Source organism: Pungitius pungitius, chromosome 12, assembly GCF_949316345.1.
Source record: "Pungitius pungitius chromosome 12, fPunPun2.1, whole genome shotgun sequence".
Lineage (NCBI taxonomy): Eukaryota > Metazoa > Chordata > Actinopteri > Perciformes > Gasterosteidae > Pungitius > Pungitius pungitius.
The window spans coordinates 2,528,184-2,789,796 of NC_084911.1; the positions used below are offsets into that span (position 1 = coordinate 2,528,184).

Consider the following 261,613-nt stretch of genomic DNA (forward strand, 5'->3'; position numbering starts at 1 on the left):
GAGAATCAAGCTGCACACACGTGAGTAGTGTTTCCGGTCAACAATTTCAAGTTAAACCTTTACGCGCCATTACAAACGCAATCGAGATACAATGCTAAAAACATACGCAGCGAGTACTTTTGATTATGGCGTCTGTAGGCAAATAAGACGTATTCCTTCTACCTACCCCTGCGTCTGTTTTCGGTTTACTTCTGACAACAACGTCAACTGACACCTCCTGGTGTTGAGGTGGCGGAAACCACTTTGGCCTTCTGTTAGCGACGGGAATTCATTCAGCGAAGAAGAACGAGAACGGGGAAAAGAAGACGAAGAAGCCGTTCGGCTCCGACTATGTGGTAGCTTCTGAGTTGGATAACGCATTTCGTTTGTAAGTGCATCGCCCAGGTCATAAACCCGTTGTATGAGGCCGAATAAAAGGATTTAAAAGTACGTGTCAGTTGGAGGTACTTAGCTCCCTCAGTGCTGCGCGTTACACCTACCAGCTAGCTAAAGTGGCTAACAGCTAACACATTCACCGTTTCCTTTATCTGCTGTCGTTATATATGTAACGTAATACACAACGTTACACAATGACGTTACCGACGCAATAATAAATGGACAGTCCTTTTGGTTTGTTACGGTGTATGTGTTTCGCTAGCTAACGTTAATACATTCAAGTTTAGGGTCCTCAGCGGCTAATTCACAGTAAAGTTATTGGTTAAACTACATCTCGTCGTTTTCTCATACACAGGCTGCTTGGAGTAATGTCCCCTGATCAACTCGCTGTCCATTTGGCTTTGACTTGTGCCCACTAGTCGAGATGAATCGTCCAAAGCCTGCAACTCTGAGACGCCCCAATGCTGCAAAACCATCAGGTACAACATCATCCTACTGTGGGTTTAATGGTGCTGACAAAGCAGCAATAAAATCCCAACCTCTCGGGACATCTGCTCCTCCGCAGGTCACCCTCCGCCGGGCGATTTCATTGCTCTTGGATCAAAGAGCCAGGGCGGGGAGCCCAAGGCCCCCGCGGTCCTGCTGAAGCCGGCATCCACGAACCTGCCAGCGGACCGCAAGCGAGAGACCTCCTCCGCGCTGCCCTCTTCGTCGGGCCTGTCGGGGCTCGCCAAGCGGCCCAAGCTGTCCACCACCCCTCCGGTCAGTGTTTTGGGGCGGCTCGTCGATGCTGCAGCTGTGGACAAGAGGGCGATATCGCCTTCGATAAAGGAGCCCTCGGTGATACCGATTGAAGGTGAATCGGTGGCTCTGTGTGGTTTCGTGAACTTCAACAATGCAAACGTGGCCAAAAAAGCTAAACCTCCGGTGTTTTATTGCAGTGTCGCCCGCGGTCCTCCTCGATGAGATTGAAGCGTCGGAGTCTGAAGGAAACGATGATCGTATTGAGGGACTGCTGTGTGGGGCGGTGAAACAGCTCAAGATGAATAGAGCGAAGCCCGACATTACACTGTACCTCAGTCTCATGTTCCTGGCCAAAATCAAACCCAACGTATTTGCCACAGAGGGAATTATCGAGGTAATATTTCGTATTGTCATTTTGTCTGCCCGGCAAAGAAATGTTCCCCCTCTTGGACTCGTCAGATGTTTGAATTGCTCTCCACCTGTCTGGCTGTGGTCAAAAGGCCTTGTGCAGCCTCCTGCGCCGCGATGCTTCCATCAACTTCAAAGCCAAAGGGAACAGCCTTGTGTCTGTCCTCGCTTGCAATTTGCTGATGGCCGCCTACGAGGATGATGAGAACTGGCCGGAGATCTTTGTAAAGGTTAGAATCTCCCAACTCTTTTATGAAATTCTCTTTCATTTTAAGCAGTGTGTTCATCTCAACGTGTATTTCCAGGTGTACATTGAGGACTCTCTGGGGGAAAGAATCTGGGTTGACAGTTTCCACTGTAAGAACTTTGTTGACAACATCCAGACAGCTTTTGGAACAAAGATACCCCCAAAGAGCATGCTGCTGCAGGCGGACGCTGGCCGCTCGGCCGGCGATCTCAGCGCAGGTACGGTTCCTTCAGGAGAACCTTGTGGTTTCTTTGGTTGTGAGGGAGAAAGTGCCGAGTGTGAATGCGTCTTTTTTTTTTTTGGTTTAGGTAGCAGCCCTCACCCCTCGACCCCCGAGGAGGACGACACCCAGACTGAACTGCTGATAGCTGAGGAGAAACTCAGCCCGGAGGATGAGGGGCAGATGATGCCGAGGTAAAGCCACACCACCCCACGCAGAATGGACTCAACGTTGTCTGATTTGGGTTTCGGCTTTCGTGATCGTGTTATGTTATCACACAAATGCTTTGCCGCAGGTATGAGGAGCTGGCAGAGAGCGTGGAGGACTACGTGCTCGACGTCCTCCGGGATCAGCTGAACCGCCGGCAGCCGATGGACAACGTGTCACGGAACCTGCTGCGCCTGCTCACGGCCACGTGTGGCTACCGAGAGGCTCGGCTCATGGCCGTGCAGAGGCTGGAGATGTGGCTCCAGAACCCAAAAGTGAGTCCGAAATGTCGTGGAACTATTACCTAGCTTACCTGGCACGGTGTCTGTCCGCAACCAGTAGTTAAATACAGGCTTTAGTGACTAAATGACGTGTATGCATATAGTATGTTTATCTAACAAAGATTATCAACTCTGCTTTTGTGTGCACAGCTGACTCGACCGGCTCAAGACCTCCTCATGTCTTTATGCATGAACTGCAACACCCAGGGAGCAGACGACATGGAGGTGATCTCCAATCTGATCAAGATCCGACTGAAACCTAAAGTCCTCCTGAACCACTACATGCTGTGTGTCAGGTCGGTGGAGCCTCCTTTTTATTTGTCTCACTCTACCAACCCGATGTACCGGAGGGCGGCCTCCTCTCACACTGTGGCTGTGATTCTGCAGGGAGCTGCTCAATGCTAACAGAGACAACCTGGCCACGATGGTGAAGCTGGTGATCTTCAATGAGCTGTCCAACGCCAGGAATCCCAACAACATGCAAGTCCTCCACACGGTGCTGCAGCACAGCCCTGATCAGGGGCCAAAGGTCAAGCCATAATCCTTTTTGAATTGTCTTAAAAGAGTTTTCCTATTGGAATCAGTGACTAGTGTTTCAATTCTGGTGGTTTCCTAAAAATCCACATGGTTTCCCGCTCTGCCGTTGTGTCTGTAGTTCTTGGCGATGGTGTTCCAGGACCTGCTGACCAACAAGGACGACTACCTGCGTGCCTCCCGGGCTCTGCTGAGAGAGATCATCAAACAGACCAAGCACGAGATCAACTTCCAGTCCTTCTGCTTCGGTTTAATGCAGGAGAGAAAGGAGACCACCTACGTGGAATTGGAGTTTAAAGTGTGTGTTTGTGAAAATCGTTATGAAATCGATTCTTCTTTAATCTCCACGTCTTTACTCTGGACCCTTTTGTCTTTGACTCCCCCCCCTCAGGAGCGCTTCGTTATCCAGGTGACAGATTTACTGACCGTCTCCATGATGTTGGGCATCACCGCTCAGGTCAAAGAGTCGGGCATTGCGTGGGACAAAGGAGAGAAGAAGAGTCAGTGCTGCGCATTTGTTCCAACCCGTGTCTAAGCCGCCCATTATGCGAGGCTTGTCTTAAACGCCTGTCTGCTTCCGTGAACAGATCTGGAGAGCCTGAGGTCCTTTCAGAACCAGATCGCTGCCATCCAGAGAGATGCCGTGTGGTGGCTCCACACCGTGGTCCCCACCATCAGCAAAGTCGGCGCAAAGGATTACGTTCACTGGTTGGTCATCTGCGCGCATCTCGATTCACTTTTAAAGCCACACGAGCTACTTTGTACGTCAATCGTGTCTTTTTCGCCGCGTCGGCAGCCTTCACAAGGTGCTGTTCACGGAGCAGCCGGAGACGTATTACAAGTGGGACAACTGGCCTCCAGAGAGCGACCGGAAGTGAGTGTTCCTCCGTTTAAGGCAACAGGAGCCGCGTTTTTCTTCTCCTCACTGAGCCGCTCGGCGTGAATCCCTCCGCAGTTTCTTCCTGCGCCTCTGCTCCGAGGTGCCTCTGCTGGAGGACACGCTGATGCGCATCCTGGTGATCGGGCTGTCACGTGACCTTCCCCTGGGCCCGGCCGACGCCATGGAGCTGGCAGACCACCTGGTGAAGAGGGCCGCTGGGGTCCAGTCTGATGGTGTGTGTGTGTGTGTGTGTGAGAGGATCCGCTCATGCTGTAGCGCTTCACGGTTCTTGGAACCCCAGAAAGCCGACTGATTGCTTGTTTGTTTTTTCTTTCTAAATAGATCTGGACGTCCTGAGAGTGGAGAGGATCCAGCTCATCGATGCAGTGCTGAATCTGTGCACATACCACCACCCAGAGAACATTCAGCTGCCTGCAGGGTACTTCAACCACCTTTAAAAAAAAACAAAAAAAAACAAAACCTTCAGGTCTTCAGTTAACAGTCGGCAATAACAAATAACACTCAATGTCTTAGGTACCAGCACCCAAATTTGGCCATATCTGCACTGTATTGGAAGGCTTGGCTGCTGCTGCTGGTGGTGGCTGCGTTTAATCCTCAGAAGATAGGTACAGAACGTTGTCTTCTATGTTGCATCAGAAGAGCAGCTACTCTTAACTTCTACTAAGCTGGCACGTAACCGGAGTAACAAATTGTCTGATTGTTTATCCGTTAGGTCTGGCTGCCTGGGATGGCTATCCGACCCTGAAAATGCTCATGGAGATGGTTATGACCAAGTAAGTGATGGTTACCCTCTGAATACAACAGTTCCTGGACAATAATACTGAAGACACTCCTCTCCCTGCCTCCGTAGTAACTACACCTACCCGCCGTGCACCATAGCGGACGAGGACACCAAGACGGAGATCATCAACAGGGAGCTGCAGCTCTCCCAGCGGGAGAAACAAGAGATCCTGGCCTTCGAGAGCCACTTGGCCGCCGCCTCCACCAAACAGACCATCACAGAGAGCAACAGCTTGCTGTTGTCTCAGCTCACCAGCCTGGATCCACAGTAAGAATCCGGGAGGATTAACACAAAGCCCCCTTGTAACTAAGGAAATGCCTCAGTCGAGGAGTCACATGGGATCTTGACACTTCTCCGACAACCTCAGCTTTGTTTAGATTGAAGGGGGGGTGTGGGGGGGGGGGAGGAGAGACGCAGTGAAATTCATACTCTTTGTTTTGTGTACAGGGGCCCCCCTCGTCGACCTCCTCCCCAGATCCAGGAGCAGGTGAAGACCCTCAACCAGTCTCTGCGTCTCGGTCACCTCCTTTGCCGCAGCCGCAACCCAGACTTCCTCCTCAACATCATCCAGAGACAGGTGATGGACGTGAAACACTCCACCGCCCTAAAAAACACCTTTCTACTGCTAGCAGTGAATCTGTCTCAAAAGGCTTTGTCTGACTCCCTATGATGGGAGCTATGTCAACTTCAAAGGCTAGCGTACCGTAACAAGCACGTGATTTTTGTGTGAGAACCTGTTGAAACGTACTTATTTATAGGCATAAAAACTGAAGAACATCATAATCCTGCACAGGGCTCCTCTCAGTCCATGCCGTGGTTGGCGGATTTGGTCCAGTCCAGTGAGGGGTCCCTGGACGTGCTGCCTGTGCAGTGCCTGTGTGAATTTCTTCTGCACGATGCTGCTGATGACAATCTGCCAATAGAGGACAGCGACGAAGGAGAGAGCAAGGAGCAGAAAGCCAAGAAGAGACAAGTATGTTCATTATAACAATTACTGAAATGATCCTGTTTCTTGTTTTTATGAACAACTCGTCTTAATTCATCGTTTTAAATGCTACATTTATACCTGTGTCTGTTTAGCTTATTACCGACTCTTGAATCATTCTTTATTTTCATCTGTTCTCCTGTTAGAGACAGCAAAAGCAGAGGCAGCTACTGGGCCGGCTCCAGGATCTTTTGTTGGGTCCTAAGGCAGACGAACAGACCACGTGTGAAGTGCTGGACTACTTTCTGCGTCGTCTCAGCTCTTCTCAGGTGGCATCCAGAGTCCTGGCCATGAAGGTACCGCGTCAGAGGCAGAAGAAAGATATTCTCAGGTTGCATCGTGTTACTATTTAAACCCTTTTTGCACTTTATGTGTAGGGCTTGTCGTTGGTGCTGAGTGAAGGAGGCTTGAAAGATGGAGATGAGCGGGATCAGCCAATGGAGGAAGACTCCACGGATGCTGAGCTCCTGCCAGGGTACCAGTGGCTGCTACAAGACCTGCCAAAGCTCCCCTTGTTTGACAGCGTCAGAGGCATGACGTCCACGGCTCTGCAGCAGGTCCGTGTCCACTGCGCAGTGAACTGTCCGCAAGCAGAAATAAATGTAAACCTCTTCGAGGATGATTCATGTCTGTTTGCTGTCTCGCAGGCCATTCACATGGAGACAGACCCACAGACCATCAGTGCCTATCTCATCTACCTATCCCAGCATGCACCGGTTGAGGAGCAGGCTTCTCATAATGACCTGGCCCTGGTAATCACGGCGAGTTACTTACATTAATCACATTACATGCGTTTCATTTGAGTTTTATTTTGTTGAGCAGCCCACCCCCCACCCCACCCCCCCTGAAGTGAATGCGATCTCCGATTGCTCTCCGCAGGACGTTGCCCGGCTAATCGTGGAGCGCTCCACCATCATGAACAGCCTGTTCTCCAGGCACTCCGGCAGGCCCGAGTCCGACGCCGTGCTCAGCGCTTTCCTCACCATCTTCTCCGCGTACATCAAGAGGATGAGGAAGACCAAAGAGGGCGAGGACCTTTACAGCTGGGTGAGCATCGCCAAGGAGTTGTGCTTCTGAACTGAACTGCGTGGTCAGTTACGTTATGACTAGTTTTAAAGGCTGAGGAAGAACAAATTGCAAGGTTTTTGGACCTAGTGACCTGACAATCTTCCTGTAAAAAAAAACAAACTGGATGGTGGGTGCAAGAATAGATAAATGAAAGCAATACAATTTCATCTCTATTGGAAACTTTTTCCTCCAGTCAGAGTCTCAGGACCAGGTGTTTCTGCGTTGGACCACAGGAGAGACCGCCACAATGCACATTCTGGTCGTTCATGCAATGGTCATCCTGCTGACTCTGGGCCCCCCCAAAGGTCGACTTTCTAACTCTGCAGTTCGAACGTTTCACAATGTCGAAGAAGCCGCGTTTTCACCGCCGTGCGTTTTTTTTTTGCAGGAGAGAGCGACTTCTACGCTCTTTTAGACATTTGGTTTCCCGACAAGAAACCTCTACCGACCGCCTTCCTGGTCGACACCTCGGAAGAGGCCCTTCTGCTCCCTGATTGGTTGAAACTGAGAATGATCCGATCAGAGGTTTCTCGACTAGTTGATGCAGGTATAAACTGCCCCAGTGCACATAATAACGTGCCGGTCACCATGTAAATCCGTGTTAACCTGCGAACTAATGCGTGTTCTCCCTCAGCTTTACAGGACCTGGAGTCGCAGCAGCTGCTGCTGTTCGTGCAGTCCTTTGGGATTCCCGTGTCCAGCATGAGTAAACTGCTGCAGTACTTGGATCAGGCGGTCTCTCATGACACGGAGACCCTGGAGCAGAACATCATGGACAAGCGTAAGAGCGCAGCAGGTCTCCTACTAGAGAACGTTTCGAGGGCAGGACATTTGATCTAGTTTTGTATTTTTCCCCCCATTAGACTACATGGCCCACCTGGTGGAAGTGCAGCATGAGCGAGGGGCCACTGGGGGGCACACTTTCCACTCATTACTGAGCTCTTCTCTTCCTCCAAATAGAGGTAGGTGTGTTTGATGCTAATAGCTCGTATCATTTGACATTCCATTTTTATTAATAGTGTCATTATCTTGGAGTGACAAAATGAAAGCAAATAATCGAAATCCGTCCGTGTCCTGACAACATCTGACAGATTCTGCCGAAACAAGTAAGGCCAAAGTTACCGTGGAAACGCCCCACAGCTCTGTGAAGCTGAGAGCAGCGAGTCCGCTTCCTGAAGTCGGGCCTGATGACGATCTCACGAGCATGTTGCTTCAGGTGGGATTTTCTAACTTTTAACTATTTTTAGATGACTTGGAGAAAAAAAAAACATCACCTCTTGAGTAAAAGTTTATTTTTCATCAAACTGACCTGTTTGATGTCACAGATATTCCCGTTAAAAGTGGACCCTCGCCGGCACGGCCCCCCCCCCAGCCAGCTCTCTCTGGCCTTGCAGCAGGCCCTTGCCAAGGAGTTGATGCGGGCCAAGCAGGGTCAGATCCAGCCGGGGGGGCTGGCGTTAATGCTCCTGCACGCCTTCGCAGCCCTGCTGACGTCTCCTCACGCGGGGGCTATCGTCGTATCAATGCACCAAAGCCATGCCCTGTCCTGTCCTCTCATGCGCCAACTTCACCTCTACCAAGTAAGGCTTATGACCAATGAGTGAGTCCTAAAACATTCTACCCGACACTTACTTTGACCCGGTCTCTCCCAGCGCCTCGTGTCCCAGGACGTGGCTTTCTCCTCGCTCTTCCTGAAGGTCGTTCTCGAGATGCTAATCTGGCTGGAGAACCCCACTGTGGAGGCGGGGCCGCTGAAGACTCTGCTCAAGTCCTTCGCTGGTCACAACTCTCACAAACACAGGCACAGCGACGGTGAGCCCCCCCCCCCCCCCCATTCCTCCCACCTCCATCCTTCTTCCATCTTCTCCAGCGTTGATTCATTCGTCGTGGTCGCCTCTGCCCCTGCAGCGCGCTCCGGGTTCCTCCACCTGGCCGAGGCTCTGGCCTATCGCAGAGAGATCGAACCGCATTTGATGGCCGTCATCGCGATGCTGAAGTCCGGAGACAGATGTAACGCCGAGCCAGAGCTCATTGGGAAAGGTGATGACCTTCTGATGAGAATGCGCATTGTATTTTTGAAATGAGTGTTTTTCAAACATTAGTCAAACGATGTTGTTTTTTTTGTTTTTTTGTTTTTTTTCCTCATCATCCAGTGTTACAAGGGCTGATGGACGTGAGTTCGCCGTATTTGGAGGAGCTTCTGTCTCTGTTGATGACGGTTGGCACCCAGAACGGGACGGCCGGCCCCGTTGCCACGGTGATTTCCTTGCTGCTTCAGGAAAGCGAGGAGCGATCTGTGAAAAAGGAAGTGGATTCCAACGGGTGAGAACCGCCTTTTCTATTTCCCTTTCCAGTCATGCAAGAAACATTTATGTTTGACCGGACTAAATGACAAACACGGCCGTGACAAAGCAAACGGCCAAGCTGTGTTTGCTGCCTGTGGCCTCGTACTCAAAAACTGCTTTTGGATTTGGTTTGGAAAGGTTTAATTGGTTTTGCAGCTTTACATTGGCTTTAAAGAATTGCTGCCAGTAGGGCAGATATTTACTGAACACACATACGCAGTGGTTTTATATGTGTGGAATACGGTTCTTTATTTAACTTGTTACTGCTGTGCTTCTCCCAGATATTCATTCTGCACACATTATCACAGCGAGAACTTCCAGTGATCGTCATGTTTGTTAATTAGCAGTCGACCTGTGGGAAGCAGTGAACGTTGATATAAAATACTTGATTTTTCTGTTGCACTGAACCAGCTTGTGGGGAACACGAGCTCTCTGGCACGGTCACATTCTGAGGTCTGAGGTCAGACTCTCCACAGAAAGGTAACCTTTCAGCTTCACCTCTTCCAGCAGCACCGAGGTGACAAAGTCAGGACTGAGCTCCGGACTGCTGGTCGATTGGCTCGAGCATCTGGACCCCGAGGTCACTTCGGTGTGTCCGGAACTTCAGCAGAAGCTGCTGTTCGCCCTGAACAGGGTAGGAATAAGATGCGCATTGTGACCTCCACAAATACTCAACACTTGTGCAGAGTGTGAGGTCATTCCTGCTGTTTCTCCATCTCAGTCCAGGGGATCTCCTGCCTATCGACCGTATCTTCTGGCCTTGCTTACACATCAGTCAAACTGGTCCACCCTGCTGCAGTGCATCAGTGCTCTTCTCAGCAAGCGCAGAGACTACAAGTACACCTATTTGTTTTTTTTGTTTTTTAGCAACGTAATGTTGCCAAGCAGTGTTTTGTGTCATATATTTTTGATTTCTCGATGCATTAATCGAGCGTGTCTGCATGACATTTTCCAGACTTGACCCATCATCGGCGCTTGATTTCCTGTGGGCCTGTAGCCACATCCCCCGAATCTGGCAGGGGCGCGACCAGAAGATCCCTCAAGTAAGACCAAAAGTCCAGGCACGAGGTCCCAAGTTGAAGCCAGCCAGTTCATTCTGCTGAATTCTTTTTTTTTTTCTCGATCTTTGCAGAAGAAAACGGAGAAGTTTGTGTTGAGGCTCAGCTCCGAGGAGCTCATCAGCCTGGTGGACCTGATCTTGTCGGAGTCGGAGCTCAACAGTCGCGACTCGCCACGCGATGACAAAAGGAGCTTGGATCAGGCCTCCTGCTCCCTCATCCAGTCCCGGCTCCCCCTCCTTCACTCCTACTGCAGCGGAGAGCTGGAAAACATCAAGAAGGTCTCCGAATACCTCATCAACTGCACCAAGAAGTGGGAGGACAGGTAAGCTTGTGGTTTGTGACGCTAATCTTCTTTCAGAAGTCTGCGTTTAAAGTCGAGTCAAGTGCTCATGAACACATTGCCTTGTTCTTTCTGATCATCATAAACACGATACTGTGGTGTGCTGGTAAACTTGTGGTAAATTGCACTAGATTTTCCTCCTCGTTGCAGATGAACTTTCCAGAGTTCCTCTGTCAGCCTCGATGCTGTGGACCAGGGAAGAAACTCCCATAATTAGGTCTATTGGTGTGAAATCAAAACCAGCAGAAGTCGTCTGTACTGTGATCTCTTTAAAAGCTCAGTGCGTTATAATGAAGCCGAGAGGATTAAGGCTGAAGCTCTAAAACTTGCCTGTGTTGTGAGTTCCTGCTCGGCTGTCAGAGATCAGGGTTCCCGACTCTTTGTGGAGGCGAACCCTCCTTTCATGAATATGTCTCTGCTTATTAAACCACTTTTAATGAGGAAACCTTGGCCAAGGTCAAGCAAAATTAGCTTCCGAATTACAGTATTTTTAAGTACAGCTAAGCTTGTCTGCTGAAATTGTTGCTGGTGAACATACGGCCCGGATAACAACATGTTGAAAGTAAAGGGCTTTGGCCTTGTGTTGAACAAACACTGCGTTCTTCTTGGGAAACCTCGCTGTGGAATAAGCTGTTGTTTATTGCGATTTACACACCAACTATTGAACAAACAAGCAGACTCTTCACTCTCGGTCAAGGACGCTCTGATTTTCTTAATTCACAGCCGTAATAAATCTCTTCAGTTCGCGGAGAGTGCATCACTTTGAGCCGTAAAGGATTTTGTGAAGCCGCAGTTACTTCAAGGCAAGAATTACATCACACTGCTGGTGTGCCCAGTTCGTATTGGTTTACATGAATTATCACAGCTGGTAGACAAACGTAAGAAAAGTGCTTTATTATTCTCTAATCCGTGAGGTCCGAGATCGACAAATCCGTTTATTCTTCAGTCAAACTGGGGACAGTGCTTTTTTTCTCCCCCCCCCCCCACTATGAAGTGATGATAACTCCACTTTAAAAGCCGTGACAAACATTCTGTGGCTCCTCAGAAGCGTTTAAACAGTCACTGTCAACAACATTTAGGGATTTCGGTCTCTATCATTTTGTTTACCGAGCTTTAACTGCTGAACCGTCTCCATTTCCCCTGAAAAGGGAACGTGTGGCATACGTCCCGTTGTGTTTATTCTCTCTCTCTCTCTCTCTCTCTCTATCAGTGCGATGAGCAAGCGGTGCCAGAACCTGCTGCTGCAGATCTATTTGCACTTCCCTGAGGTCATCCAGCACGTCACCCTGCCTGAAGGCACCTTCAGCAGCGGGGGGGCTGCAGACGGCAGCAGCTGCAAGGTAAAGATCACATCTCTCTCTCTCTCTGTCTGTCTGTCTCTCTCTCTCTCTGTCTGTCTGTCCGCCCAATGGAGTCACGGTACGGGACACGACTTATTTATCCCCCAGCTCGACGTCCTGGTGCATCGTCTGGTCAACCTGCTCGCTGACATTGGGGACTCCAAGTCGGTGGAGGGCCGCGTGTCCGATGCCAACCTCGCTTGCAGGAAGCTGGCCGTGTCGCACCCCGTCCTTTTGCTCAGGTGAAAGAAAAAAAAAATCAGTTGGTTCTCTACGCAGCAGTGTTTTAAGATTTGGTCGATAGAGACACTGACCTTAACACCGTCCCCCCCCCCCCCCCCCCCCCCCACAGACACCTGCCCATGGTTGCGGGTCTCTTGCACGGCCGCATTCACCTGAACATGCAGGAGTTCAGGCAGCAAAACCACATGACGTTCTTTAGCAACGTGCTCGCCATCCTGGAGCTGCTGCAGCCGCTCGTTTTCCACAGCGACCACCAGAGGGCGCTTCAAGACTGCCTGCTGTCGTTCATGAAGGTCCTCCGGGTAAGAGGAGGCTCGCACGCTGGCAGATCCTCACCTGGGATTCGATCTCACGATCTCTGACTGTATTCACGTGCATCGTTCCTCCCGTAGAACTTCCAGAGGACTCGCTCTCCGTTGGTCTTCATCAACAAGTTCCTGCAGTTTACACAGAAGTACATCACCCACGTCGCATCAGCCGCCATTCCCTACTTGCAGAAGCACTCGGCCATCCTGCAGTGAGCACACCCTTTTGTTTTGTTGTTGTTGTTAGCTATACATTGCAAACTACAAATCGCCCTCCATCATTTACTGCTTTTTTTCTTGCCAAGGGGTCTGTGCGCCGAAAACCCCGACCTGGTTCAGCTGAAGTCTCTGCTGGCTGGACTCACGCTGCCAGTGAAGAGGTCGTCTGCAGAGGTGGCGCCAGAGGAGAGAGATGGTGAGAGCAGGAGGATCTCGAGTTCATGCAAAACATTAGCTTATTATTATTATCATTATTAGCTTTTCATTCAGTGTATACTGTTGCCCTCTTTGGTAAACCATCTGCTTTTGCTCTGTGGCAGATGACCTGTCCACCGGTTCACTGCCTCTGGTCAACATCTCCGCCGCCGTTTCCTTGAGTGCGGCCGACATGACGATGTACCTGAAGAAGATGTCGAGAGGCGAAGCAGTCGAGGGTAACAAACAAACAAACAAACCGCTGCACACATGTTCGCATCTTATCAGTTGTCGTAATGAGTAACGGACGCCGTTTCTTCCCCCCCCCCCCCGTCTGCTTCAGATGTGTTGGAAGTGTTGACGGAGGTGGATGAGAAGTCCAGAAGGAGCCCGGAGATCATCCAGTACTTCACTGTGAGTCATGAGCAACACAAACAGAACAGAGGTGACATTCCCTCCCCCCCCCCCCCCTCCCCCGTCGGCGAGTAACGCCTCGTTCCCCCCCCCCCCCCCCCCCTCTCCCTTAGAACGACCTGCAGAGGCTCATGACGTCCTCCGAGGAGCTGTGTCGGAACATGGCCTTCGGTCTGGCACTGCGCTGCATCCAGAACAATCCGTGGTGAGTTGACCTGCGCCGTGACCCCCGTCTCTCTCTGCGCGCTTTGTTTTATCGTTGTTGTTATTTTTATTTTTTTCTCCGCTGCAGCCTAGCAACCGACTTCCTGCCAACGTTCATGTACTGCATGGGCAGCGGCAACTTCGACGTGGTGCAGACGGCTCTCAGGAACCTTCCGGAGTTTGTGCTCCTCTGTCAAGGTGAGAAAGGCGTCCTTTGACGGGCGGCGATTCAACGCCCAGAGACGCAGTCCGTCACGCATCCCTGTTCTTTTTTTGTTTTTCCCCTTTCACAGAACACGCAGACATCCTGCTCCACAAGGCCTTTTTAGTGGGCATCTACGGACAAATTGACACCAGCTCAATGATCTCGGAGTCTATGAAGGTCCTTCACATGGAAGCAACAACATAGCGGCTCCACTTCCAACAGCCTTCATCAGTTTCTGCATTCCAGAGCTACATATTTTTTTTTTTTTTAGATTGCCTTTGCTTCAAACATTGCTGTAATTTGATCATCACTTATTAATAAACTGTGTGGCTCTCTAATAATGGCACAATTAGTACATGTATTGCTTTTAAAAGGGGTTCAAGTCATTTTTAGCTGATATAATGATAGATTAACCAATTATTAAAAAGATAAGAAGAATTGGGATATAATTAGGTGATATTATATTATCAGTCGAAGGCAACACAGAATATCAAAATGATAATGAATATTGTAATATAAGTATTGAAGTAATTACCTTTTAATTAAAACATTTGGTTTTATTGTATTTTCAGACATTTGAGTGGGAGCTTTTGCACTTCTGCAGTTATTAAATTACTAATATACTTTATTACAAAGTGCAAAGCTTGATGCGTAGTCTGGAAACGGCAGACTAGTGTTGGCTTGCCAGCTGGAATATGAGATATCAAAGGTATTGACTTACGTGACCTTACACATCCACACACAACTACACACACAAAATACTGCTTCTCACAGTCCCGGTCCAATTTGTGTCAGCAATCATTTCCCTCAGTCCGTCAAACTATTGAGAAGAAGATGCCAATCTGACAAACCGTGTTATTTGTGAATGACTTAAAGCACTCAAAAAGAACGGGTCATTTCTTACTAGTAGTTAAAGGATTGTCCAATCGCCGGAACTTAAAGGTGCTTTGAAGGTGTAGTGTGGGCCGTATTTATATTTAATGAACGTGTATTCCCGCATCCATTCCCATAAAAAAATAATAAATAAATTCCTCATATGAAAAGCCAAACATGTCGCACCCATCGGGCCTCTGTGTGATGCTCTAATTGCACCTGTATGGTGTCCTATAACTTCCCCAAACGCTCTGTTTACGGTTATCTATCAACTTACAACACAAGTCTTAGCAGCCCGGGCTCTTGGTCAGGCGCCAGCCTCTCATTGGCTGGGCAGCAGTGAGGCGGAACAGGGATGAATGACAGCTAACGAGGGAGTAGTTGGGGGGGGGGGGGGGGGGTGGGGGGGTTTGAATAGTGTGACGGACCACTGACAAGTTAACAACCCTTGCCTTCATTCATCGTACCAGGCTGGATGCCCCGAAATGCAGCTGCACGCTCGCAGTCATTTTGTTTCACTGCCATAAAATACTAAGCATTCTGGGAAAGTGCGTCTCTCTCTTTTTTTTTGGCTAATTCATAACTTTTTATGTTTGTATGTCGGAATGAACACCAAAGACAAACAAAGCCCCCTCGCCAAACCTTTTTAAAACAAAACTTCTTTACGGCAGTAAAAAGGGTCAAATAGTCTTTCCACATCTATTAATCCTCCTTTGACCCTATTCGATCAGCTGATCGTCTTTGGATGGCCGAGCCCCTCGGTTGGGAACCAACTTTCCCAAACTACCAAACTTTATTAAGAAGGTGTTTCATTTAAATCTAAACAAAGTATCAGAAGTAAGTCCACGTGAGTCGGGGATCACGTGGATCACTTCTCCTGCTCCTGAGAAAGTGGCCAGCGGAGGTGCAGCGGGCAGGAATGTGACCAGCGGGGGCCTTTTTTTTTAAAGTGTCGGCCCCCCCCCACCCCTGATGTGCCGCTACCTGCCCGTGCACATCTGTCTGCTCGCCGTCCTCCTCTCAATGGCCCCCCTCGCCTTAGATCATCTCCTCTTCCTCCACGCTTGAGTTGCACTTGGCTCGCGTGGAAGAAAAAAAAGAAGAAGAAGAAGAAGAAGAAGAAGTGGACCGTCTCTCGCCTCTCGTCTCTGTGCCGCCTTTGATGTCTCAAGTGTGATTGCTGTTGGATTGTGGCCGCTTTCCCTTGAAGGTTTTGACATGAAAAGCAGGTCGGGCTCTCAGGGTTTATCCCACGGCCGGCGATCCGGGACTAAAACAATCAGCCTGCTCACTCCGGGATACTATTACCAGAGAGAGTGAGGCGCCTCCTCAACCATAAAATACACCTCTGTTCCCAGGTAAAAAAAAAAAAAACACATTTCAGGTGTGATGATTGAATTATACCAATCCACGCTGCCATTGGTAGTTGGGGAGTTTGTGCAGGCAGGCGGGGGAACGTATGCAGGCGGTCGGAGGGGTGGACGACTGGAAGGATTCAACATTTCGTAATGAATTCGAACAGGAAGGAAGCCGGTAATTGCGCCCGATCTGATAAGTGCGATAATGTGACACGTCATTAACGGCAGAGAGGCGTGAGCGACAACCCTTAAGCTTCACTTACACTTTCATCAAATATTGATCTTTATCTTCGCCTGGGTTTGCTGCTCAAGCCTGCAAATCACACCAGATAGATAAATATATTCCCGTGACGTGTGTGGTCGGCCATAATCACCCATCTCGGGCCCCCCGGCGTTTGGCAGAACTCGTGCGTTCATGAAGTGAAGTGTCATCGTAGTGCACGAGAAGGAGCGGTGACAGCGTTCACATCCTCCATTGTTGTTAGACTGTGTGATACATGGTGGCAGAGTTAATCCACTTCAGCCCCTCGTCTTGCAAAAGGAGGGAAAACAGGAGGGTAAATAGCCCTCGTCATTTAATGCACGTTGCACTTTGAAAGAGCTTTTTCCCGGGCAACTGATTCCAGCAGATGCACGTCGTTCGGCGTGAGGCTTAGCGGCTCGCGAGTTGGAGATTGGACTGGGACTTTCGAACCGGTGGTGGTGTCACACGTCCTTAAGTTCTGATTCAAACGCAGAAGAAGAAACCTGCCCCCTTTTCAGCAGGAAACACGTTAGAACGCATTCAAGTGATGCAACAGATAAAACAAAAACACACCCGTCATCGGACCGGGACTCTAGAGGATTTAACCTGAACGAACACGAGCTCAAACACCCAGACGACCCGCGTTCTGTCCGCTGTGGATCTCCAGTCGTGCCTTTGTCACCCAGGGAGGTGGGGGGGGGGGGGGGGGGGAGAGATACCTGAGAGACCGATGAGGCAGTAGCCATTACTGTTGTTGTCTTAATGCCTCCTTCAATTATCCCACAAGCCGCTCTTTTGAGTAACGGCTGTCAGAACCCGTCCCTCCCTCCCTCCCTCCCCCCCAATTTTCTCACTGATTATGTGGATCAATGGGCATTAGAGGACCGAGGCACACCACAAACACAGTGGTTTGGGGGGGTCTAAATCCCTGTAACTACCTGTGTGCCAGGGACAGAAGCAGAGAGCGAGAGTCGCCGTGTTTGTTCCAACAGGCAGAAGTGGACCTGTGGATGTCTGTCCCCTGCATCTCACACAGACCCCATTCAACGACGATGCTTATCGGCCACATGTGTTGCTAAGGGCGATGTCCCCCACCTGTAAAGAAAGGTCTGGATTGTTAATTTGTGTTATTATAATTCAATACACCTTCTCAGTAGCGAGCATTCGATCACCGGAGCCTGCAGGCGTCCCACAATATTTATTTATTAAATCTTAGGAATCAAATTCTGGGGGGGAAATTGTTAACATTTTCTATTCTTTGGACCTTAAAACGTGTACATTTAACCACATATCCAAATATGAGAGAGAGTGGGTCAAACCCCCCAACATGGAGCTCTTTGCTCCTTCAGCTAAGGCATCACCGTAGTGTTTGAACAGGTGCAGATGAAAGGGGGGGGGGGGGGGGAGGAATGGCCGTCCCCGTGACTCACCTCGGCTCTGACCAGCTGCAGAGGTCTCGGGGCTGATCAAAGCCGGTGAGCAAGTCGGCGAGGACGCGCCGCCAGGTGATGCGTGCCTTCCGATTAATTGACACACCTGTGTTTAATGCACGCAGGGGGGGGGGGGGCGATGGTCTCATCAGAGATCCGTCAGCACTAAGCTACACCTGCCTGCTCGGGGAGGAGACGCGTTAATGCGCTTCCTGTCTCGGCTGATAACGTGTTGACGTGTTAACGCTTTAAAGCCGAGGTGGAGAGACCGCGCGAGTGCTCGGCAGCACTTGGGCTACGGTGGTGTGAACGATGGCGAGGACGTCCCCCCACCTTAAAGATTAAATACATAACCATCATTTTTATATATGCCATTTAAAAAAAAAGCATATTTGTATTGTAGTGAAGCACAATCATTTAAATGGTTGATGTTCTTATTTAGGCGTGACATACTCATTACACTTGGCTTATTATTTATTAAGAAGGGATTTACGTTGCTAAGCTGACACTTTTACACAGCGCGTCATGGTGATGTGGAAAATAAACGTTAAATAAATGAAATCGGGGTGAACACAGAGTCACCAGGAGCAGAACACGATTTGTCCTGCGACCTGCTGCTCGCGGCCTGCAGACTTTGTGCTTGTTTTCACCCCACAGGACTGAACAACCTGCGTTGTTGATTCCACATCTTTCGCAATAATTTGTTGTCATTATGCTTAACAGCTGTTGACAGACAAGAGTTGTGCAAAAAAAAAAATGTCTCAATGATCATTAGTCACCTCCCGGAGCGAGTTTCCACACTCTTAGCTCCTTTTCGTCCCACTCATTTGAAACTTCAGGAGCCAAAAGATGTTGCAACTCGTCCCAGGTGGAGACGCGCAGGGGGGGCAACATACCCTCGAATGTGAGAAAAAGATTGAAGTAAAGACGAATACGGCAAACGCTGATACTGGTAATACTGGTAGTCCACCGAGGGGTTGAATCCCAGGTTGGGTTTTCACCTCAAGTCCTTTAAACCAAGCCCCCCGCTGTCTGTGTGGAGGCCATGTGACTGGAAGAGGCGGGGGGGGGAGGACTTGGAGGAATAGCACAGACAGGCTAAGGTGAGACCACCTCCACTACTCAAGCGTTACCTTTCCTCTTAAGGCAACACCTGATCCCCGCGCTGAGCCGCATGCAGCAGCGACCCATGCAGCAGCGACCCATGCAGCAGCGACCCATGCAGCAGCGACCCATGCAGCGGACCGTTCCGGCTCTGGAGACTAGGATGCATTTTACCGTTCCCACTGCATCCCTGTAGGAGCCAGAACCCGGGCACCTTTTTTTTTTTTTTTTCAAGTGGACGGGTGCTTAACGTTGGGTCTGCCATGTTTGGCCCGGGACAACTGGTCTCCACTCTGCTGCCGGCGGTTTTCCACCCCCCTGCAGCTCACTTCTTCCCCGCATTCCCGACCCGACCTCAGATTCTGATCCCGGGACCCTTTATTAGCTACGAGTCCCTGAGGGATTATCTGCAGCCGGAGCCGCGCAAGGAGGCCTTCCTCCTGGCCGCCAGGGCGGGCGGCGTGGGGACCACCCCCCCCTCCGAGGGCGCAGGTGAGTCCACGCTGCTTGGGGGGGCGATGACACCGAGGACTTGTGCGTAGAGCCAAACTGGCACAGTTTGATCTCGCAGTCTGTTTTAAAGACAGCCAGTGATGCCATCTGATCTCAGTGTAAATGTTTACAAAGGATTGTCCAACAGCTCGCAACTAACAATCAATTAGTGTTAATGTGGGCCTAATGATCGCTGCGCTAATTATCCAATCTACAGCCATTAGTTCCTTGTCACCCGTTGGCAATCGTGTAATTGGTGCTTGCGCTGTGCTTTCCAGATGAACAGAGGCCAGTGAAGCAGCGTCGCGCGCGGGCCAACTACAGCAGCTGGCAGCTGGAGGAGCTGGAGAAGGCCTTCGAGACCACCCACTACCCAGACATCTTCATGAGGGAAGCCCTGGCCCTCAGACTGGACCTCATCGAGGCCAGAGTTCAAGTAATTGATGCGCTGGGTTGTTTATTTTTAAGTATAATTTATGAATGATGTGGCTTTCAAGGCGCAGGTTAGAGTGCGTTTGAGACTTTCCTCCCTACACGGGCTGCACTGTTAGAATTAGGACTTTACTTTTTACTTATTTATGCAAGTGTCTTAAAAATTGTCAGTTTAATGAAGTCAATATCTTCCAAAGTTAGTCTGTTAAATGCGTTGTTTTTACGCTGCCGGGATGGATGAAATAAATGATTACAGCATAATTCTTTCAATGCATGTATAGTCCTGTCAGTTGACCTAAAATGTGAACATATAATAAATCAAGAGATTGACAGTGTGCAAAGGTTATTGAACTTTGACCCGAAGGCCAAATATCTTCTTTTTTAACTGCAACAAACTTTTACAAGTTGTTGCACTTTATTTATCTATTCATTATGTGAATATTTCTATTTCTATTAAGTTTCCCCTCATTTCACTCCAGGTTTGGTTTCAGAACCGGCGTGCCAAGATGAGGCGGCAGCTGAAAGTCCGGGGCCAGCTGGGGGGGCCTTTTGTGAAGAGAGGCGGCGAAGAAACGTCGGAGAAAGGCAGCGCGGCGTCGAACCGGCAGACGGGCTGTTCCGCCGAGCACCGGGCGGGACCGCAGGAGGGAGGGGGCCACCCGTGGACAAAAGCTGCGAGCGTGCACCCTGCGACCGGGAGGTCGGGGGAGTGGGAGGGGCCGCGGGGGCCGAGCCCCGAAGAGCTCCGCTCCTGCAGCATCGCCAAGCTGAGGGCCAAAGCCAGAGAGCACGAGGCCGAGATCCACGGCGCCGTTAACGTGTCGGGGGGCCTGGAGGGGGGGGGGGACGCGGCCACAGACGCAGGAAGATGATGCCATGCACAACGATTGAAAGTTTTCAGAAAGAGACTGCGTATTTACAGCCTTAACACGCATTCAGCTTATTATACAGCGTTAAAGTCATCTTTTACATGTAATACTATCAAATGATATACACACACACACACATATATATATATATATTTACTTTTTGATATATATGTGTCCTTCTTGCTTCTTCTCTTTCGTGTTACAATCAGACTTTGAATACAACTTTTTAGTTTTAGTTAAGGATTGTAAACACAATTTTTGTCTTTTGGATGCAAATGTAAAACTGTCGATAGTGTTTTCATTCCTCTAAGAAGTGATTGATTACCTTGTTTATGCCTCCATAGCTCAGTTTTCCGCAGAATGTGACTGAGGTCGTTGCCGCTGAATGACTCAGGACGAAGGTCCGCCTTGAACAGATAACGATGACAAATGCTCTTTGGGGGGAGGGGGGGGGGGGGGGGCACGGCTGAAATCGGATGCAGGGCGATAATTTGGCTAAATGATTTCACTAATGGAAGGCTCATCCCTGACCTCTCGGGTTACCTTGGCAGACATGCGGGTCGTCCCTGCATGTGCCTGCATGTCCTCGCGGGGGGGGAAATGGGAATAGCTGCATTGCATCAGAAGCGTGGAAGACGCCGTGTTTACGTTTTCCGTTGGTGGTGGCACGGATTCCGTGAAGAGATGTGCGCCTTTCGGGGTTCGATTTGGGGGCTCGTTTGAAGGGCCGCGATGAACATTCATAATAATTCACAACAGCTTGTGTTTTTCGTTGTCTAAATTCAAGCCAACGTCTAAAACTGTAGACGTCGTTGTTATGACATACATTTGAGTGACATTTTTTTCATAATTCCCATCATTCCGTTTATGAACAACTTCAAACTGTGTCCTCCATCAAACCTTCACGGAGTATAAACCAAACACCGCATGACTTGTGTTCTGTCCAGCATAAAGTGTGCTGCAGGTAAAGGGTGCCATGCGCTGCTCACGTGACTCTCAGGGTGCGGCGCAACGCTGCCCCCTGCTGGGAAGGGAAGGCGTCCTCAGGCAGGATGGATGGGTTTGATTCATTTCTCTTTACTGTGGTCACAAATATTCTATACATATAATATTCTGTAAACAGTGGATGTCTCGTGAATGTGGGCTGGGGGTTGTTCACACATAGGTCAGATACTCGTGTTAAAGGTATTTGGGTCAGATTTGAAAACTACCCTTCAATGTAGGTCAGAGAAGAATGTTGAAATAAAAGTGATGTAGTTTCCTCTTCAAGCAGAATTGATTTATTCTTTCTTTACAAACTTTAAGAAGAAGTCTTGTAAAGTTTCAGAAGAATCAAATTACAACATTTCCCCTAAAATTCGATGGGACACAGTCGTATGAGCTAATTGGGCCAGAACCCTTGCATGACAATGGTTGGCCTCAATTAGTCCCCAATTAACCCCCACACAGAGATGACCGGGGTAAAATGTATGTCATACTGCTGTCCTCATTCTGCACACTCACGGCGATGGCGTGCACGTGATGGGAGAATGTGAGGGGAATTGTAAAAACTGATCAATTGTAGAATAGTGTGCCTTTTAATGCTGATGGTGCACCAGTGACCTTCGCTCGACCTAAAGGTTCCACTTGGAAACAAAAAAAAACCCACCCTTCCATTTCCACCTTTACCCACGAATGTACCTTCCACATGAGGACTGATGCAGAATCAGACAAAGTAGAATTAGTTTATCAACTTGCCCGACGGCTAAATAACGGTAATAAGACGTGTTTTATATTAAAGTTTAAAGTTGGCTCACTGATATCGTCACTACGACTACGTATGTGTTCAGTTTGCATGTTTACTATTTAGAGAGACCAGATAAACGATCTGCCTTTTCTGTCGAGCTGTGTTCGAGTGTCGTTAATGACGGTGACGGCAGTCGCTGTCAATTAGTTTAATGAGCGGTGAAACGCGCGCGCGCATGAACGCGCATGGACGCGCCGCGCGCCCATCTGCTCCCGGTGCCACTCTGCTGAAAAGGAGGAACCAGGACGCAGCTCGCACAGACACACTTTGCGTTTACCTCCCACCTCCTGCACCTCCAGCTTCTGCACCTCCTCCGCACCCGACTCCTCCTCGCCACCGGCTCGTTGCGCGCCTCGTTGCGGTTACCGGGGTCGGGGGGCCAGCCGCCAGCCGCCAGCATGGCCGCCATCAAGGCGTTGGAGCAGTGGTGTAAAATGCAGTGCGATGGCTACTCGGATGTGGCCATCACCAACATGACGACCTCCTTCAAGAACGGCTTGGCTTTCTGCGCGCTGATACACAAGTACAGACCGGACCTGATGTGAGTTGTGTGGTTTTATACACGGTGAGTTCAGGGGTGTCGGGACATTTGGAGAAAGCGTTTTTTTTTTTACTTCTCCTGCGCGATGTCATGTGGCTTTTAGTCCTGAGCAATGTATTGGCACTTCATAACTTTACCGTTTTCAAGGCGGAAGTAAAATGCTTTTTCCCAAATGACCTGATGTCCCCCTGAATTCACCCGGTGGCATTAAAGGTATCTTCGTACACATTATTACAAAAACCATGGACAAAAACTATTTTGTAATCTTGAGACACATTTAGTCCTTGAATGTTATTCACGAGGAAACTTGAGTTTCCAGAAGTTTAGTAGGTGATTCCTTGATATTGTCCCTTTTTTTTGATGATGTTCTCACCACTCTGATCAACTCGTTGCGTTTCTGTTTTTCCCAGAGACTACGACTCACTCAGGGAGGAGGATGTGTTTGAGAACAACAGGCTGGTAAGATGCAGGGCTGTTCATCAGTGTCCACCTCGGCGCTTTTAAACATCTGGACATCACACACCGTGACACATCCAGAGGTGCACCACTGTATGCTTTGCAATTAATACAAATGACCGCAGGTTCAGCAGACGCCGCTTCGTAGAAAGTACATTTCCTTTCCAACACAATGTTTATTTTGTTAACCCCACCCGCCCACACACACTGAGCGGGGGGGGGGGCGCATTTCCATTATTTAGTCTTCTTCCATTTGAGCGGCTTCCTCCTCCTCCTCCTCCTTGTTGTCTTGGATGATTCTGGGAGTGTCCATAACAAACCTTAGCTGGAGGGAAGAGGCTCTCCGGCCTATTGACCCCCCCCCGCCCCCCCTCCCTCGCCAATCCATCCTCACAGTGACAGTCCCCTCAAAGCCATTGTTGTTGTTGTTGTTTTAAGTCCTAAATGTTACAAAGTAGGACTTTAAACGGAACATTTTGCTCTTATCGGGTTTTGGTTTTGAAGATGCTCCCTGTGCCCGAAACACGAGACGGTGAACGTGACCGTAATTCACACCCTTCCATTTTTCATGACGAGTGTCCCGTTTCTCGCAGGTGGTTATTTTACGAGACGCTTGAGAGTTCGTTTGCTCGTAAAGGAAAAAAAAAAACCGGTAAAGCGACTCGTTGCGTTCTTAAATCATTTGTGCTGTTTCTCTTCTACAAGCAGACTTTTTTTTGTATTCAGGAAGGATCGAGTGAGCATGTCCACACTGATCCTAAACAAAACCACCGGTATCCTGCCCCCCCCCCCCCCCCCCCCTCACACGTCCCCTTTCTTGTCCCTACAGGAAGTGTGCCATTCATCACACGCGTCCACAGAACACTTCTAGTCTATTAAAAGCAGATTGCATTGCATTTTTTTTTTTTTTTAATCTTTTCAGGCTTTTCGGGTCGCAGAGGAGAAGCTGGGGATTCCGGCTCTGTTGGATGCAGAAGACATGGTGGCTTTAAGGATCCCAGACAGGCTGAGCATTCTCACCTACGTCTCCCAGTACTACAACTACTTCAAAGGACGTCCTCCCAGTGAGAATATGGCTGGTTCCAAATGTCATACAGGACTTTTTTTTTGTTGTTGTTTTGTTTGGGTTGCCAGTTCTCTGCAACAGTGTAAATGTGGTGATTTGCGTGTACTTTTCCTCCAGTGGGAGGTGTGAAAAGGCCAGCAGAGGGCTCCAAGGAGGAGCCATCCGCGGTCGCCAAAAGCTTTGTGTCCAAGGGCGCCACGGAGACGGGTTCACCTTCGACCCCCGCCGCCCGGCCCCCAGCTGACGTGTGCAGAGCTCAGGTCCGTTGACATGTTGTGTCTACGATTAATCTTACTGTCTTACACTTCTAATTGTAGGTACATTTCTAAAAACGTGACCTGTATTTTGACTTTTTTTCCCCATATTTTTCAACCAACATGTTTTTACTTTTTAAAACATTTTTAGACCTAATATTTTTTTTACTTTTTTTTTTTTTTTTTAATTCAGCCTTGCATTTACTTTTTTTTTTTTTTTTCCTATGACATTGTTCGACAAACTTTTTTCAATCCAACTTTTTCATTGATATTTTCCAACAAAAAAAAGTTCAACTCTATTTTCTAGAAGTCTGGACAGAGAAGTTGTCTCAACTTTTGCCTTGAAATGTATGAAGAGACTTATTTTCTCTTGGATGAAATATCTTTTAGCTTAATATTTTAATTTTCATTCACAGAAGGCACTTTGTACAGAGACCACCAACAGACATGGACCTCTCCACAGCAAATGTGTTTCCTGCAAGAGCCCCGTTCATCTGGTTCAGAGGCACTTTGTGGAAGGGAAGCTGTACCACAGAAGCTGTTTCAAGTAAGCACTGAATCAATAGTCGTCGATACTGCGCCGTTTATTGCATCGTTTACGTCACACTGATGAACTTCCACCAGATGCAGCGACTGCGCCGGCGTCCTTCCCTCCTCGGCGGCGGCGGCGCTCCGAAGCGGAGCCGCTCGACCAAACGGTGCCACCCGGGCCCCGCCGGCGTCGCGCCCCTCCTCCTCCGCCGCCGGCCCCGCTCCACCCCCCCAGGCGGCCTGGACGGCCTCGGCCCATCGGACGCAGGCGGCCCGGCGGCGGTTCTTCCAGGGGGCCGCGGAGGCCTCGCCGGGTCACGGGAGGCCCGCGACCGCCGGGAAGGGGCCGGCAGACAACGACAACAACAACAACAACAAACGCCCGTTCACCGTCCGATCAGCAGAGACGGGTCCAGCAGGAGACCGGGCAGGACCTCCCTCCAACGAGGAGCCGCCACGTCTGAAGGCCCTGAACACAAAGGCCCAAGGCGAGCGCTGCAGTTGTCCCTGATCCATTATTTGACATTCAGCCAGTATCCTCCTCCCCCCCCCCCCCCCCCTCATTCTTCCTGTGTCTCTCGCAACACATTCATTGAAAACAAAGCCCCTTTGTCATCTTCGCCCTGTTTTCACGGCCCGCGACGTAGAACACCGACGCGTTCTTTCCGTCTCGCGCTTTTAATGAACTTTCGCAGCCGTCACAGTTGAGCCGCCCGCTCCCCGGATGGATGGATGTGCGTCCGTCCTGACAGGAACACAATTACTGACGGTTTTCTAACAGAAACGGTCTTCAGATTCTCACTTTCCTCTTTCATGTAATTATGATGTCGCCATCAAACGCGCCGCATTGGTGAATCGGTGGACTCGTATTGCTTAACTTTAACAGGTGAGAATCGGTTACGCTTCAAGTCATTTTATTTATTTACTGTGTTCAGGGAGCTTAACTTTGGGCGCACACTTAATTGCCAGATAAAAGTCAACGTGAGCATGTCCGACTGCTTTTGAAACAAAGAATGATCTCTGATCTTGGGTAATAGATGAAGTAGTGATGGGTATTTTTTTTTTTTTTTTTTTTTTAATTCCCTCAACTTCTTCTGTCCAAATCCTTTGTCTGCAGATCCAGTCTGGGGGCAACTGAAGCTCAAACCTGTGGCGCTCGGTTTGAAGTAAGTCGCTTGGAACCATTTCACCATTGACTAAAAACCCACTGAGTGGATATGTGGTGGTTGGGGGGGGGGGGGGAGGAGGAGAAATGGTGGACACAATTGACCTTTCGAATGGCGCTTACCATGCGGCTTATTCACTCTCCAGAACGCAGAGTGGCCGAGCCTCTTCCGTCTGTCTTAATGTTGAGTGGCTGAGCGCGCGTCAGCTGACCCCCGCCCTCACGAGCCCGAGGGAGCGCCGCGCCGCGCCTTTCCTCCTCTAAACGCTAGATTCCGCTCATTTCTAATCCCCTGCTGACGATTCCTCCCCATCACTTCCTTTTTAGCCTTTACAAAAATAAGAGGTGAGGTTTCTAATTATGTCTTTATGCTCAAAATGCACAATCGGTGTATGAAAAGCCCCCCTTTTTTTTTTTTTTTTTAAATATGGCGACACACATTTTAAGGCTCTTTCTTCACTTTTTCGCAGGGATGCCGACGCTTTTACTGAGGGACGTAAATCGTCCACGGCTTCCTCTTGTGTCCTCGATGGGACCACGAGGCCCCCCCCCCACCACCCCCCCGCCGCTGCTGCACTGCCTCCAGTTAGTTTCGCCCGGTTCGACGCTGTACACTTTCAGCCTGGTTCTCAAACTCCTGGTGAGGAGCTTTTATCGTTTTCATACTTGTAAGGTCAAAATAAGATGCTAATATTTTTATTTTTTTTCATTTGTTAAATGTCGTCATCCAAACCACACTCAACACGCACGTGGCCCAAACCATCTTTTTGATTTCATACAGTCAATTTTTTTTTTTTTGCCCAAAATAAATCTGGTGAAGTCTGATGTGACAATACTTTTTTTTTTTTTTTTTTTTGAAAAGCCGCCATGAAAGGACCATCTAATCCTATTTTATCTACCTCTTAGGTGCTAAAAAGGGAAAGTATTTGTCACCCACCAACGCCTCCAGGACTGAAATGAGGTCACCCTCTGTAAGTTCCCTCCATTAAGTCTCTTCAGAGATTAATTAACAGTTCTACAAATATGCTCATTATATTCCCAGTGAAAAATGGACCTCCCTCCTTCACGTTGTAAGTAAAGTAACCTTTACTTACTCTCTGGGCTCTTGGCTCCCTTTTGTCTCGTATCAGGTGACGTCTTGTCATATTCCAGTGGAGCAGATTGAGAGGGACCTGAAGGACGTTGAGACGGGCTTTGCTCGTTTGGAGCAGGAGGGCGTGGCGCTGGAGACGCAACTCCGACGCCGCGGGGAAGGTACTTTGTTCCTGTCGCTCCTCTTTGCTTTGTGGGGGGGGGGGGGGGGGGGGGGGTTGCGTTGGACTCCACTCATTCTGAGGGAGATGTGGTCCATTTTTTTTTCCTTTCACATGCTCAAAAAACTTGACACAAACGTTGATGGTGTGTTTTCCGCTTCTCTGTTGCGGAGATGAGTACACACACACACACACACACACGTGTGTGTTAGTGAGAGATTTACCTGCCATTTCTATTACTGTCTGCAGCCAAATGAGGTGGGAGTCACTTGCAGCCCACAGGGACGTAGCGTCTCTTGTGAGGTGGTGGGACCTGATTGCTTTGCCCAAGGTCAACACGACTCGAGAGTGTGTGTGTGTGGTCCATTGCGTACTTTTCTCCTGCTCGGCGGTCTGAGGGTGCGATCGCTTGGCCTTGACATCAGTGGCTCGCTACCTACGGGGTCACGTACCTCTCAACCCAGGCGCTCTATTGGTTTGAATACAATCCCGTTTGTTCCAGTGATTGTAGACGGTCTGCGTCCCCGATCCAGCCTCACTGTAAATGTGACTTGTGTGTCTTTTTTAATGGATTGGGTTTGTCAACTATTAATTAGACTCTATTGGTCCACCTTCTTGGGTAATTCAGTGTAAATGTGCAGACTGTGTTGTAGGGCATGTCGTAACAAAATGGTGGACTGAAGGAACCATGAACACTGCTTTTTAAGGAAATATTCAAACATCTTGTAGCGTTTAGATGAATTAATCATGATCTCAAAGCTTCACGTTTTGGGTTTTTAATAAATAATTAAAAGCTAATCCCTACTGCTAAATTGTTATTAAATAAGTGATGAAGACAAATCTGTGCTTCGTCATGTGTTGCCCCCACATCCCCCCCCACCATGTTATAGATTGGAATACAGGGGCTTGTGTATTTACTGTAAGGGCTGCAACGAATGATTGAAATACAGATTTAACAATTCACGTTTAAAAAAAAAATGGTGGCATTTAAAATGTGCAACCTGCAGCACTTTAGGTTCTCCTTTGTGACGCTGTAACCAGGGATGTTGCAAGTTACATCGATTATGGAAATAGTGGATTTCATTGTCTTTTGTATCCCAAACATGGTTAAGTCCATGCAGCAGCAGAATGTTAATGTTCGTCTTTATTTTATTACTCACTATTGTAACGCAGCACACGACTTAGGGTCCCCTTCACCTTTCATTGCTGTGGGTTATTGACTTTACGCAGTTCTATAAGTGGCCGTATTGACGTGGGAGGGGAGTCGCGCTCTCTGGACCCCAGATAATCCCCCAAAACTAATTTATCACTGCGCTCACTTTTGTTGTGTCATACGAAAACTAGAACATTCTTCCATTTTCTCTGTAACCCCAGTCCCTGCATTGATGAGATCAGGTGCAAAGTTATTTTTTTAAAGATTTCCATCCAAACAATCCTGAAACCTGCTTAATCTTTAGGTGTCGTGATTGTAAATAAACTCTTAACATGTTTTCCAGAGGGGGAGGGGGACGTATTAATGGACCCACTGATGGTCGACTGGTTCAACTTGATCCGAGAGAAGCAGTTGTGCGCTCGGAGGGAGTCGGAGCTCGTTTACCTGTGAGTAGTTACCTTGTATCCTCCTGTAAGTTTAGCTTTTATCGGTCCTATGTGTAATCACTGATTGCATCCGTCAGAGCCAGAACCCGGGCGCTGGAGCAGCAGCAGTCGTCCGTGGAGGCAGAACTTCGGGGGCTTCTGGAGAAGCCGGGTGGAGATCACGCTCACTTTTTGAACGTCGCCCGTTGTATTTGTTGTTTTTTTTTTTTTTTTTTCTCCCAGCACTAAAGTCTGTAAGCGGTGACGTTGCAGGTGATTTAAAGTCCAGAGACGAGCAGCAGCGGGAGAAGAAGTTGATGCGGCGCCTGATGGAGCTGGTGGACGGCAGGAATGAAATGGTGGAAGGTTTGGATGAAGACCGGCTGAGGTAACGCGGAACAACACTTGTAACATAACGCCACTTGTATGGGACAAATGCTAAACTATTTTTTATTTTTTTTTACTCTAATTCAGGGAAGTGGAGGAGGATCAGCAGTTGAATGAAATGATGCAAAATCTTGGTAAGTATTGCATGATCGTTTTTTTTTCTTTTTCTTTTTTTTTTTAGAAAAGATTTTCCATATAAAAGTACAGCATTCTAATATTTATTCATTTTTTTTGGGCAATAGGAGTAAAGAGAGACAAAAATAAGAGGAAATCTTCCATCTCCAAACTATTCAGGAGAAGTAAAAGGCGGGTGGAATAAAGGACTTTTCACACTAGACATAATTATTATTATTATTACCCCACTTTTTTTTAAATGTCTTGAGGTTGCTGCAGTGCAGTTTGCTACTGAAAGTAGAAAATGCAAGCGATTTTAAAATAAGGAAACTTATTGGGTCGAATCACCAAGTTGTGTTTCTAGTTGCTTCAGAATGTATCACAAAACTTTATTTTTGTTCACCATTCACCTGTGTGGTGTTTCTAAATGATTAAATATTTACTTTCACAATGGGTGTCATGTTTAGTTTTCTTAAAGCTGTTCATGTGAAAAGCATCTGAGAGTTTTTTTTCCCTCATGTTAATTTGACTTTGGCAGGCGAGTGTCATAAATATTGTCTCTTCAGCCACGGATATGTTTGTTATTTAAATACTCTGTCTGTGTATTGAATGATCGGAATTTTTTTTTGTTGCAAATCTTCTTCTTGTCAGGAGTTTAAAAACGTAAGCTATCGGTTTTCAAATTACAGAGGGAACACCGTCTGTTCCACACGCTAATACGAGTGAGAATAAATGTGTAATCCTTCAGCAGTCTTCATCCAAAATGAAATTATATCAGTATTTATTTAAAGATGGATTTTAACAAAATTTAGCGGTGGGGGGGAAGCCGCTAGAGTTTAGTGTGTGTGTGTGTGGAGGCACACGTGTTGAACGGCTCTCTGGCTGTACTGTAGGTGGCAGCCTGGTTTTGCTGCAGCACAAGGCGAGAACTTGGGGGGGGAGAAAAATCCAATTTGCCACAGTGCGGACAGTTAATTTCTTTTGCTAATTTTATAAATGCTGCGAGAATGTTGGGCTGTGCAGATGCAATAATGTTATGGGAAAGAGGATTAGGTAGAGCGGTAGCTTATGGCTGGGGAGGGCTTACGAACTATAGGTTGTATTGAGCCCTTTATCTTAAAACCAGGTTTAATTAAACATTACTCTTTACTAATATCTGCACCAGAAATGCTCCGTACCTGAGCTATTAAAATGTTCAAAGGTTGTGTGGAGTCAGCCATGTGTGAAAATGGCATTTGCGGTGTTTGTGTGCAAAATGTACTTCAATGTTGCATTTGTAAGTGTTTCTGAATATACTTGTACTCCATTTATAGTATTTTTAAACTTAATCTGTAGTGCAATAAATGCTTTGAAGATTAGTGTGTGTGTGTGAGGTTGATTTTATTTACTGAACAGCACATATCTTTTACTATTGAAACGCATCCTTGACGTATTCATCCCACCACTTTCCCATATTTTCAAGCTTCACCGTGTGATTCCACAACTGCAGAGATCAGACGTTGCTTTCAGTGAGAAAAAAACCCCCCCAACAACGCTGAGACTCCTTTTTTCACCCAAAGCTGCCCTGTAATCACAGACGTGCATCAACGAGGGCTTTTAATACGTTCAAAAGGGTGTGTTTTTTTTTTTTACATGACAACCTCCAATACATTACCGCCACTTACAAACTGCATCCCTCATTTAGAAATGCGTGAAATTGTGATCATGAACTAAGAAACACACTCTTTCTAGCTGAGCAGAGTCGGGGGGGGGGGGGGGATTGATATTGGTACAAAAAAAAAAAAAAAACTCCCCAAAAAATGCCATGCGTGATGTGGGTGACAGTCGAGACTGAATGTGTGATATTAGAGTTAATTAAAGCTTTGCGCCCCATCTACTGCAAATGCTTGCACTGCTGCAATTAAGAATCAAAGGCGAGGGCTTAGTGTCAGAGAGGGGGGTGGGGGGTGAGGGGGGGCGGGTGTCTAATACATGGTTTTAACAGGAATGGGACCTGATTTGCCGAGCTCCTAGCGACAAGCGTTAACAACAGCCTCAAATTAGAGGGACATTAATATTCATAAGTTAAAAACAATTCATCCTGTGATGAAATGGAATCCTCCGAGGTGAGCGCTCGTGTCCACGCTGCCATCCTTCATTAAAATATGCCATTACCCACCAAGTGCTTAGTTTTCTAATGAAATGCTGGTGAAAGCGGTTTGAACTGACACAAAGGTGGATATTGTGGTATTTTGCAGCACCTTACACATCCTGTACATAAAAAAAAATAAAACTGGGTTCCATATGTGTCACTAGCTGAATTGTTTATGCTCCCTAAATGAAAAAATCCACAACGTATAATCTGTGCTCATTAATATCAGCCTTTCTATTCTATTAATAAGACTTGAGTGCTTTGTGATGCTTTAGGTTAGCTGTTGTATGCTGCCACTTCCAACACTGTGTGTGTGTGTGTGTGTGTGTGTGTCTTATCCCTGGCAGACTCTCTGCCACTAGCCTGTAATTATGATCCTCGAGGTAATTTTATCAGGCTCATTAGCTCTGATGAGTAAACGAGAAGCGCGCCTCTAATTTATTGGCCATCCAGGCTGCAGACTTAATTCTCATCAGAGATGTAATATTTGCACAGAGAGAGACAGATATATACAGTGTATATACTGTATGTGTGTGTACTCTGTTGCAAGGACCAACACTGAGGCCAAGCCGTTTAAGACTTGAAAGCGGTAATTACAATCAAAACATGAAGTCCTTGTGGAGGATTGGTTGTGTGCCAAAGATGGATTTCATTCCGGACCGAGCAGGCCCCCCCCCCAGAAACAGAAACCGTCTCCTTTTGGACTCCAAACGTTATAAGCCTCGGTTTGTATTCCACGGAGCCGGCGTGACTCTGTCTCCCCTCCCCTGTCCCAAAATTAGATTCTCACACCTCGGCAAACCAAATTGCATTGTTTTGGTCCCTGTTCGATGGCGATGATCCATTTTCTGTGTCACAGAATGTGTTAAAGGCAGCGGAGTAAATACGCTCACAGTTTCTCAGTGTGTAGAAATTTGCATTGAGGGGAAATTATGCACGCTGGCTATAGTGGAAATGAAATGTATAAAGTGCGTGACTGGTGGACTTGACAAGTGCAGCTTTCATCCATCTCGAATGAATAATTTTCACTTCCCTTAAACGTCCTTAATCCAACCATGTTATCAGCAGGCATGCAGGATTCTGCCAGACTTTTCCCCTTTAACGCCACAGCAACTTTCAACTTGCTCGAGATCCTGCGCTGCGGTTGCTCACCGCGTGGTCTTATAGGGAATCACGCTCATCCTTCTCCAACCCCCCCCCCCCCCCCCCTTCCCCCCCATGCTGGTTTTTGTGGATCAGTGAAATTCCTTCAAAAACACAATGTGTACATAACGCGAGTCTTTTAACAGATAGAGTCACTCCACCCTCCTCTGTGCCGCCTCGGAGGTCGACTTAGCATCGCTGTGTTTTACCTCTGGTTCACGTTGGCAGAGAGCTCGCAGGATGGTGTTTTAAAAAATAAAATAAAAAATATAAAAACCCCTATTTGCTCAGTGGCCCCCTTTTGTCCTCCGTGTAACTCGCACGGCCGTCGAAGGGACGGAGAAGGATGCTCGTGGTGAATTACTCGGTCACAGGCGAGCATTCAGCAGGTTGACTTGCTATTTCGGGAACACACCCCCCCCCCCCAACCCCCCCTCCTCTGCATCCCAATCCTGTGGCAGCCTTTCTAAATACAACTGACAATAAACAATTAAACGTGTAATTGGTGTTTATGCCGCTAATCCTCGTGATAGCCTCTAATATGAAGGGTTACCTGGCTATTTTCAATATCCACTCTCATAGAAAGCCTCCGTTTGCGATAAGAATATTAACCTCATCATTTTCAGGTAACTTTCAACGCTTTAACATCTTGTCTTTAAGACCTGCGTGTTAGCAGAAGTCTCAGCCTTGGCATTTAGTGACATTTTAAGCCTTTTAACAGAATCCAGACAGGGATTTAGAGTTTCCACCAAAGGGAAAAATAATTTATATCCTCCTTTCTGAGAAACTGTGGGTAGAGGGATTAAATGCACCAGAGAGATTTGTATGTGGTGCTGGTAAAACAATATTGTGACTCAGCTAATACATTTCCTACCGTCTACTTTCATGCTTCGAGGAAGTCGGGAAGCTGTTACTCAAGTTGGTTTTGATGCTTCTTCTCGTGTTTTTTTTATTTTATTTTTCAAGGTCACGAGCAGTGATGACACACGCCGTGTACTTTGGCGTTCCACTTCAAATCAAACGCCTCCCTTAAAACCTTTTCCTACGAGCACAAATGTTTTCAACCCTACTTAGAATTACATTTAAAAACATAACGACTGCTGAAAAAAAACAGCAGTTGTGAATGACAGTCTGGAACACAAAAGGCCCTTTCTGCACGTCGCATGGTTTGTGGACTGTGTTTATGCCAGTGTGTGTGTGTGTGTGTGTGTGTGTGGGGAGCCATGCAGGGCTCTGTTCTCTCTGTGGGCAGACGGCTTTGATGCACATGCCTCTCTTATCTCACGCCTGGCAAGGTTAATGAAGTGGTGGCACTTTTTAGAGGAAGCAGAAACGGGGATGAGTGGCGAAGACCAGAGGAAGCCGTGGAGATGAAACGTCCCGCTCTTAGCGGCTGTAAGTGGCAATTTTGGTGAATTACATAGACAATAAGAAAGGGGGGTTGTCATCCTCTTAAACCCAACAGTGGTCTGAATCAGGAACGGGTTGATTGCATCTCTTTCAGCTTGGTTCGTATGAAATTACATTAGCATTTAGGCATCAGTCGTAGCTCGATCCGTCAGACGTCTCCTCCTCAACGTTTCTAGACAACATTTAAAGTCGGGCATTGCGCTATGAAATGTTATGAATTGCATTCGGATGCACAAAAGGACGTCATTGCTACTTGAAAACCTGGAAATCAAAACTGTGAAATGCCAAACAGCCCGTTTCCCCCTTTCGTAGGGGGGGGGGGGGTCACATCGGGGAGAGCTCGTGTGGTTTTCAGTGGGCAACAAGTCTCAGTTAAGTGAAAGAGTCGGCTTATTTTATTTGCAATAAGTGTCTGGGAAGTTGTTGTTTCAGCTTAAATAAAGGGCAGCATTGGCACCCTGATATAAATATAATAACAAGTGATGTACCGCTAATGCTCTGTATTCCTCAGCTTTTTGGTTTTAATATGCCAATTCCCTCTGCATCTATAAGAGCTAATAGGTAAACAGTCCTGAATGGAAGGAATGAAGCAGGTCTACATGCCAATGAATTAGCATATAGATGAGTTCATCTCATACAAATAGTGCTCTTTTGCCCAGAACTCCCAGTGCTGAGAAAAGATCATGTATGTAAAGTATGCATGCGGAAAATGTAAATGAACCCATTTCAATCATCATTTAATCTAATAAGATTTTTTTTTTTTCCTCTCATTTGTCCCCTGTTGCTCAAATGTCCAGAAATATTGAGAGGGCAGTCAAACTATTCTCCAAAGCAGCTTAATTGTTTAACAGAGGAAAAAAGGAGAACATAAACACAAGAGCGAATCGGACGGAAACTCCTGTCAACGACAACAAAAAAGCAGCAGGATCTTGTGCATTAGACAAAGGCTGAAACAAAAAGCGTCTGAAATCAAATTAAATAGAATCTCTAAAGCAGAGATTCCGTAAAAGGAGTGCCGTGGACCGCGTGTTTTCTATTTGATCCTCATTATTGTAATTCCGTAAACAAACACCACCTCTGTGGAAACATGACTGTTTGTTACACGGCTCCTGTTAATGCGCTAAAAGGAGCTTAAAGAATTGGGTCAACTAATTAAGCAATTAGCTTATTTCGGCTGTGTGGTCAGGCCGCCGCTAATCTACGCCATTGTGGGCCCTGGATCTGCCAAAAAAAAAAAAGAGCGAGGGGCTCGCTCGCGTCCCGCCTGACAAAAGGCCGCGTTGGAAGCTTTTCGCTCGGCAGAGAGGACGGAAGACGTTCACTAATGCTCGCGTTGCTCATGCAAATCCTTGGAATTGGATAGCTTGTTTATTGTCTAGTTCACACGCCGGGACGTTTGTGTAGTGCCGTCGAAGTGCGTGATCTCTGCATTTGCGACCGTGTTAACACACATGAAATCCCAGACAGATTAGAGCTCGATGGCTCTAAAGCGACGGCGGGTGCTAGGGGCGGATGCCACAGGGCGGGTGCCACGGGGCGGGTGCCATGGCGGGTGCCACGGGGCGGATGCCATGGCGGGTGCCACGAGCGGATGCCACGGGGCGGATGCCACGGCGGATGCCACGGGGCAGATGCCACGGCGGATGCCACAGTGGATGCCACGGGGCAGATGCCACGGCGGATGCCACGGCGGGTGCCACGGCGGGTGCCATGGGGCAGATGCCATGGCGGATGCCACAGTGGATGCCACGGGGCAGATGCCACGGCGGATGCCACGGCGGGTGCCACGGCGGGTGCCATGGGGCAGATGCCACGGCGGATGCCGGTGGCTTGTAGCCGAACCCACCGCGTGGCTCCAGGCGGGTGTCCAGGCAGCCTGAACTCAATGAGAAGAATCTGTGGTTACTTCCCAGTACTTTACGCTGTCTGTACAACTTAAACTTCTGCTCAAAGATGAGCGCATACGAATATGAATATGAATTTTAAATGAATTTGCTCAGGGTTTTTATAGCAGCTTCTTTTAATAATTCTTATGACATTTATAGCAACATCAAATCCCACAGTTGGTTTTTGAAACTTTGTTGCCGCTGCTAAAGTGGATTGGATGTTTTCCTTTGGCAGTGGGAACAATTTTACAATGTTTGTCTTTCCCGCGATGCAAGTAAAGACGTCGGTCTGTTGTAAATACCAAACTCTCCTATAATAATGATTCAGGTAAAACCAACAATGACAAAACATGCTTATTTAGAATTGCTCTAATTAAACACGACTAGAATGTTATCCCTGCATAGAACGTTATCCCTGCAGCAGCTAAATAATTCATGTTACTTGGTAAATTCTCGAGATTTTGCCTGCAGATCAACAACAGCGAGGAGAAACACCGACATTTTCCATGAGTTGCGGCACCATCTTTGCTTTAATCAATTGTTATCGATGTAACACTGTGTGACTTTTTGGTTATTTTAGCTCTGATTTGTATCTCCACCAACACCTGAAATATCAGAAACATCAGTTTCAACCGCATCAGAGTTGCTTTGCCTGAAAACAACACGCCGAGGAGGAAATACTCTGCAAACAAATGATCATCTTTTACTTCCCAACGGTTGAAAGGTTGGGATGCTACACGTCTGGTATCTTTATCTTTATGCTATACTATGCTAATGCGTTTTGATGAGCAAAATCCGATGTGAGAAGTGTACCTAATTGAAGCAAAAGGCTTGAAATGCATTGTTAACGGGTCGGAGAGACACCACTTATGGGCATTGATGATGATATGCAAGGTGTGGAAATGCATTTCTAATCTGCCTGGCTTGAGCCCATCAGTTTCCATTCAGAAGTGTGTGCACTCGTTCATTAAGCTTACGCATATCATCAACTGGTGCACTCATTCTATCAGATATGGCAGGGATGAAACGATGTGAAGGATGGAAATTCAAACAACCATTCTCATTTGCAAAGGTCATTAAAGCCTGGCATACATTAGAAAATCTGCTAATTATGAAATGGCTTAACTCCACATTCAGTGGGATTATGTCTTCCCATTTAGAATGTGTTGATCCCTTCCCTTGCTCGTCACAAGACAGTTGATGCTCTGGGCCTTGTGGCACAGAACTAATGTTCCCAGTGCTTGTCGGTCATCTTAACTGACTGTAAGAAGTCCATGAAAGTGGCCGTCTTGTTCTGAGTGAATATCTGCACAAACGCCGCGGGACAGACACAAGTTTTTGGAGCTGCTGGGAAAATCTCTTGCGCAGCGGATGAAATTTGGCTCAGCCACTAAATTATTTTATATTTTCCTAATGAAGTAAATAGACGGCGTATTAACGGATTATATTCACAGTGTAACTGGTGATTGAAATCTGAATCTGGGATCAAGTTTTCTGCCTGAAACAGAACGTGTGGAGCCAACATGCTTTTCTTTACGTAACATGATGCCAAATCGAACCATACAACATATACGTAGGCTTAGCTTTACAACGCATCAATCATCCGTGGAACTTATTGTAGGAGGAGGATTTGTTAAATGTGCCTTGTTCAAATCTGAAAGTTTTATTTCTAAAGAAGAAATCTTCTCTTCCTTATAAGGGAATGAGTACAATTGTTTATTAATGTCCCGCATGAAGCTAAACACGTGCATCTCGATGAGATCTGAGAGGATCTCAATAAATAATGAATTGTGACTATTTGTTAGACTTATTTCCAGCATCAAGAATGTTATTCAAGCTAAATATTAGGAAGTGATGGGAGCATCACTTGTTCAGTTCCCTGATGTATATTGATCCATTATCACAACATAAGTATCAACCATTCAGAACAAAACGAAGGCAGCATTTTCATATTATCAAGCTGATGCGATTAAGTCAACAATTGGCCTTCATTTGGGAAGCTTTGAACCACAAACTAAAGTGATGAACCAATTCTTGTCGCACTGCACATCCAGTTATAAGTGGTCGACACAATTTCACGACATGGATTTTTGCCCTGACCTCTATTTCCTAGGAACTGATAGCAGCTTTACTATTGACAGTGTAATTCACAGTTTATCTGACTTACCTCGAAAAACGCTGCATTCTCGCCGCGCCTTTAATTGAGAATTCTCCCAGAGAATCTGCTTCAGGAGATTGAACCTCCTACATGGATCGGGAGCACACTTTGTCACAGAATGGACCTTTCAAAATAGCCTCCACCTTGTAAAACCTGTTGGATCAAATCCCTCTCAATTCAGTCAATTTAATAATACAATTGCCAATTAATACGGGCGCCGGTGCTTGGATCCATAAAAGGTTAATAGGCCTCGGCTGCAGATTTTTTTTTCTCTTGGATAAATGTCACTTAGATGTGGGCCACCATGGGTCAAGATCTCCCTCCAGATCCAAATTTAATCACATAGCATCGCCTGGCCCCGTCTTCACCCTCATTAGTCCTTGGCTCGTGCAGGAGTACAATCTGCCTTGTTTTTTTTTCCTCCCCCCCCCCCCTCCTCCTCCCCCCCTCCCTGACTCTGACCCTCAGCCAGCAGCATCCACACACCTAAAGCTGAAGTCAAGTCCAACGCCGCTTTAAACTGCAGTAGATCCGTGTGAAGTGGGGGGGGGGGGGGGACGCCACGAGAGCCCGAGCTGCCGGGCCGCGAGCTGCCGGCCACGAGCTGTCACCTGACGCGGGGGCCTGTGCCACCTGTCGGCCCTACCAACCGGATAACGGGCGGGATGACCGGAGCGAGTCAAGCAGCCGTCTCGTCTTAATTGTCTCCTCGGAGTTTAATTAACTCGCTCGCATAAGGCCAAAAAAAAAAAAAAAAAAAAAACGACTCACGTCAAATCACAGCCAATGAGACAGAATGGATGATCGTAAAATTATTGTTTTTGTTTAAAGCTGTTCAAAACGCACGGGGCGCCTCATGATGAATAAACCCTGAGAGGCTGTGTATGATTAGAATGAATACATTTCCATATTGTTTGTGGGAGTACCGGAGGGAAAGCGCTGTCATGCGCTAGTCTTATGAATGTGTCACTGTTTTTTTTTTAATAGTGTCTGCTGAAAAGATGTCGTGCTGTAAGGAGTCCATATGGAACAGAATGCAAAAATTATTTAACTCTGAATGTTAATACGAATTACGTACAAAATGGGTAATAATTCGTCTGCCCCACAGAAATGATTAACATAATTCTGATAAATAGGCAGATGGCAGAATGTGTGAATTGAGTTAGATTTATCTTAATTAATATCTTGAACCTACTTGGAGAAAGGTAAATGGCTCCACCGGGGCCAGAGATGTTCCTCTGTCTTGTGTGTGTATCTTTCTCAGGGCCTGACATGTAGTAGTGGCCTGAGGATATTAAGTCGCTCTCCAGGTATGCATCAAACCCATGCAGCCAGCTGATAATGAACATACACCCAGGCAAGCACGCACGCACGCACACACACACACACACACATGTAATCGCTCCCCCCCACTTTTACTCCCAGAAAAACACTTCTTTTTCCGTCTCTCGGCTGCAACGTTCATCATCATTTCCCCGCGAACAAAATTCCTATGAGTTCAAATTTCGTGCTTTATTGCTGGTGTCGAATTAAGAGTGAGTTTCTTTTACTCCTCACAAATTAAGGCAATTAAAATGTTAATTATTACAAGTAGAAAAGGGACAAAGGAATTCAAATAAATTGATGTATTGACGTTTTTTTTTTTTTTTAATTAATTCATTCGGGTTCCTACTGTGTTGGGTAATTATGCTTAAGTGTTTAATTACATATTTTGATGGGATCCTCAATTACTCTGGCTTAATAAAATATCATTAGCCCGTCTCCCAGGTTCTAAGCTGCGGAGACACACGCCGCATTAGTCGACGTATTTAAATAAAATAGGAGATCAGCGGCTGGCTGGGATGCGTGGCAGGTCTCCAGCCCTCAATCTCCCCCCAAATCTCCGTTAACCTCCCGGAAGCCGCTCCTCGCATCGAAAGTTTGACACAGCGGCAAACAAACAATGTTCAAATTTACATATTAATTAGCGGCGTAGGCTCCGAGCTCCGGGTGATGAATTCAAATCTTTGACCCCCCTTTTGGCTGCGGCTCTGCAGTGATTTCCCACTCCCCCCCCCCCCCCCCCAACGGCCACAGTGCCGCCTCGCGGCCCGGAAGAACAATGAGAGAAATCGCCTGCATGGATCCAAAGGCCAACCGCCCCCCCCCCCCCCCCCCCACCACCACCACCTCTCAATCACAGACACAGAACAGGTCGTACGACGTGTGACGTGTAAATATTCAATATCCCCTCCCTGCTCGGGTGTCTTTCACGACATCAACTTTGCGGGAATACGCAAAGCGGCCTGATGAGTAGCAGTTGTCACCCGTCCGCGCGGCCTCCTCTCGCTCGGCTGCCATCTGCTCCGCCGCGTGAACACGATCTCGTTCTAAATCCTCAAAAAGGTTACTGCGGTTACGCGGGGTGATCCGTCGTCTCCTCCCGGCTGCGTTTCAGAGAACATGTTTCCACTCCTGAATTCGGTGGGCTTTACTACTTCATCGTGTGTGTGTGTGTGTTTTTTTTGGTTCATGTGTTTTACATCTTCTTGCTGGGAACAAGGATCCTTGGCAACGGCTCGGGGGGGGGGGGGGGGAGGGGGAGCGAGATCCTATAATTAGAACACAGTTCAGTTGGTTAGCAGGTAATTTACCTTGAGGGGGGAGAAGTCTAATTATTGTCTTTGAAAAGCTAATTTGGCGTCAAACACTTCAGGTGTCTTTTCTCCTCTCCTCAGCGAAAGGGAAAGGTGTCCCGCAGCACTGTGGGATCTCAGCCATCTCGCACGTTTGTGCTGCTTTAATGTCTACCTTTACGTGGCTGATTCCTTAAAAAAGAAAAAAGAGGGAAATTACCACCACCTTCTCCCTTTGTTTTCCTCGGCAGGTGTGTGGGGGCTTTTATTGTTGTTGTTGTCGTCGTCGTCGTCGAGAGGGAGGCGCCACTCCTTGACCTGCCGATAAACGCTCCAAACGGGCGGATCTGTTTCCAGAGAGGTGGTGGGGGGGGGAGGGAGAAGGGGGGAGGGGGGTGCAGATGGTGTTTGTGAGCGACACCGGTCTCCCAGCAGAAGCAGGCCCAGCAGAGCCGAGTCTCCGTAGGGGCAAACCGGCCTGGTTACCTGACGGCATATGCTCTGTTGTGGCCTACACCTGCTGAAGGGTGGCGTTTTCACACCGCAGTCCCCGGACTCCACCCCTCCCCCGGGGGGGGCTGGTAATCACAGCTCACCACCCATTCGGGGGCACCTTTTTGAAAAACAACTGAGTGGCAGGGTGGCTCCTCGCTCGGGCTTAAGATGGTGATTTTTTCCGGTTGGAGCGGTTGTTTCGCGACCTTCGGGAGGTTCTGAAAGCCGTTCCTCTCCGGCGGAACATAAAGATCCAACAATGTAGGCAAACCGCTGTTTTACCAAGTCGGTTCTGAAGCGACAAAGTTACACAAAAAGAGTCCGTGAGCGTTGTGGAAATCGCCGTTTGGTCCTTTTGATGTGCGCTATTGTCCCACAATGCAATGCACAAAGGAGACGGGAGTGGTCAGTCAGTAAATAACGCGTCAGCTTCTACTCATCTTACTTCTCCGGTTGCATTGAAGTCAATGTGAAAATGTCCCAACTTCTTACCTGATTTAGTAGCTCAGTGGACACGATGGTCTCAATCACTGGTTTCAAGGCTTCTCCAGTGGCCTACAGCAGGATTCCTTTGTGCTCGACAGGTTGCTATCGGACATGTTTCCGGTTTATAAAGTCAATTGTGTTTGGTTGGCAACTAATGTATCGGGTCGCTTCACACTTTGCTTCAACATCTGGTTTAGAAGAAGAAAAAAAAGAAACGTACACACGCTTTAATGCGATAGAAAGCTTTCCATGCTAGATTTTAAACAGAGCTACAGACACTCTCCCCTTTTGGCTCTGAGGCTTGTTTGTCCCACAGAGACCACACCAGCAGGGGACCGGAGGACAACAGTGTCCACGGCCGCCAGGATCAGTAAACAGGAAATATGTGCAACAGTGTCAATAGTCTGGAGCCGCTCCGTCCAACTGGAAGCCGCCCCGAGCTGCGAAACCAAAAAAAAAACAAAAAAAACAGAGCCGGCGATTAGGACGCGGTCGGGCCCAGTCGGTGCCAACTGTGATCCGCCTCGCCGTCATTGATTCACGAGGCTTCCAGCTGGAGCAAAGATCCTCATTGGAGCGCAAGATGGAAACCTCTCCATCTTGGCACGCCTTGGCCCGGCTCAATCCCCCGTAGGCCATTAGGGATAGAATATGTTGTTTTCTATTTTTTTGTTGTTTTTTTTTCTCCTTCCACCAGAAGAAAAATACAGTCTGTCTTCATGCTATAACAGCCATTACTTAATTGTGCCGGATTTTGCGAGCAGAGTGTTGCTTTAATTAAGCAGCTAATTGCAATGTAGCTCTTGATTAGCTTTGGGGGATGGGAATGTTCAGACAGCCTGATATGTTGCGCACACTTCAGAATCATTTACAGAAATTGAAGCTAATTTCGCTCTCTGTCTAGTGCTGTATTAATTTAATTTGGGTTGCTTTTAGCTCATTAACACTTCTAATTAATGCGTTGACATCACTATTAAGATGTCTCTTTGAAATTGGTGTCTCCTGATAATCAGGATGGAGGAGGCAGACGGATGGAGGGAAGGCGCAGAGACTCCTTCAGATTGAAGAGGGGGCGGGGGGGGGGGGGGGGGCGCCGCCGTCCTCATTTATAAACCTCTGATATTGTAGCACTGCGGACACTAATAGGAGCCTTTGGCAGGTGACTAAATTGGAAATGAAAGCAATGCTGATTGTTTTAAAATTTGATTGGGGCAACACTCTCTCTCTCTCTCTCTCTCTCTCTCTCTTTCTGTGTGTGTGTGTGCATTTGTGTGTTTGTGTGTGAGGCTCCAGGGGATTGGGGGGGGGGGGGGGGGGGTGGGCGGAGGTGCGTCAGGGCCAGATGCCATACACAGCTGAAGATCACGCCTGAGTAACTTTGTGTTTGGGTTTGTCATTTTAATGAGTAGAATTTAGTGACTATGGGCTGGTAACGCTGCGTGAGAAGCCCCATTACATTAGCATCACTTTAACCAACCTCCACTGACTACTACACATTATGTGGTGTCACTATTTTAATCTTGAATTTTAGATATTAAAAAAAAGCTTTTTTGTTTGATTTCCTATTTATGTTTTTGTGATTTGAGAGTAAATTCTGACTTATATCCATATATCCAAATACTGTATATATAAAAATAAAAGTCTCAGGTCTTCAAGCTGAATTAGTAAGACCAGCATCAAACTCCTTCACGTGCCCTAAGAAACAAAACACCTCTCGCGTTGTCTTCCATTAGGCTCCATAAGTTGGGAAACAAGCATTGATTTCACGAGGATTCAGTTATTTGGCTTGACGATCAATAGGGGACCTTGTTTTTTTTGTTTTTTTGAAGCGCTTTCTTTGGCGAGTGTTCCTAAGGACGGGCCTTCGCTGTAGGAAAAGCCTTCTGTTTAGCACTTCATTAAAACTGCCTCTAATAGGAGCCACCGGGAGACGCTCCCTGCATCGTGTGTAAAAGCGATCAACATCTGCATCAATTAACCCCTTCGCCCCCATGGGGCCCATTAGAAAAGGAACACCCTTTCAAGCTGCGTATGCTTTTGGCTCACAATGGAGGGTGAACAAATATAATTGCTTGTTTGCTTTAACAATTCTTTTTGTTGTTTTTGTGGGAGGGGGGAGGGGGGGGGGGTTGTCGTTCTAATGTTTCTCTAAATTAGACAAAGGCCACGTAGATTTGAAAGCAGAAGGAAGAGCGGCTCAGTTTCCCCAGTGATGGACTAAATAAAAAAAAAAAATTAAAAAGCAATAGAAACCAGTTCAGTAAATACAAAACTTAAAACAACAGCTCATTAAACAGATATCTTTAACTTTGCGTTAAAGTAATGATTCTTTATTATAATAAGTCAATGACACACACTTCCTCCATCAGCGGACAGGTCCAATTAGAGAGAGCAACAACAGTGTGGACCCCTGAAATCACTATTGGCAAGATGTAAGTGGAGCTTTTATTGGTATCCGTTACAGACAAAAACAGTAGTGGAGTTGCTGTTAATCTTAAATAACAGTAAAGAAACCGCTCTACTTGCTTGGTGGATTCTCTTTTAATTAAACTTATGCAAGATTATTGCATTTTTGTTGATGCATAATCATAATGTTTAAATATCTGAAGAATAAAATCGTCATTTTTTTACAACATTTATGGATTCTATTGCCCAAATTCACTCACAATTTGAGCTGCGATTATCTATGCAACAGATATTTGAAACGCATTTCCCCCACACGGGATAGAAAAAGGACGTTATAACAGCGCATCATATGGCGCTGGATCATTGGAGCCAAAACATTTGCTTAATTAGGCACAACTTGTTTAATTTTGAGCGCGGTGCAACATTCCGTTTGAATTGGGAGTGATGCTTCGCAGTTTGATCATCTGGCGGATTAAACCGAATGAAAACACAAAAATGCAACACAAACGAGTGCTGCAGAGAGCTATTCTGCATCGTCATCTTTGTATCAATCTAATAGACGTTTCACATTTCTCTAAACAACTAATCCGTGCAAACCAGAGCCAGCGAGCGTCTGTCGTTTACTGTCCACGAGAGTTCACCCTCCCCCCCCCCCCCCCCAGTACACATCGACAGCTTGAGCCCTGATACGTTTAACAAACCCCAAACCAAATCAAGAGCAATAAAATCAGTCATTTTGGTTTAATGAGCATATTAACAGCAGAGGTAGTGTTTAAGCACAAACAAGAACAACAACATTAATAATTGCAGCTCTCTAGTGCCTGGCTGATGTAAGCTTTAATAATTAACAAGTCTTTGTCTTTATCCCCTGGAGGCGCCACTCCTATTATCCAACTAAGTTACAAACGAGTAATTACGCTGTCACCGAATGGTCACAACTGTTTACCTCGGAACATCAGAACATCCCCCCCCCCCCCCCCCCCCCCCCCGGTCCGCGCTTAATACCCACTTTCCATCCACGCAGACCCACCGTTACCTGACAGACGCCTTCGCTTTAAAGGCATTTCCACTTATTTATTCACTTTTTTTTTTTTTCCTCCTCTCATTAGAGGATTTACTCCTCTTACCTCCTGTGTTTACATATTAGCGCTAATCCAATTGAGTCAACAAGGGCACTTAGTGCAGGCCATGAACTGAGTCTGAGGGACTTAAAAGCGGGGAGGGGAGGGGATATTAATTTACTTCTTTAAAATTTAGGCGTCCGGGGGAAAATAGTTTTTGAACATCTGCGGTGACGAAACGGAGCTGGGCGTCGTCAGCGAGAGGCTGAGACCAGGCCCCGCTGTGCTGGAGGCCTGCAGAGGAGCCCCCCCCCCCGGTTGCCATGCGGACCACGTGGCACAAACTGCATGATGCACGCCGCAAAAGTCTGTATTTTTTTTTGTGCATTTAATTTTTGTACGAGGCCTCGGGGGGGGGGGGGGGGGGGGGTAACGTGCAGTAAGTGCATGAAATCTTTCTATCTTCTGCTAAACACACACACACACACACCTATTGCCACAGTGTCGAAATGATTTTATGCGAGGGGATTAGAATGTGAAATGCGCTCGGTTAGACTGGCATTTGACGTGAGGACGACTCCTTTTTTTTCCGGGTTAATGAGGAATTCGGATCCCGGGCGCGCGCTCTCTCTCGCGTCGCGTCTCTGACTCTCTCAGCCCGCCATCATCTCCATAACATCAGTCGTGATCTTTGACCCCGAGGGCCGTACCCCGTGTCAGCGGAAACTAATTAGCCCTTGATCGCTGGTGACTACGCACAACAAGAGGCCCACCAGAGAGGTTTTTTTTTTCTTCTTCTTCTTTACCGTGGGATCTGGTTGCTACACTGGTGTAATGGTTGTGGAGATAAGACATATTTGAACTGTAAGGTAAATACATGAATGATTTCATGTTCCAGTTCCATGTATCAGTGCTTGTTGAACACTGTGGCCTGATGTAGGAAAAAGTGTCACTTATTATGAAGAAGTCAATTAACATATCTGCTCATTATGGGGGCTGTATTTGTGTAGTTGGACCATTTATCTTCCCCTAATTAGTTATAGATCAATAAAGCAATTGATTTTGCAGTGTGCTGAGAGATCCAGTAGAGGAATTAAAGCATGAAAAATGCAATAGCTGACCGCTGCACACAGAGAGAACATGACTCAGATTTCCCTGCAGACTCGGCACAGTGAGCCATTATGTTTGTCAAAAATACCTTATCAATTACTGATTACAGGAGGGGGGGTGGGGGGGGGAGGGCAATTAAAAATGCAAACAGTGTCTAGCGTTCCATCTGTGTTTGGAAAAGCAGAAACAAATCGGATATTAATCAGGTTGGTGAGCATTAATAATCTGTGTTGGCTTCAAGGGGCACAGCAGTGGTTTCACGCCTGTAGAGGACACAGGAAGACGTGTTGTGTTTTGTCAAAGTTTTTTTTTTTTAAATTTTGTTATCATTAGTCATCAGGCAGTGGCTCTTTCTCCGGGGCTCGGAGACAATGGCAGCTAATTAAGAACAGCGACTGGTGTCAAGCACATGCTAAAAACCGCATTTCTCCTCTTCCCCACCTAACTTTAACAAAAAAAAAATCCTATTTCTTTGAAACGTAGCAATCTAACATTTCCTCCTTCCAAATTATCCCGCCGCAAAATAAAAGAGCGTTAAATTATACAGCATGAAACGGGTTGAAACGCGCAGGCATGCAAAGCGCTCTGGCTTTGTTCGCAGTAAGCCGGTGGAAGACACACAACTTGGCAGCACGAGTTGAGGCATTTCAAGTGTGGAGGGAAAAGAGTCACAACGTGGTGTCACAACAAAATGAACAGGCTTTTTTCTTTTAGTAGTCGAGCTGCTAATGTTTGTATTTTATTTTGGCCTCGTAGTGAAATCGCTCCAAAGTGTAATTGCTATTTTTATTTTTTCAAAATGAGCGGGGTGGGGTAGGGAGGGGGGGGGGGGGCGGCATTGAGTGAGAGGGCTTTATGTGTGGTAGAAGCGTGCCAGTGAAGTAACACCCATTAAAACCTAATTTGCACCTTTAGGCAGTTCATTAATATAGTGAATGGTAGAATCACACCAATATATTCTGTCCTCACCTTAGGGCACCATCTCTATTCATCAAAACACACACACACACACACACACACTTCTCATTCTCACTAACATTAGTCACCATTGCTGAGCTATAAGGAGCAGCCCTCGCGAGACAATGGACACATGTGTGTAATGTCCCCGGGTCCCCGTCAGCCCCCCCCCCCCCCCCCCGCCCTGAAGGCCTGTCCGATGTCATTACTCATAATTTGGATGCTAAACAAGGCTTGATGTGATCACGCGTTAAACAGCGCTACCTTCAACACTCTTCGCGACACACACCGCTTCCTGCCACGAGGTGACATAAAGAAAATAGAAACATTCCAGATGCGGCGTCGCCATTATGCTCCTTTTTATCAACGCGCTTCAGGCGGGTTGTCGTTTTTTTTTTTTTTGTTGAATGGTTGACATTATCATTTGACTTAAATATCTATTTCACGGCGGTTATCACTTGAGTAATTGCCAGAGGCTGCAGTGATCACATCAATCAGCGTGACTGAACTTCACACACTTCAGTGTTCTCAACCCCCCCCCCCCCCCGAAAAAGCAGGCTTACTCCTCCGCGACGAAGGCCTCGCAAAGAGGGAGGAAACAAAGAGGGCTCACACACACACACACACACACACACACGCACCCCGAGGCCTGAGACTACAATGGCTGCAGTTCCGCTCCCGACCAGCGGGGCGACCGGTCCTCTTCCGTGTGTGTGTGTGTCCGCCCCCCCCCCCCCCCCCCCCCCTCGATGGACCCTTTCTGTCTGGGTCCTCCATGAGTTTTCTTTTCATGGCCGTGTGATGTCCAGCTGCTCCTGTCAACACCTTCTTACGCCCCAGCAATTCATTGCGACATTCTGGCAGCTGATACCCCTGCGACGAACTTCAATCTGCCCGTTTGCGGATGGGGGGCTTCACCCAGGCGTCGGTGCTAATCAAGGGAAACACACCCCACCCCACCCTCTTCTTCCGAGAGGGAGGGATGTCTACAGACAGATTGAGCCCAAGTTACCCCGTAATTACCCTGCCGCCGCTGCCCCCTCTGCTGCAAGCTGCTGCATCTGAACCCAGTCGGCAGAGGGGCGGCCTCTTTGGTGATTACTTTCCAATCTGTTTAACAGTGAACAACAACCAGTGAGCCGCCGCCATTACGCTCATAAACCACAACTTTTTCTTTTTTTTTTTTCTCCCTGAACATTTTTTAAAGGGGTTCACAAGCAGCGGGCACTTTGCTATGCTTCCCACGGTAACACGGCGCAAATGTCTCTTGCCGCGGGTTTTCGATTATTTCCAACTCGGCGGAGTCCCCCGGGGTGGGGGGGGCGTGGGGGGGGGGGGGGGGGGGGAGTTCTCGGGGCTTTCTGAATTTTATTAAAGCCTCCACAGCTGATTACTTGGGAGTGAGGGGGGGGGGGGGCACAGGTTGGTGCATTTTAGGAGTGGAGTGGAAGGCCTGACAGGGTCATGTTTAACATGTCCACAGGCAATCAATTCACCTTAACCCCTCCCGGTACTCCAGCCCCTCTCCACCTAAGCTGTCCTTAATAACCAGGCAATGGCGAATTACTGATAAGGCACCGGGGTCTCTGACCTATATATCCCTCCCTGTATGTATTGGAAAAATCCACCCTGGAAAAAAAAAGAAAAAAGTACATTTATAATGCATAGAAATGGTGAATTTAGACGATCCCATATTTAAAAGCTGTGAAATTCCCTTTATTCTCCCGTGCTTGCTGTACATGGAGGATTTGTTTGGTGTTAACCGGGCGAGGCATCGGGCAAATACGTCGGGCGCAGGAAGCAGGTGGGGCAGCCGATTGAAAACCTCCCCCCGACACAGAAAGAAAACGTCACATAAAAAAAGCACCCGGGCGGAGATGATGTTACATATATTGTCGGGTTTACGTTTTGGCGTTAAAGGCCTCGGACGTTAAGAGGATCGCTATCAGCGCGGAAGCCAGTTGCGTCTTCACAGCACATTTAACAACTTTTCTTGTGCTCAATAAGACCAGATTGTGTTTAAAAATAACAGATTTACTGTAATGGTGGAGTTTTGTCTGGCTCATTTTACCACGCGAAGCCCTCCATGGCTCAGTGGTTACGCTGCATTTCTCCCACATGTCAGTGACCCCTGTGTAAGTTTTTACTTAACAAGCATGCAAAGGGGTCTACATTTGCCCTCATATGACAGTGACTAATTGCCCCGAGGATGCGAGCTGCTTGTTAGGCAAAGGGAAGAGTCTCTTGCTCCTCACCCGGCTAAATTAATTATTTCTCCTTTTCAATTCACTCTTACCTCCTCTCGTAAAGGTTAGAAAGCCAGATAGGAAGATTTTCTTTCTCTTTAATTGTGCGCTGCTAATTTTCCGTGTGGGTTTTGTTGTGTCGTTCTGCACGGACGCCTCACCCGCCGTGGCTGCTGGAGACCAAATGAACGCACAGCTGCAGTTTGATAAACCATTTGCTTGCGCGTAGTTTGACGGTAAGAATGATTTAGAAGTTAAATACATGCTACATTTCCCTTTTTTTTTGTTTTTTTTCTCCCTCTAAATCTGCACAGAAATCAAATGAAGAGTATTTGTATTTGCACATAACAGCACATGTCTAAAGTTTCATTTGAAGTGTCTAACGGCTCCGCTGGATGTTCTGTTCGGCAGCTGTCTCGCCCCGTCCCTCCGGTCTGAGGTGTGTCTTTCCCTCCTTTCAGGGGGGGGGGGGGGGGGGCGCACCTGTACAGCTGTCAGGGTCGCCGCTGTTTAGGGCGACATTAAGAATGTTCGACGGAGGGTGCTGGTGAATCTGGCTGCACATTGTTCCCTCACATTACCATCCTGCTGTTTTTTTGGTATTTACGCCCCCCCTGTTTACACAGGGCACATGGAGGGGAGGAGAGGGAGGGGGGGGGGGGGGGGGGGGGGGGATGGGCCGCTCAAATCAATGCCATTTATCTTTGCTAATGCTGCCGGTGCAGGTCTAGCAGGCTCCTGTCCCTTAATGGTCAAAATGAAGCCGTGCTGCGTCACGGGATCGTTGCACAGGTGCATCCGATGGCATCGACCCCCCCCCCCCCCCCCTTCCCTTCGCTTCGAGCCGAGTTACATAAGAGGTCGGTCTTCTTCTGTGCTTCTTCGGGGATCGCTGCCACTGTCTCAACCACCTTCCCTTGTGTTCAGCACCAGTTTTTCACGCCACCTCTTCCCCCAACCTCTACCCCCCCCGCCCCCCCTCCGTGCCTGTCCCAGCATATAAATTTGAAAATGATTTGTCCTCGCCCTCTTAATAATAGATGAGAGAGCCAGAGAGTCAGGTTCCCTTCAATAAACTCTCTCCTCGCTTTAATTAGTGAAGAAGAAGAAGAAAAAAAATAAAAAAATAAAACCCCACCCGGCCTGCTGAGGACTCCGGCTTTGGCTCCGTGTTAGTAATTAAAACTGAAACCACCAAAAGGAGCGGAGAGAGGAGGAGAAGGCTCTATTTTTAACTGGGCAGGCTGTTTGGTGCCGAGTGCCCCGTATAAGGTTCCCCCGCAATAAAGAGTGATAATGAAGGTGTGAGACCTCCGGGGGCCGACTGGGCGCTCGCTACAATGGCTGCTCTCACACCAGACTGAAATACAGGGAGCAATTAGAGGAGGCAGTGCACAGACTGGCCACCAGAGATTAGTTAACACCTCAGGAGCTCCGCTTCGGGACAGGCACATGCTTGTTTTCTCTCTCTCTCTCTCTTTGGCTTGAAAGGACGACGCACACCGAAGGGCCTTAATGACGAGATTTATTTGATTCAATTGCGGACGCAGTCAGGTAACGTTTTTTTTTTTTTTTTTTTTTTACGTGGCAGGCGAGGGGGGGGGGGGGTCGCCGATCTTTTCGCCAGCCGTAGTTTTTTTTTCCTCTTTGAATTATTCACACGCACATAAAACCTCTTAACGGTCACATGCTTTCTCTTCCACATGCGGGTTTAAACACTACGACGGGCTCTGCCTTGAGTTGGAGGAGACCTTAAGCCCAAGAACCAATCAAGGGGACATTGTTAATGGAGGCCACATATAAGCCGTTAAGCCAGTATATGCATAATGTTATTTAATTGGAGTCATAAAAAGCCAATTAACCCCCCCCCCCCCCCTCTTTCTTTCCACTCTCTCATTCTAGCTCTTTCTCTCTGTCAAATCACTGCGAATGTTCACGCATGTGAAAAAAAGAATGTGACGCTATGGTTGCAAAATGGCTTTGTTACGTAAAAACACTGGCAAATACTCTTCTATCTTTTATAGCATTTTGAGGTTTGAAATCATTCCTGCAACATTCAGATGTGTATCGGTCCCTATGAATAGGCAAATAACGAACAGGGTTTGGTCCTATTGAAGTATTTGTAAAAAGGGGAAAGCACAATAGTGAGGGGCTTCCGTGTGATCATTCCTTTTTTTTTTTGCTTTCTCCTTCTCCGAATGTACGGATTTTGTATTTGCTCCCAGGAAAATAGCAACAGTGGGCCGCAATATTGGATCTGTCAGGCTCAGGCCATTTAAATTTCAATGGCAGTAAAGTGGGTGAAGCAGACACTGTTAAATATGATGCTTGAATGAAAATCTAAACCCTCCAATACCTCTAAGCAATGTAACTCAATGAGATGAATTAACTGTAAATGCCTCATTCTCTGTGTGAGTGTCTTCCAATTTAAAATCTCATTATTCATATAAGATCCTGAACAAGGTGACTCTTAGGATAGATCGAATAAGTGAAGATAATCTTACCGGACAGTTTTATGCAAATAGGGAATGTATTGAATCAACTATGAGGAGAATGGGGAATGAAATAAGCTAATAAAGTGGAGTTAGGAAGAAAAACACCATGAATGGTGTTTCCTTCCTATCTCAGCTGAGTACTTACGGCGCTGCCTGTGAAGTTACAAAGTGTATTAATTCAAAGGATGCTGTCATTTAATGTGCATTCTCTTTAGTGTTTTATAAAAAGCCTTAACGGTTCACTTCAGTGAGCCTTTTCGACGCCGCTTCATCTTTAAATCGCCGCGATATTTTAACATTTATTTTTCGGGGGGGAAATGACTCGCGATGGAAGTTCTGTGAATCAAAAGACAGATTTAAACCTGCACTGCGGGTAATTGTAGCTCATACTGTTGCTCTGTACCAGTTAGCATGGCTGTGGTGGAGAGGAACCGCTAATAACTGTTTTTTTTTGGAGAGGTCCATCAGACAAGGATTGATTACAAGGCTTCCAATTCAGGGCTGCTCAGGTCTGCACAAGTTCATCCATAATTCATAGTATAAATAATGTAACATTCATTACACGGGAAATATGAACTTTTGTTATGGTTTGTGTTGCATTCTGCTTATAAAGCTAACACACTGAGTGCTTTAATTTGTTCTTCACCCCAAGGGTGAACGCAAATGAAAAATGCAATGATATAATTATATAACAGCCTCACAGACAGAGCTTGTAGATAAAGGAACTCTGACAAGGCCATGCATGCTATTAAGAAGGGAATGCATTGTATTTATTAACCTGCAGGATTAACCTTGTCCAGTAACTATACGTTACAAGTCCCATTTGTTTATTTATTTACATTTCCGATGGCACACCTAATCCGGAAGAGTTGCTCCGTATTATTGGAACTGCGGCTGTGGCTCCTCGGACTGCTTTTTTTTCATCCTTGGATTTAAATGATTTGCTCAATATTGGTGTACACAGGAAGATTCTCGCCGCACTCGCTTTCAGAGCAGAAGCAATTTACCACTCTTCCTTTGAGTGGGATTTGCAAGATTTACAGCAAAGACAGCTGTGTGTCAACGGCTGTGAGGCTGCAGCGGGCCCAGCCATCACTCCACATTAGGACTCCTTTGAACATAAGTATGTTTCACTCGGAGTTGGTGACACGCCGTGTGAATCTGGGGATGTGAAATTACACACAACAGTGGTTGGAGTAAGATAAGGGCGGGAGAGGAAGCTGGGAATTATAAAGAGGATAAAAAAAAAAAAGAAATATGTGAAATGTACTTAATGGACTTTAACTAATTTCCTAGACAAAAAGTGCGCGTGATTTTCCTCTGCTTTTACAGCTAATACGAGCGCGTCCAAGTGCGTTGGTGAACATGGTGCGTTGTTCCGTAGCCTGCAACACTTCCTCTGCACCCACTCGGAAAGAAACGGAAAAGCGTCGTTCATCCAACTGCAAAAAGTAAAAAGAGACAAAGTCGGGACATAAGGACGTGAGAGAGAGAGGGGGGGGGGGGGGGGGGGACGGATCCAACCGGTGGCTGTAAATATGTCAAAATGAAGAGAAACCTGTGGTGAGGACAAGAACCCTCTGATCTGTCTCCTCTGGTCCATCTGCTTCGAAGCTGGTTTGACTGAAGCACGCCTTCTGTGCACGGGGGGCCCTCGGCTCGCTGACCAAGCCCGTTTGATTCTGATGGGTTATTAAACACTTCTGTCAATAGAAAGCGTGGTGAATGCTGATTTCAGAAGCCGGGCCCATAGATAGATGACCGTGAAAACCAGCGCAAATTAACCTCCAAATGTCACGGGGGGGAGGGGGGGGGAGCGACAGCCATTAGTGAGCGTGCTTCAGGTGGAGGGGGGAAAAAGCTCGGGGTCTTCACTGGAACCAACAGTACAGTGCGACAGCAGCTCTGACAAAAGACCAGAAGACACAATGCTGAGCGGATGTGGAGCTCCGCCCAAGTCCAGAGTCTACAAGAACACACCAGAAGCCGCATTGTTCTGTTGGTTGACATGTTCCTAAATAGCGATGGTTAGTTGGTTTATTTTTGACTCCCACGTGCAGCCGAAATATTTTCACAAGCAAGAAGGATCCGGAGCAGCGAATTGTGACGAATGAAAAGTGTTATTAACTATTTACTCTTCTGTGAGTGAATTGTAAATGCATGATAATATGATAACAGTGGGGGGGGGGGGGGCATGTTTTATGATGGGAGTCATGAACAATATTGACCGTTGACCAACACCAGTGTGTTTGATGTACGTTACCAATAAAATGCTTCTCTTTGTTTTGTGAATGTTTATCTGCAAGTTACTTCCTTTCCTTTATTATATTGACATGACTTACACGACAAGAGATTTGAAATTAATAATAATATTACTATATTAAATGGGCCATGACATTACCCAAGAGTGTGCAAATAAATGTAAAAAGTTGTGTATTGTTCTTGGTGTGCAAGGCAAAATCATTAATTTATAGTCTCTGAAGTTGTACTTTTAATATAGCTTTGAATTCATAAAAAATAGATTTACTTTAACACACAAGTATGAATGTTTTGAGAGAACATTCCGTAGAATAAAATCCATTAAGCGGTTTAAAAAAATGTGCAAAACTCTGCTTTTAATGCAACAAATAATTTGCCATTAACCTCACCTGTTATTTTATGGTAAGCAGGGTCTTTGTTATTCAAATAAGAACTTTTAACAGAAACCAATCAGTTTGGGATAACACACGGCAACGTGACCCCCCCGCGACCCCCCATCCATTACACACACCCCTCTCTCACATGCTGCGGCGCGACGGGGCTTTTACGGGGCTTTTTTTTGCATTTCTGCTGCAGCGGGGAGTTCGGGCCTGAGAGTAAACCGGGCCCCCTGCACCGTTGACCCCCCAGGGCCGTCGTCGCGTCGGGGGGGGGGGGGAGGAGGGGGGGGGGGGGGGGTCAGTTCCACCGCAGGGGCCCCACGAAGAGGGAAGTGCGTCTGTCCGGCGTCTCGTGTCGGGATAAAACAACAGGAAGTGCGGCTCAGTTCATAACCGTCACCTTTAATCCGAACCATCGAGCGGGGGGGGTGGGGTGGGGGGTGATATTCGGCGATAGGCAGGTAGGCCGTCGTCCCACAACGCGATTATCAGTCGTAATTCATTCCAAGCAACAAACAGGGCTTGGAGATGATCAAAGGCTGACGCACGCCGAGAAGCTCGAGATGCACAACGCCGAAAAACAGGATTCAGTTGTTTATTTCGCTTTGACATTTGAAAAAAAACAACCAAGTGTATCTTTTTTTTTTCTTCAAAAAAGTAATTCAGGAATACGGATCATGTATGATTTGCTCTTCGGAGTCATAACCGAGTTCAGAAGAAGCCCTTTATTAGCAGGCAATATTGCATTTATAATAAAGGAAGGTCCAAAGTCAGTTCCCCACCTTTCTTATGGACTCTGAACAGATGAAGAGATATTTCAGCGGGGGGGGGGGGGAAGTTATCAGTTTCATCCATGTTGATTGTTGTCCCATTTTTGGCAAATCCCAAGAGTTCGTGGAGACTCTGGAGTCTGGAGGCCGCGGTGGCTCCCAACGCGCTTATCGCCGGACTGTCGCCGCATCTCGGACGCATCCACAAAGCACCACAGCCCCACGAGCGAGATGCATGATGTTGCGCAACAGTTTCACTGCTCCTGAAGAAAGGCTCCGTGACGCAGATTTGACATTTAGTGGGTTGTTTGTTTTGTGATGGAAAGAGATCTTGCTACCTGTAGTATTCAATGCACGGCAGAGTTGAAAGAAGATATGCACGTTACTTTTTTTGGACTGTTTGAACAGTGAGAAGTGCAGTCACATGCATTAAATATTTGTTATAAAAACTGCTGGCACATTAGTTTGCTATGTGCTGTATCGTACTATTTAGAGCATCCAACCAGAAGTGAAACAGAAAGTATCCAAATAAAATAACTGGCTTATGGCCTGACCTGGTGCTATTTGGTAATAAATTAGGCAAAACAGTAGACAGATGAAATGAACATTAAATAATGCGGAGATAAATAAACAGAAACTGTCTAGAGGTAAACTGGTGCAAATATTCATCATTTAAAAAAACACAGTACTTCTGTGCCAAAAGCCTAGCAGACTCAGTCAATAGGAATAGGTTTATTATAGATTATTGTCATGAGAGAATCCTCTGCACACACACACACACACACACACACACACACACACACACACACACTGCCATAGACAGGCCCAAACTGCACGAAAAATCAGCTCCCTAAAACACCCGTGTTTAACATTTTAAACCCACAGAATTATGAAAGGTGATGCCGAGGAATTTTTGGACCTGCGTTCGCCCCCTAAATCACACACTTCTTAAATTTGCAATCCCCGAAACCCTGAAACGTAAATAAGGCTTCACGGCACAACTGCGGCAAATCCAACCCCCCCCCCCCCCATAAAAAAAAACCTTGAAAAGATTTTTGAATTTTTAAAAGCGAGATCAAATGAAAATCACACAAAGGCCCCAGCAAGTGGAATTGAAAGTGTGATACAGATGAGGAGGGTGTTGGAGAGGGGTGTAAGGGGGGGGGGGGGGGGGGGGTACGGATGAAAACAGGATTAGACTCCACAGGCCTGGTTCCCACAGATTGCCTGAAATGGGGAACAGATTTAAAGCAGGTACTGTGTGTTGACAGGTTTTTTTTTTTTTTTTTTTCCCGCACAGGCATTTCCCTTTTTCCTTTTTTCTTCTTCTTCTCCAGCATGTCTTACATATTTAACCAGACCCATGTCAAAACCTGTTTACATGTCCTGAAAAGAAGCGGAACATGTTCAAATCGGGTAAAGAGCCATTGAGGAAGTTTAAAAAAAAAAAAACTGGGATGATTTGACAGTTCGAGGCTCTTTAACGTGGCTCCGGCCCGCCGCCGCTCCAGCTGTCGAGCGACGTCGTAATTGGCGTCGATTTTAAAATAATGCCGTTTTCTGCGTTTCGAGGCAGGTGTGGACCCCCCCCCCCCCCCCGACCATGTTGTTCCTGGGGCTTTCCTTTGGACCAATCGAATCCAGGCTTTGAGCGTTTCCTCGTAACGTCAGCGAGTTTTTTGCGGAGATTAAACTGTTTCGTGTTTAATGGGATGATGGGGGGGGGTGGGGGGCGTCGGGGGGGGGGAACATGGGGTTCTATCCAATCCCCGGCCCAATTGAGTGTCTTTTTAATGCAATTTGTCAACTTCCTGCGCTAGTGGGATTTGTTCCGTACTGTTAGATGTGGAGTCAAATTACACAGTATCTCTGACGGGCGTTTTTTTCCGCTCATCTGGCGACGTTAAAGCTACTTAGCGTATATACGTCTGGGCTGGAGTGAAGGGAACGCGGTAAACAGGTTTTTTTATTTATTTGTTTAATTCCACGTGCAAAACTCAATTCGCCGGATGCAATTTGGAAAAAACGTCTGATTCGAAGTCGCGTTGTGTCTTTTTTTAACGGAAGGGAATTCACATGACTGGAATTATATGGATTCTTGTTTTCCAAAAAACAGGGAAGCAAATAAAACATTCACTTAACTGCGTTGGGACCCTGAAACGTCCGACGTGATTAATGAGCAACTCCGCGCATTACAAATGACTTACTGGTTAATGTTAACCAATATTCCCCCTTAAGGGCCTCTATTAATAATTTCATATTCTCTACAAATATTATTCTACCCACCTGCCGCGTTGCGATCCTTTTTCCCCCCTCCATTTTTCCCCGTTTTTGTGATCATACATAATTTAGTCCCCGGCCACATCTAATAAATGATGTTGACACATGCTCCTGCAGAGAGCAATGCCTGCAAGTGTTGGCTGATAAGCTTCTTTGCATTCTCACTGGATCCAATTTTGCCCTATCAGTACACGAGTGTGGGGCGGGGCGGGGGGGGGGGGGGGCTCTGCTCACATGGTCCACTAGGCCCGGAGATGTCCCGAGGCTTCCGATTAGTGGAGAACTGTTGGAGGAGGGGAAGAGATTGTGTAAAATTCTACTTTGTCACCAATATTTTCTTTTTTTTTTCTGGTGGCGTGTTTTGATTCTTCCCTCGTCCCTTGTGCAAAGGGGGCGTTTAGAAGAATCCTTTTCGCCTTTCACTGACTAACCTTTCTGCTCCACTTTTTTTTCTATTTTTTATTATCCTTTTCAAATTAGATCATAAAGACACATTTCGTAGCATTTACGCTAAAACATGTGCTGTGCAATATGGGGAATGACACAAAAGCTAGTGTTTTTTTTCGTTTGTTTGGAGAGTCGGGGCGCAGCGGGGAGGTGGGGGGGGGGGGGAGGCAGGGGGGGCATGAACCACACTCACACCCACAAGACTGAGAGAGCATATGGCGTACAGACCGTGAGGCACCAGGATGAGGAGATGGATTAAAAATTGAAATTGCTTTAAGCGCTTATAACCAAATATTTGTCCGCTCTCAGTCTAAAATGAATTCCACCAGTTCCATCTCAGCGCCCGGCCCTCCTCCTCCTCCTCCTCCTCCTCTTCATCTTCATCCTCCTTCCACCGCCAGCATTACGGGAGAGAATCAATTCAATCAATTCCCCTCCACCAATTGTTTGTTGTGTTGTTGTTTTTTTTCTTCTTCTTCTTCTTTCTGCTGACCACACCTCACGGATTAATATTTGATTAGCCTTCGGGAGAGGTGGAAAGTACTTATTAACCTTATTTGTCAATCTGTCAGTGCCACTGTGCGGATTGTGCCTCGCGGCGTGGAGCGCGGGGCCATAAGGGGCGTGGGGGGGGGGGGGAGATGGGGGGGGGGGTCACTTCAGGGAATATCATGTCTTCCAATGACGGCGCTCGTCCTCTGTTTCGTCCTAATTATCCGTTTTAGGCCGCTGCCACAAGCGTGACGCTCACTTCTGCATTTTGAGTACGTTTGTTAATTGATAATATGGTTCCTTGTGATAAAGTAAAGTAATGGTATTGATGTTTACCTGCTGTTTTCATTGCAAAATATGGCCAATTATGTTAAATTCCTCTCCGAAGGAATAACAACATGGGATGGTTGTCACTAATTTTATTCATAAGGATTGTTCGTAAACAAAAACAAAAAAAAAGAGTGTGTTGCCATTTAGGTCATTTTCATTATGGGCCATGAAGACAAAGCCTCCACTCATTTTGGAATTGATGGGTAAACTTCAACACTGTACACGGTCCCTTTTTCATTAGTAATTTTAATTAAGTCTTCTGCACTGAAATTAACTTTATGTATAATTGTTCATTATACGTCTTGTTTTCTACAACAGGGAAATTAAGGGGCCTCAAATGGATGAATCTGAGACATGATTAGTCTTGTTCATCCCCAATGTGTAATTTTTTTAACGTGAGCTTTGCTGCAAACTGAAATTGATGCTCTGTATATGAAAAAACATTTAATGAATTGCCAATTCTGTTGTCAAAATCATGCTAACAGGTTTTCTTTGGGGAAATTTAAGGGAAGAATATTCCAGCTTTGCAGCATCCATGTTTAATTTTTTTCCATTTTATTCATAGGCAATAAAAGCATTGTTTTAAATGAACAAACATGAGCGTCTCTTGTTTGCTGAGAGCAGCTCTTGCATCACACGAAGGTCTGTCTCTGTCTCTTGAAGTGGTTCTTTTTGGGGGGGGGGGGGGTTGACTCCGGGTTGCGTCTCAATGATATCACCTCTCCGTGCCCGTCGGAGGCCTCCCAGATCCGTCTCCTCGGCGACCCCCGGTGTTATCTGGAGCCCCCCCCCCTCAAAGACCATCCCATTGGTTTGCGGGGTGTTAATTACAGATCCTTTGATGTGATAGAACACCAGCCCTGTAGAGATTGATTACTCTTTGAGCTAAGTTGCCTTTCCAATTACTCAGACAATTAGCCAACTAATTAAAACACTAACCCTGTGCATTGAAGAAGGGAGAGGAGCAGCGCTGTGAGGATCTCCCCTGACATACGAGCTGCCAGGGATTCTCAGAGTGTGTCAGCTGACGAGGAGGAAGGGGCGCTGACTGCAGCTCAGGAAGGGAGAGCAAAATAAATAAATGAATAAAAAATGTTTTTTTAAAGGCCCAAAACGAGTCACCGTCAACAGACGGTGACACTAATGTGGATCAGGAGTTTGGAGACGGTTTGGGGCCCCCGATCGTCCTGTTTGATTGAGGACACGGGGACGTTGGATCATTGGACAGATTCACGTTTGACAAACTCATCGTTTTTAATTTCCCGCGGCCCGGCAGATAAGCGACTCGTGAAAGACGAGCTTAAGTAATAAAACTTTTCCTCAAATTGATGTTTTTCCTTTTTTTTTTTTTTTTGAGTTAACTTTTTTTTATTTATTTTTTTATCTCGGTGAATGTAAAGAGGAAACGGTCAGCGCGGAAGTTTTCTCTCGCCCGACAAATAATTAGAGCGTTGGCTCGAAGTTGCCGGAGCGTGACAGAAAATCAAAATCATTTGTAGTTAGAGAATAGTCTGGTGCTCTTTATTTCAAGGGTCCACAGAGGGAATATGTTCCTCTGATAAAAGAAAAAGAAAAATCATTTCTCGGGGTCTCGAGAGGCTTAAAAATAATTCTATTTAATAGCAAACTGTTACCTCCTTCGCTGTTATCAACATGTTGAGGATATTCTTCGTTTCATTTGAAGGAAGCGGCCATGTTTCCTTCTTTCAAAATGACTGCTGTCCGACTGAAACGTGTCTCGGACAAACAGACCTTTTCCAGGTAGATTGACGTCGTTTTTTTAGCACGATGAATAACAAACAAAGTGCTCAGCGTGATCACGGAGGAGTTATTCTGACGTCAAGATTAGATTCCTGGAGAATCTAATAAAACAAGACGTTGTAATCACATTGCAGACTGACTTCTTCAGTTAGTTCTCGCGGTAAAATGCATCAAAGATAAACTTTGACTGCCAAGTAGTGGAGTGGATGAATTATTCCATTCTTTGTGATCACCCTCTTTAAAAAGAAAAACTAAAACATTTTCAAATCATAGTTTGGGGAGACTCATATGCATCAGGGTTAAAGCAAAAGTTTCCATCTGGATTTGCTTCTTCAAAACAGGCTGATTGCAAAGCAATATGTGAAATAACCAGTCCAAGCAATGCACAGTCCATTAGGATCTATGTTCTACATATCCTCATGTTTGGATAAAACTCTAAATGAACAGCAGGTTGGGTTGGACTCAAACATCGGGGTCCCAAGAAAAGAAAAAGTAAGCATTTAACTTCCTTTTACATCACATAGTTACCTAAAGCAAGTAGTTATATGAACCCGAAAACATGATTATTTCTTTCCTTGACCTCACCCGTTGATCCAAATGGATAAGACATCTGCATTATGTCAAAAACCTGAAATGGGCATATAAACAAACTGATCTAAGACAAGAGCCTATTCATGTTAGCATTACCCCAAAGGCTGGTTATTATGTGGAGGAATCTCTTACCAAACAAAGTCCAGTCCAATAAAGCAAAACGGCCCAATAAAACCACTGAAAACAACACATTATTTTAGTCTGAATGAGATGAAAAGTTGTTGTTTTTGTTGTGTGTGTCCGGCATCTGACGCAGGCTTGTCACACTTATTGTCATGTCCCTTTAACCCCAGCTGGGGCAACTCCATTATGCCCCCCCCCCCCTCTATTGTAATGGTAATGCAGTGTTATCTGTGCAAGGGACAAATATCCATGGGACAAAAGGGGTGTATACGTGCATTCAGTTCATGCATCCACAATGGCTTTTGATGATGTAGATCATTATGTTGCAGTTTTTTTCACTGCGCAAGTGACAGAAAAACATATTCACTTATAAACCGCTCGCTTATAGCTATTCACTTATAAATATGATTCAGCTAATATTCTTTATTCCGATTGTTTACTTGACCCGTCAACGAGAGCGATTTTTTGTTAGAAAATATCTTTTTGCAATCCCATGACCAAGAGGTTTGAGTCCTCAAAACCTCACATCAATACGCAAATGCCTGATGGCGGTTAATTGCATTTCTTCCTGGAAACCTGTGAGAACTAAAGCTGAAAACCTGTAGTGAAAATAACAAAATGCAGTCTGAATATCTGGTATATAATTGTAAACCTCCTTCCCCCAGTGTCTCCTTCCTCCCTTACAAAGAGTCTGATTGAAGTTGTTGGGGCAGGTTGGATCGAAAAAGACCCCCCCCTCTGTGATTAGAGGGTCAGCAAGTGTGCAAGATCAGACTCTTCTTCCTCATCGTCTAATCATAGACTATATAAAACAATCTTAGCACCACTTAACCTACACTGGGGGCCTGATACAGCTTGGCGTGCTCTGTCTCTGTTAATCAATCAGCTCCAGGCATCGTGAGGTGTGTGGATGCAAATGTGTTAACGCCGAGGTTTCCCATTTCTCGTTTTCTGTTTTTTTTTGTCTTAAATCATTCCAGGCTTCAGTTTCCTGTGAGCTTGCAATAAAGGATTAATACTGTCAATTGAAGAAGAAAATCTCCTGATTATCGACTTGTGGACACATGCGACTGTGTGTTCTAGGATTTATAATCAAATAAGCGCTGCTCTGTTCCGCTGAGACTACGACATCTCCCACAATAAAAAAAAAAAAAAATCACTCCGCTGTCTCTTCCTGTCGAATCCGTCCTCCCCCCCCACTAGTTTATTGTCACTGAAGAGGTGCGGTATGATGATACTGACAACACAATTTAGGGAGCAGAACAAACTGTGCTCTTTTGTTTTCTGGTGACAGCTGAGCGCGCTCACTAAACACAGACTGAGAGATGGGGAAGGAAATGATAAATAGCGCAGTGTTGAAATTCAATATGATTCACTTCTGTTGTCAGACCAGAAAAAAAACAAAAAAAAAACTATCTTTGATAGTGTCTCATAATCTGTGACAGTATGATGTTTCTGGCAACGTGACGGTTGAAAGAAACAATTAAATGTCAATGAGCCTCCAGTAGGCGGAATGTGGTGCATTTGAAGGAGCGGTGTGAATGTATGCTGAGGTCCACGGCCCCCTTTTCAACTAGCAGTAAATTAGCTTAGCATAGCACCAAGACTGCATCGCGCCTTTGTGTGAAAGGCAACATCGTGCTAAGATTCTCTTACTAAATCAGAGCATTATAGGACGGTGGAAAAACAGGTTGTGACAAAAAAAAAGGACATCTCATAGAAAAGTAGCTCATTTTTCACATGGAGCAGCTACGAATAGTCTTTAAATGCAGGATTGATGTAAGTATTTTTATAGTGTGGAGTACTGCATCCATGGATCAGACGTTAAAAAACAACCAGGCTCTTGTGATGACCTGAAACGGAGATTGCCGGCCTCCTGACCTCTGCCCGGTTTCGATGTTTTTTTTTTAAACGCGTTTTCCCGCCATTAAACCCAGCAGCTCTTCCCGTAGCCCCCAGAATGTGCACGTAATGACGCTACCGAGGGCCGGTCCCATTGCGCGAGGAAAACGAGGTCGCCGTTCGCCACTCTGCACTTTGAATCCGTGGTGAGGCCGCTTCACCGAGGAGGAGACCATGTAATGATCCCCCCCCTCCCACCCGCTGCTGTATACAGTCAGGGAGCTGCATCGAATGGCTGCTCCATGGCCTGAGACCGGCTGGTCTGCTCATGAGAGAGAACATAAACTGCCGCGCGGTGCGCCTTATTGTCTCTGGCCACTTAGCTCCTCTCGTTGTCAGAGGTTATTTTGCCCGCGCGACGGGGGGGGGGGGGGGGGGGGGCAGAAGGTGCTCAGTGGCGGGTGATTAATGTCTCGCCGTGGCGCCCTCCCTCCCTCCCGCTGAAAGGTGCGTTCCAACGCACCAGTTAAAGGAGCCTCGCGTGCCGCACGAGAACACTTGTCCCCACTGAAATGATTCAACGCATTTGTCAATCCGGCAGTAAAAAAAAAAAAATAGAAGAAGAAGAAGAAAAAAAAAAACTCTAATTGATTTTTAAGTGGAAAGTCACGTTGACATTATTCCATTCCCTCATGGTTAATCAAGTCTAATTAGCAGGACGAGTGGAGACGCAACGTGTTTGGAATCAGAAGGTAAACTGTAAATTGATTTTTTTTTTTTTTTTTGCCACGTACTTCTTGAGGCTGAGTGACAGCGAAGACGTCAAACAGTGGCGTCGCTGAGGAGCGGGGCTTCATCTTCATCTTCATCACCAAAAAAGGTGTTTGTAGCATGCATAGAGACGATGAGACGGCCTCAGACAACCCCTCAAATCTCTCTGGATTCTCAGCAAAGGCCGGCACGTGAGCTACATTGCAAAAAATAATGAACACATCCGGTGTTTTGGGGGCGTTTCAGAGGCCACCTTTTTATTTCCTGACCTTTACCATCAAACACTATTCTTGTTTCCAACTCCCTCAGAGTGCAAAGAAACAACTTGCTGGGGCCCGTGTGACTGAAATGACATCATTTGTCCAATTTGCTATTGTTTCATCCATGTCAGGATAATTTGCTTTGGGTTCCTGTGTAATGTCTTGGGTTTTGTTGTCCCCCCCCCCCCCCCCCCCTGGAGAGGCCTGCGATGCAGTGTGTGCCCTAGATAGACTGTTTATGAAGTACCCCGCGTTCCGTCAAGTCGACTTTCCAACCTCACGGCGCTTCGTCTCACCGGTAAACTCCGAAAAGGAGGAAATGGGCCCCCGTTTACCTGGCCGCACGCTAATTGGGGTCAGAGTTGAGAGGGCGGGCGGCCATCGCTCAAATACCTACTGCATGACGACGGCCTCATCTCTCCCCCAGTAGCCACCCCGCTGCTAATTGATCTCATCAGCTGACGCAGTAGCAGGGTAGCTGAACAGCGCTGTGGTTTCTCCCGCCGAAGCCATCGGAGGTTCCTCCGCTCCTCTGTCCCGATTGGCGTCTTCCGGGACCAGTCGGCATGAACTCAATTCGCCCCCCCCCCCCCCTGAGAGGAGAACGTGCACACGAGGACGCGGAGAAATCACTATAGTCGTCGCCGTTAGTGAACACTCGAGTGTGTGGAAACGTCAGCTTCCCGCTTCCCCCGTCTCCGGCAGGCGGGGGGGGGGGGGGGGGAGTCGCGCTCGTCGAATTAATTGCGCGCTTGCCAAATGTATCTTTGCACATTATCTTGTTCTATCTTTTGATTGCATGTGCTTAATCCTTATCGTAATTGGAGTCGCACACTGCCACTGGGAACAGCCGTGTCTCGCACCAAATTAGGCTTAAAATTGTTTACAGAAGTTTTGGATGCCGCTCACTTTTAGCCTGTGATTTTGATATTGCAGAAACCAATTACGCCGTTGCATTAAAGATTAAGAATGGGGAAGAATCTAGATACAGTGACATGCCGTTTGGCGATATTCTTCTTTTTTCTTCTTCTTTTTTCCCATTCTGACAGGAGGTGATGTGCTTCCATTTAAATGCTCTCTGTGTGTTTTACTCGTTTTTTTTCCTACAGGGCAAAAACAAATCAGTCCACTCAACCATCGGAGCAACGGCAATTCAGTGAAGCTCTCCGTGTCGCTCCGAGTGTGAGGCGGAGCACAAAGAGCGATGACAACGATAATCACGAGCGGGTAGCAGAGCATCGCCGCCCCCCCCCCCCCCCCCTCCCTCCCACGTGTAGCTGCTCGCCGCGTGGAGAGACGTCGCCTTCACAGAACCGACGAGTCTGATGTTGAAAGAGGCAGCGAAATAATCCCAGACACCTCCGACAGTCATTAGCAAAGCTCAAAGGTGACACGTCAATCGCATCAAACAAAAAAATAAAATAAATTTGAACGTGTCCATTCGATTAGCGGAAGAGTAAGACAATGTCTATTTAAAAATCTAATTAATATCCTCTTTGTTAAACGGCTTAATCCTTATTTTTTTCACTAAATATAGATATGGACTAAATTCACATTTTTAATGCCAAAAAAAAAAAACCTCTCCGTGGTTTATGCAGTACTGTAATAAGCTAGCACGTCGCTAACATTAGCTTGCTAACATTAACTCGCTAACAGCTAATTGTCCCATCGCATCGTCATTTCGGCTACAAGACACAAAGGTTGAGGTGTGTTGGAATATTGGGCATTTCGGTCAGCATGCGGTTTCTCGGCATGACTGTTGTCAGCAAAAGAACCATTTACTTTTAGTTTCTAAAATGTGTGTGCAGTACTTTGAGTCCTACTCAGCGTCGGTTGGCCACTGGTGCGAAGTGTGAACGGAGCCGTCGTTACGGCGCGTGTGTTAAAGCAGGTTTTTCACCCAACCAAATGAACCGTATTTGTATTTAAAACAATACACACTCAGCTCCTCTGAGACTTTTCAATTTATTTTGGCAAAAACAAAAGAGCGGCAAAGAAGAACAGCGATGAAGTCAAGTGAGCAGTTTTACATATTGAGACCCAAAAAAAAAAAAAAAAAAAGGCTGTTGAAGAGTTTTTAAATCTGACGCACAGAAGGAAACGGCCGCTCTCGTCGTCCAAACTTCCGTCGCGCAGTTTTAGTGCCTTTAGTGATGTTTTTTGTGCATTTATTGATCTTCATTAATGGTGCTTGAAAGCCACCGAATTAAAAGCCTCGCAGAGAGAGAGAGGTTCGTGAGGCCCAGCGTCCAAACCGTCGGTCCGGTTTCAAAGCGGCGATGCAGGCTCTTCTGAAAGGTATTTCTTATCCTCTGCAGTCTCCACGGAGGCATATTGGCAGACGCTGTTTGCTCTGTTAATTAAATTTTTCCCCTTTGCAGCAAATGAGGTTATATTCCACCAGTGGTGTAATGTCTCTCCCATGTACAACAAAGGGAATGCAGAGAGTACAGGAATCTTTACTGAAACAATCAACCGCATCACTGTTTGTCTGCGGATCTATATTTCTGAGGGGCGCTGCGAAGATATGGAACGCCGGCCCGCTCGTGGTTTTTATTGCTTCAATTTTTTACAGACAGTCGGGATTAATATCAGTCTCTCTCTCTGTGTAGCTTCCCACCCGACGAAATGGGCAATAACGCGGGACGACTCCGCCGCTACTCCGAGGGGCCGCGCAGGACCAAGTCATTTGTTTTTTTCGGGCGTGCCAATTAAAAAGCCGTTCATCATGATTCATGTCATGGTGACTTACTTAGACATGATCTCCAGGGTGGCTGTTGGTGCCAGAATCATTTTCTTCTGAGCTATAAATAAGTGCACGTTTTTTTTTTTATGTTTATTGAACATTTCTTTTTTTTTTTTTTTTTAGATAAGCCTTGATTCCGAGTGACATGTGTGTCCTATGAACCGCGTTCAAAAAGCACGTTTGACGGGTCGTTGGCGGGGTCAAGAGAGCACTGTGGCTTAATGTGGCGCACGCCATCGTGACTGAAACACTACAACAAAAGAAATGCCTTCGGACCAAGGAGGCTACTTACAACCGAGTTATTTTCTCTAATTGGAAAAGCTTACTTTCCAGTCAATGCTGCGATGATAAGGTAAAAGTGGCCATCCAATTAAAGAGATATACACTGTCTGTCTCTTTTGTTAAGAAATCAAGGGTTTTATTTACCTGTTCTTAGCTCTTCACACACATTCAGTCCATTTTGTTAAAAACCCATTCTGCGTGTCTCTGACTCTTTTAATTACTTCCCAATTCAGCATGACCAAAACCATTTGAGAGTGCATGAAAGCTGAGAGGTTCATTCGGTACCAATAACATGTCTGGATAGTTGAAACAAACAATTTAGTGAACTTGAAATCTAATAAAATGAGGTAATTAAAATAAACATTTTCATTCTGGCAAATGAAATGGTTTCCAGTAAAGTTTTTCAGTCTCAGCCAAAAGGGACTGTGGTGACGTCTCTGAGCCTTCGGGGGGGGGGGGGGGTCCAAGACTGATGTCTTGTCCACTCACTAACTTTATAAAAGTAAACTACATCTACTCAGTGTGTATGTTTTTACTTTTCACTACCAATAAGGCAGCACTTTTATTAAAGAAAGGAACATGCAAAGATGAATCTCCCGACACGCAGGGTGCTTGTTCACAGGGAGGTTCATTAATATGCATTTAGCTAACAATGCTCCCACTGGGGACCACTGATGTGATAGTGGCATTGTGGCGCCGCATTATGAGACAACAAAGGGCCTGACGGGGGCAGAGCCGACAAACAAAGAGTGGGACAATGTCTATTTACTGTGTGTGAGCGGGACGTGCTTTCACTAAGCAGTGCACTTGTTCTCCTCTCTCCTCAACAGCAACGGCTAAGTGAGAGAACGCGAGGACTAATTGATAAATGAAATACAACGACTTACTGCAGGAAGCAAACAAAACAGGTGAAACCGAAGCAGGGCCTTGCATTATTGCGCAATAAGAGAAATGTGTGTATTTACCCCTCCATCTTTATAAAGGGCGCGTCTTTTAAAGGCCAGCGTGAACCCGGGAGAAACGATTACACCAAGCTGAAGCGTCTGTCATGCGCCGAGGGGTCTAAAGCGCTGCGAACTCGTCCTTCAAACCGAGATGAGTTCCAAATCAAGAAGGTAAAACTGAAGGTTTGCCTCCACACGGCAACATGCAACAGCTGCGAATGGAGCCAGCAGCCCCCCGAAAAAGCTGACCGTGTTTACCTGGGTGGGATAGTGGCTGATGGGTTGAGCGTTACATGCTCTTTTCACGATGACGGGGGTCATCGGGGGTGTCGGGGCTACCAAGACACGCAGACGTGACAGGACAACGTTACTCCACCGCACGTATGCACGTAGCCAATAGTTCACGCACATCATTCGGATTCGAGCACATTTAAGCTCTGAAATGACATCACTAAAATAAAGCCGTTAGCGTTTAGCTGCCTTCAGGCTGAATGGGGTTTTTGTTTTGGGTTTTGGGTCTTCCATCCAAACATCACAAAAGAATCGAGCACAATGTTTTGCACGAACTTGACCGTATGAGCATTTTTTTTTAGGCATCATGAATTCTGGCGATTCCTTTGCATTGCTTTCTATTGATTGTTTTTTCTGAAAATGCACGCATCAAAAGCGGCTCAATATCTCCCTAATTGAAAGAAAAGAAAGGCAAATAATGTAGTAGGGTAAAAGGTGGGGATAATATCGGGGGCCCACAGCGGGGGGGGGGGGGGGGGGGGACCATAAAAATCTTAGCAGGGTGTACAAATTAATTAAGCAGGGCCCAGAGCAACGTCCCTTCAAGCATCCCCGAATCAGTAGCTACGGCCCTGTATGATAGGACGCACTTTAATGAATAGAGGGAATAGACATTTCTGTTTTAACCCAACTAGGCCATGCACAGTAGAGTTTACACAGTAGAGTCTAGATGCATTTTACTGGAGCGGGCCGACGCCCCCCCGAGAACACACACACACACACACACACACACACACACGGAAGATTAAAGTGGAAGTCTCTATTAAATCTGCATTAACACGTTGTGTAAATCTGCCGATGATTGCCTCGCGGAGACCCCGCGGTTCCAGCGTGCCATCCCCCCGGCTCCTGTGCACCGGCCAGATGGCCACTTCAGAATGAGATTGACACAGTGTTTTAAACTGATTTCATGCTGACTCTCCGGAGAGGTAGACAGGCCATCCGCTCCGTTGGGAACCCGGGAGATTACAAAATAGCCAATTAAAAAGGAAAGTGGTGAAATCTTGGCCTGATAAGGTGGAGATTAAATCGGTTATAGTTTATTAGGCAAAATTACTTATTAGAAACTATTCCTCTCCAAACAGATTTCCATTACCAGCCCAACTCCTTTTTATCTGCTCTCCTTTATCTGATGGCTGCACTCTGTAATTTAAATCCTCCAAATAGCAATTATGACACCAATTGGACAGCATTTCCTCAAACATTTCATTTATTCTACATCATGGCTTTGAAATGCCAAACGTCTTGAAAATTCTCCCCGGGAACAGAACAACCGAGGCCTGACCTCACGTCTCCGTAGCCAGACATCGTTTAAATCACGATGAAAATAAATGAAAGAAGAGGAAAAAAATAAATAAATAAATAAATATATTTGAGATTCCTGTCCCTGTTTTCCCCCAGCATCCATCAAGTGCCCACCCGGTGCCATGTGTAATTACTCCCTGAAAATGGCTGAGCAGATGCGAGGGGCTGTGGGTGAGACCGAGTGTGGGGGGGGGTCCGGCGGGCCCCCCGGTTGACTGGTGCTCGCTCCGCTTCGGGAGGCGTCTGTGCAGCACCTGTGGACAGAGCAGCGCCCCACCTGCTACCGAAAAAAAAAAACATCAGCTGTCTGTTTTCTCCGGGCCGGAGCCCCCAGGCCTCCCCTGCAGCCTCTCTTGCCCCCCCCCCCCCCCCCCCCCCCCCCAGGGTCAAACAGGTTCATGAGAAAGCCCCATCTAACCTTTTCTCACCTTCCACCAGGTCCTCAACATTAACGTTGAATCTGCTACCTGGGACGCCCTCTGACCCCTTGAACACTTGAGCTTGGCAGCCATTGGTGCTTCATCACACCTTCCCCCCCTTTTCTTTTCCCGGGCCTGGAACCCTTCATTCTCTCCTGAGGGTGAATCCGAATGGATAGATTTGAATTCTTACCCTGCCTATTGTGAGCAACCGTTTGTATTCGTGAAATCAAAGTATTCACCCGCCAGATGAGCATCTGCTATGTATCAGTGCATATAGCGAAAAAAAAGCTGAAGTGTTGATAAGGTGAGGCAATAACACCCGATCTCACCTTTCATCTGAGGATCTCAAAGCCCTTACTCTGTGTGGAGATAACCAATCCTCTCCCAATACAATGCAGCCGGCAGATGGGTATTCATCTAAATTAAAGCAATGTGATATACTGACAGGGGATTTAATACCTGTAAATGCACATATTCTTTTTTTTTTCATCTTCGTGGCTTGCATTTTCGCTGCATATAATCATTTCCTTTCAGGAAACACTGGAGAGATTTTGTCATTATTGGGAATAAACACGAATTCCCATTGGCTTTGGTGAAGGACGTTTTATCTGTTTGTACTTTCAGTTCTTTTTCCGAATATTGACTTGACATTGTGTGATCAAGGTCTCACTCAACAGGGTCCTGCTGCCCCTCATTTTAAATGACATGTTTAGATCGACTTATTTGACAGAACTTGCCAATTCAGAAGCAAAAAAAAAAAATCACCAGTAATTGTAATTTTGCGTTGAATCTTGAAATGATCCGTGCTTTTGGGGGCGCTGACTAGTGTTTGTTGGAAGGTCTTACAGGCCTGCGGTCCATCAGGCTGTTGGTCACGCTGTTGTTGTAATCTTTTGTTGCCATATCCAAAAAAAAAAAAAAAAAGCACTTCAGCTGTTCTATCAGTTCAACAAACAGGCTTAATGAAAATCTGGCATTGCTTCATTGTGCCACCTATGGCCTGGTAGCATATGTGATGCTGTTTGCCTTTGGTAATTTTCATATGCATGTTCATATGTTACTCTATACAGAGAAAATAAAGAGGGGGGTGGGGTGGGGGGGGGGGGGGGGCTTCAGCTGTTGGAGGTCTCGGTGCAGATATTGCACAAAGCGTTGTGATGAGGGACACTCGGATTGATTTCATTTGAGGGAAAAATTAGATGAAAGTCTTGATCTCAGAGGACACTTAGCCGCGCCTCTGGCAAAATTTGACAGACATGCCGCCGTTTGATTTGCAACCCGAACCGAACAGCTGAGGGTTCGGGTGTGAACAAATGATCTCGCATTCATTGATAAAAGAAATGAAGAAGCGGACCGTCACGTGACGGCAAGCCCACAATGGCATCGTTTTCAATGTGCCATCGAAACATGCATTTTACTTTTAATTTTTTTTTTAGGCTTTTTGGCATCGCACATTATTGCAAAGCCAAAAACAGCTACAAATAATAGTGATTCTAGTGTTTCTAGAGGAATGGCACCAATTCAATAAGCGTTTTTTAGTTGCTTTCGCACTTAAACCAGTGTCAGATGGCACTGATGTCGTACGTTTTTTAAACTAACGGCCCATCCTGTGCACAGCAGCTTTTTTTTTCGACGAAGACAATTGAAGACAATTGTGCCCTTTTGCACAATTAAAGATCACATTTGCCGGCTCCCGCCAGCTCCGGCGCGCACACATTTGTTTTCACACGGTGTTCTGGTCTGAGTGGCTGTCGGGGTCTTCTTTATTCATCCGTGGCTGACAATCATACTTTATTTGAGAATGGAAAAGTGACGGCTAATTGATTTTACAGTGATACCGATGGAGAGACAATGAATGTGCCATCAATTCAATCCGCTATTTAATGGTTCCAATTTAGTCTGTAAATGCTCGCTAAACTAATTTCACTGGGTGCAGCAATCTGAAAAGCTATCATATCTCTAATCTCGTCCTATATATTCATAAGGAAAAGGGAATTTAGTCAATTCCAAGGTGTGGAGATGATCTGTTAGTGCAGTGTAAATGTTTAGAACGCGGCAATTGAGTTCATTTATAAGGATATGAAAAGTTTTATTGGCAGGGTCAGCCGAGTGGAACTGTTGGATAATAGGCAGTTACCGAGAAGTGTTTGAAGGCCATGAAGCATAGAGATGTAGGGAATAAAAATGCCGGGACATACCGTAATCGGAAGCTAAACTGAAATTCTGAAACGGCGCGGCTGTTAGATTCCCACTGATAAAAGGTTCAGTGGCAGAGGCCATTGCTATTCTGCCGTCTATTTATTTTCCTCTGTGCGAGCTCTTCAATTTTGGGCCAAAAGTGGGAACCAGTGAGCCGCATATGCCAATGCGGTGTGAGATGGTGATGGGAGGGGGGGGGGGGGGGGGGGGCGCAATGGGCTCTATTTTTTTTTTTTCCATCAGAGCGTTTCCCAAACCCAATCATCGTGGGATATGGCTCTGCTTCGCACGGAGAACAGGATGTTAATGTGACTCTTCTCTCAATAAAACAAAGGGGGGGTGGGGGGGGGGGGGGGACACACAGTAGTCTTAAAGATGAGTTCATTCAATTCACAGCACAATTCAGCGCCCATCACTGTGACCCCGATGCCTCCCTCCCGTCTTCCGTCTATTCCCTACCTTTCTAGTCCCGTCTCCCCCTTTTAGGACGAACGCATCTCCCGCTTCCTCCCATTTCAACCCTCGCCCCTCCCTTCTCTAGAAGGCTGCAGCTTTTGTTTTGCAGACTTCCCAGAGTATCAAAGAAGGGTTACATTTATGTTTCTGCTCCGTAGCGAGGGCCGTTCCCACCCGGCTGCTGTTTGTTAACAAGCTGCCCGTTTAGACCGGTGATTCTCAACTGGTGGGTCGCGACCCACTGGTGGGTCGGACGCGTTTTTAATGGGTCCCGAAAAAATTCATCCTGTGATTTTATTTTGAAGGGACTTTTTTAATGCAGCAGAGTGTCGTTATTTTTGCTGCCTCTCAGCAGCCAGGTTGGGTCAAACCATTCCGAAATGGGGGGAGACATTGGGTTTTTAGGATAATTAAACATCCTGAATATGAAATTCAGCTTATGAACTTGATTTTGAATAAATTTGAGAAGTTGAGATTCGGGTCGCGGCTTGTCATTAAGGCGTGATGGTCCCGGAGCCAGACCAGTTGAGAACCACTGGTCTAGACGTCCATCAAAAGGCGGTTTCATCAGTAACGTGGTCGTTGCTTCTCAACATGAGATGTTGACTGAATGGTGAATGCTTTTGTTTTCCAAAAAAAAAACGCAGCAGAGCGGTGAGGACGCGTGGAGCAAGTTTGTCTCGGTGGACAGCGGCCGCTAACGTGGCCAATTAGTCTGAAGGAGGGGAGTATTCCCGCTTTGAGGTTGCACAGACGTGAGAGATGCCGGTGTCAAAGCTTCACGGTTACTTTACTGTTATATTCCTTTTGCACAAGAAACAACGAGAGCTTTTTCCGAAGTAATTTGAGAAAGTTTAATTTGTAATCCTTAGTCCTAGTAGCACGCCTTCGGTAATTTCACTGAGGTGCAAAATCATTTCTTTATTCGTGAATTAAAATTGGAATTTAATAGGCTCTTCTTTCTTTTTGAGGGACTTGATTAAAATATCCGTTATGAGATCAGCTCTTTAGTTTTTGTGTTGTGGATTACTTTTATCTCGGCAGACATAAATTATAGAACTCTGCTCTCTGAGGTAATTGCCTAAAATATATTCATTGTCCTATTCTTTTCAGCCGTATCCCTGCAACGTTCCTCCCATAGCTGGGATCTCAACTCAGATTTTTCCATTTTCTCCCAATTTTACCTCACATCAAGACCGAATATCAACCATTAAACTTGTATATATATATTTTTTTAAATGTCCGTCATTTGCTTTTCTCTCTGGGGCAGTCGGCTACTCCGATATTTGCCCAATGCGTGATTTGCACAGGTTTCCGTGAGCCAGTGTCGCTTGGAAAGCGGGCCTGCGGTTTGTTGATGAGAGCCATGGCACCGTGACCCGTGATTAGAGGGCTTTGGCCCTTTGCCAAAATAAGGGGATGCTGCAACAGAGGCCCGGGAAAATACCTTTAATCCCCGACAAACAAGCATCTTTGGCTGTGAGTGGGTTTTTGGTGTTTGGCGGTGAAGCGGTGTGAGGGCCCGAGTTTAAAAAACTGAGTGCCCCCCCACCACGAGTAGCCAGGGGAGCCCAGCTGAACACAGATAAGGGCGATCATGCCGAAAATGACTCATAGGTAAGACCCCTATCTCTGGATACCCAGCCCGGGACAAGCTTTACTGAGCGTCGTCCCCGATCTGGATCTTAAAGACCAGGCTGCACGAACCCCCCCCCAGAAGAGAGGCTGCATTGTGCAGCGGTGGATGCTTTGCTGCTTTTGAGATGGAGGGCTTACCTTTTAACCAGGTGGACCCTAGAATTGCCACGAGAGGTCATCTTCAATTCACAGGTCCAACTCTAAAGCCTATTAGATATATTTTCCCAACATTCTGGAGAATTCTAGACAAGAGTGTTCAGGAGAATTTCTCTGGTTTGGCCGGGAATGATGAATTTATCTTTTTTCCCCAATCCGGCACATATGAAAAGGTTTTATGCAACATGCTAATGCCATGTTTGTTGTGTGCCAAAAAGAGTAAATCAAATGTTATTTTAGTGCCCTTCCCGCCGAGGTCTGGCTAAAGCCCCTTCTCTTTTATTTTTATTTCAATTAAAAAAGACAGCAGGTGCCGATTAAAGGCTTTTCGCATCCCATCATATCCTTCTTCTTTACTTGGAACACGTTTTACATCAAAGCCCCCCGGCTCAGGTCATCTGAGTGTGCGGTTGCTCAAGTGCACAGACCTCATTTTCAAATGTATTCCAATGGTGGAGAGGAGATAGCCGTGTTTTTTAGCGATTCAAGTGTACTCCCTTTCAAATCACATCATCCCAAGTCCCAACACACTTGACTCTGGATTAGAGGAACCAGATTTAAAAAAAAAAAAGAAAACCCTCAATTTAATTAGAGTGAACGGATAGATCTGGCACTTGAGAGAGCAATAAGTAAGGTCCCACTTACAGGAAGATATCTGCCGGCCCGCTGAGGTCCACACACCCCAGGTAAAATTGAAGATGTAATCTTTCTAGTGCGCGAATGAACTCCTCCGGCTGCCAGCCGGGGACACACAGAGCCCCGTGATGTGCTCCTGCTTTCCAGTGACAGGCCCAAGCCTTGTAGCCTTAATGTAGATCAATTATAGGGCAGAAGAGTCACTGTCACATACCATTCACAATATCAATTTCATGGTCTTGGAAAGTGTTTGGCAAGTGTTCCCCCATATTTTGCTAACCAATCGGAAGGCGACATGTCAACAGCGAAAGTCAATTTAACGGCGTGACAGTTAACCAGCGAGTGCAATGTAGAGGAGATTTTTTTTTTTCTTCCCCCAGCATTCTCTGTCTGTCGTGGCCTGATATTTATTTATTTATTTGCGGCGCAAGACCCGCACAAATAAAATGTCACATCTCGTTTACACATCACATCACCGTTTGTGATGCAAAGACTTCGCTTTAAATGCTAACTGTGGGATCCGCTCGAGCTGATTAAAGACCCCTTCAAGCGTGCTCGGATAATACGCTGCATGTTTAGAGGGACAGCGGAGATGTTGCGGGCGGTGAACATCCCCCGGATCTTCTCCGCTGAATGAATTTCAATAAATAAGTAACCAATCACTCACGGCTCACTGGCTGATGCCCGGCTTGACGGCTAGATAATGTTTAAAAGGAATAGTCCAACTTTGGGGTAAAATGTGCTTTTGAAGAGTATGAGGAAAACACCGTGGATCTCTGTTAATCCTAAAAAACAGATGGTTAGCTTAGCTTAGCTTAGCATAGAGACTGGCAAGAGGAGGAAACGGCGAGCTCGACTCCCTCCGGAGGTCGACGTCATCACAGTCAGCACAACCTAATACACCAGTTAGCGACATGTATCAGGGATATTCCTTTGTCCACTAAAAGTTACTGCCAGTGTTGCCAACTCCTCAGTAAGGAAAGAAGCTATTGGCTAACTTAAAAGTTGCTAGAAGTCGCTAGATGACGTCATCACCTAATTTGCATACCCTTTTACGCTGTACTGTATATGAGAGGAATTGTGGTAGCATGGAACAGTGTTCAGCGATTACCAATGCCAGTATAGCCTCAGACTTGTTTGCAGTTATAAGGCTTTGCCTTTTGAGTATGTTTTAAAGTTTTCATGGGTTTTTTAATATCACCAATTTTAGCATAAAAATCTGTCTTACAATACAGGCAGTATGCCCGTGTATCATTGCCAATAAACGGCTTTAATCAGCCTTTGAACTCGGCGTTCGATTCCCATTCTTTTCTGTATTTTTGTGTGTACAGTTTAGAATGCGACATTTCAAGCTAGCCAGCTAAATGTTTAGCTTAAACCGAAGCGCACACACCGGCGTCAACGAGGTAAGTGCGTGACAAAGGCGGTATAGTAACGTTGTTTTTACTTTTTGGTTAGTGATTAGACAAAGAACATTTTTCTATTTACATTCGCGCATGCGCGATTCATTTGCAGTCTCGAGGTGGAGCGGTAAACGTCTCCTGCACTGACTGCAGCTGGAAGGGATCGCTGCGCGAGAAGAAGCGTTGGAACGATACGTTCTTTTCACGTCACCAAAAGTCTCCAAAAGTCGCCAATAACGTCAGGAAAAGTCGCTAGATTTGTCGCTTTTTGAAAAAATTTGTCGCTGGAGGGGTCTGAAAAGTCGCTAAATATAGCGACAAAGTCGCTAAGTTGGCAACACTGGCTACTGCTCCCGGTTAAAATACATTTCAGGACAACCCCCCCCCCCCTAAGAAAACAGACAGAAATGCTGTCTGGTTCGCGCTTTGGATCAGAGGTCGGCAGATATCGTTTTTAAATTTTCAAAGGCCAGACGAACGGTTTCCTGTTAGTTTCCTCATGCTAATGGAAGCTAACAGGCTGTAGCTTCATAGCTCTAGCTCTTTCAGTGGCCGAAAGTATCGTACAGTTCTTGTGTTTTACTTCAACACGTCAATGAAAATGTTCCCAGCTGGGCCCAGAACAAGGATTCACACTAAAGTTTTGACTTTAAACTGCATGAAGCGGTGACCCTCCGCCCATCGCACACACACGTGATGCATGATATCTCGTGGAGGCCCACGGAGCAACAAGGACACGTAACGGTGTTCCGGGGGGGGGGGGAGAAAGGACGAGACACTCTCCTCTTCCCTCGGAGGCAGGTGCAGGTTTTTTTTTTTCTAGAAAAATAAACACGCCGCGGTGCCAAAGCCATTTCACATTCTGAAAAGGCGACAGTCCACTAATCTATGAATAGGGCGCCGAAGGAACCCCCGGTGACAAATGTTATCTCGGCGTGGCACAGAGGGTTCAAGCCCATTCAGCATCCCGACTCACACAGGCCACTGCTGAGATTATGTCACCATAATCCCCAAGCAGGCTTCTTTTTTTTTTTTTTGTTGCCTAGATGGGCAGGTGATTCCGTGTGTGAGCAAAACAGCACCTGCAAGGGCAGCAAGGAGGAATTATTATTTATTCTCGGCGTGACAAAAGAGGTTTGGACAGTCAGAGTGTTGTCATATTGTATGAACACGTCTGAGGGTTCGGGGAGATGTAATTCCAAAGGTATAAAAAAAAAAAATGTTGTAGAAGAAGGCTTTTTTTTTTTACTTTTACCTGTATCAGTTTGGGTTTTTCTGGGAGGAAAGGAGGAAGAAAAAACATTATTTGGGGTTTGATCGACAAAGTCTGTTTCTCCTTTTCGCTTAAAACGGAATAAATTGAGATGCGGGGGAGTGGGAAGAGGTCAACGTAAGCATTGCATACTGCTTTTAATGATCCCAATAGGGAACAAGTGCTTTCTACGCAGAGGCCATTTTTTAATTGATTGCTTTGTAGTAAGTAAGCTAAAAGCAGACGGGTTTCAGAACAGCCCGTGTTCTCACCCTCAGGAGAAGCACAGTAAAGGGAAAATTCCCTATTTGGGTCTATATCACCTGTGCGGAGTACAACAAACAAGCTTTTGATTTTCAGCAGCCTCACACGGCTCGAATGGGTCTGTGGTGCCGTTAGTTGTAAGATGACGGCGCGGCCTCGGATGAGGTCACTCACGTGGTTGGGATTCGGAGGAAAGTAATCGAAGTTTCCCTCATTTGTGGGAGGTTTTGGGAGGGAATTAATCGCCGGACGCTCAAGGACACAGAACCAAGATGTCCAAAAAAAAATAAGACAGGATTAATTGAAAATCTTAATTACTTTCTGAGGGCATAAACATCTCAATATCAATTAAAATGTGTTTCCAGTGCACTTGGAGGATATGAGGTGCAGCAGTTAATTAGACGTGGAGACTGACGGGTGAGCTCACCGGTTTTCAATATAAGCCCTTCAATTGAACTGCTATGATTTAAGGGCATAAATAATGCATGTGAGGCTTTACTTTCAGACTTTTTTTTTTTTTTTTGGAGCATTTTTTTTTTCCTTTTCTCTTATATTTTTTTTTACCTGAAAATGTTCAGTCACTAATTCAAAGTTGAACAAAGTTGAAGGTTAGATAGATAACGTAAAGCACGGCGTATTTCGTGGTTATAATTTGAGTTTTCTTAAATTATAGGGCGCATATTAAGCAGAGTTATATGACTGGGGCCAACAGGGAAATAATATCCTCCAGCCGCTTCGCTAGTGCTCCGCGGTTGACTGAGCAGATAAAAGCTCGGGTAGAAATGGCCCATCATTGGATGAGGAAATGTTTTTGGAGGTGTAACGGTGATTGTTATTCAGGGGCACACCCTCCTCCTCCCCCCCCCCCCCCCCCCCGCCGCCAGCAGTGTGGCCTTGAGGCCTGTCTGTCATCTCGCTGAATTTCACACTTCAACATTTATTTTATCTTTTTTTTATTTATTTTTTTGTTGGTCGTATTTATTCATTTATCCGTCGCTCTTTTCTTAATTCCGGGGCTTATCTTCTGGGAATTCTTTCGAAGTGACCCTTTTGTTTCACTGCACACGCTGTTGCCCCATCCGACCCGCCGCCCTCCCCCCCGCCCCGCCTCCCGCCTCCTCGCCGCCGCGCCGGCCGCTGCTTTTCTGCTTCAGCTGAGAAGAGGGACCAGTCACGAGCCATTTAACCATGGGGAAAGCAGGAAGGGCCCCTCTAAACTGGTATTTCCGAACCAATCTAGGCAGTGTATTCGAATTGCAGAGTAACAAATGGACAGTGGAAAGGGGTTTGTAATGGTGATTAGGGTCTGAAATTGGTTCAGATTTACAGTGTCAGTCAGAGATGGAGGGAGAGGAATAAGCAGTCTAAGCGGTCTAATGGATCCATCAGCTTGCTTCGGCTGCTCAGTGGGCCCGAGCGGGGTCACCAGCCATCCGCAGGCACCACAAAAGCACTTCAATTTTGTTAGGAAATGTATCAATTTAACTGACTCGAGCGGCACACTGAAAACCTAATGAATCTGGACTCAATTTTCCAGCACACTGCCTCGGTGAACTGGGGGGGGGGGGGGGGAAACAATGTCGGTGGCGAAAGGGGTGAAGTCGGGCCGCCGGGATTGACTTCCCGTGCCCCCCCCCCCCTCGGATGCGACCAGTCAGGGAAAAACGGGGAGTGGGGGGGAGGGGGGGGGGAGGCCTCCGTTTATCTAGCGGCGGCGGCAGCGCCGACCGCTGTCACTCATCTGACAATCACGCCATTAAAGGTAAATTGGCTTCTATTTCAGCGGGATGATAATGCTAATTGAGTGGCAAGACATAATACCAGGAGCTGTTGTGGCGCCGTTAAGGGGAGGAGGGGAGAGGGGGGGGGGGGGGGAGGGGTGTGTGTGGGGGGTGGGGGACACACAGATTAAATGGCCATACAATAGTGGGCGTCGGGCATGGCAGATGTTGCTTTGTGCCGGGGACTGCATTGACATATCTCTTGCTTGTCAGGGCCCGGGCTTTAGGAGAGACTTACAGGACAGGGGGACCAGATGGTCGCACACACACACACACACACACACACAGAGGCCTGAATGAAGCAGTTAAACAGCGGCACAGTTTAAAGGCAACTCAACTACAAGCGATGGGCCCGGTTGGGGTAAATAAAACAAAAGAGAGGCGCCGCTTTTATTGATCCAGGCCCGGCTGCTTGCTGATGAAGGGACTGTCTGCCAAGCGTTTTCCCTCTTGCTCCTGCAGCTCATAGCAGAGGTCAAGGAATATCGTTAAATGGCTTGTATTCTCTCCACGGGAGTTTGTTCCTTTGATAGATGGAATCTAAATGTTGCGTAAGCAGATTAACTAATTCAACTGACACCCATTTGGAGGATTACGTGGACACTTTTTCTTCTAATAACACCTCCGGCTGCGTGTCAAGTGCATCCGTAACTTTGCAACGCGTAGAACAGCACGCGTCTGGCGGCCTCCGTGCTCGATACTCGCCGAGCGTAATGTATATATGTAACGCTCGCCGTCGGGCTGCCCCCCCCCCCTCCACTTGACCTCGCCCATTATGGCGAGCACAGATCTCATTTGACAAGGCCGGCTGGAGCAGCCCCTCAGTGTCTGACAAGTCTTTTGGAGTAAATCCTCCTCCAGTGCAGCGTTAATGTTAAACGGAAGGAGAGTTAAGGTAACCGGCTGTAACCGGCCCGGCATCCGATGTCCACGGGGCCAGCGGGGAAGACGAGGGCCGTGGATGTATCGGGGGGGGGAGCGCCGCGTTTCTGACTTTAAAACCAACGGCTGAATACAACAAATAAAATGAAGATGAAAGCTTTGACAAATTGTGACTCTGGAAGCCTGGTGCAAGTCAAAGGATTCATCTCTGAATCCTCTATTATTCAGCCAATGTTCCCCTTTGATGTATTTGACTGACTGTTATTTATAAGACTGTTACTTCCCAAATCAAACTGAAATTGCCACCCCCCACTCCCCACCTAAAAAATAAAAAAAAAGTCCCGGCGTTGGACTCTGCAATCTGTTTTGATAAAACGGACAGATATATTACTCATGATCTCACCAAAGTGCAATATGGGATTTCTGTATTCTTCGTTGTCTTTTCTGTTTTCCCTCAATGAAAGCGGAGCCGCGGCTTTGTTTATTTCAGCGGGAACAAACACAAACACGCGGATAGATTTGTGTTGAAGCCCCCGCGGAGGAGAGAAGTTAAAGAGATGCTATTTTACTGGTTCGCGGGGACTGCTTTTTTGTTTTTTTTTTCCTCTCCCGTCCGTCCCCTAGGTGTTTGACTGTGAGACATTTAATGGAGGGACTAGCAAGTTTCATATCGGTAACAAAAATCAAATAATGCAGGATGATTTACTCCCCCTAGCAACGAGGGAGCACACTCTTAGCAACCAGCCAAGCCCCGGGCTCCGGGCGTAATCAGCTTGAAAATATTTCAATTATTGTGTTGATTTTAGTGGATTTGAGAGGCGGGCTGGCGCGCGCCTTGGTACACTCGGCGCCCCGTGACCTGCAGAGGAAGGCATCGATTTAAACAGGTGTCAGAAAGGGGAAAATGTGGAGGCAATTTAAATGGGAATGGGGATGTGGCAGAAGTCATTGAGCGTTGTTCGGCGCACGTGTGACATCCGCCCGACGCCGCCGAATCAATGCGGGCTCAGCTGAGCTAAAACATCCACCTTGGAGGAATCATCCGTCTGCCACGGGCCACTGGAGCAACGGGATTGCTTTTCTAGTCCCACGCAGTCCCGTCTCCTCTGTTTATGTGTGTGTGTGTGTGTGTGTGTGTGTGTGTGTGTGTGCGGGAAATAAAACGAGACTCTTTAGCACGTCGGACTGATCGGGGGGGGGGAGGGGGGGGTATAATTGATTCGCTCGCAACGAGGGTTTCCGGGAGGACGCGGCGTCGTCGTTGGGGTTCGACTTGTGAGGTCAAGGGTCACGGAGGAGCCACGTGTCGGCGGGTTTTGGGAACGCAACCAGATGTAGTTCCTTCCCTTTGGTTTCTGTCTGACATTTACTTGTAATTAAATATTATTATAGAGTTACTCCTTTTGCTTAAAGCATCTGAATACTGCTTCCACCACAGAAGTAATAAGTGATAAGGGGAATTAAAGCTAAAAAGTTTTTTTTTAAAAGAGAACAAAAGAATATCAAGTGGTCATTTTACTCCCATTGGGCCGGAGGAATCAAAGGCTAATGAATTGTTGTGATTTTTTCTCATATCGCTGAGCGAAGAGTAAATTGGACCTTTGTATATTTCAAGTATAAAAAGTCGAATACTATAAAGTACTATTATGTCAAGGTCAGTGCTTTTCACATCCTTGTTTCTCTCTGTAGCTGCCGTGGTACTATTATCTTTCTGGGGGCATAATTTAAATAACAAATTGTTCTGGTTTCTTATGCTCACACCGTAAGCAACGGAGCAATTAAATGTGTGGAACTTGTTTAGTGCTGCTGCCACGGAAACGCAGCGCTTGAATCGGGGCCTAATGTCGATAACAAAGCGCCCACTGTTACCATGTGGGCACAGCGTGGAGGTGTTATGTGTCATCTGCTCACTGCTGAGAAGTACCGCCGGGGCTCAAAGTTCATCCTTTGTGGAAAAAGGTTTTTTTTTTTTTTTTTTTTTAAAGTGTCTCCGGTACAAAGCACGGCGGTCAGATCGAAAACCGCCAGGTGGATTGTGTTAACGTGGGGGGACAAAAGCAGGTGTTGGGGGGGGTGTTAGCACGCTAACAACAACCGTCTCCAAATAATCTCCCGCTGTCCTCATCCTTGTGACTCGGGCCCTTCTTTCTTCAATGAGAGGCCAGTTAACCCACACTCATCAGAACGAACTGGTTTCATTTGCGTCGACAAAACAAGAGACAGAAGGTTTTTCACCCGAAATGACAACAGCCATTTGGCAAAAAAGAAGCGATGCGTTGTGCGCACTAATGATTTTCATTTGAGCCGCGGCTCATCTGTGGCTAACTGGCACAGTGAAGTGCAGCAATAAGATACTGGTTAGGCCATTAAAACGCACATGGCCACCACTCCCCTCCTTCACTTGATTGAGAGCTCCTTTACGCGCTCAGGGGGGGGGGGGCGTGGGGGAGGGTGTTGCTGTCGGCAGCCTCTCTCGCTGGTTTTAAAAGTATTTTAATTTGGGACACAGGTAGCGTCTCATGAAAAATAAAGCGTCTTTATAAGGACCCCGAGGTGGAGGGTGGAGGTCCTGTCAGAGGAGGCAGAGCTTCTGGCAGCTTCTGGGCTTCTTTGCCTTCCATTACCAGCCACAGCATGTTGGGGGGGGGGGGGACTACAACAAGGTGTTGTATTCTGTAGCCCTATACAGCAGGCCAAAATACTTCTGCTCTTGTTCCAACTGAAATAAATCAATGAAATCACCATGGCCTCTTTGATCCATCCATCCATTATATATAGACCAGCTTATCCTTTAGGGTCACAGGGGCAGCAACCAATGGCATCGGCCGACAGGCGGAAGGGGGGGGGACCGAGAACCTGCAACTCCACGAAAGGTTTGTGGAATATTAAAACCCTCAAAGGCAAGTTTTAACCGAGGGAAGCGGATGAGTTGAGGCGACAGTAAGACTAACATCTGCAAATCCTCATTGGCCATTTCACAAAAGTGAAGGAATTCGTATTAAAAAAAAAACGTAGACATCAAGTCGACACATTTCATGGCCGGACTGTGGTTAAATGAAAGTTATTAGTAGGAAAAATGCTTCATTTACTGCAGCGTTTTATTTTTTAAAAAGACACTTTTAATGGAGAGGTTTTTTTTCGCGGCTGCTTCGGTTTGAGGGCGTTTGGTTGCCTTGGTAACAGAAACCACACAGACACATAACACGGCAATGTTGGTGGTTTTTGTTTCCATAGACATTCATTTAAAAGTTTTTACAATGGCCGGAAAAGAAATATCCAGTTAGAAAGGTGCTAATGTGTGTGATCGCATTAATCATCTGACAGGATCTCACTTTCAGCGGTTAGTCCATTATGATTCACACTGATGTGAGGTCTAGATGTCAGGTGTCATAATTTAATTGTGTTTTTCTATTTCTCAGGGATACTTTAGGGACCAGAAGGAGTAATGTAGCACAGTCCACCTCCACTCTCTCCATTTCCCCGCTCTCTTTATTTCTCTCTCTTCTTAATTGGAGACACTGGGGGGGGGTTCACATCACTTTTCACTTTAATCTTGACCTTAGAAGATAAACCACTGATAAAGATGAGAATCATTATCTGCCCAGAGAATTCAAAGAATAATTTCTCCATCTCGTGTTCTCTTCATTAATGAGAAAGCACTTTTGGCAGTGGAGGATATCTCGGATTGGCAGACACGCTCTAAGATCTACACAACAGTCAATTATTTCTTTTTTTAAAGTGTGCTTTTAACGATAATTGGAAATGACATTGGCCAAATGATTCAACTTTTAAAGAGTTGTTTAGTATACTCAGCAGGTGCCTCCACTGAAAACCTATTCGGAAAAGCTTGAAACACAACCAGGCTGCTTTGAGACCTCGTTGGGAGTAGAAGCTCTTCTTTGCAGTTTAAATAGTGAAATGTCTGCAGGTAAAGTTGGAGCAGACAAAAACACAATATCCAATCACTCCTTTGCACTTTTGCACGAGAAATTTTGTATGCATTGATTGTCTGACATGTTGAAGTCCAAAACCCTGCACTTAACGCTATGATGGGACCGCCGCTCTTGGGGGGCGTGGTCTACAGTCCGTGCAGCCATGATGCTACAGAAACAGGGACCATATTCCAGAGAGCATTCGCCAAAAAAAAAGCACCTTCCAACTCCAAACTTCACTGCTTAGCCTCGTAATTGCCTGTTTAAGGGGGGAAAGTGGCGTTGTGCCGGAGACGCCTTCCCTCAAGGACAAAGTCACCTCGTCCCCCCCCCGAACAGAAAACAGTCCTCTGAGTGTATTATTTGCCTTCACCCAGTTGGTCCTAATATCCACAATACTTTCATTTGTAAATATTATATATATATATATATATAAGAAACAATGGTCAAGTCAGTGTTAAAAACCTGTTTGTGGATCGTGACACGTGTTCATTTCTCTCATCTCTGCACTTCAGGGAGGAACGAGTCCAGTCAGCTTCATCTGCAGTGTGCAGACCAACAATCTATACAGCGTAACCCCCTGCAGGATCGATGCCTTCTGAATGCATCGGTGGGAGAACATCCAGGGCTCGCTGCAGATACGGTTCCTCTGCTGAAGAATCACGGGGTCCCCTTAAAGAGCATTTCACCTTGAAGTGACAGAATGACAGCGTGGACGAGGGGTTAATTACTCGCCCTCAGCCCTGACTAGAGTTCATCTTCTGCCTCATCTCTCCAGATGCATTTTGTTATTTGTTTCTTCCATAAACCGGTCGAACACGGACGCTGAAGCCACAATAACTGTTGATGAAAACATTTGACCTTGGTTTTAGGGTTTTAATCTGTAAAAAAAATTAAGATCTAACGAACACGTCGCTGTTGCCGGCACACATATTAAATCAAGATGGGATCTAAACCTAGAACCTTGTCTGTGGTGCACGTCTTAGAGAGAGGGAGAAGGTGGATGTCTCTGCTCCTCTAAGCCTCCTGTACACACGGCTTCAAGCGCTGCGGGTTGTTAGTAATTTCAAAAGAGAGGCTCGTGTTCAAAATTTGGAAGCCTGGATGGGGACGTCTGGAAGAATTCAGCCAAACTACTTCTCTCGTTCTGGTAGATTTATTCATCTGATCACAGGTCAAGTATAAGCGCTGCATTTGCAAAGGCAGGAGCAGTTCAGGCAGCACGCAGGCTGTAGGAACAACTAACTAACATCAGCAAAAACATCATGTTTTATAACCCAAAAGACAAAGAAAAGATTTCTATTGGCCCTAAGCTGGCGTAGGGGATGAACCTTCTCCCCCCGCCTCTAAGGATCCGGTCACATCCAATGTGCAGACCACCTTGCCTAACGTAAACAATGAAAAAAGTATGAGTGTTGTATGAAGTGTGGTGTGGCCCTCCCGCCTTATCTTACACATCTGCTGCTAGTTGACCCGCTGACCTTGCTTCCTAAATCAGAACAGAAACCGATCCCCTTATCAATACACACAGAGAAACCTCTGTTTGTCCGTGCGGGTCCCGACTCTTAAATCAAGTCCAGACAGGAACCCCCATCCTGCCAGACTATCTCTGACTTGAATTCTTCAGCAGGACAGGGCAACATTTTCTAACTTAGCACAAAGAAGAAACTTTTGATTATCAATCCCCCTTTTTACATAATTCATTATGTAAACCAAAAAATCAAAAGAAACGACTAATCTAAACGCTAAAAATCTATATCAGTGGGTATTGGGTGAATGCAGCAGTCGTGGAAATTTCTAAACATTAAAAAACACTAGAACCTATATCAGTGTAGAGGGTGTATGCAGCAGTTGTGGAAATTTCTATGCATCACAAGAAATACTAAGAAATCTATATCACATCTAAACCGAGTATAATAGACACAGAAATACATCCTAGCCCCAAAAACTATCACACCACCTACGTGCATGCATCCACTATATATGATGTGTGCAACAGTTAGCAGATCATCTATTCAGGGACGTTGACCCTAACGGGGTGTCTTCTTCAGGTCCATTGAAGTCGGTTCTTGCAATATAAATCTCCTCCATTCTCCCACAGCCCTAACAATTGGATCCTTTCATGTAACAAAACCATCTTGTATGGCAGGGGCATTTTAGCATCTACTGCAGTGGTGATGCATCGAAGACATAATTGTCTGATACAGGGATCTAGTATCCACAAAGGGTGAAGGCTACTATGCTATATTATAGTACAAAACAGTGACATTATCAAACCCTTCCATTGTCCAAAATGTTGACTTAACCAATTATTAATGGGATTGTCTATGCCAGAGTGTTCAGCTTATTTAAAGGACATGGCTCTTAGTCTACTTAATGCTCTAGTAAAGGATCCATCTGGGGCAGAGTTATTTAAAAGGAGAGTGTCAACATATTTGACTATAAAAACACCTTTTATCCCATGTGATGTACGTACAACAGTCTCGTGTTCCATTATTAACTGGTCTATTTTAGTTTTAGTTAGTTTTTTTTTTTTTTTTTTTTTTTTTTTTTTTAGCTATGTTCCTTACACAAGTGGGGTGCCATATTTCCATATTATCTAATTTGCCACTATATTGCATCAAAATCTTAATTCTTTAATCTGTTCTACACACCCCCTTTTGAAACAGAACAGAAACCACAAATCTGTTCTTTTCATAAACACCCAGATAAAACAGTTACAATTTGTCTGTTAGGACACAGAAAAAACATCTGCCAGGTTAATGCAGGTGAAACATCTCTCATCAGAGCCTATTGCATTAAACATAGTGTTAAACATAGAATTTGGGGCGTTAATAGTGTGTTGACACCACAACTTAAAACTCAAATCTTGCACCGAATGATAGTCGGGCTTCTGGTTCTAGGGACCCGATTAATCAAGGTATTCCAGGGGAACCTCGTCTTTTCCAAAACGCCTGCATCCAGCAATCAATTTATTTCTATCCCTACTGCTTATTATCCCTTAAGGGGTACTAAGGACGGTAAATTTGGACCGTTCCATTTAACCATTTCAATTCAATTACCACCGTTGCAATTGGAATCAATCCCACATCAATCAAGCTCCCCCTTTCGTCCAAAATGTGTCAAGAAATCTACCATGAGTTGTGTTTCCATTGTCAGTATGTGGTTTCACATGTGTTTCTCTGGTATGAGTTTACTTCAAATGTGTGTGCAATAGTTTAATATTTGTAGTGGGCTCCCAGTCCGTGGCATCAACCCCTGTCTTTAACGATTGACCCCATGTTCTCAGCTTCTCTTCTGCTTTGGATGATCAAGGTGATGTGAGGAGCCAACGTCTCTCGTAGCGCATCTGCTACGTCTTGTTTCCCCACATAGATGTCACAGACGTTGGGTGTCCATTCAAACTCCAGTCGTAATCCACAGGATATCATAGTCCTCCTCAGGAGACAACAAACAGTTAATTGTGCAATGTTCAGTCCGGTGTAACACCTTGAATCAGGAGCCCCAACAGTGAACAGTCTCATGTAGATCAGGTTGGTCTTAGTCTCTCCCACCAGACGTCTGCCTCTGTCTGTGTCTGCTGGACTTCAGCTTGCAGCAGCTGGCTGTCAGAGTGGGGCGTGGATAGAAAGTAGCCACTCCTCTGATTGGCCCGAAAATCCGGCACAGCATTCCTTGATGGTGGCAGATGGCATGTTCACTGTGGAATAGCACCAGAATCCAGCATACATCTGTAATGTCTTCCATTGATCGTCAGAGTAACCTCGGGTTCTGGAACAGGTTACCATCAGCCATCGGATCTGGGCACCACTAGGGCATCTATTATAGTGTGTATGGTGCTTGTGGTGGATGGACATCATGAGGGTATCAAGCTGTGTTGGACTGAGGCCTCTGGCCTTTAGGTGATTAGGAGCATGCCCTGGAACAATTTCCAGACTGCCCACAACAGAAACAATTATTTTTCTTTGTCTAAACTGCCCCTCATTCATCTTACCTCGGCCTCGGTTGCCCCTCCCCACTGTCTTCTCGGTTGGCTGTAGCACCGTACAGTGGGGCCCCCGTCATGTCTTGTTGTCCTGCTTGTACGAGGCATAAAGTTAGGGACAGAGAGCCTGTGGAGGAGGGTATGCGTCTGGTTGCTGGTAGACGGCGCCTTAGGAGAAGGGAGGGTTATCTGGATAAAGGCTGAATTGGTGCTCACTCTCACCCAGTTCACCTTCTTGGGATATTAAAGTCTGATCCTTGGCCAGAGCTTCGCAACCCAATTATCTTACAATTAGCTCATTTTCTTAATTTTATTTAATTGTAGTTTATTCATTAGTCCTGCTTACTGTGGCTGATAAGAAACAATGTTGTACATTCATCACAAAGACAAATTTGTTCTTACTCTCCGATATCTAAAGCCTTGGTATAATTTCTCTCTTTACTTGTTTTTTTTTAAAACATCTACTGTTTTATTGAACACAATTCAATCAATCTAGAAGGGTTAGGGTTAAAGATCTTTAGTTTTAATATTCAAATTGTATCATAACGTATCGGTGCAATTTTATTAAATTCTGGTCATTTAAACTTGAGGATTGTGTTTTGCACAATTAATCCATGCCCAATATTTCTCTCTTTTGTAGTAAGTAGCACAGCAAAACTGTGTACACACATCTCCATCACTCCTGTTGAGGCCTGTATTAATTTAAAACATGGTTAAAAATATCCCCATATGAAGTTAAATCTAATATCCAAATAACCTCAAGACCTCTAAGGCAATATTTCAAATTTTGTGTTTATCCCCAAAACGAATCTCCCTTCTTGCTCTACTATGTTTGTTCAAAAATGTTCATTTTTATTTGTTCTTATCATTCTACGTTAAATCCTCGATTTAAGTGTTGCACTTAAAAAGAAAGTAGGTCAGGGCATTTGTTGTTTCCTGTTGAAACACGATCAGCACCTGTTGTGTGTTACCCGTCTAAAAGTTGGAATATATTTGATCAATCTGTTTATAAAATCCCATCTACAATCCAATTGTTTACGTAACTTTGTAACTTTTGACATCACAGTAGTGATGAGCCAATTCATCTAAACTAAAAAGGAAGAAATATCCTCTTTATGTCCTAATATTTAAGAAAACTACATAGACTTAATCACATCACTGAAGAATACTTACATTTAAGATTCATTTCATTCAACAGTATGTGTGTGTGTGTGTGTGTGTGTGTGTGTGTGTGTGTGTGTGTGTGTGTGTGGTTCAAGAATTTGCTTGAGTTGCTCCAAGTGAGCAGGTATCTCTTTGTCCAGCCTTAATGGCCCCACCGTCTCTCCCACGCATCTTCTGACTGCTGTGACCTTGTTACTCCCATAAAACCCTTCAACAAGATCTATTACGTGTCTTCTAGCATATCCTCCTTTCTTCCTTCCTGCATGTCTACAACTCTAATGATTTCACTTCCCGCATTAACTTCTCTAAACTTGTGAACTACTATCACTAGTGGATGGACATCTGCAGTTGTATCAATCACTAAAACCCACAGTTTTAAACAATGTATCAGAAGGTTAATCCCAAACCACCAGTGAAATAAACAATAGGACCAAGAGACGATAAATTCAGTTTGCAGCCGACCCATCTGGTCAGGACTTCCTATCCTACAGCAGCCTGAGTGTCTCCACTTTTACTGCTTTTCGGCCCAAAAGCAAAACGAAGGCATATCTGTTACTTGCAAACACAACTTAGCTCATGTCCAAGTTGGGATCCAATACATTCACTCATTCATGCATTCAACACTGATAGAGTACAGATCTCTCATGTTTAGCAGTCAAATGCAGCGTGTAATACTTGTTACTTGTTGAACCATTACAAGACGACAGTCTGTAACAAAGTTTCCATATTTCATGTCCTGCTAGTATCAATATTCCTTGATCAGACATTTGCTTCCATCATCAAGATACTGTATCAAGTGTATCGTGCACTATACACTCAATATCAGCACTCAACGATTTACAGCTCATCTCTGAGTGTAGGAGACTAAAACTACAAACATTAATACCAAACGACTGACACTATATACACCTACTCTCCTCATTTCTCATCACTTCTTAGGTTTCAAATCATTACTTTGATGCAGGTTCTGATCTGGCCGAGTTTCCTTGATAACATCACCCTGTCTCATGCTCGTTCTGTCCGAACCGGGTGATTGATTGCTGTTTTCCTCAAGCTACGAGTTGGGGCCTTTTCTGACCATCCCGTGACCTTGTGGTGTGTTTAGATTACTCTAATTGACAGGCTCCGGCTGGGGTCTGTCTTTCAAATACCCAACTTGTTTCTCCCAGAAATGTTCTACCACATTTCCACATTTAGTTACAGTTCTTAATAACCTATTGTTGACCTCATATAGTTAAATCAACATTGGGGTAATAGCTTGGAGTCCTAGAAACTCATTCACATAGTAGTCATTCATGCTTCATTATAACAACTTTATTCACTCTGAAAAAACAGGACAACCAAACAATTTTGATATCTCCAATTGTTGTTTTGTTTGTAAACCTGTTGTTGGATCTACAATCCCTAACTGCACCGACGCTTGTGCGTGTCTCACCCATAAGGGGTGTTAACATATTAATTTATTCTGATTCGTCAAACTAACTGATTTGTGTGAACCCCAAATGACACAAAATTATTAAACCATTAAAATCAATTTTTATTTTATATCTTTTGCTACGTCTATCTAATTCACTTCTTGCACTGAACTTTTCTAACTGCCTGTGTGAAACTCTGTCGGCATCAATAATCACACAACTTTATAAGAATTTATCTTCTTTCCACATTGTCTCCCTTTAGCTCCTAGCACTGCGTGTGCTTGTGTGTGTGCTGGCTCTGCAGCCGGCTGCAGCACCCTGCTGGCTGAGTCTCTGTCTCATCATGATAAGGGGCTCCGCAGCTGCAGCCTTCCTGCATCTCTACGTCCCACTCCACTTATTTCTGTTACATGTTTCCTTTTTTAATTTAAATTTTTTTCTTTTCATAAATCTCTCATAGATCTTAAATAGACCCAGAGTGCCTACTTTGCATCCATCCCATATCATTATGGTTTCCTCTGTTTTCCTCACAGTTTCACAGGTTATTTTATTTGTTCACACATGGCTTTAGAACACCAGAGAAAGGACACAATGCCCAATACTGTGAACCCAATCAAGAAGCTTCTACTGTATTAGAGGAATACAGCGCTCGATTGTTGAGGCTTATAACACCAGTTCACCTATATTGTTTTATTTCTCTCATGTTTGTATCACCACTATTGACTATGATTTTCCCTTTTACCCTTTAATACATATCCCCACAGATGTGTAATCCGGTCAAACACTTTTCACTGTCAGATTCTCAGTCCTTTTCAAGTCCTGATCCACAGCTTCTAGGTTCGGTAAAACACCAGGAGTTACACCAACCACCCACACATTTCCCAGTATGAAAAATAACAAATCTTTCCCTGTGTCCTTATTTCGTCATCTAATATTCTAACCTGCCAGTCCCCATATCACACTAATGGGGCTGCAGGACCAGAGGTACCTTTCAACTTGGGTTTTCTTCTGACTAATGATTAACATAAATTTAAACCCTGCTCTAATCTAAACTGCCAGTCCACGACATACATACGTGCAACTGCAATCACCAAAGGGACCGTTTCAACTCTGGATTTCTACCGACTAAGAGTCGACCTCAGGGAACTCAAGTGAGCCCCGTCATTCCTTTTTAAACTCTATATAATTACCTAAAGTTCCCTACCCGCTGAGTCCCTACTCTTTCTTCTGAACCGCCAATACTAGTCCATGCATACGTAGTACTGCGGTCACCAGAGGGACGCAACCTTCAACTCTGGATTTCTAATGACTAAGGGTCGACCTTCGATAGCTCAAGTGAGCACCGTCGTTCCTTTTTAAACCCTGTATTTAATTAACTAAATCCCTACCCGCTAGGTCCCTACTCTTACACTAAATCGCCAATACTAGTTCATGCATACGTAGTACTGCGATCACCAGAGGGACGCAAACTTCAACTCTGGATTTCTACTGAGTTGACTTCAGGCAAACTCCTTATATATATAAAACTAAATTCCCTACCCTATGGACACTCATTTACTTTCCCTAATGTTGAATTCAATGTGATTATGTGCTTATACTTTACATGTGATCATCAGAAAATTTCGGAATTTAGTTTAAATTTAGTGGTCTTATAGGACAGAGACGTATTCTGCAGTTGACAACAATTATTTTAGATTTGTCCAATTGCAGACTTTTCATTCCTTTAGAACAAAAAGGGGCTCGTCTGCTCACCCATTCTGTAGCGCGCTCCTTTGTTGTCAACGCTGAACCACGCCGCCGGCCTTCTGCCTGTTCCGGAAAACGGATGCCCCCTCGATCCAGGTCAGCCAATCACGTCGGGACGTCACCAAAATTGTTAGTAATTTCAAAAGAGAGGCTCGTGTTCAAAATTTGGAAGCCTGGATGGGGACGTCTGGAAGAATTCAGCCAAACTACTTCTCTCGTTCTGGTGGATTTATTCATCTGATCACAGGTCAAGTATAAGCGCTGCATTTGCAAAGGCAGGAGCAGTTCAGGCAGCACGCAGGCTGTAGGAACAACTAACTAACATCAGCAAAAACATCATGTTTTATAACCCAAAAGACAAAGAAAAGATTTCTATTGGCCCTAAGCTGGCGTAGGGGATGAACCTTCTCCCCCCGCCTCTAAGGATCCGGTCACATCCAATGTGCAGACCACCTTGCCTAACGTAAACAATGAAAAAAGTATGAGTGTTGTATGAAGTGTGGTGTGGCCCTCCCGCCTTATCTTACACATCTGCTGCTAGTTGACCCGCTGACCTTGCTTCCTAAATCAGAACAGAAACCGATCCCCTTATCAATACACACAGAGAAACCTCTGTTTGTCCGTGCGGGTCCCGACTCTTAAATCAAGTCCAGACAGGAACCCCCATCCTGCCAGACTATCTCTGACTTGAATTCTTCAGCAGGACAGGGCAACATTTTCTAACTTAGCACAAAGAAGAAACTTTTGATTATCAGGGTGGCGCTTTAATTATATCGGCCCCCAACGCCCTAATCACTTATTTTGAGAGCCCTGTCCGCGCATCGATGGCAGAGAAATGAATGTTATGTCCTAAAATGTCCTTTCCTCAGGTTCTCCTCAAACTGTCAATAACGAGTTGGTGGGGGGGGGGGGGGGGGGGTGGGCGGGGGATCCTCGGCGCTGCTGATGGATGCGCTCAGGTAAACAGCATTGATCCCGTCCCACTATCGCCTCTAATTTGCTTCCAGCCTCTGCACAATAAGCCCCTTTTATGACTATTCACACCCCTTTTAACGGGACTGATAGAAGGCTTCTCTTTTTGTGTGTGTGTGTGTGTGTGTGTGTGTGTGTGCGCGTGTGTGTGTGTGAAGCCCCGAAGCTCTCAGACACACGGTGTCAGTATTGAAATGTTTCTGCCGCTGTCACATCTCGCCACTTCCTGTGCCCTAATGTGATCGATTGGTGCCCGGCGTGCGGGGCCCGTAACACGCTCCTCGCAGAGCACTTTTATAGAAACATTTCAGGCCCGGTTGAGCCGGGGGGGGCCATTAAATGAAAAAAGTGGACCTGGAGCGGTCTGGTCCATCCCGGAGCTTACAGGCAGGTTAATGACAGAAATTGTACGTGTCAGTGCGACCGCAGAGCCCCAAGGATTAAATAACCCGCATGTAATAGTGAGATCCGGGGTCTTGGCCTTGATGTGCTAAGGACATTTGCAGTAACCACTTTAATGGCGAAAAGGGAAGAGCCGGGTGTGAGACCCTTAGCCCTGGAGGACATGTCAGGTCTTTCACCGGAACTATTTTAATTGCGAGCGAAATGTCTATTAGCGAAGTCTCCCAATAGGCACACATTGCATCCATTATAGAGGTCGTGCTGTAAGGATCAAATGCATCCTTTGAAAAGACATATACCAAAATGGGTTTTATTTATTCATCATCGTTGTTATAGTAAGAACTGTTAAGAACTGTTGAGTAGTGAGTCATTATAAGCAGTTGCATACGTTTGCAAACTTATGAAAGTGTAGGATTTCCCTGTAAATGTCATGATTGCGAGCTTTGTCATCATTCACACGGCGTCTTTATTCATCATGCTGCCGGCCACCAGATGGGTTAAACGTGATGTGGAATGCCTTCATCTGGCAGACCGACAGACATTCTGCATCGCAAACAGACCTAAAAGACAGCTGGTGTCGGTGTTTGTCGCCCTTGCGTGGAAAATGTCTCAATATATTTAAAATGATAAACATTGAGTAAAACAAATGTCAGTACATTCCATGGATTCAGGTCTTGTCATAACCCCTTTTTACGTGGACCGACTGGAACGGCGAACATGGCATCGGGCCCCAAAAAGCGGCAGCAGATGGCCTGTGGGGCACGTTGGCCAGATTTAAAACTCATAGAGAACTGACACTCACAAATGAATTCGGACAGCGTCGCCTTAACGTCTGAGAACGCTGTTTAACCTCATCCCGACTCAGGAAGTTTTCACACTTCACGCTTCATTAACCTCGCAGGGCACAGATTCCCCGCGCTGAGACCCCCCCTCCCCAAAACGACAGCATTTACTGTTCATGTGCAACTTCAACCCTCGATCCCAAACATCCACGTGCACATCGACAGAATGCAACACTGTTAATCAATAATCTTTAAAAAAAAAGCAACATTTATTGGGATGAAATGAAGTGCACTTGCGTCAGTATCTCAGGTTAAAGTGAAACCCATGAACAATTAAGAGTGGGGTATTTTAGTACACCAATTAATTCCTCAAATCACATCAGTTTTCATGAATAGATTTATTTCAAAAGAGATTTGATGTTTTGTTTGTTTGTCATCATTAGCTGCTGACGAATCTTAAAATACTTTTAAGGATGTCACACCTTTACTGATGATGATTAAATGTGATGTGTTACTTGGTTGCTTCAGCGTTTGTTGTTTAATTGACTAATTACCCGAGGTGATAATTATAAGGCATGATGATGCATCCCATTTATTAAGATATTTAACGATAATTAACTGAAGGACATGGGGTTACCGGCAGGGTCGTTTCTACCTGTGAAAATAAAATTATTGATTCCAGCGCACAATAACTGAGGAAAGTAAATACTGCACGCTCGTCAGTTTGAGGCAACAAGCAGTGTCACGCTGTTACATAGGGACATTAAAAGCATCTCTTTGCTTTGGATATAAACGTCTCTCAGGATCGTGGTGCAGATAGGACGACGGTGGAGGTGTGGGTGAAGATAGCGGAACAAGCTTCTTGGACTTCAGACGTTTTATGAAAAAAGTTTACGTTGTGAACTGCGGATGCATCCACTATGAACACATCCATTTAGGGATGAAGGTTTTTCACACTTGCCGCTCCAGACCCAGACTTCAGTTCGTATCGTTTTGTCTCCATTTGCTGCGATCGCCGCGGGTCTTGCTCTCGCTTCCCACGTCCCCGCATCGCTGTGCACGCTCACAGAAAACCACAACTCACACCTCAACTCTGATAGTGGGCTCAGCGGGAGAGCTTTTTCAAACGAGGAAACACACGCGCACGCACGCACACACACACACACACACAAAGATCCCATCAAACCGAACGCGTCTCTTTGGGTGACAACTCAACATTTGACCAACTGCACTTCAAGCGGCATCGTTTTTCCAAACTTTTTTTCTTCTTCACCCGACTGCAGTCGATACGTTGGTCTCAGAGAACCTGTGCCCCCCCCCCCCCGTCCTGTCATGGATGAGGCTCCGGTGAGGGAAGCGGGTACCGAACAAAACACTGTTTCACCCTCCCAAAGCTTTCAAGCAACAGCTGAGGATGTTCTCGATGGGGAAATGGGGGGGGGGGGGGGTCGTTCCCCGCTTTGTAGCCGCGGTACATATAACCCCCCGTGGCGATCCACATTGATCCAAGAGTCAGAGAAATTATAGGCTTATCGAACGATGAAACCTCAGGCCCCACCTGGCTGCACTAATGTGCCCAACAGGCTACTTCCTGCTTTGCAATGGCGGCCGCAGAAAAACTCTGGTCTCCTCTCATCAACAGCAACCAGGACGAATAAGGCTCCTTTTTGTCGCCATCCTCCATGGCCCCGTTGAAGGCCTTTGCTTTATTGCAACCCAGTGGGGGGGCACCGGTCATCACGCGCCAGAGCAAACCTTTCACTGTGCGTATCATTTGAGAGACTCGTGTGAAGAAGAAAAAAAGGAAACTGGTGTGCATCACTTGGCATTTTGAAGCAAGCGAGATTGAAGGAGGCGCCCAATGGCTCTGAATACTTCATTTGAAATGGGTACTAAATGCACACAGTTTTTATTCTAAATGGTTACAACCATTTTTCTTCAGAAATGGCGTTACAAGAGAAGGCAACTGGTCCATGTACAACTATTTTGCCATGTCGACTGTGCTTGTAAGTCAATTCAAAACCATATTCACGTGACAGAAAGCACCACGAAGGGGGTCATCATGCTAACTGTTGGCTAACTGCTAATGCCTATTGTGTTTGTTGGACATCTGCTGCGGCCTACTTAGAGAGTTACTGCTGAAACATCTGCGTTTACCTTGGTCCGCCTGGCGCTTCGTCTTTGTGTTGGAGGTTGTCGAGAAGGTCCTTTTATTTGGCGAGACTTGTTGCCTCTTAGCGCTTCACTGCAGAAAGTACCAAAGCTACCAGAACAGGAGCGGAGAAATGCCTTCTGTGTGTAGACGTAGACCCAGAATGTCAGTGTGCAAGCTCCTCAAGTGGCGTCCTGATTTCGGGAGCTGACGTGTGCCGTCACAGTGTTTCTCCAAATATTATGTGATGTACTTTTATACAGTTTTCTAAGGATGTTTTGATATCATGTCAAGTAGCTGTCAAGTTCATGTAACAACAAAGATGTTGTTGATTTGCTCTGACGTGCACAAAGAGAAGACTCTCTTACCCCTCAAACCACCGGGACACTTTTAACGCTCTGCTTTTTCTAAATATGAATGAAATGAAGAAGGCCGGGAAGATAAAACCATTCTGAAAAAGACGTCAGTCACCTCTCACGTCGTAGAAAGAAGCATAGACAGGGCTCTTATTGGTGAGAGGAGCCGAATATCTAATCCTTCCATTTCAAAACGATATGGAGCCGGCCTAGTGCAGATATGAGCGTTAAAGACTTTTAAAAAATGTTTTTTAAGGAATATGATTTTTTATTTCATTTCATAAAACTGACTGCACCTTCTCAGTCTTCTACAACGAGAAACCTCCAAGTAAAAATAAACACACATATTGTTGGATTGGTCACTGAGGGACGTATTCATTTGTATTACCTCCACGTCCAACTTTTAAAAAAATAATTTCTTTTTAAAGATGGGAGTCCACTAACGATGGGTGTCCGACTCTCAAGCGAGTGGGAAAGATAAACGTTTGCCCTTTTGCAAATATTTATCTCGGTGTGCACCATGAGCTCTCCAGCTGTTTGCTCATTACTTTCCATTTTGTCTTGTCGGTCTCATTTTTCATATCAGAAGTAATGTGTGAATATGATGTTCCATATGGTCCAACACAGCAGCCTTCGTGTTGTGAAAATGCCCTCATTAGCAAACAGAGCGATTTGTGTTACTAGGAAGAATATCATTTGAAATGCTTTGCCAGAATGATGATATTTATATTGTTGTTAAAGGAATTGCCAAGACTTTTACCCTTAGCTCAGACCAACATTCTGATACGAATAAAAAAATACCTGATTTTTTTTAGATAAGTGTGCAAAGATCATAAAAGCAAAACTGAGGAAAATGAAAACCATGGAGTTGGCATGTCTTCAAAGTTCTGACATCTGATCATTTTATTGGTTTTAAAATATTTTGCGAGTTGAATGTGGACGTCATCAACTTAAAAATAAGCTTTTCTTGAGAAACAATGAAGCAGATCTGACTTAATCAAACGAAGTTGACCCTATGCACACGTATTTAACAAAGACTGTTTATATTTTTCCATGTTTCTTTAAATTCACTTAAATTTGCGTTTTTTCCCTCAAAGAAATCAGTGCCGCGAGTGTTCAAGTGGTATTAACTCGATTTTGATTTAGAGGGATTTTTTTTTTTTTTTTGCAAAATACTTCAAGATAATTAAAATTATTTTAAGGATCGTCCAGAAATCAATGCAGATGGTAATGTCAGGCTTATCCCAGGTATGCACGAGGAAGATAAGAGTGATTAAATCCACCGGCGCATTAATGAGTATGTAGATGGGAAGTAATCCTAAAAGACGGGGTTGCTGCAGGAGAAGCCAAATGTCAAGTGGCATTTTGCTTCGTGGAGGAGCCTTTTAAAGATGGGACGCGGCGGTTCTTTCTTGTCCAAAGTGAGCCCCCTCATGAGCCAGAGAGATCTCTTACAGCGACGCGACACACACGCGTTGTCCATCTCACGTGATTCAAGCGTGAAACTAGTTGATGTAAAAAAAAAAAAAAATAAAACCACACTCAACGTGATCAACAAAAATATTATATCGGTAAAAAAGTTACTTTTTCTAGAATTTAAAAACGCCAAATTAGAAAATGTCTGGAATATCAGAATGTCGTTTTATTGATTTATAAAATGTGCTCACGTCGAGGTTCGTTACACGGACAGAACATGGAAAAACAAACCGACGTAATGTCTGCCATGGAAGCATCCGGTTAGTCATTTGGCCTGAGAATTGAGAGGCTTATTTCTGAAGACGCGGATTTCGGTGGCAGCTCGAATGCTGCAAATGAGACCCTTAATATCACGGCCTTAATTAATTGCGCAAATTTGTTTCTATTAAATAAAACTAACACATACTGAGAAAACTCTATTAGCCTTAATTAAGCTTGATATCCTAATTTAGGGAGAGTGCGGTTGAAAACAAGCCGTTTTGGTGGGATTTTTTCTCTCTCTGTCTTTCTCCGATAGTGGAAAGCCTACCAGCTCTCTGCCTTGGGGCTGCTTTTCCTCCTCTGAGAGTTGGAAATGAGAAATGGAAATGGAAATACCAGGAGGTGCTAAATTAGCTGCCTGATCTGCACTTATTGCCGCATACAGGCCCCTATTACTTTGCCAATCTGCGCCTTCTATTTTAGCATTCCAGGCATGGAGAAGCTGCGAGATAGCAGAGATTTATCAAATGGGAAAATGAATGCATGATGATCAGTTAAATTGAAAATCAGCGTCTGCATGACAGCCCGACCTGACACCTCCGTAATTAGAAAGAAAAATGATGGCGTCCGATGCATAATAGAGCAAAAACAATTTACACTCTCCCATAATGATCCGGCGTTCAAATTGAAAATTTCTCTGGGTATAAATTGAATTCATAAAGTATGATTCATGGACGACACATCTCCTGCAGGCTGCCTGGGCATATCGATTGATAGTTTGTCTTGAACCATGCGGCGTGCAGCTCTCAGGCAAGAAAAGCTTAACTACTTAAGCAAATCGCTAATTTCACCTCAAGGCCACCAATGTGCAGCCAGCGATACTCCTATTCAGTGCGCTAATGAATTATGGATGAACTGGGCATACGTCCCAAATAGCCTTAAGAGTAGCATTGGAAAAAAATACACAGCGGATAAATCTCAGGGGTTATTTCAAATTGGCTGTGGTTATCCCACAATTTAGTCAGTAAACCTTGTATTTCTAGGGTTTTGAGAGAATCGTGCATCCTCCGATTGTGTCACAATATTCCCACTCCAATGGTGGAAACATTTAGGGGAATGTAGACCCTAAAGTGCAATGTGTTATCAGTTTAATTTAAAATGTCTCTGTAAACTCACTGGTCAAATACTATCAAAAATCAAGGCGATGGAATGAAAGATAAAATAAATAAATAAACATTTTTGCACATATGAGCCAGACACAGAGGATACACCTCAAACCCCCCCAGCCCCATGCAGGCCTTAATCTGCTGCATGCCCCCCTCCAACCCCCCACCTAATAAGACATTGCTTCCTAGAGCAAACAGCTGCATGGGTCGAAATTTATGTAAATATTTTGAAAGGGACACTGGCTCAGAAATTCATTTGCACCGGCTGAGACGTACAGCTCACCCCAGTGATTATTTTCAATTTATTTGCAAATCAAGACCCAATGAGAACAATAAAGGGCTGTGAGCTGGACTGGATGCGTTTTTGTTGTTGTTGTTTTAAGATGATTGTTTTTTCTTTTTCTTTTTAAATACATTTCACATCCAAAGAGGCTCGACATTTCTCCCTTTGGTTCGACGTGACGCGGTGGTCAACGCGGCTAATATCGCCAAAGGGGAGCAGATGTCCCAGGTCCCCGCGTGGCTTCCCCGGGGACCACCGACCCTATTAGAACAAATGTGTTCTGCTGTTGTGAATAGGCACGTTCGCCTCGGCACCCCGTCCCATTACAGCCGACGCGTGATCAATAGGCTGATAACACAGAAACATCAATGTAAAGCGACAGAACAATGAGGGATATCATCGAACATCTATCTTAATATAGCCCCGCTACAAGGGGCCCCGACAAAGTGGAGAGAGAGACGGAGGAGGAAGCGGGGAGGGGGGGGGGGGGTAAAATAAAAAAGCTCATGAAAATGCCTCCCCACGACTTCCCATCTCCTATCCAATATGCACAAACACACACACACACACACACTCACTCCCAGCTGCCGGGGCTATTATTTTCCTATTTCAATTTGACACCCAGGCCTTTTCATGCTAATTCTATTATTCTTGGAAGTTTATGTGATTTCATATCACTAGAAATCGGTAATGTATTATAACCCCCTTTGAGCTAAAATAAACTGAATCCCCCTGCAGTAGCCACCGGGAAAATAATTACTTTCATATCAAAACTCTGCAGGAGTCGAGCGGGTCCTTTTTGCCTCCGGCTCGTAACCTCATTTCAGTGGGGGCTTATAGATGAATAAATTTGTTAAGGCAATATACAAAGTACAACATGAGATTTCTTAAGAAAGCCCTTCCTACTGTAGGCTACTGTAGTCCTGCACTGCGTGTACTGCTAGTTAAGGTCTCACACGGTTTGAGGTGCTTGTATACAATAGATTTATTTACGAAAAACCTTACATATATAAATAGTATAATACCTTTTTACAGCTCTTGAGGATTTTGTTGCACTCGTGTTGTTGTTGTATTTTTTTTCCGCGACAAGTTATCACACATTAAAGGATATCTAGAGATTCCTCACTCTTACACACACGCGCGCGCGCACACGCACACACACACACACTCGGAGAAAGAGAGAGAGAGAGAACATTGTCAAAATAACTGCAGTGGGGGAACCTAGATTAGTTGCAAAGATGCGGTTTCTGGTTAAGCTTTGGCCTAATGAAAGGTGTCGTTCAGAGGCTACATCAGCGTGATTCGGCCCCCACTGGATGATTTATTCCATGTCGACATCTTCTCTCGAGTCTGTCTTTGTCTCCGCCGGAGTGTCCCCGAGGACCCTCCCAGGGTTGTCCGGGTGCTCCTTGGTCTCTGCGTGCTCCCGTCTGTCCGCGTCCACGGGTGCAGCGAGCAGCGGACTGTGTTCGCTGCAAATCACCGAGGTCTGAGTGCTTTTGCCAGCGGGAAAGGCGGCCCTGGGCGGGCTGGTGTGCGGTGAACGCGTCTTGTCCTTGTCCTCTGACCCCACCGGTGCCGTCCGCGGCGCGTCCGCGCGGTCCGGCGAGCCGCTCCTACATCCCGCGGAGCCGCCGCCGCCGCAGCGCGCGCCGGACTGGCTCCTCTCCGCCGCGGCGTCGCCGTCCCAGTGGGCCGCTGCCGTGGTCTTCAGAGCCGTCTGGGGGACAATGAATCCGAGCGGCTGCGTGATGGGATAGAGCAGGAAGTGTCCTTTCCCTATCAAAGGCCGAGAGGGGGGTAAGGCCGCGGGGTTGCGTCTGGGCCTGGAGTCCGACAGGAGGCTCTCGACGCTGAAGGGGTTGAGTTTCTGCCCGCTGTTGGAGCACGGGCTTGGCCGGTGGCTGGCGTCGGGCGAGTCCGGCTCGGATGCGCCAGCGTCCCGGTCCAAGTGTCTTTGGTTGTGGCTGTGGGTCTGGAGAGGGTGAGGCGTTTGGTCGCAGCTCGACTGCGCGTGTTTGCCCACCACGGAGTCAAAAGGCGGGCCCGTGTGGTCACTGTCGGTGACGTGCGACACCCCGCTGTCGCTGTCCGATCCCGGGGTGTGAAATAAATCCCCGGCGGCGAGCCTGTTCTGGGACTTGAGTAGCCGGCGCTCCTGCTTGCGCTTCTTCTTCTCCATCCGGTCCAGCTCTCTCCGGGCGATCTCGTCGGGGTCCATGGGCTCCCCGCTGCAGGTGGTGGGGTGGGCGTTGTGAGCAGGTCGACCCGGGCCCTTCTTCGTGTTCTCCTTTTTCCTCCACTTGGCCCTGCGGTTCTGAAACCACACCTGCAGAGAGGGACGTGCAAGAGGAAACGTGCGCGTTGTTGATGAATAGGACCGAAAAGGGTCAGTGGTGAAGGTGCACCGTGGCCTTTGATCACAGAACAGCTACGATACATTGATACAAAGAAGCTTTGCATTAAGTTCAAATATAGTTCAGATTTACAGGTCGAACACGGTTTTAATGATTTCTTATGTTAACCAAATAAATTATTATTAAACTTTCTCTTTGCTATTTTTATCGACAATAATTTTCCTCGATATAAAGCGGTAGGTTGGTAAATTCATAATTGAGGTCATAATACACTGAACAGATTTGGATTTTTTTTGTTCATTTATTTGACAAATAAAACGTCAAGATCTGTGAAAAAATAACCTCGTTGTAAATGAAGGTGTAATTAAAATTGATTTATTCGGCGAACATAACCCATGAAAGGTCAAACAACACACATCCATCTAGTGGGTCTTTTTGGTTAGATTTTATTCTAACCAAAAAACATTCTATATTTTAACAAGGTGTACCTTATGACCCCTAAATGTATAATTGAAGGTTTTTTTTCAGCAATTGAAACGATCAGCCTTTGCCACGAACGAATAATAAACAAAGGAATAAAGAAACAACACACACACACACACACACACGCGCTTCACATGAAGTATGAGGTGACAAAACAAATATTTACCTGAACCCTTGATTCTATCAAGTCCAATCGCAGAGCCAGGGCCTCCCTCATGAACACGTCGGGATAGTGGCTCTCGTTAAAAGCCTTTTCTAATTCCTCCAGCTGCCAACCGGTGAAATTTGTGCGCGTTCTCCGTCTCTTGCAGCCGGGACTGTCTTTGTCCGGGTCCCCCGAGTCTTGGCGGCCGAATGAGAATGAACGCAAACAGAGACAACACAGCGTGCATTGTTATTTTTGTCATAGACACATTTCAACACGACGCGGCACGCGATCATTCTCACGCGCACGCGGGTGATTCTGCAAACTTTACAGCTGAAGAAGGATATATATTTTTTAATTTTTTAATTCAGACACATCTGTCTCTGCCTCTTCCGAAAACCTCCCGATGTCCACACGAGCCTCCCCTCGCGCCGCTATTTCCCCACTTGACAGAAACATTGCTGTTGTGTTGTTGTTGTTGTTTTTTTGCTGTTGCTTGTGTACATCTTCAGCGTGAGGCGAGGAATGCTCACGCGCCTCGGCGTGCCCTTTAAAAAAACACACACACACACACACACACGCACCACCGACAACTCGCATCGCAACCTCCTGCCTTTGTGTCTTTCCCGTCTCGGTGCAAACGGGCGCATCGCATCGATGGCGCGAGCGCGCGCGCGCGCGTAACGCGGCTCACCTGTCAGCTTGTACTGCTGGGTATCTCCGTTCATGCCGCAGCCCGAGGACAACAGCGGGTTGGAATTCCCCACCGAAGCCGCGCAGGAGCCATTGAGTAATCCGTCTATGGAGAAGGGGACCGCGGACGCGGACTGAAGTTGATGGCCGGCTAATTCGTAAACGTGATGGTGGCTCAGGTGGTACGGGAAGCCCACCATCCCGCCGAGTGAGCCTCCGAACTGGGCGTGAGGCGGATCCAGTATCCTGCTGTCCATCATCCCGCAGGCAAAAGGAAACGACGTCTGGAGGATGGGAATTTAAAAAGCATGCAGTGAGTGTGGCCAACGAGCAGGGGACATGATGTGAAGGGAGGGATGAGGTGTACTTTATCCACATGAACCTCCCAATAATTAGCCCGGGCTCTGGGAATATGAGACCCAATGAGAAGCGGTAATGGACGCTGACGTCAGAGGCGCGCTCTGCAAACGCTCCCCGTATCGATTGCTAATTAAAGCTGACATCCGCCTCAATAAACAATATCAGAGCTGTCACAACAAGACAGGAGGGCTTTGATAAGAACTACATCGCAACTACACGGGGGACCCACCGGGAGGAAGGGCTCACTGGAGCCGGGGAAGAAGCGGCTACAGGCGGATCGGTTAGGCCAGAGACACCCGGACTTTTTTATGCCGCAAATACATGACTAGTGCCACATCCGAAGCACAAAATATCACACTTGAAGCCGAGCTTTTAATGCCATTTTTTTAAAAAACATATAGGCTAATGTAGAGTCTATTATCTTTTTAATTTACTCACCTCGTTGGGAGGTTGCAGAAAAAAAGGGGAAACTTCTTTATTTTGAATAAAAACTAAAATAGTCACATGTTTAATATGTATTTCTCCCGGATTGCGGACAACCTTCTTTTGGCTGCGGGTCCTTGAGCCTCCCTTTTGGAAGCCACAGAGTTAAGATCAACCCCACCGTGTGGCATATGGATCATCATTTAAATGCATTAAACCGTCACAGCCTGACAGGTCCACGTGCAGTGCATAAAACAAATATTGCAATCGTGGGATTTATGGGTGTATTTAAATGGGAGCCGAGATATACTGCCAAAATCCACGAAGCGAAACTCTAATGTGCTGTTACAAGGCTGCAGTTACGCCCAACGCCGTGTCATGAACACAATATACGAGTCAAATAAAGGAACAATACAACAATGACAACATAGCAACTAAACAGTCACATGCATTACATGCCTTCCACAACCTCCCCCCCCCCCCTCAGGAAACCAAATTGGAAAGCTCCTCCACTTGCGCAACCCCCCTTGCACTCAATATGTGACTAGCCTAAAAATCCTATCTGCTCATTAGGTTTTCAAATAATTAATTCGACTTTTTATTTATCCCGAGTCTGGCGCTGTCATAATGTTAATCAGAGTTGAAATTTCGCGCCCCACTCATTCCCTGACCCTTGGCACCCGGATTGGCATGTTGTAATAACCTGAATCTCTCAACAGAAGCTGCGATAATTGTTACCCTATTAGCATGCAAATTGTTTAATTAATATTATTATGAGGAAGTATATAATCCGCTCGTCACTTGACCCCACGAGCCCAAATAACAACCCTCTGCATTTCAGCGCGTAGCCCCACATTTTAATGAACTCCTCAGAAATGATCTCGCCCATTTATCCATCTTTCCCTCTTTGAAGCCTTCCCCTCTCTGTATTTTAACTTTAATTTCAACGCACACGGACAAGATCTTATGAATAATTCCTCCCCACTCATTTCTTTTCTCTCTCTCTCTCTCAACATCTAAAATTCAATAATTGCCTTTCGTTCATTTCCAAGCATATATAGGCTGTCCCCCAAGTCGGGCGCACACAGCGGCTCAATGAAAGGCAGCCCCCTTGACACAGTCTCCAGAGACGGTGCATTTAAATCCGTTTTTCTACAAGCGGGTGACATTGTCAGATTCTAGCTTTAATTAACCCGATAATAAGGCGAACAAGGCCGCGCTGTGGCTCTGCCTCGTTACCTTTTCGCAACTGGCAGCCCTTCACAGGCAAAAAGAATAATAATCTATTGTTTTTTTTTCTAAGGCGTCTGTTGCAGCTGGACACACCGTCTTTATTGCATTCATGTAGTTTTGGTCGGAATCAATGACGCACAGGGGGGGGGGGGGGGCTGTGGACTAATTGATTAAACTTTCCATCCGAAGAGGTGAATTCCAGGAGGGCTGAGAGATCATGACGGGTGCAGCTGAGCTCAGATCAGCTGGGTGTAAATTATAGGTCATACAGGGCTCAACAAGGACGAGCTGTGATATATATAAGAGCCCAGAATGGGCATTTCTGGTGGGAAACGACTTTCTGAACCCCCCAAAACACGAATCGTGTGTTTTGATACTTCACTGCACGTGGCGGCTTTTCAGCAGTTGTAACCATTAAAGCATCTTTCACTGCTGACATTAGAGATGTAACATTGTGAATGTGAGGTAAAGGGACCCCCACTGAAGCTGAGAGAGAGAGAGAGGACACCTCTGACCCCCAGTTCACACCTGTTGTTGTTGTTGTAGTTGTCTTGGCTTCATGTCGACCGTTTTAATCATTTAGTGAGAGTTAAATGTTGTTCTAATCAATTAAGGCTGCTCTTAATTACTCACCACATTGGTGGTGATGGAGGACAAACACACACACACACACACACACACACACACACACCTTTTGTGGCCTTTAGAGTTTGGGTGCTGGACAGAAAGAAGTCAACCACTTCTCCAGATCAGATACCAGAAGGAGTGCCACCTTAACATAGGTGTTTCAATGCCCCCCCCCCTCCTCAAGGAAGACACAGATCTTATCATGACGCCCATCCAACACTGATGCTTACTTTAGCTGCACAGAATCAAATTCATTTTTAATTAGGCAGGCAAATTAATAGGCAGCAGTTTAGGAGTTTAATTACTCAATTAACTTCACGCACGTTAATTTTTAACTATCTAAATTAGGTTGCACATTATTCGATTTGATGATAATTATAGAATTAAATCTAAATTAATTGTTTTGGATGATTTGGATGAACTAGATGCAATTCCAATTAAACATTAGGGGCAGAAAAAAAAAGATGGATGCCATTTTAAGCTCGCAAATCCTTTGATTCGATTTTAAGCAAGAAACTCTGCCTCGAAATTTTCCACTGATCCTACAAATTCTCTCTGCCTCTAATCCCACAATTAAAAGTTTCCTCCCATCTAATTATCTGTAATTGTGCCGCTGTCAAAGTAGAATGGAGAAGTGAAAGCGATTGATTTGGACTTTTAATTCAGTTCATTTCTGATAGAAGAGAAAGTAATTCCCTTCAAATTACCTCATTCAATCCTGACACCCTAATGCCCTTCAAAATCTTTTTTTACTCCCCAGCATTTATATATTAAAAAATGAAGCCAGAGTGACTAGTGCCTCCTAATAATAATAACCAAACTTCCATTAGAATAATAATTTCATTTCAATTAAAACTGACTTATCACCTTTGCTAAAACGTGCTTAATATGCCGAAAATTATCAATGCTTGAAGGAGCCCAAACTGGGGAGTCTAATTGTAATCAGCAAATCAGAGGTGCTTGTCGCTGCCTTGCCTTTGCAGAGAGGCAGTCTCGGAAATAGAACTAATTTACTCAACTCCCCCGGGAAATCCGCTCAACAGATTAACATTTTCAAAATATAGTAATGATATAATTTGAGAAATGGTGACGCCAATTTGTAAGGAGCCTTTGTGCGGGATAATTTGCATTTTTTTTTCTTTTCACCCCCCTCCGCCACCGCCTGCATTTCGCCCCCCCCCCCCCCCCCCGTTAATTACAGCTCCGCAGATGAAGGGTGTGCTGTTTGACTCAGTGCTTATTATTCAACTTCAATATAATAATTCAACTCTACAGGAATACAAAAAAAAAAAGTGTAGCCTATCCGAATTTAAGCCGTCCTCCATGTAATCCCAAATGGTTCTGGATGGGTGAAAATATGAAGGTGCACATAGGCATAAAGTCTGCCTGTCACTGGGTGTTATTATGGCTCATGCAGCTGCTGTGCATGACTCCATGGAGGTTTAGAAGAAAGTCCAAGTTTAAAGCATCCAACAACAAAAAAATCAGTTGTGTAACAAATAAACTCTGCTTCCCTGCATGTCACCTTCTACACACACACAGGTGTGGATGCATGTGCACACCCAGACCCACATCCCTAAACTTTGAAAACTAACCCAAGAAAAGAGGATGAAGTTTGAGATTAGGCCTGCAGAACGAAGCGATTTGAGATCTTCCTCACATATGGACTAGATGTTCTGCTTGTGCAGTTTGTTCCTGCAGGAGAGCTTGCAGTATGGAGCGGCCATCTGCTGCTGCAGACAACACCCCCGAAAAAAAAGCTTTCCCTGCAGCTAGAACCCGGAAATGTCAACTTCTCCAGACTCGTGATCGACACACCCACTTTCCAGAAGACGACACGGTGCAAGAAAATGTATATGCGGTGATCGTCTGGTCACGTGGTTGACTTTTCCGTCACATTCTGCAGGAGCAACAGTCACTCTGTCCTCACGCGGGCCTCACAAACATGGCCGTGCTGGTGTGCCTGCATACCTTCAGGCCTTCGTGACCTCTTGCTTTCCGACCAAAGCCTCAAAGACCTCCCTCGGCGTGCATGAGCAGACCAGCTGTGCCCTCTAGTGGCCGTTTGCACCACACCGATTACAAAAAAAAAACACGTGGAGTGACGATCTGCAGGTCAGGACCACCCCTGCGCGCCAGGGCGTCGGAGGGGACCGACAACAACATTTTGGCGCACTAGTCAAGTTGTTGACCTTTAACCTCAGTCACTGAACTTGGTCAATGCACATGCACGTGAAGCGTATTCTTATTCATGCAACCAAATAAAAAAAAAGAAGTATATCATAACACTCAAAGAGATTTTGCTTAAGATGTCTTTTAAAATGAACCCTGAAAGAGCGTCTGTGCCGGGGAACAAAACACCCTCCAGACGTCACTGCACTGCTGAGCAATTATGTAATCATCTCAAACGACTGATGATCTGAAACACCGAAGAAGAGGCGCGAGGAGCGCCAGGTGTTTTCAGAGTGGTGCCATCTGGACTCATGGTGCTGCAGAGCAGGCGAGAGGCGTCTCCAAAGGAGGAATGCGGTCTATTAACTACATTCTATTGAGTTACTTAACAGTAATTTGGCTCTTGAGGACGCATCGGAGGGACGGCAACACTGAAAAGGTCATAACCAGTCTATTTAAACACTGTATAATTAAAGCAATAATATAACGTATACCACATTTAATTGATAAAGTATGCATTCGGTCTATTTGAATGAATCTGATATTAACTCAGTCTACCTCTGATGGTTATTATGTTATAACACATTAAATATAGACTATTCATCCTAATACCTTTCAAGTGCACGCATTGTGTTTTCTTCTGGTTAAATGTCATAATTAAAAAGAGAACATCCGTCTCAGAGGAGATGTTTACCATGTGACTGTAACACGAGGTGGGTCCTGTAGATGTCTGCTCCATCAGCCCGGGACAACCTGCAAAGACACGCACACTTCACACTTTAAGCCGCCGAATTAGCCGTCTGAAACAATGATGGGGTCGATTGTACTCCATTACACTCCCTCATCTCAGAGAACAGTCCAAACTCCAATTTAAGGACGTACTTTGAGACCCAATTCTCTGTAAATTGTCAAAAGATTGGATGATTGGACTTGAGTTTTAAAAAATTGATGTCAAATTGGGATATTGGAATTATAAGGCTCTCGCTCACTTTTTAATAACGGCGAGTTACACACATTTTCATGAATGTCGAATATTACTTTAGGCTTTTATTAAGACTCTTGGGCAGTTTAATATTTAAAAAGATGGAAAGCACATTACTGGGTTTTCTATCTGGCTCCCCAAATCTTCAATGAAGCGTTTGTCAGAGCTGCCGACAACCCTCTAAAGGCAACCTTATATTTCCAGGCTTAAAGGATTGAATTTATTAGGACTCTTACTAAATCTAAATCAACCCTTAACTGGTGTGCACATTTCAGTTCTTATATTATATTGACACCGAAGGTGAAAGTCACTTTGCTGCAGTTCAAGAAGGAGTCTGAAGACGGGAGATGCAGTCAAAGGTGTTTTAAAATAATAAATATAAAATATAAAACCTAAGGAAATCACCTTCCAAAGTACATTACAACCTGTACAAACATACATGTCAAAATATAAAAAGTCATGTATTGCAACTTAGGGCCTCGTTAGGGTCCAATTCATCAAGAATCATAGAATATAACTTTAGTCAAAGATGTTTTGACACAACAGGGATTTATTTTATTGCATACAAAGTATTATTTATACATTCACACATGTAGACTGATATAGAATACACAACAATATGAAATAGTATAACATTGCACAGTTTGACAAGCGAAAGAAACATACAGTGATTCAGATTCACAAACAACTTCCACTTTCCTCAATCAGGGGCCTTTAGTGGAGAGAAGCCTCCATCAAATAAGAAAACAGCAATAAATACCCCGGGGAGGCAAGTTCTAGTGCAGCTAAATGAAACTTTATATTCCCAAACTCCCTCAGTCCAAAATGTGAAGTGTCCCCCACAATGCAACACTCGCACACCGTCCAGCTAATGAGAAGAACTGTGCAGTGAGTAAATGTACTTCCTAAGACATACTGGAAATGAAGCAGCAGGAGCCCATGAGGACCTGCGGATGCCAACATATTACTACTGTCTTGTGGCCCACTTAAGGGAAACTCTCTCTCTGTCTCTCTCACACACACACACACACACACACACACACACACACACACACACACACACACACACACACACACACGCACACAGACCCTCACCTTTACCCCCATCATATGGCACCACATCAGGATTGACTGTTATGTGTTGATTTTATTTTAATATTTTAAAAATGTATGGGAAATCTCTTGAAATATGCACATGGCTTGTCCAGAACTTTTTAATAAACTTTTAAATTAAACTATTCATATCACAATCCTCGTTTGTGATTGCTCAAGATGTTAAACTTTATTTAGAAAGCAGCCTTCTTTTAATGAAGGCGTGACGGTTCTATCCTACATCTAAATGGCTTATCCTGATGTTATCGTACCAGCGGTTATCACCGTTTCGGGCTCTCACATGTGCTTTGATGATGATTTGACTAATTTAATGTGCTGCAGTTCTCCAAATCCTCCGCTCGAGGGCAGCAGACTGTCGTCATTCTAAATACAAATGTTTGTGATTCATTTTAATGACGCCGTCGTAAGACTTCCGCTATTATCCTTCAAAATAAAATAAAACGTGTGTTCATCAGCCGAGTCATGGTTAGATAATTTAGAAAATGGATATTGGGAGAAAATCAGGTAACTTTTGGGTTTTCATAATAAAATACAAATAACATGAATTTACAAAGATGAAAAACACTCTCAGATCTTTCCAGACTTTTCTCGACGCGGCTACTGGATCTTTCCAGAACTCCGTTTCACTGACACGTCTTTAACAACCGCACCCCGGGGGTCACGAGCGTTTATTCCGTGACGTCGGGTTTCGTCACTCTCCGGGGAGGAGCGTGAGTGACGCGTCACAGTTTGAGGAGGACAGACAGCTCGGCCTCGGCGGCTAAAAAAGGGCGGCGGTGCTCTCTGCGATCGAACAGCTGTGGAGGAGAGTAGGAAACGCGGGTGTCAGCCCGGATTATTGCAGCCGTTCCACGACAACACGACAGACCGACATTGGGTGAGTGGAATTCAAACCAGAGTTTAGATTTCGCGTTGTGAGCGACTGCTTACGCTAACGAACAGTTAGCTTAGCCGGCTAATTGTCATTTAACAGTCCTCTCAACGTTGAAAACAACAACTGGAGCGTGAATACGAGTGTTGAGTGTTTATTTCGGGGTGCTTCTTTGTCGAGGGGGGGGGGGGGGCGGGGGGTGAAGGAATGTGGGATTTATTTGTATTTATTTTCACCGTTTCACTGTAGCGAATTTGAACGAAGTGTTGGCTTACTGGTTCCCATACATGCTATCTGCTAGCGTGTATGTTGTTAATAACCAAGTAACGGTGGCTATCATGAACGAATGGTTACGTGATATTTAGAAAACATGGTATCATGCTGCTTTGGCCACAGTACAGTCGTGTCCCATCGCTGTTACGTCGGTTGTAGCGTTCTGTATAACTGAGCTCATCTTGGCTGTGGCTCCTTACGTAACCCGCCTAAGCGTATAACGTTAACTTAAGTTAGCATGCCCTGGCTAACTTAGATAGCTAACTTAGTCAGCAAATTCTTTTGTATGGAATCGCAACCGGATTTGTTGGTTTTCTGAATTAAAACCACAATTTTAAAAGCTAAAATCCGCATCTTCGCCACGCAGAAATGGATCGTTAACAACATATGAGCGATAAATCCCATCAGTAAGTTACAAAAACAAACCACAAACTCCTAGCATTGCTACGGGTCGCTAGCATGCGCACGGATCTCTCTCTTCAGGGTCCACTGCTTTTACAAATACTTTGCTCTTCCAGGTTGTTCATTTCGCGACTGTCACCGTGTTGTTATTTCTGCGCGATGGAGTTTCCGGATTTGGGAGAGCACTGCTCCGAGAACACCTGCAAACGTCTAGGTGAGTCCCGTCTGGGAAACTCCTTCGTCATTCTTTCTTTTTCTTTTTTTTTTTTTTTTATACTGACACGTTGGATCTGAAACTTCTCTCTGTCACAGATTTTCTACCAATGCGATGTGATGCCTGTCAAGAGATTTTCTGCAAGGACCACATTACCTATGCAAACCATAAGTGCATGTCATCCTACAAGAAGGTAATTACACCTCTAGTCTGCAACCACATTCATGTTCCTTTTGGGTCCTGTTGACAGGCAATGAAACCATGAGGCCATTTCCTTTTGGTTGTTTTTATGATAATGTATATTCATGTGTGTCATTTTATCAACTTTAGTGCTATACATCTTTATAATCCCCTTTTCAATTTACCACTATGGAAGGTTAAAGTTCACAGTACTGGTGATGTTTTTTTTATGTTTTTACCTTCATCTATTCAGAGGGTTATTTAATGTCGTTTGTGTTTTTTCATCAGGATGTCCAGGTCCCAGTATGTCCCCTGTGCAACATCCCCATTCCCATCAAAAGGGGAGAGATGCCCGACATTAAAGTTGGCGAACACATTGATCGGGATTGCAAGTCGGACCCCGCGCAGAGAAAGAGAAAGGTTGATGCAAACCTGAGGTATTTCATCTGAAGACACAAAGAGTTTGAATCAAAGCAATAACACATTTTTCCTTCCAGATTTTCACAAATAAATGTTCTAAAGGAGGCTGTAAGCAGAAGGAAATGATACGAGTTACCTGTGACCAGTGTCATTTAAATTACTGTCTTAAGCACCGGCATCCGCTGGACCACGATTGTAAGACTGATGGGAAACCTCTGTCCAAACCGGGGTGAGTCCGGTCGCCCTCCATCTTCAGATAATGCTGTCCTTTCACCTGAATGCTATAGTAAGACAGGCTGTCCTTTTTTTGGTTCTAGACATTCTGCTTTAATGAGGGCCCAAGGTACTTCCTCTACCTCCACCTGCGCCTCCGCTTCATCAGGTTCAAGACACTCTAGACCCGTTTCTAATGGTGTCAGTGCCAACAGCAGAGGACACGGCACTGGGTAAGAACTTTAACATATCAGCGTAATCACTTTTTAAATAGATGCCTGGAAAATAATGGTTTTTTTTTTTTTTATCTTCCTTTGTCTCAGCACTGCACAACGGATTCCTACTTCCGTTTCAGCACAGAATGTGATACCACCATCGGCGTCGTTTCAGGCCGGCATGGTGTGTGAACTGTTTAAAACCACGACACCCGGTGGCGTAACGCGGGGGGGGGGAATGGAAATGTAAAGGCGTCTGTTGCTCTGGTGCTGTCGTTGCAGACGGAGGAGCAGGCGTTGCAAAGAGCTCTGGAGATGTCGCTGGCTGATTCCAGACCGGCCGCTCAGCCGGACCTCACGTGAGTCCACGTCTATCGCAGCACGGCACCACGGAGAACATTTTGACGTGTCATTTGTGCTCAATGAATCGAACTTAATTGACAGCTGGCAATGCAATGTTTGTTCATTTTAAGTAGCTGTTCTTTAAGCATTTTTTTTCAACCCACAAACATGAAAATAACCATGCAGCCGATCTCTGTGGCGTTTGATCAGTAGAAGCGCAGCTCAGTTTCCACCGAGTGACTCTGGGCTCGTCTTTGCTCCTCCAGCCCTCAGGAGCAGGAGGACCAGGCGCTCGCTCAGGCTCTCGCTGCCAGCGAGGAAGAATTCCGGCGTCAGCAGCAGAGACAACAGGTACCCGGCAAGCTTAGGCATCGGTAGCGTGCTGCGAGGAACACGTGGAGGTACACTGTTGTCATGGCAATCCAACACCTTTTTTTTGAACTTTCTTTTGTTGTCTGAAGAAAGGCTAGTTTGCCCCCTTTCTTACGTTTTAAATCGGGAGATAAGTGTGTGCGTATTTTGTGTCTCACTCCATTTTCTCTTTGTTCAGGTGAGAGAGTCCAAATCGTCCAACTGCAGTCTTTCTTAATCTCCGACCTCGAGCCGTGTGACTCATCTACTAGAACCTGCACATCTGGGATACAGATATCTGGGAGCGATGATTGTTCAATAAAGAAATCCTCTTTTCTTTATTACCCAGTATATTACACACTTCTACACTATAAGCACATGCTTTCCCAGCAGGATCTGTGATTTTTACTGAAGCTTGGCTCTGTACATATTTTATATGCTAATCATGACACATTATATTACCATATATGAATACTGAATAAATTATTTCAAAGATGCACCTGGACTTTGAATCACTCTATTTATTCAGATTTGAGTACCTTTTTTCATGTGGAATAATCACTAAGTTGTGAGGTGGAATAATCAATGGGTTTGTTCAGCAGGAGGAACCGGTGGTTTTGCTCAGAGGTTTTAGGTCGTTTCTGATAACGAAATGTCGGAATCTATTGGTGACGGAGCGGTGAAGCTCATCATGATGGAACACTGTGAAAGGAGGCGGTACCGGATCCGATGCTTAAACTCATCTGGCTTCATAACAGTTGTGGACGCAATAGACTCGACCCATTTTAAAAATGGATTTCTGCCTTTTCAAATTGGGGCAAATGTAAAAAAAGTTGCATTAGCAGAAGAGGATTGAATTAGCTACATATATTCTGTATGTATATTTTATCAAGTTATCCGTCCTGCAGTCTTTTGCCTTTGAACAATCGATAGAAAAGTTATCAGAAATTAGATCTCATGGTGATCTGTAACAAAAGATTCTATTGTTTTATTCCAACAAAAAACATGAAGATAAAAGTATTGAAGAATCTGGTCCTTTCTCATTTTACATCATTGTAAACTGAATATTTTTTTGACCACGGGAAAAAGCACTTTGAACACTAGAGGGCAGCAGAGCTGTTCAAACCTTCTCAGCAGGCCTTCAGTTGGAGAAGACCTCTGTTATTGTCCTCTCTTGCTCCTCTTGCGCCTGCATGATGTTACGATGTCGCGCAGGTCGGTGGGCGGATGCTGCTTCTGCTTTCGGTGCTTTCGTCATTTAATGACTGAAGGGGCCACAGCTGCTGGATTGGATCTCTTTAACCCGCCGCGTCACGAAAATACCACCCAATGTCAGCGACAATCACAAGTAAACCGTTCATTTCAAGTATTTAGAAATGGGTCTTACCGTGGGAATAAATAATGCACTGTGATGTGATGATGTGATGGGTAGATTTGCATATTCATGAGCAACTGCTGGAAGCAAAACAGTGCCACACGAGATGTTGTGCTTCTTTTTATGCACAACTAGAACACAGGATTCAGCACTGATTATTGTTCATATGGGTTGAGACCAGGATCACATTTAAAATGCATTCTAAGCGTCTGCAGTGACTAAAGTGAAGAGCACCAATTCCCTTATAAGTTAAGAGAAGAATGGAATTATTGTGTTTCCCCCCCCCCGTTGCGTTTACTGATGCAGTTTTAGTGACCACTGGTTTCAAAATGATACAAAAAAGAAAAACATCTGCTACCTTGAGTAAGACAATGATAGAGACAGCCCTCCTCTTAAGCAATTTTTTCGCTGAAAGGCCGAAACAATCCAGCTTCCGGGCGGATGTGCACAATAGAGAACATAAAAATAGAAATTCTCGCTGCGATTGTTTAAAAGGTCATGTCTCTGGGCGCAGAAAGCGGTTTAAGAATACAAATGCTCCTCTTCCCTGCAGGTATCTTATTCCAGGTGGGGACGAAGCTGAAGTCTGAAGTCTGATCCTCTTGATCCCGGCGACACGTCTCATTGTGTCATTTGAACATGTTCAGTGCACTTGAAGGCTTCCTGACGCACTGCTGCTTTGTAGGGAAGAAAAGAAGACATTTATCCCGGAATAAAGCCTCAAAGAGGGAAGATGATTGGCCCTGATGTGTGGTCATGGATCCATTGGATGTTTTACATAACCGCTGAACACCAGCTTTTCTTGTGTATCTTCTTATTAAGGTGACAAAAAACTAGCATATGGAAATAACTATAAAATACTGACGACATACACTTCTTTGATTTAACGCAGAGACCTTTATTTTTCTGTGTTTCCGCAACGTGATTGTTCACACACACACACACACACACACACACACCTGCTGCGAGAGGCTTGTTTCCCAGCTGCAGATGTACGACCTCCTCGACCCAGGAGGAACACGCCGAGCTTCGACTTCCTGGACGTCGAGGCGGTCGTTAGACATCACAGCAGGAAAGCAGCAGAGCGAACCTCAACGTGCCCGTTTCTTTTTTTTTTTTTTCTTTTTTTTTTTTAAACAAGTAGGTTGCCGGAGGTTGAATCGATCGCCATGGGAACAAGCATGTGTGAAAAAAAACATTCAGTATTGCCATCGAGGCGGGATGCTGATATTACTCATTCACCACGTCCCCACTACTTTAGCTCCAATGCTTGTGTTGTGCATGCAGCTGTGACATAGTTCATTTGAACAATGTGCTTTGCAGGGCTTCCATTATTTAAAAAACGGAAAAAATGAACATGGAGCCAGAGACGGAGCTCTTAAAGCTCACTAGGTGGGATCTGAGGTGAGGAACACTTGACATTTCATGTGTGCAATTAAGAAAACACCAGGATGCTCGACTGCAAATACTCACAAAAGCATGATTTTCTGGCTAAATTCAAGGTGCAACAGCATGACGAAGTAGTGTTTGGCATTAGTGTGTTAACTTTTCCCTGAGACAAGGCCTTGTTGTGCTGTATGTGTGGAATTGACTGGTTAAAAGTGCCAAAGGAAGCATGAGGAGATTCATTTGTCTTTCAGGGTTGTGGTCTTTTTTCTTTTTTCTTTTTTAGAGGTGATTTTCTTTTCCCGTTGAGTCAGAAAACGTTCCATCTGAAGATGTTGATGAACATCGGGAGAAGATTTGAACCTCGGCCATTTCTGAGTGCTTCAGCTCCCGATGATCAAAGGGTCATTCCTCAGGCGAGTGCCCTCTTTTGGGCACTTTTACTTCTATGTCACAAAGGAGACTGTTTCTGTCGAAAAAGGAAACGTCGAACAAAATAACAGGTAGCAGATTTCTTTCATTACAAAGAGAACACTTGGTTCTCAGCGCTTCGCTGCTGTCCGTCACCGTGGAGATTTGATGCAGGATGTCTGACATCCGCAGAGGACGCGGCCAAGCATCAGGACCTCTGTGCACCTCCGGCAACCATGGCAACCATGAGGATCCACAGCAAGCACTTAACAGTATGTAGTGTGATGTTGGGTCGGGTATTCACAGACACCATAGCTTAGCGGATGGCAGCGAAAGTACAAATGAAGGGAAATTCATGACAATCCATCCAATGTTTGTGGAGATATTTTGCTTAAAATGTCAACCTCATCTTGATCAATGACCAGGAAGTTTAAATACGAACCTGCATCACCCCAGAAAACCAGTGTGCTGCGTAATGCTTGAGTTCTTTCCTCTGGCAGAGAAGTGGTTTAGGAAGAACAAGGAAAATCAAATGGAGCAATGAATAAATAAAGCGTTGAGTAAAGTGAACAAATGGAGATTTCTTAATATCTGGAGAAGAGCCCAATTCAGTGAGACACTCGAGTTCAGCAACAGGAAGAGAACGCTCATTAATCCAGGAGGATTCTGCTGAGAGCTAAACCGCAGTAAATAATATACTTTGATATTGTAATAAACAAAAGAACCGATCCCTCAGGTCTGCTGCACCCGTTATGCTGTACATTTTATTTTAAAGCTGGTAAAACAAAACCAATCACTTTCTATTGCTGAGAGAAACCACAACAACCACAACAACAACAAGCATGAAGCACAGTTTGAGTCACGCCTGGTCATCCCTTAGTGTACAAATACACTCAAACTACTTCAAACTGCCCAGCCGAGCTCCTCCGCACTTGCGGTATTCCCACAACAGCCTTGGTCGCCTAGCAACACGAGGCGCTGTCTCAACTGCTGCATCAATTTATTAACTTTATTAATAGTTATTTTATTTCAAATGCAAATGAATACACAGAGGTATCGGCTTATTACACATTGACCTAACCAACTGTTTAAATGTAAATATATGGGATTTTTCGCTCATCACACAACTCACTTGTAACCGCCAATTACACAACCGTATAAGCATTTCAGAAAGTGCCGTTTTTAATAATTAATGAGATTTTTGCCTTCAAGTGAAGAGCTGCGACGGCTGTTGCTGCGTTGGAGCAGTGTGTGTGTGTGTGTGTGTGTGTGTGTACACACAGTATATCATAAGTACATCGTGTTCCTCTGACTGAGTCCGAGGGAACACTTCATTGCTTTCAGAGTTTTGTAGAACGGGGCGGGGGGGGGGGGGGGGTTCACCGCGTTCTCGGTGGTCACAATTCACTAAAAATGATCCGACGGAAAGCAAATCTTAGGTCTGAGGAGTTCAAATGAGAGTGAGTACGTCGATGCGTGACATCAAGATGTGAGTCAGTCAGGAATCACTCGTATGGCGTCTGTGAGGCCCGATGGTGGCTTCCTCGTGGATCCTCCATGACGCCCAGCGTTCTTTGTTCATTGATTGTTTGTTGTGAGAACGAGGAAAGTAGAAAAGTATCCTGTGCACAAAGTGATCAGCCTGGTCCTGGTGGAGAGAGATCAATGCGGGTCAGCGTACCTCCGCTCGGCCTCACGTGCTTCTCATTATGTAACCGGCACTCTGGGAAAAATAAATAAATAAATAAATAAAAAGGAGTCATAGCCCGAGTAAGACGTGTCGTAGTCAACATAAAGCACACTCCTGGCGTCGTCCGAGTGGGTTTCCATGACAACCCGGGGTGGGGGGGGGGGTAATTATATATTCATGTGTGTGTAACTGAGACCAGGGCCGACCCATGGTGGCGTTCAGCTGCGCATATATTTCAGTCTGCAATACAAGCGCATTTAGCCACCGGGATGAGGTCAAGTGAACACACAAACAAGATCAAATCTCCACATGATGAAACATTATGTATGAAGGAATATTAAATATATAGAAATACTTGTTGCCGTAGTGTGTTCACATTCCCGATGTGCCGTGGTCTTTGTGCACAGCAGAAGGAGCTCTGATGAGCGCCGAGGAGACTTCAAGGTCTTGCTTTTCATTCCTTTTGTCATCACAGCAACACTCTTTAGCATCCACAGCAACATTAGTTAATCAACTATTTTAATCATTTTACGTGTAGATAGAAATCTAAGGGAGCGTCAACGTTGTCTCTTGGAGGTCTCTTCGGGAAGGTTTATATATTTATTATGGCTCGTGAACCATTGATAGATTCATCATTCATTCATCATTCCTCAGCTCATATGGAAACATCTCTTTTCTTTGCATTCTCATATTTCTCCCACACTCATCTCCTTTTCATAAATATGATGCTGTACCTTCTGTTTTATGAAAACATTACTGAATTTGCGTGGGATGAGTGAGTGATGATTCAACAAGACCAAGTAGCCTTGACTCCCCCCCCCCCCCCCCCCCATTGTTTAAATGGAATAAAATGAGTCAAACACTTCCTGGTGGAAGTGACTGAAGACTCTGTGGTCTGTGCCCCCTCCTCTGCGGTCCAAATATGGTCGCTTCCTTTCAAGGGGTGACAACGTCACAACGTCTAGTTGTCTGTACACTTCACTGAAGGAAAACATGGGATCACTTCTTCCACCACTGGAGCAACGGATCCACCAGCTCGGTGCAGCCGAGGTTCTGTTCACGAGTTCCAGCTAACGGAAGCGCTCCAGTTGTGTGTCTGTGCGCGTGAGCTCAACACTTCACCCCCGAAGCCGCCCTCTGATTTCCTCCGAGGCCGTTGTTTTCCGATTAGTCCTCTGCAACCGAGAGGGGAGCAGCACAATACAACCCCCCCCCCCCCCCCCCCCCACCCCACCCCTCCCATGTAATTGATTTATACTGCGAAACGTCAATATTGAACGCTGGCTTGGGGAATTAGATGCTCACTTCCACCTAATTGAGTGGAGAACATGTGATTGTCTACGAGATTAGACGTTAATGAACCCATCAGTATTTCTATCACACTTTCATCAAAAGAGCAATTTGATTGCACATGTCATTCTATTGTTCGCTCAGAAACAGCGTCACCGATACGCTGAAGAATGTTTCTCTTTATTAGTATCCGACGTGTCGGAATAAAGGTCCTTCCTATTAATTCGCCAATTCACTGCGTTTCTATGCAGACCGCCGGGTCAAAGGTCACGGTCCTCTCCTTTTGTTCCGGTGGGAAATCAATTTGTGGTCGCCATGGAAACTCTCACATCGATCGAAAACCACACCCAAAAGAGTTTGTGAACGTTCATCCGGCCAAACTCTTCTCTTTCCTTTTTAGTAGAAGGACCGATGCTGTAAAACAACCATAATAAAAATAAAAAAACGATGTAATCTACTGAGGAGATTTTGGTCATCAATAACTTGATTTGGGGATTTTTGTGGCAACAAGGCAGCCTTAAGAAGCATCATAACGGTGGCTCCGGATGGAGCTGTAAGGTGACGGATGAAGGAGCCTCCTCTCCTGCAGCGCGTTCCTCGCCGGGGACACGAAGGCCCGTCGTGCCGCTGTCGTCTCCTTGACGGATGCTCGCCGGACAGCTGAGGCGGCCGACGTGTTGTCTCACTGAAGGTCGGCAGGTCGCACCTCTCGCCGGCTCGGGCGCCAACGTCACACCGCCGGCGGGGCTCCCTTCGAAGGAGGACTCAACCTGCGTCTGCAAGAGGAGCCGTGAGGTAAATAAACGCGGAAGAACGTCAGCGCTTCTGACCTCTCCTCTGCTAGGAGGGGGGGGGGGGGGGGGGGGGTTGCCGGGGGGGGGTGTGATACATAAAAGATATTCCATGAGTCATTATGTCCCCTGTTTACTTCTCAATACACAAAATGTCAGCTCAACCCTTTACCGATTCTTTTTTATCTCTTCATGTACCTCCCATATGCATAAATCAGGACTCTATGATATTCATCATCAATCAACACAGCATCATAAGAGGTCTTTGTGATTATAGTGTTCCTGACGTGGATGCATTTCATGATCCCGTTCCCTGCTGGCCAAGACTATTCGATCATCAAAAAGCAGTTATTTTAACCCTCCTAAAGCTCAGAGATCCCTGAACTATTAAGCGTTCACGTTTAGCTTGAGGTTGTTTCATTGACTCCGTAGTTGTGAATAAAGATGCATCTAGAGATGTTTATGCTGCATCTTCATCCAAACCAAATGTGCATTCCGTCCAGGAAAGTGTGTTTTTAATTCATCAAATTCACAAAGTGATTTTTCGGGTCCTAAAAGATAGATTTGTGGGTTAGTAAATAGATAACATGCTCAGGAATGCTCCCCACAATTTACTGCTGTCACACGGTATTATTTTGTCTGTATTGAATTGATTGTATAAATTAAAAGGCGTTCCCTCTCATCACTTTCACTCATTACTTAACAAGGAATTTGCGTGGATTAATGCCTGCTATTGAGACCGATCTGGGTGTGTGTGTGCACGTGTGTGTGTGTGTGTGCGCGCAGCGGTCGATGTTGTGTAGTGTAATTTGTCAGGGAGCCCTCCTGATTGTGCGCCGATGAGGAATGGACTGCAGCCTCCATCCACACACACACACACACACACACGCACACACCTCAGCGATGCTTTTCTGCAGTGAAGAGTGCACATTAAAGGGATCGTGGTGGAGGGGTCCTCACTTGGGGGAGAGAGAGAGAAAGAGAGACGGGTTGGGTTGGAGGATAGGAGGCAGTGAGGGGAGGGGGGGGGGGGGGGGAGGGGTTGGGAGGCGGAGGAAGAGTAAGAGACAAGCAACACGGGCAGATATAGCGACGCACACAGGGAGAAGGCGGGCTTCGCGCAGAGGATGAGCGAGGGAACGCGTCTGCTCCGGGAGCCTCCTGCGTGATCTGAGGGGGAAGCCTTGGAAGCTCTTCCAGCCATCATCAGACCCCAGGTAGGTTCGTCAGGCTGCATCTGCCACGAGCTGCATGCTGATTGATCAGATGGATCAAATTCATCCCACACACACAATCAGCATCTGGATGTTATTCATCTGATTTCAACCTGCAGCGATGATGGAGTTGATCGGCTGATGTCTGAAGTTAGGTTTTTCAACATCATTCCTTTACTGTGAATTGACTCATTCTAGCTGTGTTGCTCTTTGATAAAGATGCAAAACAATGGCGATGTGGTCTCATGTGTGCCTGCTCATTGTTTGTTCCAATGCTGAAGAAAATGAAGGGTCTTTTCCCCCCCACAGAGTCTGGCTCAGATTCTGCCACATCTCCATTATCTCCCCCCCCCCTCCTCCTCCTCTTCCTCATAATATCTGGCTCAGCTACTTTTTACTGTATCAGAAAACTCTGATTGTGCAACCGGTCCTTAACGCTCCCGCACCGCATGCACGCTCCCTTTGGCTCCGATCCCCCCCCCCTCCGAGGCTCCAAGCCTTGATGTCCCCCTGCGGTTGGACGTGGGATATCCGTCCACACAGTCTTTTGTTTTGTTTTGAGATGAATGGAGGATCAGAGCTCACAATGTAAGAGGCTGCTGAAGGGACATTTCTCTGCGGCATCGACCAGCCGATGCTACAACCCTCCCCTCCCCGATCTCCACTTCAGTATCATCCTGTAATCTGTGCAACCTCTTCATCTTGCTCTCAGTCACGATTGCGATTAAGCTGAAGGGCTGGCCTCACACTTAAAGGATGTTGAAAGTTGAATCATGTTTAATAATTCACTTTAGGCTGGCTATTTCTGAGATTTAAGTATGAAAGAGGAAGCTTTGAAAATGCTTTCACAAGATATTGGTGTATTTGTTCTGCCACGCATCTGTGATGGGACAATATGGAATAATGTAATGTAATAATGACTAAAATCTGTTTATTTGAGTTCAACTCAGACCATTCAATATTCTTGCTATAGTGTGATTCCATTCATTTTTAATCTGAAAAAAAAAACGTATGGGGTTGCCGTAGCTTGGCGTATGGCGTGGCAGAGTGGCGCTAAAGTGGCTATATGAAAACATTTCTAAATGAAAGCCAGTGCTCATTTTGAAATTCATTAATCTCAATCAATGGCAATTACTGATTGTTGCTGATTGTTGTTGGTTTTAAACAAAAGACTAATTCTTAAAAGTACCCACTTTAGAAAGCGTGTATTTTAGACAATGTTGTTTAATTGTTAATGTTATTTAAACACAAAACTACACACATTTGATCATCTTAGAGAATTCCACATAATTTGACCTAGCAGCTAGCTTAGCATAGTACGTTAACTAAGTTCAAATATTTATATTTTAAATATATTAATTGATATATTAATAATATATTAATAATAGTTAACATTAATCGCATAGATTAATGCACTTATTGTGCCCTACTAAAAACCTTTTTTAATTATGTTATATTAAGTTAAATTTCTGAAAAAAAAACTAAAATCTCAAAACTAAACAAAAAAATCAATAAACTAAACATTAAACATTAAAGCTTCAAAAGAATCTACAGTTTTTTTCAATAGAGAAATCTCTCATTCTGTGACATCATTAATAGAACGACTTGATCCTGAATGATGCATCGTTCTAGAATTGTTAGGCCACACTCCATTAGCTTTGATTTTCAACAGCCAATCAAAACATTATCCTAAGCCCCGCCCCCTTTGCGTTGATGTTCAACAGCCAATCAAAACATTATCTAAGGACACACTCCATTAGCTTTGATTTTCAACAGCCAATCAAAACATTATCCTAAGCCCCGCCGCCTTCGCCTTGATGTTCAACAGCCAATCAAAACATTATCTAAGGACACACGTCTTTAGCTTCGATTTTCAACAGCCAATCAAAACATTATATTAAGCCCCGCCCCCTTCACGTTGATGTTAAACAGCCAATCAAAACGCTCTATTAGGCCCCTCCCCTTTAGCTAACACGACGGACAAACATTGTACTTGAGTTCAACAAGACGGACACACATTGTTAGTTCGTGAGTTCAACAAGACGGACACACATTGTTAGTTCGTGAGTTCAACAAGACGGACACACATTGTTACTTTGCAAGTTCAACACAACAGACACACAAGCAGACTAATGGCTGGGTGTAATTATCAGAGATGCAGTCTCAAGGACGGCGTGGATGATGTCCCCAAAAGTCGAATGGAAGAACTCACTTTGGAGGAGAGAATCATCAAACTGACAAATCGGGTGACCGAACTGGAGATGTTGGAGGAACAATCTGATCTCCAAAAAGCAACTTTGAGACAAACGATCCAAGAAGGCTTGGAAAAAATCACTCATCTGAAAAACGTTGAGGACAAACAAAAGAACCAGATCCTCAAGCTCTGTGAGGAGAGAGAGGAATTGCGGGAAGACAGAAGACTCCTTGAGGAAACCTGCCTCAGTTTATCTAAAAAGATTCAAGACAGGAAGACAAAGGGTCGCAAGTTCGAGGTGGGGGAAATGGCGGCAGAGTCTCCCGGCGCGCTGGAGTTCATTGTAGAGGTGCAGGATGACGGGTATTCATTCCCTTCTTTCCCCTCTACGTCCACCAACCCTCAATTTCCCTCAAGCCGTCTCGAGAAAGCACTGAACAGGGCTCAGAAGACAATCGAGACACAAAGGCAAGAAATGTCCATTCTAGAGAAGAATTTTGGAGATCTCCGTGAGACGGCCATAGTTTATGAGGCAGGAATGTCTGAGGCTTATGAGACAGTCGACAGACAAGCGCTCGAAATCTCCAGTCTGAAGCAGTGTCTCCAACATAACCAGAAGGAGGTCAAAGATTGTGAGGCAGACATGACCATCAAGAGACAAGAGCTAAAAATCTCCACTCTTAATGAGAGACTCCAAGATTTCCAGATGATGGTTAGAGATCATGTGGCAGAAATTCAGAAGCTCTCTGTGGAAAAGATTCTGGTTAGTAAGGAGGCAGATCTCCTGAAGTCCACCAACGTCAACCTCGAGAAGTGCCTCTCAGAGACCAGAAGTCTCCTCACACACTCTAAGATGGAATACGAGACCCTGCTGCTAAAGAACAGTACGCTAGAGAGAACCCTCAATGCAGAGCAGAGGAAATGCAAGCTACTGGAGGATGAACAGCAGCTCCTAGAGGACATCTGCCTCTGGATGAAGAAAAGGACTCTAGGGTTTTTTGGTAGAAGGATGGTTGACAGAACCACGGAGATGCAAAAAATGAAAAGTAAGATGTTTTTAAGGTACGGTCAGAATGGATTTACCAGGATGACGTAACACAACAACACCGAAACTGCAAGGTTGGCGGTTCGAAACCCGGCTGCTATAGCAGTACTACTGTAGCATACTACATTCTTTTTAGGTTTTCTCCTTGTTGCTAAGGTTTTCCTACAGTAATGACTTATCCAAAGTCCATATATATGTATATATTATATAAAAAAAACTTTCCCCCTCCACGTTCCAGCCTGCTTCAAGGCCTCCACCATCATCCCTGTTCCCAGGAATCACAGGATCACAGGACTGAATGACTACACAGCAAAATCCTAGAGTTAATTTTCCGGTGTCAGGCAAAAGTGTCGCAGTGTGATTTCAACTCTGCACTTCAACACTTTTGTCTGACACTGGTTGTTTCGAACCCTGGCTTACCCATGTCCCATGTCAAAGTGTCCCTGAGCAATACACCTAATCCTGAATTGCTCCCTGGGCTAAAATGTAAACTCCATGTGTTAAAAATGCAACATAAGTTGATAAAAGCATCAGCTAAATGACGTTGTATTCAACAATGAGTAGATTTATTTCCGGTGTCAGGCAAAAGTGTTGAAGTGCAGACTCTGTGAGAGTCAATTTTAACTCTAAGCTGGTGTTTATATGGTCCCAATCTTGTCAGTGTTAAATTAACACTCAACAAAGTGTTAACAATTTAAGTTAACCATCTTATCCGCCACCAAATCCCCCCACCAACCTCTCCCCCACAATCATATCACCCCCCCCCAAATAAGTCCCACCACCAACACCCCCACCATTTTATCCCAAGACGGTGGGTCTTGGGTTGTCCTTTTCTGGTCAGGTCTGTTAGGTGGCTGGCTAAAGAGGAGAAGTTAGGGATGAAGCAAGGTTGGAAACCTTTCTCCGGAAAGAGGCTTCTGGTCTCCAATTGGAGGCGTGGGTTCAAATCCCACTTCTGACATGTCAAACTACTTTTATGATTCACTCTGGACACTGACTCATTTGGACATGCTGCTTTTTCAGATCATATTAATTGTTTTTTACTAAATCAGTTGTAATGTCAGGATGGCTGAGTGGTCTAAGGCGCCAGACTTAAGTTTTGACTCTGTTCTCAGCAAAAAAGACTTCTGGTCTCCAATTGGAGGCGTGGGTTCAAATCCCACTTCTGACATGTCAAGATACTTTTATGATTCACTCTGACATGCTGCTTTTTTAGGTAGTATATTAATCGTTTTTTAACACAGCAGTGCTAATGTCAGGATGGCCGAGTGGTCTAAGGCGCCAGACTTAAGTTTTGACTCTGTTCTCAGCAAAAAAGACTTCTGGTCTCCAATTGGAGGCGTGGGTTCAAATCCCACTTCTGACATGCCGTAATACCCCACTAACCCCAGAAAGGGGTTAAAAACTCTGTGAGGGCTGGGTACATCGCGGACAGCCTCTACCTTCTTTGCTTGGGGCTGGATTAGACCTCTTCCGACCCAGTTCCCCAGGTACTTGGCTTCTGCCAGGCCGAGGTGACATTTCTGGGGGTTCGCGGTGAGCCCAGCCCGGCGGAGCGCCAACAGCACCCTCCAAAGACAGGCCAGATGGTCCTTCAAGGTGGTGGCGTGTATCACAACGTCGTCCAGGTAGGCAACAGCGTACGCCAGGACCTCCATCATTCTCTGGAAGGTGGCGGGTCACCCCAAGCAGCTTATAGGGGAGGACAAGATAGTGCCAATGGCCGATGGCCACTGGGAGTGCTGAAGGCCGTCTTCTCACGGGACTCCAGCCAGAGGGGGACCTGCCAGTACCCCTTGGAGAGGTCCAGAGTTGAGAGGAAGCGGGGCCCTCCCCAACCGGTCAAGGAGTTCATCCACTCGGGGGCATTGGGTAGTGGAGGATGCAGCCGGCCCACCAGGAGAAAGGGTTACAAAATCAAAGGGGGATAAACATTTTCACGTTGCGTTACTTTCAAAATAAAACCATTGACCATGATGACCTATTGCTGCAAAATCATCTTGTCATACAATGTCTTGATTAGATGTCACCAAACACACGGGATTTGTAGTCCCAGCTGCTCATTAAACCTGGTTTGACATTTCACTCAGAATCAAACTGTATGTTGGATTGGTGGAATGATGCAAAATGCTCAGGGCCCTCGTGCTTGAGAGTGATTCTCTTCACTGAGGCTCATCGACCATCCGGAGAACCTCTCTAGTTTCAACATTCCACTTCGGCACGACTCGCCATCCTGAGAGAGAGCCTCCTTTAACAGAAAACTGCAGCGCGTCAGAAGCTCCACGGCGACTCCATCACTGGAGTCACTGCTTTCTGTGAATTGATGAGGTGTTTTCCACAGATCCTCAGCTGAGATGGGCTTCTGCTTCTCTTCTTTTCACAGAGTGAATCAAATAGAGGACTCAGGTGTTTGGTCCAAGACACAATTTCTTTAACGAGGGAGGAGAGGAGGTTGATTGCTGGCCGCAGGTGGCTCCGCCCACTTATATGTTTACACGACTGGATGGCAAAAAAAGCATCAGATCTTCACCTTACGAGGGGACCCTCTTTTCTCACAGTGTTACTGTGACAACAGACCCTTAAAAACAATAAACACAAGCCATAATATAAAGTCTGAATGTAGCAATATCATTTAAACTAGGCTGGTAACAATCTCTGTGTAGATTGACTCTGCAACCTTACATTTAATTAAACAAGGACATAATTCCCTGGACAATCTCAATAATACGTCGTTAAAACAGTGTCTCACTATTGTCTTAATAATACAGTATGTGTGACATGCATCCACCGGGGACTGGTTTGATGAAGCTTCTGGTGCATGCAGGCGTGTCAACCTTCAGTAGAATTTCAAAAGTTGCAGGGTGCCATCATTAAAGCCCTTCTGGGTGAGCCCCTTATTGTTATTGTTTTAGTATGAACTCCCGGTGCATGAGCCCTGTCTTTAATTAAGACAGAAGACCATGAAATGAAGGAACAACACTTGAAGTCTAAGGTCTCCAAAGGGAAATGATCAGTGATTGCACAACAATGTTGTAATCGCCGTGCCCCTTCTCCTCTTCTTCTCCCGTTCCGTATTCCAGAAAATGGACTTTGAGGACTTTGGGCGGCCGGCGGGAGCGGCAAACGCCTCCGAAGGCTACCAGCTGAACCCGACCAGCGTGATCGTGTCGGTGGTCTTCTCCCTCATCTTCCTGCTGGGCACCGTCGGCAACAGCCTGGTGCTGGCCGTGCTGCTGCGGAGCGGCCAGGTGGGATACAACACGACCAACCTGTTCATACTCAACCTGAGCGTGGCCGACTTCTCCTTCATCATCTTCTGCGTTCCTTTCCAAGCCACCATCTACTCCCTGGAGGGCTGGGTGTTCGGCTCCTTCATGTGCAAAGTGGTGCACTTCTTCATCAACCTCACCATGTACGCCAGCAGCTTCACGCTGGCCGCGGTCTCCGTCGACAGGTGTGTTCGTCCCGCGGTGTTCACAGCATGTCGTGATGCACGCGCGCGCACACACACACACACACACACGCGCGTTCAAAGTCATTTCCATCTATAGCCACTTGTGTTTTTACCTTAGAATTGTCCATTAACTCTTTTTTTCAATTTACCTTGAATTAATTATTGTAAGGAAATGAGAGAAAAGGGGAGATGGTTGCATTTTAAGCCTTTTGTTGCTATGAGCTGCAGCTGTAACACATGAGACCAATTAATGTGTCCGACCGGTTTTTAAATGACCCAATTGATAGAAACTCCATTATCGCAAAGCGCAAGGTTACATTTCCAAAGGGAGGATGTCGCAGTGAGGGAGTTTGTTTTATATATATATTCTGACAGTTTTTGTACTGGACACAAATAAACCTTCAATGCTTTCAGAAATAAAATATTAAAATAAAAAAAACAGTAAATACACAAAACAAATTGTTATCTTGACAAAATTGAATGAATAAATATCAGCATAAAGACATTTTATGTGACATGGGCGAGTATCAAACCTGTAAAGTGACATTCATACACATCCACACTTTTATGAGCATGAATATTATTTTCCTCCACCAAAGATGTAGGAACAACAACAACAACAATCATATAACATGAAGAACAGCAGATCTCTGGAGCTTAAGCCCCATGAGAGCTCACAGAGATTCTGCGTCTGTATTTCATGAGAGAATCGTGCATTTTCCCAGCGAGCATTAAGCGATCATTATGGTGGGTGAACAACATCAGCTCAGTCAACGCAGACAGAAGCAGGGTGCAGCTCTGCAGCAGACGCCATTCGCTCACACCGGCTCTATTAACAATTTACAGAGTTCAATAGATTTTTCAGCCCACCAGCGAGGCATTTCATCCTCATCCCGGATGAAGAGCAAGGGCAACCGGGTCGGGGTGTTAATGGATTTCTGTTGTCGTCCTGCTCAGTTCCCGTGTGACCGGTTAAATTTAAAAAATAAAAAAAAGGCAGCAGCTTAGAGTCGGAGTTTAGAGCAGGAATCCCTGGTAGGAATGAAATCACCGCTGAGCCTGGATGAACAGCAGCACACACACACACACACACTGGCCCAAAGGCAGATCATACGTTTTGCTGTGATTTAACGCCAGAGAAATTTCCCATGTGAAAATGTTTCATACAGTCCCAGTCAAGAATTTGGACACACTGATTCAATTGAATGAGCACGTGTGTCCAAACTTTTGACTCGGACTGTAAGGTAAAAACAACAAAATGTGTAAAAAATATAGCTCATAATCGGGGAATTTAATAAGCAACGGATGCAAGATGACTCCTGAAAAAATGGCTGCAATCACACATAATATAGCATTTGGGCAAAGATTCAATAAGATCACTGATGATCTTATTACATTCAGGGTAGAAAACACGCAAAGAGCATCTGGACTGTTGCAGGGAATTGGAAAATCAGCCATGGCTCAGTCTTGTGTGTATTCTGTGTAACAGATGTTCCCCCATTATGCATTTCTACATTTTGATTTCTGGTAATTGGTGGAGGATCTCAAAGCGAAGCATCTCGTTGGACAGACTGTTCGTTAGTTCAGGCCTGGACGACATCAAACATTCTGAGTACCTGCAGGTCATTGAGCCTCCGCATGCTTTTTCCTCTTGAACATGAAGGGCTGTTGGCCCCGTTTCAGTCGGCTTTCAGTCGGGGGGGGCACTAAAGTGTGCTCTAAGCGCAGATGAGGGCATGTTCAAAGGGGAACGACCCAGCCGACGAAGAGGCGCAGCAACCTCAGCAGCAGCAACGTGTGAAAAGCATGCGTGCCGTCGGAATATTAAAGACACCATTGTGACGAGAAATGCAGACAGATTGTTGTGGTTCAGGCCACATGACTAAAAAATATCTCAAAGAAGCTTTGTAGTGAAATAATAGCCTCACAATGCAACAACAGAACAAGAGAGAATCGTTTGGTTAAACTGGATCAACTAAATAATTCACTGATTACTCACCTGGTGTTTCACCATTTCACTTTTTAAGCTCCCGTCACATCATCTACGTCGTTATGCAAGTTTGATTCACACCAATGTGGCGCTTGGATCACGTGTCACGCCGTGTGTTTGGTTTTTCTCCCTTGAAGGTACCTGGCCATCCGCTACCCGCTGCGCTCCCGGGAGCTGCGGACTCCGTGCAACGCCGTGGTCGCCATGGTGATCATCTGGGGCCTCTCCCTGGTCTTTGCCGGCCCGTACCTCAGCTACTACGACCTGTTCGACTACGCCAACAGCACCGTGTGCATCCCCGGCTGGGAGGAGCAGAACCGCAAGGTGCTGGACACGTGCACCTTCCTGTTCGGCTACGTCGCGCCCGTGCTGATCGTCAGCCTCTCGTACACCCGCACCATCAAGTACCTGTGGACGGCCGTCGACCCCCTGGACGGCATGTCGGAGTCCAAGAGGGCCAAGCGCAAGGTCACCAAGATGATCATCATCGTCACGGTGCTGTTCTGCATCTGCTGGCTGCCGTACCACGTGGTGATCCTGTGCTACCTGTACGGGGACTTCCCCTTCAACCAGACCACGTACGCCTTCAGGATTCTGTCGCACTGCATGGCCTACGCCAACTCCTGCGTCAACCCCATCGTGTACGCCCTGGTGTCCAAGCACTTCCGCAAAGGCTTCAAGAAAGTGTTCAGCTGCATCCTCAGCAAAAAGGGGAGGAACAAGGTCCACGTGGTCCACGTGGCCAACACCGCGCCCGGTTTCGAAGCGGGCTCCACGGAGGTGTCGCAGATGAACGAGGAGCACGCGCGGCAGAACGAGTGCGAAATGACGAACCGGCGGATCGGAGAGCCGCGGGAGGCCACGGTGGCGCTGGACTCGCCCTTCCAGAGGGCGACCTGACGAGGGGCTTCCGGCGGAAAAAAAGGGAGGCGAGATGAAGCGAGAGACGTATTCACGCAGACGAGTTCAGTCAGTAGTGCACAGAGTCCACGGCCGAAACGCCATCTGTCAAATACTCTCTCGCATGCCTTCCCACCAGCAGATGAACGTCTCCGTTTCCACCGTTTGCCTTAACTCTGGCCCCCGAAGGCCTGGAGTGCGTTCAGGAGGTCCGGTGTGCAGGGTGACCTCCTCCAGCAGTGGCGCTCCAGCCGGACACCTTCGGCAACTCTGCCCCCTCCCTCCCCCCTGTAAGTGCGTGGCGCCAACGCCGATATTCGCGCAACTCAAGGGGAGCTTCTCCGGTGGGCCGAGGGAACGAAAAGGTCTGCAGGCATTTTGATGGCCTTTCCACAAATGGAGCGTCACTGCATTTTCCATTCTCTCCCTCTGGAAGACGACGCAACGCAACGCTTTTTTTCAGCTTTCGAGAATTATTATTTTTTCTCTCCTGATGGACCTCACACAGGTTGAGATACAGATTGAGGGTCATAAAGTCTGAAGAAAAGGCATTCTTCTCCTCAGTGACACTGCGGTATTTACAAAACCGTGTTCACCTTTTACGGCCCATTGCGGTATTTTACCGGTCTTTTCCTCACACAGAAGCTTTCAGTCTGACCGGGACTAGTTTTTAAAGCTCTTGTCTCTCTCATTAAGTTTTGGAGCGGATCTTTGCTCCGTTTCTTTTGGATCTTGCATGCAGATGCTGTTCTGTCTCGTCAAGATGTTACTGCTATATTTGAATGAAATGCTTTGATAAAACAAATGCTATTATGAAATTGTGTGCAAACATAATGGTCAGCTATATTTTATTGTCAGCATTCAAGAATCAGACAAAAAGTATATTAATTTTTGATTAAAAAAAAATGGAACTGGACACATTTTCTTGCTTAACTTGGCTTTTGCAATGATTGTAATCATGGCATGTTTCTCAATGTTGTGAAATATTATCTACATTTAAATTGCTAGGTTTATCAAAGAGTGCACTGAAGCAAATTTAGGGTCGTGTCTCTAAAAGTGTGTTTTGTGTATTGAAAAGCTTACTCCCATGCTTTGTTTCGTTTCTCCCTCCCAATGGAAGCAGAGCCTCTCTCTCTCTGCCAGCGTGTGTCCTACGTCAAAACCTCCTGCTCCTTCATCCTTCTGCTGATTGCTTAAAACACAATTTTTCCTCTTGAGAAACTCATTCCCAGACAGAATGTCCTCCTTTGCACTGACCGCTTATTGTGAGATTGTTTCTGTGATTTTGCCAGTTTAAACTATCTATTTCCTGACTTTTCACACATAACAACCCGTACATGGTAAGAATATAAATAGATATTTCTCAAAATGCGTTGGAACACAATGTATTATACACTTACATGACCAAATAAAATATTTTCTTCTGTGAATATTTTAGTGCTTTTTTCATTCCTTAATGAACAACGGTTAGCCCACTAGTGACAGGATTTACATTTTGCATTTCCATTTTTCCTTTAGCTGATGCTTTTTTCCAAAGCAACTTACAATAAGTGCATTCAACCAAGAGGGTACAGACACAGACAGGAAGTACTATTTCGTCACGAGAGCGGAACTACAAAGTGGCATAACTAAGTGCAATCGTACGCGCTAATACGCATCATGTGGATGTGTGGCGCTGTAATATTTACACTCTAATTTAGTGTGCGATGAGTCACTACTTTGTAACGCCTGGACTGAATTGACTTGTGACTGAAACACTCAGCTTTGCGAACATCAAGCTTTTTACGGCGAGATCATGCAAAAAAAAAAAAAACAATGCTGCTTGTACAATGGAGACAACACATCCCAGTGCAGGCAAATGAGAAAAACAACTCCATTATTCTACTGGCTTTTACCGAAACACTCCCTGCACTTTTGTGATTAAAAGTGGAGTCAGATGGAACATTCTTTCTTTGAATAAAAATGCCTTTTAGTGGCGTTGGGTTAGTTGGCCCGAGGACTTGGGAAGTCTCCTCTGCAACGGTTGCCCTGGAAACCACGGTGCTTTTGATATAGTGTGGTCATAATTGAAATTCTTTCATCAGTTTGGACACATTCCTTTTTTTATGAATAAATGAAAGAGCAAATAAAAGCACTCGGAGAGGTAGAAGTTTTTGGAAACGTGTAAACAGTTCTTCCTTCGGGGTGTCGAAGGTAAATAGATTTCTAGTTTTGTTCAAATTGGCTGATGGTTGCACCCGATGTGAATCCTTTGTTACTGAAATAAGGTTCAGAGGAAACACGTGAACCTTCAGTAAACAACAATGGAAGCTAAAGGCTGGGGAGGACAATGGGAGACATCAATGGATGTTTTCCAGGCGAGGCTGAAGATGCAATTGACGGATACAGACGGAAGTGATTGATTGATGAGACTGCAGCCAGTAAAGTCACCATTCATTGACGTTCTCTATGGTTGATGAAAAAAAAGAAAAGAAAAGCATGTTCACTAAACCTTTCGTCTTCGTGGATGTCTTCAGAATAACGAACCTGCGACTCTCAAGCTTAATGCTAGCGATCAGTGACCGCTTTACACACTTCATCAGCGCATTTACAGCCGCAGTCGGCACCGTGGAGAGTAAACTGGATTATTATGAAGGTATCTGACTGAGCGAAAGACGGTAGACGGGCAGGTTGGCCTTCCAGTCCTTATATTTGACCCCCCCCCCCATTAAATGATTGGAAATTCTTAATATGGACCTGCAACAGCCACAGATACTTGTTTGTTTTTGGCCGCAGTCTCCACGACAAGCCGCTTCAGTGCGAGTTCATCGGACGCTCTCTGGACAGAAAGAGACCTTTGGTGACACAAAAAAAACGAGAAGCGGCAGGGGGGGGGGGGAAGGGGTTGTGTGAGAGGTGTGAACGTCCTGCGTGAAGCCTCAGACTCCTAATTTCAAATCGTTATGGCTCAATTCTTCAGGGAACAAAGTACGGCTGGAGCGCCCCCCTCAGTCTAAAACCCGGCGCTGCAGTGTGTCACGCTCTGTTACCCAGAAGCCCCTTTGGAGCCACACGACTACATGTTAAAGATAAATAACACAGAGCGTTTGGCTGAATCACAGAACCCGAGCGCTGGTTTGATTGCATGTGTTTATTGTGCAGGTGGACAGGAACCAGTCCAGGGGGGCTGAATGTGCTGACTGGGCTGCTGGTTGATGATGAATTTGAGTTGTACATATTTACATAGAAAAAAAAAGCGGAACAAACATGACAAACATTTAAGAACAGAAAAAATTAAATTACAAATAGAAAACAAATCCCCAGAATTTATATCTGAAAGTCACACAGCAGACATTAGCTTAGTAATAAAGGCACTCTGATATTTATTATTTACAGATTGTTGAGCTTAAATAAGGAAACTTTCACAGTAAGAATCAGAACAGATTTGATATTCTAAAAGGCATTTCAAAAGAAACAATCAGAATCAAGATACTTACAGTTTTGAACTGGATCAAGTATTCAACAACATACAACTCCACAAACACGGTAAATATATTAAAGCTAAAAGTGATTTAAGTTAGAACTCTAAAAGCAAAAAGGCAGCGTGATCTCTCTCTCTCTCTCTCTCTCTCTCTCAGTGAAGAGGAACATGGGGGCGATGGCCTTGAACCTCGGCGTGTTTTCTCCACGCCACATGGGGAGGGCGGGAGGAGTCTACTCAGCGCTCTGAAAGCGACCCCGTCCAGATGCATCAGAAAGCTGCGAGCATGCACGTCCCAATGATTTGACATGAAAACTGATGAGCGAATGATACGCGCTGCCACAGAATGAAATGGGGGTCTCGATGCAGAGGGGGAATGTCTACAGTGCCCCCCCCCCCCCCCGGGGCTACGCTTCTCTCTCTTTGGTGTGACGTGATCCATCGAAATGAAGCAGAGGAGGCCACAGATCGGCGATCGGCCCCTTCTGAACCCGTCGAGCACCTAAGCAGCGACGTGAAGTTTACCATTTAAAAGCAAAGCGGCCTGTTAATAATAATCGTTATCAGTCATTTGGGAAGAGGTGAAAGCACTCATTGACCTTCAGGACTCGTCAGCCGGATGAATTGAGTTAGTGTTTTAATCTCTGATTCATCCTTCTCATAGAGCCGGGCCTCATGCAGGAAATCAACTCAGAGTGAATAAATACAGAAGCCCTTTGCAGTGTTTGGATCAGGGGACCGACTTGCATAGATATTCACCTTTTGCTTTCCAATCACATCATTGCATCTACTTACGTTACTTCTAAAGCACATCGTCCAAAAAACGTTCTCCCCCCCCCTCCCCCCCTCGTTGCAGTCAGCTACACATGCACTAAACAAGCAGCCACTGCACTGTGCAGTAGTGCAACACAATTAAACAACCCATCAGTGTGTCCATAGATCTGCTGTCGTGTCAGAAAACAAAAAGGAGTATCGTGAGACACGGGTTCGTCACGCGTGTGTTCGGTGCTTCAGACGTTTTAGACAGTCGGTGGCATATATGAAAGTGCAGACGGACACAATGAAGCACTGGGAAGTGAGGGGGGGGGGGGGGGGGGGGCTCTCACGATGAATAAAAGAAACTAATTTCAGCCCTAAATTTTTTTTGCTTCGACAGGATTGAAAATACTTAAATAGATATAAAATGTTATCTTTTGAAACAAACTGTACACATCTGTTACCGACACACATATCAAAACACACGTGTGGCTACTTTAGAAACAATCTGATGCGTCGTATCAAAAACACGCTCTCCGTTATTCTGGTGAACATCACGATGCTACGTCACACCTCAGAGGTCACAGGTCGTCCACCGGGGCCGCCGCTCCGACTCTAGGTCCACTTCCACGGTTCTGCTTCCGATTCCCGGCACCCGCCGCTCCGCCCCGCCCTGAAACGCGTCCTCCCGGGCCGCCGCCGCCGCCGCTCGGCTCCTCCCTCTTCGACGTCAACGTCAATCGATTTTTTCGACCTTCCCGATAATCTTCTCCTCGTAGATGGGCAGGACGGCGTCGTCCTCGCGCACCTCCTCGAACACGACCCCGCAGTCAAACTCGTCGCTTACCTTCTTGAAGTAATATCTATTAAAAAAAAATAATAAAAAAAAAAGGACAGATGCGGTGAGGGGGCGAAGTGACCTTTAAAGTGACCACTTCCTGTGGGCCTCGCTCAGCTGCATGACATGGGATTCATTTACACGTTTTGTGTGATTCATTCATCTCTTTAGTAAAAAGAGAGAGAGCGAAATCTGACCTTTCGCCACAACGCCGCTCTAGAAGGTCAGCGTTAACACACACACAGCCTGAGCCCTCGAAAGCTTACTTATTATGATTTAAAACACTTTAAAAATACAATCCTGCATACGTGTACAGATCAAATGAGTCGTCACGTGTGTCGTTCTGTCCCGAGGCCTCAAACAGCAGCGCAGGTCTCACCTGTAACTTCCTTTCTTGGTCAGCAGTTCTTTGAACTGTCCCAGAGTGACGACCCTCCCTCTGACAGACGTCAGGTACGGAATCAGCTCCTCGCAGAAGTAATACGCCACCGTTATGTTTTCACACGGCTGCTTTTTAGTGGCTCTGTGTCTGCAAATGGAGAGAAAAGAAAAACAGATCATTATTTATTGAAGTAAATTCTTTGTTTTAATGTAAAAAAAAAAAGAAAAGAAAAAAGGATGAGATCAGTTGAGGACTGATGCGCTTTAATTCTTTGCTTCTTAAAAGGTCAAACTCGCTCATCAAAATGTGCAATTAGAGAAAGACGATGGACCGGCCAACGGGAAAAAAAACAAACAGAGCCGACACGGGTAGAAAAAAAAATAAACAACGTATTGAAACTGTAAAATGAGAAGCACCGCGTCAACGGGTGAAAACTAGAGCGGGAAAACAAAAACAAAACAGACGCTTCAGTAGGTAATGTTCTTATTTGGGAGGAAATAAAGCCCCATGGGAAAAGTTATCAATAGATCTGTCAAAACCAAACCATGTGGAACTCTGCAGAAATGTCTGCAGGGCTGAACAGATACTTTGTCGAGGTATTTTTAACCCTCAAGCGGTCTGCAGGTCATCACCGGACAGCAGTTGAAGTTTCCCAGTGAATGTACACATTTATATGCTATAATCTGTATTCCGTTTTTTATTAAGAATGAAGCACATCCAGCGTTTTCTTTCAGAGCAAACGTCCTTCCCTTTTTGTTTTCCTGTCTTTCCTGACATTTGCCTGGTAAGTAATGGGGGGGTTCAGTCTGTCGTGATCCACACACACCCCTTAATGCTCCGCCGCTCATCGCCCTCTGACACAGTTCTGATCCGATTAAACTTCAAAACGGAGGCACGATTCTGACAAGGCGCTCTCTCCCCATCAAGGGATCGGATGTGTTTTCTACCACCGAGTCAGAGCCTCGATATTTACGTCGGAGAGGAGAAACCTTACAGTTTATATCGTAGAATGTAAAAGACGTCGGCTTCATGTGAACATCAACTTCATGAGAGACGGAGACGACACAACACACACACACACACACAGAGAGAGAGAGAATGGTCTCCTTCAGTAATCCCGACTTGGCTAAACCACCAGTGATGAGAGGAGCGGGTTGGAGCGGTGGACGTACTCGGCCTGGGGGAGCTCGCCGTCGGAGACGGCGCCGAGCGGAGGGAAGAGCGCCGGCCTGAGCGCCGAGCGGCCCCTCTGGATCACCTCCATCACGTACCTGAGGGAGCGAACAACCCCAGCGGTTAGACCCCCGGCAAGAAGAGCACACAGGCCGGGAAACCCAACGGGTCACCGCTTCACCCCGACTGACCTTTGCTTGGGCTGCACAGCGCCCGGCGTGATCGTCTCCTCCTCGAGCCGCCGGCGCACCTCCTCCAGCTGGATGAGGGGGCTGGGCGCCGGGTTGGGGGGCATGGTGGGATCCTGGACGAAAGGGTGGGACGGCTGCACGGCGCTCCACGGCTGGGCCTCGTGGCCGCTGGGCCTCTTGGACCCGCCGGCGCTCCTGAAACGTAGAGTCAGCGACCTTTGGAATCAGCAGCAGTCAAAGCAGGCGAGGAAAGAGCGCCGCGGTCGCCCCCCCCTCCCCCCTCCCCCGTCACTGACCCGTACGGGCTCCTCTTGTGTTGCACCAGCTCTTTCTGTCCCTCCATCAGCCACAAAAGGATCTTCTGGTTCTTCTCCATCTCCTCGACAGGCGCCGGCGCGTCACGCGGTCGCGCTTCCTCGCCTTTCTTCGGCGCCCTTTTGCACTGCGCGCCGCCTTTGCTGCTGTGCGATGGAGGAAAGCAGCCGGTTGGGTAGGAAAGAAAAAAGGCGGGACCGTCGGGGGGGGGCGGGAGCGCTGATGCTTACCTGTACGCCGCGTGCTCCGCCGGGTTGGACCCCGCCCCGTCGGCGTAGCTGCGGGACTTGGACCCGCAGTAGCCCGCCTCGGCGCTGCCGGGGAAGCCGCCCTGAGCCTCCGCCTGCTCTTTGGGCTTCCCGACGGCGCCGTGGTGGACGTGGTGCGCGTGCCTGTGGTGGTGCGGGTGGCCGGCGTCTCCCTTGAGGCCGTGGCGGGACGGGTGCCTGCCGGGCGCCGGGACGCCGTCCGGGGAGCGGGACTTGGGAGAGAGGCGGCCGGCGCCCGGCGACTGGCAGCCGGGGGTCTTCATGACCCGCCGGACGTGGTCGTCCAGGATGCTCTCGGGGTTCTCCTCGTGGGCGTCCCTGGCGGCGGCGCCGCTGAAGGGGCTGTCGGCGTAGCGCGGGTTGTGGTTCTGCGGGTAAGCGCCGGACACGACTTCATCACCTTCCTCTTCCTACACAAACAGAAATACACACACACAACGAAATTATATTTTTGTGTCTGAAATGTTTAAATATTGAAGATGGATTTTTTTTCTCATCTGCTGTATTAGTTTCCACCAGCAGAGGGCAGACTTCACCACACGCTAACATGAGTCTTCTCATTTTCACTGCGGAGGTTTTGGAGACGAACCAAGAAGCACGACGGCATCCGTCAGATTCCAGAGAACATTTGACAGAATCTGCTTGAGGGGGAACACTGGGGGGGCAGGTGTGGGGGGGGGCTGCAGGCTGAAGAGAAGACGGGGTGGAGCGAGGAAATAAACACAGCACAAAAGGGAGAAATCCAGTGGCTTTAAAACAGCCAATAGTCTGGTGATTATCCAGATGGCTGAACCGGTCACGGTAGGGAAAGACATCGCATAAAAGAGCTCAAGAGTGTATATTTTTCTGTATTTTTCTGATGACGTAAGAGTTCATTGCTCTTTGAAAGCTACTATGTGATCATATTGGTAGCAAAAAATGGTTGAAAATTATATAATTTACCACCATTATTTCTTGGACAATATACGGTCTGAGCCAACTAGTCATGACAGGCCGACGTGGGGCAGAACCATCATTAATAAAATCTGAAACCATATCGTCTTTAGTGAATTCATCTTGTTTCTCCAAATATGTGTTTTGATTTTTGTTTTGTATTCATGACTGACTGCATTAATTGAAGTAGGTAGAGGGTTCCATTTTTATTAATTAAGCTCGCCCGTCACCAATCACCGTTACATGTCAGTTATCTTAATAAAATAACATTTAAATCACTGTATTGCAGCTCTCTGCTACATGAACGGACCTTTACTAGAACTACTTTCTAAAATCCAGAGAAGATATTAAATATTGCCTGTGAAGCCAAATGTTTCCTTGCAGGTTTTTAATAATTGATGCATCTTTGTATCTCTGCACCACATCCGGACGCTCCTTTTAGCCGAGTTGACTGGAAGGCACTCGAGGAACCGAAATGTCTCCATCTGCGCATCTCACGTGGAAATCACTGGCAAACAACAGGCGATGTGTGACACACCGGACTGGACCTACACAAACGTCTTGTTAACACCATATCAGAATGCAGACAGGCGATGACCCTTCTGCTCACAAGGGCCCTTTTGTCATTGATTTTCTTTTATTAAGAGCATGCTGCTGCTGCTGAGGCTCGGGCATAGCTGAGCCACACCACCCATTGTTCCTGAAACGACGTTAATCGAAGCCACAATTTCGTTCCTAGCAGACTGTGACCGAGCTAGAACAATACGCAAAGTCACCAACATCCTGGTGAAACCATCTTGGGTCTTTTCCTCAGAGCAACGACATGCTTTCTGACCATTATACTTGCGATATCAACTTATCATTTGAACACGAAACGATATTACGGTGAAAAGGCTAAATGCTAAGCTAACATTTCCTTTTTCTGGACGCTCACTCGATGAAGGAGGGCATTTCATGTTGCCTCCAGGTTTCAACGAAGCAAAACCCCGGGCTGTGTGATGGGAGCTTCTCTTCTTCTGGGGCCAGAGCACACAAGCGGCCCGCCTTGAGGCCGACTACCAGGGGCGCCGCGTGCCGAGGGGGGGGGTGGTTCCGGTCATTTCATCAGCGCTCAAGTGACATCAAACAGGCGGCACGCTGTTCCGGGGCTTACAAGTGGCCGAGCGTGCAGGTGCTCCGTCTGATTCATCCACCGAGCCAGACGGGCCAAGCATGGAATTCTCCAAGTGATTCATGATGCTTTTATTTTTTTTTTTTATTTATTCCCCATTCAAACGGCTGGCCTCATTAATTTCATTAAGGCCAGACGGATTTAAGTCCCCCTTTGTGGCCGGTGCTACTGGTCTGCTCCTCAAAACGCCCTCGATGGCAGCAATTCATTCTATTTTTTATAAGAAAAAAGTCCTTGAAGGGGAAAGACGAGCAAAGGCCCTTGTGGCCTACAAGCCAGAACAAATGTGGACTACAATTTGGAAGCAGCTTAGTTTTAACTGTTTTTTGTTAAATAAGGGATTTGAAGGTCATGATGAAGGGGCGAGTCTACGATGTATTCTAAGCAAACTAATGTGATCAAACCGTTCGTTGGGAAGCCAAACATCAAGGTTATTTTCCACATGGCCAACAATATTATTAATAATATCAGATGCCAACTTGGCCTCATATGACTTGATGGTGGAGTAGAAGCAGAGCTCCCTTCCCTGCCTCATTGATTGACCTTAAAGGTTATGTAGGCTCTCGGATGTGCAACGTTAAGCGAATGGTTTTGTAAAGAAGGCGAGCATACCAGTCGTACTCTCTTCAGCCGCTCCTCCAGCTGCTCCTGAGCCTCCCTCTCCCTCAGGACGGCCTCCAGTCTGACCATCAGCTCTGCAGCGAACCTTTGCGGCTCCACGTGTATGTCCTTTGGAATCCGGTCGGTGCGCTGGGGGAGAAGAAAGCGTCCACTGTAAAGACCTCGCTGTCATCGCCGCGTGGGCAGTTTGACCATCCTGAGCCTCAACGTCCCCCCAGGATGGAAGTCGTCCGTGTCCCGAGTGCACCGTCGCTCTGGAGTAAAATAGCTTTAAACTGGGATTAAAACGCTTAAAGATACAAATATGCGTTAAAAACATTTATCCCATCTGAATGGAGTGTGTGTGTGTGTGTGTAGCGGTTTCTTAAAACTGGTACGCCGTGAGGCCCAAAGACAAACCGGTTTTCACACACACACACATTTTGACCAAGCAACAAAAGGCGAGGCCAGAGGTCTGCTGGTGTCGGACGTTGAGCAGAGGCGGTTGCTATGGTTACCATGCAGAGTAAGAGAAATACCCACGGGTGCCCCTTAAAGCCGGAGGATTGGCATTAACAAATATATGACGGGGGGGGTTATTAAACCCACTGAGTGGGAGATGTACAATATATTCTCCAAGTGTTAAGCACAATCTCATGGAGTCCTGTGTGCATTTTAAATAAAGGTTGGAGCTTCAATTACCTCAAAAATACATCCCCTATTTTAAAAACTTTTTATATAAACAAAAATTGATAAGCTGATCTCCAGCAAAAAATTATTAGACCTGGATTTGGGGAGAAATTTTGCTTTGCTTTATATTTTTAAATCATTTTGACTCTGTAGTGTGTGTGGTAACTTTAAATGGCCCACTTACGGCCTTTAATGAGGATATTAGGGACATGAGTTATTACATGCAACCAAAGACAATACACAACCCTTAACTGGAGAAGGCGGTCGAGCCCTGTCAGTTCTCTTCCTGCCGAAGGAGTAGAGTCCTGATTAATTTGTTGGGGCAGGGAAACGTGCGAGTTGTGCTTTGGGGGATTTGTGCTCCGCTGTACAGTCGATCCATGCATCCTAATGGGATGCTACGTGGGGAGTTTTTAATTTGACTCCTCACTCCGAGGCCTAATTAGGGCCGTGGTTTTTCCTACCAGGAGACAGCGTAAGCTGCGGAGGGAGACACCGGGCTGTCACGGGGGGAGGACTCGTGTCGGCTCGGCGTCAGTGCTCACAGCTTAGGAGGCCATCAAGCTGCATTTAGACAGCCTTCTCTTTCACCATCAGCTATTCTTACACCCCATCACAGGGCCCCCGCGACACAGCGCGGCTTAAATATGCACATCTCCGATGGTGCAGTGGAGGTAAATAAGGCAGAGGCAGCCAGTCAAAGGAGAGGTGTGGAGGCAGAAAGAGAGAGAAAACCCATGAATAACTCACTGGAATATGAGGTAGTGGCACTTGCCCATTTGCTTTGGCACTTTCGTGCATCTCCCGGCGATGGCGTTTACGGTGTCTGTAGGGTGGAACCCCGTCTCTGGAATTAACAACAAAGACATTTTCATGAAACATCCTCATGAATAAACAACACAAGACTGCTTTGAAGTTGAAAGCTTTCCACAGAGTTTTTTTTTTCTTCTGTCGCCTAAAACGACCACCTTGTAACTCTTGATTAATCAGTGCGTTCTCACAGGCGCGTTGGGTCCCCCCCCCCCGCGCTGCACCACAAGTGGTCCGGCAGATTAAGGTTACGCGTTGACGCAGCCGTCGCTCTGTAATTCCACGTGGTACTGGTTCACGCTGGGTTTTTCACACTCCCAATTACCTGATAACTGCCTCTAATCCATTCAGTTACAAAACACACATTTTGGTCCAGTTGTGCAAAGCTTTGAAGCTTCTCGGGCACGACTCCCCGGTGCCATGTTTGCACATAGAAAAAGAGGCGCACATGTTTGCACATGCCGCACACTCGTCCCAGAGGATGACCAGTCTGGAGCTTGAGCCCAAGACGTTAGTTACTGTAACGAACCACAACATGCGACGTGTGGCCCGTTTGTAAAAGAGTCTTTTCATTTCTGTACATTCTATCAGTCGTGGCCTGATGTCTCCTGGGAGGGAGTTTTTAGCATTGCTAATTAGCTTTAGAGATCAATTCCAACCGCTCTTACTGGTTTGGCTAATGAGCAGATGGGGCTTCTAAGCCAATAAGTCTTTACGACCCGCTAAAACAACTTAAAGCATGAAGTGTGTGTGTGTGTGTGGTGACACGTACACACTGCTGTCTGTGAGGGAAATGGTGTCTGCGTCGCTGGACATGCTCTGCTGCTCACTATCGTTGGCGCTGGCTGCGGGGGCCACGGCGTACCCGGCGTTGACGTAGTACGGGTTGATGGGCTCCCGACAGGGAGCAAGCCTGGAAGTAAAATGTAAAAAAAATACAGGAAATACTGAGGATAATAAAAAATAACAAATAAATAGAGAATATAGATGATTGACATGCTCGTTAAAATACACTTGTAAACACACGGCTCGTTGGTACAATCCTGAATTAAGAAAGACTGTTGTGAACGATGTGTGCAAGTCGCCTACGGGGCTGTAAACCGAGTGCACCTCGGTCAGTACGACTCCTCTGCGATCCGTCAGCCGGGCTGTGCCCCCCCCCCGCCGGGCTTCGACTCCCCCCGGGTCCCGGACCACGTACGGGTCAAAGCAAACTTAACAGCACCGCGACACCGAGCCCGGTAGCGGAGTACTGACCGGTGGAGTCGGACTGCAGGTGTCATTCTGGGGCCAGAGCGTCAACAGAGAAACGGGGAACGCTCCATTCGTCCACCTGCTTCACTCTCCGTCATTGACTTTGCTGAGCCACCTTCTCGCAGGGCTTTGAACACATGAATTAAAGATGTTAGGCCTTGTTTCTTTTTATTCAAATTGGAATTCCCTAAAGCTTTCTCCCCATTCGGAATGCAGAGGCACCCGGAGTTCAAAATGACACCTTTGTGACCGACTGGTTCGCATTAGCATCGACATTCAGCATAAGTGAATATCTACAGCGGCAGGCGGGGGGAGGGGGGGGGGGGCGCCGGGACAAATGAAAGTTTCAGGTTGAGATTATATATGGAAACATCTCCACTGGCTGCACCGAGTCCTCACAGACGCTGTTGTCTTTGTCCGTCTGTCAGCCGATGGGACTTCCTGTCCCTCCTCATAACACTGCTGCTGCAGCAGGAGAGGTGAAATACGCCGGGTGGTTTTTTGTTGTTGTTTTTAAGAGCATCCCGTCCGATTACTCAGAGCCCGTTTATTCAGATGGGAACTCCGATGTATTTGACTTAACATTTGGGCAAACTTTTAGCTGCGACCTCGGTTTTAAGTTCCGGTGTTAAGCCTGCTTCAACCATCACAAATGGAAAAATAAATAACAGCAGCAAAGGGAGGGGGGACGACGATCAGTTTCCTGGTTGGACAAACAAAATCCTGTTGAACTCGTTCCCTGCACAACGCCGTCGATTCATTCTCCCAGTACCCGCACAACAAACCCACAACAAGCACGCTGCTTCAAACTCCTCGCAACAAGTTAACTTCTGCAGCCTCTGACACTTTCCTCAGCACCACAGGAGCAAATACACCACCTCGCTCTCATCTCGGCCGTCTCCCGCGCTGCTCACACTCCGCTTTCATCTGGCACTTCAAGCGGCGCTCGTGGCACTGTGTGTGTGTTTTTTTTTTCAGATTTCTTTCTAAATCGGCGGTTTGCAGCGGAAGGAGCCGTGCAGTCGGGAGCGGATTGCTGGGAGGGTTTTACCTGAACTCGGGACAGTCCTGGAACCTGCTGCTGCTGCTGCTGCTGCTGGCGACGCGCAGCGGCGCCGCCTCCATCAGCAGCTTCTGAGTGAGCCGACTGCTCGGCGTGGGGTCGCAGTCGGGCTGCTCCTCGGGCTCCTGCTCACACCTCCATTCCTCGTCTTCGATTAAAGTGGGCAAATAGTTCGACAGGCCCTTTCCATTCCCGGAAACAGAGCTCTGATCGCTGTGCAGCTTCGGGCTCTCGCCTCCTGCCCGGGTATATTCCAAGTAGATGTCAGACTTGAGAAATAAGGGGTAGGTGTTTTCCTCCATCGTGGCCTGTATCTCAGTCTGAGCCTGGTCGAACATGGCGGGATCGATGTGAAGCTTCGCGACGCAGTCTTTGATGAAGGACTTGGTGGCTGGTTTAATCTGTCGGGAAACAATCCCGTTGTTGTCCAGGATGTATTTCTTATAGATGGCTTTTGCCAGTTTGACCTTCTTCTCCTCGCTGCCGCCCTCGATGGCTTCCAGTTTGCGGAAGCCGCTGCACGCGAACCAGAAGTCCAGCACGTCGCCGCACGCCTCCTGCTTGAGGAACACCCGAAACAGATGGATGCCTTCCTGGTCGTCCAGGAGCGAGTGAAGAGACTCGGCCCACTTCACGTAGGGCGGCGTGGGGGAGGCGCTTCCCTCCGGCTCGTACCCCAGGTCCAAGTCCGGTCGCCGGGGCGTGGCCACGGGCGCCTCGCTCTTGGAGGGGAAGCCCGGGCTTCCGTACTGGCGTCCATCGCTGCACACCAGCTCACCCTCTTCCCCCGGGACCGGAGGCCTAGGCGCGTCCTCGGTGAAGCTGCCTCCCAGGTCCGCGAGGTAATCCCTGCTGTCGCCTGCGCTCATAGTCCCAGCATGCATGAGGCACGGGTCCGTGGAGCCCGCACTGCACAACTACGAGACGCGGACCTCCGCTTACGCCACTGCAAAGAAACTCCTGCGGGGAGGAAAAATGTATTATGAGACAGCAGCTTTATCACACCGCTTGACTAAAAAATATACAGAGATATGCAGCAATTCATGAATAGCAGGTAATGGTGAATTTACGTTGGCTAAGAAGAAGTTTATTTATTTTATTACGTGTCATAATTGCCATACGCAATTGGTTGGAAGTGGACTACCGTCTCACTGGGATTTTTTCCAAATTCTGCAGTTTGCATTTTTAAAAATGAATGCAAGTTCTGCGGGAATGCAGAGGAGTTGTGAATGTGAGACGAGCTCCGAAAGCAGAGAGTCGCTACGTGTTCATCTTTAAATGCAGCAGCACATTCCGCTGCTAATGTTGACTGTTTCCACTCCAATATGATGAATCAATTATTACTGTCTTAGCAACAATAGAGTGAAACTAAATATGATATAGGGAACCAATACATTTGAATAGCTGTGTAAATTAGTGATGGGCTCAACCCCAAAAGCCCTGAAACAGAAATCCCTGCACCTGATCTGCGGCCACATGTTCTGCAAACCTAAGCAGAAACGGAAAGCCATTCGGACGATAATGTGGTTTGATATTCTGTTAATTTGCCCGCCGGTCTGTTATTGTGCCGCACTGAGTCACATTTCGAGTTATGCGCGAGTGTTGTTGCGATCCAAGCCAAGAGCGGTGTGTTGAGTTCAGTTCTGTCCGGCCCCGAGGGCATCTCCCGGCTCCGCGAGGCGGCTGTGGAAACGGAGCGGGGTGTTAACGCTTCTTGCGGTTGTATCCGGATTTATATGCATGCATCCTTAATTTACCCCGCTTCTCCAATTATATCCGAAATAGTAGAAGAGAATCATCATAATAATAAGGTACACACTCGAGATTCCCGGGCTGAACTCGATTAGCATGAGCAGTGCGCTGCTTTATTGATCCTGGTATCGCGTTCTCTCCGTATTTCATTCCCTTGCTTCCACGGTGCAGGTTCAGCTGCAGGGCAGCGCACCTTCCCGACTGCATTTAGCGTCCTCCTCAAGGACACGTCCTGGTCCTCATGCAGCGCTCCCGAGCTTTCTTGCTGAGCGAAGACACGGCGGCATTAAGAGAGACGCGTCTCACCGTGCGCGGGATGCACATGCAGCTCATGATCAAGCTTCCCAGATGGTGTCAGATACCATTTCAGGGCGGATTCCCGTGTTCAGCCAAAGCGTGGGACGGGAAGAGCCAATTTCCACTCACACGTCAGTGCAGCAGCTGATGTTTTTTGACAGATGAGGGCAGGACGAAACCATGGTGACCGACAGTTACTCGGACCAATCAAAAGCCGCCTTTCGGGGAGCTGTGCACTTGTTAACTCGTAGTCATGATCTGAGGTTTAAATAAGAAATGAAAGAGATCTAAAACTAGCCGACAGCTAGGTTTACCCCAACTGTGAATTCAAAAGAAAAAAAAATATTTTTAATGGTTGCCTTCACGTTCCCTTTAGGGCAAACCCGCGCTGTTGTCTTTTCCAACACGGATACGAATCCTTCTCCTCACTGAACAAAGACAAGTGGAGACAAAAGTGGCAACAGTGCCCAAGCGCGTGAGCACCACGTGCGCTGTGTGCACGGGGCCAGGTGTGCGCCGGAAAGGACAGCGACGGAAAATAATAACAACAATGCGCGCTGTTTTAATGCGAGCACGAGCGGTCCACGCGCTACCGGGACGAAGCGTGGGCACGAGACGGGCTCCGTGGGCGCGTTCGCCGGAGACATCTAACGGATCCGCGGTCACAGGTGTGTGTGAGTGTGTGCGGCTTGAAAAGAGCACGCGGGGAGGTTTCGCGCGTGATTCCGGCGGGTCACAGCCGGCTCCAGGAAGTGTCCCCCCGAGTCCCTCCCTCCCCGAACCCGCCCGTCCCCTTTGAAGCGAGCCTCTCATCGCATTCATGTCTTGGCCTCTTCCAGAACGAGCGGCGGCCAGCGGGGGGGTTGAAGGGGGGGGGGGAGGGGAGGCCGCAGCGAGCTCACACACGGCCGGCCGGGGCCTCCCGGCAGCCGGACCGACAAGTGCACAACTTTGTGACACTACTCGCCTATTAATATCCGCGCTGTGCCCCGCTAGCAGCTGCTAAACTAGACGAGCAACGGGGCGACAAAAAGGGGCAAACACCGGGGGAGGGAATCCCGCACACGTTTCCGAATAGATCTACAACAGCAAAGCGATGGCACGCACGCGCAACCACACACACACACACACACACAAACACGCACAAAATCATCTCTTCCCTCACCAACCCGACTACCGCAATCTCCATCTGTGAGATGAGGGAGACCAACAAAAAAAAAAAAAAGTGACATATACTTAACCGGTGAAAATCCTGCCGCTGCCTCGCAGTGCACCGGGCGGTCGGAGCGGCACCGGCCCCCGGGAGGAGCCGCGTCATAGCGGCGGACGGCCGGAGTTTAAAAATAACAAAGACAACAGTCCGCTCTCCAGCTCTCCATGGCCGAGTGTCGCGCTGTGTGCGGGAGGCTCACCCGGCAGCGGCTAAACAGCGCCTCGCCCGGTCACCAGGCGCATTACCACTGGCTCGTTAACACGAGGGGGACGCGGCTCTCTTCCTCCCCCCCCCTTTTTTTTTCTCCCCTCTAAAGAAATAGAACAAACGGGGTGGTGGCGTTGCTGTTCTCCACTGACACGCGCCTCAGCCCCCCCCCCCCCAAAAGGATGAAATAATCACAAATAGAAAAGGATATGTTGGCATATTGGATGTGTAATAGTAACCTAACCCAAACCGCTATTATAAATTAATAACATAGAACATAATTAATAATACATATCATTTTTCAGCATTCAATATGGATCTCAACGTACGTGCCTCTGTATATACATTATTATGAATGTGTATAGTGATGTAAATTAATCATTTTATTTAAATACATACAAGATGCACCATTGCCATTTAATGTTTTCAGGTTTTCATTCCAACCAAAGGCTGCACCCCGTGATCGCTTCAACCAGCTCACCTTCAGGAGAGCTATAGCGGAACAGCTGATCGTAGCCATGAGTTCCTGATGTTTTACACATAATGGATAACTGGCCATAAATCCAACTGCCCTTAACATGCCCAACGATGTCGTAATTAACAACATGTCTTGAAATCATACGGATGCAGTGGATTGCAGGGGGCCCGGGTTCTAATACCCACGCATCGCAGTGACCTTTTAGTTGGTCCGATTCAAACCAAGCCGGACTTCACGAGGCCTCCAACGCAAACACGTTGGAGCAGCAATCGAGAAACTGCACTCAGGAGTTTGCCTTGCAGCGCTCCTTGTGTTTGAATGGTTTCGGATGTTGCCAATTACAGACACACCCGATCGTGTCATTTACTTGAATAAACCGCTCAAGCTTTCCGCTTGACGGTCATGACAGAAGGCCACGCAAGTCTATGATGAAAAGGATGGCCGGGACGCCATGAAAACATAAAACGCATTCTATTGTGTACTTACATCAAAGCGTTTGAGAGCAGGGACGTGTGCTGCTCGCCCCGTCTAAACATTTCATCGGAATTGCCCGCTCAAACCTGCTTAAAGTGAGCGGCGCGGCAGCAAGATGAAACATGAAAACGACCCAAAACACTTCAGCCTCCTCGAGGCAAAACAGGATTTTGGGCAGCAACAATCAATACACTGATACTGTTATCTCAGATCACCTGTATTTCCATTATTGTTATTTCCCGTAGTATTTCTCTCTACTGTTCTCAAGTCATATATTGCTTCGACCTAATCTTCACAATGTTTCAGAACACGTCACGTGGAGAAGACAGAGAAGATGTCGATTTGCGACGTCTTACCTTGAGTTTGATCGTCTTCCTCACGCATCCTCCGGCGCTGCATGCGTTTACCGAGGATTCCATTGCACGGTCACTGAAAGCATCGGGCCGCAGCGATCGCGGCGTCCCTCCCGTCACCTCGACGCCAGAGGGCCCGGCCGGAGCAGGACGTCGCCATGACAGTGGGTCTTTGCCATCCATTTGTCCCTGAAGAAGAAGAAGTCGTTAAGTCTCTACAAACCGCAGACGAAGAGCACAGTGAAGATGTGCGATTTGAAGACAATGCATGGAATTATATTGTGGATTCTTAAATGAAATTAAAAGTCTGTTGTGATGCCAGATCCCAAACCAAGCTGTTAAGGCAGTATGGTGCCCTCTACTGAGACAGTTCTCCCAACAGGGGAAAAAAAATGATTTACTGCATTTTAAATGTTCCCTTGCTACCTTCAAAAAGAACTTGAGCAGAGCAAACTGCAGAGAAAGAGGTGGCGTCTACATTTGCTTGATCAGATGTAAACGCCAGGTGTGGAACGGCATGCTGCTGAGGAAGAATCCTCAGCAGCATGTGGAGCTACTCAGCAGACAGGGGGACAAAAGAAGTGCTTCAGGTCTGAGACTGGATGAAGCAGACCTGGCTGTTTGTTAAAGCCTAGGATGGTTCTGTGGTTGCATTGTTGATGTCCATTTTTTCATGTTTTCATTGATCAGATATTCATTTATAATTACAGAAACTTGTCCAAAGAGTTTTCATTATAAATCACTCCTCCTAATGATTTCAGTTCCTTATGAGAAATTATACTGATGATTTACAATGTTTTTTTTATTTATTTTAAAAACCCTCCTGCTGCAGTTAAGTGTCCCCAGAGGACAACTTCATGTTCCCCCATGCCGTCCTTTCAGTTGTCTTTTGTTCCACCTGTCAGTGTGGATTTAGACTCCCTAGTAGGCCTCGGCTGAAATAGGCTTATCTCTGATGAACAAAAGCCCATTAAGATGTGTAACTGAATGCTCCCATTCTGAGTGCACACAATAGACATTTTCTAGTTTTTAGTCTTTAAAGAGTAATAAAAGTTACAAAAAACAAAAGAAACGTCAACGAGACTTCTTTTAAAGCCCCAAAACAAATAATGGAAAACATACATGAAGCGTGTAGTATAAATTTGAGACACAAACAGTTTGCTATGATTGACCAAGTATATATATAAATGTCATATATGTTATTTATATATCAGGCATATCAAAGTAATTCGCTGTCTGTTTTAAGTTCTGAAATGAAAGAGTAATATCAAAGGACAGTGAGAAAAATGCATTGTGGAGTCCTGCTGATGTCCTTTGTCCTGGCTGAATAAATCACGACTAACAAGCCCTGGACTGGATTAGGCACAGAGGATTGAGCAATTTTCAGACGTGAGTTTATTTTGCTGGATATTATAGCTCACAAAGCACCATATTCTCACAAGCAGGGACAAGGCTTACAAAAAAAAAAAGGGCTCACATATCCTATGGTGACAGAACACAAAGACACACATCCGTGACCACGTATCAAATGGCGAAAGACAGACAGTAAAATTTCAAATGTCTGTCTGGGTCTTCGGTTGTCTGGTCATGGGATGCACATTCACCGCTCAAATCAAATGACGTGCTTTGGTTTTGACGAGAGGGAGGACGAAACACAACCAGTTTGGCACTGACGTGAAAAAACGACAACAGACATAATAGAACGACAAACAACACAATGGAAAGTTGCCGGTGACCGTGGTTTTTCACCCTCGGACATTGAAAAGCAGACATCATACCTGCTGGTCCACCTTGCTGCGCGGCTCTTGGTTTTGTTGTGCTGGGTCGCGGTCTTCTCCCGCCGCTTTTCTGTGGATCGGGAATCGTCCTTCGTAGTCTGCAGTGAAGACTGCCGCCATCTTTAATCACAACAGAGTCCATCTGTCGATGGTTCTTCCCTTTCTACCCTCTCTTTCTCTGTTCCAGTCTCTCTGTTCCAGCCCTCTGTTTGTTGTGTGTGGGGGGGGGGTTCTTATTTTCCAACATCAAACCACCATATCGACGGGCTCATGGGCCGCCCAGCAGGGGGGCAGCATGAACACGCCGCATTGGCTGTTGTCCTTTTCCAAGCCGCAGATTAACTGACCACATTTCATTTCCTCAGAAGGATACCGATAGCCTGCAAAAAAAATGATTTCAGCTCTCAGGCCTTTGATTTCAACAAGTCTGATCTCAAAGCTCCTCCAGGATTGTCCCTCCTACAGCTTTTCCTCAGATGTACTGATTGATGGGATTTGGGGTTTTCTTTGATTGAGGCCACATCTGTATAAAGATTTTCACGTTAGTATTTATTTACAGATTTCGATTATTTTTAAAAACACTGATTCGCCTTTTTTTTTATTTTTATTTCCAGCTTTTCCATTGAATGTAATGTAAAAACAACACCTTCTTTTAAACAAAGAAGACCTGGAAGCATTTAATCCCAATTGAAACAAAACATGACCTAAGTAGCCTTGGACTACATTATAAGTAAAAGCAGACCCCCTGGTTGCATTCGTCCGAATAATGCATTTCATCGGAAGTGACACTTCCTTTTTGTCCCTCCTGGTCCCTTTTTGCGCTCAAAGCCAGAATACAAAGGCGTATCTTGTTTACTGTCACTGTTTTTGTTCCGCCAAACTCTTTCATTGAACAACAAGAGGAGTTGAATTTAAAAATGGTGGAGGCTCTCACCTTCCTCTCCCGCTGTGTGGCTTGTCGGATCTGGTCTCTGTGGTCCGCCATGTCTGGGCGCAGTCCCCTGACTGCCACTCTGCAAGACTTTCTCATGAACCTGTTTCTGATTCTTACTTGCGTGTTGCTGAAAGAAGAGCATCTTTACTTTATATTGCAGCTTCAGCCGTGCAACCCTATTGGAGGAAACAAGGACCGGATGATTGTCTGCACAACCGTATTGTAGCTATGGTAACAGACCCAACAGGCATGACTGGTGTGCACCTAATTGCTTATTAAAAACAGCAGAAAAAGAGAATTCTTTAGCAGTATGTAGACATTACATATTTTAGACAAAAAATATTTCCTATAAAACTATAAAACTTATTGATATTTTATTAAAACGAACATCTATCTGCTGCATTAAGTTTTGAAAATGCCTCAGTGAATGAGGGGATGAATGCAAATGACACAGAAGAAAGATGGATGAAAAGACATTTTGGCGAGAGGGGGAGAGATGATATTGCTTTTGTTATGTAGTTTGATCAGCTGCTTACCTTTCAACTGGATTTCACACTGGCACGTCTGGTTGTGGCCCGGGTCAGATCCAGCAGACCCTTCTCACAATGACCAATTTTCTCCTCACCCTGCAACAGCAAACAGCAAAGAGACGCGGTTCTCGGCTGCCACGTGCATTTGTCTATATTGTGACGGATTTAAACATCACAATATATTTTCATTATTAATTTGCTGATTTTAATCACGTGTCACGAGTGTCAAAATATCAAAATAAATGTTTTGAGAACATAAAACGCAGAACAAAAAAGTTCAAAAGAGTAGAAGGAGTAGGATGATATCACATCATGATAACAATTCAAAAGTTCTAATAACTGAAAAAACGAATTAAAGATCGAACTAAAGATCAATTGATATGTATCCTGTACAATATTATAACAAATATTTATAGCTATTTCTTTAAATTAATTATGTTTTCTTTCAATGTATAATGGTGGACTTGGAAGTAATAATAGAGTAAATTAGCTACAGTATCACGATTCCAGTTAATTTAAGTAACTTCCATCAAGATGCTTCCAAAACATCGCCTCATTTTAAATTAAAAGTTTTTTTAAAAGTGAAATCATGCTAACACGAGCATTGTCTACGCTAGCCCTTGGCTCTTTGAAGTTTTAGTTAACGTAACGTTACTAACGTTTTATTTCGGAAACAACTTTCTAAAATACCCACCACAAGTTTCTGTATGTGCCGCTATCATAGATTTCGTGTTCTTATGGTTTATGTTAATGCTGTTTAAAAGAAGAACAGGTGAGCAAAGCAGTGTTGTACTGGTTAGCTACCGTTACTCAATGCAGAACTACATTAGCTTGCTGGCTAATTAGCTTGCTGGCTAATTAGCTAGCTGGCGAACTAACTGTTAGTTATGCATTGAGTAGCTAACAAACGTTATCTTAGCTACTAGCTACAAGGAAGACAATGTACAGAAGGCTATATTCTCAAAGGGATGAATCAAACGTATTAGCGACACATTTAGTAAAATAGCTCTGTGCGTTTTCGCTTCTTTGCCGAGAGAATACTGATAAGATTAAGGTCCCAACTTTCATGTTTAAAACGTTAGGCCAGGTATGACGTCACTAGTGAAAGGACCGAAAGCGGTGGATAATATTTAACCAACGTCAGTCTAAAAACAAATGTTGTCCAGCAGCCCCAACACCTACCAACAAACATGTCGTATCTCATGTCTTCAATCCGCGGAAGAAAAAAAGAAAACATATGACTGACATCAACAATTCGTGGCTTTTCGGCGGATCAACGCCACGTGCAGAGACCTTTCGGCCAGGATCGGTTGCCAGGTAACCAGCGGAAAAGGACTAATAATCCAACAATGATTGCTGCAGTTTATAATAAAAGCACGCCATTCTATAAGAAGGAATACAGTTAAACGGAGTCAGAGGGATTTCAGAGGGATACAGTTGTGGATATTTCCCCATTAGCTTTGACTATTTGTGTTGTGTTCCTTGGTTTTGCCTACAAAGCGGCCACAGGGGCCTAGCTGGAAAGGTGCAAGGGTGTCGTTATGCGGGTCACTTGTCAGAATTTCTAACACCCAGCCCGTACTTCTTGTTTACACGAGAAAAGAGCAAGCTCTGCACAAGGAAGACAAACGTGTCTGTTGAACAAATATATATTCTCACACATTCGGGGGGGGGGGGGCACAGGGGTATTCCTGCACAAGCACAGCAAAATAAGATGATTTTCAAAGCAATAGACTGATAAATAATTAAATAGATTGCTACAATAACACTTGGTATTCTCTCGGGGAGTGGGCTGCTCCGTTTTCCCCCCACATGAGCACAAAATGCCCCAGATCCATGTAATCTCTGACTGGAAGGTATCGCATCTCTCAGGTCGTGATGTGAAGGAGATTCATGATGAGAATAAACACACTGAAATAAAGAATCAGCCCCGTTAGCTATTTTTAAATCACTCAGATTCGCTCAAGTATGCGGCCCCTGTTTTCCCTTCGATTGAACTAGCTCATAAGACAGTTACATTTTTCCAAATAAAACTTCAAACTTCAATGGCGCAAACAGCCTAAATCCTAAATATCAGAGACAAAAATTCTTTCCCGAGTAGGGTTATAGCTCAACAGTCAGCATTCAAACTTTCCCTAGACCTTTAGGACTTGAGGATGCAGCATCTATCAGCAAAATCATTATTGCTCACTTGTGGGTGCGAATAACATAAAAAAACATTTTTTTGGAAAAGGTTTCAAACAAATGGAACAAGTTAGCATGACTTGACTTTCAAAGACCTAAAGATTCTGTGAATTAAATCAACCTGTTTAGTCAAGAGAAGCCCCCCGTCTTTTTGGTGTGTGTGCTGCCGACGTGCCTCAGACGGGTCAAGGTGAACACTCCTCATCTGTGATTTTACCCGCTAACTCATTCCCGATGGAAATCAGTCTTATTCATTTTTCAAACAGCCTCCAGGATATCTGAATCCCCCTAAAAAAAAAAAAAAAGCCCCTCAGGCGAGTGTTCAACTTTGATGTTTTGAGACGAGAGACAGTGAAAAGCTGCAGTCTGGCTTCATGCATTTTGTATTGCTTGGAGAGGAATTACAAGCAACCCACTGGTTTCTCATAGTCGTTAGCTATGCAAGCTCATTCTCAGACTGATCGCTTCTGATTCAGAACAAAATACCGTGACAGTATACTACACGGATGGCCATTACACTGAGTCTGGGTATTGATTCAGAAGTGTCCTGGTGATAATGGTGACCTCCTGACCTTGTTTCTCTAGCAGCAATGTTTAAACCGAAAATATCCACTTGTCATTGCATTTATTGTTTTGCAATTGTGATCATATATAGCTGAGGTATCTCAAAAACTGCTGGTCAAATGACTTCCGTGGATAAATCCTCTGACATTTTAAGCCTGTAGACAAGACTTGATGAAACATTTTTGGCTGGATTGTCCTGAATTCCAGCTGCAATGAAGAGGAACCCTTGACCAGATTCTCAACTTTGCACATTTTCAAAAGGATGCCGTGTGAAGACTGTAAAAGCTGAATTCTCTCCCTCTTTGTACTTTTGTTTGCTTCTTTTGTGTGCACACTAGAAGGAGAGCAGAGACCCCTGCCTACCAAATTCTGCAAAGGATAGTGACGCATGATTTTCTCACATAGAAGGTCACAGCGCTCTCTGGTGGTCATACTGCAGTGATACATGCAACAAGCCCGACGGTTTGCGCGTGTCAGCGGCACAAATCGTCCGTGCGTGTTTTGCCGGGGACGAGGCCGAGTTACCGCTGAGTAAAGCGAGAACGTATGTATCCACCATATTTGTCTAAACGTCTCAACCTCCAGGTACCAGTTTCACCTGCTCGTATTCAAAACCAAACGGCACGTCAGTGTCAGCGCAGGCGCGGTGGCCAAGTGGTAAGGCGTCGGTCTCGTAAACCGAAGATCGCGGGTTCGAACCCCGTCCGTGCCTTTTGAACAAGCTCGTCCGGCTCAAGTGTCGCAATCTTCCGATGATATTGTGGCGTATGCCGCGTCATTTACCTTCACCGACAAAGTCTCAATTAAAGGGTACTAATAGAGACCGTCATCTCACATTATATTGTTTTAGTTGATGTTTTCTACCTTATTTTCTTTGCTATTTCATATCAACTTCATGTCTCTTGACTTATGTTCTCTTTATTGTGATGTCACCGGATTTCAGATCATGTTTTTCTACACGTGACATTGTTATAGCTCCCCAGTAGATCATGTTTTTCTACACGTGACATTGTTATAGCTCCCAGTAATCGTACATTCCCTCAGCTGACATTCATCCAACTAGCACAGTTTCCCCGGCAACGCACCTTATTGCACCATCGATGATTTCATCTCTGGTCCAGGCTGCAGCAGCGTACTATCACGTTCCATCCGGCTCTGAGGAGAAAAATAAAGGGGGGGGGGGGTTAAGATGAACCTGAATCAGCAGCATCCACAGCACCTGAGTGCTGGATAAGGTCTAACCTCCAATCACTGGGACATGAATGTTACATTTAGCACGCAAATCCCCACCTTGGTAAATACGATCCAGATGATGAAATTGCTGCTTCTGAAGCTAATTTCCTCAAGATGGTGCAAAATGACCACCGTGGAAAGTCATTCACTCATATTTGTTGTGCAGTGAAGGCCACCCTTAATGACATCTCACAGCCAGTCCGTGCCAGAAGCTCATTTCCATGGTAACCTGCGTGATTTCTTGTCAATAGTGAGACCATTTAAGTTACCTACGTAATTATGTGACACAGTAGTGGAAATCAATTTAAACTCCCGATGTAGCAACAGAAGAAGTGCCTGCATTGCTTGTGTTTTAATGATCAAACTTTTTATTGCCCTTTCTCTGATTTGGTGGCACAGGTGGGGGGGGGGGCGTGCGTACTCGATTAATCCGTCTCCGAAGAGCAGAATGAGAACCGTCCTCTCAGTTTGGAAATGTGCAGATCCAAGCAAAACAAATAGAAGAATATTTGCTGCTTGAGGAAAGCACAGTGAAGCTCGGATACAACAACACGCGGCGGGGGAGTGTGTTCAGGTAGACATTACAGTATATTTACATAGCAAATAGTGGTTTGCTGCTATACTTCTCATTAAAATGTCTAAATGTATTTACATTTCAAGATGAATGACTAAAGCTTCGGCCCTGAGCAGTCATACCAGTTTTTTTTTATCTTGGCGATTGGATTCCTTTGTAGATTCTGATGCGACGTCTCCTCTCCCAACTGTAAAATGATGCATTTCCAAGAGAAAAGCCCAAGGGAGACTGAAACAGGAGGAGGAGGAGGAGGACAAAGCAACATGCAGTATTTGTTGGCAGCGGGTCTTCTGCCGGGCTGCACGCGCATTGATTTCCTTCTTTGTGCGCCGTCGTATTCTGAACCCGACATGGATTTTTACACAGTAATTGTGAGCAATTACGGCCCAATCAAAACAGTGCGCTCAACCCGCGTTGCAGTTTATTTATAGGACAGATTTTCTAATGAAACATTATCATTAGTTCACCATGTAGGTAAACAAAATAGTATGGAACTGACTTTCGGGGCCGAACCGGGCGTTTCCTGAAACTTAACCGCTGCCCCATTACAGCATCAAGTGGGCGTGAGGGTTTACGGGAGATGTTGGTGCCCTTTAATCCACAGGCCACGTGACCTCCCCCGCAGACAGTTGGCAGCTGACACTCGGCCATTTGCGGTAGTTTCACAGTTTATTTGTTTGTTTCTTCGGCATTCTGCGGTAGACCGGGCCTACTCGGCCCCTCTGATTGGACGGCGCTCGTCGTTAAGTCGATTGACGAAGAAGAGGTGGTTTCATCGCATGACGATCATTTCAACTCGGAAAGGGGATGAATGGGCTCTCTCTTGTATTAACCCTCCCATGATGATTTGTATAAAAACTGATTACAGAAGAAAAATGTTCTCAGTAAGTTGTCTACAGAAAAATCAAGATCTGTTGGAGATGGAAACCTTCTATTCTTTTCCCTAACAAACGTAACGCTGACCATAATGTTGATATATTAACGTTTAGAAGAGTCCAAACAGTGATCCAGATCTCCTGTAGGAGGTCATAGTAGGTTCTGCTGTTTTATGTCTGAGGCCGTTCAAACCAAGACTTCATCGCGGGCCATCTGGCTCTCATTTTGTCAAAGAGCCCAATCAACGTGGAACCGGCTCTGAAGTCATCTCGCCCGGCAGGGATTAAAGGACGCGCTCAACCACGGCCACAATAACGCTGCTGTGCATCAGTCTGCAATGGAAGGGCGGAGGGTCCATGGGTCCCATGACAAGATGCTGAGGGCATCACGGGTCCCCGAAAGGCCTCTGAAAAGCGAGGAGAAGGAGCAGCAGTCACGACGCGTTCAGGGACAGTCAGACGTTCGCTTGAGAAAGTATGTACGCAAGAATGAGAAAATCGAGAGGAACCCCCCTCCGGACTGTGAAGTATTTTGCTCTTGTTAATGGCTGGAATTCACCTTTAATTGCGTCACGTGTCTTTCCTTCGGGAACGTGGGACCGTGCACGCGCGTTTCGGGTGGAGGTGACTCCCTCTGCTTCGGAGCCGCACCCGGACACTTATTTCCACTGCTTTGGACTTTGGACGCCGCACCAGTTTAGTCCACGCTGGTTCCTGTGTGAGTTGGTGCGCTTGGGGTGTGCAGACGGGAACGTCCGGGAGGGGCGGTGTTTACCTTTGATTTCCGTTTACTGGGCGTCTCCCGGGAAGTTGAGGTTTAGACTTTGACTGATTCGATCTGAAGGGAATCCCCCCAAAAACCAGCAGCAGGGCACCGAAATAGAGATTTACTGCACGAAAACATGCTTCTGTGATGCGTGAATCCAACTGACGAGATCAGTGTGCATTTTAAGGCAATATTCTTTCATTGTTTCCACACAAATGGTTGGTTTATTTTGTGTCAGTGTGCTTCAGGTTTGTTATTTATGAACATGTCGCCATCTGCAGGTAAATACCTACAGCTGATTCATTTTTTTAATGTTTTTTTTCCTCCACTTTCATAAGTGACACATATTTCATACACGTTTTATCTAGATCAGATATCCATATATAGGTAGATTCATAAACACATAGATATGACAAAAACAAACAGCCAATGAGACCTGAGTTCATAATCTGCTATTTAGGTTTTATGAGATCACTTAATAGCTATTAGCTTCTAAACCATCTATAAAGAAATAGCATCTTCAAAACCAGATGGATAACGCGCAGTCAAACAAGCCCAAAGCCAAGCGTAGACCCAGGAGGCGAGGCGACGCTATCTGACCCCCACATCCATGACCAACATTTGACCTTCGGACTGAGAATCGATTGAGCAGCGCTCAAGTTGCCGTTTCCATTGTGTGTGTGTGTGTGTGTCATCACACAAGTGTTCATTTCATTAGAAAAATCCACATAACACTGTTTTACTCCTCGTTGTTTTATTAAAAGAGTTTGGTGACAGTGAAAAAACCAGCACAGCTGGAATTATTATGCAATAACCATTGTTGTGTTTGATTGGCACATGGCAGATGCATTTATTGTGTCAGTAAATGTTACACATTGGGTGTTCGTGACCGCACAGGAAATCTGGCCAGAGGGCAAATTTGGGGATGAAAGGTGCTTTCCTCAAACATCTGGCAGCGTCTCTGTCACACCTGCACAGCAGCTTTTCACATTTGTCCTTCAAATCATCTGCAACGGAAAAAACAAAAAAGGATCTTCATCAGGGACCAGAGGACGATGGTTTTCTCAGTAATATTGTGTCATTTGTTGAGAATACTTTGCTTGGAACAAGCTCAGCTTTGAAAATGTGGCCTCTCAATGGTTCATTTGGACATCTGGCTACTTAGATCTCGTTGTGGTTATTAATAATTCATTTTACATTGATTTATTTAAAGAATACCATAAACAACCCACTATTCTGGTACTTAAATACACAAACCTGAATAACTTTGCTGCTGTTGATGTACAGAAATGACTGTGATTTATGGGGGGCTTCAAAACCCTCAAACATGTGTTAGAAATCTTCCCGTCTGGGGCCACTTTTGGCCCCCCAGGCCCGTTCAGAAGACACATTACCGCACTCGGCTTTCTCGTCCTCGCAGGTCCACTGGTACTGGTCGGTTTTGGTTTGGCAGCCGAGACGTTCCGCATCTCCATAACAGCAATCGTGCCTGTGGCAACACCTACACACACACACACACACACACACACACACACACAGAGAGAGACCCACTTGTTTTTTTTTGTAGGAGGCGGAGCTCTACGGGCCGCACGGGTCCGGAAAGCGGGGGAATCAAACCACAGCACGCCACAGGTCTCCACAACAGATAGTTAGTTAGAAGTTTTACGGGTCAAAGGGGGCTCGGTGTCCCGCCGCGAGAGAAGGAGGGAAAAGAAGGAGGCGGCAATTAGGATTTGAGTGTGGAATTTTCAAGGGGGGGGGGGGGAACTATTTTGAGGAAAGCCGCTCGGAGCCGGAGGACAACAACAGCGACGAAGGAGGAGGGAGCAACGGGCGTCGCCCCCCCGCGCCACGCCGAGCTATAGCCTTCACACTGTGTGAGGGGTGCAGGCGGGCCACGTGCATCAGTGTTTACATTCACACACACACACACACCGTCGCCCACATAGGACCCGAGAAGATGAAAAAGGGGAACCGACGGCGCTGGGCTTTTCTTGAGCGGAGCGTGTGACCCCGAGGCGGCGAATGAGCTCACCAGTCGGCCCTGTCCCTGGGCCAGCCCTGACCCCCCAGGCCACAGTAGCACCCGTACACCATGTAAGCCAAGGCGGACCTCCCCGTGCTGCACTTGATGGCTCCGGCCAGCTCCAGGAGCCCTCTCTCCGTCCGCTGGGACCTGGGCGGCGCCGAGGAGGCCGCGGCCGCTGGGGAGGGGGGGTGAGGGGCAGATGAGGAGGAGGAGGAACAGGGCAGGGGGTCTTTTGTCCAGCTATACATACATTCAGGAGACCGGTTTAATAAGTTAGCAAAGCGGAAACAAAGGGCTTCAGGGTCGCAGCGTTGGGATGTCGATATGACGGGATCACATTTTTGGAAAATCCACAAAAACTGAGCGTTATAAGCTACGCAGGTGGCATTGATTGGGCCTTGATTACATTGAACTTGGTGTTCTTAATAAACTGAGCATATGGAGGAAGTTCCACTTACTTACTTACACGTGTCTCTGCACAGTGACTCATTACAGAACCCTGGGAATCGACTTTAGACTTTTACTGACACCTCCAGCCGGGGGAAAAAGCCGGGCTCGCACTTGTAACGGGGTGGAAAGGTGAGAGAGGTCGAAGCAGAAGTTGTTGTGCAGAGTTCCAGGAGGGTTTGTTTGCACTCGCTCCCTCCGAATAACACTCTGTAAACAAGAGCACCTTCTCCCCTCCTGTCACCTGGCCGCCCTCGCTCTGAGTCGGTAAAATCACTCCCTACTTCTACTCGCAGCTCCGCCACAGAGTAAAAAGAAATCCGCTTACCAGACAACAGGAGAAGGATCCGGCAAAAAGCAGCCATGGCGTTCAACAGGCAGCAGAAGTCCACGAGTCAGAGTGTTCCCTCGCTCTCAGAGGAGGGTGGAGAGCCTTTTTTTAGATGCTGTTTGAATAATCTCCTCAGCATCACCAATTGGCCCGCCGGGCTAATCCGGCCTCCTGCGGACGGGACGCCGCCTAGAGGACGACGGGCCTCGGTGTTTGCACCTCCGGGCTTAAGGCCGGAGGGAATACGTCATTTCACATGCTCATGCAAATACTAGATGGTAATGAAAGGAAAACTTTCCAGACATGGCTATTTTTTTTTTTTTTTTGTCTCCAGCACCAATCCTGCGATGCAAAATTCAAGTAAATATACCTGGACAGAAAATAATTCAAATGAACACATTTTACAGAGCAGAATGGCTCTGGATGATGATTTTAATATCGATCTTTTGGGTTTAAACACAAATCTGAAGTGGTTTTGAGCCTCCATGTGTGTAAAGTGGCTACAGAGACGCTGTGTGGGTTTCGGGGCACAGATTTAAATGAGCTTCGGGGCGAACATTTTCAGTTTGTGTAAGCAGCGCAGTGTGCGGCTTCACTTCCTCACAACAAATGCTCCTTCCCAGAGTACCACAATTACACCTCGGTAATATAGTCCCCCGCCCCTCGGGCACAGAGACTCCATCCTTCTTGTAAATAAACATGTCAGCAGGTGGATAGAAAAGACCTTCTTTCCATAAAACAAACTGCAGCTATCATCACTAGGATTTACTGAGCTGCACTCCCAGTGTTTGTGGTTTTAACAGCTGAGATTGTTTATTTGACAAATTACAGACATGATCTGAAAACGGACATGAATTGTGTCCTATCTTTGGGTTTCATCTTTTTATTAAGTCCCCGTGAAAGTGTATTTCTGGCTCTGTTGCTGTCGGGGGGGGGGGCTGAATCACAGGAGGCCCACGCCTTGGCTTTTTGATAACGGGGGGGGGGGGGACATATAAGTCACTGTGTTTTGTGGTTGGGTTTCCTTCTGGATGCTCCTGCAGCGCGTGAGATAAGCGCCTCCTCCTGCCAGCTGCTGCTGCAGCCTCTCGCTCCGCGTCCCTCCATCCCTGCACATGGGGGGGGGGGGGTGTTTTCACCTCCACCTCATCCATCGCCGCGGAGCATTTGAGATGGTATCGAGCTAAAGCTGAGCGAGGCGGGCAGAGAACAAAATCTGAGATAACTCACGGCGTTGCTCGTTTTGGCCTGCGGGCCTGAGATGATGGGCTTTTTTCAGATTAAGTGAAAAACCGCAGCAATAACAACAGAAAAAAGCATTATTGAGGACGAAAAAAGTGAAATCGAGATAAAATCATTGCTAAACGTATTCCCAACACTATTGTAATACAATGTACACTAATATTGAATGTCTATATTACTACTTTTCTTTATTGGTATGTTTTGTTCCTGTTTTTATACTTCTCAAATGTCCAAATTCAATAACATTTAAACATTTGAACTTTTTCCTGGAACAAATTTCTTTATTTGCATAAAGATGGAAAAATCTGCTTCTTTTTGAACTATAAATAATTTCCTTTCCAGGTTTGAATTAATGTTGAAGAGGAACTGTGAATGGCTTATTAATTAAATTAAAATACCTCATGTGAAAGGTGGCTCTTTTTTTCATCGATGTGCTATAATCGAATCACAGCCGGACTATTAACACAAAAATGTAACAAATTAAAACTGAAAAGAACATTTCATGTATTTTACTTGAATCTGGGCCTGAAGCAAATTTACCAGAACAGGGGATCTGAGAGAATTAATGTGTTGATAAATTCAAAGATGAAACACCAGAACTCTTCAAAAAAAGGGTTTGCAGAAAGGACGGTTGAGGGTGAGAGGAGTTTTCATTTCTTCAGGCTTAATAGTCTGAACTGTGACTCGCTTTGTAGATTTCATTGAAGAGATTGAAACAGGGCGTCTTAGCAGCATTAGAAATGGGCCAGAAGGATTTAAGATGGAGCGCCCACTGTGGATTTCCAAGGTTATATAATAAATTGGAAAATGCACATACAAAAAAAGGGATGCCATAATGAATGAATTCCTACATGGTGGGATATACTTTGTTGAATTGTGGTCAAGCTGTGCATCACTTTCAGCTCCACTTCTTTCATGTGGCAGTTCTCCGTTCTTTCCCTGAGGGAAGCAATGATACATGTTTACTCGCTCACTGGCAGACATAACGAACTCAATGCATGCAAAATCCTGACACTTAATCCACACATCTGAGCAGATGACAATCAAATCCCCCCAAGAGAATTATCCTCATTAGCACATAAGGAAAATAAGAGGGAAAGCACAGCCGCGTCAACAAATAAACATAAACACACACACATTTAATTTATATATATAGTATATGTATATAGTATTATTGATCCATGCCGGCTGTCGTGTCCCCCGCGGCCTGCTGGGGGCAGCACTGCGCCGCACGCGGCGTTCGCTCCGCATCGACTCAAAGACGAAGAAGAAGAGTCGACGGGCGGCCTTCAGCGATACTCCACATCTTAGCTAACTTATTTGGGCTAAAACGAAAAATTCTTCCCTTTCCTATTTGGATAACCCACGTAGGAGAAGCTCGGAATAAAGATCCATTCATGTAAGTGCGTTTCGCGGGCACCGCTCGGTCATTGTGCGGGGTTTCCAGCGGGACTCGGGCGCGAGCTACTCATCTACCGCTCGCTATTGTTTGCGTTGGGGAACTAGTTTAACTTGACATGCCGATGCTTTGTCGGGTCGGAGGACTTCTTGGAAACTTGGTCGGCTAACGTCACGTTAGCTCGGTCAGGCTAGCCGGTGCCCGGCACCGGGGGGGAGGAGGAGGCGAAGGAGGAGTGTGTGGGAGGGGGGGGAGGGAAGGCACACGCTGTGGCGTGTTGTCGGTCGAGAGGTTTTGTGCGCCCCGGGAACGGTTGAAACTTAATGTGAGCGGGTGTGCTGCTAGCTCCTGCTAGCTAAGTGATGGGTGCCAACCAGAAGTCCACACTCTGGCGGTTCCCCACGCGCACACGTGTGCTAAACGCGACGCGTCCATTATCGGACACGTCCCTCTCCGAGGTGTTCCTTCCGCCCCCCACACACACACACACTAAAACGAACTAAAGGCGAAGAGGATTTCTCTTTCCTTTGCTTCTTCCTCCGCCGTCATGGCATAACTTAACCCTTTAACGGGGGGAAAGCTGACTCAAAAAAGTCCTTAGAACAAAGTTCATTTTAACTTTGCTGGAGGAAAAAAAACCGGACTAGAAATCAGAATCCATACCAGAAAAGAAACAACTTTTATGGTTTTCTTTTGGTTAGGAATTAGCCTAAATAAATAAAAATAAAAAACTGATTGATTCACACATAAATTATGCCGGGCGGGGGCTATGGTGACGATGACTGACAGCGACGCTCACGTCATGTGTTCCGATTCTAACTGCTCGGGCCATGTTTATTAATCGTTCCTTGTGAAACGCGTTAGCTTGAAAAAAAAAACAACCTGAAGAATGCTTCGGCGTGATCGAAGTGGTGTCCGATAATGGACCCCTTTTGCTTTCAAATGATAAAAGTGTTAAAAACCCCTTTGCCCTGGGCCCCCAAAAAAAGTGCGCCGATTCATCCTCTAGATCCAGATGTGCACTTTTTTCCATCTGGGCGTTTGTCGCAGGGAGCCGCTAATAGTTGTCCGCTCGCAATCTGCAAAAGGAAAGCGTGTAGTTGTAAGTGGCGGAACTGCGCCCGCGTGTCGTCATCACTGGATGCGGAAGTGCGGAGCACCGAAGGGACTTTTAGGGAATACAACTCGTGTGATCAGCCAAAAAAAAAAAAAAAAAAAACCAGTCGGACAACATGCTGGTGTTGGTTTATGATGACGAGGAGTGCCTCTGTGTTTTCATTGTCCCCGCCGCCTTGCCGGGGACACTTAACCAGCTGTTCAAACACCGCATGTATCTCGCTTCCAGGTGCTGACAGGAGTGTGTATCACCACAAACATGTCCGAGGTGTGTCAGGATCGAAGGAGTCGCTGGCAGGATATCCAGAAAGGCCTGCAGTTCATCCAGTAAGTGCCCCTGCTCGACGAAGCGGGCGTGTGTGTGACGTGTGACTCTTGAGCGCTGAAGTATCTCAGGGCACAACTAGAGGAATCTAGATGAAGAAGACGGGATCAGCAAGGTGTTTTGAAAACGAGGAAATGTAAATTTAGATGCCCGACGGCAGCCGAGCTGGAAACCAGTATGTGACAAAGCAGGCGTACATGTGAGATGCTCCGTCGTGACATCTAATGACACATTGTGGGAATTCAGTTGGTTTCCTGTTAAACGATTCCTCCACCCAATGATGAACAGTTGTTGCTAATTCTAGTCGAGACAGTAACTTTATGTATTATTTGAACCTTTTTTTTAAAATCACGATCATTATTATTCTTTTCGTTCTCTAGTTTTCTGTTGTTTTGGGATAATTGAACACAGCAACCGTATAAATCATACCTGGCATTCTTTTTTTTTTTTAAGTTTGTAAAAAAAACAAATGAAAAATGTCACAAATATTTACACTCTCGGGTGGAATCTTTTTTTTTGTTTTGAGGGTGAAAGTTTGTTTCAGGAATATGCTGATTGAGATTATTCTATATCCATCAACTACAGATGATAACTGATTGTAACTAGTAACTGAGACAAACAAGGTTATTCTGAGTGAGACGGATTGTGCTCTGAATGTGATCGAACTCTTTCAAAACTGTTACTTCTCACTCCAATGTATGCTCTTTTTAACCTTAAACCTTCTCCTGCTTATAGGTCAACCCTTCCTTTCCCGGGAAGTCAAGATCATTATGAGGCAAGTCATTTTTGTGTGTCTTTTATCCACACTCGTTTAATAAAGTGCCTGAAGAGACCAACCAGCTGCAGCTCTTGCATTCCACTGATTTAATTCTCTTCCTCTTGGCAGGTTTTCATCAAGGAACTTGTGTGGAATCTCTTTGGAGAAGGAAACGACGTGTTTAGAGAAGGCGAATGGACGAAGTCCATCGAGATGTATACCGAGGCCTTGAGTATAGCGGAATATGCTGACTCGGAAGACATCTGCGTTCCAACAAGTTTACTGGAAAAGCTGTATGCAAACCGAGCTGCCGCGTACTTGAACATAGTCCCGGTAGGTAGACCCAATCACTTCCCTTTGGTCTCATGAAGTGTTTCACATACGCAGTTATATCGTGGATCTAAAGCCCCAAATAAAACCAGCAGTTATTTGTGCCGCGTCAAGCGGCCAGTGTTTTGTCCCAATGTCAGAGCACAATAGCCTCTTAAATGTCACTGCAGTTTCAAGGTAAACCACTTTCATCATGTAACAGCACATCATGTAACATCAAAATGCATCTGCTTGCTGTCCCTGTTGAAACATTAAACGACGGTTGCCAGCGGCAACCTGCTTAGCCTTACTTTGGATCCTTTTTCATCCAGACGGAGCAGGTGATATCTGAACAGTGTCATGTTGATGTTCTGTAACAGCGCGCCCCCGGGAGGCTCCTCCGCTGGGCCTCAAGAAGATAGAATAAAAACCAACCAAACACATATTTCACTTTGAATGCTTTTTGAAAAAAAAAAAAAAAACAGAAAAAAATCTGATATCTGAACACAAAGAGGCCTCCAGAGGAGCGCCGGGTTCTTCTCTCCTGTCCGTGTTCCGGCATCAAGTCATGTGACATGGGAGTAAAAAGCACTCTGCGGTCTTTAGGGAAACGGCTCCCTCACCTGAACACGTAAAGTCCATTCGCACACAAACAGCGGCCGCTTTGTTCTGTGTTCCAGCACGACGGGTCCGTTTAGCTGTGCTGATTCTGACACCCCCCCCCCCCCCCCCCCTCCCCCTCCTCCCTCCTCTCCTTCTCAGGGACTGTATGACCAAGCGTTAGAAGACTGTGAAAAGGCTCTCCGCTTGAACGAGGGGAACTACAGAGCGCTGTACAGAAAAGCCCGATCCTTGAAGGAGATGGGGAGACATCAAGAGGCCTACGAGGCTGTTGCCAAATGCTCACTAGCGGTGCCTCAGGTGAGCTGCGAGTGCCGCGCGGATGCATCCAAAACGTCTGCTTAATTCTTTGCCTCGGCAAAACACAAACAAACGCACGAGCTGAAGTGCTGAGGGGATTGGTGGCGGCGGTTCTGGCCCGCTGCCTGGCCGGCGCCCGGGGCGATGCCGTGTTTGTGTTGGCCTCCTTCAGTAGGAATTAAGACTCTCCAGGGGACTCTGATGTAGGCCCCAACACATTGATTAAGTGCGGTGTGGTTAATGAAAATGTTTTCTCATAAACACCGCGCATGTGCATTGTCTCCCCAGGATACTAGTGTCACAGAACTGACTCAGGACCTTGCCAAAATTTTGGGATTGAAAATCCGTAAAGCTTATGTAAGGAGTAAGGTATGTGTGTCTCTCAACTATCCCAAACACACCATGACACATCAGTGAAGCCCCACCATGTCCTTTTTCCACACGATGACGTCACACGTTATTTATCTGAATCGGAGTTCATCCATTTAGAGAAAGTAGGCCCTGCACATGCAGCGGCAGTCCTCTAACGCATCTAATTCCGTTCCAACAGCCTGCCTTGAATGTTTTGCGAGCGTCGAGTTATCAAGACGCGTCATGTGATAAGGTACGCATCTGAAATATACACGTATGTGTGTGTGAACCCTCCCTCCAACATGCCCAGTGATTGTCTTATTTCCTCTTCAGTTTTCCCATGGTTCGTCTTCAGTTGAAGATATAGAGATCGGTAAGTGTTGTATTGATACGGCTTTGATTTCTTGATTTAAATGGAGAAAGGACCAACATCCACCCCCCCATCCCCCTCCCCCCTTTCCTCCCCCTTTCAGAAGTGCCTCGGCTGACCCAGGAAAGCAGCGTTTTGGCTGCGGCTCCAATCCAAGCCCCCGTGCTCCCGCCTTTAAACGAAGCAATAGTGGACGAGCTCCCGCCCACCAACAGCATCGTGTCCTCCGTGACCCCCTCGGAGCCGGCGGGGGGCTACGAGTTGGCGTCCGCGCCCTCGCCGTCCCCTCTCCCCGTGCCTTCCTTCGTCAACGGGTGCCGCACCGGTCAACCCTGCGCCATGCTGGAGGCCGGCCAAGACTTCGACGCGGACATCATCGGGGACGACCTGGACGACCTGCTGGACCAAGCCGGCCCCGAGTCGGCCATGGTCAGTGAGCGCAGGAGGGCGTGGGGGGTGGGGTGCTTGGGGCAGCGTGAGCGCCGGTGTGACTGTCGCCCGTCTCTTCTCTCTCCCCCTCTCAGGTCATACCCACCATGAAGGGGCCGTTGCCCCTGCCGACCAGCATCCCCTCGGGGAGCCCCATGTCGAATCCCTTCCTGATGCCGCCGCACATCAACCCGTTCCTCCACGGCGCCGCCCAGCTGTGCACCGTCACCCTGCCCCCGCTGTACCACAAGTCGGGGTCCAACACGTATTTTGGAATGGACTCTTTCAACGCCCTCCCCCCGGCCCTGGACTCCCTGGATAGTCTCAACATTAGCGACTATAAAACAGGTACGTTACGTTGTGCATCAACGCGTGCGAAGGTCAACCGACGCCTGCGTAACCGGCTGCTTCTGCTTCTTCTTCTTCTTCTTCTTCTCATTTCAGATTACGCTCAGAGTCCGTTCCTTCAGCAGGTAATTTCCCTTCTTTAATCAGTCATCCATTTGCTCGTGCTGGGTCTTGATTTGTCATTTGTTTGTCTGGAGCAGCTAAACAACAACAACAACGACAGCCCCATGGGAATGGCGGTGGGAATGCCTGAGGTGAAGGGACTGCCCGCCGCCGTGGATTTGGATTTAGCGAAGAACCCCTTAGCCGACACGCATGAATTCAAGCAGGCGTGTGCGAAGTGCTACGTCAAAACTGGTGAGGAAAACTCGTGTGTGTGTGTGTGTGTGTGTGTGTGTGTGTGTGCGCTCCTCGGAAAGGAAAGCGACGTGGTGTTTTTTTCGTAATGCGTTTCTTTGTTTTTGCCGCCCACAGGTCCCGGAGTGCTGGATTACACGCTTCACACAGAGGAGCATAAATGCAAAAAGGACGCTTTACTCAGCAGAATCAAGCACTCGGCAGACAAAAAGTGGAAGCTCATCCGGCCGAGACCCACAAAAACCCAATATGTTGGACCTTATTACATTTGTAAAGGTAACGGCCTGCTCGTACTCGTCAGACGTTGTGGCGGTGTTCCTGTGCGCCTTTCTGTCCGTCATCGGCGTCGCCGTTGTTGTTGTTTCAGAGGTGGCTGTTGGGGAGGAGTGCCTGTACCCGGGCCACTGCACGTTCGCATACTGCCAGGAGGAGATTGATGTTTGGACTCTGGAGCGTAAAGGGTTCATCTCCAGAGAGCTGCTCTTCGACCCTTTCGGGCCCAACTCCAACATCCGCTTGACCGTCCCCAAGATCTTACAGGAGCATCGTGGGATATTCATGTTTCTCTGTGGAGTGAGTCCTTTGTTTCTTGTTTTATAAATCTGTTTATACTGAGAAATCATATATATATATATATATAATCTCACCTCTGATGTTTCTTACATTCAGATGCTTTGATATCGCTTTGTCTGCTGCAAAATGATAAATGGGCCCGTTGAAAACAAAACTATGAACGTGATGAATGTAATATTTTGCTTCCCTTTGGAGCCTCATTTGTTAGTCTGATGCTCATCTGTTGTTCTTTGAGAGTGACGCTGATGGTTTTTGGATGCGAAAGTCTCCAGGTTATCCATCCAGATCAGGCCCCGTGTCAGCGCTGGAGGAAGACTGATGTGTTTAATACCGACTTATTTTTTTCTTTTTTGCAGGTGTGCTTTGACCACAAACCCAGAATAATCAGCAAAACCAACAAAGACGACTTTTCACTTTGCTCTCATCCGGTGACAAAGCACGTCTTTGAGGAACATAAGTAAGTCCGACGCCTCGCGTTTCCACACCGAGTCCCCCCGAAAGGGAACGAGCACATGACCCTTTCTTGCCTCCCAGGTGCCTGGTCCACATTTTGAAGGAGAGCACGGTCCGATATTCCAAAATCCGGCCCCTGGGTCCTCCGTGCCAGCTGGACCTCTGCCGCCACGAAGTCCGCTACGGCTGCGTGAGGGAGGACGACTGCTTCTACGCACACAGCCTCATCGAGCTGAAGGTGTGGATGCTGCAGCACGAGCTCGGTGAGGCCCCCGCCCCCCCCACCCCCTCACGAACTGCCCGCAGGTGGAACGGAATGAAATGACTCTCACTATAGTCACCCCGTAAACTGTTGCGTCACACAGGTATCACTCATGAAAGCATCGTCCAAGAGGCCAAGAAGTTTTTGAGTGCAGCCACGTTGCTGCAGGGAGCCCAGGTGAGCGCAGATGAAGCCGTCAGTCGGTCCCTGCTATTATGTGACTGCAGCAATATATATAACACGATATTTACCAGTCTTTTTTTTTTTTTAATTATTTTTTTTATTTGAATCCCATCAGCCGCTATCCAGCCCACCGAGGAAGTTCGGGCCTCCGAATATGAAGATGATGTTTGTTTGTGGCCAGTGCTGGAGGAACGGCCAACTCAGCGAAGCCGACAAAAACAAGAAGTATTGCTCGGCCAAGGCGAGACACACGTGAGTGCCGCGGACGCAACGTCCTCCCGCGCACCTCAGCCGGAGGTGACCCGCTTTCTCTCTGTCTCTCTCTCCCTCCGTCTCAGGTGGGCTAAAGACCGGAGGGTGGTGCTCGTAAGTTCCCACGAAAGGAAAAAGTGGACAACAGTAAGACCGCTTCCGACCAAAAAGCCCATCCCGTCTCAATTCGAGGTACGCGCTCCTCCTCCCTGTGTCCTATTGGCCGGAATCTGCTGCAGTGCTCACCTGAAGGATGTTTGTTTTTACCGTTTGACGCAGATCTGCATGCATGTAACCGCTGGCAAGAAGTGTCAGTACATTGGGAATTGCACATTTGCTCACAGTCAAGAAGAAAGAGACCTTTGGACGTACATGAGGGAAAACAACAGTGAGTCCGAGTCGACGACCCTTGATCTTTTATTTATGTGTGTGTGTGTGTGTGTGTGTGTGTGTGTGAGAGATGCTCCGGTTCAATCACTCATTTGAAATGCCCTCGTCTAGTTCCAGACATGGATCAGCTTTATGAGCAGTGGCTCCAGTCTCAGAAGCCTGGCTGGGGGGACGAGACCCCCAGCAACTCTGTCAGAGAGAACGGCAAACAGATCCACATGCCGACCGACTACGCCGAGGAAGTGGTGAGTGGGGAATTCGAATCCTTCAGTTTATTGGAGCGCTGTGATTAGAATGTAGAGCACCAGTGACGTCACACACACACACACACACACACACACACACACACACACACACACACACACGTAGCTGAAGGTTGTCGATGGGTGTCATTGGTTGTTCTTCGTGCGCACTATTTCATATTAATGGGTCAGACATGTTGTTTTATTGCATCCTCCCTCTCTACGTCGTGCTCATGCATCTCTCTGGAATGTTATGTGCGTCATGTGATCATTCGGCTGTCAGACTGCGGGTGCGTTCGTCTCTGATGCTTAAATCGTGTGCGAGTTTGATTGTGCGTAACTACTTGGAAAAAACACCCAAAGCGACTTAACGGCGTTGACTTGCGGGATCTAACCCGGCGGGCAATCATTCTCCCTTGTGTGTGTGTGTGTGTGTGTTTTCGCAGGCCGGCAATCACTGCTGGCTGTGCGGGAAGAACTGTAACAGCGAGAAGCAGTGGCAGCAGCACATCACCTCGGAGAAGCACAGGGACCGCGTATTCAACTCCGAGGACGATCAGAACTGCTGGCAGTACCGCTTTCCCACGGGCACCTTCAGAGTCTGCGAGAGGTGAGCTGACCCGCCGGCAGGGAAGCGCGTCTCCGGGCCTCCTGCGCATCGGACCGTTGACCTTTTTGTTTTGTTTGTTTTGCCCGCGGCAGGTTCCTCAAGAACACGTGCACCGAGGACGAGTCGTGTAAGATGGCCCACGGGGACCAGGAGCTGAAGGAGTGGAAGGAGCGCCGGGAATTCCTTTTGATGAAACTGGCCAAAGCCCGGAAAGACCATCTTATAGCACCAAATGACAATGACTTTGGAAAATACAGTTTTCTGCTTAAAGACGTTATCTAACGATGCCATGACGACACGTGACGCGTTCATTTGCAGCTAATGCAGTATTCAAAGAGATGAGTGAGGTGGATCCCCGAGGGGCTCGCAAAAAGGGGGGGGGCGGGCGGGGGGCAGCATGGTTTTAAAGGAGCTGGCGCTCGGGCGGCTGGCTCACTCTGAACCCCCCCCCCCCCCGGTAGTGTTAGCGCTGAGTGGGAGACACTGGAAGCTTTGCTCTGTGCCATTCAGTAGAACATCTGAACGCGCTGCTGGGAGCGGCTCGTGTGAAACCATCAGATAAAAGTTGACCTGAGAGTCATTTCTGTGTTCATGACCTGTAAGTATGGGACCCTTCAAATCCAGGGTTCGGTCGACGCCATAGTTAATTGCCATTTATCTATTAATAAACCAGTGTAATGGCCACCCCTCCAAATAAAGTTTTTTTTGTAAACTTTTAACTGCCATTTTATTGATCACGCTTGCATCCAGTGGTGGGAAGAAGTGTTCAGATCTCCTGTGTAGTTTTAAAGTGATTTTATTTGAAGCACAGTCGGGCACTGAAAACCCTAAAAAAGATTTAGAAAAAAAAAAGAATTATGCTTAAAAGGCTCTCAAAATGAAGGCTGCTACAAACTGACTTTCCACCTGAGGCCGAGTACAAGTACCCGATTCCTAATTGTCTTTCACAGGCACATTAGAAATGGATCATTTATTAGCATTGCCCTCAAACTCCTTTCTGTTGAAAGCACAAAACACAAGATTCAGACTCCTCACTCAGTCCTTCTGAGGGGGAGTTTTGTTTCTTCTGCCATTTGTCAAGAATCACCTCGACGCTGCATGACAGGTCTTTCTGCCAGGACGAGGAGGAGGAGGAGGAGGAGGCGGCGCCTCCACTTTCAGGCCAGCACCCGCTGCAGCTCCTCCACCTCCAGCTTCCACATCCTTCTGTGGAGCCCCGAGAGCGCCGAGAGGTCAGCCATCTTCACGGCGTGGATCGCCGGCTCCGGGGAGACGGCCGTGATGACGCCCATCACCATGACGTATTTACCTGCAGACACGGCGGTTCATGACGACTCAAACATTTTGAGTGAATCGTGTTATGTGGTTCAAAAGGAACTAAATGTGTTTGATTTTAGGGGATGATTTAAATTGAGTTACTAACATTAGATATGAAAAACATTTGTTGACTAGAGATCCAGATTCAAAAAGTTACTTAAATAAAAAAAAAATCAACTGCTGTTCTAATAATACGTTTTTAAAATAATTTATAAACTAATCCCCCCCCCACCTTGGGACAAACACGGCTTCCCCCTCGGGACGTTGTGGACGCCCTTCACGGCGAACGTCCCCGTCTCGTCCACCAGCGTCACGCCGTTTCCCTCCGGCCGGACCTCCACGACGGTGCCCTGCATCCACACCAGGGAGACCGGCAGAGAGCGAGCCGTGCCCGGCCTGATGACGAAGCCGTCCCCGCCGCCGCCGCCGGCCGGTCCCCGGCGCTCCGCCGTCCTCAGCTGGCCGGACAGCACCTTGACGGGCGGGGGGCGCGTCCCCTCCGCCGCTTCACTCATCGCCGGCCGTCGGTTCGCCGGTGACTTGAGAAAAGGTTTGCAGTTTGCCGCGCCACAGTGTCACGCCGGAAGTTGCGGGTACGTTTTCCGGAAGCAGCGAATTTGGTTTCCGGTTTGGACTCCCTTCAGAGTAAAGGCGTCGCGTGTCGCCCACGAGGTTGTAGAGATCATAGCTTTATATAAAATGTATTTGGCATCATTTGTATATTCGGAATGACGCTATCTAACAGTCTCAGAAGGTCAACTTTATACGTTTACAACCTCCAACAGTTCTGTCCTTTCTTTGTCATATAAGTTTAAAATTTTAAATAGTTCATATTCTTATTCGTTTCGTGTAAAAGACACGCATTGAACTTTAGTGATGTGGCACCTTTTTAAAATTGACTAATGTGTAAATACCCTTTTCACTTGGAATAGATGAATAGTGCTGCAAAGCTTTTAAATTAACTGAAATAGTGAGTTTTACTATTAATTATAAGGCACAGCGATGCCTTTGGCGATACAAGGCGGTTTATTGATGTCATTGTCTTGAGATATTTAAATTAATCCTGCAAGTACCAAAATAATTGTAAAACGTGACTCCATTATTAATCAATCCCATTGATCTTACTCACCCGAGTAAAGCCAATATCATTTCTTATTTCTTGGAAGATCCATATTTCAGAAAAGACAATCCTTTTTAAAGCCGATGTTAAAGTGCTTGGACACACGGACCCAAATCGAATTAGTCTGTGTTCACTCAACGAACCTCATCAAACTAGAATGGAGTTTTAGTTGTTTTTCAAAGAAACTGGGAAAACCTGCGATGTTAAATGTGCAACTTTTTGGTTCCTCACAAAGTGAATAAAAAAAAAAAAAGTATTTCCTTTCATTAAATAAGTTTTATTTCTTTAAGAATAACTGAAGAAAAGTGTTAGCAATTTCTGTACAATTGTTTAATCATTTTCCCTTGGATTTGCTTGAAAACCTTGAACGATCACAGGGCTGAGAATTGTTACGCTGCCACATAGTGCACTTTTAACCTAAAAACAATATTGATAAGTCCTCAGGCATCCGTCCGTTTCCTCTGACTGTATTCCAAGAAGTTCCTAACACCTTGCGGTGGAATCCAGTTTCATTTCTCATTGGCTCCTCCTCTCAGTACCAGTTCAAAAAAAAAAGAGGCACGTTAGAAATACTGCCATTTCCCAAGGACTGTGTCTTTGATTGCATCGACAAACTGTGCAGGCACCCAGTAGACCCAATATTGAGACGCTTCAGTCGGACCCAGCTGAAAAGCCTACAGAGGTAAACAAACAAACAATTTGAAATGATCAAATGTTCACGTTCTGAAAAAGCAAACTGGTAGATGGTATTCAGAATGTACAGATTAAATTACATTTAATTATCTAAAATGAGCTCATCTGGAATGTTTTGCATATATTTGAAGCATGATCAACATTCCCAGAGCTAATAGCTTTGATGAATATACAGAACATTTTTCTGTGGTGATTCACAGCCAACTTAATCATTCCAACAGAAACAAATTAAACATCTATTCATGACTATTGCTCCTTCTTTTTAGCCTCAACGTTAAAGTAACCCGGGTGGAAGACTGTTTTCGATGATGGGTTTTGGTGTCTTGGGGGGGAAAGCTCCCTGCCCGGTGGCATTTGAAGTCCCGCATCGCTTCGCACGTCATAAACTCCTCGGCGATGCAGCGACGCGCTGCCATCAACCTTCATCCTCGTGGCGCGACGCGACACAGAGCAACCTCATCGGTGCACGTTGAACACCGTTTCCCCGTCGACGCCACGGGAGACCCCGGCCCGGCTTCCCTCACACGGGTCGCTTCGATCGACTGGCGCGGCGCTGTCAGTTTGTACGGCCTTTGCATTCATCACGTCACTCTACTTGTTTACGTCCCATTAATCAAAACGCCGTCATCCGAGCTCCGGGACGCGCTGCTCGAACGCAGATGTCCTCCGAGGCGCCGGAGACGCACCGATCTGTCGGGATCTCGGCCCTCAGCCAACTAACCGGTTCGGTTATGTTACTTGTTCTGGGATTTCCATTTGATTCTGACAAAGGCAAACACAAGTGCCTTCGCACAGAAAGGTTAATCTAGAGGAGGCGCTGACATTTCCCGCTCCGCCGCACAGCCCCAAACGCCACGCGGTGACCTGCGTTTGGATTACGGCGTTTCAACGTTTTGTGGAATGTTGCGTTGGGTTGGATTATGGCGCTTTTAGAATATTTTTATGACTGCCCATCATCCGGTTAGTGTTTCTGAGCACACCTTCACGGTGAAGCGGTTCTGGTTGAAAATCGCTGAACTTTTCAGAAAAGCGTCACTTTGGAAAATAGAGGAGAGGAGGACGTGTGCCGCGCTTCATATGTCAGAGGAACACTTGTGTGGAGAGCACTGAGCTGCAAAGCCACCGTGAGCCAAATAAACGGCTGACCACACAGATGTCAAAAAGCAGAGGGGCGGCGACGGTCTGCTGAACAACGGTGGTTGGAGATATGAAGCGTTGGCGAGATACTGTTGTCGTGGAAACGTGGAAAAAAAAAAAACCTGGGATGAAGCACTTCTCTGCCACAAAAAGACTCTAAACCAGGGGCGTCAAACTGGTTTCAGGTTTGGTCCAGATACGGCCCACGTAGAGGGGGGGCGGGGACTGGGGACTATTTTTAATTCAACTTTTTTATCCAAGTCCCCCCCCCCCCTCCCCCCCCGCTCGTAATAATAATAATTACGAGCAGTAGCGATAACCCAACGGCGCTGCACACCAGGAATCGATAGAAACAAAAAACCCAACGAGCCTCTTGTCTGTCGGAAGCGATCGTGCCGACCTGACGGGATTGTTTTTATCCCTCATTTGTACGGCCTTTACATTTATCACTTTTCACTTCCCAGTGGAAATACCATCACGTTTGGTTATCTGCCTCCATCATCAAGTTGGGGGGAGAGAGAGAGAGAGAGAGACTGGGTCAGCTGACTTTGAACTAGAGAGGAAGCGGCCCGGGGAGTCCATTAATCAGCTGGTCTTTAACAGAGAAGCTTTTTAAACCAATATAACGAAAAGTTAAAAGACAAGCGGCAGGATCTTGTGGTTTTCCAGCTTCTTTTTCGTCTCAACGTGAAAAAAATGTTTGCAGCCATGAAACTAGACTCTCACTGCGTCCGCATTGTAAACCGCTGGACCAATTCTACACAGCTGGAAACCATGGCAACGTGGCCAGCTGTACAATTGGGCGGGCACACGTCCTGCCCCCCCCCCCCCTTCCCGGTCCTACGTGCGTAGCAGCAAGCAAACACTTACCATCATGTAATAGTCCTCGTGGCCTTCGATGGGTTCAGTCACTACGTTTTTGATGGAGCCCATTGGGACTTTCTCGGTTCTCTCTGCAAAGGACCAACACACAAAAGTCAAGGGTTTTTAAATCTCTCTCTTCGGGTCGGAGTGAGTTCAAGCAGCAGAAATGAAGCCGGTCGTGATCTCACCCTTCGTTCCGATCCACAGCTGATCCTGCTCCAGCTTGAACGTGAGTCTAACTTTCCCTCCGGACTTGTTGAACATTCCGGATAAAGGCACCGTCGGTAGTCGCTCCTGTTAGCGGGGGGGAGAGACGGGTAGCGTGCACGCTCATTAGTGACATCACACGGTCAGGCCCGAGCCGCCCGCCGTGGCTGAACTCCCCTCAGCTCCTCTCACCTTTGTTCCTTTAACAGACGCCATGATGTCATCTGGTTTACCTTTGTCCAGAACCTTCCTGTGTTGCTGAAATGACATTCCAGGTTTAATGACGCTAAACCCCATGAATATTTCACTGTGTTCCGCGGACATGCCGTTAGTCTTACCTTTTGCCTGCATAAAGGCTCCTTCTTGTTTTCTTCAGCTTTGACTTCCTGCTGGATGACATCTTTGGGTGTATTCACAGCTAATACATCATTTATTGTGGATCCTACCACCATTATTTTTGCACCGTTCGTAATCTTTATTTCACGTAGCGTTTTGTCCTCTGGAAGCAATCCTTTGTACATGACTTTCTGCATAGCAGGTGGAAGACCTAGGAAGGGGGGGGGGGGGGGGGGGAGAGAGAGTCCGTTACGCCTTCATTAAGCTTCATGGATCGCTGTAAAACCGGTGCGGTGCTCGAGCGTTCTCACCAGTGAGTGAGTGGATCCTCTCTTTTAGTTGGGCTCCGGTGTTGTCAACGGGAATTTTCAGATCGTATTTGTTCTTGTTCCAGATAATCTTCAAGTCCACCGTCTCCCGCCCGTCGTCTGCGTCGTCTCCATTGCTAATGCTAGAGTCCTGAGATGTGGCGTCTGCGGCGTCCGTGCGAGTCGTAGTTTCCGCGTCGCCTCCTTCGGCGTCCTCGCAGAGCGGTTCAGCTTCTTTTGGCTTCGCCTCAGTTTCCATCAGGACTTCTTCACTTCCTGGAGGAGTGATGAAAACATGTATTCAGTTAGTTCTCTGAATAGTACATCATTCCCGGGGGGGGGGGGAACGCAGCCGAATGAAGCCAAGATCCACTTTAGTCTTTGAGACCGAGCTGAAATGATGGAAAAGATGTGTTTGATTCACAGAGGGTTTGATTTCTCTTCAGTTCCTCGCTTTAACTCGTCCTTTCGAATGGCTTCATCTGTCCCCGCGTGCGTCCTGAGGGGGTTTTATACCACAGGTGGCTGTAAATGATGATGCTTATTATAAACTGGTGTAAAACATTAGCGTTTCACGCGGGAAATGCCGGAAAATAACAAACTTAAATTGACCAGCAGTCCAAATGACTCTGAACCGGAATAGCTCACCAAAAAAAAAAAATGAACCTGTCTTTATCAATCACATCCGGGTCACACATTCCAACCTCTAAACAGATTGTCATCATATATCTAACGTTAATTTACTTCACGAATGATGTGTAAATCTAAAGTCTCTTAAATTTCGAGCATTTGGTTGAATAACCAGTGGGTTTGTTATTCATAACGAACTACTAACTAACTAACCCTTTTCTAATAAGTCTCATTAGTTTTACGTTGTACGAGTCGATCCGTCACAGGACAAACGAAAGTGAGCCGTTGGTTTAACGGAACGTGACACGTCTGAGCCTCGCGCTCCACTACACCGGTGAACGTCAACCGCAACGAACCCGTCTCGTCGGTACCGGCCCGAGACCGGAACACAAGTGGGGTCGTTCGGAGTTACCCCGCTGCGCACAACACCGGCTACATTTGACCGCCGCTAGCAGCCGTTAAACGGGAGCTAGCTAAAGCAACCGGAGAACACTTAAGGAATAACGTCACGGAGAGACGTACATTTACGCCGCGACGCGTTAACGGCGTCGCACGTTGACGAGCCGGTCGCTAAACGTGTTTTTACAACGTGAACGACGGTCGGGCTCAGTGTAAACAGGTGAAGGAAATAACTGCTGTGTTTTCTCAATACCCACCAGCCTGGGTCGCCATGATGATTGTGTACAATCTGTTGTGCGGCGAGCCAAAGATTACGGACGGCAAGAGGAGAGGCGGTGCGGTGGTGTTCGGAGAGCACAAAACGACGACCCGCTAAAGTTGTGCTAGACCGGACATTTACGCGTGACAGCGTGTAAAAACCGAAGAAATAAAGAAATACATTTTCAAAATGCAATAACAAGCTCAGCTGTGTTTGCGGCTGCAACGTTAAACATTTTGTAGTCTGGGTTTGCCGGTGAGCAGGAAGCAATGATGAAAATGCGCATGCGCACACGAATTAAAAGTTGTGTTTGGACACAAGCGGTTATAATGAACACAATGTTTCGAGCTAATGTTTTCCAATCAATCAGACGCGTCGCTAAACACGGAATGTGACTGCTTTTTGTGGCCTGCGGAGGCCTAGGGGGAATTGTTTTACCAACACGGAAGTAAGAGGCAGTGAGCGCTCTCGCTTCGCTAAACCTCTTTGTTTTTGTTTTTTAGCAGCGATAGCAGACAGCGAGAGGTGGCACTTAACTCAACGGCTATTGGACCGTTTTCTTCTTCCTTCGTGGTTTGTGTTACGTTGGGGATTTAAAATGACGCATTATCGCCAACTATTGGAACTTATGAAACATCTCCAGGTATGACGGATTAAACTGAGACCCCGTCCACCCTTTAAGCCTTGACACAATAAACGTTTAGGGTTCCATTGTGGTTGAAACCACTTAAAAAACGTGTGCATTATGTACCATAAATATATACGGGACTCGCTACCTCTTTTTATATCGGTTAAAAGGTAAAACTACTCCAAAAACAAAAATCCAATATGCAGGTTGAACATGTACAGGTTTATTAATATATTGTCATGACCTTTTTGATCATTTTAAGATTGTTATCATCGTGTAGTTAATATGGGTATATGATCTGCTACAGTGATGTTGGTATGAGACTGATATAAAACACTGAAATTGACTCAATGGACTTGGATGTTGTGGTGTTGATTGATAAGGATATTGTGTGTAAGTCCAATACAAATACTACAGTACAGTACTACACTGTTTACAGTAACCAATGGTGAAGGAAGTGGTCAGATAATCTGCGAGAGTGTAAGTGAAAATGCATTAAATATATTTCAAGTATAAAGAATATAATGCCTTTTGAAATCGAATGGTCCAATTCAAAACAATGTAAATTCCATTAGCCATATTTGCAAGGTGGTAATTATAATAAAGACAGAATCCCTGACTCCATGTGTTCAACAACAACAACAAAATTGCAAAAATACAAGGATGCCCCAGCTTGTAGAAGATGACTTAAATGTATTACACTAAATAGTTTTCAAAATACAAATAAACAAACTATATAACTCCATATAGTTTGGGAATTTTACCAAGGGATCAATAAAGTTGTGGACATGAATGTGTAATACATTATTTGTTGATCACATTTTGCTAAATAACTTTCACTAAGAAATGGTGTAAACATTTTTATAAAAAGTACATTCACATTATAAGACTTGAGTAAAAATACTGCCACTAAAAGCCGAGAGTTGTGGCCATCACGTGAGGAGAATATTCCTCCCGGACACCTCTGGAAGGCAGCAAAGCTAAACAAGATGGAATGAGCGCAAAATACACCAGAAGAAGAAGGAGCAGGAGCGAGAGAGAGAGAGAGAGAGAGAGAGGGAGGAGAATATGAACGGAAAAGTCATAGAAGGACACGGAAGACAGAAAAAAACTAATTGCCTGAAATTGAAGTCACAAGTTGTCACGCGTGCATCATACCCACACGGGCGGCGGGTCGTTGCTCCGTGCGCACTTTACGCAGCGCTGCGTCACTCTCTCCAAACTGTTACCCACGACGGCTCGAGTTCACATGGACTCCTGCGGGTCGCCAGTGAATCCGTGTGGTTCCAATGAGAGGACGCAGTGAGTGAGTTTGTACTGGGACCAGTGAGAAACCAGCATGGCAGACAGGAGGACTTTCAACGTGGTGATTCTGGGTGTTGGATTTCTGTTCATTTTTACCGCCTTTACCACCTGTGGCAACGTTGAAGTAAGTCGCACTTTTTTTTTTACCGAGTTTCGAGAGTTCACTTTCACCCCGGTTTGGTGCCGCTGAAAGCCCGAAGAAGACACCGAGATCCCCCCAAAACACCTTCGAAATGTTCCCGTTGTGCGTTTAGAACCATCTGTAGCTGCTCCCTTCAATGACTAATGCGTGTATTTTCATTTAAGGCCTATTCGTATTCATTTGCTGCGTTACGTTGATCACTTTAAACCCCTAAAACTAATGCTCCTTGTTTTGCACACGCATCATCGAGACTAAAATTTGACTTTTTTTGCGCAGGAGGGCACCTCGTGTTTCTCATTGTGCTCATTGGTCAGGGGATCTATCACACCGGATGAGTGAATTAAGGACACATGACCCATCCCTCCCAGCCTGACCCCCCCCCTCTCTCTCTCTCTCTCCCCCCTCCCCTCTGCTGTCATCTTTCTTTTCAGCAAACTGTAGTGAAAAGCCTGCGGAATGTGACCTTGGGCGGGACCGGGTACCACAGGTAGGTCAAGCGTGTCCAGCACCTCCTCCTCAACTCAGGAGGGAGACAAAAACGTTTATGTGGTTAAAGTCAAACAAAGTGAAAGAAAATCTCTTCTCCTCCTCCCCCCCCCCCCCCCCACACAGCCTGGGGATCATCTATGGAGTCTTTTCCTTCGCCAATTTACTGGCCCCAGCCGTGGTGGCGGTAATTGGACCGAGGGTCACCATGATTCTGAGCGGCCTGCTTTACAGGTAAACGTCGTCATGGTAACTGAAAAGATGACAGACAGAGAGAGAGAGACGTTGCTCATTGCCGTTGTTGCCGCTCTTTCTCCAGTGGGTACGTCGCCGTGTTCATCATCCCTTCCACGTGGTCCTTTTATCTGACCTCCGTGCTCCTCGGCGTGGGAGCCGCCCGTAAGTTCCTCCGCCGGGTCCACGCGTCGCCGCGGCAACGCTTGAGTGACTAAACTCACGGAGCAGTCATTTAATACCAACTCCCCCCTCTATTATCAGACCTGAAACGCGGTGTCAACAGAGATCAACTGAGATGTTGTTTTTGTGTTAGTTACTGAATTGTTTAGTCTTTAAAATATAATCTGTAAAATGCCAGAAAACCTTGGATGGAAGAGTAGCAGATGTAAGTTGAAGTGATGAGCCAAGAGGGACAGAAACAATTGGGCAATCAATAAAAAAACAACTAATCATTTCAGTCCTGTCAAACATGCTGAATTAAAAAAATAAAAAGAATGCATAAATACTTCAGCTTGGCCCCTGTTTTTAAGCTGTGTTTAATCAGCATTCAGGGATTATCATGACTGCGCTGTGTTGCTGCGTACAAACAGAACATCTTAAATTAGAACCTAAATGGGTTAGGAGCTGTTGTTTTTTTTTGTCTCAAACAAATAAACAGCGCGCAGTTTGAACACTAGAGAGCGGCTCTCTGCTCATCACAATGAGGGAGGATGAGTCGTGTTTGTAATGCAGCCTCCAGTCATCCACCCTGTGATGAATCTCCATCGTGTCCCGGGGGTCCCGGGTGTGGTTTGCCCACCAGCTCGGACGGATGATATTTCACTCGTCGCGGGGGCCAATTTCCTGACTGGTTGCATTTTTGACCTCGACCTCCCCCCCCTCACCCCCCCCCCTGCAGTGCTGTGGACAGCTCAAGGACACTTCCTGGTGGAGAACTCGGAGGCCTCCACCATCAACAGGAACACGGGGATGTTCTGGGCCCTCCTGCAGTGCAGGTGTGCAGCCGCTGACACAGTTACACTCGGCTCTCAAAGTCAACGCATTATATAACCCCCCCTCCCCCCCCCCCCCTGCCCACCCACCCCCCGACACACAATTCATCACTAAGTTTCTCATCTCTTTTTCTCCTCCTTTCTGTTTGATGCAACGATTTCCGGTGATCAAAGGCGCAGCAGCCAGATTACTGTATTTTTAGCCCCGACAGGATGTCACCGCGTGCTTTATTTAAGAATGCATTTAATAAACCATGTTACAAAAGGCCATTTCCCTCAGTGGGCCTCTATGGTCTCTGTATGAAAACCACCTGACTTCTACAAACCGAGTTCTGAAGACTTATTCGTATTTGTTAAAATATGCAAATTGAACGACGACCCACCACAGCACAGCAACGCTAACTTTTGAATCGGCTCTTCCCAGCCTGCAGGCGTAAGAAAGCAGGTCCGGTTGTCCTCAATGCAGAAGGCCCCCCCCCCCCCTTGCCGAGGCTGCCGGGACGGACTAATTGCTCATCTACATTTTTAGTTTCGGAAATCTGCAGTTAAAGACAGAAATAGATCATAGCGTTTTAAAAGGAGTACCCAGATCTCCATGAAAGGCAAATAAAGAGCTTAGAGATGATGAGATGAAGTTGAGGAAGAAGAAAAAAGTCCTTCTTGTTTTCTTTCTCCTTCTCTGTCAAACAGCACTGTTTTATTTTACACAAAGGGTTTAAAAATAGGGTCAGAACAAAGAACAATGGGATTTGTCTGTCAACTCACTCGATTCACCTGCCTGTCATTTTCTTTTTTTTACAGCATGTTGTTTGGCAATCTTTACATTTATTTGGACTGGAATGGAAAGACGGAGATATCAGGTGGGTCCCGACTGGAGGAAGAACCGCCATGAACCTAAAAGCGATACCTGGCGTGATGATTAAAGCAAAAAAAAATCCCAAGAGGATTAAATGACAGTTATTCTGGGGATGCTCCGAGCTTAATGCTGTTAATGCATCTGTTATGTTTTAATTAAGCAGCCTTTTTTTATTTTTTTTTATTTGTTATCTTCATCCCTGCAGACAGCAGCAGGAAGAACCTGTTCCTGTCGCTGCTGGTGGCCTCGGCGCTCGGCACACTCAGCTTCCTCGCGCTGAGGAGGAGCCGCGGAGACGAAGACGAGCTGCTCTCCGAAGAGGAAGGGCAGTCGCTGCTCTCCACCCGCGTGATGTAAACCCAACCCACATAATCGCCCCCCCCCCCCCCCCCCCCCCTCCCCTCTTGAATAAAAAAGGACGAGGAGGCCAACGAAGTGACGAGTGGGGACAAATAGATTAGTTTTTTTTTTTCCCCCTGTTGAAGATGACTTTCTGCTGCTCTTGTCCTTCGCTCCGTATCGTCATTTAGATTTTGACGCCGTTGAGCCCAAATCGCCGCACTTCACACCAGAAGGGCGCAATCAGCCGACTCGCTCTTCGAGAGCCGGCGCCCCCCCCCCTCACCCCCGCAGTTCACTGCTTCATCCCTGACTGGGATCAAGTGACTTTTTTTTTTTTTTTTTTTTAAATGTCCCCTGAATGAAGTCTGTCCTGCTGTTGATTCCCATGTGTTCTGTTCCCTGTTGATTAGATACGAGCACAGAGCCAACGCTGCCATGCGGGAGGCCAAGTCCGAGTTCAGTAAGTTGGACTTCAACCCTTTCACAGTGCCCCCCCCCCCCCCACACTCATGTCACTTCTCGTCGCCGGACTGGAGAGAAAGATGTCCCCTAAAACCAGACGGGTGTCGTCACGGCGACAACATCCACTTCTTACATCAAAGTCTTCATTGTTCGGGCATGAGTGTCCCCCCCCCCCCCCACTCTCTCTGTTATTTTACACACTACAAGTCCACCTGCAGCACTTCAATGCTCTCAGTCCAAGACCAGCAGGCTCTTTGCTTTCATGTGGATGAAAACCTTCACGAGGGAGCAGAGAAGCTGGATCACATCTGGTGTTTTTAGGTGGACGATCAGATGCTCTTTGTCTCGCTTTGACACCTTTCCTAAAACCGTCCTTTTTTAGAATCTTCTGTGTTCTGCAGTCGGAGAAGAGGTCGCTCATTTGGACACGATGTTCCGCATCTGCATCCCTCCGAGCTCCACCCACTTCACCCTAAAACACATCTGTCCCCCTCAGAAACCATCCTGCAGCTGCTGAGGACGCCGACCATCCTGCTGCTGAGTCCCTGCATGGCGTACAGCGGTGAGTCCCCGCCCCCCCCCCGCGGCGTGCCTGCGTTGAGCGTAACGCGCGTGCACAGCCCCCACTGAGGCCCTCTCTCCCCCCCTGCAGGCCTGGAGCTGTCGTTCTACAGCGGCGTGTACGGGACCTGCATCGGAGCCACGGCGCAGTTCGGGGACGCGGCCAGAGGCCTGATCGGGATCTCCGGCATCGTGGTGGGCGTCGGGGAAATTGTGGGTGAGTCAACGTTAGGTCGTTATTAGGTTTTATTTATAGGTTCCATTAAAAAAAAAAAAAAAAACCCCACTAAAGAAGCGGCCTCGTGTGGTCAGGCGGGGGCCTGTTCGGGTTGCTGTGCACCAACAACCGCTTCAGACGGACCTCGGTGGTGTTCCTGGGGATGGTCGTCCACTTCGTCGCCGTCTACCTGATCTTCCTCAACATCCCGGACGACGCCCCCGTGGTGTTCGCCACCGCCACCCGAGGCAAACCGTTCCTGACTCCCAGGTAGGGCGGCTTCGCCTCTCCGCTCGCAACTCGCAGGGGGGAAAAAAAACAGCGACGGCCCACCTTATTATTATTATTAATTTATTTATTTTTGGGTGCGTCTCCGCCCCGCAGCGTGTCCGTCGCCCTGCTGTGCAGCTTCCTGCTGGGACTCGGGGACAGCTGCTTCAACACGCAGCTCTACAGCATCCTGGGCTTCGTCTACGCCGAGCACAGCGCGCCCGCCTTCGCCATCTTCAAGTTCATCCAGGTAACGCCGTGGTTAGCGGGGGGGGGGGGGGGGGGGCGGGCTCTGCAGTTTAATGATAAGAGGAGCTGGACTTAAATATCACCATCTTAATTTTAGAGGAGAAACTGGACATCTTATATCTTTATCTTCATGATAAGAGAAGCTGGACTTGGTTGAATGTCTTCATGATGAGCATGAACATAAGCATCTTCTCCTCGCCGTGGCGGCGTCAGTCTGTGTTCGCAGCGGTGGCGTTCTTCTACAGCGGCTACCTCCTGCTCAAGTGGCAGCTCCTGCTGATGGTGGCGCTGGGCTTCGCCGGGACGCTGTGCTTCTTCGCCGTGGAGCGGACGCAGAGCTTCTCTGCAGACTTACAGGAGTATTAAGACGCTCTCCACGTGGTCTTCGCTAAGGACACAGTTTTTACACATTGGTCTCATCGTAGGATTTTAAAACACCCCCCTCGCCTTATCGAGTTCTTATTCGCTTTCAGCTCAGGTTTCTTATTACAGGCAGTTTTGTAATATGTAATTTAAAATGATGTTTTTTTTTTAAAGCTGTTCAGTTTGCCAGAATGAAGTGATGTAATATTGTTGTAATATTTCAGCCTGACAATCATTTTGTGCTTCCTCCATCGTTGAAAAGTTAAAAAGAAAGTTTTGAGCAATACTATTTACTGTAATAAACCGGTAAAGCTGTTGTAAATGCTGTCAACTACCGATCATAAAAGGTTCAATCTGTAAATAAAGGTGAAAGGAGATCACACTTCGTTTCAGGTGGAAACCTCTTCAGAAACAGGATAATTCCACCGTCCGTTAGCCTGAATTTCCACATTTATTGTAGAATCCACAAGGCCATTAATCAAAGGAGGAGCAGGAGGAGAGGGGTTATAGGCCCTCGGGCCTCATATTACCTCGCTGGTAATTGAGTATTGATTACATTATAAGGAGAGTAAGCAGTTTTGTGTGATCTTAAGTCAATTGTGCCGCATTCCTGACAACAAAGAGCTGGTGGGCTTAAGTGAAGAACACAGCGCTTACTCACGCAATTAAACCCCCGCCAGGGGTCACGTTATTAGTTTAGTAAACCCCGTAAGGAAGGTAACTGGGTTTGGATGAGTCTATTACCTGGACACCAGCTCGTAGTTATTAAGCAATAAAGAAAAATGGGATCTGCGTCTGATCCTCAGATGTCTCGATGGGCAAATCTAAAAAAAAGCTGCTGTTTGTGCAAATTTAAAAACACTTTTGGGCGATTTAAGCCCAATTATATTTGCAGTAAATTCATGTTCGCTTTAATGTCTCATTTTCCAAAAATCCTGAAGAACCCTTCACCGTCCCATCAGAGTAGATTTCCCAAAACACTACTTTCATCCGACTGGAAAAGCCAATCAAAAGTGGCGATTCACTTCCCTCCCGTCACATGACAGCAGCTCGTTTAGAGGTCCGACGCCTTCACAGCCGGGATCCCAGACACACCTTTCTACCTGGGGGGGTGCGCGGGGGGGAGATTCATTCCTTTCAGCTATTATTACCCCGTCTGTGTTTACCGGCACGTCTTTCTGCGCCCGCAGCTCTCGCTCGGTTATTCAATTTGAAGACTTGCCTCATTTCCATGAATTATGGAAATCACACATCTGAGGATAGTTGTTTGAATAAGGTTCACAACACAATGAAATATATTCATTTGAAAATAGAAACATAGCTTATCAAGTGGATGACTAACAACTCTCTGTAATTGTATGCAGGATGAGACGAGCACAAACAGTTCTAACTGCTCATTTGTCGTTTTTTTTTATTTTTTTCTTCTTCTCCCCCCCCCCGCTGTTCGCTTTCCACACAATAGATGTTGCAATCATCTGCAGAACAATTAAACTAATCACTCAGCAGCGAGTGTTCGTCGCTCACAGATCAAAGGTTTGTGTGATCAGCGGTTGTCCTCGGATTCACGAGAACTAGCCTCGCCCTACTTACAAAAAAAATAAAAAAATTTAAACAAAACTCACGGGTTGATTTCTCTCCACCGGAAAAAAAAACAAAAAAAAAACAAGCTCCACACAAATAGTTCCGTTACAAAAAAAAAAAAAAAAGGTCACGACCACCAGAAGCTGACGGAGAAGCTGAGCTCCAGGGAGCGCACGTAGTGCCAGTGCCGGACGGGGATGAAGAGCACGTCTCCGGGCCGCAGCACGCACTCGGCATACGGAGCGCCGGCGAACTCCGGGAAGCGCCCGGCGTCCGGGTTCTCCACCTCCACCTGCGGGGATTAATACATGTATGAATGCGTGCCATTTGCAGGCGAGACACGCGCCGTCTCCGGGGGGGGGGGGCGTCAACCCCCACCTGACTGGTGTTGTGAAGGAGCGGTGATGGATGAGGGTACAGCTTGTCCGTGTCCTCTGGGGAATAAAGGCGGATGTATTTGCTTCCCACCACCTGGCGTGAAAAAAACAAAAAGGGCGGGGGGGGCGATCAAAACAAGCCGCGGTCACGTGACACATCTTTGAAACTACCTGCGTGATGTCGTCACCTGAGCCAGGAAGTTCTGCTGAGGGTCCTGGTGGAGGGGGGACACCGTCCCTCCGGGTCCAAACCAGGCGTTGACGGTGATGTCGTCCTCGTCTCCTTCGCCCAGGCAGCAGTAATCGGGGAGGCGGATGTCTTCCTTCAGCTCTGGTATCTACGGCAACGTCAAACAAGCTAAATGACATCGGAGGGGGGGGGGGGGGGGGGGCTTTTAAGACGCGCTCACTAAATCGCCTTGTTGTTTCTCACAACACAAGAATTATCAAATAGAAAAGATAAAAGGTTTCCATTGGGTGGATTGAGAAGAATTGTAACAAAGTTGGAAAAACCGTCATTTGTCATTTTAAAAACAAAAGGTTGCACAACAAAGAATGATTTGAAGCCCCTTTTATATTTCACACATGTAGAACATATGTACACATTCTGATTAGAAGGAAACTATTCATAGTCCCTCATGAAAGCCTCATGTACATACTGTATATGTAGTAGGTTGGAAATGCTGCAAAACAGACCCCCACCACCCTTTTCTTTTTTTGTTAAGAATTGCATATATGGGGGATTGCACGACGCTGACGTGCAGGGGGTGCTGTGGTGCGGCTGGGAATCAGGGGAGAGAACGTAGCGTCAGACCCCGCTCATGCGCAGCTCAGAATTAAACTAGCTCTGGCTTGAGCATGACATAAACGTGTGTTCTCTCTCTGGTGTTAATTCACAGGCTACACAGTGCTTCTTAGCCTGTGTAACTCTTGCTGCCGGTCCAGATTACCCCTAGGTCTGGTGCCGGTAACATATATACATACTGCAAAACCTGCAAAAATTCATTGACATTCATGCTAATTAGCAAATGTAAAGGTGTAGAACCTTTCAGATGGAGAGGTGCATGAAGCAGTCGTTTTCTGTATAATCAGCTTTAAAAAAGGTCACAAATTACATTCAAGCTGTGTTAATTGAAAAGGAAAATATAGAATTAGACTTTTTGTCAGATTCTAAGAACGTAATTAACGTTTAATTAGCTGATTACTTGGGAATTCTAAAGGATGAAAATATTTGGTGAATAATCCACATCTGGCCTCGTCTGCTCTATCAAACTGCCCAAAATACACAACTTTTAGCCTGACCTTTGCATAAAGTTCAGTGCAGACAACTGATTGACTTGTTCTGTGATATTAGGACTAAAAGTCGATAGTGTTCAAAGCAACGCGGTGGGAGGATGACAGCTGGAAATAAAGTTCTTCATATTCCCAAAAATAGAAGCTGAATAATCAACACTGACGAAACGAAACGGACCATTGTTATTTCGATAATGAGACAAGACGATACCGTACCTGATCGAAAAGCTGGTGCTGAGCGAGATAACCCGGACCTTCGGCTCCCTCCTGGGTCAGCAAAGTGAAGCCAACATGCAACGCGTTAGAACCCACAGACGGACGGATCTTCTTCCTCTAGCAACGCGGCGAGGCACCTACTTCCTTCACCACGTGCCGATCAATGAAGTCGTTGAGCGTGAGCAGCGTCTGGGACCATTCCTCGTCCGTGTACCTGGACCCCACCTCGACGGGGACCGTCCGGCACCCGGCGACGTCCCGCAGGTATTCGAGGCTACGTTGGGAGGAACAAAAACAGAAGAAGGAGGATTGGAGGATGGACGTCTCCTGGATGGAAATGAAAGCGTCCTTACGAGCCCTCACAAATTGTAATGGAAAGAAAAAGCAACCAACGGACCTCCAGGGGCGTCGGTTGAGGGCGGGCCAGTGCTCGATGGTCCCCTCCAACACCACCGGTTTGAGGGGCAGCAGGTAGTTGGCGCTGAAGCTCTCCAATGAAGGACACTTGACCCGGGGAACCGCGGCCTCCTCTCTGATCACAGGGACACGTGGGCATTCCATCTTCTTTCTCTGAATGACGCCAAAGAAATGAGAGGGTTGGAATCCATCTGTTTACGTGACTTTGTTGACTGGGGACTGAAGAGGAGTCTCTTTTTGTGACAGTAAATTTAGATGATTGCATTTGGGACTGATGGCTTGTACATCCCGATGGGCTCTAGGTAACCGTGAGGGAACTTCTCCCTCTCTACCTTTTGACATTTTATTGTCCAATTATTGATCATCCGAGAACTAAATGAAAGAAGAAGGAAAGACAATGAAAATAGTTGTTAGTCGTAGCTCGACTCAAGATTAAAAATGACATTTATAGTCAAGCTGGTCGAATTTCTTTTTAAAACGGTAAACAGAAACAAACTCCAGCCAACCTTCCTCTAAACTCTGTGATCTGACATTTGAGTGTTTGTTGGCCTTTATTTCACGTGGCATCTGATGGAGTGCCACGAAATCACAGGCGACACAAAATAAATACTTGTCGAAGACTTTAGAGAAGCTCACTCTGAAAAGTCCAGCACCCCAGAAAACACATCAAACCACTTTTCTACGTCGCTTTGCAGCCATTGAATCGTCAGCAAACGTCTTATTTCATCATAACGTGTCACTCAAATTAAAAGGACCCGTGACTGACCTTGACCTCGGCGCCTCCGCCCTCCTTCTCGAGCTCGGTGGACCTCCTGACTTCCCCTTGGAGAATCCCAACCACAACCTGCAGTATGTCGTCCATGATGGCCGCGCCCATGAGCAGGCCCATGTCACAAGTCCTCACGGCCTGCAGGACCTGGTCCGCCGAGGGGCCGTGGCGACACAGAGCCGCCGCCTTGAACAGGCAGCCGTAGGAATAGACGCGCCTCCACTCTTTGTCCACGTGACGCCACGTCCCCGCGTTGAGCCTCTCCCACGAGACGTCCAGGACGATCTGAGCGCTCAGCATCCGGCCGGCGGCGGCGTCGTCGTCGTCGTCGTTGTAAAGCAGCCGCCGAGACCTCCTCAGCATTTCCACCACGCTCGCCTCCACTTTGTCGCTGAACCGCAGCGGAAGCTGCTCCTCGTCACGCGGCAGGGCCGCGGAGATCTTGGACCACAGCGAGGCCATCGACGAGGAGGGGCGTGTCTGCGCTGCGGGGGGGGGGGGGGAGAGACGGCGAAGGTGAATCGCCTCGATATGATGACGTTGACGACGCACAGCTACGTGCACAGGTGGGCTGTGAGTGCTGCAGGTTGCCATTCAATCACCTGGGCATGTGTCAGCAATTAGTTAAAACTGCCACACACACACATCACAACAATTACAAAACACATTATACACCCAATTTGGCAACCACGAAAACGCAGGTGCGGACATCATGTGACAAAACATTGCTGAGTGATGCCACAGTGTCACATGGTGTCTGTATCTGTATATATATATATGAATAAATAACATTGGTATAATCTCAGCTTCATGCTCATTTAACAAGCAAACGCTGAAAAAGGAGGTGGGATACTTGGGGATGTTATGGTCCTACTGTCAGTTAATATTATGGAAGTCCTTAAACTTTACCAGAAAGTTCAACTCAAGTCATTTTTCTAAAAAACCTCGTCTCATTTATGACGTTGATACTCCGTGGGTCAACAACAACAACAACAACAACAAAGAGATGAGTTGATGTCAAGTTTGTTGCTGCATTGGATGAAAACACCATAAAAACTAAAATTCACTCCATCACTGTGACGAAACTTATGAGACCGTAAGAAAATAAAACAAAATGAACAAGCGATAACGTTATTGAATCGCAGTCGTATTGATACTTCGCTCGTTTGGGTCGTTTTGAGCGCGTTATTTTTAAACGTCACGCGCGCGCTTTAACGGCTCCGTCAAGGTGACTTTCTGACGTCACCGTCCGCCGAGGAGGAACAACAAGAAGCCACGAGGTGACACCCGCCGGTACCTGTTCTCACGACGTGTCCAGCCGTGACAACGCGACGCCTTCCGTCACGAGCGGACCGACAGCAGAGCGGCATCAAACATGGCGGCCCGACATCCTCCCCCCCCGCCGCCCCGCCCCCTCCGGCTAGTGCTACACCAAAAACAGACCGGAGAGAAACGCGGGCAGCGGGACATGTGGTTCCGCGACAAGTGCGAGGTGGAAAAGGGAAAAAATACGGCACGAATACGTCAATTCCAAGTTTTATTTGAGATTTCTTTCAAGATTTACTTTTGATCCGTTTGAGTGAAAACGTCTCGACCAGGTGAACTATCTAGTCCAGTCCAGTTAAACAACAACTGTCCCCGACGTGGCAAATGGGACGCATTTGATTCACAAACATTTGTCTCTGCTAGTGTTTATGTAACTGCAGCTCTTCCCAGCCAGCTGAATGATATGCATGTGAACAAACATGATAGGAAGACATGGGGCGGGGGAAAGTCTGGAGTCCATAAACACGCGCCGGCACCATTATCAAATGTCAAACACTCTGAAATTCAAATAATCTCAGTGTAAACCTTGAAGCCGTTCCTCTATGTGAAGCGGGTGGAGACGAGAGCAAGACAGCCCGCTTTTCCAGAAATCACATGGGATTTAAAAATGTTTCATGCATTTCTGCTCATTCTCACTGTGTAAACAGCAGAACTCTCGAGGCTCCATCTGTTGTTCATTCGCTTGCATGGAGGTGAGGAATTACTGTGCAGGCCAACACTGCAGCACTGTGTTCATTTTCTCCATCTTTTAAGCCGTTGCTTTTGAAAAAGGCTCTAAAAATAACAGAAAAAGGGTGAATCACAGTTTGAATGTGAAAGAATAAATGGGAGGAAAGACAGCCGACAAGGTGTTAATAACCCGAGGGTTTGGAATGGAATTTGGGATAAACAACTGTGCTTTCAACGTAACAAAAACACAAAAATAACAACCAATTAACCTCTGCTTGTACGAGTGGGGGGGGGGGGGGGGGGGGGGGGTCGGACCAAGCAGGAGAGGAATAATGTATTATTCAGAAGTGTCTTGTAAGTGGTTGTAAGGTGGTGTGAGGCTACACTGAAGGTCAGAAGCCGGGGTCAGTGACCTTTACTGGGTTTACATGTTGTTTTTTTTGTCATAACATTTGAGCTATTGCTGTGAAGACCACAAATATAACACATATATACACAAATGTATTCTGTCTCACGGCTTTCCCTTCAATTTCTCAGGCTCCGCACGTCGCACTCATCAACTTTGTGTACAAATCATTAATCTTAAGACTTGTATTTCTCACTTTGATTAACAGTTATAAATGGTTATGTACAGAGTCGCCCCATCAGCTGGTAAATTGTTGTATGCAATTCTTCAACAAATAAGGAAAAGTATCAAATCAGAGGCTTTGAAAAAAGCTCATTTATGCAGTTAATCGTCCGATTCATCTCGACAGATGTTTAGAATACCAGCGTTTCATTAGTGCCGGTGCATTACGAAGCAGGAAGAACCCCATGAAAGTAAATAAATGAACACAAATAACAAACAGTCTGTATGTGTGCAGTCCAAAACGGGCGCTCACAAGAAAAACAAGTGTAAAGGAAAAACAAATCCCAGAAAACAAATAATTCATCCTTTTTTTTTTCCCCAGTTCCAAATTAGAGCTAAACGCAAGATGAGTAAACAAAATGGACCGGGCCGCCGGTGTTTAAATGTTGCTGCTGACACAGACTACAAAGCCTAATGCGAGTCATCAGCGGAGTCACAGACGAGTAAACAGAGAGCCGCTTTGTGCAAGCCTCATGTGTTGCATTATGATACATTTCCCCCCCCCCCTCCCCCGGGTGGTCACATGTCACGATTCGCCCCAAAAAGCACTTCGGGCCGCGGGAGTGACGAGTCGCGCGTTCCGTGCAAAACAAACGAACTCATCGCACGTTCGTTAAATGACTTTCCCTTTTATGATTGAAAAATATGGAAATCGTCCTGACCTCGGGTGACAAATTGGCAGGAGCGCCGCCAGATGTTGGGAGATACAACCGGTGCGACAACTTGCCCCTGTGACAAGATGCGCGCGCCCCCCCCACCACCACCACCACCACAATTCCCTCTGCGGCGCGGACCGTGACCGCTGGCGGCGTATTCCCACGGGGCCCCGCCAAACCCACTGGGACGATGTAATCGCCACCATTACGCTCCAGGTGCTGCTGGAATGAAAAAAAAGGAAAACAAGCCTCCGGCGGTGGTGTCGCCGTGGTTCCGAATCCAATTAAACCGGGTTTAAGCGCGACACGAGCGGCCCGGGCCCGAGACCCGTTGACTCGTGAAATCGACGTATTGTATCGCGGCACAAAGAGAAAAAAAGGGGGGGGAAGCGCGGCGCGAGCAAAGCTCCCCTCTGCGAAGCAGTTTGATTTCATTTGAGTGGAGTGTCGGCGAAGTGACTCCACGCCGCGTTGGAAGGTCATCCGTTTTTCTTACACACACACACACGTCAGTACCTCCACATTGCAGGCTCACAGTTTATCCCCCAGGGCAGTTTATGCATGCACGTTACAGCCAGTGGAGGTAAAGGGTCGCCCCCACATTCCCATGGAACCTGATAGTGGATATTTGGAAATGCAAAAAAGAGAGACGTAAAGTTAAATGTCCCGTGAAATCATCAGGAGATCTGGAAACAAAGCTGGTGGAGCTTCTCACAGGACGACTATCCCCAGGGGGGGGGGGGGGGGGCCTCGCCGGCTGGGGACTTCTTCCTCCGCAGAGCTGGCGCTCGGTTCCGGAGTGCAGGGGCAGTCCGTCAGAGCCACTTTGGATCAAATTAATGCAACCAGGTGTCCCCCCTGCAGTCGGGGCGCAGGTGACACCTGCTACTTGGCTTTAATTAGAGCTCAGACAGCTGTTTCGGGGGGGGGGCGAGAGCGAGAGGGTCCCCGGGTCTGTCGGCGCGCCCCGAGTCACGGCCTAAAAAAAAAAAGGGGGTCACATTTGATTATTGCCTCTGGTTTTAGGGGTCATGCCGATGGATGAATCCATACCCGCCCCTTTAGTGGGGAATGAAAAAAAAAAATGAATAACGACATTGAATGCATTTGCCTTTCTGAATAATCAATTCCCCCCTCGGAGAATGTAGCCTGTAAGAAAGACCTGTGTGGAAAAAAAAGAAGAAGAAGAAGAAGAGGAGAAATAGGACTCGCTAAGTGAGGTGAGGATAAAAGTGGAGGCGGCCTCCATGTTTTCGCTGTGAAGAATCTTCAGGGGCTGCGAGCTCTGAGAGTACTTAGGCAGGAGGCTTTGATCTTTCCCGCAGTCGTAAGCGCGGCGCACATGAAGAGAGAAGGGTATCCATCTTGAAATATGCTTTCCCAGGTCAGAACGCGGGCGGGTGGTCAGCTCGGGGGGGGGGGCTCCGAAGGGAAATTTGTAAGCCGCATGGCGAGGGCAGCTCACAGGACTGTGGGATCGGAACAAAGTGACATTACTCCGAATGTTGGTGAGGCCCCTGCAGCCGGGGATCTTGGGAATTGCGGTTAACCCCCCCCCTCTCGCGCCCCCCTGCAGTCTGAAAGCCACAGAGCGGAGGATCTGTGCCATAAACCCACTTGAGGAGGCGACAGAAGACTTCTAAAATGTGCCTTTACGCAGCGCGCCTGCTGAGCTGTGAGGAGGAAACCAAACCCCCTGTAGGTGCAATTTGAACAGTGTCAGGGATTTGAATCGGAATCAAAAGGAGACCTTTGCATGAACGGCAAAATAACAGTTCAAAGGTCAGTCTCACATAACGGGCCCATTAACCAGCAGAGAGCAGTATTGTGGCAGCAAAGTCCTCCCCCCCCCTGTCATGGCTTCATAATTGAGTATGCAAAGAGGAAACTGAGATAGTCGGGTATCTCGTGCTCCCTTTGCTGACAGTGTTTTGACTCCAAAGGCTTTTCATCAGGTCAGAAGTGTGAATGACGTCCCCGACACTGCAGAGAGAGGCTGTTCGGCAGAGATTAAGGCTTCCGAATCCTTCAAGAGACCCAACAATAGTAGTATGTACACTGCATATTTACTCACTTTGTGCAAATAGACAAGTGTGACATGAACAGAAAATTTCCAACAAAGAACTCCCTAATAACACAATAAATAAGCCGCTTGCTAAAAAAAGAAAGTTGTCCTGTTGAAAAAATTGGTTTTGTGAAAAAGACAAAACGTAGAATCTAGTTTTTTCCACCCAATACCGGTACGAAAGGAAGGCTCCTTTTCTCCTTTGTGCTAAAAAAGGATCTCAAAAGGTTACGGAGGGCCAGAGAGACACTCAACAAACGGCTGAACACACCCGGGTCACGGCTGCCTCTCGGCATGTTTGTGAACAAATGGAAAAAGCACCGGGTGTCCGACCTCGGCACACGTTGCCGGGCCTCCCACCCGGGTGGGCGGTCACATGGCGCAGCCTTCGTCGGCGTGATCCAATGCTGCGGGTGGACGCGTCCACAGGGACGCAACGTCACTGCGTGGGAAGGGGAACGTTGCCACTTGGAAGAAGACGGTTCGTTTTGTTGGCACCTGTGACAACAACTGCCTCTGTGAATAAGGTGGGGGCGGAAGGGGTGGGGGGGGGCGGGGGGGGTGTACCGGGACCTTGTTGTCTTCATCTCAACTGATCGATTTAGGAATCCTCTGATGGAATTCATTATCATTTCAAACCCCCTTCAGCACATTACTTTGACTTTAATTCTATCGACGGAGAGATGCAGGAAACGTGAATGAAGCAGAGTGTTTCTTTGTCTCTCTCTATATGATTCTTGTCTCTCTCTCTATGATTCTTGTCTCTCTCTCTCTCTCTCTCTCTCTCTCTATATGATTCTTGTCTCTCTCTCTCTCTATATGATTCACATGCCGTGTGAATCATATCAGGCCTGCGTGTCTTCCTTCACTAAAGGGTCTTTGTTGAGGGACGGTTGTTTTTTATTGTAGTTGTCTGCACTCGTCTTTTCCTTCCAACAACGACAGACTTTTGCCGGTTTCCTGACCGAAGATTTCTTTCCTCCTCCTCATCAAACTCAAACATGATCGATTCCCGCGCCCTGCCACCTAAAACAACCAAGCTGCATCACCGGTAACCTTGGAAACTGCAGTCTTGTTTGAAATGGCTGAAGCGCTGGCTCTTCGAAAATTTCAAAATTATTCAACAACATAGAATCACGTTGAAAAAAAAAATCAAACCCCGGATTAATCAAAATCCAACCCCTGGATCGTGTTTTTTTGTCAATTGGAAGAGGAGAACAACAGCATTGTAATTGGTTTCAGTTCTGCAGCAAACACACCGATGATCTGGATTTGATTTTCCTCGACATCGCACAACACAACACAACACACCTTTCATTAGCAGCAGAGCAAAGAGGATTTAGGAGTTCTGCAGTAATCAATAACAGACTTTGTGGACTTAATCCATCAAAAACAGTAGAAATGTGAGTGGGAAGAGCCTTTGATGCTCTGTCTGGACACAGAAAACACTTGTGGTTGCTGTGTTTTTGCTGTAATCCTTTACTTGAAGGATGTGGTTTAAGAAGAAGACGTACATCCAACCTCCAAAACCATCTGGTGTAACTGGTAGAAGATGAAATGTGTGCCCCTCTAATCCGGAACTTGGAACATCGAACTATTGTAATCTATTATGGGAATATTGTAGCAGAGTGAAATGAAATGAATAAAGTCATTTTTTGACCGTACCTATATTATTTAGCATCAAAGTGCATATTACTAAACAACCTCTCTGCAAAAATCTATTTCATCCAAAAAATAAATAATGAGACCCTCCAAGCATAAGGTAATATAATTCTTTAGATGTTGTTGCTTTGGAAAGATTTAACACATACTTTGTGTACTTGTTTTTGGACGTAGAGTTGCAACAAGCAGGGCCCTAGTTTCCGTTTCAGATTGCACAGAAGCTGGTGGGAGGGGGGTTTGGGGGGGTCCTTTGCTGTTATTGAACTTGTTTTTCTGGTTGTCGACTAACTCCATTAACTATTAACCGGATGGATGTTTTGCTTAATTAACTTCCCTTCAGAGACTTAAAGAGAGATTGGGCTGCACAATTAAAGAATTGCACACAATTGTGTACGATCAACTTAAAAAAAAAAAGAAAAAAAGTATCACCAATAAAATCACACTTAAGTCCCCCCCCTCCATTCCATGATGTATGATGTAAAAACAAGGCGTCGTGCTTCAGTTTTCTCACCGCTTTGTCAGGATTGATTCGGCTCTGCATCAGACATCTGGACATCGAACTTATTCCAGACCACATGTGGAACAATGTGTGCGATTGTTGACTGTGACACTTCTGCCTCTTTCCTGCACTCATCCGTTTGCTCTCTCGCCGCGCCGCCCCGTCCGGGGCCGCTAGCACACAAAGACACAAACCAGACATCATTCACGCCGCGGCGCAGTGCGCCATCTCACTTCCCCCCCCCCCTCCACAGTACCGTACACTGGGGCATGATTACCCCTCCGCCTGTGTGATGGAGACATTTCCTCCACGACTCGGGGGCCCCTTCGTGCCTCCGTTACAGCACAAGCATTCGTCTTCTCGGTATCAGGGTGGTGTTGAGGGGGAGGGGGGGGGGGGGGGGCGCTGCAGCCGTCTGGGGAAGCACGCAGACATGCGACGCTGCACCGCGTCCGCGGGATCCGACCATCAACTACCCACCTGATTCAGAGGGAGAGGTGCTGATGAGCCCTTTTTGCACCGGTCCCACGGAAACAAAAGAGACCGGGGGGGGGGGGGGGGGGGGGGCAAACCCTCCCTCCACGAGAGGAGCATGAATCATCTCTGACAGCGCCGCCGCCGCCATGAATTATCTACCTCTGTAAAAGGCCTCGATCAATTAGTCCATCGCTCGATTAACAAGATGATTCCCACCGCTGCCGTGTCCTGACGCGTCGTGCGTTACTCGACGCTGCCAATTACAAGGGGGGGCGGGGGGGGGCGCTTCGCCCCTGCTCCTGGGTAAGTACACATTCATCTATAACCCCCGAAGCTGAAGATGAGGGGGTAGAGAGCACCTCCCTTAGATTGACGTGCTCAGACATGCTGTTAGAGAATTGATTTTGGTTATAAATTCAGAGAGAGAAGGTGCCAATCACCTGTGCTGGCAGCCAAAGGAGAAAAAAAAAAAACACACACACACACCCGGTCTGCAGCGAAATTTTTCGAAACGACGGCAAGGGGTAAAAGCCGACGTCTGCGGGTTCAAACAGAATACAGATTGGCGGTGGGATGCGAGGGCCGCCCCCCCCCCCCCCCCTAACCCCCCTCCAGAGTGCTCCAGAGCAACACACCACGAGGCCGAGTCCACTCCAACAGGCCGCTGCGCGTGTCGAGGGGGACCCGGGTGCGTGAGGCTTGCTGTAATTGGAGCAATCTGCTCCCTCGGCCTGGAGCTGTTGAGGCTGCAACATGTTTGAAGTCATAACCCTGGCAAGATGTCCTGCGCCTCCCACTGCACCAGCCGCCTCCTCCTCCTCCTCCTCCGCGCGCTGCACCTAAATGCCCTTTGACATTTGCATTTGTGAAGCGCCGGGCAGCTGCCACGGTGCTTTCATGCTTGGTCTCTTCTCCATTCCTGTTTCTGTCTGCGAATTAAAAAGAGAGAATCTGAATAAAAAGTACAGGAGACACTGCAGAGATTGAATCCACGTTGGTTTGGTTGCATTTCTCTCTTTTCTTTCTTCTGGTGCTAAACCCAATGTGCCGCTTTCTTAAAGGTTAATCTTTGAGCACAGACTTTGAAACGCCCATAGGCCATACATATTATATATATATATATATATGAACATTATATATTCTATTAAACGTTGTGCTCGCATTTGTGTGGGAATTGTTGCCTTTTGACTAAGAGGTCCACAAGGATTGGTGGTTCCCCCTTTTCAGGTATTCAGGTCTTCTGCTATTAGACGCTAACCTGCTGTTTTATGTATTGATTGTACATAGTTTTTTTTAATTACAAAACAGGGATTAAATAGTCCAGATTGTCAACAAAAACATCTGCACATTCTATTCCATTATTTCAAGCCATAAAAGATCTCCATATCTCTCCAAATCAGCATTCTCTGCCATGAAAGGGCTCCATAATTAGCCTCGAGATGCTCGTGAATGAATCCGACAACAAACCGCGCCGTGGTCATTTTGAGGCTTTGAGTCTCATCTGCATACGCTACAGGTGCCGTTTGTTTGCATCCACTTCACTTTGCGCGGCAGTGACGATGGATGGATGGATGCGGGGGGGGGGGGGGAATGTCCAGCGGGTCTCAGGTGAGCTGTGCTGAAGTGCTAATCCATGTAATAGAACAACTGTGTTCTCTCTCTCTCTCTCTCAGCTCGAGAGCACAACAGACAAATAGCCTCTCGTAATATCGGGAGTTGATGGACTCCCATCAAAGCTGCCGGGCCGGATGCATTGCATCATCGAAATCACCTTTCCCCTCCCCACTTCATTCTTTCTGCAAATTAGACGCGCTTTGTTGGGAGGAGAGACGAGGGCCTGAGCATCTTTTCCCCGGGAGCCGGCTGATGAAAAGAATCCTGATTTTACCGTGTGATGCGTCTGCCTCCATCTTTAAAAAAAAAAAAAAAAAAAAAAAAAAAACACCCAGAAAGAAACAGGGATATTTGTCTGGTGTGATCCAAATCACATTCATTTCCTAATTGCATCAGAATCTTGTCAAACCGTCACCCTGCGGTAGGTTGTCATGCTGTGGGGGTTGACGTCTGTATCTCAATCATTTGCTGCATGTATTCCCACGTGCCCCGAATTGTACCTGACAGCATGCATAATTGCAGGACTCCTGCGGGTCGTGCAGGTCCTGATAAAAGCACGTCGGGAAAGGTTCCCCCGGTAGCTGGAGATGTTTTTCTAATCAAAAAAAGAAAAAAAAAGGGGGGGGGGGGGGGGGAATATTGCCGGTGTGATGAGAATCATTAAATGGATTCTGCTTCGAGCGCCGTGCATAGTTGTGCCCTAAATAAGAACATCGCCGATGCGCTGCCTTTCATCCATGTGTCCCCAGCTATTTATATATACATACATATTACCAAAAGAAAAAAAAATAAAGTGTATCTAGCAGAGGTCAAAGAAAGTGCCAAAACCTCCGTGAACTCACTAGTGTTAAACTGAAAGGGAAGGAAAATGATGACGTACGAGGTGGCTTTGCTTTGATGATCTGAAAGCGTGTTTTCGCCGCCTCAAATAACCGTTTTCTCTTCTCCTTACTGTTTCATAATGAAATCTGGGTCCAAACCAATGCGTTATTCTAGCTCTATTGTTGTGACAGGGAGTCGAGCCTTTTTGCTTTCGGGTGTGTGGCAGCAGTCTGTTTGTATGGACTCGATGAGACGCTTAACACACACACACAACAAAGTGAGTGACTACAACGTTTCCATGAACTAAACTGCGTTGCTGGAGTTCTCATGTTCTCTCGTCTATTAGATCCAACTGCGTGAAACGGCAGCTTCGATTGCACATTAACAACATTAGATATTTGTGTCCAGAGTCACACGGTTTAGCGTTTGCAGCGTGTTCACTGCCACAATCTGATATAACCCTGTTTCCACGCTGAGGGTTACTTTCAAAAAAGGACTTTTCCCACATTGCATTATATCACTCGGCAAGAAAATTACACGGTTGTGTGATTAACTGATTCTTGAGGGAGAAAAGCCTCGTAAATCACTTTTTACAATGGGGCATAATCACCACAGTGTGGTGCAATCATTTCTATTCTATTCTATTATCCTGCCGGGGGTCTGAGTACGTGGGTGGTCACAACATCACAACATCACAACGTCATTACGCCGTGACACAAAGTTGGCCTTTAGCTTTGGCGGACACTTCGATCCACTGCTTTCACCGCTTTTTTTGTCGCGCTGCGTCGGCTCGCTCGGTTCCTCCGCTTCCCTTCAGGCAAAGCGATACCGAGCCGTGCAAATAAACTTGGGACTTCACGAGGCCTCTCCTGTAGGGGCTCCAGAGTCCTCCTGCAGTCCGGAGAAATGTAAGGTCAGGCCCGACTGCAGCAACTCACTCTTCTCCTCCTCCTCTCCCCCCCCCCCCCCCCTGTGTGGGGCACTAGGGGGTGAGAGACTGTGATGGACCGCTCACCCTGTCCCAGATGTTTCCCTCTCCCACAGCACGCGGCCACATGTTGAGCCTGCATCAGGTGCACAGAGTGGATGGATGGGTGGGTGAAGGGGGGCTGGTGTGCTGCCATGTTTCATGTAGCAGATGGTCAGACGTAACGGATGCAGCTCACTGGTTGGGCTCTTCAGACGTGGTCTTTAACTGTGTTTTATAAGTCATGTGACCATGGTGAAGTGTGTTTAATAGCCCAACATTACATTTTTGCTCTTGCCAAATTCAATTTGTGGGGATTGATATGATATTTTATGTTTAATTAACATGTTTTGACAAGTCGGAAAAATTTAGTGAGAAAATCGTTAAAACCTTCACTGTCTGATCTCGCAACGCGATATCCAGTAATTATTAAACTGTAGCTTTGTTTGCCCTTTTTACCCGTGCTAATTATTCATTTACGGAGCTAATTTGAGTCATGTTTGCTTTGGTCACATTCATAATTTCAAATTAGATGTTGTTGTCCAACTATTTGTTGGTAAATGTCAGCTTGTGTTCCACGTTCACTGGTGATTCCCCCATGTGTGTGTGTGTGTGTGTGTGTGTGTGTGTGCGCGCCCTTAAAGAGATGAGGCAGAGAAAACAAGAAGTATGGGGCCACGTGTGACATCTTCAACAAAAAGTTAAGTTTAATATGTTCAACCAGATGTGAGACTAGCCTTTAAAAGGCAGATATAAAGGTGTTTAAAAACCTTCAAATCTTATCCTTAACACATCGTGTCACAGTTAAATGTTAAAATGTCCCTCGCATGGATTTGCAGTGAGTGGTGAACACACCTGATTTATCAGTAATCCATTAGACCCACTCGCAACCCTCGTCTGCTTCAGAGGATCCAAAACACGCCGACCTGCTCGATTACAACTTAGTACACGAAAAACAGCAGCCGCCGCCGGCCTCCTGCCGCTGTTCCCGCTGTGTGGCTGGCGGCTCGCCGTCACGCTGGACGCGCACTATGGACGCGCACTATGGACGTGCACGCTGGACGCGCACGCTGGACGCGCACTATGGACGCGCACGCTGGACGCGCACTATGGACGCGCACTATGGACGCGCACGCTGTCGATGGGTGCCGCTGGATTCTTCTCTCTGTCCCTTTAATCTGCTTCATTAGTGTGACCTTTGGCCCTGAAGCCCCTGAATGGCCGACAGCTGAGCTGCGGATAGATCCAGGTCCCCTTAACTTTTTTAGGTTTTCTCACTGGAGCTTAAACAGTCATTTACAGTTATTTGTGGAGGGCTTTAAGCCTTGAGATGTGTACACCACTGCTTACTGTATTAATGCGATAGGTTTCCTTCATTATGTCTGGCTGGCTTGTTGGTGTATAAACGCTGGTGTTTTGTCGTGTTCCAGCGTGGGATAAAAAAAAAAAAAAAATCTCATTTATCGTCAGCAGCCTTTTGAAATTTGCAAGACGAAGAACTAAAAAAAAAACAAAAAAAAAACAGTGAGGCGGTTGTTGATTTAAAAGCCATTAGAAGTGACAGTGGTAGAGTATTACGTACAGGTCATGGAGCACGAACGACCGGAACCATCCGGGGAACTTCAAAAGGTCCACATTAGCCGGTAATGAACATCGGCGTCGTGGCGCCAAGGGTCACCGAGCAGATCTAACTCACCCGGAATGTTCCTCCGTGCAGAGAACCAAGTGTTTGTCTGCAGGGTGCATTTGAATTCACAAATATCACCTCATATTTAAAGTGACTTACTGATTCCACGGAATAAAAGAAATGTAAATATTTGTAATATAGTTTTTAAAATGTTCCAAATATGACCCGCTCCACAACATCTGGCCATCTGATGGCACGCGTCTTCAGGTGTGCTTTTTATCTATCGATTCAGAGGCTGCTGGTCCAGGCCAGGCGTGAAACTCGCCGTCTCGTGTCCCACGAAGCGGCTTTGCTTGGACCTGTCGGGTATCGCGGCTCCGACAGAAATCCACTTGCACAGAAATCCACTGGCGCCGACAGCAAGACGTGTGAAAATAAGTCTCCGCGTTGTTGCAAAAGCAAGAACGGGAACAAACCGGAAACCTTTCTAATACGCCACGCTTGCTCTCGCGCAGTGCCCTGCAACAACCCCGAGCGATGCATAATTCAGGCGAGAGGGATTTTTTTCTTTTTTTCTTCTTCCCTTCCTCGCGCGGACGCACGCTCGACGGTGACGCCGCGTGTTTGAACACTTCCTTCCACACGCGCAAATGGAGGAAATGTGATGAAAATATAGATTTAGCTTTTAGAAAATGAATGTGTGAGATAGCGCAGAAATGCGTGCGGACGGCTCGATGGCCACGGACCGTTCACGTCATCTCGTCCGATGTCGTCCACAGGGACGTGAAGCAGTAGTCCCACTGAAGGCTGACCCCCCCCCCCCCCCCCCCCCCCCGGGAGGAGCCACCACGGCAGCGATGGGAATGAGTGAGCAGCTGTTGTTGTTCCACCGCAACGGGTCCACTTCCTGACCGGTTCACCCGTCTCCACCCGGCTGCTGCGCCAATAGTTCGCCCCTTTAGAGTCAGCGAGGCGCGTTTAGCTCGACGGCGCCCGGGGGAGGGGGGGGGTGTCAGCTGAAGTGTGGCCGACGGCGCTCAGGGTGAATGGGGGCCCGGAGGGAGAAGATGGCAGAGGGCACAGCTGGGAGCCGTGGACACAGCATGTGCTCGTCGAAGGAAAGGCCGCGCAGTTGTCTTTCCACAAACCTCGCTAAGTAGTTCCTAAAAGTCTTTAGGACAGTTCCAATAAACTCCAAAAAAGTTTGAGCCATTGATTAATGCATCACTAAATACAGCATTTTCCTGTAATTAGTTAAAACGTTTAAATATTATGTCTACGTCTACATTATATTTCACCAATGTCTTGTAGTAGCGAACATAAAAAAAGGTGGCAGGTAGCTTTTTGGCCTGGTTCTGACTGCGACTGTGATGCTGAGAGCTCCCACTGTCGGCTTTGAGCGCTCGAGGAGACTTTCAACCATATCAAATGAACTTTTAAAAGAGCCAAAGAGCCTCTTGTTCTTCCGTCAAACGGATGAGATTGGATCCCGTTATCACCGGCGCTCTTTTCTTATCACAACTTGTCGCGAAACTGTCGGATGGCGAGAGTGGAAAATTGACAGAATCACAACACAGCGGCGCATCAGAGGAACCTCGGTATCAATTCTCCACAATCAAAACGGTTCTTTTGAAAGGCCGGCGAGCCGTAATCGTTGCTGGATTTGATCGGAGTTGAAACCACCAAAGAAGTCAAAGGAGTTCCAGAGACTCGTTCAGCTAAAGATCCGACGGCGCCAAAATGAATCGAGCTCAGCTTTAAAAAATGCGTTCTGGGCTCGCGGACGTCTCTCCACACAAAAAAGGAGGTCTCATGCATCACACCTCCTTCTCCCTCAAGTGTCCTTACAAACAGTATGTGTCGCTAATGTAGGACGGTGCATTAATATATATATGCACTTTTCCTCCTTGACTCAAATCTCTCGTTGATTGGCTCAAAGTGACGGATATGGAGGACGAGCATTGATGTGAAAGGTATTGCAGTTCACAAAGCGACTCAAGGCTCTGATCCATTAGAAGCAGATCCGGATGCCAAGGACTCCTGGATGAAATGCGGGGCCCACTTAAGTCTTATGTGGCCGGGTTGTTTTTCTGCTGTTAAAAGGTCGAGGACCAAATGTTCCTCAGGTTTCTCATCAAATCAAAAGGCATCTTGTACGAATGTGGAGACAAGAGCTAAAGTCACTATTGAGAGGATGGGAAAAAAAAAACATTTCAGGCTACATCACAGTAGAGTCATCGGCGTCTCCGGCTCCAGCTGCTTTTTATTTATTTATTTATTTATACCCCAGGACGCACCGACCGGCGAACCCGGAGTCACCCCCCGAACCCCCCCCCCCTAAAAAACTAAAGGATGATGAATTAATAAAAGGTGTGTTTGTTTTAGCTCACTGCTGCTCCGAACAGCACCTGAACGCACCACACGCATCCCCCCCCCCACACCGGGCGTGTTGGCTTTCAGGAGGCAGCTTTCAGGCTTTTGTACCGTTGTTGATGTCAGGAAAAACAGATTTGTCAGTCGCTAAGGGAAGCGTTGAATTGTAGAAACGCCAGTTATGCAACGCGTCTGTTGACTCCTCCTTCAGACTAAACTTGATGATTAATCAGGGGTGAGATAAAACAAAAAGATTTTTAATAGTAAGTATTGTTTTTGTGTCAGTAATCAAATCACAGATGGGAATAAACGTCCTTTTTTTTTTACTATAACAAGCACTTATTTTTGATCTGTGTTGAGAATGTTTTAACGTTTCTTTGCCAACGTGAAACAATACGTTCATGGAAGATATTTTGTTGAACATCCTTTGCAGCTGGGCGGCATGTCAATGAAGACAGATATTATATTTGACAAGAGATTATGAGCCATTTCTCAAACCCCAAAAAACACTTTTTGTGAAATGAATGTGGAAATAATTATTGAATTCCTCCTCCCAGTGGTTCAACCATTCAAATCCCAAACCCTCAAAAGCCCCAGAGAGACAGTGACGGACCTTTTGAAGTCACCGTCTCCATTGTTGCCCGAGGACGACGTCCCCGTCTCTCCGCGTCGTCCCCCCCCGGCGCCACGTCTTCACGCTCTCGGGAGGGTCGGCTCACGCGTATCTCCGGGAGTCAGACCGGCCCGGCCCCCGGCGCCCGGCGACGGAGAGCTGCGAGAAATCCTGTCAAACGTTGGGGGAGAATAAAGCAAACTTAATTATCCTGAGCTAATAACTTCAGGCAAAAGAGCCAAAAAGCGGCTCAGTGTCTCCTTCTAATTGGGAGGAGGGATAAAGCCTTTTTCTCTCCCACTGTGTGTGTGTGTGTGACTGTGGGGGAAAGGGGGTTAAGAGGGGGGGGGGGGGGGTCATTTCGGTAACTCCGGCTGGTTTGAACAGGGCGAGTAGGACACGTAGACTCCACCCGATTCGTCGGCTTATAATAGCGGCGAAATTTGAGCGACCGTCTCCACGACTCGAGCTGAAACCGCCACGCGGCTTCTTTTCGTCACGGCAACCTCGGCTGGAGCGAGCGCGGCCTGACCAGCCGGCGTCAATTCAGACCACCCGGAGGACTCTATTGTTCCGCTGCAGAGAAAAAGGACGCACGCGGGCGCCTTCGAAAAGGCCACCATATTTACCCCCAAATCGGCTGTTGATTAGGGACGACTGCGTCTCGAAAGGCTGCAAATCAGTCCCTTTGTTACGCTTTTCAAAGGGACTGAAGGAAGAGGATTGAAGACCCCCCCCCCACCCCCCGCCTCGGGAAACAACTTCCACATAATTAAATCAGTGTTTTGCAGAGACAGAGCGGATTGTTGGTAAAAAAACAAAACAATTTTATGGAGAAGAAACTGCATTGTTTATTAATAATGTTTGTTTTCTTCCCTTACATAAAAGCGACTGAGCTAACCCTGCAGGGAGGATAGACCATAATGCAACGTGCATTTAGCTGTGTTTATGTCTAATGAAACAATGCTTAGTAGCCTTTCAGCTTTTTGTCATTAGAACATTTGAGCCGATTTACCGACTAAAATACTTTTCCGTCCTCCGAGGGAAGAGCTGAAGAAATGTGAGCTTGAAAATCAAAGCGAGCCGGCAGCACAAGTCGTCGGGCCCGAGTCGAGGTCTGTGGTCGCTTCGACCAGAAGAGTCGGGCTCACACTTTCACCGTGTAACAGCAGTCACTCTCATCTCAATCACAAGCGCACACATTTGAGGTGGAAATCTCTGAAATCTCCCGGGAAAGATTCACAGTCCCATGTAGCCTTTTTTTTCCTCCTGTGCACCATTTGGAATCGAAATGCACTTCAGAACGCACTTTAATCAGTGAACTCTCAGTCCTCCAGTGCGAGCCATGTGTGTGTGTGTGTGTGTGTGTGTGTGTGGAGGTGGAGAGGTGGGAGGCATTGAGGAGCTGCAGGGATGAAGGTGGTGGTGCAGATGTCCTCTGGGCACAACTGAAGCCCTGGATCTGTGGCCCCTTTCCATCTAACCCCACGCCGAGGTTGCTGCTCCGCTTCCGATGGAGGTGACGTTTACGGTTTACTCGACAACAGGCGGGCGGCTCCGTCGGGACGCAAAAAGGTCACGAAAATCGAGTCGCCGATGAAAGCGCGGGGGCTTTGTTTTGCGCCAACGTTCCATACGAGGTGAGGCCGAGGTCTCTTATTAGCCGCCACGTGAAGCCTCACGCTCGAGCAGTCGCACGAGCTGCGAGCGGAGGGGTGACATTCTGCTGTGACATCTGCGGCTCAGGTGTCATCAGATGCACGTCGCGGCTAAAGAAAAAAAACGTGTCGCTTTCCGCGCGAGGATCGACCACCGGGATGAAAAATCGAGCTGCGAGAGAGCGCTTTATGTCGGTGTGAAAAGCAAAGAAGCGTCATCCATTTAAATCACACTGCTTGTTTTAAAAGCCTCACGCTCTACTCTTATTTCACATAACATTCAGTTATTCAAACAGAAGAAATGCTTCTACAGTCCTTCAGCTGCATGAATATTAAAGCAGTGGTATTGGTACAAACTCACCTAAATGTTTCAAAGACAAAAGAAAATCGGTTTAATAACGATATCTGACACTATCGCATGTGAGACTTAATCTCATATTGGATTTGTGGCAAAGGGACCTCAGTCAATCCCAATTCATGCTTCCTCATCAGGTCCCAAATGGTTCTCTCATCCACGTAGCTGCCTCCCCCCCCACGTCTCACATCCAAGTGTCCATCTGCACAGGGAGGAGCATAAAAATAAATAAAATGAATGAATATCTTGGCTCTACTTTCTCTGTCGTGCAGCCCATCTTTGTTGTGTTTTTGCAAAATGGTCTTTACAGAACAAGCCACTCAACAAGTGACATCGGTTGGAAGCGGCTCGACACACTCGACTGTGCTCTCATCTGAAGCATTGGAATCTAAATGTTGAACTACTCCTTTGAGCTGCAGTCAAACACCTGGTTCTGATAGAAAGGATTATTGTCTAAAAAAAATAAAATAAAAAAAAATACGTCCACATTCTGTCCCCCCGCCGACCACAGCTCGCAAAGACGATGTTTTTTTTGTGCCTGAGGCGGTGCTCATGCACAAATATTTCCTCGGCTTGCGTCTCAACCCGTTACCTGTTGCCCCCCCCCCACCAACACCTCCACATTCTGAGCCACGGCGCATGAACACAAAACAAAGCGTGATTCATTGTGGCAGTTTGGCAACGCTGAATAGGAACAGAGCGTGAAGAGAAGGGGGGGGGGGGGGGTGACAAACAGCATTTCATTTTTACAGAATGCACAGTAACACTGACTGTATCGACACAAAGTCGACTTCTACGGGACAACAAACCGTAAACGCCCTGCAGGGCTTTGTATGGATCACCGTTGCTTGTTCAGTGCTTCTGGAGCTCATCGATCGGACAAACGGATCCAAACGAAGCCGATAGTCGCTCCTAGAGTTTGGGTCGCCAAATACATTTCTTTCATAGTCTTTTTAGCGGCATTTCGGTGCACTTTTATGACTCAGTGAGCCTCGAATATTCATATTGATTTGGAAATTTGTCATCATTGAATCTAAAGGCTTTTACCTTTTACGTTTATCTAGTCAAGATAATATGAGAAGATGCGGAATGGCAGTAAATATCAGACAGTCATTTATCGAACGTTTCTGAGGTGCACATACCTCCCGAAATGCACGAATTCCATCAATGCAGAGAGGAATTACATTCACGCCAAATTGATATTGATGCAGCGGCAACAACGGTGACTATAAAGTAAATCTGCATTCTCACCACCGTCATCTTGATTAATGAAACGACACATTTAGTTCTCAGTAATTTAAGGTCGCTGGTGATTATGCTCCAACACCGTTTTACACACGCTGCAGAACAAGTGAACTAATCAATAAGGAAATAAATCTCAAATTAACAGAATCCTATTAACAAGTCTCTGTTAATTTACAATTAGGCGAATCCCATTATCAGTCGCCCCCCCCCCCCCGGCTCACGTTGCTCTGTGTCCGGGGCAGAAAACGATTTCACCTCCGCGATGGCGAGGCCTCGCGCTCCGTGTCATTGCTCTCAGGAGGACTTGCACAGCACGGGGAGAATGAATAAATAAATAAATAAATAAATAAATGGCACAGCCATTAATTTGCCATCTCCAGAAAAGGGCATCAGTGATCTGTGAAATCACTTTGTTCGTTTGAGATGGTTGCCCCCTCTGTTCATTTAGGCCGGATAATGACTCAGATTACGGGAATCTACCCGTCTCTCTCTCTCTCTGCAGCAGCATCACGCCGTCGGTCCGACTGTACTCGGAAAAAGCTTAAGAACAGCCAAGAAGGGAACGCCCCCCCCCCCCCCTCTCTACGTCGATTGTGTTCTTTATCGCCGGCGCTCAGTTCCGGCCTCGTGCGGGGTTCCATCGCTCCGTCGGGACGCCTCGCCGCTGCCATCTATTGCTGCTTCCTCCTGCACAGAAACGGTTTTTTTGGAGGAAAACAACAACAACAAAAAAAAAACACGAGCAGATTTCCCACGGATACCCCGGGGCGTGAAATTAAAACCGGTAAAATGTAATTGCACTTTAACGCCAACGAACCCACCGGTGCTCATGATTGGTGACGTTGTGTTTTGTCGTGTTTTGTTTTCGACTCCAAATCTCCGCGCGGCAATTTAGCTCGAAGCTCATGTGATTTTATTTTTTTTAATTTTTTTTTGTCTCCTTAATGAGATGTCATGTCTGGTGTTGCTGCTCAAGCGGCGTTCCAACGGATTTCTGCTTCGGGGGCTTCACGGCCCGGGCGTTTAATTCAGTGTCACGGCTCAAACGCAGCAGCAGGCACTTGTTTGTAGAATAAAAGAGCTCCACTGTACCACCGGTGTCCGGCACCAAATGACAGCAGCCAGCCTGCTGGGGGTGAACGGGGGCCTTTGGCACTTTTCCGGTTGGTCTGCCAAAAATAATTAGGTTTTTGGATCCTTTTCCACGGCGAGAAGAAAAAAAAAAAAAAAGAAAGAAAGAAAAAGGAAATAACACACATCTGTATCAAGCGTGACAGTGGCGAGGAGGACGGGTCACAAAACACGGGACCGGTCAACCAGGACGGGGTCGCGTCCTGAAAAGTGTCGAGTGTGAGGTCGGGTTTACGGCGTTCTGTGATGTATTTTTAATAACCCAGAGAGGCAGCGTCGTTGCCGCGGCGATGCCTCTCAGCCGTTTTCACGGTTGTCATTTAGGGTTATTTGAGAGGGGGGGGGGGGGGGGACGTTGCGTGGGCTGGTGGGAGACTAAAACAAACACTAGAGGCTACACGTTTGCAAACATGTCAACTAGTGCAACAAAACAGATCAGGAGAAAATTCAGTCTAAAAAACAAAAAAACAAGAATAAATCGCTGGAGCTCCAAAATCTGTCGATAACGAGCAGCTCTCAGGGGACAACGACTACGAGACGACATGGTGGTGGGAGGCGGTCGGAGTTTAGGACACGACGCTGTGAGATCTGAACCACTGCAGCAGCTCTTAGGGGCGTTCGGCGTCACCCCCTCGGAGGACATTCACCGATTTAGAGTCCACTTTTAATCAGGTGGACGAGTTTAATGTCGCCGGTGGTTCCACTTGAGGGAAATGCTATTCATGACATTTTGGCTAATTCAAAAAGAAATGAAGCCATAAACAGCCAGAAATGAGAAGTTCACAAGCGCAGTTCTTGCCATTTAGTGGCGCTCGCTTTTCATGTCGAAAACTGCAGCGCCGAGGCGCCCACTTGTTGCCCGATAGTCTTCCGTTCTGCTTCTGAGGGTTCCACTTAGGTAGATTTGAGTTTTTCCTTCCCCTCCCCCACCACTTCCTCAGGAGTTATGATGATAGAAGGGGGGGGGGGGAGGAGAGAGACACTTCTGTGGATTTATCTCTTTCCTCCGCTTTCATCCTGCGAATATTATTTTTAATCAGGCACAATTTAACACTTTGGGGAGAACGTGATTGATCTGAAGTATCGAGTACAATTAACTCTTAATGTGTCCGTTTATTTCATTGTATTCTCCAAGCATTTCTTTTAACTCGGTGTGAAATGTTTAAACCAACGGATTCAAATTTGGGATATTCGGTTGGATGAAAACATGTGATATATTAAATCTTTTCAATCAATTTTGACTTTTGGACTCAACACAACAAGTTAGAAACAATAGATTGAGTACAGAAGGAAGCCTGCACACTTATTTGAACCGTGTCTGTAGTTAAATGTAGCGTTTTAGCGCCATAATCCAATTAAATGACGCATTCACAGCCGGCCTCCTGCGATCAGCTGTGTGCATGTTTACAAACTGTGCCACGGATATCTACACTTATCTTGCGCGCACAAATCAATCTGCAGGTAATCACTAAAGTTGTGAATCATTAATTTGCACGCACAAATTAATACAAATGTGGTGGATGGTTTGACTAAATGGAGGGCAGCAAATTGATCTCCGATTTTTTGCTGAATCACTTCCCAAAAAAAGATGACACAAATGTAGCAAATTAGTGTAGAGGTAAAACATGAATCAATCTGGCTAATCCTACGGTACTTCATGTGAATATGTAGCAAAACCCTTAATGAAATAAACACAAGAGTGAAATAACAAAATCTTTCTACAAAACTTGGAACTAAATGAGAACAAGCAAACACAGTTTGTCCTAAACTAAAAGAAGACTAATGTGAAATCCTTTATGCTGTAAAGGAAACGTCACATAAGACGTGGACCTGCGGCAGCTGTCAATCATTGCAAAGGTCAAGCTCATCAATAATTAATCATTTCATGTCAAAAACAAATAACCTGAGCTGAGAAGCTGTGACACACCATTTTACAGACTGAAGCTTTAACATTTTTTTTTTATTTCATTGTGTAAAAGGAAAGGTGAGAAGAATGTGCGTTAGCACATGAAACACAGTGAGTATTTGTTACCTGCTGTCGTTCCCTTTTCCTAATTAACTTCAGCTGAATGTCACAGTTCCCCAGAGTTGATTGGATATACAGATCACCTGTTGTGCAGGGGGAGGGGGGAAAGGGGAGGTGTGGGGGCTCCTAATTAAGAATGGAGAGAAGCTTGGTGCATTTCTCCTCTCGGCCAATCAGGGTGTGATTACACCTTTTAACCAGGGCTTAAGAGAAGGCGAGGACTTGAGCACTCGGGACCTTTTGATTCTGTATCGAGAGGTGCTCATTTCTTTATTTTTATTTTTTTGAGGGGGGATTATAGTTTCTTCAAGTAGAACATTCTGTTCAGTCTGGTTTTCTCTCTTAGTTAAGATTTTGCTGCCATGCCGTTTTTTTTTCTATATGGGATGAAACCCCGGCCGCGCACGTCTAATATTTGCCGCTCACAGCGAGACTTCCTGTTATTCGATGCACCGTTGGCTGAAGCCGAGAGAAACCCAATTAGCCCGAGTTAGAGACAGCGCAGCAGTACCTCCTCCAACACTCGAGAGATCGCTCTCCACTATTAAAGCGAATACACGCCGATGCGCTGCACTTTTTTTTTTTTTTTTTAATTGCAACCTTTGGGACTGACTTGAGCCCCTGGAAAAAAAAGCAGCTTGTAAAGTGTCGGGGTGGAGACAAAGAGCTCAATGGATCGAGGCCCCGTGTGGTGGGGGGGAAACCACCCGATATGTACTGGCGAGACAAATGTCCACAACGCAGTCCATAGAAAGTGAGATTAGGTGGACTACAGTATTTAAACATAATTCCCACCGTGCCTCGGTTGGACGTCCCACATGACGAACTTTAGTCACTTCACCTCCACATCGAGGGGACGAAGCAAAAGAACATTTGTCAAATTAAGTGAAACCTGTGCCATTGATTTGTTCTTACCAAGGTAAATGAAAGGGAATTAATTAAACAGGATTAATGGATGAACGAGGACTCGTCTGAAACGTTTTGCTGGCGAGCGTTTAATGACCCTCGGGGGGTCGGGGGGGGGGCGGCGGCGCTGAGGACCTCGGCCCCGTTTCTGTGTTGCTTGCGGCTCAGTCCTCTGCTCGCTGGGAGCAACTAGCGAGACCTCCAAGGCTCGTCTTCACCAGCGGGCGGAAAATAATTATCCCCCTACCAACACATGGAGATTGTAATTCAAAAAAAAAAAACTTCATTCCCTTAAACCACAGAGGAATCTTGTACGTGAAAATTCAATTAAGTCGCGTATGTGCTCCTGCAAAAACCTTGTTTAGCTCGGCGCCTAATGGCCGACCACATTCTCCGCCCTCTGCAGGAGCCTCTTGATTGGCCTTCTTCTCGTCAGTGTTTACCGGAGCAGCAGCAGCAGCAGCAGCTTTAAACCCTGAGCCCACGGGAAAAGATCCCGGGATCACTTGATAAAGCTGTCGGACATCACATTTCGGCGGGTTGGCTTTGCAGACCTTGCCTCACTGACTTAAAAAAAAGAAAAAAAAAGAAGAGAAGTTGTGACCTGTCAAAAAGTTGATGCCCTCGCAGTTTTAGTCGGTTAACCTTAAAAGTGACCAAATGACAAACATGCGATCATCCTCAAGGAGGCTGATGGATGGATATTTATATTTGCAGATAATTAACATGTCAAATAAAACTCCCAGCTGTCTGCAAAGTTGTACAAATTGTGTTACACGTCTGGCTCCGTGACGAGCCGTGTCGTAAATCACTCGGGCCGCCGCATGAGGGGGGGGGGGGAGAGGAACAAAATCAATGGTCTCCAACAAATTGAGTTCGCTGTCCGGGGTTAAAAAAAAAAATTAAAAAAATCGCAGCGGCTCGCGATCCACCAGTTTCACTGGAAGGAGTGAAGTCCAATGAGGTCACAGCCTTTTATTTCAACTACATTTTTTTTTTTTAAACTGAACCGTTTTGTTTGGTGTACAAATTTGGCCCAATAAGCAAATATCTGAGCCTTCTGGGTAGCGTTCCCATCGCCTCACCAGCGCGAGTGGGCATCTTCGTGTTTAAACCTACGGCATCAGCTCTTAAGAAACAAAGTTTATTGCCACACCAGTCGATTTTTATTCCCCTCCTTTTTGTGTGAAACTGTTCCTTTTTGTCAAATCTCCCCCCCCCATTGTCTGAAACCGTCAAGTTGCGGCGATTTCAAAGGGAGGAAGGAGGAGGAGGCGGCGAGTGGGAGGGAGGGACGTGGGAATTAAGCGGCGCCGGCGCAGCGCGGAGATTAACTGTCCCACTCGGCACTCGGTCAGGCGGCTCTCGGCTGCTCCTCCGCTCGCAATCCGTCACCCGGGGAATGCGGGATGCTCCCCTCGCGCTTGTTGCATTTCCATAAATTTACGATTCGTTTGTGCAATGCCGATTTTTGACGAAAGTGCAAAGGCAGCGTTGCTTTAACCGGTCGTTATTTATTTGTTCTCATTGGTGTGATTTAAAAGGTCGGAGTGGAGGGGTAATTAGGCTGAGTCAGCGCCCCACCGTGCCAATAGTGAGGAGGCCTATTGATTTACAGTAGATAACCGTCTTTAAGAGAGGCAAAGGCTTAAAGTGCTCTTAATCCTCACCCTCTGCCAAGTGCACCATTTGGTTATTAATGAATGCGACAATCACATTTTTAACATTGTTAAATTGTTTTAATATCTTTTTTGAAAGGAAAGTGTGATTGTGACGGCGCTTTAGGGTTTTTCTTGAACACAATATAACCAATTTAAGCAATAAAAACAATGCCAGCTGGTTCAATCCTGTGATTTTTTTTTACTTAATCCACATGTGGTTGATGGAAAACATTTTAAGGTCCATTTTAGAGACCTTTCTTGTTAAATCAAAATGATTTTTTCTACATCTTATTTCAAAAGGACCAAGTGGACAATGACATGAACTGGTTCAAAATGGACTTATGGACTAAAAAAATAATTTTTCAGTTTGACATCACCTCGATGCAGGTTCTCATACCCCGGGCGTTAGTTCCGGCTAATTCTACTTCATCTGCTCTCTATTGTGTCAAATGTGGGCTCCATCCAAGAAACGGTTATTCCCACTCACCAACTCTTAAGAGAGTTGCAAGCGAGGAGCCAACAGGGAATGATCGAAAATATATCTGCGTATAGTCGAGAGGTGGGTGTGGGAATTCAACACATTCTGTTTATCACATTTGGGGGACTGCGACAATGTGACGTCAAAACGTTGTGTCTCCACAGTTGCACTAAAAAAAGCAAAATTTTTTGCAGACCTGCCATTGCTCTCCTTTAGTTAAGCACTCTGTATGGTGGGCTTTGATATGACTTCATCCACTGTGTGAGGAGGATTTCCTCTCATCCCTTACTTTAAAGATGGTGGCCTGACAGACGCTGCTACCAGCTGCAGGTAAGTGGCCTGAAACGAGCGGCACGTTCAGTGGAGTAAGGCGTTCAATATCCCAAGAGGGAGCGTCCCCGTTCAGCAAAAAGTTCATAATTCTGTGCACCCGGCGCTCTCCCTAGTTGTATAAATTATGCTGCTTGGCGTATCACTTATACCCCATTTTCAAGCACAAATCGAATGGGGCCGTTTCTCAAATAATACACTTAACAGTCGGACTCCTGCCGAGTGACTCTCCCTCCAAAGACACAAATCAATGCTATTTATTCCAACTACGCACCCTCATTAGCGACTTTCTTTTTTTGTTTTTGTTTTCATAATTCATGTCGCTCGTAGACACAGGCCTGTACATACAATCAGGAACATGCGCGCTCCTCATGGAACGAAATGAAAAACGCTGCTCGCTACCTGAGAGGTGTGACGACGGCCCTCGCTGCAGAGCGATCATCTGGCCGTCTGTGCGTAGTGGAAGTGCAGGATTGTCTGTGTGGGCGGCGTGTCGGCTGCCACTTAGCAGTAATTCAGCTTTCATAGAGATGACAGATTGCGCGCTGCGGATGGAGAATGCATCGCTTTGTTTTGATTTTTCCCGACTGGGGCGGGGAAAAAAAAATGTTACACAGCTAGCAATTTGGAAGATATTTTAGATACACAGTATTGTTACTCATTTTATCTAGCCTTTAATTATAAACACTTTGCCTACAGAGAGACCGGAGGCATGTCATTAACATTAGAAAACCCTGAGTCCTGTGCTCTCGACCCATCCTGCTCACTGGGTCGGAGGCATGATGGGACGCGTTTCTCTTCATGCATCTTGTAGAATGTGTCAAATAAAATCTATCTGCGACTATCTAAACGGCATATGCTGGAAAAAAAACTTTCATTAGATGCTATCCAAGCTTTGGAAGACGTAACAAAGGACCCTGCTGTGTTTTGGGGACCCAGATGAGGCGTTAAGCTGTCATCAATCTCGTGTCATGAGAAAATTATGGAAAAGAAACAGGTTTGATTTATTTCCTTATTATTGAGATGAGCTTTCGGAATGCATATTAATAAAGAATTCGTTTCCACGTCACAGAAAGCCATGAAATGAAAGCATTTGAGTTTAATCTGTGTAAATAGAAATATATATATATTCAGAAATTAGTTTTTTCACTTTTGGATTTTTGAAAGCGGCTTTAAGTCTGACTAAAAAGGTGACAGCATGGTACCATAAACCCGACACTGCAGAACTAGTTTCTTCCTCCCACTGTGACTACAGATGACTGACGAGCTCCCGATGGAGGCTTGATTTGTGTCCCTGCAGACACAGACCTGCATGAACGAATCATCAGTGCAACAACCATTAAAACAAAGACACCTATGTACACGTTGAACCACAACCAGAAATTTATTCACCAATTGCAATTAATCAGCTTGATTTTATTTTTTTAGATCATGTTGAAAGACTTGATCAAATATTTATTAAGAACTCCGTTTTTTAAAACTCTATCCAGAGTGTTATTCTCCACCAACGCTGCTCTGAGATGCAGAATTATTCCGGTGTTTAAAAACACTACCAGAGATGCTTTGACTTTTGTTTATCCGTCACATTGTTGGTGGAAAGCATCACTCTTACTGCTCCTCTTCTTCGTAATCACATCCTCCACATGCGCATGTTCACACTTTAGTTCTATTGGGCATTTTATGATAACTGTTTACAATCTGGATCTCATTAGATGGAGATTGTGTTGTGGAATGATTCATTATAACAGACTTCCGCATAAGACTTCCGTCTGTCAAGTTGATGTATGTTCAGCTTTTCATTTTCTTTTTCACTCTAACGAGCAGAAGAATCGCAATTTCAACACAAAACGTATGATGCCACTTTCTGTTTTAAACCGCCGATCATCTCCATGACTGCGTTATCTCTCTGAGGGCGAGGGACCCCGTCGACGTTCACTTTGAACGCACAACACATGGAAAAAGGAGCATTATTGTATAAAGACCATGGATCAAACACTGTCCTCACTATTACTCAGCAGGTGACAAAGGGACGTTCCTGGCCAGTGGAAATAATGAGGGGAGACTGATGTGAAGGCAATTGCAACATTATTTCCTTTTCTTGTCCTTTTCTCCTGCCATGATGTTTATCTGGGAGTAATTTAAACCCATCTGTCAAGTCAAAGCGGCAAGTTTATTTCACTGGAGCGACAGTCGGCAGCATGAAGAGACTTCACTGGGGGTCCATGTTTAGAGCAGGTCTCGAGCAGAATTCGCACGCTTAGGAATAGACGCAAAAAGATGCAACGGCTGCATTAACACGCGGTGAGAGAACATGACAAAATCAAATGACTCTGTACCTGAAGACACAAAGGAACGGCTCTGTAAAACCTCACGTTCACAATCTGGCGACGGGTGGGCCGACAGCTGGTGTTTTAAATAGTGATGAGGTCTTATTAAGCTAAACACTAAATGAGTGAATGAAAAGGAAATAGCAGCATCGGTATGTGGAATCAACAAGACTGACTCCATCGGGTAGACGGCCATCACAAACATGCGTTTATCACTACGTATCAGACTTATACTCCCATTATTTTGATGCATCTTTTGCACTATTATTATCTTCCTTAGTCGCTTCTTTGTGCATTTGCTAACAGTAGCCATCTCTTTTTCTGCTTTTTGAAATACAATAAATATGTATATCAACAACATATTGGATGTAAATATTAGTATAACCCAGGTCCCATGTAGTTAAAGATAATGACCACCACAACTGTTCTTCAAAGGCAAAAATATTCCTTTTACAGGTATTAATTCACAGAAAATAAAGATAAATAGGAGTTAAATGTATCTTTAGTATAAAAATAAAATAGCACAGGATTACTCAAAAGTAAATAAAAATACTTTCAAAATAAAATAGTAAAAATCTTGTTTTTGGTTTCAGTTAAGATACTTACAGTAATTTTTATTTATTTATAGTAAGTACTGTAAATACTTTTGTTACAGGCAAAACACGTTACTCAAAAAGCAAACTTTTTTTAAATACTTGGAAATAAATCATTTTTGATACCATCAAAATTTCACAACCACTCTATTTTTTTACCTGTGGGCCCACACACTCATATAAAAACACACTTAAATGAGATTTTAAACCCGTTGCAGGCCTGTTTGTTGGAGCCGAAAACTTAAAGCTGAGCACAGATTAAAAGCACGTGAATTTGTATGTTAGTACTCACCAATCCACGACGATAATGGCAATGGCGGCGGCGGGCCATGACACGGGACACAGGGCCACCGGTTGGAAACCCGTCTCTCTCTCTCCAACGTCCGTCTCCTTAAAGCATATTATCCGAATTGAGCCACAATATCAAACGCTATCTCATGTCGAATTAGCATTAGCTTAGCTTTAGCTTCAGAGATATCACAATGCTGAAACTACGACATGTAGGCACATTAGCAACGAATGCTACCACTAGCTAGCACGTCGCTAACCGTTTACACATCCAGTCTCTTTTCACTATAACAGTTAGATATAGCACAAAATACAGACCTACACATTTTATTCACCTCTTTCAGGTCACACAGAAGTTTATTTTCAGGACCACGAGAATTTGACCTCCACGATAAAACTTATCCAAATCACGACGCCTCTTCCCTTAGCTCACTACTCTCCACACTAACCTGCGCCATTGGTCCCGCCCCTTACACCGTGACTTTACTGTGATTGGCTCGTGAGTTTTAACTAACCAAAGGTAAAACAGGAATGAAATGATTTGACAGGTGACAGATTAGGTCACATCTAAACACGGCTTCTTCCTCTCTCTTCTCTCGGATTACAGATATTTTACAGACTTAATGAACTCAAAGACCTTTTATATGAATGTATCTTAACTGTGAATAGTCTTATTTATTACTCTATTTATTTATGAACCTTTTTTCACAGCATGTTATTATACTGTAACTATTATGCTCTAACTTATATGATATACATGTACAGGGCTACACCAGCATTTCAACAATGGTTTTCCATTCTGGTGAATCCAAAACCTTCTCTTCCTTCCGCCTCAGATTATCCCCTCTTTCTCACAATGTGCTGTACTACTGCATGTTACATCAACCTCACACCCGCATGTTCTCCTGCCCTCGTCTTCCTGGCGTATGAATGCTGGCCCGGGAGGATTGGAAGCACGCAGAGTCTTGTTCTCTTTACACGTTTTTGAATGTCACGACGTCCTTCAAGGGTTCAACTTGTGACAATTATTCACATGGTTATCAATAAATGCAATTACCACGTTGCTGGAATTCCACCCTGTGAAAGTAGTCCTTTTATTTTTCCTTTTTCAAACAGATGAGACGTGAGTGGCTGCCTCGAAAAAACCAATGCCGACGAAAACCACACATTCCCCCTGCAGCGATCTGTGGATGCGTCACAACTCTTGACATTTGTTTCACTCTCCTAAAACCGCTTCATCTTCCCCTGCAAACTGTATTCAGCCGCGTCATTTAATGTACATTTATCTCTTTTAAATAGTGCATTGTGTCAACAAACTGATGTTCATAATGCCCCTTTTTATAAGTTAGCGCACGCTTTAATTTTACAGGGAACAATGATCCTTCCATGTTAAAATGTGGAAGCAAATTGTTAGTCTCCTGGAACTTACGGGTTATGTCTTCCATTCCGCCAACATTTTCATAAACGGTATATGGAAAGCAATCAAATGTTGTTCTAAGCTTTTTCATACTCGCCAATTCTGCCGGAACGGCATAAACTGCAAAAATTCTTCATTTCACATTCAGGTGGCACGATGGCTTTTGTTGATCTTACAATAACTCCAACAAATCCTCAGCTGACCTCTCGCTGGACCCAACCAACGGCACACGGCAGCTCACATCCTTCTCACATTTTTTTGTGTAAACATTTTACTCGCGTGTCTGCAGTTGAAGATATTGCTTTACTCTCTTTTTATAATCCTCTGTTTTACAATGTACAACCTGCTGTTTAAAGGTTGTTTAAACGATATACAAAAAGGGCCTTTCTGAGAGCAGACTTGTTGCCGATCATCAGGCCTGAACCACACTCGCTTAGCTCTCCTCTAAAAAGGAGGCGTAATTAAGTCGGGGAACGTAACGGGGTTGTTTGAGCATTCTTCTTTTTTTTTTTTTTTTTTTGGGCCATCCAGGCTCACACAGAGATAAGGAGAGCGATGGATCCCCCCGAGGCCAAATCTGTCTGCTGGTTCCAGCCAACAGAAAAAAGAAAGAACAGTTGAAGGCAGAATCATTTCCTCCACAGACTCTGAAAGGGTCAATAGCATGTAAGATTGAAGAGAGTCAAGGGAACGAGACTCATAAAAACCAACGTCAGAAAGACTTTGGAAGCGATTCTGTCGAGCAGTAAATCAGCAGAAAGCAGGAAGGACGACGTCGGGGGATTCTGCCTCAGCCTTCTTTCATAACTGTATTTTTTTTTTGTATTCTTGACCTTTCAGTATTCTCTACATACCACATGTCTGAATGATAATCCTCAAATGCAGCTGGTGTAGTTTAAGAAGTGCATCCGATCCAAGGAGAACACATTAATACATTTCGTGAAATCTATGAAAGACGTGGAAAAGGTTTGTTGTTTGGAGACGTTTTGTTCACGGCCTGCTTCTAATTAGCTTTTCTTTTTTTTGTTGATGTATCGCACCCGTCTCTGTCGCCGAGTATTGTATTGACATGAAGAGAAATGAGGGTGTGACTGGACGAGCAGCATCATTTAACAGAGCCCCGGGCGGCGTTTTCGCTCCTCTTCCAGGGAGACGCGTCTTCTGCAACTCTGACTGCTCGCTGTTTCATTATGATGAGGCTACGGGCTAAACGTAGCAGAGCATATCAAATATCCTGGAAGCACGCACTAAATAAATCATTTTTATTCATTCCATTAGTGGTGGATGTGCTTCCGTTGTAAACCATCTCGTGACCACGATGGCAAAAAAAAAGGAAGCGGTTGTGCCTCTACAAACGACCACTGTTCCATTCATTTGGGTTTCGGGCCTACGTCCGTACTGCGTTCTCCGTGTGTGTGTGCGTCTAATTCGTGGCGATCGGACGGAAAACAGCAAGTGATCGATGTCCTGAGCCAGCGGCTGTAAAGCGTGCGACAGCAGGCGGAAGTTGTGCCAGTTTGGGTCGAGCGAGACGGTCGGGTGACCCGAGCAGGTCCAACGCGACGGGGGACGAGCAGAGGGGACGGCCTCCTTTCGCCGAAGGTCTGGCGGCAGATGTTACAGGTGACCCGAACATCTGTCGGCGGAGGCTTTAAGAGGCAAAGTATGGCGCTGGTTGTGTCTTTTTAAAAAAAAATTTTTTTAAAAGAGGCCTCATACAACATTCTGGTTCTGCTTTCTGCCTGGACGGCCTTATTAACATGGATTCTCGACGAGGAAACATCTGGTTCTTTCATTCACTGATGTTCTCAAAGTCGTAGACTTTCTCCTATCTGCAAAGTTTTAAAATGAGAAATATTTCTGGCTCAAATTGGAGGTGCATGAGGGAATACAAGGAATCCCATGGAATAAATGGCACATGGAGCCTGAGACTATTTAAAAGCTGCAGCGCGCACACACAGACACACACACACACACACACACTTTACTCTCGTGTACAACACGCGATGAGGTCTGAAGAAGAGGAGAGAGTTGATTTAAAAAATAAAAAAAAACTTTAGATACAATTTGACATCAGACGTGTTTTTCAAATGTGTGAGATGAGTGATGACACTCGTGTCCTTGCTTTGAATGGACTAATTGCTGTTTTCCACTCGGCCTCCCCTGCTTAATTATCTGATGTGAATTGGTTTCATCATCACTACATTATAAGGTTGAAGGGGGAAGCTGTTTCATTGTGGGTTTTTTTTTATTGTCACAACAGCGTGCAGGACTGAACACAAACAAAGGGACTCTGCAAACTATTTAAAAATTCCAATCGCGGTCCCACGATCACAGCTCAATATGTGTGTGTGTGTATAGAGATTGATACACAGACTGTAGACTGCACACTAAATTAAACTGCAGCTTTAGTACTGTGTGTGTGTGTATATAATGGTAACGTGTTACCTAAAAAAAAAGAAAAAAAGGGAAATTGTAATATTTAAAATGCAAATTGTGTTCTGGGTGGAGGGGAAACATAACGACAAATAGAAATGCATATTTAATCAGAGTGATGTGAAATGCGCTGTGATTTATCGGTGTAAGGTAAATCACATTACGCATAAACGGCTGTGCCTCGTTAAATTGACATACATTCGTTCGTACGTGAGTGTAAAAAGAAGAGTGAACATGTGTCACCAATGCTATTTAATCTGTTTGCAGGAAAACAAAATGTGGTGGTATCCAAACTGAATCCTTTTTTTTTTTTTTAGGGGAAGAGTTGGACGGTGGATTCTGTCGGTCTGTGATACTGCCGGAAAACAGTCCATCAGAAGTGCTCCTCCCTCGAGTATTTTCATACCATGTGGCTCGGGAAGGTTTTCTTTCATGCAGGTGTTGAATAGGCCCGGTGCTCGCGCAGGTATTTGTCTACTCTCTGGCAGGGCCAAGGGATTAGAGAGGCAAGCACTGTGTTGCCATGGTTTCCGGTGCAGCTCTGCACTGCCTCCAACACCGAGGATAGTTGTTCTTTGTTGGCCTTCGGTATCACACCGATCGTTAGTGGGATGAAGATAAATAAAAAGATTCTTGTACAATAGACAGGTTGTGAGTCATTATATACAGTATTTCTGGCCCCTTATCTGTACTCTTATATATTGTGTTACAAAAGAGACTGTGACAACTGTGACCAAACCATTGGGTAACTTTCTTCATTAGACCGCCATCTGTTCTTTTCACTGAGAACTCATGTGACAATAATACACCCAAAGTACCATTTTCTACAAATTGTTTTCTGCAGTATGTATCATTCCAAAAAGACATGAAACCATGTCATAAAACCGCACCGGAATGATTTGCATGAGAACAACCTCGGCCGCGTCAATCCGCACCTGCAAGCAGACGTTTATGAAGCCGCAGCATCACTAAATGAGGATACAAAAAATGCAGTTGAAAACTTACTGTCTTGATGACGAAATTTTTTTTTGAGTTTGTTCCAGTTTCTCCTCTTGGCAAACCATCATCCTGAAAGGAAAAAAAAAAAAAAAAGAAACACCCCTGCTGGGGTTAGACTGGTGATGTTCAAAGGGTGATTTTAATCTTTAAACACACACATAAAGGGTAGAAGTAAAGTAGGGAATGCAAACGAGAGATAAAGAATGGCATTCCATGTAACGCCACTAAATCTCTAGATTTTCTGTTTGCTGTTAAATTTGGAAGATTAGCCACGGATCATCAGTGTGCAAAGATAGCGTGGAAAACGCTGGAGGATGATTATCGTGAACTTCAAGGGGCCCGGTTTTGATGAACCACTGGTGCGAAGCCAAGTCAACAGCACAAAGCGCACGGAGAGCAGCAAATGGGCCTTTTTATACCTGTGCAGTGGGTGAGGCTCGGATTAGGGGGGGGGAGAGCTTTATCTGTGGGCGGGTGAGAAACGTTCTGGCTGTTAATGGACATGTCAGGTGTGCAAGTTATCTGTCCAGCGATGTGGAGTCGCGTGAACACGATAAGCAACCAAAAGCAATTCTTTTTTTTTTTAAACCCCGACATTTCCATCACTTTGGGTTTGTGTTTTCGTACATAAACATACATCCGACGCTGTGCTGAAGTAACTGAACCGCTAGTGCTGCACCGAGAAGCACATCAAGGCAGCCACTGTCTCTCTGCTCTCTTCCCCTCCCGAGTTCTTTCTCCACAGGAGAAGAGCTTCTCCTCCTCCTCCCGTGGAACCCAGAGATGAAGCCCGAGGCCCGCGCTGCCTCCCGGGGACCGACGGCAGCCAGCCCGCCTCCCTTTCAGAACCATCTGCAGAAGAAGAAGAGTGAGTGAAATGGGTTTATGCATTGTATCTACATTATTTCCCTTTTGAATGATCCGGATGCTTTAACCTGTTCCCTTAATTTTGAGGTAAATCTTAACGTGGGTCATCACACTTGAGATGGGCCCAGCTGGACTCCATCATTGAGTACAGGATCCTCGGGGAGACCGGCCTGGTGAAACCGAATCAGAGTTGCTGTCAGGTTTTTTTATCTCCGCACCGCTGAAGATTTTTTCCACGGATAAAGAAAAAGGCATCAAGAAGACTTCCTGAATTCCAGGGGAAACACTTGCAAACACCCAGAAAAACAAGCCCTGCAAGATGTTTCTCTCTTTGCATCTTGTACCACTTATTTAAAGTCAAACAAGCAAAACGAGCGCCACGGCTTCTGTTAACTCCAACCATCCAACCTATGGGCTTTTGGTTTGTTGAAAATGCAATTTCCCTTCAAGTGTTGTACCTGTTAGGGGGTTTTCGAGGGAGATCACACTCCTCTTGTCCTCCTTCCGGGCTGGAAACGATGAATCAACTAGCTCGAATTTAAAAAAAAATCAAAAAGTAGTTAATAACTAAACCAAGTGAAATATGATGCGAATGGTGAAATGTTTCGCAAAATAGAGAATCCTCAGACCAAGTCGAATGCGGCTGCTGGAAACAGTTCTTTTCCAATCAATGAGTGAATATAACACAGCGTGCATAGTTTGTCTTCTTATGACTAGCGCGCTTTATTTTACAACACAACGTAAAGGAGTTGCCCCACTCGGGTGTCTTTCATCTAGTTGCTCATTCACTACTTGACAGGAGAAGAACCCATAAAGGTTTTAACATTACATCGTGACAGAATGTTAATGTGTACAGTATTTATATGACTTACATGGCTGTAAATTGTTGATTGTATTGCAATCACTTCATTTAACGTGCTAATGTAGTAACCACTATCTAACGTCACACACACTACAATTCTAACACTAAACATTGTATTATACTTTAATCCCTAACTTATCTCACATATTATCCAACTCTTTTACTTAAAATTGTGGGGTGAAAAATAAACCAAAGCACTCGTTGACACAAAGAAAGTGTATTGTATTGTTTTGCTCTTCATTGATCTTTATTCCCAATATCATGAAGCATGTTTGCATCGATATTACTCTACTGCCATTGGATAGTGTGCTACATTCAAATAATTGTAGCTATGGCAACTCATTCAAGGCTAATCGTTTTTTTTTTTTTAAAGGTGAGTAATCTCATGGTCTTTCAAAGGAAAAGCCTCAACCAGCGCTGAGAATGAACTCTTGTCCTGCCAAGTGAAGCTCTGCATGGCCGCATGGCTGCATCTCACGCACCCTGCAGCCACCGCAGCTCTGCTGGACTTTAAAAATAACAACTGTGCAGTGAGCGGGGGGGGGGAGGGGGAGGGCTGCTGGGTCTGACGCTTTCTCTTCCCCTCAACTCCACTTTCACCTCAAACCGAGATTTACTGCACAAAATCACCCAGGTGCAGGGAAGGTGTTCCAGATGTGGCGGCACGTCGGATGCAGCTAATCAAGATGTTTTTGTTGCAAATGCCTTATCACACTGACAGGATTATTATTGTGGTAATAAAGATTCACCTTATTTTCCAGTCAGAAGCTGAACTAATGTCCTAATGCTAAACACCTATTTTTAGGTGTTTTAAAAACCATAGATTTTTCTTTAAAAAAAATCTTATCTGAGGAATTGAGAGCCACATTGCACGGTGCAGCTGCCCCGGCAGGTCAATTAAAAGGACGACTTGGTGTTTTTTTTTTTTGCGTGACTCATCCACACTGCTGGAGCTGCGACTGTCTCCGTGTCCATGGGGCATATCGGGGGGCTCTCGGGCTCTTGTGCTGCTGCCAAGGAGATGAACTTTCAAAACAGGCCTGACACACACAACAACAAAAAAACAGCCCCAACTATGCAGTCCGAGGACACATTTTAATTTACAGTTGGCAGCACAAGGAATCCAAGGAGGCGCGGGAAATTCCAACCAATGTAGTGCCAAGTAAACATAACGGGCAAATAAATGGAAACGTCCAGGGAATGTTTGGGGGGGGGGGGCATTAAGCGAGAGGATGGAGTCCTACTTTTACTGCGGCATTCAACAGATGACTGCGGTAATGTGAGGGTGGAGGGAGTCTCCCCCCCAGTGTCTAATGTCCTGATGAGTTCATTCTGCCCACAATCATTCAGGTTCAAATGTTAATGTTCACATTAAAATGCTCTCATAAATCAAAGCGGTGGGGCTAAACTGCGCGTCACACCAGCAGTAATTTCCCTGCAGACTTAAGGAAAAATATATCTGAATTTGGCTTTGTTGCATTGTTCAGCTTGATTTATCTCAAGAAAAAAAAAAAAGACTGAGTCTTTGGGAATTCAGTCATGCCGGTCACGTGACTCGCCGTGGCACCACTCAGGCAGTGGATTTTAAAACGGGCAAAGATCACTGAGGTAAAGCCTGTCTGCAGACTTTAAACACGCCTCCGGATTGAGACGAGCAAAGCACTTTGTGCAAAATCTGATAATGTTGTAAAACTGTGCAGGAACACGCGCCGAATACCTAAAACGATTGTGTCGTGCACATGCGAGCACCCGGGCCATTTGAGCGGAGTTCAAATTACAACTTCTCACTGGGAGAAGACTAAATACAGATACAGGTGCACTGATATCCATTCACATTCATGAATTCCGCCCCCCCCCAAATGAAAGATCACATCCATATTCCTGTAAAACTGCCAAGAGAAAACCAAAGTGCACCCTGAAAAGTTCAAATTGCAAATACATTGAGTACCTTTCAGCGGGAAAAAAAAAACCCCGGAGAGCGTTAAGATATAGAACATAGGAGAAGTTTGAGACTGCAGCTTTAATTCCCTGAGGGAAACGCATTGTCCTGCTGCAGTCTGGAGACGTCCGTCCCGCCTCAGGCCGCAAAAAAAAAAAGGGGGCGAATGACAGACTGAGCTCTCAACAAATACCGCGACCAGGCGGCTTCGATCAAACGCACTGGTTCCCTCCTTCACACAGGTGAGAGAAATATGGTCAAACATCAGATCAGATCAGGGCTTGTTGTCAAGGTTACATATTTACCCCCTGCGCACGTTGGTGCAGATGCTCGTTAGCGGGGGGGCGGGGGGGGGGGGAGGCAGGGAGACGTTCCGAGTCAATTTCTGGTCTGAAAGAGAATCAATGAAACAAAGGCCGCCGGCCCGCGACGGGACGGAGACGCCTCCCGGCTGAATTCCGTGGGCAACATTAGGCTCGTGTCATTGCAGGAGGAGAAGAAGAAGAAGAAGAACAATGTGTGCAGACTGTTTATTTCTAAGACATTTCCACCAACGTAATGACACCCCCCCTCTCCTCTCTCTTCATAGAAGTAAAAATAATTGAACATATGCTGTGCTGAATGTTGAACTGTAGATAGATTTGGAGTGAGATGTGAGCCAGAGGACGGACGGGCGGGAACAGAAGCTCACAGCAAACTGAATTACAACCCATCCTCATCGGTTTAATGCATCTATTACTCTTTGTCGGGGGGGGGGTTAGTGTTGTGGGTCCACAGTGGATGAAAATGCCCTGTACGATCTTCACTTCACATGACTTTATCCTCCAATAAAAAGCCTTGATGGGAAACAACGCGGCGGTCCTTGTAACGGCCAGATGTGCTCATCCAGAAAAAAACAAAAAACAATACAATACATAATGTGACTGGCTGACTGCTGGAGTCTTCTTTATTTCTTCTCCTCACGTACATATCAGTGCAGTAAATGGTGTGCTTGTACAAGCACTGCCGGGCAAGGCCGCTTTTCTTCTTGTTTAACAGATAAAATTTGCCACGAATTAACTCATTTTAATTCCCTTAACTGTAGTTTTTTTGCTGTAATGAATTCCAACCCGACTTAAACGTAAGAGTTCCACTTTGGACGTTGAATACTGTGGCTTTTTATACCAGTAAATGCAAGCAAGTCTCTCTTTGAAACTTGGGTACTTCACTCACTGTATAAGATGGGTTGTGAACATTGTAAAAATAATTCGACCTTATTCGGATGGCTTGTACCACCTGAGGGGAAACGATGTCTGTTGTAAATTGGAGACCTCTAATCCTGCATCTTTGAAAAGGATGGAATCACAAGTAGGCCCGACTAATAAACCCGAATGAAACGCACTGTCAAAGCAGTGGAGTTTTTTCCCCGATTGGCCCCCGAATTAATCTGTGTGTCGGGCCTGAAACTCACTTCAGGGGAGACGTGCACCTTTCGAACGAGGCTTCTGGATGAAAGGTGGACTCATCCGTTCTGTCCTATGAGGAAAGGAAGTAAAGAAGGCAACGCGTCACACTGCAGGCTGCACCTGCCGTTTCATCCAACGCAGTTTTTCACCTTCTTCCCCCCCCCCCCCCTCTTTCAGACACGTGCTGTGGCACACGGTGCGAAGGGGTTTGACCTGACATCCCTCTGCTTTCCGTCCTCACCTTACTCCTGGGGGCCCGAACAGTCTCACGCCGACCGCGTACTCGCTTGGTTGAAAATGACTTCCTCCTCTTTCTGCGCAGTTTGGTGTCTTTAGTAAAAAAAAAACACTTCCTGTCAGGGACAAAGCAATCAAGGCTGATTTTAAGTTAATGGTTCCATTTGAACAGCACATGAATTGAAACAATACTCTCAAAGTGGAGTATTTTTTCCACCTACTTCACATTGAGATGCTTCACTTAATTGCACTCAAGCAGCTCTGACTCATGTGCGAATCTCCATGAAGTATACCGTGGATTTAATTTAACATTTAATACAATCATTCAATAGGTGAGCTACAGTTGGAGCATTTTTATTGACGGTGCATTCATGAACAGGATCTGTTTCAATGTGACTCCTTTTGATCTCTGCAGAAAGAAGTTCAAGTCAAGAAAAATTGCCAGAAACTCGACTTGCAATGTAATGAAATGAACATAATGTTCCCTGTGCTTTTAAAACATCCCTTTGTGCGGAAGGCTCTTGAACGTAAAGAAGAATGGGTTTTGATGGCACACGCCTCGTGTCTCTTTGTACTGCGATCCGTCCCACAGCCGCTGCACTCAAGTATTTTTAGTTCGCTAAACCTAAACAAGTCTTAACCTGATGTGACAGATTTTTTTTTTTTTTGATCCTCCTGTCAGACGACACCATGCAAGCAGCAAACAAGCTTGCATTCACTTGTGCTTCTGGGACATTGCTGTTGTGAGGCAGCATAAAGAGCTTGTAACCATTCATCTAGAAATGCATAAAGTCAATGGAAAGGTATTGTCCAGCCATTCAAAGGCGCATTATGTCCTGAATTATGTTTGCAGCGAAAATAATGTACCAAACGCGTAATTTTCTGCATCCTGATGAATTATGCTGCAGAGGTTTATTTTACCACGATGACGCTTTGAAGTCTGTGCAGCACCAGCGAAACGTTATGAAGTCTAATAAACACAAACTCTGCCTTCATGTACAATGTCTCCAGCTTGTGTGTGTGTGTGTGTGTAGTGGACAGTAAGGTTATTAGAGCTCACTATAATCAGCTGCCTGCTGAGGCAGAGAACATCACAACTGTTAAAATGGAACAAAATGTAATGGTGAATCTCAGTGGCCCCCACATGTGTTCTTCTATAAAAAAAAAACATCAACTGTAGCTGCTGTGGAAAAGCAAGGCGTGTGTCCTCGTTCCAGGAGGCATTGATTGGCGGCTGGTATTTAGTTTTCATTCAGAGGACTTGTCGGCGTCTCCGTCCTCGTGGTCCCTTTCACCTGGTAGCTGCCTACTTGTCATGCACAGCCTCCAACGCCTACATCAATATTTCATCGGCACAAGTATAAGTTTGAGGAATATTTCCAGCTCTCTTTTTTTTTTTCTTTCCCCGGGTCACCTGCCTGAAGAAGAAGAAGAAGAAGCAAAAACACTCCCACTCTTTCCCCCCCCCCCCCCCCCCCCTGGCTGTCACTTAAGGTGAGATTAAAAGATCTCTCGCCAAAGAGGCGGGGGTCCACCGATGGCGCTGAGACGCAAAGGGGAGGCAACATTAGCTGCATCTGGTTTTTCACTGCAGCAGGTGGCATGGGACGAGATCTCTATCATCCCCACACGTGTGTGTGTGTGTGTGTGTGTGTGTGTGGACTCATTGTCATTCACGGAGATGCGACCAGGGAGTTGTTGAGCGTGCCAGGAGTTGACGCTGTTTTGTCAGCGTAGCGCCACCTTTATGTACACATGTACGTGCAGATTGCATGTGGCGGGGAGCCGCATTAATCGATGCACTTCTAAGTCCGACCGGGGGGCCGCACGGCCTCCTCGGTCTCTGGTGGAGAAAGGCTGATTGTGGATTTCATTTACAAGTGTGTCATTGCAATGGTTGTGTTTTTAATCAAATTATTTCCATGCTCATCAATGGATTCACTGAATCTTGATGTTTCGAGCATCACACGTCAAAGTGTTTATACTATAAAACCTGTTTTATGATGTAAAATCAATGTGTGGACATTGTCAAAAGTAGAATGTTAGAGATCCGTTGTATAGCAAACTGTTTTAAACATATGAGGAGATTTTTGCATCGTTGTAGGGGGTGGGGGGTTTGGGTCTGTCAGAACTCATCATAAGCCCGCAACGAACCATGCAAGCACCAAATGAGTTTTTAGACGGTGCACGTCAACCACATCCTCCAGTTACTAGCCGACAGGTAAACAAACAGGGGGGCCGCTATCAGAGTGCGTCCCGGACGTCCCGCCGAGAGCCGCTCAGGAGGCCGATTGTGGTTCAAGATCATCGGGTGATGAGTTTTAAGTGTACTGCAGTTTAAATAATGCTTCTGTTAATATGGTTCTTTGGTGATAACAATACTGACGGGCAGCCTCCGTATCCCCATTATCAGGAACCGACACCACTGGAGTAAAATGTTGTATTTTTATTACTGCGCAATGCAAAAGATTCCCCGAGAGGACGCCAGTATTCTTTAAACATCTTCCCGGTAATGCAAAACAAAGCATGTGGCTCAACAATAAATTACATGTTTATTTTACAGCATGGAAATGGAACCAGACCATATTGGGAGAAAACTGCATCTGCAAAAAAATTTTTTTCTCATTATCAGCTCTGCAGGAAGTCACACGGATGGACGAAGGTGACCTGAGGTTAAGCCTAAATGAACTTGCCTTATGGATTTAAGGGATTCCACAACAACAGCTATTTAATGCCATTACTTTGCATTTTCACTTCCTTTTCCACGTGAAGCGGGGCAGCTGTGCCGGATGCTCCTGGCTGCAGGAGGGGGGGCTGTTTATATGGGGTGAAACAAGTGGTTCTGGCTCCCCTCCGTGAGCCTCTTGGCAGACCTTTAAAACAACAGAATGAAAAACCTCTGGCTCATCTGACCTCAACATTTGCTTGGCGACCCGGCTGGAGTCCGACTGGACAGGTGACCACGTGGTTTGGGAATGTTCGGCAAACCACCACGGCGAGGCCCTGTTTGGCTGCGGCCTCGTGCTGAGGTCGCTTATTTGGCTGATTTAGTGCAAAGATTATCGCGATTTATGGAAGTCCTTCAAATTCAATGAGTCAGCTTGGCTAAAACTGTATCCTGCAACACCTTTTTGTGTAAAGGTGTTACAGGATAGGAAGGGTAAAATCAACCCTTCACCACTTTCATACCAGCAATGCAGGATGCACGGTGTAAAAAAAACACATTTTGTTTAAGTCAAATCAAATCTCTAATTTCCATATTACCATAATGAATCCAGGACTTGGCAGGCTCCTGTGATTTCTCATATAAAAACAAACAGTGAATTAGTGTAACAAGTATGCGGGGCGCTCCGGCTCGTCTGAGTGAATGTTTTCAATCAGCGGACGCTATAGAAAAGAGGCCCACGCCTCTCGCCTCTGTGAAAGCGCCGCGCTACAAAAGGATCTGTTCAAAAAACGGCATTCAAACCATATCTAGCCTTGGCTTTCAATGGAAGCACTAAATGGGAGAAAAAAATAAATAAAAAAAATCAATGGAGGTTCTGACCCGTGAATCCTTTTGCAGAGGTAATTATCCCTGGATACCAATCATTGGAATAAAAGTTTCACAAATCTAAGGTGTGTAAAAAAAAGAATCCTGTCCAGTCATTCAGCATCACACACACACACACACACACACACACACACACACACACACACACAGTGTTAAGGCCAATTAAATGATGCAGACGGGTGAATATAGTGTATTTATCCTCTAGACAAATGAGCATAATAAGACAGAATATCAGTAATAACGGTTGATGGATGGAGGGAACTGGAGAAACAATAAAAAAACAATGGCACATGTGAGATTAAAGTCACATTAGTGGTGATAACGGTGACAGTTTCTGGGCATAACTGCACAAAATTAACATTTGGGGAATTTAGTTCGGCACACTTTTCCTCTCAATGGTGCAGCTGCAGAGCCCGAGTTTTGCCTAAATGATTGAATTATTCATTGTTTTTCTCTGAGGCCTGTTAACAACTGTGTCGTGTTGTGTGCATCCGTCTTCCTTTTACTTGTGTCTCTTGCAAACTAGTGATTCCACGGGCTCTTTTCAAATGGACGGCACAAAACATTCCCAGTGTCACGTAGGTTTCCACCAAACGCCTAAATATTCCCATTCCTTGTGGGTTTTTTTTATTATTAGTTTATTATTTCTAGGCAAAAGGGCGGGTGGTCAAATCTCCTGGGCTTCTATGCACTGTTCAAAGTCCACAACTGGGACCTCTGAGCGGAGCAAAGGCTTTGAGACCATTTCAGAAATATGTTTATTATCTTTAGGGAAATTACCACAGCAACTTTTAATTACACTATCATTCTCATTTGTTCTTACAGGGAATTAATACATGTAATTGTGCTTGTAAAGCTTATTAAAAAAGCTTTGAAACAGCATCAATCTGTGGAGGGTGTAAACAGGCCCTTTTGTGTCAATATTCTTTCATAATGCAGGATCATTTCCAGGGAAACTGAAAATTAGGAATAGAACCCTGATCCTCTCGGCCCCGAAGGGGGGCTTTTCTCATTTGTTTCCATTTATTGATGCATCACGACTGAGTGTAATAAGGTGGTCATGATTCCTTCAGCCTTAATCTGAGCAAAGCTCTCTGTCTGGGGGGGTGGAATTGTCCCGCTTCCCCTTCTATCTAGATCCAGCCACAGTTATTTTCTCAACACTGCTCTAATGAATTTGTATGCAAAACAATGCAAAAGCCATCTTCAGTTCATCTGTTGAATTGAATTCCAGAGTCCAGACTGCTTTTTTTTTATGTTCTATTTTCAGTCCAAGCCGAGTTCCCTGATTTGATGGTTAATAGAAAGAATCTGCATGACCTGTAATGGATCCTTTTGCACTCCCCCTTTCAGGAACATGGAGGGATGGAGAGACACAGGCAGCAGTGATAAACAGCTTATTTCTCTCTTACCACATCTCAACACAATAGTTCCTCACAGCAGTTTTCAGTGTGTGAATAACTCGAATCCTAAAAAAGGTCACGGCCTTCGCCGGCGATCTGTAAAACCCGAACCTCGACACGAAAAGGGACCGCGCGAGAACAAAAGCCACCGCGCCGCAACCAAGCACACGCAAGTAAAAAAAAAAAAAAAAACACACCGAGGGCCATTAAGCGCAAGGGAAACGTGGGGGAAAAAAGACATAAAAGTCCTTCCAACTCTTTTAAAAAATAATGGTCGCTATCAGCTGTAACGACACGGCGTCTGCAGCGGGAGGCTCTGGGAATGTGCAGCCCGAAGCCTGTTAACAGCCGACCCCCTAAAAGCAATGTCTGGTTACAACGTCGGGGACGTTACCGGGTGGAAGCACTCCCTCCCCTCCCCTCCCCGGGGGGATCGAGTGTGAAGATAATGCACCGAGAAAGATGTCATAGTCACAGCTGAGGCCTTCCCCTCCCCCCCCGCCCCCCCTGCGGCGGGCCCTCTGGAGGCCATCGACGAGAAAAGTGTTTCGCTTTCGCTTTCGTTGGCTTTGAGCAAGCGGCGCGTGGTCGACTCGAGGCCGGACCCGGTTCATGCATTTCATCTGTTTCACCTGAGGGCATCTTCAAAAAAAAAAAGGACCCGCGCTCGCTGTCGATGATTATCGACGTCGTCGAGAGTCGCCCCGCGACGACCTTGTGCGACGGGAGGGAGCGAAAATGTCACAAGTATGGATTGAAATAATGTTTTCGAAGGGGGTTATTTCATGCGGTCACCAGGGAAAAGGAGACGTCAAGCTGTGATGTAAACAGATATTTTACATGGCTGTCAGACCGGGCGGGGGCACAGACGTCGCAGAGCTGAGTAAGAGCCGTCGCCTCAGGATCACGTCTCTCCGAATCACGACTTTTTTCCCAACAAATACATCAACGAACACCAAGGAAACAAGGTCTACCACCAGATTCTTCTGTGACATTTGATGTGTTCATGGAGCCCGTTTCACCTTTTCGTTATGCAGAATGATTACAAGAAAAGTGGGTTTTTCTAACCTGTGATTGAACCGATGTGTTTTAAATTGTGTTCATCTATTTGGTTTCTGCCGTGTGAAGGAACCAGAGCGGTGATTGAAAGACGGTAAGCCGCTTAGTGGCGCTGCAGGGGGGGGTCGGGTCATAATTCAGTTGGTTAATACAAGCGCATCGATCAGAGCAGGTTCCCTTTAAATATTTTATTTTATCAAACGGGCCGAAAAAGGAAAATCTTTAAGTGATCACGTGCATTTCCATACTGCAAAACTTTAGTCTAACCACTTCAAACCCTTTTTTTAAGGTGACGAAACACACTGTGCAACAGATGTCCACAGTACGGACCAAATGGACACAGTAACCACAACGACACCCTCCAACACTTCCTCTTCCTCTGGATGGAGCGACACTGAGTGAGTGCATCCAACCTTGAAGGTGCACGCGGGCCTCCTGCAATATTCAACGCATCCACGACTGCGACTGTCGTCACTTCCCTCCAACGTTAGGCGGGTATCTGCCTGCCAATTAATTCATGGGTTAAAAATCCAATTCAATTGGGATGCTTGGGAGCGTTGGAACAAAGTCCTTCAAAGCCCTTTTTCCACCACATTGTGTGGGAATATAAAGTCTCGGGACGTCGGGTGAATGCGGACGTGTGGTCGAGAGAGACGGCGCCATCGGGGGGGGGGAATAATTTCAACGGGGCGAATTGAACGTCCTGTGCTGCCATTGTTCATGGATACAGCTCGGATCAGCGAGGTGCGCTGCCATATTTCCTCTAAGCCGGAGGGGGGGGTGGGGGTCCAGTCCTGTGCCCTGGAAGATATGCGGGTTTCATTTCCAGCCAAATGCAAACACCAGCTGCTTTGTTCCTCTCGGTCTGGTTGAAAGGACGCTGATTGGTGAAATTAGTGGGTGAGGTTTGATTAAAAAGCGGCAGAGTCCACTGCTGGCACCCCCCCCCCTACACCCCACGTTCAGCCAAACGTGGTGTCCAGGAATGTTGTAACCTCGGATGCATGAGGCGCTGCACAAAATGACATCAATAATATCATATTCAAAAGGAAAGCAATGCATGAACTGTGCAGAACTCCCTCCATGAGCATCATTTAGCAGAGGTGGGAACAAGTCACTGTTATGCAAGTCACAAGCAAGTCTCAAGTCATTGCCCTCGAGTCCCGAGTCAAGTCGAGTCAAAGACGAAGCAAGTCACAAGTCGAGTCACAAGTCGTACCATTTTATTTTCGAGTCAATTCAAGTCATCTTATTATAGTGGGGACGGGGAACCCTGGGTGATGGTGCGCTGCCTCACAGACCTAGACTACGAAGAGAAGGGTAATGGTGGATCGACTGTGACTGTGTTATAGTGCTGTAACGCTCACCCCAATGCTGCAGCGTAAATAAGGAGGCGATGACTGGCTTGAAACTCCGCTGCATTTATTTATATAAAACAACTCAACTTCGGTCACTGTTGGCCGTCACCACGCCGAACGAACACTTCCGCATACACGGACCCCCAAAACTCGGGTTGTCTCGCGTAACTACAGCTGGTAACGGAGCATAACGTGAACACATGCAACATCTGCATAACTGATTAACTAATAACTTTAACTCAGCTCATTACACTACTTTAAAACGGACGTTGACATAATGTTGGCGAGGATTTCCATCGGAGTCTGAATCCGGGTTCAAAAATCCCGATTTTTGTAACCATGAACGAGCCGTCTCGTTGATACGGTCAAATGGACTGCAGTGATTGGATGTCGTGCAGGCAGCGCGCGCTCTCTGCATACAGGTGGCGCACATTTTTTTGACAGATGCAGATAAACAGAGCGGCGCGGTGGTGTGAAAATGTTTTCCCCCAGTTTTCATGGGAAGTAGCAAGTCTTCTCGAGTCAAAAGGCTCGAGTCCAAGTCAAGTCACGAGTCATCGGTGTTCAAGTCCAAGTCGAGTTGCAAGTCTTTGTACGTTTTGTCGAGTCGAGTCTCAAGTCATCAAATTCATGACTCGAGTCTGACTCGAGTCCAAACCTCTGTCATTTAGTGTCGTTTCACTTCTTCTTCACTCTGAAGCGGTTTGAGTTGGTAAAGTCACGGTGTTGAAGGGCAGGCGGAAGGTGATGGATGACGTCTTTGATGCAGACTTTTATTCCATGTTGCCTCAGAGAAATTACTCCGAAAAACTGCTTTTACTTTGATCGGCCAGCTCGAATAAGTCTTAAAAAAGTAGAAGTTACCTTCCACTCTTCTTCACTGCTTTTACAGACTAATACATTTCATTTTAAAATGTTCAAATTTATAAGAGAACTGAGCAGCGCTGCTGGATCTTTAAGGTGATCGCAGGTGTTCTTAACTAGTCCTGCATGGGTGGGAACTGTTTACGGCCTCAAAAAATCCCTAAAACATATGTAAATTCTCATGTACAATTTGGTCATCATCCACATGTCAGGGTCAAGAGAGAATGCAGCTGGAATCATTTACAGGAGGTTGATGACACGTGACATGAAAAGAATCAAAGCTCCAACACTGTAGCTTCTACTTTTTATCTCATTTGTTCCTCACACACACACCAAAGGCTCGGATCCGAGTCCATGGACGGCCTGCTAAGATATTAAATGGCTCACTTGGTGTTGCGCAAAGGCACTTTCAGCCTCTCCCTCATTAAAACACAGCGCATTAATAGAGAAGGCGTTTGTTCAGGTCCATTAATAAACCATTTGTCACTGGTTAAAGGGATTTTTTATATATATATATACCGACATGAAAATCCCGATTTAATTGTGTCTCTTATTATTATATTCATTTAAATTCACAGGCCGTGATGCTAAAAGTCAAAGCTAACGTAGAATCCTGACTCCACTGTTATGATTTCATTTGCTATGCACAACTGGCTCCTGGAGGTCTGCAGTCTTGGAATCCGGGGGGGCTGGGGGGGGGGGTTAACAAGGAGGCTCCACGTGCTGTTCAACAATTCAGCCCACGCTCGCCCCCCCCCACGTGACGGCGCATGCAATAGGCCCCGCACTTGTTTATATCTGCCAGGATAAAGCGTCCCACCGGCCGCAAATTAAGCATGCAGGCTCGGGCGGCCTGTTGTGCTCCGGCGTGACGTGGTCGGAGTGCTAAGTCTGACTCGCCGCCGCCCCCCCCCCCCCTTCCTCCCTCCCCCGGGCGCAGCACAATCTTGTCTGGGAGCTTCGTGAGTCCTAAAAGCCGCCGTGGCTTTTGAAATGCACTTCAAAAACACATGACACAGACTTGATATGGACACAAACCTTCATCGTTAAATGGAAAGACTTCTGGGGGGGGGTTCTGGGGCGGGGGGGTTCCGCCTCAGAGGGATTACAAATTAGATGCACAGGTTGAGAGCAGCATTGTGTGGATTGTGAACAGTGTAAAGGTCAAATTTACTTTTTTAGTGGCTTAGGCCAGCAATATGTGAGAAAATATTTTTTCCCTTTCTTTTAAAAATATGTTTCGTCCCCTGAGTGACATTTGAAAAAAGTGCCAAAGCCTCTTTTATACCATTGTTTTATTACTGAGATTAAAAGTGATGGACTGTCGATATTCACCTGAAAAGCAGACCACAGAGATTTCAGCTCGCTGTGTCACTGTAGAAACCAAAACATTTTAATCATATTCTCCCAAAAAAACAACAACAACAACAGAGCGAACAGAATAATTCACCGCGACACAAAAGCTGCAAATGTCGCAGCTTTCGAGTGTCAGCTCCCGTTCACATTATAACGTTTCTCCTCACGCGTGCTTTAGAAATAGATCCCCCCCATGGAAGAGGTGTCCTTTTTTCCCTCCTCTGACCACATACCACGCGCATAATTAAGCTCTGGGTCCCAGCTGAGTGGATTCTGTGAGAGACAAATGTCCTCATTTCACATTTTTAGCACCGCGGCTCGACGTGGACGCAGACGGTCCTCTCTGTTTTATTATGACTAGTCGCTTCAATTAAACGCCCTACATTGGAGCCAGATCAATGTGGGGGGGGGGTTGGGGCGGGGGGTCTATAGAAATGTCGATACCTGACTCCAGAGGCGCCCCCCCCCCCCCCGCGGGGGCCTAACAAGTCCCTTCCTTTGAACTCGATGCCGACTTCTTTTTTTGTGAGATACCAAAAAGCGCAGATTAATCCATGAGTCCTGATCTGATTTCTCTCTCCGAGTTCACCCCCCCCCCCCCTCCCCCCGCGTCCCTTTGAGATATTCAATGCCGAGCTCAGAACTGTTACACGGACCCGCTCTCTCCTCAGGGGGGGGGTGGGGAAGGGGGGGCGAGCGGTGGAAGTGGCTGAATACAAACGAGGTGGAAGCGAGTGATTGAAAACGCACCTCATGTCACAATACATTCCCACACAAGCGATGTATCTAACATATGCTCTATGCATAGCCCTGATGTGTAAAATCTATGCGGCTTCACGGCTTTTACACACCAATATTGGTTATGAAAGGGGGCGCGGCTCAAGTGGAGGCCCCCCCAATGTTACTCCATCAGGGTCACTGTAGCCAGGGTGCCCCTGTGAGGATGGAGGCGTCTCAGTAATGGACCGTTATCTACAGCAGGCCAAGCCGCTGGCCTTCTTTCACCCAACAAAACATCAAGAGTTCCCCTTCCTGTTCATACCTTCTTTGTGTGTGTGTGTGTGTGTGTGTGAGCCACCTCATCAGAGGGTACCCCCGGCTCCTGCTTTGGTTTGAGGCCCGCGGGGGGGGGGGGCGGAGCTTTCTGAACAGACCACACATGCAGATATGCAGCAGTGGTGAATCAGCTGCTGTGTCTCGGGTCGGGGGTTCTGCCGGTGAGAACAGCGCTGACCGGGCTCCTCCTAAAAATAAATAAAGCTGGGAAAACCGCAGCGTCAGTGTTTCGGGTTCGGAGGTGCTTTTCATCATGTGTGTGTGAAACCAAAAGACCACGTCGTATTCCCCTTAAACCGGTGGAACAAACAATGGTCTCAACATGATTGTGTTGTGTTTTCCCTCTAAGCGTCATGGAGGATTCTGTTGGATGTGAGCGTCATTTTGCAGGGGACAGGGTTGGATGTGCCCAACTATTCATCCGTGACAAATATTATTTTTCTTGCTTTGTATTACGATGACAAAAGGGTCATTCGTGCTCTTTGTTGAGCGAGAAAATAAGAGGCTGCACCGGAAAATAAATATTTCTGCAAAAATACAACCGCCTGGCTGAATGCAGCATTATTCATTCCCCAACACGGAGAAAAGTGGGTATTTGTAAAATGATTCAGACGCCATAACAAGATGCAGGAAAGAACCAAAAAACGTGCAGGGAGGGGGGACAAAAAAGCTTTATTTATATGAAGACAATTTGGCACATTAATCATGTTGAATGTGCAATCCGGTCGTTGAATAACAGTGTGTTATAATTTCTAGATATTTTTTGAAGACTAATTGAAAGAATCCTGACTTGTTACTGAATGCAGAGAACCTTTTGGAGGGTTCAGATTGTAAAAGTTGCCACTTTAACAATAGGTTCACACATCTGGTTAAGGATGTGATTATTATATTGACAGTATAAAACTATAATCCTAGGATTCTAATTAAAATCTGTAATTAGGTTTTTTAATGAAGTCTCAGTTGACAAAGAGCAAATAATGAGTGTGTGTACTGCACCACCTTAAGGGGGCGGGGGGGGGGGGGGGGGGAAGCATTGGTTGCACTGTGAAATGCTAATGAACAGATTCATTCAAAGGCGAGAGAGAGAATGAAAGTATTCGAATCCAGGATGGAACGAGCGATGCTGAAAATGGACGCGGAAGGGCGTCTGCTGTGGTCCACTTCACTTTTGTGAGGGACACAAACGGCCCAAAACGTGGCGTGGCGTCGTAGGCCACTTGTCGTTCTCTATTGCAGAAAAAACCGAAATAGATCAATCGATCCGAAAACCTTGTTTTACGGTGTCGTTTATTTGAAAATGTCATTCTCATTTCTACTGGCCAAACGATTTTTTTAATAATAATAATAATAATGAAAAGTTTCTTTGTGTAGAGTATTAAAGTTAAGCTTTTTAATCCCAGCACAGTTTGTTCTCATTACGTCGACGCCATTGCTCGCCGCTCATTTCCCTTCACGGCGGTGGATTTGTTGCCCTTTTTGATTTTTCCTCGGCGGGAAGACGCACCTCAGATCTCTGCCAGTCATTATTAAAGTAAATACCAGAGGTGGGATCAAGTCACTGTTAGGCAAGTCACAAGCAAGTCTCAAGTCATTGCCCTCGAGTCCCGAGTCAAGTCGAGTCAAAGACGAAGCAAGTCCCAAGTCGAGTCACAAGTCACAGCCAACAAGTCTCTGGTCGAGTCACAAGTCGTACCATTTTAGTTTCGAGTCATTTCGAGTCATTTTATTATAGTGGGGACGGGGAACCCTGGGTGATGGTGCGCTGCCTCACAGACCTAGACTACGAAGGGAAGGGTAATGGTGGATCGACTGTGACTGTGTTATAGTACTGTAACGCTCACCCCAATGCTGCAGCGTAAATAAGGAGGCGATGACTGGCTTGCAACTCCGCTGCATTTATTTATATAAAACAACTCAACTTCGGTCACTGTTGGCCGTCACCACGCCGAACGAACACTTCCGCATACACGGCCCCCCAAAACTCGGGTTGTCTCGCGTAACTACAGCTGGTAACGGAGCATAACGTGAACACATGCAACATCTGCATAACTGATTAACTAATAACTTTAACTCAGCTCATTACACTACTTTAAAACGGACGTTGACATAATGTTGGCGAGGATTTCCATCGGAGTCTGAATCCGGGTTCAAAAATCCCGATTTTTGTAACCATGAACGAGCTGTCTCGTTGATACGGTCAAATGGACTGCAGTGATTGGATGTCGTGCAGGCAGCGCGCGCTCTCTGCATACAGGTGGCGCACATTTTTTTGACAGATGCAGATAAACAGAGCGGCGCGGTGGTGTGAAAATGTTTTCCCCCAGTTTTCATGGGAAGTAGCAAGTCTTCTCGAGTCAAAAGGCTCGAGTCCAAGTCAAGTCACGAGTCATCGGTATTCAAGTCCAAGTCGAGTTGCAAGTCTTTGTACGTTTTGTCGAGTCGAGTCTCAAGTCATCAAATTCATGACTCGAGTCTGACTCGAGTCCAGGTCACATGACTCGAGTCCACACCTCTGGTAAATACCGTGCTTCCATTGTCCGTATTACCACTGCATTGCCGTGATGAAGTAAACCTGTTAAACTGTACGCGGTGATATTTTTTAGTAATTAAATACCGTGATTTAACTGTAATGAACGGGGCAAAAAGCTCATTGATCACTCGATGGCACTCAAAAGGCATTTTTTGAGTTTGTCAGGGAAAGTGGACGTTTAGCAATGGAAAGAACGGGTCTAAATGTCCTGACTGTCCGTCACCGGGGGGGAGGTGGGGAGGGCGGCTGGGCACAATAATCCACCCATCTGCACCACCACTTAATCCCACGTGGAGACAGAAATTATAAATTTGGGGCGGAGCTCGAGACACAGAAGACACTGCGTCTGATCAACGATTGATCATGACTTATGTAAAAAAAAACTGCACGACAAGCCTGTGATTGAATTCCCCCCCCCTCCCCAACCGCCCAAAATTCTCTGAACCTGTAGAGAAAAGTCACACTCTGCTTCCCCCACCTTCCTCCACCAGGGGATCCGCTGCCCTTTCGGTAATTGGGGAAACCGACGCGCTTATTTCTCTGTGATGAAACGGGGGGAGCAAAGGATATGAAGTTTATTGCCGATGCTTAATCATCTGTTGGGCCGCCCCGACAGAGGCAGTCGGTTTGCCTGGCATCAAAATCGATAAGCGCAACTTATTCCATTCACAGAAATCTCAATCACCAGCCGGTTTGCTCTTTAATGTGCCCGTGGACGTCACGTCACCTCCTCAACGGGGATGTGAAAAATGGGGAAACGCGCGGGGGCTGAACGCACTGCTGAGCCGGCGTGGAAGGGTCTTCATTAAGGAGGGGAAGAAAAAAAAAAAAAAAAAAGCTGAGGGGTGGTTTGGTCTGTTCCAGCCTGCCACACCACTAAATGCAGCTCAAACCGGGGACACGCGGCACCTCTTTAAATACCCAAAGGGCACCTCGCCACATATTAAGTGAACCAAACGAGGTTTCGGTTTTTGACCTTTTACTTTGAAGAGGCTCGGCACAACAGAGGGTTGAAGTGTTAAGGCAGAGGAAGTGTTTCCCGCACTGAAGTAACACAACATTTAGATTGCAGAGGAGAGACCTGGAATCCTCACTGAAATGGGACTGAATCATCGACAAGCCGGTGAAATGATCAACAAGACCACTGTTCATTTTGGGTCTTTTCACATATGACATGGAGGAGAAAACCCCCCCCCCCGCCACAACCACGTTTAACATATTCCCTTTGATACTTTGCCTTGCGGTAAAACATCTGGGTTTTGGCTGCATACTGCGAGTTATTCTGTCTCATGGAGGAACTCGGCCTCCTCCAAGCCGACGATGCGCAGGGTTTCTGACTTTCCCTCGTGGCGACCCGATGTGGTGCACGGGAAGACGTGTGCAGGAGGGGAAGCACCTCGTGGTTGAAGCCGCCGAGTGTCGAGTGGATTGATAATGCCAGGTCACGTAATGCTCCCTCCCCTCTCGCCTCTTACAGTGAATCTCTGCCCCTCCTGGACCGGTTCTGCACCGCTGCAGCGCCCCTCCATCTGCATGCGGCGCCCGGTGAGGCCCCCCCTCTGTCTGTTTCATTGCTTTTGAGCGCGGGATTAAAGCCCAAAAGATTGATTTTCGATTGTCTTTCTTGATTTCTCTTGCTGACGTGTATATATTTCATCCTTTTATAGTGATCAATGGATCCTGTGGGCGGTTTCCTTTGTACTCGATCCAATCCACCAGGACAGGGGGGGGGGGATTCTCTAAGAATGTATGACCTTCATTTCCTGTCCTCGCCAACATTGACCCTGAATCTCGCCTTCTCTATTGCTGCCCCGAGAAGTGGTGTTTCTCGTGGGTTTGAGGGTTTTGGAGAGTTTCACATTTTCATCCCTGAATCCCAAAAGAAACGTTTTGGACAGAAAAACTTTGCTTTATTATTTACTTTGGATCTAAATGTCTTCTACAAAAAGGAGGCTCCCGTGTTGTCTTTAGATCAGGACTCAGCTCTGCTCTGTATTTTCTCTGCAAATTCTGCCTCATAACAAACAAATTTCAGCAGGAGGTCTCTTTATTGGAGTCATGGATTTACTGTGTGTGTGTGTTTTTTTTTTTTTTTTTTCTTCTTTTTTCTTGGCTTTCTGCAGAACAGAAAGTTCAGGCTCAATATCGACAAACGCCAGCGAGAATATTCCCTGAATTTAAAGTACGGCGCGTTGCTTTGCCAGCGTCTGGCTGCTCTCTGGACGTCTCACTGACTTACGCCGGGAACACGGCTGACATACTTAAAAACCACTGTGAATCATTTATGTCCCCTGTTTTTTGTTGTTGTTGTAAAGTGGAGCGATTACTGGCACAAGGCCAATCAACTTAACGCGTCTTCGTGGGGAGTCACTTTTTGCCCAAGCTGTTTTGAACCCTGGAATATGCAAATAGGCACAAAAAAAAAAACTAGTTACCCCCAGGGATTGGATGGAATGGCTTTTTATCTTCTGGGCTTCTGGGCCTCCGTCCAACGTCTTCCAACGTTTTTTATCATTTTTTTTATTTAATAAAGATCAGTAGTGCGGAGCAATCTGGAAGAACAACATCCCAGCTGTTCTGCGGCGAGTCAGGACGCGAGGTGGACGCAGCGGAGTGTTCAATGTAAAGAACAGGAAGACGCCGCTTCCTTCGCGGAGTAATTAGTCGGTTAGGACGCAATCTACTGACACATCACGGCGGAATAAATTAGATCTGTTCCATAACGTGCATCCAGTTGTGATGGCGTTTGAATGCGCCGCTCGAACCCAATTACCACCAACCTGACGTATGAATCCGGCTACGAAAAAAGGCTTGTTTTTCTGTCGTAACGACAGCACGCTTCATTTTAAGTTGTTGGAAACACAATCTAATGAATCTCAAGAGCCCGTTAGACGTCTGTTTTTTTTTTTTTTTCTTTTTTGGAGTGTTAAAAGAAAGAGCTGAGTCTGAACGCTGTTTTTTGTGATAATGCACAAGCTTGGGCCGACTGCTAGAAATGGAACAAATACTGAAGAAAAAAAACAAAACAGATTAGTCAAACTTTGTGAGAACATGGCAAGGATTCATAATCTGATGCATAACACGACTTTATTAAACTAGTCTGATTTAAAACCAGAGAGCGGTATACAGAGCCCCAAAAAACACACAAATATCAAAGTACTGTATCGTGTGCAGGCCTGAGAGCCCCACAACGTAGCTCCTGGTGCAGCCCCCGTCTCCTCCACCCGCATCATGCATCATCCTGAAATGATGATGATTCTGCATGAAACGGAGCTGCATTGATTTGGCTCCGGCGGACAGATGATAACAGTGAACGCAATATGGTCGCGAAACCTCCAGTGGAGGTGATGTACGGCGCTGCAGGTTTAGCAGGTGAAGGCTCGTGATGCATGGAGGGAAAAAAAAAACAAAACACCCACACACACACACGGCAGAGGTTCCTTCCTCCCGCCTTCACTCCCTCTTCTAAATGCCATCCTGTCGAACGCCCAAAGCATTCGAAAAAAAGGGGGGGGCGGGGGGGGGGGGGGGAAATCGCCCCGGCACACGAAAACAATGAGCTTCCAAAGGCCAGCGAGCTGCCAACCGCCGACAAGCCGCTTGTCATTTAAACCCTGCGATCACCACCAGGACACTTTTAGTTTGAGACCCGTTTTCTGTGCAAACCACTTCTGATTCTGCAGTAGACGTAACAATAAAACTGCATGTGTGTGTGTGCGTCTCAAACGAGTGTAAAACTGGACACACACACACCAGCTGGTTCAGGGCGCTCGGGAATGAGTTCAATCTTTTCAAGGAGGTCAATATAAGATGACAATTTTAGCCAATGATGAATCCTCTGTTGTGCAGCCCAGCATTTCTCAACTGTCATCATGACCCCCCCCCCCCCCCCCCGGCTCAATAACTTTGAGAGATGGTCCGGGGGACGAGGTCGGACCTCAGTCACCGTGGCCCAGTAGTTTCAGGACCGCCGCACTGCCACCGCGGGGCGCCGCGAAGGAGGCTGAAAATGATGTCACACGTTGGATTTGGATAAACAGAGCTGTGCCCTGCAGGAGGGGGGGGGGGGGGGGGGGAGGGGGCACGAATGAGCAGGATACATAGTGAACTGAAAGGCACATTATTGGCTCTTTGATTGCTTTGATTTCTCTTCTAATGCCTTTCTTCCTTAAAAAACGCATGCAAGGAGGGTCTGTGCTCGGACGTCCCCCCCCCCCCCCCCCGCTGCCCCCACCCCCGGGCTGGCGTGAACCCAAAGAGGAAAGGCGCCGCCCGGCGCCGGACCTCCGGCCCGTCGTCCGCTGCCGCTGAGGTCAGTGAAGTGGAGCAGTGCAGTCAGATGGAACATAACTCAGGAGGATTCATTGGCGCTCTCACAGACCTCAACCCTGATGTGACAGTTATGTGTGTGTGTGTGTGTGTGTGTGTGTGTGCTGATCCCAATTAAAAATAAAACTCAATTTATTTTGTTTAAGTTTTTAGCATAATTTCCCCATATGGACAGGAGTTTGGCCTCTCCTGATGGTACCATCAAACGGGCAGATTTTCATGGAGATTTGATATGGACAGAAGACATTTGGCAGTAGATGTCCCCCCCCCCTTCCTCCCTTCCCTCCACCCTCTTCCCTGGAAGAAAGAGACGACCGGAGTCTGCGGCGTGGAGAAACTGGCGACGATGCGATCGCCAACGTTGTTGCGGCTCACGGAGGTCTGCGGGCAAACCGGCAAATGTCAACGTGGTGGTGCAGGAGATAACTGGATAAAGTGTGCTCTTGACCCCCGTGACCTCGCTAAATAACTTCACTCCGCGGGCCCACGCGGTACATTGGCGTCCCTCGAGCCTTCCGCTAGCGTGACTAAACGGGGGGGTGGGGGGGGGAAATCATTCATGTGTTCATGACGTATCTCATATTTCTCCTATTTTCTAAGTGCACGTTGTTGTTTTTTCGCTTTGCGGCGCCGCGACAGCAGATGGTTGTGAATGCCCTTCACTCCACCCCCGAGCGGCACAAACCTCCAAACGAAAACCTCGGCAGGTTTAGTTTTCACTGTATTGAAATCTTTTTGCATATTTAAAAGACCCTTTTTTTTGGAAAGAACAGCAGCAGGGATACGAGCAATTGTAAATCTATTAAATCCCATTTAATCCGACAGCGAGGCACAAAACAGGCCCGTCGGTCCACTCTGATGCCGCCGAACGCGGATTACCCAAAGCATGCCGGGGAGTAGGAGAGTGGAGAGCAGGAACAGCTTAGATTGAAAACCACTTTTCATTGATTACATCCTCGTGTGCTGTAAACACAAAAAAGGCCCGCTGCGCCTCCAGCACCGAGCCCAAACACTCGGTTTCAGGGGTTTTGTGGGCAGCGCGTGGCAGTGAATGCGCATTCAGGGGGGCGTAATTATGACGCCTTTCACTCCGTACGGACTCCATTGAGCCCAGAAGCATGGAGAAATGTGCATTGATTTAAAAAAAAAAATTGTTGGGACCACAAGATTATTGTTACAAACGGGGAGGTGGTCGTCGTGGAGATGGACCAGGAGGAGAGAGGACACGTCCTCCCCGATATGCTATTATTATGAAACCCATCCGTTTGATGTATTATTGGAGAACACTTGGTTAAGACGCCGTAGCTCAGACCACAAAGGATCCTTTAGTTCACATCCATCCCGGGTTTATGGGGCCCATCTTCCCTCATTTGAAGTTTACCTTTCACACTATTCGCCATCACAGTCGCACTCTGAGGTTATGCGTTATAAATAAAATGTATCATTATTATTGCAGTGTTATAAACGGAGCGATTTAAATATAATGTTTGTCAAACCGCATAATGTTTGAATTATGCAGACCTGGGGAAAGCCTCGTCTTTAATGTTCTGTAATAAAAACCAACCCGGGGTGGATGCTTTCTGGCAACGTTTCCACTCATTTATTTATGTGTGATGGTTTAATGTTTATTATGATTTGTAAAAACCTTGGGCCGTGTTTGTGTTGGAGAAGCAGTGATGTATGGATTAAGGGGGGGTCTGTTATTCAGCAAACAGGGTACACATCCCTTTAAATAAAACAAAACATCTCCGTCAATATACTTTTATTATACATACACAGGCGCGTGGTGTTCACCTGGCGGCGATCCGTTCATCCATAGTTAATGCTGCAGCAGAGAAAGCTCATCATTACTGAGAAGCAAAGGCTGCTGTCCTGAATCCATAAAAACACAAACTGATTGGTGCTCTAAAAAAGCACCAGCAACAAATTGAAAATCCTTTTTTTTTCCTTCTTCTTCTTCTTCCTGACATTGTGGGGGCAAAATGCAGGTGCATTCATTATGGTGTAATTACCCTGCTGTTAGTCTCATGGTGTATTATCCCTTCTCCACACACACACACACACAGCGCGGTGAAATGAATGAGCTGCACCGACGTGCACTCGCATCATCAATGCAGCAGGGACCTAACCGGGGGGGGGGGGGCTCTGGGGCCGCTGCTGAGTGACCGCTCACACACACACACACACACACACACTTACTAAACCTTAGCAATCTAATCCTGAAAGCACACCAGGGCTTGTCCAATATTGCTATGTGATAAAATCTGTGAAATATTTCGCTCTCACGCTGAGAATAAACAATTCCAGTCCATCATTGCTGGTACAGGTGGCACTTCATTCTTGTTTTTTTTTTTTTTTTCATTTTGATGCAGTAAAGCGCCAACAGCTGGAAAATGCAATATTTCCGTAAGTGATACTTCACGCTAGATGGCGAACACGACGCTCGCCGACTGGTAATGTTTCCAGGGGGCTTGAAGCAGGGCACAACTTAAAGGGATTTTGGGAGGATGTCAGCGAGGGATGCGACGGTGAATCACTCTGTCGGCGCATCGCTGCACAAGAGAGAGCTGCAGCTTCGCCGGTAAGTAGCAGCGGGAAGGAAGCGAGAAGGAAGCGGGAAGGAAGCGGGAAGGAAGCAGGATCACCAGCGAACGCGTCGATCCGCCGCGTTTTGCAGCGGAGGCCCGAGTGCGGCCCATGTTGGACTCGAAAAGAGAAATAGCCGTACGAGCAGCATGCAGGGAGAGAGCGGGTAAATCTAATCAACACTGGTCATTTATTTTCATTTCACAGGAAGTAGAGAATTGCATTGGCACACAAAAGATAGGCCCCATTTTATGTAGCGTCAAAGAACCGGAGCGTGGCCGCGCATGCTGATTCCAACACGCCGGCGGGGGGAATCCATCACTGAGTAACCGAGTAAAACAAATTATTCCGTCGCACACTGACTCTCACATTCACTGGCAAATCATGGACTGATGGCCGTAACGACACGTTGCACCGTTTAAAAAAAAGACAAAAAACACGATTCAGCTGCGTAACAAAGCTCCCGAGGTCAGACTCTCCTTTTGGAGAGTGGATTTCACTTCTTCTCACGCTTCAGTTTCCCAACCTGAAACCCGGATCGATTCGTTTTGATTGGCCCCTTAATGATTGACGCCACGCCGTCACATGAATCCCTGTGTCCAACGAATGTAAGTCAATATTGGCTCCACTTTGTATCTTCACAAATATCTGCTAAACGCTCCGCCGTGTTCACCGGCGGGTGGTCGCCTTCTACGATGTCACAAACCCAATTTCGGTTATTTTGGTGGACAGCAGAGTAGCGATTGAGGCTGTGCGTGAAAGACAAAGTCGTATCGGGGATACGGTGCTGATGAGACTCCGCCGCCAAGTCTGAGATAACGAGCTGGAACGCGCTGCAGAGAGCGCAAGGGTTGACTGTTGACATGAAAATATTTTTGAGAGCTGTGATAATAAATCACTCTTTACCCTTTTTTAAAAAAAAGATAATTTCATTTAGAATCAACACGGGGTTCTCGCGACGAGTTAAATGCAATCAACGGGCCTCTCTTTTCTAATTGTTGGTATTAGGTTTTTCGAAAAAGGTCAAGAGCATGAACTCCAAACGTCACGGTTGCATCAGTGAGAGAAACAACACAACCAATTCCCCTTTTAAGGCGTTTTGCAGCAGACGTAATCGCTCCTACTAAAGAAAACACACTGCTTGTATTTGTTCCATCCGGATTCTGCTGCAGGTGGTCGTCCGTTCTTCCTTCGGCCTGAAGTCCCACCGGGGGGCTTGAATCGCTCCTCTTTGCGCCTCGGCCCGGGCAGCGTTTCTGCAGCACGGCAACATTCATATTTCAACGGCGGGGTATGAATTATGCACAATAAGCAGCGAGAAGGAATTTAATGATGCCTCGCTGCCTCCCGACAAACGAAGAGCGATTCCCCCTGTCGGAGCTGCTGGGACGGAGGTGCTGATTTGAACAAATCTTTGACCTCATCCCTCTCGTTGCCTCATTGGTTTGCAGCCAACGCACAGGTTGGGTGTGAGAGAAGGGGGGGGGGGGGGGGGAGAGAAGGTAGCTCATTCCTGTCACAATATTGATCCTCTCTGACACCCGACGTAATGATTCTTTGTCAGCGGCGGAGTGACCGGAGAGGGCCCGACTTTTGGGGGGGGGGGGGGGTCGCATCGCCGACGACTTGCAATGAAGACTCCTGGCGCCCGGCGGGCCAATGGGAGTGGATGTTTTTTTTCGACAGGCCTCCCCCACCCACCCCCCCCCCCGGAGAGCGTTGGATGAGCGATCCGGCGTCGCTCGGGATGACCTTTTTATTTGTTGGAACAGAACGGGACGTTGTAGTTATTCACTCAAAAACAGAAGAGAAGTGACACCAGAGAAACATCTTTACATTTTTTTCATTCCGGTCTTTTGTTTTGTGGAGCGAAAATTTTTCAATTAAATTATCAAAGGCCCGTTGTAGATTTTAAATCAGTAAAATTTCAACAATCCTGGGGCAATGGAATCTATTATTAAGTATATCAATGTATTTTATGAAGGGTTAATGCTAATTAATTTCTGGCCGAGGGCAAAGTTTAATTTTCATGATTATACGCACTTCACTTTTTTTTTTTTTTTTTTTGGATTCCCAAAACATCATCATCACATGACGTTCTTCAACAGGCACTCGTATCTGCATTTCACCCCCCCCCCCCCCCCCCATAAATCCTCCTCTGTTCAGCCCTAATGAGAAGTAACACGTCCCCCTGCTGCGATGAAGGGATGCAGATGAGTGAATGTCCCCGTCGACAGTTTACACGCGCTGAGAGGTCATCGGGGTCGCTGCATAACATCCACCCCGATGGCGAGGCGGACGCCTGAAGGAGGATCCGCAGGGTTTTTTAATTGTGCCCTGCAGGCTGGGTACATGCACGGCTGTGCGTAAACGCGTTTGTTTATTGATTTCATCGTGCATGCGCACATCGAGAGACGCGCTTTCGCCATTAAGTTCTGCTCGAGGTTCCACTTTGATTCAGGTCACAGCAGCGCGGACGCCTTCGGACCACATTCGGCCCACGCTCTCGATTAAAGGGCGGATTCTCCGTTCCGTTCTGTTGGTCCTCTTTGCATTTCACCGAAACCACGGGGAGGTGGGGGGGGGGGGTTAGGCTCATAATCTTTGAGCCTGCTGGTCTCCACAAAGAATATTGCCTCTTCCTTCCAGATGAGTAACTCTGACTGATAGCCATCCATCTAAATTATGACTGCGAGGTGCACATTCTGCACCCGAGTGCTACTGTGAAAACATTCTGCCTATTTTTTCTGTCCATATAATGGATTCCTACCAGCTGTGGATCATAAAAACTATATTCCTCCACAATGAAATCCCACCAGCTGTGTCTCAAACCTTCATCTCTTCTGCACAGCGTCCCTCATCTTACTATCTGCTGTGATTTCATATGCTGTCAGTTTTCTATTCAATTAAATGATAAGCCACTTTCTCCCTTATTCAAATGAAGGTAAGGAGTCCAAACATTTTTATTTTCAGGAACGCGGGGGTGACTCCCCTACAATTTGAGGTCTTTTTGTTCAAAAGTTTCTCAGTTGCTCTTGTTTAGAACCATTTCTGTTCGAAAAAAAAGCAGCATTTTAGCACAATACGTTTCTACATGCCGCTCGTTGTCTGGCAGCAGGTTCACTGCGCTCACTATTTGTACTCATCCGTTATTCCCGATGAGCTCAGGACTCTGAAGGTGACGATGTTTTTCACGCGCTCGCCGCAGACCACGCGGTTCTCCTGAGGAGTTGGACCGCTTGAGACAAACCCCCCCCCCCCTGCCAGGATATCGAGTCTTGCATCATTTATGCATCGTCAGCGTCGGTCCAGCTAAGAAACGCTACTGACACGTTGCAACCAGCACGGTGTCCTTCCTGTAGAAAACAGTTATTTTCTCCATCGAAGGTGCATTTCACATTTTGCGCGTGAAGGCAAACGAATGTTCGGCCTGATAGAAACACAACGAGTGCAGATGCTTTGAATCCTTGGAATTGAAGCATGTATTATTAATAATTAATCCACGGTGAGACGCCATTCAGGATCAAAGAACTGCATTTTGTAATTAGAAAAAGAATGAAACACACACACTTTTGGCACTTCCCCCCCCCCCCCCCACACAAAATGTTCTCATTAGTGGCCACTGATTCCCTGAAGTGTGGACGCTTCATTCCTTCTGCTACCTGCACAAAGTACTGAACTCTTCCTCCACCAACACAATCCAACTTCTGCTGCTTTACAGCAAGGCAGGAAGATGCTGATAAAGGTAAGACCCAAGGGGGGGGGGGGGGGGACGTCGGTGTGTTTGTTCCTCTGATTAAACACAGGGTGGACATGAACATGAACATATCCAACCATAGTGCCTCATCTCCGTGCCCTTTAAAAGCTACGACGCGACGACGCAATTTCAAGGCGAGTGGTTTTCGGCAGAGAAAATGTTTTTTTGAAACACCAACAAAGACGGATCGGCGCAGAAAACTTGATCACGTGACTTCCATTTGATGGGAACGTTTGGATCAGACGAGCTGACGGACTTCTTCAAAATAATATAATTAATCTTGGTGTAGCGTGAACTTCACCTGTGCAGAGATGCCAGGTTGAATGTGAACGTCAGCGTTATCAATGAAGCTTTCGACTGTCCGTCACAGGCCCGTTTGATGGGTGTCATTCTTCTCATTGGAGGAGGGTTCTGAGTCCACAGGGTTGCTGTTGGGTTCTTCCAGAGAGGCTGAGACCAAAGAGCGCAGCTATCAGGAGGAGAGGGTCCACACGCACACGAAGGGGAGGAGAGGATGCACCGAGATGCAGAAATATTCGGACCTTCTCGCAGAAATGAATAGAAACCTTCCCACCAGAAAGCAGGAGGGAACCCGCGTCGTCACATCTGATTAATGCGGCCTTTGAAAAAAGCGGGAAAAACGTTTGGCCATCGACATGAGCTGCAAGATGAGGTCCAGACGATCAACAGTGGCACGAATCCTACTTCTTCTTGCATCCTGTTTTGTTCACCATTTGCAAAGGAGAGTGTTTCCACCCCCCCCCCCCCCCCCCCTCATCGATCCTTGGTCAACTCGACCCGCTCCACATCGTGGGGGGGGGGGGGTAGGAACGAGTGGCTGCGGCGTTCTTCGCTGGAAGCAAATCGACCCCCGAGCGAGGCTCCGGCGAGAAGCACTTCACGCTCAAACATGCAGGTTTGCTTGGCTTTTTTTTTTTTTTTTCTTCGAGGAATATGTGCTTGTGTAAGAACATTTGGGTTTTGGAGGGAATTCGGTTGTCATGGAAACAATCCGGTGACTGGAAACTAACTTTCTAAAAAATCCCCGTGCATGACATGCGGTGCACGCACAGGGTCGTGCCGGTGATGCTTCTGCACGAATCAAACGCACCTCGGTTCCCTGCACAGATGGTGCAAAGGGAGAACTTTGTTTTCGTGAATGGTTTGGCCTTCTCTTTTCTTTTCTCTTTTTTTTTTTTCATAGTTTCAGTAAACACAACAAATATATCGATCACTTGAGCGCGAGGATTCAGGCCCGAACGTCGCGAACGACCTCTAAAACGTCGGGAGGCCCGTTAATTGTTTTGTTTGTGCGGCCCCAAAATCACAACAAACCACACCTCTCCCGATGAAAATGAATGATTACCGGCGAAAGGTTAATATCTGCTGGAAAGGAATCGACGGTGAATTAATGAGATCATTACCTGCATGGATTGGTAATGCAATGACTCTTCTCTGCGGTGTCGCTGACAGACACCTTCACACCAAACGGGTGTTATTCTTTTCACGCTTAAGGGTAATTAACTGTCCTCAATAATGTCTTCCTGCTTGGATTTTCTTCCCCCAGCGTTGGTCCTGCAGAAGGAAACCGGGGTTTTTTCTTTTTCTTTTTTTTTTCTTCTTGCAACGGCGTGTTCCTGCGCTCTTGAGGAGCTCAACTATTAGCAGGTCCCCACAGTAATTTCAGGAGTGATTCATACACATGAAATATGTCTCCGCTGAAAGCGGCGGCGGGTTATTATTTGGCAGCGAGTCAGGCCGTGCTCAGGGAAGACTCCAGAGACGCGCTGATTCATCTTTCAATTCTTCATTTGAGCAGCACTTCAAAGTTAACCAGTCAAACTGAATCTGAAAGTCCGTATTAGTACCACCCAAATAGCTGGAAGGAGCTCCTCACAAGATCACTAAAGAGAAGTAAATAAACTGCATGTTTGGGAACTTCCTTTTTGTGTGAACTATTTAGGGATTTTTTGGGGGTTATTAAAAACTCTGGGAAGTTTACGTTCAATTTGATTACTTTTATGTTATTAAAATGTAGACCATCGATCATTTTGGGACGACATGTAGTTTGGATGTTTGCAAAGAGTTTTATCCGCATCGTGTGCATTTATGTAAAAAATGTTTGCAAAGAAAGAACACAAGACTTGTAGCAAAAAATACTGTTACTGTTTTAAAGTAAAGCTTTAAATGAATAATTTAAAGCTGCAAAGAATACGTAGTTTCACTGTTTTTTTTTTTTTTCCGGCAGTAACATAACGTCTGGTTTATTATAACACTGAATGACTCCAGTTATTTTCATGTTTTCTTGTATTCAGCAAATGTTTGTCTTTTTTTTAAGGGAATGCCCCAGTTTTCCTTCTTCAGTAGTTGTTGATGTTTTCACCAGATGAGCCTCAAACCAAATCACAATGTATAATTAATTATATATATATATATATATATATAATTAATTATTGTCTGTTGAATGTGTGTATTCATGTGTATTGGTGGGTGTAAAAGTGTTTAAAGGGAACTAATAACAACCTGTAACTGTGGCGTCATAATGAGGTTATTTATCTGCAGGTAGAAAACGCACACAAACCGCCGCTGGTTTGCACCCTGCAGTCATTTCAATTATCGCCAGGCAGATCCCACCCATCTCTACCCGCTCAGCGTCCGCTTTGGTGAACACGCGCACAAATAACTCGCTTTTTTTTCCTCTCTTTCTTTTTCACTTTTTAAAGTTGAATTGAACACGAGCCGTTGCTTCGGATTCTCGTCTCGAACATTCTCCAATCGGACTTCACGCCGCTGCTCCAGGTGCCGCGAGGCCTCGCTGAAAACGGAAAAGGTCACTTACAACATGTTTATCCGTTCATGAGGTTAAAGGTTCTGCGTAACATGTGCTTCTAATTAATAGCACGAATGCATAAATAGACCTGCAGTCTCGAGTTGGGACCATTATTATCACATGACCTCTGTTTGTGTTAACATTTGGAAGGTCATTTGCGGCGGAATTCTTTTTTTTTTTCTTGAGTCTCGACGGATCCGAATCCCAGACAGCCGCACCGCTTATTACACATTACCAGAGGTCACGAGTCCCGTGCAGATAGAACCTCATTAGGGGATTAAATCCTGTCCAAAAAGGGGCTCAGAAGGCTCACGGGGAACATGAAAAGAACCGAGGCGGCGCACAAAGAAAACTCCCCTCGTGTTCCATTGGCTCGAGGCTTTGCCTTGTCCTGGAAGGCCTTGAATCCAAGGTGACAGAGGAGCCTTTTAAGAAGAGCACTCGTGACGAGTCGTTGGTGGATCAGCATCGCGGGGGGGGGGGGTTCACCCCGAGTGTCAGACTGCTGGTTTATCACGCTCACGTTCAGGGTCCTACTTACTTCTCACGTCTCACGTCTAACCCTTTCTTCTAGTAAATGTTGATGAAATTCTGGTCATGGAGAATGTGTACTACTCTTCGTATTGGTCACATGACTGCGTCGTCACGAGCTCACCTCTTCCTTTCCTCGCGTGAGAGAGACAGAGTTGTTTTTGTGAGTATTAATCAAGGAGGATTGTGGGTTAATAGCATTCGGCTGCAGCTGGATTACTGCACATTATCATAGGAAGCCTCCAGGAGCCAACGCGATTTTCTGCTGATTTTTCATTAAACACGTTAATTATGTACGGCTCCTTTTATTGGTCTACATTATCAACGGGTCTATCTATTGGTAAATACGGGATAACGCGGGGGGGGGGGGGGGGTTTGGTTTTTGGAATCCGTCGACACCTCCAACGGACGCACATCGTCTCGTTAATTATCACAACGCAGAAAACAACAACACACACACAGGGAGACATGCATCTCATCCCCCATTCTCATCAGTGCTCGACACTTTTTGGGGCTTATTTCATTTTGTAGCCATTTGTTTCGGGTGATTCACAGCTGTTGGGGAACCTTGACGGCGCGTCGCTTCTTTCTTCTTCTTCTTCTTCTTTTGTTTGTTGCTTGAATTTCAAACCTCTGCCGCAGCAGCGGATCACGCACCCGTCCGTATTTACATTTAAATGAGGGACAGCGGGGTGAATTCAGAGAGGGTCAGTTAGTGGTGAAGGTTGATTCCGCAGACACTCGGGGACTCGGCGCAGTGAATCACGGTGTTTGTGTTCCGCTGTTTTTAAAAGTAGACAAAAAAGACTGGGATGGGATTTTAACTGGGAGGTAAGATGGTTCCCAGCTTCGGCTCCTCGGGTTTGAGTCCCTTCACCGGGGCACAAGGACTCCTCGTTGTCCTCACCTGGTCCTCCCTGCTCGTCCCCTCATTGGTCCACTTGGTCCCTCTCTGTGTTCTCAGCATTGTCTACAAATAGCGATGATTCCTACAGCCAAACTTTTTTTTTTTTTGGGGGGGGGGTTCAAACTAAGCGTATATTTGCGGCACTCTTTAATCCCCACAGTGCTGAATAATTATAGATCATAAAACAGAAAAGTGAACACTTAAAAAGCATCTCTCAGACCCAGATTACAGCCTTTTATCCCAGAATAAACACACACGCCGCATCTGCTTTTTTTCCTTGTTGCCATGAATAACTGCAGCTCTTTGCCAAATCGTCAGTAATTGCTAACATAGGAATTTATACTTCATTTCTGAAATGCTGGGGCTTGAGCAGTGAGTCTTCTCCACTTGATACTGACGAACCAAGTAGCGCAGCATCACCCCCCCCCCAGTAATGGAGCTGAACAGATACTCTTCTCTGATTGGCCTTCGAGAACAATATTGTGCACCTTT

The 261,613-nt window shown here is 46.4% G+C and overlaps 13 protein-coding genes and 3 non-coding genes across 26 annotated transcripts; 10 read left to right on the forward strand and 6 right to left on the reverse strand.

Annotated features, from left to right (window-relative positions):
* The first annotated feature begins 74 nt into the window (after nt 1–74).
* ints1 (integrator complex subunit 1) lies at nt 75–14,002 on the forward strand. Of its 4 annotated transcripts, none has more exons than XM_037476741.2 (48): nt 75–367; nt 731–854; nt 941–1,231; nt 1,317–1,513; nt 1,620–1,757; nt 1,833–1,992; nt 2,083–2,188; nt 2,290–2,476; nt 2,633–2,778; nt 2,870–3,011; nt 3,138–3,314; nt 3,408–3,516; nt 3,604–3,724; nt 3,813–3,890; nt 3,972–4,129; nt 4,239–4,335; nt 4,431–4,522; nt 4,630–4,690; nt 4,768–4,965; nt 5,146–5,275; nt 5,492–5,671; nt 5,830–5,979; nt 6,061–6,240; nt 6,331–6,444; nt 6,563–6,730; nt 6,945–7,056; nt 7,140–7,298; nt 7,386–7,532; nt 7,615–7,713; nt 7,843–7,967; nt 8,077–8,331; nt 8,404–8,563; nt 8,660–8,791; nt 8,905–9,073; nt 9,607–9,730; nt 9,818–9,933; nt 10,052–10,139; nt 10,229–10,479; nt 11,708–11,837; nt 11,946–12,079; nt 12,190–12,382; nt 12,473–12,597; nt 12,691–12,800; nt 12,925–13,038; nt 13,143–13,213; nt 13,327–13,418; nt 13,506–13,615; nt 13,711–14,002. In XM_037476741.2, exons 2-48 carry the CDS (start codon nt 800–802, stop codon nt 13,824–13,826), a joined length of 6,567 nt encoding a protein of 2,188 aa, XP_037332638.2. In that variant the 5' UTR covers nt 75–367; nt 731–799; the 3' UTR covers nt 13,827–14,002. The 4 variants fall into 4 exon arrangements, with proteins under 4 accessions (XP_037332638.2, XP_037332636.2, XP_037332639.2 ...); XM_037476739.2 differs by having other exon boundaries at nt 9,604–9,730; nt 13,711–14,001; XM_037476742.2 differs by having other exon boundaries at nt 6,331–6,435; nt 9,604–9,730; nt 13,711–14,001.
* A 4,699-nt stretch (nt 14,003–18,701) lies between these two features.
* si:dkey-43p13.5 (visual system homeobox 2) lies at nt 18,702–20,427 on the forward strand. The gene is made up of 4 exons (XM_037476627.2): nt 18,702–18,823; nt 18,867–19,123; nt 19,402–19,559; nt 20,035–20,427. The coding sequence occupies exons 1-4, from the start codon at nt 18,702–18,704 to the stop codon at nt 20,425–20,427; spliced, it is 930 nt and encodes a 309-aa protein (XP_037332524.2).
* A 1,976-nt stretch (nt 20,428–22,403) lies between these two features.
* micall2a (mical-like 2a) lies at nt 22,404–30,913 on the forward strand. Its single transcript, XM_037475197.2, has 15 exons — nt 22,404–22,751; nt 23,162–23,210; nt 24,130–24,271; nt 24,391–24,533; nt 24,944–25,074; nt 25,152–25,546; nt 26,176–26,224; nt 26,694–26,863; nt 27,130–27,194; nt 27,354–27,477; nt 28,973–29,075; nt 29,153–29,226; nt 29,328–29,442; nt 29,529–29,575; nt 29,684–30,913. Exons 1-15 carry the CDS (start codon nt 22,609–22,611, stop codon nt 29,758–29,760), a joined length of 1,827 nt encoding a protein of 608 aa, XP_037331094.2. The 5' UTR covers nt 22,404–22,608; the 3' UTR covers nt 29,761–30,913.
* Nucleotides 30,914–101,646: 70,733 nt separating this feature from the next.
* uncx (UNC homeobox) lies at nt 101,647–105,217 on the reverse strand. Its single transcript, XM_037475233.2, has 3 exons — nt 104,829–105,217; nt 104,156–104,331; nt 101,647–103,478 (listed from the first exon to the last, which is right to left on the reverse strand). The coding sequence occupies exons 1-3, from the start codon at nt 105,085–105,087 to the stop codon at nt 102,471–102,473; spliced, it is 1,443 nt and encodes a 480-aa protein (XP_037331130.2). The 5' UTR covers nt 105,088–105,217; the 3' UTR covers nt 101,647–102,470.
* A 7,205-nt stretch (nt 105,218–112,422) lies between these two features.
* Nucleotides 112,423–115,715, forward strand: zfand2a (zinc finger, AN1-type domain 2A). 2 transcript variants are annotated; one of them, XM_037477464.2, is made up of 10 exons: nt 112,423–112,614; nt 113,400–113,497; nt 113,596–113,690; nt 113,966–114,097; nt 114,175–114,326; nt 114,415–114,543; nt 114,634–114,709; nt 114,808–114,884; nt 115,134–115,268; nt 115,418–115,715. In XM_037477464.2, the coding sequence occupies exons 2-9, from the start codon at nt 113,443–113,445 to the stop codon at nt 115,243–115,245; spliced, it is 828 nt and encodes a 275-aa protein (XP_037333361.2). In that variant the 5' UTR covers nt 112,423–112,614; nt 113,400–113,442; the 3' UTR covers nt 115,246–115,268; nt 115,418–115,715. The 2 variants fall into 2 exon arrangements, with proteins under 2 accessions (XP_037333361.2, XP_037333360.2); XM_037477463.2 differs by having other exon boundaries at nt 112,424–112,614; nt 115,134–115,218.
* Nucleotides 115,716–123,221: 7,506 nt separating this feature from the next.
* On the forward strand, nt 123,222–134,388 carry galr2b (galanin receptor 2b). Its single transcript, XM_037477305.2, has 3 exons — nt 123,222–123,378; nt 129,695–130,068; nt 132,196–134,388. The coding sequence occupies exons 2-3, from the start codon at nt 129,698–129,700 to the stop codon at nt 132,956–132,958; spliced, it is 1,134 nt and encodes a 377-aa protein (XP_037333202.1). The 5' UTR covers nt 123,222–123,378; nt 129,695–129,697; the 3' UTR covers nt 132,959–134,388.
* trnal-uaa (transfer RNA leucine (anticodon UAA)) lies at nt 127,674–127,785 on the forward strand. The gene is made up of 2 exons: nt 127,674–127,711; nt 127,740–127,785. It is a non-coding gene; the product is annotated as a tRNA-Leu (tRNA).
* Nucleotides 127,869–127,980, forward strand: trnal-uaa (transfer RNA leucine (anticodon UAA)). The gene is made up of 2 exons: nt 127,869–127,906; nt 127,935–127,980. It is a non-coding gene; the product is annotated as a tRNA-Leu (tRNA).
* Nucleotides 134,389–136,298: 1,910 nt separating the features above from the next.
* axin1 (axin 1) lies at nt 136,299–158,763 on the reverse strand. Of its 6 annotated transcripts, none has more exons than XM_062566146.1 (15): nt 158,713–158,763; nt 154,886–154,975; nt 154,350–154,525; nt 153,416–153,795; nt 151,641–151,826; nt 146,852–147,823; nt 145,319–145,459; nt 144,487–144,583; nt 143,059–143,196; nt 140,304–140,752; nt 140,055–140,216; nt 139,759–139,953; nt 139,567–139,665; nt 138,392–138,541; nt 136,299–138,037 (listed from the first exon to the last, which is right to left on the reverse strand). In XM_062566146.1, the coding sequence occupies exons 6-15, from the start codon at nt 147,745–147,747 to the stop codon at nt 137,911–137,913; spliced, it is 2,454 nt and encodes an 817-aa protein (XP_062422130.1). In that variant the 5' UTR covers nt 147,748–147,823; nt 151,641–151,826; nt 153,416–153,795; nt 154,350–154,525; nt 154,886–154,975; nt 158,713–158,763; the 3' UTR covers nt 136,299–137,910. The 6 variants fall into 6 exon arrangements, with proteins under 6 accessions (XP_062422130.1, XP_062422129.1, XP_037332775.2 ...); XM_062566145.1 differs by having other exon boundaries at nt 140,055–140,219; nt 158,713–158,762; XM_037476878.2 differs by having other exon boundaries at nt 140,055–140,219; nt 153,416–153,938; nt 158,713–158,762.
* Nucleotides 158,268–158,339, forward strand: trnat-cgu (transfer RNA threonine (anticodon CGU)). Its single transcript has one exon. It is a non-coding gene; the product is annotated as a tRNA-Thr (tRNA).
* Nucleotides 158,764–161,826: 3,063 nt separating the features above from the next.
* On the reverse strand, nt 161,827–163,916 carry pla2g10 (phospholipase A2 group X). The gene is made up of 4 exons (XM_037476995.2): nt 163,880–163,916; nt 163,111–163,279; nt 162,470–162,576; nt 161,827–162,082 (listed from the first exon to the last, which is right to left on the reverse strand). The coding sequence occupies exons 1-4, from the start codon at nt 163,914–163,916 to the stop codon at nt 161,934–161,936; spliced, it is 462 nt and encodes a 153-aa protein (XP_037332892.1). The 3' UTR covers nt 161,827–161,933.
* A 2,474-nt stretch (nt 163,917–166,390) lies between these two features.
* Nucleotides 166,391–175,473, forward strand: zc3h7a (zinc finger CCCH-type containing 7A). The gene is made up of 23 exons (XM_037477001.2): nt 166,391–166,523; nt 167,869–167,966; nt 168,700–168,739; nt 168,851–169,054; nt 169,793–169,951; nt 170,240–170,320; nt 170,502–170,555; nt 170,636–170,675; nt 170,776–171,101; nt 171,197–171,449; nt 171,546–171,574; nt 171,650–171,806; nt 171,924–172,082; nt 172,174–172,379; nt 172,736–172,836; nt 172,914–173,095; nt 173,198–173,271; nt 173,393–173,529; nt 173,616–173,721; nt 173,809–173,917; nt 174,031–174,164; nt 174,608–174,771; nt 174,864–175,473. Exons 2-23 carry the CDS (start codon nt 167,899–167,901, stop codon nt 175,051–175,053), a joined length of 2,973 nt encoding a protein of 990 aa, XP_037332898.2. The 5' UTR covers nt 166,391–166,523; nt 167,869–167,898; the 3' UTR covers nt 175,054–175,473.
* A 29-nt stretch (nt 175,474–175,502) lies between these two features.
* Nucleotides 175,503–176,738, reverse strand: rmi2 (RecQ mediated genome instability 2). Its single transcript, XM_037477002.2, has 2 exons — nt 176,321–176,738; nt 175,503–176,080 (listed from the first exon to the last, which is right to left on the reverse strand). Exons 1-2 carry the CDS (start codon nt 176,601–176,603, stop codon nt 175,929–175,931), a joined length of 435 nt encoding a protein of 144 aa, XP_037332899.2. The 5' UTR covers nt 176,604–176,738; the 3' UTR covers nt 175,503–175,928.
* A 726-nt stretch (nt 176,739–177,464) lies between these two features.
* Nucleotides 177,465–182,216, reverse strand: ubfd1 (ubiquitin family domain containing 1). 2 transcript variants are annotated; one of them, XM_037476081.2, is made up of 7 exons: nt 182,040–182,216; nt 180,757–181,029; nt 180,448–180,656; nt 180,302–180,367; nt 180,091–180,196; nt 179,909–179,991; nt 177,465–177,882 (listed from the first exon to the last, which is right to left on the reverse strand). In XM_037476081.2, exons 1-7 carry the CDS (start codon nt 182,053–182,055, stop codon nt 177,772–177,774), a joined length of 864 nt encoding a protein of 287 aa, XP_037331978.1. In that variant the 5' UTR covers nt 182,056–182,216; the 3' UTR covers nt 177,465–177,771. The 2 variants fall into 2 exon arrangements, with proteins under 2 accessions (XP_037331978.1, XP_037331979.1); XM_037476082.2 differs by lacking the exon at nt 182,040–182,216 and adding an exon at nt 181,178–181,295.
* Nucleotides 182,217–183,505: 1,289 nt separating this feature from the next.
* LOC119220236 (UNC93-like protein MFSD11) lies at nt 183,506–189,528 on the forward strand. The gene is made up of 13 exons (XM_037476077.2): nt 183,506–184,098; nt 184,548–184,603; nt 184,729–184,836; nt 184,922–185,001; nt 185,738–185,834; nt 186,633–186,691; nt 186,893–187,040; nt 187,440–187,489; nt 187,988–188,053; nt 188,144–188,269; nt 188,365–188,539; nt 188,654–188,789; nt 189,002–189,528. Exons 1-13 carry the CDS (start codon nt 184,009–184,011, stop codon nt 189,152–189,154), a joined length of 1,344 nt encoding a protein of 447 aa, XP_037331974.2. The 5' UTR covers nt 183,506–184,008; the 3' UTR covers nt 189,155–189,528.
* A 1,017-nt stretch (nt 189,529–190,545) lies between these two features.
* Nucleotides 190,546–195,210, reverse strand: kdm8 (lysine (K)-specific demethylase 8). The gene is made up of 8 exons (XM_037476078.2): nt 195,102–195,210; nt 193,802–194,289; nt 193,016–193,188; nt 192,760–192,892; nt 192,619–192,669; nt 191,298–191,447; nt 191,111–191,203; nt 190,546–191,024 (listed from the first exon to the last, which is right to left on the reverse strand). Exons 1-8 carry the CDS (start codon nt 195,172–195,174, stop codon nt 190,860–190,862), a joined length of 1,326 nt encoding a protein of 441 aa, XP_037331975.2. The 5' UTR covers nt 195,175–195,210; the 3' UTR covers nt 190,546–190,859.
* Between the last annotated feature and the right edge of the window lie 66,403 nt (nt 195,211–261,613).

What these genes read in the sequence shown, in the direction of transcription:
- ints1 (XM_037476739.2), top strand. Translation starts at nt 800, where the DNA reads ATGAATCGTCCAAAGCCTGCAACTCTGAGACGCCCCAATGCTGCAAAA. An exon ending in AACATTCAGCTGCCTGCAGG is followed by an intron (nt 4,336 to 4,430) that starts GTACTTCAACCA and finishes TCAATGTCTTAG; the next exon opens with GTACCAGCACCCAAATTTGG. An exon ending in AGCAAGCGCAGAGACTACAA is followed by an intron (nt 9,934 to 10,051) that starts GTACACCTATTT and finishes GACATTTTCCAG; the next exon opens with ACTTGACCCATCATCGGCGC.
- si:dkey-43p13.5 (XM_037476627.2), top strand. Translation starts at nt 18,702, where the DNA reads ATGCAGCAGCGACCCATGCAGCAGCGACCCATGCAGCAGCGACCCATG. An exon ending in CCCCCCCTCCGAGGGCGCAG is followed by an intron (nt 19,124 to 19,401) that starts GTGAGTCCACGC and finishes TGTGCTTTCCAG; the next exon opens with ATGAACAGAGGCCAGTGAAG. An exon ending in TCATCGAGGCCAGAGTTCAA is followed by an intron (nt 19,560 to 20,034) that starts GTAATTGATGCG and finishes ATTTCACTCCAG; the next exon opens with GTTTGGTTTCAGAACCGGCG.
- micall2a (XM_037475197.2), top strand. Translation starts at nt 22,609, where the DNA reads ATGGCCGCCATCAAGGCGTTGGAGCAGTGGTGTAAAATGCAGTGCGAT. An exon ending in CTTCAAAGGACGTCCTCCCA is followed by an intron (nt 24,272 to 24,390) that starts GTGAGAATATGG and finishes CTTTTCCTCCAG; the next exon opens with TGGGAGGTGTGAAAAGGCCA. An exon ending in TTGGATGAAGACCGGCTGAG is followed by an intron (nt 29,443 to 29,528) that starts GTAACGCGGAAC and finishes ACTCTAATTCAG; the next exon opens with GGAAGTGGAGGAGGATCAGC.
- uncx (XM_037475233.2), bottom strand. Translation starts at nt 105,087, where the DNA reads ATGATGGACAGCAGGATACTGGATCCGCCTCACGCCCAGTTCGGAGGC. An exon ending in CCAGCAGTACAAGCTGACAG is followed by an intron (nt 104,332 to 104,828) that starts GTGAGCCGCGTT and finishes TCGGCCGCCAAG; the next exon opens with ACTCGGGGGACCCGGACAAA. An exon ending in TGATAGAATCAAGGGTTCAG is followed by an intron (nt 103,479 to 104,155) that starts GTAAATATTTGT and finishes CCCTCTCTGCAG; the next exon opens with GTGTGGTTTCAGAACCGCAG.
- zfand2a (XM_037477463.2), top strand. Translation starts at nt 113,443, where the DNA reads ATGGAGTTTCCGGATTTGGGAGAGCACTGCTCCGAGAACACCTGCAAA. An exon ending in AAACCTCTGTCCAAACCGGG is followed by an intron (nt 114,327 to 114,414) that starts GTGAGTCCGGTC and finishes TTTTGGTTCTAG; the next exon opens with ACATTCTGCTTTAATGAGGG. An exon ending in GCCGCTCAGCCGGACCTCAC is followed by an intron (nt 114,885 to 115,133) that starts GTGAGTCCACGT and finishes TTGCTCCTCCAG; the next exon opens with CCCTCAGGAGCAGGAGGACC.
- galr2b (XM_037477305.2), top strand. Translation starts at nt 129,698, where the DNA reads ATGGACTTTGAGGACTTTGGGCGGCCGGCGGGAGCGGCAAACGCCTCC. An exon ending in GCCGCGGTCTCCGTCGACAG is followed by an intron (nt 130,069 to 132,195) that starts GTGTGTTCGTCC and finishes TCTCCCTTGAAG; the next exon opens with GTACCTGGCCATCCGCTACC.
- axin1 (XM_062566145.1), bottom strand. Translation starts at nt 147,747, where the DNA reads ATGCATGCTGGGACTATGAGCGCAGGCGACAGCAGGGATTACCTCGCG. An exon ending in TCCCTCACAGACAGCAGTGT is followed by an intron (nt 144,584 to 145,318) that starts GTACGTGTCACC and finishes TGTTAATTCCAG; the next exon opens with AGACGGGGTTCCACCCTACA. An exon ending in CACAAGAGGAGCCCGTACGG is followed by an intron (nt 139,954 to 140,054) that starts GTCAGTGACGGG and finishes TCTACGTTTCAG; the next exon opens with GAGCGCCGGCGGGTCCAAGA.
- pla2g10 (XM_037476995.2), bottom strand. Translation starts at nt 163,916, where the DNA reads ATGGCTGCTTTTTGCCGGATCCTTCTCCTGTTGTCTG. An exon ending in GATCCTTCTCCTGTTGTCTG is followed by an intron (nt 163,280 to 163,879) that starts GTAAGCGGATTT and finishes CCCCCTCCCCAG; the next exon opens with CGGCCGCGGCCTCCTCGGCG. An exon ending in CCCAGGGACAGGGCCGACTG is followed by an intron (nt 162,577 to 163,110) that starts GTGAGCTCATTC and finishes GTGTGTGTGTAG; the next exon opens with GTGTTGCCACAGGCACGATT.
- zc3h7a (XM_037477001.2), top strand. Translation starts at nt 167,899, where the DNA reads ATGTCCGAGGTGTGTCAGGATCGAAGGAGTCGCTGGCAGGATATCCAG. An exon ending in CACGTCTTTGAGGAACATAA is followed by an intron (nt 172,837 to 172,913) that starts GTAAGTCCGACG and finishes CTTGCCTCCCAG; the next exon opens with GTGCCTGGTCCACATTTTGA. An exon ending in ACCTTCAGAGTCTGCGAGAG is followed by an intron (nt 174,772 to 174,863) that starts GTGAGCTGACCC and finishes TGCCCGCGGCAG; the next exon opens with GTTCCTCAAGAACACGTGCA.
- rmi2 (XM_037477002.2), bottom strand. Translation starts at nt 176,603, where the DNA reads ATGAGTGAAGCGGCGGAGGGGACGCGCCCCCCGCCCGTCAAGGTGCTG. An exon ending in GAAGCCGTGTTTGTCCCAAG is followed by an intron (nt 176,081 to 176,320) that starts GTGGGGGGGGGA and finishes CCGTGTCTGCAG; the next exon opens with GTAAATACGTCATGGTGATG.
- ubfd1 (XM_037476081.2), bottom strand. An exon ending in GCTGTGGATCGGAACGAAGG is followed by an intron (nt 179,992 to 180,090) that starts GTGAGATCACGA and finishes GGTCCTTTGCAG; the next exon opens with AGAGAACCGAGAAAGTCCCA. An exon ending in ACGAGGACTATTACATGATG is followed by an intron (nt 177,883 to 179,908) that starts GTAAGTGTTTGC and finishes TTACCTCTGTAG; the next exon opens with GCTTTTCAGCTGGGTCCGAC.
- LOC119220236 (XM_037476077.2), top strand. Translation starts at nt 184,009, where the DNA reads ATGGCAGACAGGAGGACTTTCAACGTGGTGATTCTGGGTGTTGGATTT. An exon ending in GGCGGGACCGGGTACCACAG is followed by an intron (nt 184,604 to 184,728) that starts GTAGGTCAAGCG and finishes CCCCCCACACAG; the next exon opens with CCTGGGGATCATCTATGGAG. An exon ending in TCCCTGCATGGCGTACAGCG is followed by an intron (nt 188,054 to 188,143) that starts GTGAGTCCCCGC and finishes CCCCCCCTGCAG; the next exon opens with GCCTGGAGCTGTCGTTCTAC.
- kdm8 (XM_037476078.2), bottom strand. Translation starts at nt 195,174, where the DNA reads ATGCCGCTCTGCTGTCGGTCCGCTCGTGACGGAAGGCGTCGCGTTGTC. An exon ending in TGGACACGTCGTGAGAACAG is followed by an intron (nt 194,290 to 195,101) that starts GTACCGGCGGGT and finishes CCCCCCCCGCAG; the next exon opens with CGCAGACACGCCCCTCCTCG. An exon ending in TCCTTCACAACACCAGTCAG is followed by an intron (nt 191,025 to 191,110) that starts GTGGGGGTTGAC and finishes TAATCCCCGCAG; the next exon opens with GTGGAGGTGGAGAACCCGGA.